The sequence below is a fragment of the Phacochoerus africanus genome, chromosome 15 (genome assembly GCF_016906955.1).
Source record: "Phacochoerus africanus isolate WHEZ1 chromosome 15, ROS_Pafr_v1, whole genome shotgun sequence".
Lineage (NCBI taxonomy): Eukaryota > Metazoa > Chordata > Mammalia > Artiodactyla > Suidae > Phacochoerus > Phacochoerus africanus.
In genome coordinates, this window is record NC_062558.1 from 23,312,691 (window position 1) to 23,587,490 (window position 274,800).

Consider the following 274,800-nt stretch of genomic DNA (forward strand, 5'->3'; position numbering starts at 1 on the left):
TTTTTTTTATCTTTTTATTTTATTTTGTCGTTAGGGCCACACCTGTGGCATATGGAAGTTCCCAGGCTAGGCATGGAATTGGAGCTGTAGCTGCCGGCCTGCGCCACAACCACAGCAACGCCAGATCCTTAACCCACTGAGCAAGGCCAGGGATCAAACCCGCGTCCATGGATACTAGTCAGACCCTTCACTCACTGAGCCAGACCTTCGAGTTTTTGTTACTTGTAACCACAAGTCACTCCCAGCATCAGCTGGAGGAGGGTGAACTCAGGAGACTGCACAGCCTCTCAGAGGACTTGGGGACGGGGGCCTGCACTGGCCACCCAGGACCTCCAGAGGGCGCCTCACCATGGGGTGGTGTTCATGGGAACACAGCAGGCGTGGTCTCACCAGAGGCGGAGCGCTGCTTGCTGCCTCCTCCTTGGGGGCCTCTGTGGCTCTATCATACCCTGATTACTCCCTGCTCAGGGTCTGTGCTCCCGCCAACCTCCTTAGGCAGGCCCTTTTCATGGTCCAGTCTAACCCCCTGGCTGCCCTGAACCACCCCTGCCCAAGCCCACCACCTCCCCATCCCAGTGCCTCCCTAGTGCCCCTTGTCTGGTGTTTCTAGATGTGTATCACTCTCTGTCTCCGTGGGAACATAGCCCCGTTGGGACTCCTTCCTGTACTCAGGGAAGATATTCCCATTGTGACAACGGAGCTGGTTCTAGGACCAGAGCCCCTCTCCTCTTGGTCCAGGTACATCCTCCAAAGAGCTGGGGACACCTAGGGTTGGCAAACACCAGCTCTGCCCAGAGACTCTACTTCTCAGCTCTGAAAGGACCTGCCAGTTAACGTGGAGAGAGAGGTTGTGAGGCGGGGAGGGGCTGGAGCCAAGGGCTTCACCGCAACCCAGATCAAAAGCCCTCTCAACCTCAGATGAGGTGGCAGCAGCCCCTTTGCGGAGGATGCTGGGGAGGAGCAGCCATTGATCGCCTGGTCCGACCGGCTGGCAGTTATTTGCTCATCAGCACTTCAGTTCTGTCAAGTAAATTGCATTTCTCATAATTCTGCCATCAACTGCGGGAGCACTTTGTAGTCTGATAGGGGGAGCAAAGAATTTTCCCAGAGCAGAGAAACCTGAGAAAATAAATGCATAATTAAGAATTCCCGTAACCGTCAAGAAGGCTAATTCATGTCACTGTTCATAGTGCAGGAAGATGGTTTAAATGTGCAAACACGGGAGTCCCCTGGAGGTTCAGTGGGTTACGGATCTGGCGTTGTCACTGCTGTGTCTCAGGTCACTGCTGTGGTGCAGGTTGGATCCCTGGCCTGGGAACTTTCGCAAGCCATGGGCACAGCCAAAAAAAAGTGCAAATACGGAAAATCAGCCCCTATGTCCAATCAACTGAGCGAGGCCATGGCAAACAGATGCTCTGATGCCCAAGACAGGAAGAAGCCATGTTTCTACCCCGTAGAGCATCCTAGCAGTGCAGCCTGGAGGTCGGGAAATGCTGAGGGCCTGGAGGGCTACAGGCCAGAAGGCAGGCCACCCAGGGTGACCTACAGGGCAGAGACCAGCGCCTGGAGCCTTCAGAACAGAAAGAACACCCAGCACTTTAGCGCTGAGTGAGCTCCTGAAACCCAGACCCAAATCACCCAGCGGTCCACCCCCGCCCCCCAGAAAATGCATATGCCCCATATCCATGACCTGTGTGGCACATGGCCCTGGCACGGGCTTCTCACAGGAGCCTGCTGGGTCCACAACTGTTAGAGGAACCCCACAGGTGAGCTGTGTCTCTCCCTGACCCACAGACTCAGCCTGAGAGCAGAGGCCACACCCTCCACCTGTTCTGGGAGTCTCCCGGCTGTGAGTGGGAGCTGCGAACACGCAGAGCCTGGGCAGAGTCATGGTCCTGGTACATCAGCCTGAGAACCACACGAAGCATTTGCTGTGAACATCTAATCCTCCCTGTGCCCCCAACCCAGAGAGAGACGCCCCACCTTAGTTCAGGACCCCAGGGAGCCACCCTACAGAAATCCGGTCTCGCCCAGGGCGCTCTCCTCACCGAGAAAGAAGGTTCAAGGCTCAACATGGTCTGTTCCCACCTCCCTGTACCCCTTCCTCACGCCCCTCCAGCCCCTCCAGCCCCTCCAGCCACTCAGGCCTCTGAGTGTACTTGCAGCAGGGCTCCCCACACCTCCTGGCTTTGCTCAGACGCTCCCTCCCAGTGAGGCCGGCCCACACATTGTTTAAAGTAGCTGGTGGCTCAGGAGGTTAAGGATCGGGCAATGTCACTGCTGGGTTCTGGCGGCTGCTGTGGCCAGGGTTTGATCCCTGGCCCTGGAACTTCTGCATGCCAAAGGCATGGCCATAAATAACTAAATAAGCAACGTCACTGCCCCAGCTCTCTCTCCCTTCACTGCCTTCTAGAACACTAAACATTTTGTTTATTTGCCATCTGTCCCTGGATTAGAATACAACTCCAGGAGGGCAGGGACCTTAGCCTTCATGTCCTCTGCTGCCCCCACTGCGCTCCTCCTATAGTGCCTCAGTGCACAGTGGTACCAGTAGGAGATTTGAATGAATAATTGGATCTATGAATGAATGAATGATTTTAAAGGGTGAGGGCAATCATCTCACTTCCCACCTGTCCTCCCCCAGCCTCCCCCCACAGTCCAAGAAAAGCCCTTGAACCCCCAGCTCCATGCTCACGAGTGGTCTCTATACCCCCAAATGCAGCTCCAGTTCCAGATCACCACGAGCCAGTTCCCACCGTGGGCGTCCACCTTCCTGGAGGAATCATGGCCACCTCGGCCCCACTCTGGGTCCAGTCACCCCAGAAAGTGATCCCCAACTGTACCAGAAAGGGCCTCCATCCGAGATCCTCCGGCCAGGCCTCTGACAGCTTTGCCTGCCGAGGACACCAGGAGTGTTTTATGAAAAAGTGTTAAATTGCATTTTTCGGGAGTTCCCCATTGTGGCTTAGCAGGTTAAGAACCCGACTAGTATCCACAAGGACATGGGTTTGATCCCTGGCCTTGCTCAGTGGGTTAAGGATCAGGCCTTGACATGAGCTGGGGTGTAGGTCGCAGACGCACCTCACATCCAGTGTTGTTGTGGCTGTGGCTGTGGCGTAGGCCAGCAGCAACAGCTCAGATTCAATCCTTAGCCTGGGAACTTCCATATGCCACAGGTGTGGTCCTGAAAAAGAAAAAAGAACAACTGTATTTTTCAGCCTAACAGCTAAATCAGTGGGAACACAATTTCCTGGTCAGGAGGAATCTTAAGGCTGATCAGTCAGGTCAGGCAGAAACGCCAGGCGACATTCTCCTGCTGACAAGCTTAAGAGCCTCCTGGGGGCCAGATGGTTGCCAGAGTCAGGGAGTGGGCATTGTCCTTCGAGTGGGGACAGGGCGCCCTCTGATCCTGGCTGGAAGGAGAGTGGTTTTTTTGGGGTTTTGCTTTTTTTTTTTTGTCTTTTCTAGGGACGCCCCCGCGGCATATGGACGTTCCCAGGCTAGGGATCAAATTGGAGCTGTAGCCACCGGCCTACGCCAGAGCCACAGCAACTCAGGATCCGAGCAGCATCTGCAATCTACACCACAGCTCATGGCAACGCTGGATCCTTAACCCACTGAGCAAGGCCAGGGATTGAACCCACAACCTCATGGTTCCTAGTCGGATTCGTTAACCACTGCACCATGACGGGATCTCCCAAGGAGAGTGTTTTATGAAGGGGGAAGAGGAGGACCCTGGGTGGGCATAGCCACAAGCTCCCATCCCATCAACTGTGGAAAGAGGTCTGCGCTCGCGGTCACCAACTGCCTGCCTCCCGCTGATGGGCAGGCTTTGCTCTGGGCTCTGTGTGGTTGGGCCCAAGTGTCCCTGCCCAGCCCTGCGTCCCTTTCTTTCAGCTGGTGAATCCTGTGCTCTGACTCTTGCTCCCAGTGCACCCATGGCCTGAGAACTGCCACACAGCCTGTGGCAGGGGCTTTTCTGCCCTGGTTTAAGGGGGGCCGAGCCATCACACAATGAGCAGGAAGCCAGGACCCACCCCCTACACACACACACACACACACACACACACACCCTCCCCGTCATACCTCCTCCCCCAGTCCATGCCAACCACAGGTCCGCACCAGGGATGCCTGAGCCATGTGGCAAGGCTCTCAAGGGTTGGGGCAGACCATGAGAACAGTGGCCAGCCCAGCCCCTGAGAATGATGATCCCCCGGAGACCAGCCTGACCTCGCCCTCTCAACATCGGTTCATGGGGCTTGGTGTAGCCAGGCCTCTACTGCCTGTGGGATAACCGACAGTGGAACCCCAACACTAGGAGCTGTGCCAGTCATCCACTCTGGGTGGTAAGTGTGATAAAGATCTTATGGCCAGGTTTAGACCACACTCACTCAGAAATTGCTTAACTTTGGGCTCTAGGAATGTATTGATCAATACAGAAACCCTCTACACACTGATAAAGGGAAATTTTGACTCAGAACTTAGAAAAAACACAGGGTCTGGCTTCAGGCATGGCTTGATATAGGGGCTGGACAGTTTCAATGGTGTGCCCAAGATTGATTGCTGAGAGTACCTGGTTATGCACCTTTGTCCTAGTGTCTTAAGAAGGTCCTGTGCAGTAACGACTAAGCATGCTCAAAGTGAGAGCGGCCCTTGACCAGCTCTTAGGAGGTGACCTCCAGGTCCTGGGTCCTGCCTTGTCAGTGTCTATTTGCCTGGGGGTCTTGGGCCATGTGGTATCAGCTTGATTTCTGGGGGCTGGAGATAGATCAGTCATGTCAGTGGTCAGCCACATCTAATGGCCAAGCTCCAGTAAAAACCCTCCACCCCCAGGCTCGGGTGAGCCCCCTGGTTGGCAAGACACAAAACTGTTACATGTTACTGCTGGGAGAGTTCAGGGCTGGGATGGGACAATTAGAGCTCATGGCTTGTCTCTCCTGGAGGTGGCCCCATGGTCTGCTTTTCCCATTGCCCCTTTTAGTCTTCCTTTCACTGCAATATATCATGAGTTTATCGGCTTCACTGAGCAATGTTGAGTCCTTCTAGAAAATTGTTGAAACTGAGAGTGGTCTTGGGATGCCTAAGTTGCAGAATCAAAGCATTTTCACATGATTTCTTAGGAGGGCGGAGGGTCTGGTTTCAGGAACAGCTGGATCCAGAAGCATGAATGAACTATCACGTTCCCACCCCCTCCCACGCACTGCCTCTATTCTGCCCTGTGTCCCACCTGAGCCCTGAGCACTGAAAAGGCTCCCTTTGCTCACAGTGGGTAGAACAGAGCCTTTGGTGGTGGGGGCAGGGACATCCCAGTCCTCCCACATCTCCCACCCCAGGTGCTCTGCTTGGCCCTGTGGGGCAGGGATGGGTTTTGTGGTCCTCAAGAGGCTACAGTCTAGGGCTTAGTACCAAGGGGGTCCTGGGGGTGGAGCTCAGCTGCTGCTCATACATGTGATCTCTCCAAGGGTCCACCCTTGACAGGATGGGTGTAGCCAGCCCCTGGCCATCTATTCATCAGAGACAGGATATAGTCAAACTCTGGAGGCCTTGTTGCTTGTGAGAGCAGCCTCGGGAACAACTCCTGGCTCTGTGAGTGGTGCCGCCACCCTCTGAGTCTCTGGGGCGGCATCTTCTCAGGGATCCACTGGGTGCTGGACCGGCTTGGGGACCAGCCTCCGTGGTTCAGTTCTGCACTGCATCCATTTTTGTGAGTGAATCACTGGCACTTAAACTCAGAAGAGGAGTTCCTGGTGGTGCAGTGGGTTCAGGATCCAGCATTGCCACTGCTATGGCTCAGGTTTGATCTCTGGCCTGGGAACTTCTGCATGCCCCAGGCATGGCGGAAAGAAAAAAATGCTTAAACTCTGGGGCAGGGGAGTTTAACTCACATGTGCGGAGGGAGAGGAAGTGTGATGGTGGAGCAGCAAAGAACCAGGACTCCCAGCCAGGCTCACCCTGCACGGGCCAGGCCACCCCACCAGGCGACCGCTGGCTCTGGGGCACTGGGGTCTTCCGCAGCAGCCACCCACCTCCACCCCAAGACCCCCGCCAGCCGCAGGAACACCGTCTTAACACCCCCGCCCAATCAAGTAAGGTTTCAGGAGAAGGGAATTTAAAGGCATCTCAGCGCCTCCCACTGGCCAAGAGGTGAATTTGCCAGCCCCTCCCTCCCACCTCCCCGGGCCTCCAGCCCCCGCCCCCCGCCGCCTTCCCAGGGCTGGATGGGGGCCGCCAAGTGGGCAGCCACACAGAGGTGACGACAGGGAGTCAGAGGGAGGAGGACAAGCAGAGGGAAACAGATAGAGAGAGAGACAGAAAGATGACTGAGCAGGAGAGAAAAACAGAGACCGAGCCGACAGAGCCAGGCCCTGGCTCAGCTGTCCCCGAAGCTGTTGAATTTACAGTCAAAACAGCTGAGAGTCCAGACGTGATAAACAGCAAATTCAGGGATGATCTCCGGTTCTTCTCTGAAAAATGAATAACCAGCCCCATCACCCAACCGAGGGGGAATTGGAGAGAGGGATTTCCTAGGAGCCGCTTCGGAGACCAAGACCCCGCCAGCAGACCGCCCTTCCCCCCATCCTGGGCATGTGCACAGGGGCGGGGGAGGTGGCATCGGCCTGGGGAGGGCATGGATTAACCCTGCTGACCTCCTAACTTCCCATTTCCAGCCACCGAGGGCGATTACCACCAAGGCCTGGAAGACGGCCCTGCCGTTATTGAATTTTAAATGAAGCCCAAATTGACTGCGGAGACAGGGGAAATATTTCATAACACAGTGATTTTTCCTCAGAGTGCAGTTGCTCCATCCAATAAAACGAACTGGCTCTGGAAGCAGGCAGGTGCGGGGCAGCCCAGAGGACCCTGCTCCTGGTCCTAACCAAGGCGCTGGCCGAGCCCACCCTCCCTGCCCCACCCACCAACCCCCTCCCCCCGGAAGCACCCTGGACCCTGCATACACCACCTTGGCCGCCTGCCCTCCTGTCTTGGACCCACGGCTGTCCAGCTTCCCCTTGACCCGGCGGTTAGTGACCCAGGAGAGAGTGATGGAGAGACGGGGTACCTTTGTCTTTCGTGACGAATCTCAGAAGCTCAACATCCATGCCGTCACCTCCACCGGGTGCTCTTGGTGACTTGGTTCTACCCTGGTCCAAGGCTGCTCCGGCATGAATGCAGGAGGCACGGATCAATGGGGCCACCTGGAGGCTGGCATCTCATCCAGGAAAGGCTGCAGTGTAGACAAGGACAGCAGTGACCCTCGTGGTAGCTGGGGTCTGTGGCAATGATGGTCATGGATGTTGACAGCAAGGAGCCGGCTCGCTCAGCCAGCCACACTCAGCATCCATGGGTGTGTAAGGAAACTTCTACAATCAAAGGGGTGGAACAGTGGTTTCCTTACACCCATTGATTCTGTGAGTCAGGATTAGACAGGTCACAGCAGGGCTAGCCAGGCTGCCTCCACTCCACAAGACGGGGGCCTTGGCTGGGAAGGTGACACTGTGTCTGGGCGCTAGAATCATCCACACTCTTGTACACCCAGGCACCCACCAAGGACACACGCCCCTGCTTCCCGTCCCCAGGATGTGGCCCCATCTATCCCGATCACCGTGGCCACTCTGGCAGGCCCAGAGCTCTGAAGATCTGGAGGTGAGACCTGATGCCGTGACCTAGCCCCTTCCCTTCATTATTTCTTTCTCTTCTGTCCACAGTTTTCATTCTCTTCCCCAGCTCAACCTGAACGGCACAGGATGGGCCAGCACTTCTGCCCCTCCTCAGCCACGCGGACTTACCCAACGGCCCTGCCAGCAACACCCATCAGGCCTCAGTGATGGGCTTTGCAGTGGCCACTGCTCACCCCCCAGTGCCAGACCCCAAGCCTCGGTGATGGCAGAGGGGGGCCCCATAGAGCCCTCCCCAGCTGGGTCTTGGGGCACAGTGCTGGGATTTCAGGGTACCCTACGTGTCCCTGCGGACAATGCCCAGGGCCGAGGGGAGGGAGGGGGAGCTGGGCTTAGAGGAGGAGGCAAAGATAGCATTTCATCTCCTGGAGGCAGCCGTGCCTCCCCCACCCAGCCCACCTGCCACGTGCATCCTAACCCCAGGAACCTGGGCAAGTGTTACTTTACAGGGCAAAAGAGGCTCTGCAGGAGAGGAGTTCCCATTGTGTCTCAGTAGGTTAAGAACCCCCCTAGGATCCATAAGGATGCTGGTTTGATCCCTGGTCTCGCTCAGTGGGTTAAGGATCCAGCATTGCCGTGGGCTCTGGTGTAGGTCACAGACATGGCTCTGATCTGGTGTTTCTGTGGTGTAGGCCGGCAGCTGCAGCCCCAATTCAACCGCTGCCTGGAACTTTCATATGCTGCAGGTGCGGCCCTAAAAAGACCAAAAAAAAGGCTTTGCATGTGAGATTAAGTTAAGGGTCTTGAGAAGTGGAGACTGTCCCGTGTGATTGTGGGCCCAGGGTCATCGTAAGGACCTTTACAAGAAGGAGGCAGGAGGAGTCTTGAAGTCAGCAGCAGACATGACAATGGAAGCAGGGTTGGGGCTTCAAGATGAGGAAGGGATCCCAGAACACGGCACCTTTAGAAGCTGGAAATGGCAGGGAGCTGTTCTCCCTAGAGCCCCAGAGGAACGAGCCAGCCCACACCTCAAGTTCACCCAGCAAGACATGGGAGGGATTTCTGACCTCCAGATAATGAGATAATAAACATGTGTCAGAGTTCCCACTGTGGTGCAGTGGGTTAAGAATCTGGCTGTGGCAGCTCAGGCTGCTGTGTGGTGCAGGTTAGATGGCCAGCTCAGAGCAGTGGATTAAAGGATCCCGCATGGCCACAGCTACAGCTCAGATTCAATCCCTGGCCCAAGAACCATGTGCCATGGGTGCAGCCATAAAAAAATAAAATAAATGTGTGTCACTCCAAGCCTTTAATTTCCTACGGCAACCACAGGAAACTGATACCATCTTCCCAGCAGCAGGGCCTCTCCAGGGAGGTCCCCCTGCTCCCTGCCACTGGAGCTGCTGTCCCTGGAGAGATCCAGCCCCACGCCTCCCTCCCCCTTAGGGCCTCAGGCTCACTTGTCACTTCTGTGGAGGTGCCCAAGAGCCACTTGAAATCTAATCAACCACAGCCTAAGGAAACTTTTTCGACGTCCAGGGTCTAGGAAGTCAGTGGAACCAGACCTCAACTAGATTTCTTTTTCTTTCTTTCTTTTTTTTTTTTTTTTTTTTTCTTTTCAGGGCTCCACCTGTAGCATATGCAATTTCCCAGGCAAGGAGTTTCTTCGTTAATTCCCCTTGCCACACCCCATGGGGATACCTGTTCTTCTTTTTCTTTTCTTTGCTTCTTAGCGCCACACTTGTGGCATATGGAAGTTCCAGTGGCAATGAGGGAGCCGAGCTGAGTCTGCAACCTGCACCACAGCTCATGGCAATACCAGATCCTTAACTCACTGAGCAAGGCCAGGGATCAAACCCGCATCCTCATGGATACTAGTCAGGTTCTTAACCCTCTGAGCCACAACAGCAACTCCTCAGCACATCTGTCTTTATGTCTTTAAGCCTCCAACAATGTCAGTGGTCCCAGCCTCTTCTGACCTCTGACAGACCCCACTCACAAGCTCCATTTCTCTTGCTCCAACCCCAGAACAGCCCAGTGCCTGCCCTGGCTTCGGCTACTGGCTGGCACAGACTGCAGGGGAGCCCAGCCTCAAGAGCAGAGCAGAGGCCAGCTGTTCCCCCTACACCCTGCCCAAGCTGCAGGTTCGTGAGCAAAATCCATGCTCTTGAAGTTTCACACCACTAAGTTTTAGAGTCACTTTTCATGCAACTGCAGCACCTGGAGGGGCTATACAATGTTCCTGAGTGCAGAGCGGGGCCAAGCTCGTGGGCACTGAGGCTGAGACCACACCTGCTGCTGCTGTGATCAGGGGGTGAGGCCCTGGGGCTGCTTCAGTTAATGAATGATCCCCCACGGTGGGGGGTGAATCAGTGCCATGGGGGTGGGGGGCAGCTGCCCCCTGCCCAGCTGAAAAGGAAACTTCGACGGGCCTCTGACATTCAATTTTCTGCAGCTCATTTGCTAACTGCCAGTTGAACGCTTGAGCATGCTTATGGCAGGAGTGTTTTCCACATCTTGTCGTCGGCTGTCCTCCTTAGTCACTGTGACTTAATTGCCTGCCAGCCCCATTCATCTCCTGGGAGACACAGAAAGACAGGCGGAGGGTGGCTCTGTGGTGGGGGCCCTGGGTGCATGGACGGTGTCCAGGGTGCACAGAGGGGGCCCAGGGAAGGCTGGCCTCCACGGCTGAGCTGGCCCTCCCCCCGCACCAATGCCTTTTTCTTTTTTTGTGTGTGGCATGTGGAAGTTTCCAGACTGGGGGTCAAATCAGAGCTGCAACTGCCAGTCTACACCACAGCCACAGCCACGTGGGATCCGAACTGCACCTGTGACCTACACCACAGCTCACAGCAATGCCAGATCCTTAACCCAAGTGAGGCCAGGGATCGAACCCACCTCATAGATCCTAGTCAGGTTCATTACCACTGAGCCAGGACGGGAACTCCCCTCCAAGCTTTTCTGAAGCTCTGACCCAAAGGCCCTAGAGCCTACATCATGCAGAGGGCCCGGGGTGGGGGGTGCTTAAGGAATCAGGAATGGCTCATTGGATCTCACTGGAGAGAGGCAGGACCTTGGGATGTGCAGGAAATGCCACATTCCCACGTTTCTGCAGCAGGATGAGAATTCTGTTTCAAGATTTCCTTCTGCATATGGCAGAAGTGGGATCTCTGTTGCTTGTCCTCTCCCCGCTGGGTTGGGGGGTGTCAGGCTGGGAAAAGAGGAGCAGCACGTGACATGGGGGTGACTATGGTGACAGAGCTGAGGGGCTGACGGGGAGGAGAGGCTGCCCAGAGATTGGCAGCTGCTGCCGGGAACCAGTGTCACCCCATGCCAGGACAGAGGCAGTGGCCAGGCCAACCCGGACTCAATCACACAAGAAGGACTTGGTGGCTCCCTGTCCTTGCTGGCACCCTGAGGGGACCATCCCCGCCCCACCTGGAGACCACGCAGGGGGTCTCCCTTTTCTGTGAGGCTCCCACCGGCCCTGCTGCTTCCGGGACCCTGGGTGGTCCGCTCTGGATACTCCACCCAAGCCTCTACCACCCTTTCTTCTTTGGAGGTGCCTCCTGCCCTGCTCTGACCAACCTGGGTGCCCTCATCATGGGGAGGGGGTTTTGCCTCTCCTACAGCTTGGGAGGTGCAGGGGCCTCCAATGTCAAGCACACTCATTCCCAAGAACACCCCCACCCTGACTCCAACTATGTCTGAGGTCTCTGAGACCCCCCCTCCCCCAAGAACTCTGTTCTCAGGGTCACGGCTCACTGGAAGGGACCGACCCAGGAGATCCCCAAACACGAGCTTCCAGTGTCCTCCCCATGGGCTGTGGACAGAGCTGACTCCCTGGACCTGACAACATGTGAGAGCACACACCGGGTGCTGCCAGCCAGAAGCTCCCCGCCTTGGTGTCCAGTCTTGGTTTTTTCTTTTTCTTTTTTTTTTTTTTTGCTTTATCGGGGTAGGATCCAAGCCTTGTCTGCAACCTAGCAAACTGCATCACAGCTTGTGGCAGTGGTAGATCCTTAACCCACTGAGTAAGGCCAGGGATCACAACCCTCATCCTCATGGATAATAGTTGGGTTTGTAACCCACTGAGCCACAAGAGGAACTCCCTCAACTAAATTTTTAAAACTTAGTATATATCTCAAATATCAACTGCAAAAATACTTATAGCAAAGGGATATAAAGTACCTGAATTTTTTAAAAAAGTTTTAAAAACCCTGACTCAAGCTAGGAAATGTCCCCAGCACCATAAATGAAACATCCATGTAAGTAGGCGGATGGAGGGCTTCAGGCAGGTGTACCCGTCCCTCTTGCAGCGAGAGTGGTGTGGGGGTCACACTGGGATGAGGTGGCTCCAGGAGAGCAAGGCAGAGCAGAGCAGCAAGAAAGCTCAGCCTGGAGCTGAGGAAACAGTGGCCCCCTGATCCGTAGGAGGAGGCCGTGCTGAGCACCTGTGAGCCTTCGACCTCTCACAGGGCCCAGTGATGAGAATGTAGGTGCCTAGAAGGGATGTTCACGTGTCTAAAGAGAAGGAGAGAGTTCCCATTGTGGTTTAGCAGTAACGAACCCAACTAGTATCCATGATGATGTGTTTGATCCCTGGCCCCGCTCAGTGGGTGTTGCCATAAGCTGTGGTGAAGGTTCCAAAATCGGCTCAGATCCTGTGTTGCTGTGGCTGTGGTGTAGACGGGCAGTTACAACTCTGATTTGACCCCTAGCCTAAGAACGTCAATATGCTGCAAGTGCAGCCCTAAAAAGAGGGGGGAAAAAATACAGTAAAGAAAGCAGACAGACACCAAAGCTGGGAACGGCAGTCACAGCAGGGAAAGGAGGGTGGTTTACAGGCAGTGGGAACCATGCACCTCCCCACTCCTGCCCCCCGAGTTCTTAGAGTCATATCACTCTTGTAATTTACAAACAATAAATAAACTGGAGCAGAATTTTAATTAGGCAAGAGACAGCTGGCTTCCGCTCCCTGGTCCAAGGGAGCTGTGGGTGAAACAGCCAGCAGCAGGTGACGAAACCCAGAAAGTCCAGCTCCATCCACGGCCTGGCTGCGTGCAGGCCACTGAGGCCCAGCACAGCTTGCTGGTGAATGTTCCTGGTCAGTCCTGCACGAGCCCCAGGACCTCATACTGACTTGGGGAAGTGGGTATCGTGGGAGGAGCCCCAGGCACCTGAGGCCGGATCCTGTAAAGCCACTTCCACGAGGTTTGATGGAGAAAACTGACACACGCTGAGGCGCAATAGGTGTTGGCCACCGTCCTGGGCTCCACGACACTCGTGCACAAGGCATACATGACACTGTCTTTAAGAAGCTAACTCCACCCCAAAGACAGACAGCACTCAGACCACGCCAGCTCATGCAGCACAGGGTCGCAGAGGAGACCCAGGGCAGGTGCTGCTTCTTTGGCAGGAAGGGCTGGGGAAAAGGACCTGTGCCTCCCTGGACCCCCCGCCCACCAGCCCACCCAAGCAGCTCTCCTCCCAAACCATCCATCCGGGGGAGCAGGGCTCCGGGTCAGCTCAGAGTGAAGTGTTGGGCACAGAGGTCATCCCGCCGGCCCAACAGGCCCTGGGCCGGGATGAACTCCAGAGGCACCGACTCAGGCCCCTTCTTCTTCAGGTCCCTCTCGAAGATCTGCAAAAAAAATATGGACAGGTGGTCAAAGACTCCTTGCTGTGTGGACCCCATGCTCTGGCCCCCTGGCCCTGCCCTGAGCCCTCACCTCAAAGGCAGTGAGCTCCAGGAGTGGCGCGATGCTGACCTCAGGCACAGACAGTGCCTGGTTGATGACGCTGGCAGCCTTGGACACCTCAGGGTGGTAATGCTGCTGGAGAGCCTGGAAGGGCACGTGGGATGTCACTGCCCCCTCCTCAGGCAAAGTGAACATCCCACTGCCTCGGCAGCCCATGGGGGGAGGGCAGAGGGGCAGAGGCTCCCCAGGCAGCTAAGTGACAGGGCGAGATCAGGTCCGTGGGGACCTGGTGGAGCTGCTGGCAGGGGCTAGAGGAAGGAGGAGCTTGGTGTCTTAAAGACCATCACGTAGGAGGGGTGGGTGGCTGAGGGGGAGCACCCAGGACCCCCCTCACCTGCAGCTCCCACAGGGAGCTCTCCAGGGCTCTGCTCTGGGCAGGATCCTCCTCTTCAGGGTCATAGGGGTCAGCATCCAGCTCTAGGAACAAGACCAGACTGCTCTGCCGCCTGCCCACACATGCTAGCTCTGGGCCCATCACCTGGGCTCCGGCACACTCACCAGGGCCCCTCGGGCGGTGCACGAGGACGCGGCAGGCTGGGTGTCTGCGCAGCAAGTTGCAGATAAAGGGCAGGACCATGAGCAGGGCCTCGGGGGGTGCCGTCAGGGCCAGGCGGGCCAGGCGCTTGGCAAAGGCCGCCACCAAGTAGGCGGGCAGGTGGCTGGGCGAGACAGTGGGTGTGAGGCCCAGCTGACCCCCACCACCAGCCCCCAGCCCCCTTCCTGGCCTAAGGCTGCAGCCCCAAGGGGATGGGTGGGGGACTGGGGGTCCCACTGCTCCAAGCCAGACCAGGTGTCCCTTGTGTTGCCCACCCTGCCGTTGGGAGCACTCACGAGGACGACAGGAAGAGGTCAGCCAGGTGGAAGAAGCGGGCCCGATACTTGACATGGAAGACAGATGGGTCAAGGAGGCTGTAGAGCTTCCGGTAGAAGTCAGGGTACTCCCTGGAGCACGGGGTGAGTAATGGGCATGGGTGGGGCAGGGGCAGGGAGAGAACTGATCAGGGACCCTGGCCTGGGGCAGGATGAACATGCAGAGCCAAGAGGCCCACATCCCCCCCCCAACCTCAGGTGATACTCACAGGTTGTGTTTATGAATCAGGATGAACAGCCCGTTCAAGGCTAAGAGGCTGATAGCTCCACCTGCAGACAGACACGCAGCCTTGGAGCCCCAGCCTGATTTGCACCGCCACCCTGGAGAGCCATGTGCAGGGCCCCCTGGTCCCCGCCCTGTGGGCCACCACCTGCTCACCAATGTCATAGGCACGGGTGAGGAAGTCGATCATGAGGGTGGGCTGCGCCAGATGCGGCAGGATAGAGTCGTGCATGATCACCAGCACCTTCTTGCAAATGCGCAGAGGCAGCTGCGGGAAGCAGCAGGTCAGGGTGCAGCTGGCCCCACTCCCAGAAGCAGGCAGCCAGAGCCCAGACCTGAGGCCACCCCCCCACCATTACCCTACCTGGTGCTTGAGGAAGCCAAGCCACATCACCTGGAAGGCTTTCCTGTGCTCCTACAGGGCAGGGATCAGGGTTCAGGGGTCAAGGCTGCACACGCTGTCCCCGCCCCTCCCCCCCACCCCCATTCCGCCCCACCCTCCTCCTGCCTTCTGTAAGTAGGAAGCACAACCTAGAAAATCCCACCAAGAACAAACCTCCCTCATGACCTCGCTCTGCACCAGAGATCTGGGCAAGCTGCCTCTGACCTCCCATGACCTCGGTCCAAGTCAAGGCCAGAGGGTTCCCAGGGAGACCTCCCACCCATCCAGGGCATCTCACCTTCAGGTGGATGACCTTCCACTTGTCTGAGAGCCCTGCAAGGAAGGCATGAGGTTAGCCAAATGTGCAGCAAGGCCAGGCCCGTGTCTGCCTCTGTCCCTCCCCTGCCCTGGATGCTCACTTGCGTGCTTGATGTAGAAGCTGGAGAGGTCACTCTCCTGGCGGGGCAGGCTCACGGAGGACAGCAGTGTGAAGGCATTGTTCCAGAAGGTGAGGGGCACCTGCCGGAGGCCTGGCCTGAGCATCTGGACACTGCATGCCCACTGCCCACCCCTCCCCTGACAAGGGGCTGGGCTGGCTCACCTCAGGGCGCCCGTCAGTGACTCGGGCCACAGTGTCTGAGGCTGCCTGCATTGTGTGGTAGCGGATGTCGTCATGTTCCAGGTACTCCCGGAACTGGGAGAGGAGCAGGGAGTGGTCCTCCTCCAGAGAGAGCAGACCTTCCACCACCAACTGGATTTGGAAGGTGAGGGGCAGTTAGCGTCTCTCCCACTCCAGCATGGGCAACCCAGGGACAGAGTACAAAGCAGAGTTGGGGGGGCACCAGAATGCCCCCCCCCAAGAGACTGCCCCAGGAGACCTCTGAGCCCACAGCCTCGGCCCTTACCTTGAAGAGCTGGCGAGGGAACAAATAGTTGCCTTCCCACTTGGGCTTTTCCAGCGGGTGTGCACCCTCCAGCTGCACAAACTTCATGAGCGTGCTAAGTGCCAGCTCCTGAGAGGACAATGACAAAGGGATCGTGCTGCCCCCACCACACATCAGGCCTGAATGCCCCTGCCCATAACACTCCTATGAGAGTCAAGAAACAGAATGAACCCACAACCCCAGAAAACCAGCAAAGAAACAGAGCCTCCTTGCCTAGACAGGCACTTGCAGCCACAGCTCTAGGCCTCTGCTGTGTGGAGAGCCTGGGGGTTGGGGGTGCAGAGACCAGGCAAGGCCTACAACCCAGACTCACCTTGACCTGAAAGGAGGGATAGGCCAAGAGCTCCCCCAGGCGGTTGCAGCAGCTGTGGTAGCGGTGCCGCATCCACACTTTGTACTTGCGAGTGGCCCCCTGAGATCCTGCAGGCAGGGCAGGGTGGTCAGCCCACACTGACGCCCACGCACACCAGGCTGGGCCCGGCTCCCCCCTCCCACTGCCCCCTCCTCAGCCCAACCAGGGAACAAATACAGACAGTCACCATGGCTCCAGACCTGGGGCGGGACGAGTACATTCCCTCGAGAAGGGAGGTCCTGCTAAGGATAGGGTCCTCTTTTTTGCCCCAAAAGCCAGCAATCCCAAGAACTGAGACGTGTAAACCTAGCTCTCTGTGGCGTTAATGACCAATGCTCTGCAATGCCAAATCCCACAAGTGGCACAAAACAAGATAAAAAGTCATACCTTGCTCTACCTTTACTTAAAACTGGCTCCAGGGTCTGCATTATAGACCTCTCCCCTCAAGCAGAATCTGCTGATCCCACCAACCTGCATATCCTGTGGTACTGTTCTGGTTGGGCTCAACCCATGCTAGTAAGGTCTGCCTCCAACCCTGCCAGAAACCAGGTTCTCCTGGACACTCACCTGCCATGACCATCTCCTCAGAGGGCAGCTGGCCCACAAACAGCTCTCCGCGGGCCAGCAGAGCCCCGAAAAGTCGGCTGCATGCGTGCACCGCTTCTTGTATCTCCTCCTGGTCCTCAGACTGCAGGGAAGATGCTGGTTGCAGGGTGCCCAGCCAGGAACTGTGGTCCCTGCCCCCTATCCCGTTCAGGACCCCAGCCCCAGTGCACCCCACCTTTGATTCTGGCGTGACCCTCCCAACTCGCCTCTGCCCACCTTCCAACCAGACCTTCCAACATGAAGACTTGGCGAGGCGGGAGAGTATTTGCAATTATCTGCCTGTTGGCATTATCTGCCCTCATCCGAACCTCAGCCCCACCTCGTCCGAGCCCAAGGAGGCCCCCTTTCTAAGCCTCCAAATCGAGGACCCGGCCGCGACCCTCGCCACACCCTAAGTGCCCCCACCTGCAGCACTGCCAGGATGTCGAACACGGCATTGGCCTCGCCGCGGCTCGCCAGCACCGCCTCCACCAGGCGGCCCAGCGCCCGGCGCGCGCCCTCGGGGCCGGCTTCCAGTTCCATGCTGCAGCCCCACGCGGAAGACACTCGCTCGCCTCTCTGCTGCCCGGCGCGCCATCGACGTCATCGCTGGTGCCCGCTGACATCACTGCTCCGCCCCTGCCGTCATCCTGAGCGCGCCGGGCCCGAGCGGAGCGCGGCGGCCGGCATGGCGCTTTTCCATGTAGCCCGTTACGGGGGCTTAGAGGAGGCGGGGGAGGAGGCTGAGGCGGATGGCCGGGCGCGGGCGCTGCTGGAGCGGCTGCGGTGCCGGGCCCGAGAGCGGCAGCTGCAGAAGCAGCAGCCGCAGCAGGAGCCATCGCAACAGGAGCCTGCGGAGGAGGCCCCGCAGACCGCACAGGCCGCGGGGAAGCGGCGGCGGCGGCCGCGCAGAACGCGGAGACGCGAGGGCGGCGGGACTCCGGGGGACCCGCAAATGCTGCCCGGCAAGCGGCGGAAAACGGACAGCGAGAACGCGGGCGCAGGTGGGGACGCGCGGGGCAGGGTCGAGCAGGGCGAGGGTCGGGGGGTGCCGCCTGGGACTCGCGGCTGCGTGGGGCTGACGCATCGCCGCGGCTCCGCTTCTCCCGCTTAGAGAGCAAAGAGCGGGAGCCAGAGGACGAAAGCGTCGGCGCGGAAGACGCGGGGCCACCAGAGGGATCCCCGGAAGAGGCCCCTGGGCCCTCAGCCCACCCCCTGGTGCTCGGGGGCTTCGGGAGAAGCAGGACGCCAAAGGTGAGCGGCCCGGGGGTGGGAGGCTGCAGGGCTGGGGCGGCCGTCGTTAATGCAGGTAGTGTTCGTGGAAAGGCACGTTGAGAACCGTGATTGTATCTAGTGGGTGTTTGATTTGCGTTCAGTGAATGAAAGCTTGGCTTCCAGTTTTGCGGTATGCATTAGTAATCTGAATCCCGTGCAAACTCAGCAGTTTCTCTTCAATTACAAGGTTTTTACAGGGTTTTTCCTTTTTTCTAAACTGTCATGTCCTATTGTTGTTGTCACAGAGGTTTTCCTAAACAGCTTTGCTTACTTGGGGTGCACGCTTAAGGAACTTCCACTGTGCTCAGCAATTTAGCAAAGAAAACGGGAGATTCTACCCCCATTCTTCCAGGTTCCTGAGCTAATTGTAGGTTTATTTTAGCGTAAGAGATTTCAGTAAACCAATAGGTGAGCTTGACAGCCTCCATGAAGAATAAGAAAGGTTTAGCAGGAGTTCTTGTCATGGCTCGGTGGTAACGAACCTGATTAGCATCCATGAGGATGCCGGTTCGATCCCTGGCTTCACTCAGTGGGTTAAGGATCCTGCGTGGCTGTGGCATAGGCTGGCAGCTACTGCTCCAATTTCACCCCTAGCCTGGAAACTTCCATATGGTCTGGTTATAGCTCTAAAAAAAAACAAACAGGAATTCCCGTTGCGGTTCAGGGGAAATGAATTTGATTAGTACCCATGAAGACACAGATTTGACCCCTGGGCTCGCTCCATGGGTTAAGGATCCAGTGTTGTCTTGGGCTGTGGTGTAGGTCACAGATGCGGCTCAGATCCTGCATTGCTGTGGCTGTGGTATAGGCTGGCAGCTGTAGCTCCGATTTGACCCCTCGCCTGGGAATTTCCACATGCTGCTGGTGTAGCCTTAAAAAAAAGTAAATAGGAGTTCCCGTCGTGGCGCAGTGGTTAACAAATCCGACTAGGAACCATGAGGTTGCGGGTTCAGTCCCTGCCCTTGCTCAGTGGGTTAGCGATCCGGTGTTGCCGCGAGCTGTGGTGTAGGTTGCAGACGCGGCTCGGATCTGGGGTTGCTGTGGCTCTGGCGTAGGCCGGCAGCTACAGCTCCAATTCGACCCCTAGTCTGGAAACCTCCATATGCCGCGGGAGCGGCCCAAGAAATAGCAAAAAGACAAAAAAAAAAGTAAATAAATAAAAGTAAAATAAAAAACAAAGATTTATTTTGGGAGTTCCTGTTGTGGCTTGGAGGTTAAGAACCCAACTAGTATCCATGAGGATGTGGTCTTAAAGAAAAAAGAAAATTTTGGCAGGGTGGCTATGGGGAGGGCCACTTTGATCCTTAGGGATCAGCCTGGTTAAGTAAGGAAAGTGTGTGCCAGGCCAGGTTGGGGCAAAGACTGTGAGGTAGTAATGATTTGTGTTTGTAAGAACAGAGGAGTTTGTATGGCCAGGGCATAGCCAGTGTTAGGAAACGAAGCTGCAGGCAGGAGAGTGCCAGGTGACAGAGGGCCTTGTAGGTGTGCCTCAGGATTTAGATATTATAGGTTAAAAGATTATTCCCTCGGTGGTTTGGTTCAGGGAGTAGCACCTGTTGGTGTGAATTTTCCCATTTCTTTAAAGGCTAAGTAGAGGGAGTTCCCATCGTGGCATAGCAGAAACAAATCTGACTAGGAACCATGAGGTTGCCAGTTTGATCCCTGGCCTCGCTCAGTGGGTTGGGGATCCGGCATTGCCGTGAGCTGTGGTGAAGCTCACAGACTCGGCTCATATCCCATGTTGCTGTGGCTGTGGTATAGGTCTGCAGCTACAGCTCTGATTAGACCTGTAGCCTGGGAACCTCCATATGCTGTGGGTGCGGCCCTAGAAAAAGCAAAAATAAAATAAGTAAATAAATAAAGGCTAAGTGGAGAGTGCGTTGTGGGGGTCAAGGAGTAGGCGTTGGCAGAAGTTAGAAGATTTGGGCCGGCTTGTTTATTGCAGCTTTTTCAGCCTAAGTGTTTTGACCTTGGCTTCTAGGGCCTCTCTCTCCTGGCCTGAGTACCCTCTGGAGTGTTTATTTGGCTTCTTTCTTTCCCGTCCTTTGTGATAGGTCCAGCCTTTCCTGCCCGTGTGGTTAGCTCAACCGAGCTGTGTTGGAAAGAATGTCACCGAAGGCCAGGTGTCTATCGAGGACATCCCTGAAGTGCACCCAGACCTTCAGAAGAAGTTGCACGCACAGGGCATCTCGTCCTACTTTCCAGGTGCCCCAGCCCTGGGCAGCTGGATGGGTGGCTGGAGGGTGGGAAGCGGTTTCTACACAGACCATCTTCACTCCGAGTCATGCAAGGCCATTACTTGACAGCTGCTGATGTAGGAAGCCCCTGCTCAGGTCCAGTGTCAAGTGTGGTCTTGGTCTCAGGGTCTTTGGCCTCTTGATGGAACTAGAGGCTCTGGAGCTGACCTTGAGTGAGAACAGCCTGGAGGTCCCAGGGTGGGAAGAGACTGGCCTTGGTGCCTGTGCTGATTCCGGGTGTCTGTGCCCAGATATGACCTGCCTCTTGCCCTTCCTTGTCCAGTACAGGCAGCAGTGATTCCTGCTCTCCTGGAGAGCACAGCCTGCGGGTTTCTGGTGAGCAGAGGTGGCTACCGGCCTAGTGACCTCTGTGTTTCGGCCCCCACGGGCAGTGGGAAGACTTTGGCCTTTGTCATCCCTGTGGTGCAGGTGAGTGAAACCCCCGCCCCGAAGCGAGTTTGGCAGCCTGGGAGCAACCCTGCCAACACAGGTGACTGTCCTTCCACCATAGGCCCTGCTACATCGAGCTGTGTGCCAGGTTCGCGCCCTGGTTGTGCTGCCAACCAAGGAGCTGGCCCAGCAGGTACGTGGGCCCCATACCCAGAGATCTTTGTTCCTGCAGCATGGGGCCTCTGGTCATGTGATTGATGATCCTTCTCCAGGTGAGCAAAGTGTTCAACGTCTACACAGATGCCACTCCTCTGCGGGTTGCCCTGGTCACTGGGCAGAAGTCACTGGCCAAGGAGCAGGAGAGCCTCATGCAGAAGACGTAAGTCCTACTGGGCTGTGACTCCTTGGGGAGGTAGCCCGCTCTGCAGGGTCCCCGAGTGGGAGGGGTCAGTGCAGAGGCCCTGCTGAGCCATACTCCACTCCACAGACCACATGGCTTCCGCTGCCTGGCTGACATTGTGGTAGCCACCCCTGGCCGCCTGGTGGACCACATTGACCAGACCCCAGGATTCAGCCTCCAGCACCTCCGCTTCCTGGTAGGTCACCTGTGGAGAGGGAGGCCCGGGCCCAGAGCCAGGGCTGACCTTGGCTTCCTGCCTCCTGCAGATCATCGATGAGGCTGATCGGATGATCGACAGCATGCACCAGTCCTGGCTGCCGCGGGTGATGGCGGCAGCCTTCCCAGGCGAGGGTACCAAGGGTCCCTTAGCTCTGCTGCAGAGAACACAGCTCCAGGCTGTGACAGCTGCCAGGTACCTGGTCCTGAGCTCCGTACTGCTCTGCGTCCAGGGGAGCTGCCCTGAGCCATCCCTTCCCCTGTCCCCCACTCTGAGACATACTCCCCCGGGCTGGGGTGGGCTCTGGCTGCTTTCCCAGTACCCTTCTCTCTTTCAGCATCTCCTGTCCCCAGATGCCACTGCAGAAACTACTCTTCTCAGCCACTCTCACCCAGAACCCTGAAAAGCTGCAGCAGCTCGGCCTCTACCAGCCCCGGCTCTTTTCTACAGGGTCAGCACCTGGGGGCCCCAGAGACCCTGACGTTGATGAGGACAGGGACTCAGGTGGGAAGTACACCTTCCCCGCAGGGCTCACGGTAAGCAGGGTGTGTGGGGGTGGGGAGGGGGCACAGCCAGGCACGCAGGCCCTGGCCAACCCCATGCCATCCCCCACAGCATCACTACATACCCTGTAGCCTCCGCTTGAAGCCGTTAGTCATACTGCACCTGATCCTGGAAATGAACTTCTCCAGGGTCCTCTGTTTCACCAACTCCCGTGAGAACTCCCACAGGTGAGACCTGGCTGCACCGGGTCGGGGCAGGGCTGGAGGTGGTTCTGGCCCTGGCCCACCCAGCTCTGCTTCTCCCACCCAGGCTGTTCCTGCTGGTTCAGGCTTTCGGGGGTGTGACTGTGGCTGAGTTCTCCTCCCGCTATGGGCCTGGTCAGAGGAAGACGATCTTGAAGCAGTTTGAACAGGGGAAGATTCAGCTGTGAGTACCCAGAAAGACAGGCTGGGGTCCTGCTGAGGGGCAGGGTGCTCACTCCAGGTGCCAGCCTGGATTCCTGAAGGGCACCTCAGCAGAAATTCACCTCCCAGAGGTCCTGCTGTAGCACAGTGGGTTAAGGATCCAACTACAGCAGCTTGGGTCACTGTGGAGGCTCAGGTTCAATTCTCAGCCCATTGCATTGGGTTAAAGGAGCTAGCATTGCTGCAGCTGTGGCTCAGGTTCAATTTCTGGCCCAGGTATTTTCATAGCCCGTGAGTGTAGCTATTTAAAAAAAGGGGAGGAGTTCTCATAGTGGCTCAGTGGTTAGCAAACCTGATTAGCATCCATGAGGACTCGGGTTCGATCCCTGGCTTTGCTCAGTGAGTTAAGGATCCAGTATTACCGTGAGCTGTGGTGTAGGTTGCAGACACGGCTCAGATCCCGTGTGGCTAGGACTGTGGCATAGGCCAGTGGCTTCAGCTCCAATTGGACCCCTAGCCTGGGAACCTCCGTGTGCCCTGGGTGTGGCCCTAAAAAGACAAAAAGACCAAAAATTAAAATTTAAAAATATAAAAAAATTTTAAAAAGGGGAAAGAAGAGGAATTCATCTCCCAGCTACATGGTAGTGTCTCCAGTGGGGTGGGGGTGGGGGCAGGGGTGCCTGCTTTTGGCCTTGGGCAGGGCCCACAGACCCTTGTGTCCCGCCAGCCTCATCAGCACAGACGCCACAGCCCGCGGCATCGATGTGCAGGGCGTGCAGCTGGTGCTGAACTACGACGCCCCCCAGTACCTGCGGACCTATGTGCACCGGTGAGGGACTGGCCCCTGGTCTGGGTAGGGGTGGCCTGGTATGAAACTGTGGTTCCGTCAGAGCCCTGAGGGTCTGGAGGCCACCACCCTGGAGGCAGCTGTGCTGGGTTTCAGGGTTGGAAGAACCGCCCGTGCTGGGAAAAGCGGACAGGCCTTCACGCTGCTTCTCAAAGTGCAGGTTAGTCTGCGTGGGTCTCAGTGGGAGGCCAGGCTGGGCCTCTGTGTGGGGTCGCTGGGAGAGGCCAGGAACCTCTTCCTCACACCCTTGTGTCCTCTAGGAGAGGAGGTTCCTGCGGATGCTGGAGGAGGGTGGGGTGCCCGGGCTGGAGCGGCATGATACCCCCAGTGAGCTGTTGCAGCCGCTGGTCCCACGATATGAGGCTGCCTTGTCCCAGCTGGAGAGGGCCGTCAAGGTAAGCGACTGTGGTGGGAATCTCTTGGGGTAACCCACTCTGGGGGGGCGGGGCGTGCCAAGGCCAGGACTCTGCTTCCTGAGCCAGTGCCGGGCATCTCCTCCCTCGAGGTTGGGGGGCAGGGTGGTGAGGGGAGGGTGGCCCCATCTGTATCACTCCCACCTGTGCCCCTGCAGGAAGAGCGGAGGCAGAAGGAGGCCTAGGCCAGGGCTCAGGACAGACCAGCAAGGGGCCTGGTTGCCTCTGGGATATTATTCATCTTCTTTCTGGAAACATCCTGCATACTGGCAGCTGGACATGTGACTAAAGACAGGGACGCCTTAGACAAAAGGGCCTTCATCCCCAAGCACCATGATGCCTCAGGCCGGGACCCTGGACATGAGGTACTTTTTTGGCCCCACCAGACCCACTGGGGGAGCTCAAGCTCAAGACTGAGGAGCATGCAGAGGTCAGCCTCCAGTTGGGCAGTCCTTCTGGAAACAGGGCTTTAGCAAAACTGTTTACGCTGACTCAGAGCTGACACGATGGCACCTGTCATGTGTTCAGCTGACAGTGAGGGTCAGCCTGAGGTGGCTGGGAACTCAGCTCTTACAACAACCATCCTGCCTCTGAAAGGGGGCCCTGAGTCCCTCGCTTTTGGAGTGAACCACCAGCTACTCTGTAGCCAACCCAGGAAGGAGCCATTCCCTACGAGTCGTCACAGAAACCAGAGGGGACCGACACTTTTCTTCATGGTCATCGCATGTGACACGAAGGTACAGACGGCCGCCTTCGGAGCACTGACTGCTGTGTGTGCGATAGCCTCGTTTCTGAAACTTGTGCTGACAGTAAAGCAAGCTCAAAAAAACAGGACTAAGCTGTGGCTCCTCACCTCTGCCTGAAGGTGTTGGCAGAGTAACGACCAGACACATGCGTCATCCATGTGCTCACGGGATGGAGGGGCCGCTTACAGGAGAGCATGTGGGCTGTAGATTGTGCTCTGTGTACACAGCCTGCCCTCGGTTCTGTACAGGCCACTCATGGCTCGCTTAGTACATGCCAGGACTAAGGCCTGGGACGCGGAGGGACACGCAGGGGCAGGGCAACCGTGGCTTCCCCGTGTCCACGCAGCCTCAAGCCAGGCCTGTCAGGTCCAGCCCTGAGCTTCTGGGTGTGCACGTGGAGCTGAGCACAGCCCCCAGCCTCGTCCTTTCTGACATTGGGATGTGTCACCATCATAGGGCTCACCTTCCTCAGCCAGGCCTGCTGCTGAGTGGCCAGAGCCTGCCGGGGACCCAGTGTTGACAGGGAGGCCGTGGTCACCACCTGCAGCTGCATCGCTTTCTGCAGGACTGCCTGGGCCACTGGAAGCACCTGACCCGCTGTTGTCCAGCCGTGGCCAGAGACAGTGTGTCAGAGGGACGCGGTTACAGAAAGCTTGGCACCCTGCTCATCTTCCTGAGGGGCTGGAACCAGTGTGTGCAAGTGGGGACTGCAGCCACTCTGAGTCACTTGTCATTAAGCCTCAGTGTTGGATGAATCCGGTTTATTAAAAAGCAGTGCCCAGAATTACCCAAATCCTGCTTGTGGTCAATAAACAGCCCCCACTGACTGGGCCCAGTGTTTGGTCACAGAACAAGAGGTTGACTGGAATCAACTTCCAGAGGGTGGTACGTGGAGCACCATTTGTAACTGGCAAAGGTCACGAAACCAGCAGTCTTTTAAAGTCTGGGAATTGTCCTGAGGGCAGACAGCAAGTGGAGATTCATTTCTCTAAGAAAATTCAGACAACAACCCCAACCTCATGTTTGAACCCTGCCCCAGCCAGCGAGGCACATGCTCCCCCCTTGGTGAGCTCAGCCAGGGGCACGGTGGCCACAAGCCATCAGGATGGGCTCAGTGTCATCGATTGCTGGAGGTGTCAAACATAGGGACATACCCCTCCTGCAGAGGAGGTGTGAGCTGGGACAGTGCAGATGTGGCCTGAAATGTGGGCATGTGGCCCCTCATGCACTGGCACTGCTGGTGGGTGTGAAATGGGTTAGCTGTGTGGCTGCCCTGTGACACCACGGCCCCACACCTGGGCACATGCCAAGGAGAGTGAAAGCGTGTCCACAGCACAGCATTCATGACAATGGAGACAGCCCAGGTGTCTCACCTGATGAACAGGTAATGACACATGGGGGAGCGGGGCGTACAGTGGAATAGAAGGGAATGCAAAGGTGTCGAGGGAGCAGGGCTGCAGGCTGGTAGTACAGGCTTTCTTTGGGGACAAGGAAAAGATCTAAAATTGCAAGAATGAGTTTGGTGTATGAATGAATTACTTCTCAAAGCATTTGTTTAAAAAAGGGAGTTTGGTGGTGTAGCAGGTTAAGGATCCATTGTTGTTACTGTAGCCGCTCGGGTTGCTGCTGTGGCAGTTTCGATCCCAAACCTGGGAACTTCTATATGTTGTGGGTGTGGCCAAAAAAAGGGATTACTGCTATTACCAGGTTGTCCCTCAGCCTGCCCTTTTCTTCACAGAAAGAGACTTGTATCAGAAGGTGGGAGAGGCTCAGGCAGCTGACTAAAGATAGAGCTGAGCCTTTCAACTTTTGCTATAAATGCCAGAACAAAGAATTCCCACATCACACTTAGTACTGTGGAGCGGCTGGGTGCGTGGGAACAGGGGACTGGCCTTGCCCTGCCGTCCCAGTAGGGCCCTGTGGCGTGCACAGTGGCCCTGGGCATGCCCAGAGGTCCAAGTGAAAGGGGAGAATATTGCAGGCACAGAGGCTGGGGGCCAGAGATGCAGAGAGGGTGTGAGGCTGGGCAGACGGCCCCTTACCTGTGGGCCACAGCCCTGTCTGCTGCCAAGCAGCTGGAGGGAGCCTGGCAGCCTTTGTGAGCAGTGTGGGGAGGGGGACCTCACTCCTAAGCAAGGAAGGGCCTCAGAAGTAGCAAAGTGAACACAAGACGGAAACTGGATGTTGTCTGTGTTAGCTTTTCACTTTGAACTTGGAGAGATGAGCCTGCCTGCACCTGCTGGGTCCCCAGGGCCTTGGGATCTGGGAGACATGGCACTGGCCTCAGAAGGCCTGAGATGGTGGGACAGGTGGGCCCCGCTGTGCTGGGGGCGGCGGCCAGGCTGCAGCTCCCAGAGGGGCCCTGGCAGTGAAGGTGGTAGCGATGCTTCTGGCACTGTGGAGACACATGCCCCCACACTATGCAAAGTTCAAGGTAACAAATGGGGGGGGGAGCCAGTGTCTACACTTTAGTGAGAAAGTCACTCCCCACATACCTCCCTCAAACCCGGAGCCTCCTGCTTGCAGAGGCCACCTTTGCTTGCCCCACATCTGTCCCCTTAAATTTTCACTCACTTCTCTCTGGGATGATCAACCTCTTTGTTGTCTCTGCTGGAGGAGTCCCATTTGCCAACAAGACCCCCCTGTAGTACAGACGTCGTCAGACCCGGGAGAGCCCGTGGCCCCGGGCGGGAGATGCCACCTTCCTGAGAACCCAGGACACTGCTGGCTGTCCATCCTGAAGACCACTGAGCCAACGGCACCAAGTGAGCACGAGGGAGCCTGAGCCCCCATCAGGTTAGCACCAGACCACCCTGCGGCCACTGCATTCTCACCCTCCACACACGGGGAGATGCACCTTCACCGGCGAGTGTGCGTAGGAAGCAGTAAAGGCCGGGATTTCATTACTCCTGGACTCTGAGTGCTTCCGTTTGTCATGTTCTTTGGTGACAGGAGGTACATGTATGTCATTCTGCAGCATCCTGAAAAAGACATCTGTCTTGAGAAAAAGTGCTTAGACAGGCTACAGCTACTTAGACATGGCAGATAGTAATACCTAGCAGATGTTTTCTCAAAAATGGACAAAGCAAAGTTGTTTCAAGGAAAACAACTGACAGTGTTGTCAATTATAAAGTCTGACCTTTCGGGGAAAGTCAGAATTTTGGAAGATTTATTTTGCCAGTGTGCACTTGGCAGATTTCCTTTCTGATGAAACTTGCATTGATATTAACATGTGTAGTTGGAGACTGTGTAGAGTGTGGAGAATCGGCATACATCAGGGAACAGATACCCCTGAGAGACCCGGGCTAGCACTGCAGAATCACACAAGTCAAAGCCTCTCAAAGTGAAGAGGATCAGTGGTATCATGGGTTTGATCCCTGGCCTGATGCTGCTGCAGCTGTGGTGTAGGGCACAAGGGCGGCTTGGCTCTCCTCCCTGGTCCAGGAACTTCATATGCCACAGGAAAACCCAGAAAGAAATACTGAAATGTCTTTAAAAAAAAAAGTGACGGTAGATCGTTTTTTCAGTTTTCTTTGTTGTGGTCATACACAACATAAAACATCTTAACCCTTTTAAGTTGTACAGTTCAGTGGTGTTACACAGGGACAGATTGGGTTTTTATGTAACCGAAGACAGAAAATGACTAGTATGATTTCAGATTCCACATTGCAGCTAACCTTCAGGTATCTGTCCACATAGTTAAGAACCTCCCTGTCCTGTTCCTGGGGGGAGGCCCTCCACACCCTCCCTACTCTCCGAGTGATGGGAGAGTCTGCTGTTCACAGTGGGCCCCCGAGACCACATCTCATTTATGCCAGTGAGATGGCTCAGCGTGGGGGCTGGCTATGCCCAAAAGATGAACAGGCTTGAAATGAGCCCTACCCTGGGGAGGGGAGGGGGCTGGAGATTAACACTGGCAATGATTCAGTCCATCAGCCTAAGTAAGGAAATGCCTGGTGAACTCCGGACACCAGAGCTCAGCTGAGCTATTCTGTCAGCCATACTCTGAATACTGTCACATAGCAATGTGCCAGGAGGGGACACATCCCCAAGGAGCACAAAGCTCTGAGTTTGCGACCTTCCCAGACCTTCATTATGTGTCTGTCTCTCTGGTTGGTTCTTGGTTATGTTCTATTGCATAAGTACAACACTTGCCTGAGTTCTGTAATTCCAGTCAATCAGCAGACTGGAGGGTGTGGGGAGGACCCCTGAATTTGTAGCCAGCTGGTCAGAAGGCTGGGGCCTAAGGACCCTCTAACTCATGAAGTGTCTGAACAGGGGGCAGTCTTGTGGGAGCTGTGCCGTCAACCTGTGTGGCCTTGCCCCACTCCAGGGGGCTAGTCTCAGAAGTCACTGCAGCATAACTTTATCTCTACTAAAATCCCAGCTTCCATTTTGCAGAAATTGGCAGGCCGGTCTTAAAATTCATACAGAAATTCAGAGACCCCAAAATAATCCTGCCCCCCCCCCCCAAAAAAAGGCCAAGTTGAAGGACTCACATTCCCCCAAATCAAAATCTACAAAGCCATGGGGGAGGGAGTGGGATGGACTGGGAATTTGGAGTTAATAGATGCAAACTATTGCCTTTGTTTTTGGTTTTTTTTTTTTTTTTGCTATTTCTAGGGCTGCTCCCGCGGCACATGGAGGTTCCCAGGCTAGGGGTCCAATCGGAGCTGTAGCCACCGGCCTACACCAGAGCCACAGCTACGCGGGATCCGAGCCGTGTCTGCAACCTACACCACAGCTCACGGCAATGCCGGATCCTCAACCCACTGAGCAAGGGCAGGGACCGAACCCGCAACCTCATGGTTCCTAGTCGGATTCGTTAACCACTGCGCCACGATGGGAACTCCAAACTATTGCCTTTGGAATGGATAAGCAATGAGATCCTGCTGTGTAGCACCAGGAACTATGCCTAATCACTTATGATGGAGCATGATAATGTGAGAAAATAGAATGTATACATGTATGTGTGACTGTGTCCCCTTGCTATATAGTAGAAAATTGACAGAACACTGTAAACCAGCTATAATGGAAAAAAATAAAAATCATTCAAAAAACCCCCAAAAAACCAAAATCTACAAAGCCATAGTAATCAAGACTGGCATAAGGACAGACATAAAGATCAAGGGAATAGAACTGAGAGTACAGGGAAAAATAGGCCTTAAAATTGTGGTCAGTTGACAAAGATGCCAAGACAATTCAATGGGGAGAGAATAGTCTTTTCAACAAATGGCACTGGAACATCTGGATGGCCACATGCAAAAGAATGAAGCTGGACTCTACCTCACACCATATTAAAACTTAACTATGGGCATTCCCGCTGGGGCCCAGTGGGTTAAGAATCTGACTACTGTGAAGGCACAGGTTCAAAACTTGGCCCAGCACGGTGGTTTAAAGGATCCAGCACTGCTGCAACTGCAGCTTGGATTCAATCCCTGGCCCAGAAACTTCTATATGTTGTGGTGCATCAAAAAAGTTTTTTGGTTTTTTTTCCTTTTCTTTTTAGGGCTGTACCTGCGGCACATGGAAGTTCCCAGGCTAGGCATCAAATCAGAATTGCAGCTGCTGGTCTATGCCACAGCCACGGCAATGAGGGATCTGAGTCATGTCTGCAACCTACACCACAGCTCATGGCAGTACCAAATCCTTAACCCACTGAGCAAGGCCAGGGATCAAACCCGAAACCTCGGGGTTCCCATCATGGCTCAGTGGAAATGAATCTGACTAGCATCCATGAGGACGCAGGTTTGATTCCTGGCCTCACTCAGTGGGTTAAAGGATCCGTCATTGCCATGAGCTGTGGTGTAGGTCAGAGACGTGGCTCAGATCTGGCATTGCTGTGACTGTGATGTAGGCTGGCTCCAGATTTGACCCCTAGCCTGGGAACTTCCATATGCCATGGGTGTGGCCCTAAAAAGACAAGGGGAAAAAAAAAAACAAAACGCATCCTCATGGATACCAGCAGGATTTGTTACCACCAAGCCACAAGAGGAACTCCCCAAAATTTGTTTTTTAAAAAGAAAAAGAGAAGAAAGAGTACAAGAATATCCACAACAGCTGAGTTAAAATTCTGGCCATCAACACATTTAGACCTGAATCCATCTTCTCAACAAACTAAAGTAGGAAAACCACGTGATCTTCTCAATGGACACAGGACAAGCAGGTGCCCCTAAACATCTGTTCACAACCCACTTGCAGCAAATGAGGGTCATAAACAAAAACAACCGCAAACAACCCACTGTCCTTCCACTGCTGAACGAACACAAAATCAGAGGCATCTACATGGTGGAACATACTCAATACTGAGAAGAGATGGCTAAGCCCCAATACCCTGAGCTAAGTGAGAAAACCAGAGCCACAGGTCACCGCCCCTCTGTGTAACACCCTGGTGAGGACAAAACCACAGGGGCCAGAAAGACGTCAGCAGGCTGCCAGCAGCTCAGGTGTACAGGGTTGTCTGCAGAGGCACAAGGGGGCTTCAGGGATGATGGAAACACCCCTTGCCTTGCTGTGCGGATGGCCAGAACGCACGGCAGTGTACACAAAAGAGGGTGAATCTCACTGTGAGATTCTTCAGCCACACCCATTATCTGTGGAAATTCTCGGGTCAGGGACCGGACCCCACCACAGCAATAACCCAGGCCACTGCAGTGACAATGCTGGATCCTTAACCCTCTGTGCCACGGAAGAACTCCCTTTATTATTTTTTAATGTCATATTTGTGATGGCATCCAATAATATAAAGTCTTCAAAAATAAAGAAAAGATGTGCAGAACCTCCATGGGATGTTAGGAGATCTGGATGAATGACTAGACAACCCCTGGGCACAGATGCAAACATGTCTGTGGTCAAGCTGTCAATTCTCCTCCAACCTGGCCAAGAGGTCATTGCCATCTCCATCCAAACCCATGAGGAGTGCTCATGAGATTTCACGGGCCAACCAAATGCTTCTACAATCTGTATAAGAGCAAAGGGCCAAGAACAAGTCAGGGCCAGGCCCTCTGGGGAAGAACCACATGGGCCCTCATGAAGACATCGCCAGCAGCGAACCAGCTTGGAGAACAGAGGGCCCGGGGCAGATCCACACGTGCACGGACACGGAAACACGATGCCACAGTGATGGCCAGCAAGTGGGTAAAGGAGGGAGTGGTCCAGAGAAAGATGGGAAGAGCACAGCTCTATTCTGGAAAAACAAGCAGATCCTTTGAGACTGCAGGAGAGGAAGCCTTCGGGGAGCAGGATGCAGAGACTGAGGACATGCTGCTGGGCAGGGAGAGGGCAGCCTGCGCTGGCAGGTGAATCCTGGTAGCTTCAAGTTCCTGGTGGATTTATAGGACATAATCATATAAAAACAAATCAATGAAAGAGGACTGGCACAGACCAAGAGGAAGGGGTACCATAATACAAGGATTATAATTAATTCAATACTATGCAGATCGGGAGTTCTCCAGTAGCTCAGTGGGTTAAGGACCCAGTGTTGTCACTGCTGTGGCTCAGGTCGCTGCTGTGGTGCAGATTCGATCCCTGGCCTGGGAACTTTCACATGCTGTGGGCACTGCCAGAAAACAAAAAAGACAACTATGCACATGAGATGCAATTATAAAAAAGAAAAGGAATGTTCTAATGTCTACTAATTTTCTAATATGAGAATTTCATCATACTGCTTTGGTGAACAGAATATAGTCCACTTCCAAACACTAAGATTATTATATTTTAACTAAGATTATATCTTATATCATTTTACCTGAAAGTTTTAACCACTAATTGTCAAGAATAACATTCCTTTCACTATGACTTAACTTACAACAATGAACCCTTGGAATTGAACTTTAGACATTATCTATATTTAGGGAGGCCAGGGCAGGATGCTGTGGATGGTCTGCAGCTGAACAAGCAGAAAAAACATCTCTGAGACGTGGTCTGAACACAACAAACCTTCATTAGTTAGTCCTGGCTTTTCTCATCTTTCCTGAAGGAGAAGCCTAGTTTAAAATATAAAACCGAGGAGTTCCCGTCGTGGCGCAGTGGTTAACGAATCCGACTAGGAACCATGAGGTTGCGGGTTCGGTCCCTGCCCTTGCTCAGTGGGTTAACGATCCGGCGTTGCCGTGAGCTGTGGTGTAGGTTGCAGACACGGCTCGGATCCCGCGTAGCTGTGGCTCTGGTGTAGGCCGGTGGCTACAGCTCCGATTCAACCCCTAGCCTGGGAACCTCCATATGCTGCGGGAGCAGCCCAAGAAATAGCAACAACAACAACAACAACAAAAAAAAGACAAAAAAAAATAAAATAAAATGTAAAACCGAGCGTTATCACTAAGAAGAAAGCATTAGATGTACTTGAAAATTAAAAGTATATATTTTCAAATTCAGAAAACCCATGACAGCATCTGACTTTTCTCGTAGAAAACATCAAGTCCAGGACTAAGAGAAGTATCCTGTGATTGGATTCGGAAGATGTGGTATATATACACAATGGAATACTACTCAGCCATAAAAAAGAATGACATAATGCCATTTGCAGCAACATGGATGGAACTAGAGAATCTCATACTGAGTGAAATGAGCCAGAAAGACAAAGACAAATACCATATGCTATCACTTATAACTGGAATCTAATATCCAGCACAAATGAACATCTCCTCAGAAAAGAAAATCATGGACTTGGAGAAGAGACTTGTGGCTGCCTGATGGGAGGGGGAGGGAGTGGGAGGGATCGGGAGCTTGGGCTTATCAGACACAACTTAGAATAGATTTACAAGGAGATCCTGCTGAATAGCATTGAGAACTTTGTCTAGATACTCATGTTGCAACAGAACAAAGGGTGGGGAAAAAAATGTAATTGTAATGTATACATGTAAGGATAACTTGATCCCCTTGCTGTACAGTGGGAAAATAAAAAATATATATATAAAGAATAATTAAAAAAAAAAAAAAAGTATCCTGAGCTTGTGGGGAACTGTAGCCATTCCTGGAGAGGCATCTGGGAGAGGTACCAGCAGTGGCCTGCAGGGAGCGCTGAAGGAACAGAACCCGAGAGTGTGCTCTGTCTTCAAAACTACCTCCAAATGCCAAGCGAGGAAGAAACTTCACCTCGATTTGGAACCACCCAATATTTTTACTGAATACAAAACCAGCAAAATAATTTTTTTATACCTGCATCAGAACTTCAACAAAGCCTACTTTTGAATAGATGGAAGTGACCAAATAACTTTAAGGCAGTAGTTTTATTTAAGAATATGTTTCTAATTTAGCCATTAAATGTGAAAAATAAAGGGTAAAAATGGATGTTGAAAAAATCCTTAGCACAGTACAAATTCACATTCAGAGGTACACCAAACTCACATTTTGGCTGAATGTCTGAGAGTTAAAAATCTCTGATCAGCCAAAGCCAAAATCATCATGAAAAGAATAAAGTTATATAATTAATGAACCAGTTTTACCTTTTACTTAAAATAAAAATCCTTTAAACTTAGTGTTCATTTATTTATACTTGTGATGGATTCCCAAAGGAGGACTTTTTCTAAAAGTTAACAGAATTGAATACTGCCCTTGAAGGCTATTCTGTTCAATGCCGTGAATGCCAGCACAACTGGCAATTCTACAGAGATTGGCATGGCCACACATGCTAATCTTTTCTACTGTGCTTTGCACTATTACTTATATGCTTATAAATGTGTGTTCAAAAAAGAAAAAGTGGGAGTTCACATGTGGCTCAGTGGGTTAAGAATTCATGAAGATGCAGGTTTGATCTCTGGCCCTCCTCGGTGGGTTAGGGGTCCAGCATTGCTGTGTCTGTGGCACAGACCAGCAGCTGCAGCTTCAATTTGACCCCTAGCCTGGAACTTCCAATTGCCACCCATGTGGCCCTGAAAAGCAAGATAAATAAATAAGTAAAGATTTTTTTTTAATTTAAAAAGAAGAAGAAATAAACCTCAAAACTAAGACTAACACATCTTTTCTGGCCAAGTATCAAAAAGTCACCAGACCCTCCTCCTGTCCCACTTGAGGCACTACACACCAGACAGCTGAAGCTGTTGAAACATCGCCTGGCTCTTCTTCGCTGTGCCTAATCCCAGAAGATGACCCCTCTGCCTCCCCTCACAACATTCAACCCAAACAGCTCTCTCTCCAAGAAGCTTTTCCTGCTCCTCTTGCCCACAGTTAACGTCTCCTTTTTCTCCATTGCAGGGACAGGCATACTATAGGCCAGGAGTTAAAAGTCCAGCCTGCTGCATTTTTGGATAGTTTTACTGGGACCCTGCCTGTTCATTTATCCACTGTCTGTGACCGCATGGCCTGCAAAGCCTGAAAGCTAATAGACGGCTCGAATGGAAAGTTTAAAGGTCCCTTGAGGGTGAGCCGGTGCATTAAGCTGTCAATAAACGAGGGATAATCTCTAGGCCTGCACAGACGTCATTACTGGTATACATGGTTGAGTAAGCAGAACAGATCCAAAGGCACCATCTGCCCAAAGCAAGTTACGTATGGCAGAGTCTCAAGTGGCCTCTTAACGCTAGCTGGATCTCCAGGTCCATCACCTTCACTCTTGGACCCGCACTGGCCAGGAGCCTTGGCACAAGTGCCCGTGCTGTCGCCATCTGCTGCTGGATTGGGGTTACCGAAGCCACCTTCCCTCCCCACCCCAGCCCCTTAGGTTCCCAAAGCTCATCCCAGGGTGGCCCACCTCCAGGCCAGGTCTCCTAGAAGAATCTGTGACATCAAATTTCAATCATGGCATGAGATGGTGAGCCAGGCTCTGTCTTCAAAGTTCATGTTTTATTAGAGGTACAGGTGACAGTGGGAGTTCCCTGGTGGCCTATCAGTTAACGATCTGCTGTTATCACTGCTGTGGTTCGGGTTCAGTCCCTGGCCGGGGAACTTCCCCGAGACGTGGGCATGGTCAAAAAAAAAACCAAAAGGAGGTACAGGTAATGGTGGTGTCACAGAGCTACAGCTCAGGCGGGTGGAGCACGTGCTTCTGATGATCATGAGAGAGGTGCGCTCGTAATGCCAGACTCTCGTGGATGGGAAAACTGCCTCTCTGGAGGTTCCCGTGGTGGCTCAGCAGTTACAAACCTGACTAGTATCTATGAGGATGCGGGTGCAATCCTTGGCCTTGCTCAGTGGGTTAAGGATCCAGCATTGCTCTGAGCTGTAGTGTAGGTCACAGATGTGGCTCAGATCCTACATCACTGTGGCTGTGGCATAGGCTGGCAGCTACAGCTCCAATTCAACCCCTAGCCTGGGAACTTCCATATATATAAGCAATATAGAGATCCATAAGGAGGCAAAAAATAAAAATAAAAAATATGCCTTACTTGGAGTTCCCGTCATGGCGCAGAGGAAGTGAATCTGACTAGCATCCATGAGGATGCAGGTTCAATCCCTGGTCTCAAACAGTGGGTTGAGGATCCGGCATTGCCTTGAGCTGTGAAGTAGGTCGCAGACGCAGCCTGGATCCCATGTTGCTGTGGCTGTGGCTGTGGCTGTGGCATAGGTCATCAACTATAGCTCCGATTAGACCCCTAGCCTGGGAACCTCTATATGCTGCAGGTGTGACCCTAAAAGACAAAAAAAAAAAAAAAAAAAAAAAGCCTTACTCTAAGGTACAAAAAACATTACTTTGGCAAATCAAAGTTTTCCAAAGTGTCTTGAGATTCAAAGAAATCAAAAAATAAGCCAGAACAAATATATAATCTCTGGGGCAGTTGAAATGAAACAAACACAAGTTTTCCTTCTGCTTAGAATACTTTAGCACCTTAACTCTGCGTCAAGCACGTTCCTTCACCACTTTCCACCACGTGGTGGATGTCACCAAAACTTTTAGGGTACCAAGAATCATTTAGAATATCTTGTTCTCCTAGTCAAAATGTGTAGTGCCTCATAGTTCCCAGGGTCATTCCTGAAAATCATATTCTTTTAATGCTTCCAAAATATGTAAATATCACCCAGCAATGGGGTGATCCTCCCAACACCTCTCTCAGGACCCCTCATTCCATTACCCTCAACTTAAAAATATTAAAACCTTACCATTTTATCATCTAAGATGAAAACTGTTATGATGATCATTTAATTTTATTACTGTGAATCAGCACTTTAGTTTTGTATCAACAGACCCAGAAGTACAGAAGTACTCTGTATCATATTCTTAGTAAACCTATTTTTCTTCCTGTCTGCTACATATCTTTTTTTTTTTTTTTTTCTTTTTAGAGTTGTACCTGTGGCATATGGAGGTTCCCAGGCTAGGGGTTGAATCAGTTGCATCTGCAGGCCTACACCACAGACACAGCAATGCCCAGTCCTTAACCCACTGAGTGGGGCCAGGGATTGAACCCATGTCCTCATGGATACTAGTTGGGGTCTTTACCTGCTGAGCCGCAATGGCAACTCCCTGCTACAGATCTTTAAAGGAGAAATTTCTATTTGTCTATTACTTTGATGTGAACATTAAGCAGAGACTTTTAAAAATAAACTAACAACCTATTAGCTTGTCAAGGGGTTACAGAAATGCGATACCTTTGTGTCATTTTGTAAGTGTTGAGCATCCACCTCAATAAACAAAGCACCTAGTAAGATTTTAACATCCAACACCAGAAACTGGAAACAAATTATATGAACAGAGATCTTTTACATTCTCAAGTTTTGCAGATGCTGAGACAGCACATGCACTGTCATTCTCAGACCCCATAAAGCAGGGAAATTGCTAATCCAATTTGACATACTGGAAACCAGTCAACCGACCTGCAGCTTTGCTCATAAGCTAAGACTCAAAAGCAGCAGTGCTTCTACAAGCTAAGTGTAGCTAAACCAATTTTCTCTGAGGACGGAATCTTCACTCCACTTTTGGGCAGGATCATTCAATGTCTGGTAAAGTGCACGCTTTGGAAAGGTCTCCGAGTGGTAGAGGGTGAGGAGGTGTCTCTCCCGACAGATGCCCCCGTCGGGGTCGGCCGAGGAGAGACGCTGCAGCCTCGGCCTTCACTCTGCCTCTCTGGGGTGTGGAAGCGAGGACACCCCTCCCAGCGGCCCCACCCGACCGGCGGCGTGGACGGCGTCAGCACCGCGGACAGCGGTCTCCCAGCGCTGGCGGGGCTGGCGTCACATGCGAGGGTCATCGGATCTGGGCGCGAGAGTCACTGGGGCGAGGGTACCGGGGGTCACCGGGGTGGAAGCGTCACCAGGGCAAAGGTCACCGGGGTAGGCGAGGTCCCGGTGGGGGAGGGGGAGGGGTTGAGAGGGAGCGGGACCGCCTCACACGGCCGTCCCCATCCTGGCGCGGTTACGCTGCAATCACTGCGGCTGCCGGGCGAAGCCGAGCGGAGCTCCGGAGCAGAGCGAGACGAGAGCTCCGGCTGCTGAGAAGGCGCCCCTGCTCACCCGACCTGACAAAGCCGACCAGCCGGCTTGGCCTCAGTGCGCAGGCGCGACGAGAGTCCATCTGGGCAGGCAGATGGCGCGTGGGTGGAGGAACCAAAAGAAGGCATAGGATCCGAGCGCGCGGGTCCTCGGTCAGGGCCTGCGCCCTCCTCCGGCCTCCTCCCGCGCATTCACGATGTTTTGCAGACAGTCTTCCCTTCACCCTTCGGTGCCTACGTTGGTCGGTTCTTCGTATGTCCACTCACCCACTCACCCATCCAGCACACAGTTAATCACTTGCTCCCTGCCCTGATAGAACCTAGTATCTAGGGGGAGGGAGCATACTTAGTAAATAAATTGCCTGATTAGAAGCCATAAGAGTTCCCGCTGTGGCTCAGTGGGTTAAGGGTCCAGCATTGTGCAGTTGTGGCTGCCATTCCATCCCTGGCCTGAGGAACTTGTGCAGCCTAAATAAATACATACAAAGAAGAAAATAGGGCCAAGGAGCTGAGAAAAGGAAGTGGCAGCTGAGTGCCTACTTTAACTTGGGTGAGTCAGATAAAGCCTAATAGGCTGATATTTGAAGATCCACAATGTCTGCCCCTGATTCACTATTCATTACATCTCCACTACAGGCCGGATGAGCTTTCAAAATTGTAAATCAAGTTGTTGGTGTTCCCCCTGTGTCTCAGCAGGTTAAGAACCCAACATAGTAAACATAGTGTCTAGGAGGATGCAGGTTCAATCCCTGTCTTTGCTCAGTGGGTAAATAATCTGGCATTGCTGCAAGCTTTGCCATAGGCTGGCAGCTGCAGCTTGGATTCGATACCTGGCCAGGAAACTTCCATATGCTGCAGGTGTGGCCATAAAAAGAAAAAAAGGGAGTTCCCGTCGTGGCACAGTGGTTAACAAATCCGACTAGGAACCACGAGGTTGCGGGTTCGGTCCCTGCCCTTGCTCAGTGGATTAACGATCCGGCGGTGCCGTGAGCTGTGGTGTAGGTTGCAGACGCGGCTCGGATCCCGCGTTGCTGTGGCTCTGGCGTAGGCCGGTGACTACAGCTCCAATTAGACCCCTAGCCTGGGAACCTCCATATGCCATGGGAGCGGCCCAAAGAAATAGCAAAAAGACAAAAAAAGTAAATTGGGTTGTCCTCCAAGCCTCAACCTTTCCCATCCGCTTAGGATGAAATCCAGATTGCTTGCGCTGACTTTGCAAGCAACAGTGGTACTTAACACTGTTCTGAATTATTTTACCATCAGTCTGGGCTACTAGAACGTAACCTTTTCTATTTTGTTCATAGCTCCAAGGCCTAGATAATGAACTGCCACATAGGATGCATCAATAGACATCAGCTGAATAAATCAATTATTTATCCATCTCATTAGCTTTGTCTGTCTTGAAGAGCCAGGTGTTGCTTTTTAACAAAATTCCCGCCACTAGTGATAAATCTGGCATGTAGTATGCTTCAATAAATACTCACTGAACAGAGATAAAACAGAACCACAGTGCATCTGGGGAAAAAAAGATAAATACTGCTTGTACAAGGTAATACTGGAGAACAAGAACATTATGAAGAATATGAGTGAATGAACGAGCACACCCTACTATGTGGGGTGGTCTGAAAAGAAGAAATACTTTACAACAGAAGAGAACAGAGCACTGAAAGTCAGGGAAACGCTAAGGGCCATCCTGGGAGCAGAAGGGTAGCTGGGAGCTAGTGAGTCCAGGTGGCTACAGATGAGGCAAGGCAGCCGGAAGCTGCTCCCATGAACAATAAAGGCCGCCAGGTGGGAGGAGCCTGTGAAGAACAGGCTATTTTCAGAGACTTACTTAAAAAAATAATTCAGGCACACAGCAAACTGTTCAAACAATTAAAAGGGTGTGCCAAACAGCAGAGTAAACAACACTCTCCCAGAGACAGCCACTGTTGACATGTTTCTGGGATATTCTGTGCCCATTCAGGTCTGCAAGCATTTCTGCTCTGGTGGCATACCTCGGGAAGGATTCTGCACCCTCCTGCTCACTCATACACCCTAGAGACCTCTCCCTTCCCAATCACACAGCTCAACTTTGTCAACAGCACCAGTCTCTTCCACTACAGTCATTTGTGCAGAAAAACAGGACCTTTGGAGAATGTGGATGATGCTGGCTGAGGGCAGAGCAGGGAAGAACTGTTGCCCAGAACCTATGGCAGAGGAGTTCCCGTTTTCTCCCCAGGACTTCTGAATCACAGCTCCCAGTCTGGAAGGTGGAGAGGGTGCTGGCAGCTAGAGAGACCTGAGACCTCTAAAGTTGGTCGCGGTCAGGGGGCCTGTGGGTGAGCCTCCAGGGTGTCTTTTATGTTCATCTGAATGTCCTTTATTTTATTCTTTCTCTTTTTTTGATTTATAGGGCTGCACATGGGGCATATGGCAGTTCCCCAGCCTAGGGGTTGAATCGGAGTTGGAGCTGCCAGCCTATGCCACAGCCACAGCAACACAGGATCCAAGCTGCGTCTTCGACCTACACCACAGCTCATGGCAACACTGGATCCCTAACCTACTGAGCGAGGCCTGGGATCAAAACCACATCCTCACGGTTAGTAGTCAGGTTCATTACCTGCAGCACAGAGAAGTCCTCAGGCTAGGGGTTCAATCAGCTGCAGCTGTAGGCCGACACCACAGCCATGCCAGATCCAAGCTGCATCTGTGACCTGTGCTGCAGCTTGTGGCAAGGCCTGATCCTTATTGAACCCACATCCTCATGGATACCAGTCGGGTTCTTAACCTGCTGAGCCCCAACAGGCACTCCTCATCTTAATTGAGGTGCCCCTACGCACTGGAGGTGGTGGCCAGTGGACTCATGAGTTCGGAAGTGCTCACTATTGTGGCCAGACAACAGAATTACTTCACCTAAGTGACCCCTGCCCGGACTAGAATGCACACAGAAATACATCCTTGTGGCCAGATAAGCCCCCTCAGGGTCTGCTGCCACAGCTACAATTGAGATTGATGTGACCGTAGGGTCAGTAATGGAATGATGGCTCTGAAAACATACCATCTTCCTCACAGAACAATTATGATAAAAGAATCAATGACGGAGTGCAGTTGCCAGAGGCCGAGTGCGTTCTGAATGTCAAAGCCTCCCTGGGAGAGAGGGTACAAAGAGGAAACAGCACTGAGGGATGAAGTCACTGGACCTGGTCACATGGCCGGGCAGGTAAAGGGTCCTGAGTGATGTTCCCTAAAATGTCCCCCCAGCCAGGTCTCCGAATGCAGGTGACACAGACAAGAGCCTAAGCATGTGGCTCTGAGTGGAGGGACATGAAATGGGAGCCCAAAGGCCTGTGTGATCCGTGTGCCTCCATTTCTGCGCTAGAAGACACCAAAACAGACCATGGATTCCTTGGGGCTCTGAACTTTGTAGCAGGTGTTCACTTTTTATCAAAAGTAGGTATTTGGAGTTCCCGTCGTGGCTCAGCGGTTAGCAAACCCGACTAGTATCCATGAGGACTCGAGTTTGATCCCAGGCCTCGCTCAGTGGGTTAAGGATCTGGCGTTGCCGTGAGCTGTGGTGCAGGCCATAGACGCGGCTCGGATCTGGCGTGGCTGTGGTGTAGGCAGCAGCTACAGCTCTGATTCAACCCCTAGCCTGGGAACCTCCATATGCCGCAGGTGCGGCCCTAAAAAAGAAAATTGGAACCAGGTCTTCCCTCCTCATGTGCCCCTGGAACACAGCGGCCAGGTGGACTGCTCTCTGCAGAGATAAATGGTGATTTCACCAAAAACCTCCATTCTTTCTAGTCCCTTCTACCTGTGGGGGAGGGTCTAGGAGAGGAAAACCTTAGCTTCCAATACTACTTGGTTTCTGTTTTTGTTTTGCTTTTTCTTCACACAAATGAAATAAATACAACTAGTATCTAACTTGAAAGACAAAACAAAAAGGCATATAAAAAGGTCAATTTATTACACCTTTTGTTTGGTGGGATAGCCGTGCTCTTTAAAACCCTACTGTTTAAGTACAAATGATTCTGTTTACAAAGTATTTACAATTTCAGTCTGTATTTTAAGATCCAACAGCTATCTGGTTACAACAGGCAACAAAAAGTCATGAAGACACAAAGAGAAACCTCTGCCCCCGGAAGCCTGTGACGGAAGGGGCACGCTTTGCTCACCAGCCTCCTGCCTCCACGGGATCCGACAAAACCGCCCGGCCTCACTAGAGCAAGTGTCTCTGAATTAAAGACAAACTGGGTAACTGCTTTCCACCGTGGCCAATTCCAGTTTGACAGTGTTTTGGCTGCTGTCCCGTTCTGAAGATTGCCTGCAATACGATACTACAAGACCACAGCACTGAGAGGGACCCTGTTCTACAAGGTAACATGGGATTCAACTACCGCTGACAATCTGAGAAAGCCTAGACAGCTTCCTAAACTCACACTTAATTCTTAAATATGCTCCTTTAAAAGAGAAGGCCAAGAAAACAATACACTGGAAGAGGAGTTGATTTAAATGACACTAGTGAAGATGGGGCAGTCAGTCAGTGGTGACATCTAGATGTTACTCAACCGAGTGATAAAGCTGTTTTCTCTTCCACATTTTGCGATAGGAAATCGCTGAAGAAAACACCCTTCTTTCACTCACAGCATAAATTAGGGCAGGAGGTCCCCACTGCAGATATTGAGAACCCCAGTTCTGTTCTCTCAGAAAGCTTCTGAGAGATGTTTCTGAATTCTCTTCTCGTGTTCTAGATTAACAGAGGGCTTCTGTCCAGGATATTCTAAACACTCACCATTTCACTATCATCTAAAAAGAAACCATTGGACTTCCCTTCTGGGACAGCAGGTTAAGGATCCGGCATGGTCAACGTAGTGGCTTGGGTGGCTGCTGTGGCATGGATTTGATCCTTGGCCTGGGAACTAATAAGCTGAAAAGGAAGCTTTTTTTTTTTTTAGTTCTGTACATTGGAGGATTTAAAATAATAATAATAAAAAAAAAAGAGTAGGAATGCTCTTTCCTCTCCAGATGAGCCTTCCTGCTCATTACCACATGTGCCAAACTGGAATGAACAAGTTAGGAAGCACAGTATCATTTTGATATGTTCCTTTAACCAAATGTTAAATCTCTTCCACTTTTAATGCTGGAGTTTTAGTTTTTTCCAAACTTCTTATCAAGAACTCAAAAACGAGCCGCCCAGTTGGCTCCACTAAGGTACGGATCACCCATCTACTGGGCACATATACAGATGGGAAACCAAAAGCCTCGGGATAGAACACTTTCCTTTGTGTCATATAAAGTGATATAATGGGGGAGGAAACAGATTGACGAATATTTTAAACTGAAATTAAAAATCTCCCAGTATGCTGGCACTGACCCTTAGTACACAGACCTAACACAACCTGCTTTCTGGGACCAAAACTGTACAAGAGACACAGAGCCCGAGCGGACATGCACCTTTGGCCTGGGTGAAAACCTCCACCTAAGCAGCCATCGTGCCTGCCCACCCCAGACCACTCAGACGGCTCTCTGCTTTATGCAGAACAGAGCGGGCCACCTGCTCGCAGACGAGGTCCTGGCACAGAAATCTGACGTGACAAGTCTAATGTAAGGAGTTGCCCATACCCATTTCTGTGTAATACTTGTGGGTTCACAGAGACACGCCTGTGCAGGGAGGCTTCTCCTCTCTGCAGGTCACTCCTTGGCTGGGCCTGAGAGCCAAGGGGTGAGTGTCTCGCCCAGCTGCGCTCTCAGCAGTGCCAGCTGCAACGTCACAACACTCACGCCGCATGCTGGGCCCCGAACCGTCCCCAGATGGGAGCCTCACAAGGTTCGCTGGAGCTGCTTCAGTACACTAAGTCCAAACCCAAGTTTATCCCAAACTTGGGAAAATGCCATGGACGCGGGGGTCGGGGGGCCAGCCCCAAAGGTTCCATCCACATGGGAACAGGTCACTCTGGGAGAAGCCACACAAACTGCTCTTTGGAATGAGAATTCAATCACGGATCACTTCCCTCCCACAGAGGCTAGGAACACGTCCTGAACGTGCTTTGACGCGTGCCAGTACCAAATACTTCCTTTCAAAGCCCACACAAGTCACATTTTATGAGGGAGGGAAGAAACCACACCCATTTTCTCTGATCTGAGATGATCTACCTTAGTCTCGCTCTCCTCTCGAAGGACCATGGTGCGTTCTCAGTTAGGTAGAAAGAACCAAGCAGAGGCAGATGCTGTCAAAGACCAGGTTGTAGCTTCATTAAGTCTATTTTATGACTCACTGCACATTCCAAACGGCTACTTGTGATGTGCAAAACACTGTACACGGACAGAGAAACTCTATGTGGCTTTCACATCCAGCACTACTGCTCCGGAGGAGAAACTAAAAGGTAAAACAATCTAGGAAAAACAGCCAATGTCACTTTTTCAATTGGTCATGTAACACAGAGAAGGGGCGCTCGCTGAGACAGCTGCTCCAGGTGCTGCACGTCCCACGTGACAGCGCCCCAAGGTTCAATAAATAAAATCCACCCCGTCTCGGCAGGATGGTGGAGTGCGCGGCTGGCCCCTGGGGCTAGGGGCACGGAGGCTTGGTGGGCGTCTTTAACCTGACGGCAGGGACTCTCATCTGGAGCTTGGGCTGCTGGTTGGGGCTGTCGGCGCTGGCTGGCGCCTGTGCCGGGTTGGGAACGCCGGGGGTCTGCAGCTGGGCCGCCGCTGTGGTCACAACTTGCTGCTGCATGAGCTTCTGCTGGACCACTTGCGCAGTCGCCGTCACCGCAGGGATCATCTGGACCTGCTGCCCTGCTGCTGTCGCCTGGGTGAGGGTCACAGTCTGTGGGGAAGCCTGAAACGAAACAGAAACACACCGCCTAGAAGATACGGATGAAGGGACATGACACATCCAACATTCTTGGGGGTGGGGAGGGTGGTTTAACAAGCACAAATGCTTGTGTGAAATGTAAAAACCACCTGACATATCAAAACATGACCTCTGCTTTCTAACCAAACAAAAGTAGGAAACTGAGCCACTGGGGCTTTGGGCTAAAAGTGGCTGCCCCCTGGGAAAATGCACAGGTCCAGGCTGGATGCTGGTGCTCCGCTTCTGATACAATTTGGTTTCCGCCTTTTTTAGGCCACACCCACAGCATGTGGAAGTTCCCAGGCCAGGGATCAAACCTGTGCCACAGCAGTGGCAACTGGCTGAGCTACATGGGAACTCCTGGCACTATTTGGTTCCTTGAAATCCACAGGCCAGTGTGATTTTGAACAAAATAAAATTATTTCAAAGCACCGCTTTTGCACAGCCACAGTTTGTAGCAGTTAATAAACCATTAACAACCTGAAAGTCAGACTCTGTTAGGAAAGGGGAGTCCCCAGGAATCCTCTATCTCTAGGACCCAAGGTTGCTATGAGGAGGTTCCATTTTCTTTCTTCGTTTCCCTAAGGCTAAGGCATGGCGGCTTCAGCTGGCAGGTCACCACTGTGGCTACTGGTGAAAGAGGGAGCCTAGAAATGAGCACCCTCAGGACATATGACACTGAGTCTGAGCACATTTGTTTGTTTTTTCCTTCTACTCTAAGGATAGCATGTGTTTTCCCCAAAGTTAATTTTTTTCCATATTATGAAACGCAAAAGTGGTTCTCTAATAATTAAAATTTTATTTCCTCGGGATGAAAACCGAGAATTCTGCCCGTGTCTCCAGGTCCCTCCTACCTGTTGTGACGCAGAAGCAACCTGCTGGATGCTGGCCACAGGCGTCTGCTGCTGGACAACCTGAGGGAGTTTTGCAACCTTTGACAAAACAGAAAAGGCCAAACGGAGATGTCAAGAGTGTGTGTGCACAAAGAGATTTCTCTCCCTTTCTCTCCTCAGTTTTTTTGGCTTTTTTTTTTTTGCTTTTTAGGGCCACACCTGCAGCATATGGAAGTTCCTAGGTTAGAGGTCGAATCGGAGCTGCAGCTGCCAGCCTACACCACAGCCACAGCAAGTTGTAATCTAAGTGGCACCTGTGACCTACACCACAGCTCACAGCAACGCCAGATCCCCCACCTACTGGGCGAGGCCAGGGATTGAACCCACATCCTCACGGATACTGGTCAGGCTTGTTTCCACTGTGCCACAATGGCAACTCCCTCCTTCTCAGTTAATGCAAAAAAAACCCCAGCAGTAAGATGACACAAAAGAGCAGTTAATTCTAAAAGTCTGCTCACCTGGAAGCTGGAGAGACCACGGCTCCACCTTCACACTGAGTAATGACTGCCTTCCTCGTCTGAACTCATGTGTCACCTGAAGTTTATTTTTAGTCTCGTATTTCAGATAGTCATATTTTTCTTTTACTAAAAACTGCTCCAAGTTTACATGAGAGAATTACATTGAAAACGGAACGAAGTATTTTAGCAGTCCATCTTTAAGACTAGGAGACGTCCCAGGGAGTGTCCCGCCTGGGAAGTGACTCAGACCAACACCAAAGCTCAGCCCTAGTCCAGAGATGTGCCAGAATTTTAAAGTGGTTATTTTATCATTTTTCTACAGTTTTCCTCATCATGATTGAGATCTTCCTGTTTATAAAACAAAACTTTCCACTCTATGGTCACTTTTTATCTTGCTGTCTTGATGTAGTAAGACTATTCAGGCCACTTGTGTCTACTCAGGGCTGGGGGGTGGGGGGCAACACTGGCTCACAGAAGCAGAAGGGGCTCCCAGGTGGCAGCTGTGGGGGCCATGAAAACCCCCCTCGGGTCTCTAACTGGTGGAATAGGGATGAAAAGTTTTGCCCCAGATAATTCTGGAGAAAATGTAAATGCGTTCTAATTATGGAAGTGAAAATTAATCAGCAGGCATTCAGTGGAGTTCCCGTTGTGGCGCAGTGGTTAACGAATCCGACTAGGAACCATGAGGTTGCGGGTTCGATCCCTGCCCTTGCTCAGTGGGTACATGGCTCGGATCCCGTGTTGCTGTGGCTCTGGCATAGGCTGGCGGGTACAGCTCCGCTTCGACCCCTAGCCTGGGAACCTCCATATGCTGCGGGAGCAGCCCAAGAAATAGCAAAAAGACAAACCCCCCCCCCCCAAAAAAAAAGAAGGCATTCAGTGTAATTTAGTTTAGTGTAATTTAAGAAACCGTAAAAAGAATTCACTAAGGTAAGAGAACCCCTTGACCGAACTGAGTTCCCTCAGCTGGGAAACAGGGCCGGTCAGCTACTGTAGCACCCAGGCCACAACCTCGGCCGGCTCTGCACTGGAAAGGCAGAGATGCCTGGACAAAACTCAGGTGGTGCCTTAAATGCACCTATCAATTTGCAGAAAGTACAGAGCTCCTGGTTGCAAGACCTAAGCCAAGTCGGGGACCTCAAGCCGTGGGAAGGTGCTAGAGCAGCTTGTGCCCAAGACCATGTGCTGGACAAGAAGCCTCGTGCTGGGTTTCACCTCCTCGGCTCTGGACTGTGGCAGACAAGAGACGGAGTCTAAACCCACTCTCCGGAGGAGTTAATGGGAGGCTGCACGCTGTTCCCATCCCCCCAGCTATGATTCTGTCCCTCAAAGGGTCTGTGAGGAAGTCACCTGCCTTAGGTCTCAGTGCTGGACAGGGGAGGGGGGAGACACAGGTTACCTGAGAGACACTAAAGCCTCTAGCACAAGCTGATGGGGTTCTAGTGGACCCCCGGAAACTCAGCAGAAGCAAGAACCCACCTTCAACCCAGACTGCAAAGGCTTTCCACAGAGCTTTAAGGAAATGGGCTCACAAGAAGAGAGTTCCTATAAAGCAAGCCCCCATGCTTCCTGAAGCAAGGTCAGCAGAAACAAGTCACATGCACCCTGACGTCAAATAGAGGAATTACCAGACATACACAAAGCAGTGCGCTGCTCTGTGCAGCCGCAAAACACGTGTGGGACCAAGATCTCAGACAAAAGCAGAACGTCTAAGAATAAAACATTGATCATCGCCAAAATAAAAATTCAGTGGATGAGCTTTGTTGTACAGCAGAAACTGACAGAACACTGTAAATCAACCAACCCGCACTCCCTCCTGCTCACCTGGATCTGGGTCTGCACCTGCTGGGTCCCGGCCAGCTTCTGGGCCTGGGAGATGGGCGTAGTGAGAAACTGGGTTTTAAGGGCTGGCTGGGTGGCATAGGTGACCTTCTGTGCTTGGCCCTGAGCAGCGATCTGCTGTGCAGTGATCTGAGGAGAGAGAGCACTGCGGTCAGAGCTGAGGGGCCTCCTCTATGGGCTGCATGGCCCCAGACCTGCCACAGGACACCCTTGCTCCAGCCAGTTCTCACTGCTGCCCCTCGCCACACCCCCCCAGGGGGTGGGGTGGGTAGATGGCTGCCATGTGTCACAGCCTGCTCTCCCAAGCTGGGCCTCACCTTTATACCCTCTGTAGCACCTGGTGCCAAGTTTGCTTGGCATGGAAGTGAATGAACTTGACAATATAGAAAACACACACAATTTCTCGAATCTAACTTTAAGGATTTGGGATATACCCCAAAATATTTAGCACAGAAAATAACAAACCTATATGCACAATATTTGCACACTTAGTTTTCAGTTTTCCCTGCCAGGAGATTTTGAATACCATTCAGAAGGCCCTGCATTACGTGTGGTCCACATATTTGGTTTACAAAGCCATGGCCACATACACAAATTTTTTAACATCTCAGAAGTTTTCTTTCAAATTACAGGAACATACAGACCAGCACTTTGGCTAAAGCCTGTCTATTTATTTCCCTCTTTCAGATGATGGCTGAGCCTCCGTGATCGTTCAGTCCCGGCTCTGTCCTGTCACAACACCCCCTTGCCCATGCACCCCCACCCCAAGAAGCCACTGCACTTCTCTGCCCAGATACTGCAGAGCCCTCGGCACACAGGGAGGTGTGGGCCTGCTCCACTTCAGAAAACAGCAGCTGTTCAAGAACCAACGCCATGTGCACGTCAGGCTTTATGCCAGCAGGAAGCAAATGAGGCGGAGCCCTGGGAAACAGAGCACCTCACACCATGCTCCTGTTGGCCAATGCAGGGCTGACAGCACAGTCCCGACCCCGGCCTCTGAGAAGGGCTGGGCTTTAGGTCGTGAATCAGCTCAGAACTGCCACCCAAACTTCTGAGTCAGGAGGCTACTGACAACACTCCTCTCACAGCACCCTTCTCCTTCGCTCTCCCCTCCCTCCCTCCATCCTGAGTGCGCGCACACACACACCCACACAGACACCCCCCCACACACACCCACACACCCCTGCCCCGGACACGCCTACTACTTGTACGGAAAGCTATGCCTGCTTCCCCGCATCTTTCTGGCCCCTTCCCAGTCCTGCAATCCCACTGCCTGCATTGCCAGCCCAAGCCTGTGACCACGGGGTCTCCTGTGCGTGGAGGCCAGGCAGCAAAGCAGGGCCTCCTTAGGACCCTCCCACTGCTGTGCATCCCATGCCGGGCAGCAGGGCCTGACTCACGTCAAGAGGGGATGACCGAGAGGCCAGTACCTTCTGCTGGACAGCAGCTGGGCCCGGGGCAGCTTGGGGCTGGATAGCTTTCTGCTGCTGGACGGCCTGCTGCTTGAGCTTCAGAAGCTGCTGGACGTGCACAGGCTGGGCCACGACGGTCTGTCCTGCAAATACCGATCAGGTCATTTAGTCATGAGCGCTAAGGAGGGAGGAGGTCTCGGGGCTCTCGGGGAGTTTAGCTTCACTGATTTCTATAGCGAAAACTCCACATGGAAACCATGCTGAGACAAATAAAGCCGTTCCTCATACCCACTAGCTACTTAAAATGCTTCTGGGTTCACAATGACACTCAGACAAGGGTCTGGGAAGTTGAGAATGTTAATGTTCAACCGAGGGACCCTTCCGCTAAAATATCCCAGGACACACTCGAAATGGCTGGTGGCCACGTCTACTAGGAAAGGCTGGTCAGCACCACTCAAGGCAGTAAGCAGGGCAGCAGCGGAGGGTGAGGGGCTGAGTAAGACAAGCACCTGCAGTTTTCTGTGGCTGCCCGATGGCCACACTGATCCCCGCGACGTTCATGGGCAGGGTCGTGACGCCTGGTGAGGAGACCACGGCTGCGGGCACGGACACCACTGGCGGCTTCGCCAATGCCACCTGGGCTGGCTGGGGTGCCTGGGCCTGCATCTGCCCTTGCGCCTGCAGCTGTGAAGTGGGAACCCGGGTCTAGACAATGGAAAAAATGGGAGAGTCCAGAGACATTCAGGATTCCACGTGTCTGCAAATATTTCCCCACTAGAGGTCAAGCGGTGAGATCTTCACAAGGGTGCAAGGTGGCGGTCAGCTCATCGTGAGCAGCCTACGCTTCCTGACCGGTACCGACAGATGCAGGGAACCGGCTCGGCAAGACCTACACGCCTTGGCCACACTGATGCTCGGACGTGGACCCTGTGTGGCCATGGCTCCCCCTCTTCCAGCAACAACTGAAGATCCTGGCACAAGCCCCACTAAGTCCACCTAGTGTCTCTACCTCTTGCTACTTAATGATCATGCTACCAAGCCCTCTTGTGTTTTTCAAAAAGAAAATGAAAAAAGACCGATTTTTATACACATAAAAACTCTACCTAAGAAAATGCAAAGAGGTAAAAATCAGCCATAACCCTAAAAGTGCACACACATGATCCTGGAAGTGACATTCAGCCCGCCACACCTTGTTCCTATCTGTGTGGCCTGCCATGAAAGTGTGCGAAATGGATGACTAGATATTTTATAATCTGGTTCTCATCTTTTTGTAGCAATCATTTTCCAAAGTCTCTCACTATTCCACTGTGGGGATGCTGCACAATCATTTAGTAAACTTCCTCGTAATGGAGATTTAGGATTCCACTGCCATTCCTGACACAAGCTTATACGTGTATCATTCTGCACTTGCTCTATTATTGCTTTAGGTGCTTTATTGCTCAGTTGATAGAATGCCCTCCACCAAGGGGAGCTGGTTCCTGCCTGCAAGTCCCACCCGAGGAACCAACTTCCTGAGCCAGGACCTGGCTGTCACGTGTGGTTAACACTCTGCTCACGTGAACTGGCATGTGTGGTGGACACAGGCAACACCGAGCTGGCTTTCACAGTTTTATCCACGTCTGGCCCCTGTCTGATAGACGGAAAGGGGAGTAAAACACACGGGAGGCAGAGCCTGGGCTCCGGAGCCCCCAGAACACAGTTGTGCTGGAGGTGACAAGCTGTGTAAGTTACTGAAGGCCGTGTGCCTCAGTTTCTGCACCTGCACAATGGAGTCAACATTACAATACCCACTTCTGCCTCAGCACCAACCCGGTGACAGGCAGAGCCTAAGGCAGCACCTGGCCCAGAGCAGGGCTCCTAACGCTAGCTGTCACCTATGCCAGAAAGGGAGCTGCCTGTGCTGGCACGGGCTTGCTGATGTGACAGCTTCTGGCCGGCACCCATGGACACGTGGCGCATGTAACCACTCTTCCCAGACACTACTCTCCGCCTGAAGTTGATCCCTCCTTAGAGGCCTCCCCCCACCCCACCCTCGGCTCCTACCCAATAGGCCTCACGCCCGCACCTCGGCCCCAGCCACACGGGGACACCTGCCACATGCCATGTCGCCCCGCCACCCTCATCCCCACATAAACTCTGCTCTCCTCACTCACGATCTCGCTCCTTCCCCGCCCCCTCAACCCCTCAGGCCACCGTGAGCTCTGTGCACTGAAGTTCTGGAAAGTGTGACTGTGCATGGGTCCCAGGGGTGTGTCTCATCCTCTCAGGGAGAACTCCAGTTCTTGGGGGAAAGGGCATGTCTCTACCTGAAACTCCGCCATTATACCTACGTGGGCCTGAGCAAGCAACAACAGTTCAGTTCAAACGTAAGAAGACGCTGCTCTGGAAAAACAAGCGTATCAACCGGAACTTACGAGCCGGGCCACCTGGAGGTTGGCCACGGTGGTGCCCGTGAGCAGGGCGCCGGGCCTCGGGGCCGTGACCGTGGTGAGCTGGGGGCTCTGCTGCTGCGTGGGCTGCGGGGGCTGCACCTGCACTTGTGCCGTTGGCTGCGGGGGCCCCGGTGGGGCCTGTGGTGGGGGCGCCTGCTGGGGCAGCTGCAGTTTCTGCTTCTGCATTTTGATCAGGTGTTCCTAAAACCCAGATAAAGTAATCTTTTCATCAGCATTAACTGTATTTCATTTTGTATATATCTTGGTTTTAAGTTACTATTCTACTATCCATTAAATAGCAAAGTAAACAGTTGCTTAAATGAAGTATGCAAACCATCCTCCGGGCCTCTCCAACATTTGAAAAATGTTCCTTTAACAAAAATTAGCATATCACTGATGAAAACTAGCAACAGTGATTCTGACAGATTAGCAAATCCACAGCAAAATTTCTAGGTGCTTATCACTCACAAACAAGTCAATTTAAAGCCGCAGTACCGTCAAAAAATTTTAAAGTCCTAAAACTGTGGTCCCTCTTAAAATTTTAAAATTTGTTATAAGCATTAGATCTAAATTTTGTATTCCAAATGTCCAAATGACAGTGTAATTAATAAGTAAATCCCATGTCTTTAAAAGAAGTCAAAACACCAAGATAGTTCAAAAAATATTTTAGGGGATAAGTTACAAGAAAATTTATACTGAGTGATTCATGACTATCAGATCTCTTTCAAGATGCTGAAAAAGAAAAGGACTCTGCAGCTAGTCTAGAAGAGAGAAGGGAGGGGAGTAACAGAAGCAGGCAAATGACTGGTACGAAGGGCTGTGAGCAGCTGAAAAAGGGTGATGGGGCATCTGAGGGCATGGGAGGGGGGCAGGAAGGTGAGAAGGGAGAGCAAAGGGGAGGGGGCGGCACAGACCAGCCCTGACAGCTCGCCCCTGCTGGGCTCGGCGACTAATTTAGCACTGTCCTCAGAGTTTTTGGCAGCGATGGACACGGTGCAGAGCCAGGTGGTCCCAGGCGGCAGTCACAGCCACATGTGGTCTTGAGCCCTTGAAATGTGGCTGAAACATTTCACTGGGCTGCACTGCATTTCTGAGGCACTCGGGTGCCTCCAGGATGGGGCCTCAGCTAGTGCAGCTCATTCTCAGCCCCCAGCACCCTCAACCCCTGTCACCCACAAGGGGCAGGCCCAAGGGCAGGTACTTACTGCGGCAGGCCCGACAGCTAGCTGGAATTCTAAAATACCATCTCGTTTTTATTACTTTTGTTTTTCTGGAGACTTTCTATGTCGAGTATTAGTGCTTTTCCATTTGTGCCAGGAATACAGTATTTCCCTTAAAAATGAACGTGTTTACTTATATAACAGCACCGGTAGTACACAGGTTGGTAAAACTCAGGAACACCAGTAACTCAAAGGACTGACTCTGAGAAACGACACTGCAAGTGCACTGTCCCTGCAGAAACAGCTCTAAGCTACCGAGAACACTTTCCACCACCACCGTCTCTGGCTGGGAAAGGGTCCAAGTGGCCTTCCAGTTCTCTCTGGAGCCTGAGCTGCTGCACAGAGTACGAGCAGGTGAGTGGGAAGATACACTTGGGGTCGGGGAGTAAGGCCTCCAGAGAGCTGGGAACGAGATGGTCACATGATCATGAGAGCGCACCCCATGGAAAGTATCTCTAAGACGACACAGACACTCCCCACATAAAGACAATGGCCAACGGTGCAAAACACATTTGGAACCATGTGACGGGACAAGGCATCACCACACAGGGTGTGTCCACAGCTTCCAGAAGATGCTCACCGGCGTCAACTTGCCCACAGCTTTGATCTGTGCTGGTGACTGGGCCTGGCCCTGGATCTGCGGGACCTGCACTTGGGAGGCTGCCTGCTGCTGCTGTTGCTGCTGCTGCTGCTGCTGCTGCTGCTGCTGTTGCTGCTGCTGCCTCAGCAGCTGGAAGTGCGCAGGCGTGATGGTTTTCCCCGGAAGCTGAACGCCTGTGGCTGGAAGAGGTTGTCTGGTGAGACTGCACACAGCCGCCCGCCTGCCCACTGCGCCTCCCACACAGGCACCTGCACCAGGCCTAAGCTGCCTTAGCAGCAGGGCTAGGCACCCAGGATGCCATTGCTGCCCTTACCTTGGGACACCTGAGTCACCAAAGACCGGGTCGGGGTCTGCACTGGGGTCAGGCTGGTCGTGACCACTGCCGAAGCTGTCACTGATGTGACTGCCCGAACACCCTGAGTTGGCGCCAGGGACACCAGGTCAGAGGCGGCCGTGGCCGGGGAGCCAACTGCTCGGGGCTGGGTGTGGACCACCTGGGCAGGAGCAGAGCCTCCGGAGGTCTGGAAAAGGCAAGGGGAAAAGGAAACCATCAGGTTGCTTCACACTCTTCAAGGTTCTTTACAGTCACTGCAGGAAAAGGGCACCAAGTGCTAAATTCAAGAAAACAAGGCCCATTCCAAATGCCGGCCTTTGACCAAGTGCTGAGAGATTGTTTCACTGCAAATTCAGATCATGTGCCTTGAGCTACAGAGGGGCTGGGTTACCCATGGGAAGAACACAATGCTCCCAGCCCCCTCTAAGACACTACCTGTCCCTGTCCCTCTGTCTTCACTCAAAAGACCTTGGTTCCACAGATCATGAGTTTTCTGAGTACCCTCTAGATGCCTGTGTTTACCCCCCCGGCTGGATGTGGGAGCTACAGCCCTCAACCTGCTCCCACCTGCTCCAGGCCTCACTAACACCATGGAGCAGCCTCACCATGTCCTGTGTCCCTCAGAGTCACAGTGGCCAGGGCCCCAAAACAAATTGGTGGCAAGCTCTACTGATGCCACCTCTGAAATTGCCCTTAAATGTGACCCTGGTCTCTGCTGGTCCTCTGGTGCAGTCATTACGTTTTCCTGCACCATTTAGTTTCACATCTTTTACATTTCATTACTTATATATTTAAATCTAAACCTAGCATCTTATTCTGTTTCCTACTCAGTCCAACTGTGCTATTTTTTTTTTTTTTTGGTCTTTTAGGGCCGCACCCATGGCATATTGAAGTTCCCAGGCTAAGGGTCGAGTTGGAACTGCAGCTGCAGGCCTATGCCACAGCCACAGCCACGCTAGATCCGAGCCTCGTCCTCACGACAATGTTGGATCCTTAACCCACTGAGTGGGGCCAGGGATCGAACCCAAGTCTGCATGGACACTAGTTGGAGTCATTATAGCTGAGTCACAATGGGAACTCCTGTTCTATTTTTTAATCCTCTCTCTTGCCATCCTTTATTTTTTTCTTATCCCACTTTTTCCTTCAAATGTTTGGAAGTTATATACTCTATTTTTATTCTTTTGGTGGCTTGTCTAAAAATATATCAAATACCAAAGTCTAGGAGTTCCTGTTGTGGGAATGAACCTGACTAGTATCCATAAGGACGCAGGTTTGATCCCTGGTCCCGCTTAGTGGGTTAAGGATTCGATGTTGCCATGAGCTGTGGTGTAGGTCACAGATGCGGCTTGGATCTGGTGTTGCTGTGGCTGCAGTTTAGGCCAACAGAGCTGTCGCTCTGATTTGACCCCTAGCCTGGGAACTTCCATATGCCTTGGGTGTAGCCTTAAAAAGAAAAAAAGAAACAAAACCAAAATCTAATCAATAATCTTACACTTTTCTTGAACAATAAAGAAGTCCTTAAACACATTAGCCCTTCCCCAGCTTCCATGTCATTGTGTTGTTATTTCTACCTTTGTTACCCACAATATGTCACTGTTGTTGATAAAGTCCATTTCACCTCAATTAGTTCACACGCTTCCCCTGCTCTCATTTCTCAGACCTCCTGTCTAGGAACATCTGCTTAAAGTATAGCTGATCCGTTTTCGTTTTCGTTTTTTGGCCTCACCTATGGCATGTGGAAGTTTCCGGGCCAGGGATTGAACCTGCGCCAGGTGGATCTGGTGCAGGTTCGATCCCTAGCCTGTGAACTTCCACATGCCCCAAGTGAGGCCAAAAACAAAAGTAACACAGAGCAGTGACAATGCCGAATCCTTAAACCACTGAGCCACATAGGAACTCCATATAGTACAGCTGACCCTTGAACAACACGGATGTGAACTGTGTGGGTCCATCTGTATGTGTATTTCTTTTCAATGTGTACGTGCTGCAGTGCTACATGATCAGGGTGGAAGCACAGATGCCCAGGGCTGACCCTGGGACTGAGCAGCCTCAGATTCCGGCATCCACAACAGGTTCTGGAATCAATCCCCAGGACCAAGGTATGACAGTACCTCATTTAGTAAAGATTTAGTCATTCTCTTAGGTTTTGTTTGAAAATATTTTCCCTTTATCCTTGTTGTTGAAGTTATTTTCAGAAGACAGAGAACATCAGGGCTGGCTGGCAGTTAGTCTCTTACTACAGCAAAGATTCTACTGTACTCCAGGCAATGGCTCCTGGCTTCATTACTACCACAGCAAAGTAAGCAGACTGCACCTTGGAAGGCAGTCTGACCTTTTCCTGCCTGTTTGTTTGTTTGTTTATTTATTTATTTATTTATTTATTTTTAGGGCTGCACCTGCGGCATATGGAGGTTCCCAGGTTAGGGGTCGAATCGGAACTGTAGCTGCTGGCCTATACCACAGCCACGGCAATGCCAGATCTGCAACTCTGACCTATACCACAGCTCGTGGCTCAGTGGGATCCTTAACCCACTGAGCAAGGCCAGGGATAGAACCTGATTCCTCATGGATACTAGTCAGATTTGTTTCCGCTGAGCCATGACAGGAACTCCTCCTGGCTGTTTTAAAGACCTCCTTGTTGCTGGCACTATGTAGGTGTGGATTCCCTGTCATCATCCCTGCCTGCGCTTGGCTGGGTTTTGGTGGATACAGATCAGTGCCATCAATCAGTTCTGGGAATCTCGTGCATCTTCAAGTACTGCCTCTGCTCTCCATGTGGAACTCCGTTTGTCATGTACTACATCCTCTCACTCAACCTTCTGTGGCCTTCAACTCTCTCCAGTGCCTCCATCTGCTGTCTCCCAGCACTGCACTGGAAAACTTCTGATGCATCTTCTAGTTCACCAAGTCTCTCTTCAACTATGTAGAAACTGATATTAAGCCCAATTATAAGTTATTTATTTTTCAAAGCTGGTAATCATATTATTCATTTCTTAAACTTCTGTATATTCTTTTTCAGTGTAGTTTCCTTTTTTTTTTTTTGGCTTTCTGCAATTTCTTGGGCTGCTCCCGCGGCATATGGAGGTTCCCAGGCTAGGGGTCGAATCGGTTCTGTACCCGCTGGCCTACACCAGAGCCACAGCAACACAGGATCCAAGCTGCGTCTGTAATCTACACCACAGCTCATGTCAACGCCAGATCCTTAACCCACTGAGCAAGGCCAGGGATCGAACACGCAACCTCATGGTTCCTAGTTGGATTCGTTAACCACTGCGCCACGACGGGAACTCCTAGTTTCTTGGTTTTTACAGACATTTGCAAGCTTCTCTGTTATTTCTTTAAAACAGAAAATATAATTGTTTTATAATCTATGCCTGATAATCCCGCGATCTCAAGTCTCTAAGAGTCTGCTTATTGTTTGTTGTTTCTGCTTGTTCTCACTCACTTCTTTCCTTCTGTCCTTGGTTATCTTCTATTACACACTGCTCAACATACTTGAAAATCATTGTGGATGTTCTAAGAAGTCTGGGATGAAGCCATATTCCTCCAGAAAAATCTTCCTTTGACTTCGACCACTTACCCAGAAACACTGCCCAGTCTATGTCACTTGATTTGAGGCTGTTTGGGGGCCTTTTGAGGCAACATCAACTTGAGCTGCAAATTGACAGAGAGCCCCCATCCCTGTTCAGCATGAGGGTAGAGGGCAGATGGATTTTACTTCTGGTTCACCCCCCTGCCCTAAAAGCTTAGTCATTTGGGTCCTGTCTCAAGGCATCAATGCCTCTTTTTAGAGTCTCCACCTGGGCGAGCCAAGCCTTGGGAGTTCCCTATTCAACAAGGTGACATGCATGCCAAGGCAAGCAGCCTCAGGGCACCCTGTTTATCCCTCTGGGCTTCTTCTTCCCTTAGATTGTGGCCTAACAATTACTCTTTCATCAGCTCCTTGGAGCTTTTAAGATGCTTTAAAATTTTTATCCAGGAGTTCACGTCACGGTGCAGTGGAAACAAATCCAACTAGGAACCATGAGGTAGCGGTTTGATCCCTGGCCTTGCTCAGTGGGTTAAAGATCTGTTGTTGCTGTGAGCTGTGGTGTATGTCGCAGAAGTGGCTTGGGTTCCTTGTTGCTGTGGCTGTGGTGTAGGCCAGCAGTTGTAGCTCTAACTAGACCCCTAGCCTGGGAACCTCCATATGCCGCAGGTATAGCCCTAAAAAGACAAAAAAAAAAATTTATCCAATAATTTCAGTTCTTTTCATTAGGAGAGTGATGTAAGTAAGTTGCCTCATTACGGGAAACGGAAGTCCTTTCCTGCACTAATGAAACAGTCTTCTCTTTAACCTTTTCTGCTCTAATCCACCCCACACACATAACATCATATGAATTTTCCTAAAATGCACCTCTGCTTGAAGACTTTCAAGGGCTCCCCATTGTCTGGTGAATGAAATCCATATTCTTTAGCCTGAGATCCAAACCCCATGATGACCCAGCCTCGGCATCACAAAAGACCACGCACGTGGAGACGCTCAAGAGCCTCTTGGAGGCCATGGGAACAGCCACTTCTCTGCTAATGCCCCAACCAAACACAACTACTTGCTGCTCCCCATGCACACCACTCACTCGCCCACTGATGAACCTGTGCTCACACGATGTGCCGTTTTTGTGGAGACATTTCCCCATCCCGCAGAAGGTCAATGCTGCCTTCCCCAGAAAACCTTCCCTGTTATCTAGACCTCTTTTATGTTCCAGCCACAGGACTGTAGGGACCCCATGAAAGCATACCATGTGCTTAATTCATACTTCTAGCCCCACATAGTGTCTTGTCTATACGAGCTATTCAAAGAATACATGGTGATCAAGTTCCTGTTGTGGCTCAGGGGGTTAATGACCCAACACTGTGTGAGGACACAGGTTCGATCCCTGGCCTGGGAACTTCCACATGCTGCAGGTGTGGCTGTAAAAAGAAAAAAAGAAACAACAACAACAAAAAAAACACACACAAAAATGGTAGATGAATACTTTATCTTTTTTTTTGTATGATATACCTATGGAGGCTGATGGGGACATTTGAAGCCCCCACCCCCACCCCAAGACCTTAATTTACCATCTGAGAAGTGGGAGGAAGCTTAATTTTTTTTTTTAAATTTTTTTCAGTTTTTTGCTTTTTTAGGGTTGCAACTGAGGCATATGGAAGTTCCCCGGCTAGGGGTTGAATCGAGCTGCAGCTGCTGGCCTACACCACAGCCATAGCAATGCTAGATTCGAGCTGTGTCTGCCACCTACCTATACCACAGCTCACGGCAACGCCGGATCCTTAACCCAATGATCGAGGCCAGGGATTGAAGCTGCCTCCTCGTGGAAACTAGTCGGATTTGTTACCTCTGAGCCACAACAGGAACTCCAATTGCTTTATCTTTTTAAAACATCTCCATAGAGCGGGCAACCAGCAATCAGGTGAGCAGGATGCACTGGGATCACCGTGCTGCTGGGCTGCCAGTGCATGGCCTGGTCCTGGTCCCCTTAGTGCACGTTTTTCCAATGGGGGCTGTGACCAGGGCTGGTGACTGTGGGTTGGGAAGTGAAGACCTGACTTTTTTTTTGAACGCCAGCACATAAATATTTGCCTTAGTGAAGAGACATCCACATAAAAGACTAAATAAAAGAATATGGTAATATTTGAAATTAAAAAAATATAAACATCACCATATTACCATAGAAATAGGTCTTTGTCATACGAAATGGTCCTGATGCCACAGCCTAACTAATAGCTTCTGCTATTTAGTGAAGCAGCTGAGGCTGACGTGTGTTACTATAACGTCGAAAAAAAAGCAAATAAATGGAATAATCCCAAACCACATACTAGCGAAACTGTTTTCATACATAATCTGCTGCCCAAAGTAGTTTTGAACCCAATTTACTGAGGTAGTTACATACAGTACAATGCACCTGTTTCTTGAATACAGTTCCATGAATTTTCACAAATGTATGTGACCGAATAGTCATCAGATATAGAACATATCTGTTTTTTGTCCCTAAAGCTTTGCCTTTTCCAGATTAAGTTTAAATGGAATCATACATACGAAGATTTTCAAAGCTCCTATCTGCAGCAAACTGCATCTGGGATCCATGCATGCTGCCTCATGCAGCGGCAGTTTGCTGCTTTGTGCTGCCAGGCAGTACTGGACAGTGTGACTGTACCAGGTTTTCCTCACACTCACCAGCTAAAGGACATTTGGGTTGTTCCCTTATTTAGTAATTAAAGAATATAGCCACTAAACATGCTCATGTTCAGGTTTTTCTGTGCAGACTTATGTCTTCATTTCACTTGGGGGAAAACCTAGGAGTGGAACTGACAGGCTGTAGAGCAAGCATATGTAAGTGTACGTTTAATTTTTATAAGAAATAACTGAACTCAGTTTTCCAGAATGACTTAAGATTCTGCACTTTCCTAGCAGTAATGAGAATTCCAGTTGTTCTGCATCTCACCAGCATTTGATAGTGCCAGGTTTTTTTTCCTTGTTGTTTTTAAAGCCATTCTCATAGATGGGTAGTATTTGATTTTTGTGGTTTTAACTTACATCCCTAATAATCTTCAATATCTTTTCACATGTATTTGCTACCCAGGTATCTTCTGAGGTGAAGTAACTGCTCAAATCTGTCCATTTTTAAAAACTGTTTGTTTTCTTATTATGGACTGACAAATCTTCATATAATGTGAAGACCAGTCCTTTACCAGATATGTTCTACAAATATTTTCCATGCTTTTATTAACATTTTCCAAAGAGCATAAGTTCTTGATTTGATGAAGCCAAATTTATTTTTTGTCCCGTAATCCATAGGCTTTTGGTATCCTAAAAAATCTTTGCCTCAACCAAGCTAGCAAAGATATTCTATGTTTTCTTCTAGAAATTTTATAGTTTTAGTTTTTACATTTGGGCCTATGAGTCCACCACCACCCCCCCCCCCCCGCCGTTTTTTTTTTTTTTTAAAGGGCTGCACCTGTGGCTTACGGACATTTCCAGGCTAGAGGCTGAATCAGAGCTGCAGCTGCCAGCCTACGACCTACACCCCAGCTCACAGCCATGCTGGGTCCTTAACCCACTCAGCGGGGCCAGGGATCAAATCCATATCCTCATGAATACTAGTCGGGTTTGTTACTGCTGAGCCACAACGGGAACTCCTGTGATCTGTTTTGAGTGACTTTTTACATACAGTGTAAGTAAGAGTTCGTTGTTTTACATATGGCTTCCCAATTCCTCCAGCACCATTTGTAGAAAAGACCATCTTTGCTCCACTGCCTTCCTCTGGCACTTTTTTTTTTCTTTTTTCTTTTTTCCTTTTCCGGCCACACCCTCAGTACGTGGAAGCTCTCAGGCCAGGGATTAAATCCGAGCCACAACTGTGACCTACACCACAGCTGGCAGGAGCCATCAACACCGGATCCTTAACCCACTGCACCAGAGGAAAACTGAACTGGAAACACCACACGGACAAGCTGATCATCAACCCACTGTGCCACAGCAAGAATTTCTCCTCTGGCATCTTAATGAAAATCAATGGACTAGGTACATGTGGGTCTACTTCTGGACTCTACCCTACTCCATGGACCTACATGTCTATCCTTTTGTCAACACCACACTATCTAGATTCCTACAGCACACTCTTATGGGAAAGACATTTTTCAAAACCAAAGAGAGACATCACTCTGCCTGCCAAAGCACTGCAGCCTCTTTTCATTCAGGGCTTGTGCTGCCTTTAGGTGTGTGGCTGAACTGGAACTCAAGATGTACATTTAAACTCCTTAACTTCAGTTATTTATTTCTATTCTTGATGGTGAAATACCAGACAAGCAGGAGTATCCTTTGGAAGTGCCCTGCTTCCTCCACATTAGGTGCTCAGGGGTCACGCATGTCCCCATCTTTCCCTCTGCTCAAGTCTTGCCCCTACCTGCTTCCCATGCCTGGGCCTAGACACCCCATAATCTAACCGCCTTCGTGCCCCGACTAGCACCCACACTCCAGCACGTGTACAAAGGTGTGTCCCGCCCTTGTGCAACGCTACGCAATGGCCCCGCATTCACTCACACGGGCAAACCTGTCACTATGGCACGTGGGGCACCTTACACCCTGCCTTCCTCCTCCGGGAATCACTGTGGATATTTCAACACATGCTCCCTGAGAAGGTGGGATGAAGGAACTACAGTCTGAACACCTGAATGTTCTCAGTACTTTATGAAATTCCAACTAGGTCAGTACTTCCTGTATCAAGAGAACTTTTTTAAAAAAAACCAACAACTTCTACGGCATCTCAGCCTAGGTCATACATGCCAGCAAAAGCATCCAAGAGCAGGGACAACTCACAGTCAAGGCTCCAGGCGCCACGGGTGAAGCAAGGCGCTTGTTGATGGACTGGAAGGTGGCAGCGGGGACACCCGCAATGGTGTTCACGATCACGTTTCCGCTGACTGTGCCTGCAGAGAGAGGACTGTGAGGCAGGAGGACAGGCCAGAACTCACTCTTACTGGGGCATCTCTGACTTCTTACCTGTGGGCATGCTTGTCCCTGTGACTGACGTCTTGATGGCTCCTGCCTGCTGAGAAAAAACAAACCCTTTCAGCTCAGCTCTCCCCTGTGTAAACCCTCCAAAGGTCCACTTCATCAGAATCAAGTCCAGAGTTCCCGTCGTGGCGCAGTGGTTAACGAATCCGATAGGAACCATGAGGTTGCGGGTTGGATCCCTGCCCTTGCTCAGTGGGTTAACGATCCGGTGTTGCTGTGAGCTGTGGTGTAGGTTGCAGACACGGCTCGGGTCCAGAGTTGCTGTGGCTCTGGCGTAGGCTGGCAGCTACAGCTCCAATTCGACCCCTAGCCTGGGAACCTCCATATGCCATGGGAGCAGCCCAAGAAATAGCAAAAAAAGACAAAAAAAAAAAAAGAATCAAGTCCAAACTCCTAATCATGGTTACACGGCCCACAGGGCCAACTTCACTGCTAGGCCCATCGCTCGGTCACCAGGCTCCAGCCACGCTGGTCCTTCTGACCTCACACGTGCCAAGCTCAGGGCCTTCACGCTTGCTGTTTTCCATTCTTTCTAACATCACGTGGCCTCAGCCCAGGGGTCGGCTCTGCAGAAAGCCACTGCTGACCCACCGATGTCCGTCCTCCCTGAGCAGGGAGCCACCCTCACAACCAGCAGTTGCTTAGTTTTCTGAACAATAAAGGACAGAGCCACCCAAGTGCCCATGACTAGAAGGAGGAAACAACTCCGTAAAGTAAGACCACGCTGAGCCCAGCTGGCCACGCAGAGTATGTTAACATGTCACTTGGCACACGCAGAAAGGGAACACGTCAGGGATGGTAGTGACAGTCTGGGGTGTGTAAAATCATTACGCACCTTTCCTTTGTTTTTTGGATTTTTTTTTTTTTTTAGGGCCACACGTGGAGCATATGGAAGTTCCCAGTCTAGGGTTTAAATTGGCGCTACAGCTGCCAGCCAACACCACAGCCACAGCCACAACCACACCAGATTCAAGCCATGTTCTGCGACTTGCAAGACAGGATCCTTAACCCACTGAGCGAGGTCAGGGATCGAACCCACATCTCCATGGATACTAGTCAGGTTCGATATCACTGAGCTGCGACGGGAACCCCAACACATTTTTTTAATGTGTTTTACGGCTTTCCTCTCAGGGCAGGCACATGCTGAGGGCAAGTGGGGCGGGGCAGGGGAGAGGAATCTACACTCACAGTAACTGCTCTGCAAGTCAGATGAGAGGGGGTGACCTCTTTACAGTTAGCTTCCCCAAATCCTAATCCCAAATTTCCTGGTCCCTCCACCAAGAATGGCCTCCAACTCCCAGGTCCCTGCTGAGTGAACCCCATAGAGAGCAGAGCTGGCAGAGCAGGGTGAGGCCACGGCCCCTCCAGGGAAAGACTAGCCTTCTCTGCTTGCCCAGGGAGAAAGGTCTGTGGGACTCTCAGTGCGGGTGCACTTGAACAGACTGCTCTGCACCAATACCACCACCCTGGGTGCCTTCTCACCAGCACTGCAGCACTGCCCACCGTTGTGATCGCAGGGGGCGCTTTGGGTGGGGGCTGTGTAGGCTGCGCCGGGGGCTGTGCCTGGGCCTGGGGTTGGACAGCTGGTGGCCCCGTGGGCTGCTGGCTGCTGGTGGCCTGGGGCTGGGGCAAAGGCGGAGGCGGCTGCTGGGGTGGTGGGGGCTGTGGCTGAGGAGGCGGCGGTGGAGGCTGTGCCACGGGCGGCTGCTGTGCCTTCTGCTGGTCGGCCAGTGCCTATAGGGTCAGGAAGGAAAGGAGCTGTGAGGAGCCAGCACGCCAGCCTGTCTGGCCACCCCGCCAGCCACTCCAGCCCTGCCCTCCTGCCTACCACACCTTTTTCTCCTTGGCAATTCGCTCAGCGCGGAGAGACGCAACCTGAATAGGAGGCAGTGGTTTGTCGTAGTTGATTCCACTGAAGACAAAAGAAAAATTAGTAAGAAACCACAAGTTCTAAAGTAGACAAACAGTCTAAAAACCCAAAGCCCTCATTTCCCAAACTGGGGTGCAACTCCTACCAAGCCCCAAAGTCCTGGGCACCGAGCGGATCAGCCTTGGAAAACAGAAAGACTGCTGGAGTCTATCCAGACCATGTCTCCCATTCCCTTCTAACAGAGAGCCTTCCAAAAGGCAGGCCTTGGCCAGGTCCTCTGCAGCAGCAGGCCCCACGGGGCCCAGAATAGCAGGTGCCCCAAGCCATAAATGGGCAAGAAAGCCACTCAGTGCAGGGCCTCTCCCTGAAGCCCACCTAACTGCACACCTGCTCAAAGCCGGGCCTCCCTCCCCACCTGAGCATGAACCCTCCTCCAAGGGGCCTCCCACACCCTCTGTTCCCCAGGTCCCACCCCAGCCTGCTAGATAGGAAGCCAGAACACTCCCACTTTCCATGGCGCCAGGCTCCCTATCATCAAAGCCCAACCAGCAAGTCCTATGTGGGAGGTAGGGTCCCTATCAGCCCAGCTCTCCCTGGCTTCCCCATGACTATCATCTACCCACCTCCTGTCACAGGGAGGCTGGCTTTGCCTTTGTGGGCCTCCTCTGTGTTTGAGGGTGTTGCACCACACAGCCCAGGGGCTGGTGCTGGGTTGCACCTCTGGACAGCGGCCTTTCCACGTCATGCTCCCCCATTCTCTGACCTCTCTCAGTCAGTCCACTTGGCCCCCTGGTATGTCCTGCTGCCCCGGTAACAGTCTGGCCTTTGCTCACTCGTATTACTCCACCACACTCACTGGTAATGCCAGAGCCACAATGGACTCCCCATCGGCCTGCTCTAGGCCTCCACCACTGGAAAGAAAAGCCAACCACTACCCGTGGTGACGGCCCATGTGCCCAGCATTCCCTGCTTCCTCCCCAAGCACCTGGCCTGTCCCCTTGAGACGCTCCCATAGCACAGCTGGCCTGCAGTGACTGAGCCCCACCCCATCTCTGCTGCCTCCCCAGGGCTCTCCTCTACCCTTACCCTCCTACCTCCTCCTCATCCTGTGTACCAGCATTTAAACAGGACCCACCTGGCCCACCTGAACCAAATGCACAAAAACAAGACTAAGCCACTGAGACCCTCTCCAGCTCTATGCTCACCTAGTGGCCCCTCTCTAGCTTACTCCACACCGTCTTCTGCCAAGGTCCTCAGTCACCTCCCCACTGCCGTGGGTCCCTGCTCATCTGTCCCCCACCCTGGTGATGCCATCCCGGGACGTCCTTTCCTGCACCCTGGGAATGGCCTTCTAGTCGCCCTCTCTCAGCACCAGGCACTCCCAACCACGGTAACCCCTTGGCAGGAATAAGGACTCAATAGGAACACTGCCCCATCTCCTCCAGCCCAGCCGCACCTGCCAGCTTGCAACTGGCCTGCCCTCAGCTGTGCCAGCCTGAGCTCTAGTTTGTGTCTTGCAGGTGACAAGCGGGAAGGGCAGGACTGGGCCCATCTTGCTCACTGCTGAACCCCAGGCCCAGCATGGTGCCAGGCACACAACTTGTTAAGAAAACCAGGTAATGAAATAGCTCATGGACCCCATCAGCAGGTACACATGGGACCTCTGTGCCTCTAGCCTCTAGAATTCCCAAGTCCACAGAGCTCATACAGACACTAGTAAGTCAGGTAAACACGCAAAGGTGATTTGCACCATGAAGAAACCAGGGGCCAGGGTGCGAGTTCCAACAAGGTGAATGTGACATGTGAGTGAGGGCCTGGGGGAGGGGCCGAGCTGTGCGCTAGGAGGCTTGGAGGCCAGGCGCGGGGCGGGGCTGAGAGCGCAGGCCTTGGCCCTCAGTGTGGCCGGGGGCTCTCAGCAGGCTGGTCCAAGTCAGGCACTATGAGCAAAACCTACTTGGCAACAAGGAAGGCTTGAGCCAGAGGGGCACTTGAGTTCCAGCTGAATGTATAACTGTCTCTCATATTTTAGTATAAAAAGACAAACATACAGAGGGTTGCAGGGATTTCAGAGCAGATACCCACGTTCCAAGCAACTCAGATTCCACCACTCTGTTTGACTCCATCTGCTCCCTCACACCTAGGTACCTCTCCACCGACCTCTTATTCCCCCTGGCAGAATTTCTAAGCAAGCTCACCCCTCCCAACTGAATACATTTTTAAGGCGTAGCCAACAAGACATAGGCCTGAGCAGAGGAGGGCGTGAGGGAGAGAGGAGAAGCCGCCCTCCCTCCTGCAACCCCTGGCTGGGCTGCCAGCATGTCCTCCGCCAGACAGCAGGAAGAGACACCCCTCATCACATGAACAGGGACACACGTGCTGGGCCTGTCCCACCACAATGCCACCTGCAGCTGACACCTGGCCACACCATCTGCACGTTCATTGGGTTTAAGAAAATATTAAAGCATTTCAAACAGCAAAAACTTTGTCACAAATACAGAAATACCTTTCTGCCAACACAGAGGCGTGCTTGGGGTTTTTCTGAAAGGGATTCATGCCAAGCCTGCAGCATAGAAAAAGAGAGAATTACTGGACAAAGGAAAATGTGCTGGGCAAGGGACCCAGAACAACAACCAGTGAAACCAAGTCCCTGCCAACTCAGCACACGGGTGGAGGTGAGAACTCGGGGGCGTACAGGGGCTTGATGGGGGGGCTCCTCTTCCCAGCCGTCATCTTCATCAGGTCAAAGTGGCTCGTGTACAGCTGGGTGTGTGTGGCATTCTCGTCCTGGGCGTACATTTGGCCTGTACGCAGAGGGCGGTTGTTCTTGCTCTGAAACAGAATTGATGGCCGCACAGTCAGACAGCGACCCAGTGAGTGGGGTGCCTCATTTGGAGGCCTAGTGTGACACCCTGGGTCTAAACGCCAAGTCCCTCCTCCTGCCCTTCTGGCTGAGACTCAGCAGGCATAGCGGCGACAACACCAGCAGCCACTCCCTGACCTGGGCGAGGCCTGCCCACACATCACCTCTCCCAGCCTCGGGGTGCCCTGAGGGAGAACGCCCTGCCTTCAGCTGGGGAGAGCAGTCAGGCCGTGTGGCCGGGTCACACAGCAAGCAACGTGGAGCCAGTGCATCCTCACTGCTGACCCGGCCACAGCAGACGATGAGGGACAGATATCCAGTGATGTCAGAGGCTACTCCTGGGACTCTGGTAACCACTTCTTCATAGACCCTACAGTGAAACCATGTGTCTCCTTGCTCCCAGACAACTGCAGAGCGACTTCTCAAGCCTGGAGAAAATCCCGGTCCTGCCACATGGCGTGTGCGAGGCTAGAGTGCTGCTCAGAGACCTGGTCAGGGCAACATCACCGACTCCTTCCTGGCCCAGGACTCTCCACCCGTCCCTGAGCTGCTCGAGGGGAGTCAGGCACAGTGTGCTCAGACAGGAGCCAGGATGCCTAGATGGACAGATGGAGCCAGAGCTGCAAGGGTGGGGGAGGCTGCACACTCCTGCACTAAGTGAATGACCTGTCAGGGACAGTGGCAGCCTCCCGAATGTGGGCTGCAGGTGCAAGCGCTCCCTTGTCAGAATAAAACTGCCCAAGGAAGAGAGAGGCAGGTTACACCCCACACCAGACAGCAGCCAAGGTCGAGATGAACAAGACAACATGCCAGGAAAAGGAACCACTGCTACAGTTTTGCCAAAGCGTGAACTCTCCACTTGATAAAAGGGGCAGCAGCAGGCTGGGAGGGGCCATGGGGCCTCATGTGTCTCCTGTCGACACACCCCTCTGGCCGCCACCCCCACACAGGCTTCGATGGGTATGAATGGGATGGAGCCTCAGGACAGCTCAGGAGTGGCCCCCTAATGCAGAGATCAAGTCCTCTACCCACGGGCACAAGAGGCCCAAGGACATCCTGGACGTTAAATGGCTGCTGGTCACTGGAATACTGGTTCACTCAGAATCCCACGCCATGCTCTGCACAGGCACTTAACGAGGTTTTCCAATTTATTCAGAACCCGACCTTTGAACCCTACAAACGTGTTTTGCTATTTTCTTTAGGCTACCTTCACACTTGAGCTGTGGCAGACGATAAAATTTTAGCTTTATGTTCCACATCCCATATCAAGGTTATTGCCACTATAAGAAATACTTCCAAAACATAACAGACCTAACAAAGAATTTCAGGAAATCCTGAATCACAAAAAAGTGTCCTGAGGAAAGACTGCCCTTTTTGTAGTTTTTCTCCAAACAAATAAACAAACACACCTCTTTTTTGGGGCCTCACTCATGGCATGTGGAAGCTACCAGGCCAGGGATGGAACCTGTGCTACAGCAGCAACAATGCCGGGCCCTGAACCCACTGGGCCACAGAGGGAACTCCACTTATTTTGTGACAGATGTTTTTAGAAAAATGAAAACTGCAATTTGTTAAAGCCTGGTTATAGGGAGAAAAAAAAAAGGGGGAGCAATTTTCACTAATCAGACACATAAGAATAAGGTTCACCAAAGCCCTGGACACCTGCCCCTTCCTGACCCTGCACACACATGTAGGTGTGCTTGCAACTCTCTCTGACAGGTCGTCTATCACTGAAGTGAGGGTCGTCACCCCAAGGACAGGCAAGGAATGAATGGCAAGCAGGCAGGGAGCTGCATGAAGAGACCCAATGGAGAAATGGAGGGAAAAACTGGGTTCAAGAGAGACCCTCTCTAGAGACCCTGTCATCGGCACTGACTCTTGGGGCTGGGCCTCCACTACATCTGGCTTTCCAATGAAAGGCACAAGCACTTGGCTGTTCTGTCAGACATTCGCAATGACTTCTGTGGGGACCAGGGTCCTGTGCCCTTCAAACCACTGTAGTGGCCAAGAGGCCCAGGGAAAGGGCCTTGATGCACAGCGGAGGGGCTGATGGCACAAAGCGAGTGCTCCTCTATTCACTCGACCTGGGGTAGGGGGCTGGGCCACCAACAGCACACAGAACTTCCCAATGGTGCAGCAGCACGAATGGCCCCCAAGGAAGGCCTCAGCACCAGGACTGCTGCCTGCAACGTGGAGACCCAGCCCAGTGCCACGCGCTCCACCTTCCCGCAGCTGCTGCCCCGAGAAACAGGGTGGCCTCACCTTCCCCTCTTCTCTGGGGATGAGCACGTTCTCGTAGCGGTTTCGGCACTGCTTGGAGGAGCGGTAGATGCGGCTGCAGGAGTTGACCACGTCACTGACGAGGTCCCAGTTGGGCGTGTGAGCCGGAGACACGATGGTGAGGTTCAGAGGCAGCTCAAGGAGCTGCTTCACTGCCTGAGGACCGGGTTCAGGTGCAGCAGGTCAATACGCTGTGTTCCAGCGGTTTTCCCGCTTGTTGGAAGTGGGTGGGTGGGTGGGGGGGGGCGGGGAGGTGCCTCCTGACAAAGCTCAAGTCTGAGACTCACCTGCAGCAGTGCCCAGTCCTCGCTGATGAGCCACTCGGGGTTGTCGGGCCCAGACTCGGCTGTCGGTTTGGCAAAAGTTGGCAGAGGCTTGGCGAACTGTGTCTGCTGCTTCAAAAGAATGTTCTTCTTCTGCTCCTTGCCCTCTCGCCGGATCTTCAACATGCCCGGGGTGGCGCGGTCAAACAGCGACCTCGGGGGCACGACGGCCTCCCCGTGGCGCTGCTTCTTCTTCCTGCCCGCGGCTGCACAGAGAGGCTATCTTCAGCAAGCCAGGACCAGTGAAGGGGAGGGAGCGGGAAGGGCCAGAGGGGGTCACCCAGGCCCCGCAGGAGCTGGGAGGTGCGGAGCCCACCTGAGGGGTCTGTCTTATGTCGCCGGCGCTCCTTCCTCACATACACGGGTGGCAGCTTGGACTCTGGGATGGGCGTCGTCTCATACATGAGACACATGACCGAGTCGATATATATGTCATTGTCGTCCTGTGGGGGCGTGGGCGGCGTCCAGAGCTGTGTGGAGGAGGGAGAGCCATGAGCTGTGCCACTATAGAAGCAGCGGGGAGGCAAAGAGCTGGGACATGGGGACGCGGGACACTCACCGGCATGACTTCCGTCTGCCCTTCGGCACCTTCACACACGTATTCCTGCGAGAAAGGGGAAGCTTTTCAAGTCCACACAGTACTACCTTCAAGCTGCCAGCCAGCAGTTATCTGATATTTATTATATTTATTTATATATATTTATATTTATCTGATATTTCAGTTATCGATATTTGTAAGACTTGCAATGCGTTTCCTCACCACTGGCGGTATGTTCAGGGAAAAGCCAGCAGGAAGTGGCTGAAACCTCTAACCAAGTGTTCTCTACCATAAAGGCTCCTTTAGACCCCGGAGCCGGGCTGTGTGGATGGGTGGGGGCTGTGTGCACCGGGCACTGTGTGCACAAGGTAGGGGGATGGGAGCTGTGTGCACAGGGGCACGTACCGCATTGTAGGCGTCCTCCCGGGTGTAGGTGAGGAGCTGCTCCTGCTCCTGCTCCCGCAGCTCCCGGGCCTCCTGCTCACGCAGCATCCGGGCATTCCGAGCCTCCCATTCCTGGACTGCAGACAGCACGGCACCCTGGAGGAAGACCAGCTGTTCCCACTGCTGCCCCAACCCCTGGTCCGCCCGTTCCCAACCCCTCTTTTTGTCCCCTCCCAATCAAGCATTGAGCTGACTTAAAACCAAGGACAACTGCACACCCAGGTTTTCTGAGACTTTCCATTTCCAATGAGGTTGTATACGAGTAAAGTTTGGCTTTATTCCTTTAATTCTAGGCAAGTCACACTTCAAACCAAATTTAACAATGAAAAATCTGAGAGTCTCAGATATTAGGATGGTCAAAAGTTCATTCTCTTACCTCACTATTTCTCTCCTTTTCTTGATCAATGGAAGTATGAAATAATTCCAGGTAATTCAAAGCATATTTTTCAATTGGTGTAAGCTGTTTCAAAAATGTAGTTTTTGAATAAGGTTAGTAGAAGGTTTATAAGGGTTTAGTTCCATATACAACTGTCCACCAACACTTATATCAAAACATTGGTTGTTCTTGGTCAAAATGAAAAAATATATGTTCATAGAAGGGTCATACGTTTAAAATATTTAGGTATAAAGAAAAAAATTAAGTAGGAAATCAGTTCTCTTGTGGCTCGGTGGCTCATTGCTGCAGTTATGCTGCAGGTGGCAGCTGTGGCGTGGGTTCAATCCCTGGCCCAGGAACTTCCACATGCCATGAGTGAGGCCCCCCTCCCCAAAAAAAAGGTTGAAAACCCAGAAGAGAAAAGCCTGAACCTGGCCCATGAAGTCAGCCAACTCCTCCAGCTGTGAAGGCTCCTCATTCCACCTGGAACTGTCTGAATCTGAGACCTCAGGCACTGCCTCCTCGAAGGGTTTCTGTGCATCTTCCTCCAGATACTCAATACTCTTGAGGGCCTGTGGGAAATGCGTGCTTGGAGTAGGTTACTTTGATACGCTTTGGAAATGTTAACGCAGGGGTTCTGAAAGGAGCCGCACTACGCAGACTACACGTCTACACTGTACATCGTGTCTCCCTCTGATGGTGATATGTCCTAGGACCCCTTGTCCACCTACAACTATAACCTTGAGGGGACAGGGAAAAATGAGCAGCCCTGGGAAGAGCCACAGCACACACACTGACACACGTGCAAGGCTTCCAGACACAGAACCAAGCAGCAAAGGGCATCTGGTTCAATCCACACCTGACATCCACCATCCCACCACAGGTCCTAAGTGACCACAACAATTCTTCATGGTGCAGGAGACACAAGCCATGGTCTGTGGTGAAAACAGAAACCAAGCCACGAGGAAAAGTGCTGTGGATGATGATGGACAGGTGCAATAGCTCAAGAAAGACAAATTCAAGCCCAGAGCCCCCACCTGCTCAGGGCTGGCCGACGCAGGCACACATCCGGGGTGACTATGCAGCCTAGAGGATGAAACCTCTCCTCAGCGCAACTGGGAAAGATCTGCAAAGTTTAATATTCCACCTCACATGATATACAGGTTATACATCTGAGTATGAAGAATAAAACACTGAAACATCTAGAAGAAAATAAAGGAGAACCTCTCTCAGCAAAGCACAAAAGCACCAGCCACGTGACATGGATGGTCCACTGAGCGGCACAAGGACCAAGAGTCTCTGCTCACTGAAGATAGACCTCAGAGTGTTACACGCACCCCTCGAAGGCCATGCACCCAGAACGCCAACAAGCCACTAAGAAAGAGACAACACAGTTCAAAACAAACAGGAAGAGGACGTGAATGAGCAGCTCGTAAAGAAGTCCCCACGCTGCCCGTGAACACACAAGTTCACCAGCAAACTGCAAACTCAACCGGAGATGCTATAACACGGCCCCCCATGCCGGCACCTCTTGACTGGCCCCGGTCCAGTGTCGGCAAGGAGCCAGACAGCTGTCCTAAACACCCTGTGCCCGAGCAAGGCCCCATTACCCTGTCCCTGGGCCACATGTGATCCTGCTGTCTAAACTCGGAGGAGCTGCCCACAACACTGCTCCTGGACACGCACGTCATGCCACCTCCACAAGGAGGAGACATGTTTCACTTGCTTGCTGCTTTGTCATCTCCCCCTTTCGTAGAACTAAACCTTGTGGAAAGTAAGGTTTCTCTCTTTTTCTCAACATTACAGACCTACTGCCTAGAACAGCGCCTGACACAAAATAAGATGTTCAACTTAGATGTTTCAAAGACTCTATGCTGAAATACCATGCTGTACCCACGGCTCCAGGACACTAAGAAAAAACAGCCAGGCTGTAATGCACCTATGTTCCTCAAACACACATCGTCACACACTTCACATTTTCTTTTTTTTTTTCTTCTGTCTTTTTGCTATTTCTTGGGCTGCTCCTGTGGCATATGGAGGTTCCCAGGCTAGGGGTCGAACCGGTGCTGTAGCCGCCGGCCTACACCAGACGCGGGACCCGAGCCGCGTCTGCAGCCTACACCACAGCTCACGGCAATGCCGGATCATCAACCCACTGAGCAAGGGCAGGGACCGAACCCACAAACTCATGGTTCCTAGTCAGATTCTTTAACCACTGCGCCATGACGGGAACTCCCACATTTTCTTCCAGGATCCATGTAAGCTTTTTAACAGTGGTTGAAGGGTTACATCTGGAAGAGGTATGCACTACTTCTCTCCTACCATTCTATGCTGTTGGAGGGCTGCTGTTGTTGTTTTTTAATATAGTTGATTTACAATGTTCTGTCAATTTCTGCTGTACAACAAAATGACCCAGTCATACATACACATACTTTTTCTCACATTGAGGTTTCTCTTTTTAAAACAACCTAATGTATCTATCACCTGTTTTCAAAACAAGAGGATAGATCTATCTGGCCCTCCTGACACAGACAGAGCTGGAAGACATACACAGAGACAACTCCTGGGAGAAAGTGTGGGAAATGGCAGGCAGTGGATGTCTGAACAGGGGAGTGAGGGCCTAGGGTAGGAGACTTCCTTTCATTATAAGTTCTTACAGGTTTTACCACATGCATTACTACTTCCCAATAAGTGTACAGTTAATTTCCAAAACTGGAAGAGGAGGCTTCCTGCAGTCAAACCCCCTCCAAGAGGCAGGATGTGAGTGGGGCCTTGGGGAGGGAAGCAAAGTGGCCCTGACAGGCGGGTCTGTGACATGCCTGCACAGCAGCACCACCCAAAAGCAGCAGCACGAGAGAGAGCCAAATGAGCGATCTTGAAATTGCCAGAGCCCAAGCCATAAATGTAAAAGGCTGGAACTTCGTGTAATCTTATAAACCCAAAGCACCATCACTTCAACAGGGAACCAGCACAAGGAGGTTTGGTGAGGTGGCTGATGTTCTTTCTGCTACTGTCCCCCCAGCCTGGGTCAGAGGGCTCCCACATGGGTGGGTAGATGGAGCCCTTACCTCTATGAAGGGTCTTGCAATTTTGGGTGCAATGGTTTCTGTGACAGAAGGTTCCTGAGAAAGGACAACAAACTCCTCGGCTTTTACTGGGAAGCCAGCATCATCCATGGGTGAGTAAACCTCAAACAGCTCCTGGATTGTCCGCTGGAAACAGAAATGAGTATCCTTAAACTCGAGACCTCTGAATCAGGGAAGCTGTCGGTGGCGCCCCATCCACGCTGCTAAACACACAGGATGGGTCACTGGCAATAACCCTCCCTCCCGAGGTGTCAGACGTGACACAGGGACCTACCTGAGTGAGGAACGCCATGGAGTAGTCGTTTCCCTGAGCAGCCACTTCTCGGATCAAATCTTTGGTTCCATTTTTCAACAATTTCTCTTCAATGGAATTTCCACTCACAAGCCTACAAACACAACACAGACACATGCACACACGCAACTAAGTCACTTGGAAGCACAAGGACAGCATGAGAGCCGAGGCACCCAGGCCACTGGCAAGACAGTAGCTTATCAGCCACGCTCTACACTGAGTCCTTCCTTTGTGTGCTGGCCAGAGGCCTCCACAGTCACTGTCCTCTCTCCTGCCAGCACCCACACCACCCAGGCCTGCTGCCTGTGGCCCTCCTTGGGCCTCCAGGTCTCCTCCAGCCTTCAGTGTGGACAGACTGGCCTGCACTTGCCTGTGGCATCACCACACACCGGCAGTTGGCTCCCCACTGAACAGTGTTCTGTAAGACGCCCCCAAACCAGCCTGTGTCCAGGTGGTGCAGCCCAGGGCCAAGCCATACCTGGCTCCTGCTTTGCGCCAACCACTCCCACACCCATAACTAGGGCTCTCGTTACACAGCTACGTTAAACTGTGTTATCGTCTCAAGGGAACCTAACAGTTTTCTGAGCCAGGTCTTGCTGTCCAAGAACACAGCATAGCATCCTGCTTGAGACATCTGTCATCTCCTGCCCTTTCACAGCGTCATACTCCACTTCTTTTTTTTTTTTGGCTGTACCCACAGCATGTTAAAGTTATGGAGCCAGGGATGGAACCTATACCAGAGCAGTGATAACACCCTGTGGTTAAGCTGTAGGCCGTCAGAGAACTCCTATAGTTCTTACACACTCTGCATCTAGACTGCTAAGAGCATTCCTAGGTGCTTACGGATGGCTGCTGAGAATAAAATATTATCCCCATTTCTAGCTACTTAACTGCTAAATGGCCAATGATAAGGGATTATATGATGAAACATTCATTCAATATAAACAAGGCGCCAAATTCATATTTACTAGCATGGAAATACATTCATAGTATATTGTTACAAGAAAACAGGATTACAAAATAAGACTGCTGGCACAAACAAATTAAAAATCAGGGAAGTGTCTGGAAAAACAGGCACCAAAACAGTTTTAACTGTCATCTGGCCAGGATACTTAAGTTTTTTCTACATGCTTCCCTTCTTTTTTTTTTTTCAATGAACAAGAATATTTTAAGTATTCACTTACAAGCAAAAGAAAGGCAATAAAGCTATTTAAATACAGTGTACAGGGAGTTCCCATTGTGGCCAAGTGGAAACAAATCCAACTAGCATCTATAAGGATGCAGGTTGGATCCCTGGCCTTGCTAAGTGGGCCTGGGATCCGGCATTGCTGTGGCTGTGGTGCAGGCTGGCAGCTGCAGCTCCAATTCAACCCCTAGCCCGAAAACTTCCATGTGTTGTGGGTGTGGCCCTAAAAAAATTTTTAAAAAGCAAAAATAAATAAATACATAAATACATACAGTGTACGGATTACTATGTCTTGATGAAAACTGAGGGGTTACACAGGAAGGCTGGGGTTCCAGTCCCAGGCCAGCTCCCAGGGGCACCCTCCTGCAGGGATGCCTCCCAGGGGTGGCAGGAGTAGCCGAGAGGGGGCACATCACATGCTCAGCACACATAGGGCACGGGATGAGGAGACAGCGTCTCTCACACGGAGCGCAGGCCACACTCGGCACAGTAAACGCTCCCCCCAAGCTTGAAGACACACGCTAGAGCCTTCGCCATGTTCCTCGCTGCATATGTTTGGCCACTTACAAGTTTGAAATTATTTCAACAGTCAATCTACAAATTGATAATAGTAAATAATAATAGAAATTTCTATGTGATAATACTGGAAACAACCTAAAAACCTTTTTTGGCTCAGGTGCACTAGAAGAAATAGAATCAGTACATGTGGGATGGGCAGTCAGCGTGTCTCAGCAACACAGCCCAGTCACCACGGCAAGCGAACTAGACTGCATCTCATGCAAATGCTGCTGGAACAGAGGAGATGAACAGCAGCACCTAAGTCTGCCTGAAGGAAGAGCAAGCAGAGTGTGGGAGGAGGCTGATGTGAGGGCCACCGTGCCGCCCCACCCCGCCTCACCTGTATATGTGCACGTCCCTGCGCCTCCCGATCCTGTCACACCACTCCTGTGCCTTGGCGTCCATGACGGGATTGAGGTCATTGTCATAGAACACCACCGCGTCCGCTTCCACCAGGCTCACCCCCGTGGTGCGGCTGTGGGTGGAGAGGAGGGCGCAGAAAATCCGCCGGTCTCTGTTGAAACTCCTCATCAGCTCCTATGGGAGATGCAACAGGAGTTAGGAGATGAATGTGAGGAGCCCTTCCATGTTCTGCTATGATGCTATCATTCCACAGCAAAACCATTCCGTCCACGTCTCCTTTAATGCGTGGTCCGGGCTGAGGCCATACCAGCGCTTGGCATTTCACTCTGGCCTCTCGTGCCGGCTGACCACTGACCATGGAACATCCCTACGCTGTCTGATCACTGCTGGTCACTACCCCCCAAAAGGAAGAGACCGGACCCATGTGACATGTACTGTTGGCTCAACGCGTAGGCCCCACAAGAAAACAGAGTCTCCCTGGGGAGGGACGTGTGCGCTTTCATGTACCCCCAGGCAATGCCAGGCACTTTACAGCAAAAGCCCCTGGAGTAAGGCTGAGGGGCAGGAGGGGCAGCCCCCATTCCGCTCAGGGCTGCCGCTGAAACAGCCTCACTCCCACGGCCGGTGTGAGCCAGGCCTGAATGGGTGACCAGCCCTCTTCCTTCAGGAAAAAACTCTACAGCATGCTACATCGCTACAAGAAGACTTGTTCCCTGTGACTGTGCTGTATTCCCTCTAGGCCTTCTTGGCGTGGGAAACAGCCTATGGTCCACAGCCCAGCGGTTCGTCCGCCCTCGGGGACATCTGCCACAATCCTAAAACCCATGCTGGGACACCATGGAAGACGGCTTCCTAGTTCATCCCATGGAATGCTGGGGATGGCATGTGTGCATGGCAGTGCCACACCCTGTGGCACACAGACAACTGTCACCCACTCTACTCCTGGACACTGACTTCGCTCCTGATAGGAGGAGTCATTACAGACATTTCTACAGTCACCAACTGCGGACATCAATCTTTAGGAAGTGTGGTGGTGCTGCCAAAGGAGAGAGCCTGAGATACAGAATTACTAGATCAAGCGTATCTCCATTTTTAAGGTTCACAGCCTGTACTGTCGACTGGCCTTCTAGAAAGCTGTACTAATTTGCACCCCAACCAGCAGTGCACAAGAACACCTGTCCTGTGGTGCCGGATGCAACCAAGATGTCCTTAGCTAACTTGACAAGTAAAAACGGGGATACTGTTTTCACCTGCTTTTCCTGAACTGTAAATCAGTCTGGAGAGTGTTCACATTTTCACATGGCTACCTCCTATAATGACTGCAGGTCACCCAATTCTGGTTCTGAGACAACCAGCCAACTGTACTTAGGAAAAAAAATCTCAAAGGCTGGATGTAGCCCGAAGACATCGAGAAGCTCTTCCCTTTGTCTAGAAGGGGCTGACAGACCTGAGAAACTAGCTTAGAAACCGGCAATTGAAGTTTTAATGCAACAGTTCCCATTGTGGCTCAGTGGTAATGAATTGGACTAGCATCCATGAGGATGTGGGTCCAATCCCTGGCCTCACTCAGTGGATTAAGGATCCAGCGTTGCTGTGAGCTGTGGTGTGGGCTGCAGATGCGGCTCAGATCTGGCGTTGCTGTGACTGTGGTATAGGCCAGCAGCTGCAGCTCCAGTTTGACCCCTGGGAACTTTCATGTGCCTCAGGTGCAGCCCTAAAAAGCAAATGAATAAATAAATACATAGAGTTAATGCAACTGAATCATGAACAGTAAACTATTTCTTTCCTACCTGCCGTTGTTCACTGTTGGCATTTTCATCAATTCGTATATAGGTGAGATAATGGAAATTCAAGAACATCTCTAAAATGTCTAACATAAGAACCATCTGTGACAAAATCAGCACACGGCGTCCTTCAGACCTCAGCTTCTGGAGTAAGACGGCCAAGGCTTCCAGCTTCCCTGTGAAAGAACAACGTCAAGAGCGGCTCATGACCCAGAAGGTCAATCTGACACAGTTCACAGGGCAAATGACCCTTCTCTTTGTACCTGAGTCGAACTGGACCAGTCTCAGCTCAGGGAACTGCAGCGAGCGCAGGGCTGTCATCTGCTGCAGCTGCTGGGCGTAGGGCGCTGTGTGCTCCTGCAGGCCATGCCTGAAGAGCCGCATCTTGTGGCTGTAGAGGGAGGGTGGCCGCGCCACCCACAAGTGTGGGGGCGCAGCCACCACTGGGGGGATCACACACACCACCCTGAGGAGCAGAAAGCACACCAGTCAGAGGCAGCCCCGGGGGAGTCTCCATCAGACAACACGTCTATGGCAGGCAGCGAAGACTTGAGGAGGAGCAGGGCACAGCCATCTGGAATCTGGAGTTGCTGGAGAAGCCAGGGTGCCTAACCCATTACCACTGGGTGACGTGGCTGCTGGACCACACTCACAGCAACTACGGGAAAGGGTTGACCAGTCTTGGCCAGTGAGGTCTCCCCGCACCCCAAAGAGCAGCCTAGGGCACCCCTAACCACAGGAGCAGATATGGGAATGCCCCAGTCATGCACAGCCCTGCCTTTGGATGGGAATTCTGGGGCACAACTGCTCTGTCTCCTGGACCATCTGGAGGAGAATATGAACCCTGAAGCTGCCTCAGCCACTGTGCCACCCAGAGGGAGCCAGACTTGGGAGGAAGAGGCCCTGCAGAGAGCAGCACCTTGATGACTCAGGTGAGCCATTACAGACAACCTGACACTCACCTCCCAACCTCCAGGCCCCACATGCTCCAGAAAAGCCCTCCCTCTGGGAGTTAGCATGAGCTGGGCTTGCATGACTTGCCACCAACTGCGGGCAAGCTAAAAAGCTGTTTATGGCCAAAGCTCTGATCAATGAAATCAAAGAAGGATTAAATAAATGGAGAGATTATTCCATTGTTTATGGAGAGGAAGCTCCAATATTGTCAAGATGCCAGCTTTTCCCAACTTGATTGAGACATTCAATGCAATCCCAGTCAGTTATAGATATAGACAAACTGAATCTAAAGTTTACATGGAGAAGAGCAAGAGACCAGAAGGGCCAACACAACAACAAACCAAAAAAATGCTGGAGGACTGGTGCTGCTTGACTTCAAGACCCACTATAAAACTACAGTAAGCAAGACACTGTGGTGTTGGTGGGAGAACAAACAGATCATTGGAACAGAACATGCAGCCCAGAAACAGAGTCTCATAAATACAGTCAACTGACATTTCACTAAAAAGCAAAGACAAGGGATCAAAGATAGTCTTTTCAACCAAGAGTGCTAGAGCTAGACATCCACACACCAAAAAATGAATCTAAAAGAGACACCTAGACATTAAGTTCTTCCTAATGGCTGTACATAATATCACCTATTCTTGCAAAAGAAAGAAACAAACAAAAAACCCAAAAGACAAATAAATCTGAAGTCGATCAAGCCTCTGGATCTAACCGTTTATACACAATATGGGAAACACAGCAACATGTTAAATTATACCACCAGGAATCATTAGTCAGCAAATCCAGATTGTGGGAAATTCTATAACAGCAAATCACCAGGTTTCCACAACAATTAAATTGAAAAGGGAAACAAGAGGAGAAAGAGAACCTATGTGTAAAAAGACACATAACAGGCATGAATTAATTGCTATGTATCTACCTTATTGTGATTCTGTTTTGAACTTTTAAAATTACTTATGAAATAATCAGAAATGTGAAAACTGGAGATCCCATAGTAGCTCAGTGGTTAACAAATCCGACTAGGAACCATGAGGCTGCGGGTTCGATCCCTGGCCTTGATCAGTGGGTTAAGGATCCGGCGTTGCCGTGAGCTGTGGTGTAGGTTGCAGATGCAGCTCGGAACTGGTGTTGCTGTGGCTCTGGCGTAGGCCGCTGGCTACAGCTTTGATCAGACCCCTAGCCTGGGAACCTTCATATGCCATGGGAGTGGCCCCAGAAAAGGCAAAAAGACAAAAAGACAAAAAAAAGAAAAGAAAAAAAAGAAATGTGACTACTGAGTAGACATTTGATGTTACTACAAAATTCATATTTTTAGATGTGATGATAGTATTTGTGATTGTGTTTTGTTCTGTTTTGTTTTAGGGCTGCACTTGTGGCATATGGAAGTTCCCAGGCTGGGGGTTGAATCGGAGCCGTAGTTGCTGGCCTACACACAGCCACAGCAATGTGGGATCTAAGCTGTGTCTGTGACCTACACCACAGCTCATGGCAAAGCCCAATCCTTAACCCACTGAGGAAGGCCAGGGATCAAACCCGCATTCTCATGGATACTAATCAGATTCGTTTCCGCTAAGCCATGATGGGAACTCCTTCCCTTTTTTTTTTTTTTTTTTTAGGGAGTAACTGTTCTTAAAAAGAGTCCTTACCTTTCAGGGCATAGAAAAATCTTATAGAGGACATATCTGTCAGGAATTTTCTTTCAAAATATTTTGTGCTTAGGGGAAGCAAGGGGCACAGATAAGTCAAAATGGCCAGGGGTTAATAACTGTTGAAAACAGGCAATGGCTACACTGGGATTCATTTTATCATTCTACTTTAAATGTATGAAAATTTTCTATGACAAAAGATTTTAAAAATAGGTGAGTACAAGATGAATCTGGACAAAGACACATTTCCTTCACAAAAATTAACTCAAAATGGATCACAGATGGAAATGTAAAATTTTCACCCCCTAGAAGATGACAGGAGAAAACATAGATGATCTTGGGCTTGGCAATGATTTTTCAGATATGACAAAAGCACAATTCATGAAAGATTTAATAAGCTTAAAATTTAAAATATTTGCTCTATGGGAGTTCCTGTTGCGGCTCGGTGGTTAACAAATCCGACTAAGAACCATGAGGTTGCGGGTTCCATCCCTGGCCTTGATCAGTGGGTTGAGGATCCGGCGCTGCCGTGAGCTGTGGTGTAGGTTGCAGATGCAGCTCGGATCCCGAGTTGCTGTGGCTCCAGTGTAGGCCGGTGGCTGTGGCTCCGGTTGGACCCCTAGCCTGGGAACCTCCATGTGCCACGGGAGTGGCCCTAGAAAAGGCAAAAAGACAAAAAATAAATAAATAAAATATTTGCTCTATAAAAAACAATGTCAGGAGAAAAAAGAGACAACCCACAGGCTAGGAGAAAATATCTGCAAAAGACTTATCTGCTGAAGAAATGTCATCTAAAATAAACAGATTTTTTTTTTTTTTTGGTCATTTGTCTTTTTAGGGCCGCACCCACAGCATATTGAGGTTCCCAGGCTAGGGGCTGAATTGGAACTGCCAGCCTATGCCACAGCCACGGCAACTTGGGACCCAAGCCACATCTGTGACCTACACCACAGCTCACGGCAACAAAGGATCCTTCACCCACTGAATGAGGCCAGGGATCAAACTTGAGTCCTCATGGATACTAGATGGGTTCATTAACAACTGAGCCACAAAGAGAACTCTTTTTTTTTTGTCTTTTTGTTGTTGTTGTTGTTGTTGTTGTTGCTATTTCTTGGGCCGCTCCCACGGCATGTGGAGGTTCCCAGGCTAGGGGTTGAATCGGAGCTGTAGCCACCAGCCTACGCCAGAGCCACAGCAACGCGGGATCCGAGCCGCATCTGCAACCTACACCACAGCTCACGGCAATGCCGGATCCTTAACCCACTGAGCAAGGGCAGGGACCGAACCCGCAACCTCATGGTTCCTGGTCAGATTCGTTAACCACTGCGCCACGACGGGAACTCCTCCACAAAGGGAACTCTTAAAACATAAAAATAATTCTTAAAATGCAACAATAAGAAAACAACTTGTTTTAAAAACGAGTCAAAGATGGAGTTCCTGTCATGTCTCAGCAGAAACTAATTTGACTAGCATCCATGAGGACACAGGTTCGACCCCTGGCCCTGCTTAGTGGGTTAAGGATCCGGTGTTGCTGTGAGCTGTGGTATAGGTCACAGTCGCAGCTTGGATCCCGCACTGCTGTGGCTACGGTGTAGGCTCGCAGCTACAGCTCCAATTCAACCTCCAGCCTGGGAAGCTCCGTATGCCATGGATGTGGCCCTAAAAAGACCAAAAAAAACCAAAAAAACAAAAAGAGCCAAAGACCTTAAAAGACTTTGACATGTGAGCAAAGACATACAGGTGGCAAATAAGCACACGAAAAGATAGGCAACACATACGTCATCAGGGAAATGCAAATTTAAAAAATGAGATCCCACTACACATTGATCAAAATGGCCCAAATCCCAAACAATGACAAGGCCAACTGCTGGGGGGGACGGGGAGCAACAGGAACTCTCATTCCTTGCTGGTGTGATGCAAAACTGTACAGCTGCTTTGGAAGATGGTTTAGCAGTTTCTAACAAAATGAAACATTCTTTTACCATATGATCTAGCAATCACAGTCCCTGGTATTCACCCAAATGAGTTAAAAACTATGTCCACACAAAAGCCCACACAGGGATGTTTACAGCAGCTTTATTCTTAATTGCCAAAACTCAGAAGCACCATGTCGTCCTTCAGTAGGCAAATAGAAAAACAAACTGTGGTGCTTGCAGACAGTGGACTCTTATTCAGCATTAAAAAGAAATGCACTGTCAAGCCATGAAAAGACATGGAGGAACCTTAAATGCACCCCCCCAAGTGAAAGAAGCCAATCTGAAAAGGCCACCTACTGTATAACTCCAACATTCTGGAATGCTGGAAAAGCAAAGCTCAAGACACTAAAAAGATGAGTGGTTGCCAGGCTTTAGGTGGGGAGAGAAGAGTGAACAGTCAGAGAACAGGGCGAGGGGGTGGGGGGGCTAGAGCAGTCAAACTAAAGGATCTTGGCATTCCTGTTGTGGCTCAGTGGTTAATGAACCTGACTAGCATCCATTAGGACATAGGTTCCATTCCTGGCTTTGCTCAGCGGGTTAAAGGATCTGGTGTTCCCATGAGTTGTAGTACAGGTCACAGACGTGGCTCGGATTCCGAGTTGTTGTGGCGTAGGCTGGCAGCTATAGTTCTGATATGACCCCTAGCCTGGGAACCTCCATATGCCAAGAGTGCAGCCCTGAAAAGCAAAAACAAACAAACAAACAAACAAAACCCAGCCCACCACACCACCAACAAAAAAACCTAAAGGATCCTATGATGGCCAATACAGCACTCGCTATACATCTGTGCAAGCCCACAGAACATCCAACACCAGGAGTGAACCCTCCTGTAAACTGTGGACTCTGAGTGACAGCATAGGTTCATCAAACATAACCAGTTCCCTACTCTAGTGGGGGTGTTGATGGAGGGGAAGGCTGTGTTTACACGGGGAATCTCTGTACCTTCCCCTCAATTGTGCTGTGATCCCAAAATGGCTGTAAGAAATAGCCTATGTTTTGGGAGTTCCCTTGTGATCCAGTGGTTAGGACTCTGCAATTTCACTGCTGTGGTCCAGGTTCAATCCCTGGTCTGGGAACTGAGAACCCACAACAAAGCCACTGCATGCTGTGGCCAAAAAAAGAAAAAAGAAATAGTCTATGCTTTAAAAAGTTACGTGTAATGTTAGAGGAGGAAGAACAAAAGGACAAACAGGCACCTGAAGCAAGAGGAGTGCACAGGTACACAGAGCGCACAGGAAAGAGCTGCGAGGGAGAGGCTGGCTCACCGGAGAGAGCCACTGCCAGTCCTATCTTCCCCAATACTGTTCCCCCTGATCTGAGACCTGGAGCACATCCCTGGGTCTGCCTGGTTTCTCACCATGCCCATGGACTAACCATGGGGACCACCACTCAGCAAGGCAGACACAAGGGAGAGAGGACATTTTCAGGCTGCACCTAGAAATGAGGCCAAAGCAACAAAGGAAAATGCAGTGGGGCCAATACCCTACAGATGGCAGAGGAGGGACAGAAAGACTGCTGTGCCCCCGAAATATCTGGACTTGTGTTTTCTCTCGGAAAGCCTGCTTCTGAGTTCAACTTCCCCCCACCCCATGGCATGTGGCAATTCCCAGGGTTGGAACCTGCATGCACTGCAGCAGTGACAATGCTGGATCCTTAACCCAATGCACCATAAGGGAACTCACAAGTTCAACTCTTTTTTTTTTTTTTGGTCTTTTTGTGCTGTTCCTGTGCCACACGGAAGTTTCCAGGCTAGGAGTCAAATCAGAGCTGCAGCTGCCAGCCTACGCCACAGCCATGGCAATGCTGGATCCAAGCCATATTTGCGACCTATGCCTCAGCTTGTGGCAACACCGGACCCACTGAGCAAGGCCAAGGATCAAATCCACATCCTCCATGGATACTAGCTGGGCCACAACAGAAACTCCCTGAATTCAACTCTCAAACACATTTCTCATCGTGCAACGTTAAATCACTTGTGTGGGTTTTTTAAAATAAAATACTCTTTTAAAAGAACAAAATGCACTGGAAACTATGTCTGGTCACTTATGAATGAGCATGATAATATAAGAAAAAAGAATGTATAATGTATGTGTAACTGGGTCACCATGATGTACAGTAGAAAAAAAAATGCATTGGGGAAATTAAAAAAAAAAAAACAAAAAACAGACTAGTAGCCTAAATGACCCATTAAGAAAATAAAAGTGGAGTTCCCGTCGTGGCGCAGTGGTTAACAAATCCGATAGGAACCATGAGGTTGCGGGTTGGATCCCTGCCTTTGCTCAGTGGGTTAACGATCCGGTGTTGCTGTGAGCTGTGGTGTAGGTTGCAGACGCGGCTCGGATCCCGCGTTGCTGTGGCTCTGGCGTAGGCCGGTGGCTACAGCTCCGATTCAACCCCTAGCCTGGGAACCTCCACATGCCGCGGGAGCGGCCCAAGAAATAGCAACAACAGCAGCAACAAAAGCCAAAAAAAAAAGAAAATAAAAGTATCTAAATAATGCTACAATAAACATCTGATTTTGAACAAAAAAATAAACAAATAAAAATATAACCTAGGAAAAAAAAAAAAGAACAAAATGTAGGCATTTCCATGGTTGCTCGGGGGAAATGAGCCCAACTAGTATCCATGAGGACACAGGTTCAATCCCTGGTCCTGCTCAGTGGGTTAAGTATCTGGTGTTGCCACAAGCTTAGTGGAAACTGCAGCTCCAATTCAACCCCTAGCTTGGGAATGTCTATAAGCTGTAGGTGCGGCGTAAATAACAAAAAAAAAAAAAAAAAAAGACTATCAACAACACAAAGATCTGTTGCCCACACCCCAAGTCAGCACACACAGGCCTGCCCATGGCCATCCAGAGCCCTCCCAGGCCCATGCCTGCAGGGCAGGGGCCTGGCCTACAGGGCAGGGCACACTTCTGGAAGGCAGAGAGGGGGACCTTCTGGCACCTAGGAGCCTGGAAGACCCCAAAGAGACTTCCAGGAGACAGCTCAGGAGAGAGTGGAGGGAGGAACAAGATGAACATTCAGAGGACAACCACAGAGGCTGGGCTGCAACACAGTGAAGAGGGTGAGTAAAAAACGCTTAAAATACAATGACAGTCAGTCCCAGGCCCTCTCACCTGTTGATAACATCCTGGAGGGATTCTTGGCGTTGAGTCAGCGTCAAAATCAGGTCCCTCTGACTTTTCGAAGGTGATATGAACTGGCTCATGGGCCCCGTCACCTTTCCAGTGCTGCTCTCAGAAGCCCTGAGCCACGGCATGTGCTCTCTGCCCAGCAGGGAACAAACCCCCAACAAGTCTCTGCCATAGATGGGTGCGCGGGAGCAGCGCCGTTCATTGACAAAGTAAATCTGGTCCAGCCGCTCTTTCATAAGTCTAGTCTTTTCCTCCTTTAGCAAAAACAGGGGTGAAAATAGTTACTGAGAACCAACATGCCCCGTTACTGGCCTTACCAAGCCCAATGGGTCCCTCTGCACAATGATCAGCCACAGGGCACTCTTAGACACAAGGGGCCTGGCTCCCCAGGAAGCAGTGACAGGAAAGAAGGCGGAGAAAATCAAAATTCTATAATTTAGCGAGGGAGTACATTTCTGATGGCAAGGAAGTTGATGACACCTCACAGAAGTGGCTAAAGGTCACAACCAGCCCCTGTAACAAGCAGCTTCTGAAAACATCTTCCGAATGAGTGTGTGGGGCGTGGTGCCCACTGGGGTGTGCAGCACCATACCTGGGTTGGCCCGGCGACGGGGGAGGCTGGCTTGGAGGCCACTCCAGGTTCTCCTGCAGCCAGGGGACTGACTGCCACTCGGCCAGGCACAGCCACTGCAAATGCAAAAACAAAGGGCTGGGACACAAACCCCTTCCCTGGCACACTCTCCAGAACATTGCCATCTTTCACTAGCTCGTTTCTGGAACGTGCAGGCTTGTGTCTAAACCATTCACAACGCCCAGCGACACGTGCTTGCTCTCGGCCACGATCTGAGCTGAGCATGGCAGTCTGTTTCCCTCCTTGGACCAATGCTCAGTGCGGGCCTACACCTTGGTCCCCTCCCTGCCATGGTGCCCGAGCAGCAGCACATGGCCCAGCAGCGGCCACCCTGTGTGCCCAAGGGTAGGGAGTCAGCACTGCCCCGTAGACCAGGACATAAGGGCCCAGGACCCCCACAGCCTGCTCCCATCAGCTGAGCTGTGTCACCTGTCCTGAGAGAAACTTCTGCACAAAGGACTGCTGGAAGCACTGACGACCAAAAGGGGCCTCTTTAGGGCAGTGACAAGAAAGGAGTGAGGTGACTAGACCCAGTGGTTGGCATGCTGTCAGGCTCGAGAATCTGGGGCCCACAGAGCAGGACTCATCACCCTCTGTGGAGGGGGGACAGCAGTGGGTTCTGGGAGGGAGAAAAACTGAAGCAAAACCAATTTGCAAGTAGGGCCATGTGTCAGGGCCCTGTCAGCACCCAGCCCACCGCCAGAGCCCAAGGGGAGTGGGTGCAGAGGCCCCGCCTCAGCTGCATCTCGGATGAGACAGGGCCTAGGGACTCTGGCTGGGAGAGGTCCCAGCTGCTCCCACACACGGACCCCGTGGCCCCATGCGTGGGCTCCTCGGCAAGCACCACAAGAGGATGGGTGTGTCTGGAGACAGCAAAGCCCTGGGGAGGCAGCTGTGGGATGGGTGAGGGGCACCCATCGGAAGGCAGGGAAGGTCCAAACCCTGCTCCATGACCTGTCCAAGGAGACCTTCCAGTACATTCCCTTCTATAACATTAACAAGCAAAATTTCTCATGATTCCAAGTCTGTTGTCAAAGCAAAATCAAAACAGACATCTAAAGTAAGAGGAGGCTGGTTGTATTCAACCAAGACCTTTGAGAAGAAGAGAGAAGAAACCAAGGTGACACGAGCCACTAGAAATCAGAGGCGGCCACAAATGGGACTTTCAGGTTTCGAGGCACCATGGAAGTCCAGATACACCTTCCAGCTGCCTCAGAGGCAAAGTCAGAAAGAGGTTTCAAACCAAACCTCCTTTCTGCTCACAGCACTCTACCTGGCGGGGTCACGGGTGTGGGGCCTGGGCCGCCGGCTGGGGGCTTGCTTCCAAGGGCATTCAGGGCACCCGCTTGAGACACAGTCTGCATCACCACGGGGCCTGGAGGTCGCAGGTAGGACTGGCCAGGCGCAGACACAATCTGGAGAACGCTGCCTGCAATCACAGGTACAGGGGTGTCAGTCATGAGCACACGGGCCCTTCACCCACAGGCTTCACTCACTTCCAGATGTACAGAAACAAGGGATAAACTGATAATCCAAAACCTAATTTGCTCCAAGGCAATGCAAACTCCACTGGAGAAAAATGAAAATAACTCACACACAAGTGAAAACTCCTAAGGAACAAAGGCACTTTGCTTACTGTCAAGAAAATGCCTGACTGTAAGTAATACAGGGTACTCAGCTAAGGGTCTGTCATGTCTGCTGGAGGCCCAGGCCAGTCACAGGTGGGAAGGTCCCAGCTCCCAGGGGCACTGAAGCCCACCAACTGGTCAAGCTGAATGGAGAAATAGAAACAAACTTGTTTTTTAGCCTAAATGCTGTGACTCTATGGCCACTGTTAAAGGAGTCTGCTGTTTTTAACCTTTTGTGTGATTAGGTCTTTCCAATGCCTTTTACTCTGGAATTGTGCTCTCTAAAAACTAGAGTCCAGGGGAGTTCCCTTCATGGCTCGGTGGTTACCGACTAGGATACATGAGGATGTGGGTTCAATTCCTGGCCTCGCTCAGTGGGTTAAGGATCTGGTGTTGCTGTGGCTTGTGGCGAAGGCCGGCAGCTGTAGCTCCAATTTGACCCACAGCCTGGGAACCTCCATGTGCCGTGGATGCAGCCCTAAAAAGACAAAAAAAACCAACAACTGAGTCCACCAGAAATGTTAACTCATGGCCTTGCCCCTGCATGGGATTAAGCCAAATCAAACCATTTCTTTGCCGCAGGGGACCTTCATTCTGCTAAGGCCATATCTGGCTGACAATGTACCTTTGCCCCCTTAAGAGCCATGAAGGGCACGTGTGGGGACTGCCTGGGGGAGGGGGCCAGCCCAGGCTGCTATGGAGACCACTTTGGCTTCTAACCTTCAGCTGAGTCACTCAGGATGAATTCTACCATCCTGCTCAAACCACATCCCCTCGTGTCCTTCAAGAAGCAGTTACTACACAAACACAACACTCTCAGCCAAAGGCCTGAGAGGCTTTTGTCTAGGAGTTTTAAAATCTCTATATAAAAGAAAACAGCTTCTCTCTACCTAAATTGCTAGTCCTTCGGCATTTTGAGTACTATTTACCTCACACTAAAATTAAAAAGGAGCAAATATTTCTACTCTGATTTTTTAAAATAGGGAACTTTGTTCCAGGAGCAGATTTTATTTTTAAAAAATGACTCCCCTCTATTTTACATGAATCAAGCGCCATGCTACCAGGTGATTTACGTTCTCACACTAGTCCTCTAAAACACCTATGAGACAAGGCTAAGGCCATTTACAAGTAAAGCGTCTGCACTTAAAAGGGCCAAGGTCACAGCTGCAGGGGGAGTCAGGTGGGGTGCGCGTTTAAACTCCTCACTTGGAGTTCCCGTTGTGGTGCAGTGGTTAACAAATCCGACTAGGAACCATGAGGTTGCGGGTTTGATCCCTGCCCTTGCTCAGTGGGTTAAGGATCTGGCGTTGCTGTGAGCTGTGGTGTAGGTCGCAGATGCAGCTCGGATCTGGTGTTGCTGTGGCTCTGGCGTAGGCTGGCAGCTACAGCTCCAATTAGACCCCTAGCCTGGGAACCTCCATATGCTGTGGGAGCGGCCCAAGAAATGGCAAAAAGACAAAAATAAATAAATAAATAAATAAACTCCTCACTTGATGTCACTGTCAGCTAGCTTTTACCTTGCAGCTGCAGGGGCTGGCCAGCTGTGAGCTGCCGGAGCTGGCTATGGGACAAGGTGAACTTGTTCCCCTGGAACTGCAGGGTCACAGGGGTCTCTGGCTGGGCGACTCGACTCGGTGGGCCAGCGAGGGAAGCCAGCTGGGCTATTTTAACTACCTCTCCACCTGCGGAAAGGCAGAGGAAAAGGGCATTAGAACTGTAGGGAAAAGGTTGCAATCGCTAGACTGACGATCACCTGTCACATAGAATGACCGTCTGCAGTAAACTGATGTGTCACAGAAACATTTATTAGGTATCGCTCTCTAATATTTTCAAAAAACATTTTAAGAGAGAAGGAAAAAGCATTGAGTTTTAATAGTCAACTTAATTATAACTGGCAGAAATTTTAGATTATCAGGTATTAATGTACTTATTCAAACCATTAAGGAACATTCTGCTTTCCTTTCCAAAACAATAAAAAAGTAGCAAACATCAAAATAGCAGAAATGTATTGGTAATAACACTCTGAAACTCTCATATCAACCTCTTTCCCTTGGAAATGTGAAAAAGTCCGTGTCCAATTTAGCTTGCAGAGATAGAGAAGATTTTATCATTACAGATAAAATAGGTAACTAGCTTCAATTACACCCATACCCGTTTCAAAATCTGGGACCGTATTTAAGTACATAAATACATCACACTTTCCAATATAAGATTTCACGCTAATTTGAGCTAGATTGTAGGACTATAATTTTGTGAAGAAATGAGAAACTTAACATTGCTTAAAACATTTTGTTTAAAAACATAACTCAGATGGAGTTATATGCACCTAATTCAAAAATGCACTACCTTTGGAGTTCCCTTTGTGGCTCAGCGGTAACAAACATGACTAGGATTCATGAGGTTGAGGGTTTGATCCCTGGCCTCACCCAGTGGGTTAAGGATCTGGCGTTGCCATGAGCTATGGTGTGAGTCATAGACACGGCTCAGATCTGGTATTGCTGTGGCTGTGGTGTAGGCTGGCAGCTGCAGCTGATTCACCCCTAGCCTGGGAACATCCACATGCCGCCGCCAGTACGCCCTAAAATAAGCAAAAAAAAAAAAAAAAGGCCGCTACCTTTGGGCTATAACTGAGTAACAGGTTTAAAGGTTTGTTTTTGTTTTCTTCTAATCCAATGGTTGATATTCGAGTCTAAATGTTCCTCCCATGAAAATTCATGCCAGAATTATTAGTGATACCATGAAGAAAACAGTTAGCAAAAGACTAGAAGAACATCCAAGGATAACTTGCCCACAGAAACTGTCAACAAAGAAGGGGAAATGGAAAAGGAGCTGCAGAGATCTGTGCACAGAATGTGACTCTCCCTTGAGCCTTCCTTTGTCCAGGAGAAATGGAGGCAGCCTGGCCCCCTCAAGCTCCCCTAAAGGAAACCCACGGAACTCCTCCTCCAGGCAGTAAAAAAGAGACACATGCAAGGGCTTTCCTCCTGGGGGCCATGAACTAGGATACGTGTTCTGTATTTGCTGGCACAGAGGAGAGGCTGTCCCGAGAGGAACCCAGCCTGAACTCAGCGTCTCCTTGTGACACTACTTCTCTCTCCAGCCTTCCAAGAAAGGGCCCAACACAACAGGTCAAGCACTCCAGGGAGCTATGAGAAAGGGTGGGGCCCAGAACAGTTTCAGTAAGGACCATGCCTACAGCAGAAGGAACAGAAGTACGTGGAAGATTGGAAGTGCTAATCGCACTCACTGCTCACGGAAAAAGTTGTTTAAAAAAAATGTAACAAGGTTTCAATGGTTTAGTTAGTGACTTACTACAAAATGTCCACTTGAGCAATCCTTAGTCCCAGGTTTAAATTTGGCAACAAGTGAGAGATTAAAAAGAAGTCATGTTTTTTAGAAACTGAACCCTAGTTCAAGTGGCTATCGCTGTATTGCCCTTTGCCGTCTGAGTGGCCCTCGGCTGATGGGACGAACCCTCAGCTCCCTAAGGAGAAGTGCCACCCTTGGCACACGGCAGCAGGGCATGAGCACGGGAGGGAAGCAGAGCTGATGGTCAGGGTCAGGAAAAAGAACAGAGAAAGGACAGGAGCCTGGACTCTGGCCCTGGAGTGGAGCCCCCCCTGGAGATTTAGGGCTGGAAACGACAGCATGGCGAAAGGCAGCACCGGACACAGGGTTGGGGAGACAAAGGGAGTGGACAGCAAGGCTCTTCACACGCCGCTCATCTGAACACAATGTCCTTGTGCAAAGAGGTGGCAGAACCGGGAGAGGCGAGGCCACTTACTAGGCAGGCGCGCCTGGGCCTGCGAGGTGAGCACCAGCCCCTGAGGCAGCGCGCTCTGCCCGGCCGGGTGCGAGGGGGCCTGGGGCTGGGGCGGGGGCGGGCCCGGGGCCCGCAGTTTCGCAGGATGGGCTGGGCTAGGTGCTGTGCTGAAGGTCGAGGCGGGCTGGTGTCTCGGAGCACCGCTGGAGGCCTGAGAGGTCTGAAACGGGGCTGCTGCCGCTGCAATCGATAAGGTTGGTTTGTGCAAAGCTGTTAGAGGTTCTCAATAAAATGCAGTATCAAACCCGAATTTTAAGAAATAAAACAAACATTACGTCATATGGCCTTTCAAGTGAGAGGCCCTCTCTAAGAAGGGGAGTGGTGTCTATAGGGTGACAGAAATCTAATTTTTTAAATGTTGTTAACTATTTTCACTTGGAGTTCACCAGTCCGATGCATGGCATGGCCCGCTTCTGGAGTGAGTGAGTGTTGGAAGTCCACCCTTTCAAACGTCCTGACCACACTCGAGGGCAGGCAGCGCTGGCCCCCCAAATGCTCCAAGAGCTCCTGCAACAAACACCTGGGACACTGACCGAGACCTCAGAAAAACACAGCGGGCAGGACACTGAGGACCCTGGTGACCAGGTTGGAATACTGCTTTTATTACCTTTTCTGCCATTTAACCCTAGCTTCCTTCACAGTCATCATCGGGTTACGCTGAAATGATGGCATAACACACAGAAGCAGACTTCCTTAGAAGTCTCCTAAGGGACTCTGACATGCACTTTCCCACAAACAAGAGAACGTCCCTGCCGAGGTACGTCCTCCACGTCACGTCAACACTGACTCGACTAGGAATGGTATGTCTGCTTCAGGGAAAACCTCAGTTCACAGACATAAAAAGGCCTAAACCTCATGTGAGAACTACACATGGTCTCTTGGGCAGAGCCAGCGTGGACGGTCCCACTCCTGCTGGGAGGAATGGTTACACGTCCCCATGGGGCCAGGGAAAGTGCGAGCAACTTCCTTCACAAAACCCTCTGTGACGCTGAGCACACTCCCATTGAGAGCCATACCTTTTGCATCGGGATTCGCAGAGAACGTGGCAATTGGCGGCCGTCCACGTACGTGGCCCTGGGGAGCAGCAGTGGCTGTGGCAGAGGTGGCCATCCGGGGCGGGTGTGCGCTGGGGAAAGCCACGGTGCGCCCCTCGGGCTTCTGGCCATACTGCACAGGCTGAAACAACCTAGACGCCCGGGTGTGCGGGCATGAAGAGAGGGGCACTGCTGAGACCCAGGGCCGCCCTGGGGGGCAGCCAGGGGTCCTCACCCCCAGGTACAGTTTCTAACTATTGGGCTAAGCAGCAGCAGATCACAGGGTCACCGGGGAGGTGCTAGCACACAAGCAGCGTGTCAACCCTTTGCCTGGGTGAATCAGGGGCAACAGGATTTTAATTTATTAGTTCCCATCAATGTGGACCAAAAAAAACCACATCCAACACAGTAAGTCCGTTACACTACCTCTTCAAATGAGAGTAAAGTGGGGTGAAAAGTCAACTTGCATCAGTCAAATACAAGGCACTACAGGAAATGGACAGGAATGGCAGAAGTGGTAATGGCACCTCACAGGCAACAGGGGGCACAAATGTACAAGAGGAGCCACACCATGGCTGCTGCTGTCTGAATTTACCCCAAGGCAACATACTCTTCATATCACTTTTGCCTGGAAAACCGTATTGGCAGGAATTCTCTATTCTCCAAAACCGTGTGCAATATAATAGGTGGAAACAGCCAGCAGAAAGCCACTAAATGAGGCTGGGCCAGCCCCGAGAGCACTGTGGCTTTGTTGCTCTGGCTATGTATTTAACTGAGGGCTGCAGGCTCCTGCAAGCATGAGCCAGGCAGCTGAGGTGAGGGTGGGTGGATCAAAGGCCCCAAAGAAGTAACAGAGAGAAAAGGCAAAAAGCACGGGCTGCCCATTTACAGAGCCCGTTTCTCTCTAAAACACCAATTTGGGGAGTTCCCGTTGTGGCGCAACGGTTAACGAATCCGACTAGGAACCATGAGGTTGCGGGTTCGGTCCCTGCGCTTGCTCAGTGGGTTAACGATCCGGTGTTGCCGTGAGCTGTGGTGTAGGCTGCAGACGCGGCTTGGATCCCGTGTTGCTGTGGCTCTGGCGTAGCCCGGCGGCTACAGCTCCGATTTGACCCCTAGCCTGGGAACCTCCATATGCCACAGGAGCGGCCCAAGAAATAGCAAAAAGACAAAAACAAAAACAAAAAAAAACACCAATTTGGTTTTTCATTTTTAGCTGGAGCATAAACTTCTGCATGAATCCAGCTCAATGTGTTTTTAGCCTATTTTGAATCATCTGTGTTTAGAGCTCATCATCTAACGTGCTCTGCTCCTCCCAATCTCATGGTACCTGCGAAGTCGCTGTTTCAATGTCCCTTATGTGCAGTCAGGGGTGGAGCCCTCTGCCAGACCTCAGGTCCCAGCACTGCCCCCCAAACACACCCTCTGCCCTCTCCCCTCAGACAGCTTTGGCCATGACAGGGGAAACTGCCCTACACACCAGGTGACACACAGCCTGACCTCCCCACCCCCGACCTCCTTCCCATACAGAACCCTCCCAAATCCCAATACTTCTTTTTTTGGAGGCCGCACCTGCGGCATATGGAAGTTTCCAGGTTAGGGGTCAAATCAGGGCTACAGCCGCCGGCCTACACCACAGTCACAGCAACATGGGAGCTGCGTCTGTGACCTATGCCACAGCTCACGGCAATGCAGGATCCTTAACCCGCTGAGCGAGGCCAGGGATCAAACTCGTATCCTTATGGATCCTAGTCAGGTTCGTTACCAATAAGCCGTGACAGAAACTCCCCAACACTTCTTAAAGATGAAGAAAAGGGCACTCTTCAGGAGGGTGAATGGCCACAATGCCCTGTCAACACGTGCTGTTTATCTCAGAAACCAGAGTATGTGGGCAGTTTCCAGGAAAGGCAGATCACCAAATTCAACAATTAGCCTTTCTTTCACAAGCTGTAGCCCAAGTTCTTGCGTTAACTCAAACCTGGTCATCCCAGGTCTCCCTGAGGGGTTGTGGGACAGGGGTCCTTTCAGCAGGAGGAAGCAGGGAGGCCACCCAGACCCCATGACCCATAGCCAGCCAGGACCCCCCCCCCCCGCCCCCCCAGGGCTACCCAGTGAGCAGAAAGTGACGCTCCCAACACACACCTGCTGGGCTTCAGCCTGACGGGCACTGGCCTGCCCGATGATGGCAGTGGTGGCGCGGTGAACAGCTCCTCAAAGAGTTTCCGGGTCACCTTCTTCTTACACAGCAGCTCTGCCTCATGGTGAGTCATTTTATTTTCTAAGCCGATAAGATCAAATATAGAAAGATCGGTTTCCTGTGGAGGAAAACAACAATTTTGCTACACGAGGCAGTAGAAAAAACTGAGAAAGCAGATTCCAAACTGGGATGGCCAGGCCCCAAGGGCGCCTTCCTGAGGCACTCCGCCCAGCCCTCAGCATGCTCAGTCCCCAAGCTTTAAGATCCTCCCCATGGCGGTGGGGAAGGAGAGGTCAGCACCTAGAGACTGAACTGAGCAGAGAGGGCAGAGCCCAAAAAACTTGGGCCCAAAGAGATGGAGACACTCAGGCTCGTGTGTGTGTGTGGGGGGGAGGTCAGGGCCCAAGGGCTCCGATGCGGGTGGAGCCAGCAGACGGCACATCGCCCTGTCCAAAGTCCTGGGCACGCTGACTCCACTTGTGCCTCTTTTGCGCTCTCTCCCACCACAATGGCAAGACTCGAAGAGGACGGAAGGCAGGTGTTGGTAAGGACGTGAAGAAGTGAAAGCCCCCACCTTCATATACTACTGGGGATGGGAAATCGTGGAAAATGGTCTGGTGGTTCATCAGAAGGATAAACACAGACTCAATACACAACCCCACAATAACCTGCCTATCAGACAGGAGATGTGAGACCCGTCCACACAGAACCTGTGGTAATGAATTATCTCAATAGAGCAGAACACAAAAATCACTACCTACAAAAGATCTCCCTGGCTCCACTGGTATCCTGAGGTAACCCGTTTCTGACTCATCAATATTTCTATGGCTCAATTTTCCTCTTAACAAAGAAGACATGTTGAGTAGCAATCACAACGTTAACTACATTAACTCACCTGCATGCCGCTTACCAACCAGGCCCTTTCTCAGGTCATCACATACGCTGACTTACTCCTCACAACCTCTGTGTGCTAAGGAAACTGAGGCAGACCGATCACCCGAAGCTGCGCTGCTGGAGAGGCTGAGCCAGGACCCGCACCCCTGCAACCTGGCCCCAGGGTCCCTGCCCTGTCCACACCTTGAACCTGCACAAGCCTACCCAAGTCACAAAGATGGTTCCAAGCTGTTTTTTCCCCACATCTGCAGGACCTCAGGTCCCTCATCCCCTGGGGTGGAGGATGCGAAGAGGAACTCAGACGCCAACCTGCCAGCTGCTGGCTGGTCCTGGGCAAGCACCGGGCCTCCCGTGTGGAAGCCAGAGCAGGACTGACAGCCCCAGGAGAGGGCACAGCCTGCCTGCTGAGACCCAAGAGCATAGCACATCTGTGCTCACAACCACCCAACCTAACCAATGACTTTTGCTTTAAAATTTTTGGTTTTGTAAAAATAACTTTTATCGTCCAAAAATTCAAACACAGAAATGTATACAACTATAATTTTTTTTTGGTTAAAAAATAACCAATGACCAATGGAGACCTGCTGTATAGCACAGGGAACTCTACCAGATATTCTGTGATAACCTATATCGGAAAAGAATCTGGGAAGGAACTGATGTGTGTACACATATAACAATCACTATGCTGTACAAGAGAAATTATCACAACACTGTAAATCAACTATACTTCAATAAAACTTTAAAAAATGGAAACAAACAAACAAATTTCCACCACCTAGGGAAAACTGCTAACGTTTTAATAAAAAGGCCTGGGCCTCTCCCAGGCCTCCGACCACTGCATGTGAGGGCACCCAGGTCCTGCAGTCCTAACTCCCGCTTCCCTGCTCCTCACAGCCAACCCTCCCCACATCCCTCACACTGGGCTGGCCCTTTAGGGTCAACTCCCAAGCGGGTTCTAGGTCAGGGGGAAGGTATGTCACAGACATCCCAGTGCTGCCCAGCACCAGGCCATTTCAAGTTGAGACAGACTACCCTCACCTTCCAAAAGTCTCTGTCGAGTGCCTTCAGGATGAGGGAGGCTGAGCGGTACTGCAGCGGCCCTGCCGTGTACGAGGACTCCGGGAGCCGGGGTTCCACCAGCCCGGGGTGGTTGCAGATCCGCTGCAGCCTTAGCAGGATGCTCAGCACGTCCACAAAGTGCCCACTCTTCAGGGCTTCCTGGGTCCTGTGAGGGAAGAGACACAAGTGCTGCCATCTGCTCCCAGCTAATTCCTTGCCCCAGGTCCGAACTGCACATCCTCTTGGATGTGCTCAGGCAGCAGTGATGTGGGGCGTTCATATCCAAGCCCACCTGGTGACGTTGCTGCTCTCAGGCTGGCTCACTGCCCCTTCAACATGATGGGAGGCTAGAAAGCCAGGGTGAGGGCCAGGCAGGGCCATCCACTGGTGCCAGGACCCAGTGAGGAGGTAGAGCCACGGACCTAACACCGGGCTGGGGAGCCCCAGAAAAGCAGTCAGAGAGCACAGAGTACCCAGCAGCTAAGGTCAGAAGGCGCCGTGGAGGATGGGGCAGCTGGCCTGCGGTGACCCAGGAGCAGAGGGGGTGGGATGGGGAGAGGAGAAGGACAAGGAGGTGGCGAAGAGGACAGACTGGGCCGTAGAGCACGGTCCTGAGAGGAAAACCTCGGGGAGGCCTGAGAGCAGTTCTACCCACATTGAGTGTGTGGTGCTCAAGTGACAGCGCAGCGGCCCAGACTCGCTCAACTCAGTGGCTGCGGTCAAGCACATGGTCTCCCCCAGAGCCTCAGCCCCACAATGGTTGTGCCTGGGCCCCACACCGTCACCCTCCATGTCCCTAGCATGGGGGGAGGGGCAGGTGAGCCAGGTGAGCAGCCTGTCAGGTCAGCCCTGGTACAGAAACACGGGAACTCGTTCTGGAATGCTGGGCCCCCTCAGGCTGATGAGGAGAGTCTGTGGGGAAACTGGTGAGCTCCGGGTGTGACCCCTCTTGGCCACTTGCGAGAAGACACATAAGGGTACAAGACTGAGCACAGATGTATCTAAAATCTTGACAGCTTTAACTCTATGTGCGTGTTTCTGTTTTTCCACCTAAATTCAGGAACGTGGGGAGAACATGAGTTCCCCTGTGTGGATCATGGAGAGGACAGGGTCCCTCCCTTCCGGGACCACCCACAGGCACAGGTGTCCCTGGGCAGCCAGGGGTCACGAAGGGGTGGCCACCTGGCATGGCAGAGCACACCTGCTCTATGATATGCACACTGTCCTCAGCCCCAGTCCTACAAGAGGCCACAAATGGATGGGCTGCCCACTCAGACCGGGTCTCCTGTATAAATCTAAACTAAAACACTGCGAGCCCAGCACTGAGGCGGGGGACACACACACACACTCCACTATACCCGGGTTAGCTCCACCTAGCGCTCTGAGACGGCAAGCAGAGCGGATCCAGACACAGGATCAGACCAGGGAGGGGACAGGCCAGGCGAGCCTGAGAGAACTGGACGTGTCCAAGAGACCCATAGCCACCAGGGCCTGGTGGGAGCATGGCCTCCAGCTCTGGGCGCCCATCCTCCCAGAAGGAGCCATTGTGAGGCCAGAGGGGTCTGGCTCCTTCCCGCAGGGAGAGTGACCCCGGGGCACAGACCTGCACTCACCCCGGCTGCAGGATGACATCCTCGTACAAGGCCTTCTGCCGGTTGGAAAGACGGCACTTCAAAACATGCTCGTATTTCTTTGTCAGCTGCTTCTCCACATCTCTCTTAGTCCTCCTCAAAATAAAAGGCTGTGTCACCTGAAAAAAAAACTATCTATGTGTCCTTTCCGAAAAGGACATCAGGATACTCCTGCGAAGGCGAGGAATTCTGCAATCAGGTGGCGGCCGTGGCAGCCACACGTACCCTGTGCAGCCGGATGACCACCTTGTGATAGTAGTCCTGGTTCTCCTCGCTGGGGGCTTTCAGGGGGAAGTGCAGGTAGGGTCTGGAGATGCCAGGGATGAGGAAGTGCACCATGGTCCACAGCTCCAGGAAGGTGTTGTGCAGAGGTGCGTCGATGAGTAGCAGACGCTGCTGACTGAGCACAGAAGGAGAGATGCTGTCTGAAATCCAAATATATCAAGCGAGGTGCAGAACTGCTTTCTCTGAAGATGTTTAGGAAAAGGGATGATGATTTTAAGGAGCACCCACACCCCCGTGTGCATGCACACATATTCGCACACACCCTTGAATGAACGAAATGAGCGCTTTGGGGCTTTCTGGCTCAATGAACTAGGACAGAGGTACAGGGAACCCTAGAGGCCATATGGCCATTTTGTGTGCCTCTGCAATTTCCTCTGTTTCTCCCAAAGAACCCTTAGGTTAATCACGGCAGACCACTCAGCAGTGAGTGCCAGCACCCAGCACCCAGCACCCGGGGCAGCCAGACCTCTGCAGGGCGAACACAGCCTCCCAGTGCCTCTCGGTCATGCCCTTCACTCGCTGCATCTCGTCGATGACCAGGCACTTCCAGCGGGCCCTTGGGAAGGAGGCGTGGCCCCTGAAGAACTGCTTGTAGGAGGTGATGCAGATGTTGAAGCTGTTGGGCTCGCTCCACTCCTGCGGCACAGGAAGCAGGCCTCAGCCAGCTCTTCCCCAGCAAACCTGGAGAGCTGGCCTGTTCCCACCCACAGCCACTTCACTCCTCTCTTAGTAACTCGCTATCACCACACAGAGTTTTATGATCTTTTCCACCAGGAGTCTAAAGCACCTGTGCAGACAAATTAAGAAACTGCTTTGGAGGCATTAACAATTGCTTTTGCAAAAAAGAAAAAAGTTCCCGTCGTGGCGCAATGGTTAACGAACCTGACTAGGAACCATGAGGTTGCAGGTTCGATCCCTGGCCTTGCTCAGAGGGTTATGGATCCGGCATTGCCATGAGCTGTGGTGTAGGTTGTAGACGTGGCTCGGATCCAGCATTGCTGTGGCTCTGGTGTAGGCCAGCGACTGCAGCTCCAATTCGACCCCTAGCCTGGGAACCTCCATATGCCGAGGGAGCAGCCCTAGAAAAGGCAAAAAGACCAAAAAAAAAAAAAATTGCTTTTGGAAAACAGATTAGCACATAGTATCCTGAAGCTTTCAGAGAACATAATCTAAGTGAAGGAAAAACGTATTCAGAAGATGACAGGAAATGTGAATATCTATGTTTCAATTGACTGCATTATAAGTTTTGGGGGTTCTTTTTTGCCACAGCAAACAGTGACTTGATGTGGGATCTCAGTTCCCAGACTAGCGATTGAATCCAGGTTGCAGCAATGAAAGAACTGAGTCCTAACCACTAGACCACCAGGGAACTCTTGCATTATAAACTTTTAAAAAGCAAAGAAAGGGAGAGAGGAAGAAAGGAAGGAAACACACCTCAGGTATTTTACATTACCCAACACTGTACAACCAAAATTTTCTTGCTAATGAAAAATTGTGATCTATAACATACTTAGAATCTAGACAAGAAACTACTAGGCAGAAAAGAGTCCAAATTAATCTTAGAAGCTCATCTATTTGCCACAAATATTCCTAATAAACGCTTCCATGGGAATTTCATAGATTTATACTTCAGAACTCAGCACATTTTCTCATTTATGCCTGTGATAATCAAGAGGTCTGTAGTTTAAAAGGACGGCAGCATCTCCAGAGATCACTTGCGTTGTGGGGAAACCCCTTCACTTCCCTGGAAGTGAAAGTGATGCGTGCAGAAAAGAAGGCTATTTGCACTTCCCTGAAGGTAACAGCTGGTTTACCCGGTATATGTAGTCTATGCCTCAAAGGGCTCTAATTTCAGGGACAACTGGAAGGTCCGGTAACCCACAAATGAGAGATTTACAATAATTATAAGCATGTATTGACACTTGGAAGTTTGTCTTCTATAGCAATTAAAATGGTCTTCAGTTTAGTTCTAGTTCAACTTTAACATGAAATACCTGTCTCTTTGCTTTGAGTTCTCTATGGCTGCCAACATACAAGAGCGTTTTGAGGCCCGGACACCAGCGCTTCAGCTCGAGCTCCCACTTGAGTATGTTGCAGCTTCTCACAATGACAAGGTGAGGGCCCCAATTGCCTACAAAGAAAAGGAAATACAGGAGTTTCTTCTTTTTTCTTTTCTTTTTCTGCTCTTTAGGGCCACACCTGAGGCATGTGGAGGTTCCCAGGCTAGGGGCTGAATTAGAGCTGCAGCTGCCAGCTTTCGTCACAGCCACAGCAACACGGGATTCGAACCTCGTCTGCCACCTACACCATAGCTTATGGCAATGCTGGATCCTTAACCCACTGAGCGAGGCCAGGGATCGAACCCGCAACCTCATGGATCCTAGTCAGGATCATTAACCTCTGAGCCATGAAGGGAACTCCCGAGAGTTTCCTCTTTAACCAAAACCATCTGTCAGGTCCAGGTGAGGAGGTGTGTGTGGGAAGTCCCAGGGCGCTAAAGCAGATGTGCAGCAGGGTCATAGAGGCATCTTCTGCTTTCCCTACGAGGTAGCCACCACCATCAAAACAGGCTGCTCCCCTGCAGAAGTCTGTTGGCTCTAGGGGTCTGAGGTCACACCGGATGCACTCAATAGCAGGGCTGAGTGACTAATTACTCATTACTCGATGACTTGAACAGTTATTCAAAAACACGGTGACGCCTTAATGTAAGTTGGGGGGAAGAACTCTCATCAACAACGAACGCTCAGAAAGGAAGAGACCTCAGTCCACAGGCCCTGGAGCCCTGTGCCTATTGAGTGGGCCCCACGGTCACGCTCGTTGTAGTTTCCAACTGCTCGTCAGAACACACTCAAACGAACCCAAACACAGCGTCAATTTCATTTTTCAGAAAAATAAGGGTTTTTAAAATTATTAGACCCCTAGCCTGGGAATCCCACGTTGCTGTGGCTGTGGTGTAGGCTGGCAGCTATAGCTCCAATTGGACCCCTAGCCTGGGAACCTCCATATGCCTCAGGTGTGGCCCTAAAATGCATAAATAAATAAATAAATAAAATTATTAGAGCAATACACATAAATTTCTACTTCTGTGCTATAAAAAAACATAAGCCAAGTTAAAAGACAGAAATGGCAGACTTGGAAAAAATACCTACAACACACACATCTGTGGCTGCTACAGTATGTATGTGAAGTGCTACTGTTGATCCTTAAAAAGAACCACCCAAAATGGGAGAAAATATTTGCAAACAATATGATCAACAAGGGATTAACATCCAAAATATATGAAAAGCTTATAAAACTCAGTATCGAAAAAATAAACACCTCAATCAAAAAGTGGGCAGAGGACCTAAACAGACATTTCTCCAAAGAAGACATACAGATGGCCAATGAACACATGCAGAGATGCTCAACATCTCTATTAAAGAAATGCAAATCAAAACTACCTCCTCACATGGGTCAGAATGGCCTTCATCAAAACGTCTACAAGTGGAGTTCCAGTTGTGGCTCAGCGGGTTAAGAACCCAACATAGTGTCCATGAGGATATGGGTTCAATCCCTGGCCTCACTCAGCGGGTAAAGGATCAGGAGGTGTTGCCGTGAGCTGCAGCATAGGTCGCAGACGTGGCTCAGTTCCCAGGTTGTTGTGGCTATGGTGTAGGCGAGCGGCTGCACCTCCAATTCAACCCCTAGCCTGGAGAACTTCCATATGCCATAGGTACAGCCCTAAAAAGAAAAAAAGTCTACAAGTAATAAATGCTGGAGAAGGTATGGAGAAAAGGGAACCCTCCTGCACTGTTGGTGGGAATGTAAACTGATGTAGCCGCTATGGAGGACAGTATGGAGGTTCCTCAAAAAACTAAAATGAGAGTTGCAACATGGTCCAGCAATCCCACTACTGGGTATATATCTGGAAAAAACAAAAACTCTACTTTGAAAAGAGACATGCACTCCAACATTCACAGCAGCATCATTTATAAGAGCCAAGACATGGGAGCAACCTAAATGTTCACCAACAGACAAATGGATAAAATGTGGTGCACACACACACACACACACACACACACGTACACACAATGGATTATTACTAAGCCTAACAAAGAATGAAATAATGCCATTTGCAACAACATAGATTGACCTAGAGAATTATCTTACTAAGTGAAGTAGGTCAGAGAAAGACAAATGTCATATCAGATCACTAATCTGTGAAGTCTAATAAATAATATAAACAAATCTGTATACAAAATAGAAAAAAGGCTCACAGACACAAACTTCTGGTTACCAAAGGGAAATTAGGAGTATGGGATTAACAGATACAAAATACTATACATAAACAGATATAAGTAATAAGATTACTGTCTAGCACAGGGACCTATATTCAGTATCTTGTAATAACCTGTAAGAGAAAAGAATCTGAAATATATATATGTATATGTATAACTGAATCACTGTGCTATACTCTACTTCAATTAAAAAAAAGAATGCCAAAAAAAAAAAGAATTGCCCAAGAGGAAATGAACAAGGAAATGTACAGAAATCACACAAAGGAAAAAATACAAGTGGAAAACAAACTCTGAGAGGCACAACCTCACCAGGAGGGAAATGGAACTCAACCCCAGGTGTTCACTAGGATTTAGCACTTTGTCCCATTTCTGGAAAGGAACAAAGTATCTATGTATGTGTTTGTGAACATGTCTGTTTACACTGGATGAAGTGAGGCTGAGCACACACCTTGTGGTCACTGCTGAGGATGGAAGCAGGTGGGAAAAGGTGGTGAGTTTGTGAGGGACTATAATTGTGTGAACTTATCAGAACCCCCGACTCAAAGTCTCCTGAGGAACCCAAGGACACTGGGCCACACAGGGAGCCAGGTCCAAGGTGGGTCACGCCTGGTCTATCCAAGTGCCCAAGTGGAGCAGTCAGGACCCGCCCACTTTCTCCCAGCACAACAACCTTACCAACAGCGGGCCCAGCACAAAAGCAACTGAGTGACCCCTCCACACTCCCTCCGATACCTGCAGGGCTCTACTGCGGAAGAGCCAGGCCCCTGGCTCTGTGCACCCCCACCCCTGCACCAGCCTCAGCACTGTTCCATGGACACACCTGCTACCACTTCAGCCTCTGAACCCTCCATCTCCCTGAGCCCCCCTGCTCCGGATGGCCATGGCTTTCCCCTGCCTCTGCACACTGTATAAAGTGCCCGGCTCTCCCACATTTCCAATTCACTGTCCGAGCCCAGAGTGGGCCCCCTGGCGGGGGTGGGGGTGGGTGCTTTGTACTCTTCACAGATGCACCCTCAGTGGCTGGTTCAGTGCTGAGAATGGGGTAGGTATTAGGTAAGTACCTGTAGTAGAATTCATTCATTTGTTCAATCCATTTGTTCTATTAATGAAATAAAATCTCTTACTTCTGGCAATGTACACTGCTTCCACTTTTTTTACTATTATAAACACAGCAACGAACACTTTTTTCACCTAAACAATAAAATAGTAAGACAAGGTACTTCCCCATCTTGAGATAACTGTATCTATTAAAACTCACTTTGAAGTACCACACTGAAGGCTGTGTGGTACTGGGTCAAAAAAGGGAAACATAGTAACACAAGAACAAAGGTCCCAAAGTTGATCCATTTGTATTCAAATTCATGTGAAATCAAGTAAGCTTTCAAAACCAAGGGTAAAGAAGAGTTATTTACTGAAGACACTAAGGCAACTGCTTACCAATGGGAGGGACCGAGAGAAAGAAACTTCCCCCAGGCTGAAGGAATCATAACCCGCTCTACACATCTGGACCCCCAACCAACCTACCCAGATGCCAAGGCCCTCCTCACTTAGGCAGGCCCTTTATTTCTCAAGCTCCACCGTGAAGGAAGCTGACGTGTCTGTGCTTCCCCACTAAGGAGAGGGTCCACGGCTCACCTCCAGGTGTTCCGCAAGATGAGGCCTACCACACCCTGTCCTGTGTTAGAGACTCGGGCATTTGCTCTTCTACAGCCACAGGCACAGAGCGGGGACCAGGCGGGCACCACACAGGCCGAGCAGGCACGGAACGCAGGCTCGGCAGTTGAACAGCAGTGGAGAGACTGCGGCCTGCTGCGCCCTCCACCCTAACAGTGGCAGAGGAACCAGGCAGCAGAGCAGACTGCGGGGGCGGATCCATGCCTCTGCGCAAGGAAGATGGTGGTAGGCCCAGAGCACTACCCCTCAAGCCGGTGGCAGGAGGAATGCTCACAACCAGCCTGTGGGCACCAGGAGGTGAGAGCGAGGCCGCCTGCACTGCTGTCCACATGCTGACAGGCCACAGGGCCATAGAACCTCAAAGTCTGAGATGTGGCCTGGTGGGTCTCGCACTACGTCAGACTCTGAAAAAACGGTCAGTTACTCGATCTAGTGTTTACTGTTTGTTTCACTGGTGCTTCTGAGCCCCGTCTCCAGAGTCCTGGACCATAGCATGGAGCAAAGGAGCAAAGAAAAGGCCTCTCCCCACCCTCACACCAGATGCACTGCTCATAGTGCAGTCTCAGCAAACTGTTCAAAAAACAACAAGCTCTGGAGTTCCCGTCGTGGCTCAGTGGTTGACAAATCCGACTAGGAACCATGAGGTTGCGGGTTCGATGCCTGGCCTTGCTCAGTGGGTTAAGGATCCGGCATTGCCGTGAGCTGTGGTGTAGGTTGCAAACGCGGCTCGGTTCCCGCACTGCTATGGCTCTGGCGTAGGCCAGTGGCTACAGCTCCAATTAGACCCCTAGCCTGGGAACCTCCATATGCCGCGAGAGTGGCCCAAGAAAATGGCAAAAAGACAAAAACAAAAAACAAAAAAACCCCCCAAAAAACAAGCTCTTACCTTCATTACAAGCTAGGTGGGCAAAAAAAGCAATGATCTGCACCGTTTTACCAAGCCCTGCCTCATCTGCCAATATGCCATTGAGGTTCTTTCGGTAGAGCTTGGCCAGCCAGTCCAGACCAATCTTCTGGTAATCTCTGAGTGCGCCGTACAACAGAGACGGAGCGGTCAGCTTCACCTGCAGGGGCAGATGGGCCAATAACCATGAGAACTTTTTCTCCAAAGGGAAGCCAGATCAGTCATATGATGAGCCTACTACAAAGCCACAAAAACACTTTACAGGTAACAGAGAAGGAGGGGTCGGCACTTGCTTTCCTGACAACTTCTGCAGGTGAGCTAGAGCATGTGTGGGAGCAGCAGGCGCCCCCACCTCATGGCGACGCCATCCCTCATGCAGAGGGGTACAGCGCCTCACCCCAGGGTGCAGGCCTCACCCCGGTGCTGATCCGGGCACTGCCCTTGGGCAGGACGGCTTCAGCCACGGCGGTCACTTCTGCAATGTCCTTTGTGTGAGGTTTCCCGACATTCACTCTCTCTGCGGCTTTAAACTGGTCCATGATGAACAGTGAGTCTATGAGAACCACATCCTTCCGGCTCTCCCGGTCACCAGAGCAGTCTTCCATGTCTGTGAACAACGGAAGAAAGAGATTGGCTGGATTGGAGACTCCTGGGAAGGTATGATGAGCCCAGGAGGGGAGTCAGGGGGAAGTCTACAGAACCCAAATACTTCAAATACAAAATTAAGCAGCAATTTTTCAGTCTTTAATCCACCTTACATAGCTAACAATACTATCTAGATAAACAAGTACAAACACTTATGAAACTATCAAGTGCAGGGCCACTCTGGAAGGCCTTTGGGTGAAGTTAGAAAATCTCTGTATAACAATCAATAGCGAGTATCACTGATAAATGTATGGCCATTGAAGGGTTTAGTGACTGCCCCCACCCCCACCCCCAGCACCACCAAGAAAGAAAGAATTAGAAGCATCTCAGTTTAGGAGTTCTCACTGTGGCTCAGTGGTAACAAACCCGACCAGTATCCTTGAGGATGTGGGTTCGATCCCTCGCTCAGTGGATTATAAGAATTTGGCATTGCTGTGAATTGTGGCATAGGTTGCAGATGCAGCTGGGATCTGGTATTGCTGCAGTTGTGGTATAGGCTGATGGCTGCAGCTCCGATTTGACCCCCTGGGAACTTCCATATGCCGTGGGTGTGGCCCTAAAAAGCTGAAAAAAGAAAAAGAAGCATTTCGGTTTGGGCAAGCAAGGGAGCTGCTAGCCCCTCTAGTCTTGCTCTAGCAAGGGGTCCAGAAAGCCCTGGCCTCCGCACAGGACTCTGCCAGGCTCCTCCCTGCCAACCTCCCCATGGGCAGCCATGTCTAATGACCAGAGCAGGCAGGATGAAAACAAGAATAAGTAGACTTCCTGGCATAGTCTGTGTGTGTGCTTGAAACATCATAACACAGCCTGAACAAATATGATAAAAATCTGGAACCATAAAACAATGAATTTTATAAATCTGGAGGAAAGTATTTCTACATCATTGACCACTTAAGCAAGTACTCTGATATTTATGCGAGTTAATCAATAAAAATAAAAAGCACAGAATAAAACTACTAATATAAAATTGCACATTAAATATATTTTCATCAGACTAAAAGAAATGAAGAGAATTCTTAAACTGTTCTAAGCATGCTTCCTGTTAATATTTTGGCTTCTGTTCTCAAAGCTAAATTCTTCAAAGATGTTAAAACTGACCTTCTTCTTCACTTGTCTCGTCACTGTCAGGTTTAGGTTGGGGCCACTGGAAATTCGGCAGAAAGGCACCTTCATACAACTTCATCAAATCAATTAAGGGCAATTCAGCTAGAAAAGGTTGTAAGAAGAAAGACTATTTGATACCAACAGTGTCAGCTGGGAAGAAAACAGTCAGGAAAAGGGCCCTTTCATATACAGTTGACTTGAACATCCTGGGGGTTGGGGTGGGGACTCTGTGTAGACGAAAATCTGCATATAACTTACAGCCCACCCTCCTTATATGAGGTTCTTCCATAATCGACTGACCGTGGGTCGTGCAGGACTGTAGTATTTACCACTACTGTAAGAGAACGGGCAGTTCACACCCATGTTGTTCAAAGCTCAACTGTGTACTCTTTTTCCCAGCTTTAAATTAATTCCTTGGGGAAAGTATGTATTTTCTAAAAGCATATTTATTTTTTCCAAAAACTATTAGTAATGATTGCCCACTACTGATACACAGGATAAGGTATTTTCTTTGTGAAGATGACATCTATGAAATGAAGAAATTAAACTTTTCTTCATAAAAGGACAAATATTTCTAAAATAATCTAATAAATGCACAGTAAAATCTATATATTAATATATGGAAAAAACTATTGATGGAAATAATTGCTGGCTAAGATACATAAAAATACAAAACACCAAATAAAAGTAAAAAATAAAACATAAATGTTTGAAAGGCATGATAAAAAATTATTACAGACTTTTTGCAGAAAGAGCTCACTCTAATTGATTAACCCATCACTCTAAAGGCCCAATCACAATGGGCAAAGACCATGGAGCTGTTTCATACACAAAAGACTATAAAGGGCTCATTAAGTTTTTTATTTATTTTTTTAAATTTATTTTTTGTTTTGTATTTTTTTAGGGCTGCACTGGCGACATATGGAAGCTCCCAAGCTACGGGTCAAATCAGAGCTGTAGATGCCAGCCTATGCCACGGCAACACAGGATCCGAGCCGCACCTGCGACCCACATCACAGTTCACGGCAACACAGGATCCCCAGCCCACTGAGGAAGGCCAGGGATCAAACCCACGTCCTCATGGTTACTAGTCAGATTGTTTCCTCTGTGCCACAGTGGGCACTGCCTCATTAAGTTTTTAAAACAGAGTATCTCTAGAAATCAGTGCACAATTTGTCATCCATCACACTAGCAACCACCTTAAAAACCAAATGCTGGACAAACAGAATGAGTCAACACTCTCAACATTGGCATAAACAGGCTTAATTTTGGAAACCAGTATGAAAAGCTAAAGAGCTTTAAATTTCATGCTCTCTACCCTCGTTACTTTCCACCTTCATGAGTCTGTCTGTGACCTGTGACATGGGAGTTATTCTCATGTATGTTATATACCAATAACACCTGTGGTCAAAATAACGAATGCCACACAGACATACCCCAAAAGAACAGTATTAAAGACACTATTCATGAAGACTAGTAACAATTCAGTGACTTCATTTGCTTGTGATTCAAACTATTCATCACATGGGCCTGATGGGTAGATATGTGATAAAAGCAAGTAAAACCTACCTGTAGAAGGTAGGTGGTGGGTATATGCGTGATCATAATAAGGTTTTTTAACTTTTCTGTATGTCTCAATGTTTTCATAACAAAACGCTGAGAAATGTATACATACATCATACAATGGCTATCAAAGTAGGGGAAAAAAAGGTGAAACAACAGAAAAACTACTACAATAATAACACACTACAGTAAGGTGTCTTGGAACAAATTTAATTCACAAAAATCAACAGCCTTCATACATATAAACTAGTTTGAAGACATAAGGGGAGAAAAGATTCTATCTAGATAGATAAATACTGAGAATTAGGGCTTTAAAAATTTCACATCTACATAAAGAAAGCGTTGAAAGATTTGTGAGGGGCGAGAGAGGCAAGCTGACGGGGAAGAAGCATCCCAGGAATGAAGACGAGGCATCACAGAGGCTATGGCAGCCAGCCCCAAAGACATAGCTCTCGTGGTCACAGCCTGGTCATCCCGGGCTGGCCAGGGCTAACCAGGGTGCTCACCCAATGGTGTGAAGCAACAGTGAGTAGCTTGCGGGGCTCTGCTGTAGCAGACACAGCCACTGGTGGATCCCAGCTCTGGGGGGACCAGCTGCCACACCACCCCATCATGAGGATGCTCAAACAGCCACCCCAGATGTCTCGGTGGGAGGGACTGGGCTTGACCACCAACAGCCAGCCCACCAATGGCCGCGTCTTCCCATAGCCCGGGACTCCTGCCCTGCAGGAAGTGGCTGAGGCGCTAAAGCACCAAGCCACCACAGACTCACGTAAGTCACAGACGTACATGGGAATGAGAGCAACAATAGAAAAGAAGGTGAAGCTAGAAGGCTAAGAGGAGAGAGAAGACGGACACTGGATTTGACCCCAGCAGTAGTGACTGACCACTGCAACCTACTGCCTTTCTGCAGGACAGCGTCCCTCTTGAATCAAGAACAAGCCAAAGGTGTCCACCACCAGCGCCTCTACTTCTACACTTTCTCCTAAGGAACAGTAATAAAAGGACCAGGATCATAAAGGAAAAACAGTTACTCTCCAGAGACGAAGCAGTTGTATACACAGAAGCAGGTGAGAGTTCAGCAGAGTTGCTGGATTTAAGGGCAATACATAAAAAAACCCTGCATTTCTACGTACCAGCAACAAATTTAAAATGTTATCTTATAAAATATACCATTTACTGTAGCTCAAAACAATATAATGCACCTAGTAATCCAATAAGAAATATGCAATCATAAAATGTTAGTGAAAGCTATTTAGGAAGACCTAAGTAAATGGAGAGAATAGACTGGAAAAGCTCCAGTTCATAAAGGTGCAATTCTCACCAAACGGCCACTCATTCAACCACATCTGAATCAAAATTCCCAACAAGTTTTTCTCTGAAACTTGATGAGCTGATTCTGAGATGGACCTGAAACAGGCCCAAGACAGTCAAGACTCTCCTAAAAAACAACGAGGCAGAAAGACTTCCCAAGCCAGATCTCAAGATTTATTATAAAGCTAGAATAATCAAGAGTGTGGTATTGGTACAAACCGACCAATGAAACAATAAATGTCCCAGAAAGAGCCATGCATATCAGGAAAACTAATGTCTGAACTGCCACTGAGGAAGGAAGGGCTTTTCAAATGGCTCTACGGAGTTCTTGCTGTGCCGCATGGGGATCAGCAGCATCTTGAGAGTGCTGGGATGCAGGTTTGACCCCTGGCCCAGCACAGTGTGCTTAGGATCGGGTGTTGCTGAAGCTGCAGCCTAAGTCACAACTGCAGCTTATATCTGATGATCCCTGGCTCAGGAACTCCATATGACACAGGGCAGCCAAAAAAAAAAACCAACAAATAAATGGCACTGGGACAATGAGCTATCCATTTGGGAAAACAAGGAACTGCACTTTTTTTCCCCCTTTTTATAGCCACACCTGGAAGTTCCCCAGCTAGGGGTTGATTTGGAGCTACAACGGCAGGCCTATGCCGCAGCCACAGCAACAAAGAATCCAAGCCACATCTTCAACCTGTGCTGCTACTTGAAGCAAGTCTGGCCAGGGATTGAACCCACATCTGCACAGAGACAACACCGGGTCCTTAACCTGCTGAGCCACAACGGGAACTCCGGGAAATGAACTCTTATTTCACACTAGAGACAAAAGCAATTCTTGATGGATTAAAGGCATCATATGAAAATCAAAAACATTTTTAGACAATACAGGAAGATAACCTTGTGACCTTGAAGTAAGAAGTTTGTTTTTAACAAGACTGACAAACTCAACTACACTAAAATTATGGATACCTGCTCCTCAACCGGCACCATAAAGAGAATAAAGACAAATACAACAAACTAGGAAGGGTCACTATGACACATATCACCACCAAGGAAAAGTATTCAGACCATAAGAACAACACCCACAGTCAGAACAGAGAAGAAAACCCAAGACCAAATGGGCAAAGACTTTTGACTTGGAAACCCTTGAAAAGAGGCTGCTCCTCAAGGTCACCAGAGACAAGGCCTCGCTGCCTCCACCCCACCGCTGGGGGACTTCAAGAGCTGCTGGGACCATGGTGGGCGCCAGCCTCGTGTGTGCATGCCTCGCAGCCCCACCTCTGCTGAGCACAGGTGCTCGCACCCATATGCACAGGAAACATAAGAGTACCGCACACACCATCTGTGAGGATGGAAGCAAAGGAACCACCGGAGCGCCCAGCAATAGCACAACTGATAACCTGTGATGTGTTTACACAAGCAACACTGATCAGCAGCGAGAATTAGTTAATTTAAAGCAACATAACAATAAGGACGAAACCTGGGAACAGAACTGAGAAACTGAGCGGGTGGACCAGTGATCCCGCTTATCCAAAGTTTCAACGCACGTGGGCAAAGCAGTCCATCCAGCGTGCTGAGGGAATGATAAACACCAGATCCAGGCCTCCCGGCAAGGGAGAGAGAACACAGCTGGCTGCACTGCACGCCGTCTATGGGGTTGTGTCTAACAGAGCAGTTTCAGGAGGCTTACCTTCTTTGGCTAAGTTAGATAGTTCTGTTTGGTGATCCACAGCCCCCTCATTTGCTTCTTCCTCTTCGATCGTCTCCTCCTCGTCTTCCACTGAAACAGTTATCACCACATGTCAGTCACCATCTTTGCAATCATTCACAAAACATTACAAGGTTTCACAACTGTTCTGCACAGGTATTAGAGAAGTTAAAAATAAGTCTTAAATCCGGGCTTAAATTCAGGTTAAATCTGGAAATGGCAGTTTATTAAGTGAACAAAAAACCACGGACCATACTTTCTCTTCCGTTGCAGGGTGTGAAGTACAGCCTGGTTTTCATTACATAACAAACCTACTTAGACAACAGGGAGTGATTGGAAACTTCTTGTCCACCAGCAGGGCCCCACTACAGAAAAATCCACAAGCCTCTTGTCTGGCATTACTATGAATTTGCCATCACCCATATCAGAGGATTCCCAAGCTCAGCTGTCCCGTGCAACCACTGTCCCCGTCTCAAACCAGCCTCAGCCCTGTACCCTAGCCCTGGTAGCACCCACAGCAGAACTCCACCTGCCACGGCCACCTCTCTGTCTGAGTACAGGCCTTCCACAGCAGGCCTTCCCAGGTGGACCGCACCTCCTCTCCCACCGGCCCCAGCCCCTCTCAGCTGATTCCTTCCCATCAACATGCCTGCCCCCTCCCTTACCAAGGCACATGCGTGGGTGCGCGCACACACACACAATCCAACACGCTCCCTCTTCCACAAGCCAACTCCTTGTGTCTTCAGTGCAAAACCCCACCATCCACCAAGGTGCCAGCCCCCAACCACACAAGCCCCTGAGCCACAGGACTCGCTGGTGCACGCCATGCTGGGTGGGCCCTGGCAGCACCGAGTGTGATGGCACCTGTGGTTTCAGAGCAGCCACAGACAGCTAAGAGCATGGGGGACAGACCTTCATCATCAGTTAAGGATGTGCTAGCTCTTCTCTTTCTTCCAGATGTCCCTGAATCCTGGAACACAAAACACAAATCGAAAGCATGAGATCCGAAAACATAGAGTGAGAAACCAAAGCAGAAATGTCCACTTTACATGCACTCGGGAAGACAAGGGGGAGCCTGTGACCAGCGTGTGGGTCACCATCCGCCACCAGTTACAGGAAAGGTGCAAGGTGGTGGAGGAGCAAGACTAAACCCACTCACTGTGCTCATTGCATCTCCCCAAACCACCAAGTAACACCCTAGGTGAGCCTAAAGCTACAAAGAGCCAGATTTGTGCCCAAAGTAGACTGCTTTTATACTGAAAGGGAGCACGAGTCATATCTACATATTTCTCCAAATAAAATGAGTAACTCCACTTTGTCAGACACTATTTTTTCTTTCTGGCAGCACCCACAGCATATGGAAGTTCCCCGGCCAGGGATCAAACCCATGCCTCAGCAGTGACCACGCCAGATCCTTAAGCCACTGAGCCACCAGGTAACTCCCCGACACTATTTCCCTTACACTGCTTCCATTCTCTTATATGGTGAGGTGACAGACAGTCCTGAACTTACCAGGAAGTTCTCCGATAACACATCGAGTCCCTTAGATCTCAACTCTTTTCCTAAAGAGAGAAGTAACATGACTGTTTTCACTAAGGCTGTGGAGGAAGTGACATCCCTCCCACACACCAAGGCCCCTCCACCCCCGCCCCTCCTCCTGCCAACACAGGGTGGCACAGCACCAGCCGAACCGCCACACCTGCTGGGTGGGTGCGCTGGCAGCTCTTAACACTGCTGCTTCCACAGGAACCCAGAAGTCTCCAACTGGGCCAAATTTCTATTTCATGATTTGTATGATCTCACAGTTCTGTGGCTTTCAACACTGGCCACCTCTCCACCTCAGTCTCCCCATCAATAAAAGAGAGGCATCCCCCATCCCCCAGTTCTCTCAAAACCCTCTCCCCACAGTGAAGGCCGCCTCCCTCCATCAGAGCCTGGCCAACAATAGGGAGCTACTATGAAGACTTCAGAAGGTGCCCAACAGCTAGATACAGGGATCCTGGGGGCACAGCCCTCGGGGTTCACTCCCCATCCAGGGACTGGCCACAACGGACAGGCTCAGAACCTCAGCTTGGAGAGTGCCCCAAAGTTAATCAACCTGGGGGTACTGACTCATACAAGTGAACCTCAGAAGAACTGAAACAGGCAGCTACAGGATCAGGCTAAAGAAAACGACCTCCCCAGGCAGGTGTCGTGGGGACTAAATGTTACAAGGCGGTGGTGAGCAGAGAATCAAAACAAACATAATCTGCAGAAGGTGAAGGCTTTTTTAAAAAACACTGTACCTTTCCTGGAAACTTTCTGTAAATGTAAAGCCTTTTTCCTTTTTTCTTCTAATTCTACTTGTAGTTTTATTTCCACGACCTAAACACAAAGAGTTAAATAAATAGGCATATTATTAAAGACGTAAATTACAAGAGTTCTGTATATGAACACAGGAACACTCACAAGTGTAGTCCAAAAGCACAGCTGTCCCAGCCTCATTTCAAATTAGCCTTGACCCTGGAACAACATGGCTTTGAAATGTACAGGTCCACTTTCGGGCAGATGTTCTGAACAGTAAATACTACAGAACTACACGGACTGTGGTTGGCTGAATGTGCTGATGTGGAAGCACAGATACAGAGGGCAGATTATAAGTTGTGTGCAGATTTTCAACTGCATGGAGGGTCAGAGCCCTTAACCCCGTGTTGTTCAGGCAGGTCACCTGAACTGCCGAAAGGAATGTTCTGTCTGGTACTTTCCCATTATTCTGTATCAACTACATCCTGCCCAAATGCCATCATGATGGTAAGATGAGAATTCTTTATTAAAAAGAAAGTGAGAAAGTAGCCATTCTGGAAGTAAGCTGCCTTTAGTGACCTGCACCAGTGCTAAAAAGAAGGACCCCTCACACAGGCTCACAAACATTACAGAGCACGCAGGTCATAGCCGATGTGTGTCCCGATGCACCCAGAGAAACACCGAGGAAGAACCAGGTCAAGTAAGGAGCCGGCAGTCCAGAGGTGCCAAGGCAGCTTGGGGACCTGGCCTTTCTGAGCGGCGCTGCAGGCACCAGCTGTGGGATTTCTCCACCACTCAGCTAGATGGCCCCACCAACCCTGACACAGTCTATGTTTTCAGGAGCCCACTAAAATTTCAGAATTTACCTGTTCAATATTTGACCAAAAATATTCTATTTCTCTAGCCGTTGACGCAGCTATTCGTCTTAGTCGGTTCTGTTCCTCTTTCTTTCCCCTTTCCTCACGAAGCTTCTTTTCTTCATGATGACGTGCTACAGTTCTGACAAGCTGGTAAATAAACATTCAAGAAAGATACCTAACATTTCTTTATAGACTCTTTCTCAACCTGTAACTGCATATAACTCCGAGATGCACCCTCATCTGCTCTAAGAGCACCCAGGGCAAACACTGATACCAGGAGAAACCACTGCCAACATTCTGCTTGACTATTCTGGAAGTGTTATTTTACCAAAGACATGTATTTTTCTCCAAGATGAATACCACACCGCTACAATCTTATTTCTCCTTTAATATATGATTAACATCTTTTGGGGATTCCCATTGTGCCTCAGAGGTAACGAACCCGACTAGTACCCAAGAGGGTTTGATCCCTGGCCTCACTCAGTGGGTTAAGGACCCAGCGTTGCTGTAAGCTGTGGGGTAGGTCACAGATGTGGCTCAGATCCCATGTTGCTGTGGCTGTGGCGTAGGCTGGCAGCTGCAGAGCTGATTCGACCCTTAGCCCAGGAACTTCCCGATGCAGCATGTGTGGCTCTAAAAAGACACAAAATAAAACTTTCTATCAATAAACACAGATCAAAATCCTTTCTAATGGGTATCATTTCCATTGTGTGAAGGCAGCACAATTTAATTCCTAGGTATGAAAAGAGTTGGGTTGGGATAATTCACATTTTTTAAAAAGATTTTGTTTAAAACTGCCAAACTGCTTTCTGGATTTTATACTCTTTACATCTGCCTAGCAGCACCTCAAAAAGGTACAGAGAAGCAACTTAGAAATGAACACACTTGAGTCCTAGCACTGAACACAGCACAGCTGCCACGTACCCCCGACCCTGGGGTGAGAAACATGCCAGAGGCAGGTAGACCCTGACACAGCCTCTGGCCAAATGACTCCAGGGCCTCGTCTGGGCTGGTGTACACCCCTCGCCCAAAGCCTCCTACTGCCTGAGGAGGAGGGACAGCAGGCAGCCACAGCTCACCGTACAGCTCCCTTTCAGTCCTGCTCTTCAGTGCCCATCCACCCGCCTTGTCCCCCACCCACTGCCCTGTCCAGCCCTGCATCCACATGCTCAGGACCATGTACCTTTATAAAAAAGGAAATGCTTAAGGAGCAATCTGGGTTTTTTCTGAAAGAACAAAGAATCTGATTTAAGACCTTTATACTGAGACCCTGCTGTTAACCCCCACCACCAGTCTCAGCTTTTCTCTACCAAAACTAGGTGGGGAAAGCGAGGGAAGGGAGGAGGACAGGCCAGGCACACAGGATGGATGGCAACCAGGCCAGTGATGTAGGGAGAAGAAGCAGGGCCTGGAGCTCTGCACATGTACACAAAACAGCTGCTCCGTACTCTGGGACCCATGATTTCTAGAAATCTGTCACTTTCTATGTCACCAGTACCAGTAGGAACACATCGGAGAGTGTCTCCCCAGGTGCCTGCTTTGGGGACAGACAGGAAGTAAATTCTAAGCCAGAATAGAGAGAAGCTGGACTGGAAGACGAGACAGCACGGAGCAGGCTGGCAGTGCGCAGCCGGGGGGTGCTGGGGACAGGTGCCTGGGCTGCCCACCAGCTGACCTGATCTGGGGGCTGCAGGCATCCTCAGGCCCACTGCCAGGAGAAACTGGCTAGAAAAGGAACCTAAACCCCAGGACAGACCTGCAGCAGGGGACGCCAGAGCACGAAGACACCCCTCAGAAATCAATCTCACAGCAGTCACCTCTAAACAACAGCAAAGCATTCTTCCACCCCATGAGTCAGGAATGACTTTAAAGAGTGGGGCTGGGAGACCTGCCATATGGAGCATTTTAAGTCTCTTAACACCACCCAGTGGTCACTGAGAACAGGGGAGGCCTGTGACTCACACCCACCTTCTTGGCAGCGGCCACCTTCCACCTCCTCTCCTGGGCAAAGTCTGTGGCCATCCACTGCATCTCCTCCAGCAGGTAGTCCCAATGCGATTTGGGCCGTGGGGCCTCCTGCAGTTTCGGCAGCCGCCTGAGAGACCACAGGCCTTCCTTCCTTAAATCTGCTATTCGTTGATGGATCTGGTTTTCCTGCAAGGAGTATGGGGATGGAGGGCGTCCAGCACACAACTGAGGGGCCTCCCATCAATTCACACCCCGATCCATGCAAACCTACTATGTGTGAGTCTCAGCAACAAAGAAAGAGCTGGACATCAAGACCAGAAACAGCTCTATGAGGAGCCCCTGCTGTGGGGCAACAGGGATCGGCAGTGTCTTGGGAGTGTTGGACCCAGCACAGTGGGTTAAGGATCCAACTGTTGCCACAGTTTACAGCAATGGCTGGATCCAAGCTGCAGCTTGGATCTGATCCCTGGCCCAGGAGCTCATGTGCCACAGGGCGGCCAAAAACAAAATAAAACGAAAACAAAAACAGCTCTACAAGAGGCCAGAGGCATGGACATGCAACCAGGAGGAGTCCTGGGAGCAGCTGAAGCTGCAGTCCTGCCCCATCCTGGAAATACCGGACAGAGCTCCCAGACCAACATTCACAGCAGAGCACTCAGAGGAGGCAACACAAGCCTGGAATCTGCATCAACACCATTGAGAAGGGAAGACATCAAACAAGGCTGGCCACGCACTGACCACCGTGTTACAACAGGTGATAGGGAACGCTGGGTTTATGACACCCTACCTATTTTATGTTTAATTCCCCTAACAAAGATGAACAAAATAGCTGCTTACTTAGTCACCCAACAAACAGTCAGCACTAAGTGCAGGCTGAGACCTGTGCTGGCCTGAGTGGGCTCTGAGCTGTCAGCCTGCACCACACACCTGCCCCCCTCCTTCCCCGCTGTGGCTGCAGTAAGAGCAGCCCCAGTGCTGGAATCAGCCCAGAAAAGACATTCCGCACACAAGTCTACTCCCAGCAGAACAGGTCAAGCCTCGTGGTTTTAACCTTCTTCTTTCTGGCCATGCCAGCATGGGCAAGTTCCCAGGGCCAGGGATCTAACCTGAGCCACAGCAGTGATAATGCTGAATCTTTAACCCACTGCGCCACAACTCCACCTGGTTTTAATCTTGGTTTCTACTGATCACAAGCCACATTCAATCATCCTTACTATCATGTGCTCAGGATTTTTTTTGGTTTTGGTTTGGTTTTGTCTTTTTAGGGCCGCATCCTTGGCAAATGGAAGTTCCCAGGTGAGGTGTCAAATTGGAGCTGCAGCTGCTTGTCTACACCACAGCCACAGCAATGCCAGATCCTTAACCCACTGAGCAAGGCCAGGTATCAAACCCACATTCTCATGGATACTAGTTGGATTTGTTACCACTAAGCCACAAAGGGAACTCCAGGCGTTCTCCAGGGGAATCCAACTAGTATCCATGAGGATGTAGGTTCAATCCCTGGCCTCGCTCAGTGGGTCAGGGATCTGGCATTGCCGTGAGCTCTGGTGTAGGTCCCACGTTGCTGTTGCTGTTGCTATTGCTGTGGCGTAGGCCGGCAGCTACAGCTCCGATTCAACCCCTAGCCTGGAAACTTCCACAGGCTGCAGGTAAGGCCCTAAAACAAACAAACAAACAAACAAACAAACAGAAAAACCTATTACCCCCTTAGAAATTAAAATCAAATGCATTTTACAAGTCGGGACATACCACATAATCTTCTCGAGAACTTAAAAAAAATTTTTAAGTGCACTTACCAGTGCTATTTGTTCTGCCAGCTTATCCTGAGAACTGTCCTGGGGTGGGGCAGTATTCTGAGCCGGGCTCTGTGGTTTTGGCAGTGCCGACACAGCCGCCCCCGGGGAGCGGGAGGTGACTGGAGACAGTGACTTGGTGGTGGCCAAGGAGGGTCTGTTCACTGGGGAGGCCCGTGCCGGTGAAGGTCCCGGGCCTGAGCCACTCGCAGGAGCAATGGATGAGGTAGAAGAGGACGGCGGGGGCCGAGGACAGGGCTGGGCGGAGTCCGCAGGTGGTCTCGATGATGCCACCGTCTAGCAGGGAGAGACAGGACCTCAGTGCTGCTCCCTGAATCCAATGGCCAGAGATACCAAGTGCCCCCCGACCCCTTGGCAATGCAGGCCAACAAATGAACCCCATCCGCAAACCACAGACACACACAAACTAACCCAGTCCACAGAAAATAAGAAGCCCTGTGTGTCCACAAAACCACGTTAAGAACTCACTATAAACGGTACTTTCTCATATGTCATGTAAGCTTTTCTTTCTTTGCTTTTTTCCAGCTTTTTCTTTTTTTCAAATAATTTTTTAGAATTTTCAGTTACATAAGCTTCCTCTTAATTGAAAAATACCAAATACTCACCTTGTACCTTTTCTCTGAAGGGCAAATACAAGCCCTGTGTGACCCTCTGCGGGTCACGTAAGGTCAGAGAGTCTCCTCTGCACCGACCCAAGAGCAAAGCTTGTGAACACCCCCCACACAACCCCTAAGGAGATGAAGTCAAATGCACACAGGAAGGGTATTGGAAAAGTGGAGGTGTGAGCACAGGGAAGCTGAGGCACTGCCACCACTGATCGGGCTGAGCAGAGACGCAAGACGCATCTGTAAAGTGGAGAGTACAGCACAGCTGAGGACGTGCATCTCACGGCCTGGCTTCTGTCTCTACAGCCAAGGAAGCTTCCTCCACCCCAGGGGTCGGTAAAATGTGGGCAGCCACACACTTTCAGAAAGTTCTACCAGCCACAGCCACTCCTCTGTGGGCTCTGGGGCTGCTTTCACCTTCAATGGGAGAGCTGAGTGACTCAACGGAAAGCTCACAGCCTGCAAAGCCTCCAAGGCTGTTATGCTCCCTCTGTGTGACCCTTACACAAGTATGCTGGCTCCACCCAATCTGGAAAGACAGGAATGCCACACCCCACAGCTCACACTGTCAACGAAGGCAGGAAACAACCCAAGAGAAACATCAGTGCTGCTTAAAGTCAGTACCAGGCTCAAGACAGTGCTCACAACAGCACGATGCATAGCCATGAACACCTTAGGCGAGCGAGGCTCAGAGTCCCAGGAGGCAGGAGCACTCCTTCTTAAGGTAGAGGTACACAGAGCTGTACAAAAGGCCCCAGAACCAACCCCTGCAACACTGGCTGTTTGATCTTGCCAAGTTATTTGGTCCCTCTGGCCTCCATCTTTTCATAGCTAATGGGGTAATAAAGATTCTACCACTTCGGCTGCCAGGGAGAGGGACTGAAATAATTCTCAGGGACGTGCCTGTCACGGCACCTTACACCTGGCAGGAAGTGCATGAAAGGTACATGTCTATTCCACTGTCACAGAAGAGAACACTTCTCCAATCACCAGAAGACCTTGAACTCAAAGTCTAGCTATGAAATCTCCCTGTTAAGAGGGAGAGGGGAAGTTAAGGAGAGGTTTTCCTAAGCGGCTGACCACAAGATGAGCCTCTGAAAACACTGCCTCCCACCCTTCGGTGCCCCAGACCCAAGCTTCAGGGATGCTTGACTCATTATGGATGCACTACTTGATAGGGACCCACACAGTTTACTGTACACATTACAAAAAGGCATCTGGGTGAAGTTACTTAGTGGAGGAGGAGGGGCCCTGTAAACACAGGAAATGTCTAGCGGGCCTGGGGAGTAATGCCTCGCCCACGTTTGCACAGCCAAGTGTCCAGAGAGGAGAGGACACCCATGGAAGGAGCCTGGTGGAAAGTCAGGAGCTGGAGCAAGCCCCGCCACCCTCCCAGCCTTGTTCCCATGACCTCGCATAACTAGGCACGTCAGGTGGGACAAGGGACATGGTGTCCTGTACTGAGAGCAGCAATAAGAATTCTGTCGCTTTCTGACATTTTAATAACAATAATAACTACGATGACAGAGCTAAATGAAATTCTGTTGCAACCACTGAATTAATGAAGTCTTCCTCAGTAGGAGATTAAACTACAGGGACTATAAGTTATTAAATAGTGCATGTCCTGTCACACAAACACCCACTCCTGGCTAAGGGCTCAGCAGGTGCCCAGAGTACCTGCGACTGAGCTGAGAGCGGTGGGGCCTGCATCTGTGCCTTCCCAGGCATTGGGACGTGGAGGGCCGGCGGCGTGGGCTGTGGAGGAGGAGCAGGGAGCTGGCTGGGTGGGGGCGCGGGGACGGGGGCATTCGGCTGCTGCGTCTTCACCGGGATCTGGAGCTGGGGCTGTGGCTCTACCATCTGAGGCTGCTGGGAGAACTGCAGCGCCGGCGGCAGGGGCACGGTGGGGAGGCCGGCTGGGGGCAGCCTGCCGGGGAGCTGTGGCGGAGGCGTGTGCAAGCTGGCGGCATTCTGCACCGGAGGCCCCGTGGAGGGGTCATACTGCTGCTGGCTTTGCTTCTGTCCCGCGAGCTGAGCAGCCTGAGGGGCGGGAGGCATTCCTCCTGCAAAAGAGGAGAGACCCCCCCGGCACTGACTCTGGGGCTCCAAGCTGTCATAGACCCCCTCACTTAGAACACCACACACTCAAACAGGAAATTTAACTGGTGGCAAATTTGTATTAGATCTAATGTTATAAATGAGCACACAAAAAAGAAGGAAAGGCGCCTGGCCTTTGCAAGTTAGCACCAAGCAGAACAGGCATTGAATAACTGCAGGGTCCCTACCACAGCAGCAGTGAGAAAAAACACAGGCATGAAAACTGGAGAGAGGGTGAGGACAGTGGGACGTGTGGCTCCACTAACGTGGCAAGAACTGGTCTCTGGTGGTTTCTTCACACCGTGTTAAGTGGGACTCAGAGGAACATCCCAACTGTGGAGACCACCTGGAATCTGCTACTGGACTACACATGTTTTGGTCTGCTGTTGCTTCTCAAGCCCTCTCTGCACTCCCTCTTTCTGAGCTAGGAGAGCTGGTTCTGGTGCTGGGTCTTACCTTGAACTGTCGGCATTAACTGCTGAAGAGGAACTCCTGTATTCACCCCTGGGTGCTGGAAAACTACCCCTTGGTGACCCACTTCAAGTCGAGGTCTCTTAGACTGCTCTAGAATAATTTTCAGAAAAGGTGCAGTTTGATGTAAAAATAAAACCACAAAAGTAGTAGAAAAAACACGTGTGTTTTCTTTTATCATCTTTGAACAGAGAGGCCTTTCTATGCATGCACCAAAATGTAGAAGCCATAAAAGATAAAGTTGATAAATATAATTTCTTTCTGTTAAAAATTTGTAAATAAAAGAAAAAGCATCATAAAAAGGCAAAGAACAAGCGACAACCTAGGAGACAATACTTGCAACATACACAACGGGCAAAAGACTTATTCAACATTCAGAAAGCTCTTACAAATTAATATGAAAAGGATCAACATCCAGACAGACAAAATGGGCAAAGAACATAAACAGCTAGCAGAGGGACACATTCACAAATGGTTAAAAACATGAAGAGATACTGTCACCTTATCAAAACTAAAGAAATCCACATCAAAACAAAAGATTTAATTTTTTACCCATTGGATCAACAAAAATTAAAAGGTTAATCATACTTAAATAAATCACCAAAATTTAAGAAAACAAAAAATTGTGAATAGGAGTGAAAACTGGCCCTATCCTTTTGGAGGGTAATTTAGCATCATCCATACTTAACTATGTATACACTTTGATCTAGCAATTTCTTTCCTAGGAGCTCTTTTAACTATATGGACAAACATGTAGAAAAAAATAATGAAACTAAATGTTCAATCCTGTTGATTATAACAGTAAAAAGGTGATACTAACAAATGAACGCTAGCACAGGTCTGGTGAATAAAGAAGGAAGTACCCATGCAATGGAATATTTTGCAGCCATCAAGAAGAATGACGCCCATGGCTGGCAAAGACGGCGTGTTCGGCTGATACAGAACAGTGTATATGGGATCACATCTGACTTTTTTCAGAATGACACATCTATAACAATGCCTGTGTGTGGACAAAAGAATGCCTGTGAAAACAAACAAACACAGCTACCTCTGTGGCTAGGGAGTGGGGAAGTAACACCAAATCAGGAGTAGACTTAAATTACACCTTTCTGAACTGTTAGAATCTTTTATACAAATGAGTATTAAGTTGCCATGGAGAAAAAAATTCAGTTTGAAAAATGAATGACAACTTGAAAAGGCAGGTGGTTTTACACTTAATCATGTCATGAGGACTAAAGAGCCCACGATGCCCACAGAAAATCAAAGTGGAATAGGCATATTCCACTAACAAACTTCTAACCTCAGTACACATAAACATTCACGTAAATATTTTGTTTAGCTGATTAGCACCAAAATAAAATTTAATTTTCAAAGTAGAAACTCACCACAACTAAGTTCTTTAGGGGCCGTGCTTTAGAAACACGTGCCTACTACATTGGAACTCCCAAACTAAGGCCCTAGCTGGCTCCTGAGGGACCTGAGCTGTGACCTGTGACATACCTGCCGGGGGTCCCGCCTGCTGCCTCTTAAAGGGGTCCGTTTCTACTGTACTTCCAGCCCCTGCCACCAGGGTCCCTGCAAGGGCTTGCTGCTGAAAAAAAAGAAAAAAGAAAAACTAAGATTTTGGTAATTTAAGTGCATTACAAGAATGAATATAAACTAAAGCTAGCATAATTATCCCAAAACTGACTTCACTGCTTTTTAAGAAGAGAAATGTTTATCTACCCAATATAGTATAACAAATAAATTTCTAACTTACCTCTGGAGGATTAAAAAGGACTTGCACTCTGGCTTTAAATGGAATTTCAGATCAATGCAAATCTAGAGTCCTTTAGAAACGAGCTGGCTTTGCAAAGAATGGCAGCAGAAGCTACTGCAGGAAACATTAGTTTCAGATCTAGGACTACAGCCCAGTCACCCTGATCAGTCACACTGCCTATCATCACTCATCCCACCCAAAACACAAAAACTGAATGATAAGAAAGGCGGAAATTGCTTCCTAATGGAAAATGACACTTAAAACTCTAATTAACAATCTAACCTCAAAATGGTATTTTTGCACTTAGCACCCCACTTGATATATAACTATGTGAAATATATACAGGTTATTTAAAATGTTTAAATGAAAGCTACTGGCACAGACAGAAACTAGCTGGGTCTGGGTGCCCTACACCTCTGACATCTCTGCACTACCCCTGCAGGGACACTGAATGCTAAGAATGACATTTAACAACTGCCAGCTACTAATTTTTTTAAAATAATTCAATTATATCCACTCTACCTAGAGAGCATTTTAAATGCAAAAGTTACAGATGTCTAAACAAAGTAACTGCCTGTGAGAGCAGCTGTTGACCCTTGCAGCCCCAGGAACAGACAGTACACCCCCAGTACCAGCCATGCTTCGGGTTACTGCCTCACATGGGGAAGGCCTCAGAAAAATTAAAAGGCAAAGTAAGCACCCCCACCCCCACTCCCCTTTACATTTGACAAAGATGGGGGGAGGAGGGAAGAGAGGGAGGGAGAAATGGACAAAGAGAGAGGGAGGGAAGGAAGAGGAAAGAAAAGGATGATTTGAAAAACAAACTATATGAATTGTGGTTTTATCTTGGGACAAATACAATCAATTTACAATTTGTGTGTGTGTGTGTGTGCACTTTCCTAAATTTTCCAAATGTTTCACAATGAACATGTATTACTTTCATAATTAAAAAAAGGGTTGTTGGGAGTTCCCGTCGTGGCTCGGTGGTTAATGAATCCGACTAGGAACCATGAGGTTGCGGGTTCGATCCCTGGCCTTGCTCAGTGGTCAAGGATCTGGCGCTGCCGTGAGCTGTGGTGTAGGTCACAGACATGGCTCAGATCTGGCGTTGCTGTGGCTGTGGCGTAGGCTGGTGGCTACAGCTCCAATTTGACCTCTAGCCTAGGAACCTCCATATGCTGTGGGTGCGGCCCTAAAAAGACAAAAAAAAAAAAAAAAGGTTGTTGGTTTTTTTAAATTAAAAAAAAAATGATACAGGGTGCTGTGTCCAGTAATAGCCAAGTACCTACTGCTGGACCAAACACATATCAGATAAACACAGACTCCAGATGAAAATATAAAAAATATGAGAAGGATGGGACTAGATACTTGCAAGAAGGGAGTGGGAACTAGGGGAGATTTCTGGTTTCATGGCATTTGGTACAAGGGCTGGCTCCAGTCTCAGACTCTGAGACAGAGGACCTCACTGGCTTAAAGACCACTAGGACCAAGAGCAGGAGACCACAGCAGGAGATGGTGAAGAGGGGAGGCCTCGAGCACGCTCCTTAACCTCTGGCTGCCTCCTAAACCTCACACATGCTTAGCCTCCTGGCTCAGGCCAGCACTGCCACACTGAGATCTCAGGGGATGGGATTTCCATCCAATCACATTAACTAAATGTGAACACACACCCATCAATACTCTTCAGAAGGCTGTAACAGAGCTCTGAGTCTCTAAAGCCTACCATTCAGGATACCCAAAAGCCAATTTGGAATGACTCTAAAACACAGAGAGATAGGAGCCATACTCAGAACACCAATGAACACCAACCCCAAGACACCCCCCATACTGGGATGAGCAGCAGGGATTTGACCTCGGTGTTGATAAGTATGCCCAAGGACATAAAAGCATACTGTAATGAAGGACAACAGGACATCCTGACAGAAAAAAAGAGAGACTATTAAAAAAAGGTAACCAATCTGAAAAAGAATCCATATATACATGTATGTGTAACTGAATCACGTTGCTGTATGCCTGAAATACTGCAAATCAATTATACTTCAACAAAAAAAAAATAAAATGAAAAAGAACCAAATGGAGATTCTAGAACTAAAAAATAAAGTATCTGAAATTTAAAAATTCATTGCATAGATTGAGCCGCAGAGAGGGGATGCAGAGGTCCATGAACTGAAAACAGATTCTTGAGAGAAGAACAAGAGGAAGACTGAACTTCAAGACCCACCACGGGGCTCAGACATCAGGACAGCACCTCACTGCCTAAGGATGGACGGCAGATAAGAACGGAGCCCAGAGAGACTCAGCAGTTCCTACAGACTCCCAAGCAACCTAAAGAAAATATAAGGTCCTTTCAACCAAAGGATGCTAGAAGACTGGATATCCATGGGAAAAAAAAAAACTGATAAATGGGACTTCATTAAAACAGCATCACTATGTCATCAAAAATACTGACAGGAAAGGAGAACTTCTCTCTTCCTAACTCCTGATTGCCATTGACTCTTGGTTTCCAGAACGATTTTTAGTTTTATCTTCTTTTCTTGAGTTATTTATTTTATTATTATTATTATTATTTGCTTTTTAGGGCTGCACATGCAGCATATATGGAAGTTGCCAGGCTAGAGGTGGAACTGGAGCTGCAGCAACCGGCCTATGCCACAGCCACAGCAACACCAGATCAGAGCCACATCTGCGACCTACACCACACAGCTCATGGCAATGGCGGATCCACTGAGCGAGACCAGGGATGGAACTTGAATCCTCATGGATGCTAGTCAGATTTGTTAACTGCTAAGCCACAAAGGGAACTCCATTCTCGAATATTTTAATGGGAAAGATACTGCTATCTTTAAAATGCAAATTTGACTTTCATTAGCAATCACGTACTAGAACTCTTGAAAACAATAAGAAAGAAAGAAAAATTCTCAGAGAAAAGAGATATCCTTAATGGGAATTGAATGTTTGGTGCCCATTTTAAGAAAGACAACACTGAAACAGACTTTTCCATATAAGACAATGTAATTTATCAGGAGCTGAGAAACTACACCAAGAAAAAGAAGAGTTGTAAATCAACTATACTTCAATTAAAGATTTTTTAAAAATAAAAAAAAACACTTATGGTGGGGGGAATAATAGTTGAAGGAACTGGGGAATGTTTGCTATCAAAAAGAGGAGCAGACTTACGTTCCTCTGGAGAAAGAAATTGAGACCAAAAGCTGTAGATGGTGGTTACCAAGGGGTAAACGTCTATCCAATTTAAACAAACAAATGTAAACTAAATGGAACTGTGGTGTCTACAAGGCTGGGTGCCTAGGTACTGAAAGGGGAGGACACGGTCAATGAGATGACCTTCTTGAGTACCTCCAAGGGTATTACTAGTAAGTGGACAGGACTTTGGACTCGATGACCAGTGGTCTCTCAATTCAAGATTCCAAAAGAAGTCTCCCCAAGATTAATCTTGGGTAGGATGAGAGGAAAACACAAACAAAAAAATCACTCATACTTTCTTTTTACAAGCATGCCTATTAAACCAAGTTAAGCCTCCACTTCATACCTATAAACTTAATACACATATGTAAAAATAAAAAAAAAATCAATACTTGAGGTAGGGTTACAGAACTATAATTATTCATTTCCTTTAACACTACAATCTCTGAAAAATCAATCTCCAATTAGGGTGTTTTTAAGATCTAAATTGTAATAAAAACTACTCTGTACCCAATAACTGCAATCTGGAATAACGTCTCAAAACCTTGTTTTGAAGCAGACAGAAATAAATATGTGCTCACACTGAGAACCCTGGTTTTACTTCTAGAGTTTAATTTGCAACAGAGTAGTTTATTATAAAAATTATATAATTGGCTGCAAATAACAAAATTCACCCTGATAATATGCCTTAAACTCTTTTTATTTATTTATTTTTTTGGCTTTTTGCCTTTTTCTGGGGCCGCTCCCACGGCATATGGAGGTTCCCAGGCTAAAGGTCTAATCGGAGCTGTAGCTGCCAGTCTATACCACAGCCACAGCAACACGGGATCCAAGTCGCATCTGCAACCCACACTACAGCTCACAGCAATGCCGGATCCTCAACCCACTGGGCAAGGCCAGAGATAGAACCTGTAGCCTCATGGTTCCTAGTCGGATTCGTTAACCACTGAGCTATGATGGGAACTCCTTAAACTCTTTTTAGAATGTTTATCAGTGCTAACAAGGAGATAAAACTGGGACCACTTATATATTTCCAGCAGCACCTGTAGCTAAAACAAAGTAACAAGCACTATAATAACACTCAAGACTATGGATTCGCTAATGCTGCTCATAAGAATTTTTTCTAAACAAAATAGATATAACCTAAAATTAGAAAAACGGTTTAATGAATTATAGTTCCTCAAAATGATGGACTATCAGAAGCTACTAAAATAAGAATTACTGAAATTGAATACAATATAAAGAGTATTTGTTCAGGAGTTCCCGTCGTGGCGCAGTGGTTAACGAATCCGACTAGGAACCATGAGGTTGCGGGTTCGGTCCCTGCCCTTGCTCAGTGGGTTAACAATCCGGCGTTGCCGTGAGCTCTGGTGTAGGTTGCAGACGCGGCTCGGATTCCGCATTGCTGTGGCTCTGGCGCAGGCCAGTGGCTACAGCTCCGATTCAACCCCTAGCCTGGGAACCTCCATATGCCGTGGGAGCGGCCCAAGAAATAGTAATAACAACAACAACAACAACAACAATAACAACAACAAAAGACAAAAAAAAAAAAAGAGTATTTGTTCAATGAAATAACAAAAAAATGTAAATACACTGTGTCAACCTGTATATATATATAATACATAAAAAATTTCTGTATCAGGATGATGGAGTTATGGATGATTATTCATTTTCTTTAACAGAAAAATCACTGAAAGATACTATCTACTTAGAATGGTTCTTTTTATAAGAAAATATGTGAATGTATGTGTGTATGTATATTATTTTATGCACAATACCTCTGAACTCAATACTACCTCAAAATCTTTGGAAGCAGACAAATTAATATATGTAATACAAAGAATTCTGAATTTATTTCTACGATCAATATAAAAATTCTACAACTGACTTTAAATAATAAAACTCATACTGAGGATTTTTTTTTTCCAAGAAAAACAAAGGATGTGTTTTCCAACTCTTTCCTGACAGACTCTCCATTTTCTTGTCTCCTTAGAGAGTCACTAGTATTAACTCAAAGATCTATAATTCAGAATGGAGACACTTCGGTTTTCCTCTTTTAGTCTCTTAGATATTTGTTATAGAATTTTAAAAGCATAGTAAAATTAATCATAGAATTTAAACAGTGGGATATGGGTATTGACTATACACTGTTCAACTTCTGTTTGAAATTTTTCATAATAAAATACTGAGAGGAGTTTCCCTTGCGGCTCAGCAGGTTACGAACACAACTAGTATCCATAAGGATATGGGTTTGCTCCCTGGCCTCACTGAGTGGGTTAAAAGATCGAGTATTGCCATGAGCTGTGGTGTAGGTCACAGATGAGGCTTGGACCCGGTATTGCTATGGCTGTGGTGTAGGCTGGAAGCTACAGCTCCAATTTGACGCCTAGCCTGGGAACTTCCATATGCCGTAGATATAGCCCTAAAATAAAGTAAAATAAATAAAATAAAATCCTGAGAAGTAGAAAAACTTTTTAAGTTTAAAAAGTAACAGCAAAGCAAACACCCATTTACTCATCACAAGGCTTAGGAATAATCTGCTGCATATGCCCTGAAAACCCTGAGCACCGTGAAGGCATCCTCACCGATTGAACTGTATGAACATCTTCCCCTGGAGCCATCACCTAGGCTGTGTGTTTAGTTCTGCCTCCCAGTGAACCTGAACTGAAGGAATGCTGCACCTGTGCTCTCCCATGACCCCTTCAGTTCCACAGGGCTCCATTGAGACCCAACAGCACTGACGCATGTTGTGACTGGTTCACTCATTCTCACTACCGATTACTCTTAGCAGCATTCCTCTGTATGAATGGGCATGACCCATGGATCTGTTCTGCTGCTGGTGGACGTCTTGCTTCTCTCTAGTTTGGGGCTATTACAAACAAGGCTGCGAGGAACATTTCTGGATGTGTTTCCTGGCACACATATGGAAGTATCTTTAGAGCATGTCGGGGTGGGGGGGGGACGACAAAGGGCTTAGCTAGGCTCACTTTTGCCAGATCATGGGAAATGTTTCCATGCTACACTCCCACTGAAAGTGGATGAGAATCTACTTTTACAGATTCTGTCCAATTTAATTTTTTGCAATCTAGTGAGTGTGATAGTAAATCAGAGGGTTTAATCTGTGTCACTGTGAGATTGGACACTGAAGTTTATAGGCACTCCTTGCTTTCCACTGTCCCAGCGTTCTTATCCAAATATTTATCAGTGTGGCCTATAAATGCACTGATGTATTACATTTCTCTAAGCATTAATGGGAAAGATGTCCACTAATAAATTTTCTGACAATTTCCAATTTAGGAAATCATATCTTCAATTGTATCAAATTTATTACAAGGAGCACCATGAATTATTCCCTACCAAAAGGAACCAGGCTCCTTGGAGAAAGGACCAATTCCTGGGCCAAACCAAGTAACATGCAAAATAAATTTTAAACATTTTGTGCCAAGAGGTAAGGAAGTGCTCAGGGTGACAGGGATGTGTCAAAAGTATACTAGAGCCAGCTTGAAAGGGGTCTAGTTGGTCAAATTATAGATAATCGGCACATTAAAATAAAGTCATGGTAGAATAAACAGTAAAACAATGGGGCAGGGGGCTGAGCAGTGGATGACTGGCAGAAGCACAAGAAGACCTGATGGAACCGGACTTTTTCTTTTTTTTAATCTTTTTAGGACTGCACCCTCGGCAAATGGAAGCTCCCAGGCTAGGAGTCGAATTGGAGATGCCACTGCAAGCCTACACCACAGCCACAGCACCAGACTTGAGCTACATCTGCAACCTACACAGCAGCTCGAGGAAACATCAGATCTTTTAACCCACTGAAGGGGCCAGGGATTGAACCCGCATCCTCATGGATACTAATCAGGTTTGTTACCACTGAAGCCACAATGGGAACTCTGGAAGTGTATGGGTTATAGGAGTACTTATCAAACTCAACAAACTCTAACACTTAAAATCTGTGTGTTTTCTGCTTATAAGTTATACTGTAATATAATTTACCTTTTTTACAGACCCCCCCCCAAAAAATTACATGATCACGTGACTAGATGCAAAAACAGCATTTGAAAAAAATTCAACATCCATTCATGATAAAGACTAGGAATAAAGGCATTTCCTTAACCTGCCTGATAAAGGACATCTACCAAATCTATAGCTAAATCACAGTTAATGGTGAAAGAGTAAACGTTTTCTCCCTAAGACCTAAAACAAGTTAACAATGTTTGTTCTCACTATTATTCAGCTCACAGTGGAAGTCCATGCCAATGCAATAAGGCAAGAAAAAGAAAAGACATATAAATCTGGCTTTCTTTGCAGACATGGTTCTCCAGGTAGGAAACCTTAAGAAATCTATACATAAAAAAAAACCTCCTATAACTGAGTTTAGCAAGGTTGCCTAATCAACTGTACTCCCATATACTTGAAAAAAATTTTTTAATTCAATTAACATCTGGAGTTCCCACTGCAGCACAGTGGAAACGAATCGACTAGAAACCATGAGGTTGCGGATTTGATCCCTGGCCTCACTCAGTGGGTTAGGGATCCAGCATTGCCGTGAGCTGTAGTGTAGGCTGGCAGCTGCAGCTCCGATTTGACCCCTAGTCTGGGAACCTCCATTTGCTGTGGGTGCAGACCTAAAAAGCAAAAAATAAATAAATAAATTCAAGTAACATCTATAGTACCACAGAAAAATTGGACTATTTGGATATAAGCCCAACAAAGTATGTACAAAATTTGCATGCTGAACACTACAAAATATTGATGAAAGAAATCAAAGAAGACAAAAATAAATGAAGAAATATACATATTCCTGGACTAGAAGACTCAACATCATCAAGATATTACTCTACCCCAAATAGGTTCACAGAGTTAAGGCAATCCCAGTCAAAATCCTAGCATGATGTTCTACAGATACTGACATTTTGATTCTAAAATGTGTATGTAAAGTGAAAGAAACCAGAATGACAGAAACAATTTTGAAAAAGAACAAAGCTGAAGAACCCACATTAACTGATTTCAGGACTTACTGCAAGGCTACAGTAATAGACAGTGTAGCATAGCAAAAAAAATAGACACGTAGGTCAATTCAGGAGAAGAGAGCCTACCAACAGACCCATAAAGATAGGACTATCTGATTTTTGCAAAGATGCAAAAAAGTCAATTTGCAGATTCAAGACAGTTTTTTTAAGAAATGGTGCTCAACTAACTGCTATTGACATGCAAAGAAATTAATTTCTACTTATGCTTGCATGTTATGCAAACCTTCAAAGTGGATCACAGACCTAAATGCAAAACAAAAACTATACAATTCTTGGGAGTTCCCATTGTGGCACAGTGGAAATGAATCCGACTAGCATCCATGAGAGTGCGGGTTTGATCCCTGGCCTCGCTCAGTAGGTTAAGGATCCAGCATTGCCATAAGCTGTGGTGTAAGTTGCAGATGCAGCTTGGATCTTGGGTTGCTGTGACTGTCACATAGGCCAGTAGCTGTAGCTCCAATTCAACTCCTAGACTGGGAATTTCTACATGCTGTACCTGTGGCCCTAAAAGGCAAAACAAACAAGCAAAAACCAAAAAACAAAACAAAACTATACAATTCTAGAACAAAACATAAGAGGAAATTTTTGTGACCTTGAGTTGAGCAAAGGATTCTCAAATATATATGTCAAAAGCACAATCCATAAATGAAAAAAAAAAGATAAAATAGACGACATCTAAATTCAAAACTATTGCTTTGTGCTTAAAAAAAAAAAAAAAAGAAGTTCCCATTATGGCCCAGTGTAAACAAATCTGACTAGTAACCATGAGGTTTTGGGTTCAATTCCCGGCCTTGTTCACTGGGTTAGATCTGTCGTTGCCTTGAGCTGTGGTGTATGTCGAAGATGTGGCTCAGATCCTGTATTGCTGTGGCTGCAGCATAGGCCAGCAACTGTAGCTCTGATGTGACCCCTAGCCTGGGAATTTCCACATGCCAATGTTGTGGCCCTAAAAAGCAAAAAAAAAAAAAAAAAAAAAAAAAAAAAACAAAAAAAAACAGTATAAAAGGAAAAAAAGATAAGCCACAAAATGAGAGAAAAATATCTGCAAATTCCTATCTGACAAACTTATATCCAAATTATATAGGAATTCTCAAATCCAACAATAAAGCAAATGACCAAATGAAAAAAACTGGGGGAAAGAAATGAACAGATACTTCACCAAAGATGATATACAAATGGCAAAGGAACACATGAAAAGATGTTCAACATCATTAGTCTTCAGAGATACACAAATTGGAACCACTGCATACATATCAGAATAACTACAAGAGAAAATTGACAAGAACAAGTAGTGGGGAGGATGCAGAACAACAGGAGGGAATGCGAAATGGTGGAAAAGTTTGGCAATTTCATATAAAACTGAACACATACTTATTAACGACCCAGCAATCTGTCTCCAAGATATGTCAAAAACTGGAAATAAACCAACATCCTGCAAAGGGTGAATGGACAAACAAACTAGGGAATATTCATATGGTGGAATACCACTCAGCAAAAAAAAGAAACAATTGGTATATTCAACAATGTGGATGACTCTCAAAGGCATTATGCCAACTGAAAGAAGCCAGAATGAAAAGGCAGCATACTATACTGTATGATTCCATTTCTATTTTATTCTGGAAAGGGCAAAAATCATAGAGATGGAGAACAAAGGTTAAGGGAGGGAGAGAGTTTGACAACAGAGATGTAGCATGAGGAACATTTTAGGGGGGCAGGTGACAAAACCCTGTTTCTTGTGTGGGGGTGGTTACACAACTCTATGCATTTGACAGATCTCACAGACTATAAACCAAAACTGAATTTTTACTGAATTAAATAAACAAACAAGTTTAAATAAACAAATACTGTTAATGATATTATAACCCACTGATTAAAATAAGAACCCACCTTTGATTATATGAACAGAAGAAAAAAGAAAGCTCATCAAACAGAATGTCAACTTATGAATGTAGAATGAATGATGGAGTTAGAAAATCCACTTTGCAGTACTGAATGTGACAACTAACTCTGGAAAGACTCATCCATAGATGATGGAACTAGTGGCCCATATCAAAGAACATTTTACAAAGTAACTGGCCTGCACTTCTCATAAACATGAAGGTCATGAAAGAGTGAGGAGCTGGGCCCAGATTAAAGAAGACCAGAGAGGCATGACAACTCAACACAGTGTGTGACCCCAGACCAGGGGAAAACAACTACAAAGGACATCACCGGAGTTGTTCTCTTACGGCCCGGTTGGTTAAGGACCCAGTGTTGTCCCTGCAATAGCTCAGGTCAGTGCTATGACATGGGTTCAATCCCTGGCCCAGGAACTTCCACATGCTGCAGGTGTGGCAAAAAAAAAAAAAAAAAAAGACATCACTGGAGCAAGAGACAAAATTTGCATGTGAGCTTTGGCTTAGTCATAGTAAAAATTATCATAAAATTTCAGGGATTGTCATACTGTGGTTAGGTCAGATAACACTCTTACCTGATACTATGTGCTGACATACTTAGGGATACAAATGCATGATAGGCTGTTTGCAATTTACTCTCACACAGTTCAGGGGGAAATACATATGTGTGTACATATAAGAGAGAGAGAATGAAAATAATGCAAACGGGGCAAAAAGTTAACAACTGGTGAATTTGGGTCAAGGATGTAGGGGGAGTTCTTTGTACAGTTATTGTAACTTTCGCATAGATCTAAAATTATGTCAAAATTAAAAAAGTTTAAAAAACATATAACCACAGATTAAACTGCTTTTAGAACCCAGCACAAGCTATTCCAAAATGACTAGAACTTGACCTGTACTTTTAGGTTCCTGGCATTTATTAATGCGACACTAAGTGATCTGATTTTCAATAAATTAAAAATAATCAGTTTGCATCCAATTAACATCCACTGAGAAGCCGAAGGTCCTGATACTTCAGAGGTGCGTTTCACTTCAGTGTTTCTTCTAGCTACAGAAAATATCAAGTTATCATCTGTTTAATCTTTTCCTGTTGTTCTGTTTTGCACTGTTCTCAAAAATACAGATAGAAGACACAAGAAAGAACCAACATTTAAAACACAGCACACAAGGAACCCTGAGCACACATTCAACAGGACTGTAAGTATTAGATGACATGCATGCTGAAGCTACTACTGCGTTACAGGTCAATACACACAAAAAATAATGCATTAAGATCTGTGTTGTCATTTACTCATGCAATTTAGTTTTATAATTTTATATGCAGGAAGACTTTTTTACTTTTTTAAAATAAGGAATGGGCTCTGGAAAAAATGCTAAAGAGCAAATAGTAAATTGAAGGTTAAAATATCTGGATGAAGGAAAAGTTTCGGATGAGACTACATTTTAGAACCATCGAAAAGTACCTGAAATGGTTGCTGCTGGGATGAAAAAGCAGCAGAAACATTTGCAGGAAGCTGGGTTGCTATAGCAACAGGAGTACCAGTCTGCCCATCCTTTCCTGTCACAACCTTTACCTGAGAGGAAATATTTTGAGAAAAAAAGGCAACATAATTTTTAAGACTGCTCAAAATTTTGTTAGAATTTTACTGCTGATAGCTCACTGATGTCTGATGTTTAAAAATGGAATGTTTTTGCATCAAATCCTGCAAAAGGACACTGAACTGATTTACGACAGATCCACAATGTAATACTCTTTAACTCAACTGCAAATCTTGCAGAAACTCCAATTTAAGTCACAAGTGCAATATCCTTAGATTCTGCAACTTCAAACTTTAAAAATGGGAATGGCAGACAGTCTTCAGGTAGCAAAGGCCTAACAACTTCATGGGCAGTTTGCACGACAGGCTACAACCTGGGCTTCTACGTGTAGGTCAGAATGGCAATGACAGATTAAAGGGGACTGAATCTGCAGACAACATTGGTGTACAAACATAAAAAGAACTGATTTTCACTACTTTATGGCAAGAGAGGTGAAATCCTCAAAAAAAAAAATCAGATAAACCTTTTAGAAAATAAAAATGGTTCATCCTGGAAAGGGTGTTAAAGAAAACACCAAATGGCAAAGCCACACATAGTAAATATCAATGAGGAGATGAGCAAAGAGACCAGCTTTTGTTCACCAAAGGCTGATTTCTTTGCAGAAGAGCTGACAAAGATTTACAGTATTTTAGCTATATCAAAAAACAAGGTAAGCTCCACCAACACAGTGTACGGAACACAACACAAAGGAACAAATACAGTGAGTCACAGTGCACCTCACTGCCACCCTATCTGATCAGCTTCCTTTTTACAAAGTACAAATAAAAGGATCTTAGGAATCACTAGGTATGGAGAAATCTCAGTAGGGGGTTTATTAAGCACCCATTCCAGGCACCCAAAAATTTCACTATCTAAAGAGTCTACATTGAGTAGGTATCTGCAAAAGTGTGAGTTGAATATATCATCTCAAATCTAAAACTATTATCTGAAGATTGAAAAAAAATTCAGTTTTTTGCCATAATAACCATATTTACAAATCTATCCAGTGACCTATAATTATGTCTCATATAAATAACAAGTAGTGGTTCAAATTCCTTCTTTAAAAATGACGTTCCCAATGTTTTTAATGGGTGGGCCTACATAAGTAAAATGTGAAACCTGGGGAACAGCAGAAAGGCGTCCACGCCTTTGGTTTCTGCAGCCCTTCAGGGTCGGCCAATCCCCACACATCCAGCAGAGGCATAGGGAAGGGACAGCTAGGCCTCACCAGGTTAGTTTCCCCAACTAGATAAGCACCCCTGTTCTAAATGAAGCAGCATTACTCACAGCACCACTCTGCACCATGCTCCCACCAGAGCAGCTCCTCCCCTCCATGAAGGAGAAAGCAGACCCACTTTCGCTTCTATTCCAGGATCAAATTCTTAGGAAACTGCATCTTAGAACCACCCCAGGCTTACAAGTTATTTTTTCTTTACGGTTGCCTAGACTCAAATCCACATAGCACGGCCCGCTATTTATTAAACTGTTGCTTCTCACCTCATCATTGATAACCTCAGACTTCTCTTCCTCCTCCTCCTCCTCCTCCTCTTCCTCAAGGTCCAAATCATTCTGCCTAAGATAAGCTTGTAACGGGGCATAATGTTTCTTCTTAAAAGCTAGGAAATCCATCATGTTCCCTTGAAGGTGTTGCAAGAAGAACAGTTCGATCAAATACTCCTTGAAGGCCTCCTTCAGCGCCTCCATCTCTCTGTAGTGATAGTCCAGGCACTGTTTCCGCATCTGAGCCAGCTCCTGGGAGGCTGGGGGGATCTCCTCCAACTTCCTGGGAGCCTTTCTCACCCCCGCACTCCCCGCAGACGTGAGAGGAAGGCTGGACAGACCAGGGGGCACTGCAGTCCTAGAAGGGCTGTTGGGGGGCGGTGGGGACGTTATCCCAAATGCTGAAGCCCCCCCGACACCGACCCCGACTCCAGGGAGCAGAGGTCTGGTCAGCGGTGGTCCCTGCAGCACCTGCTGCTGCTGGATCAGCTGCCCCTGGATGATGCTGCTGATCTGGGGCGGCAGGCTTGTTGTGGTGATGTGGCCGGGGCTGGACAGGGGCTGCAGCCCGGCCCCGCCTGCAGGGCTCTGAGGTCCCAGGTGGTGGACGGTGCCCCCAGACTGTGCGTGGGGCTGTGAGAGTCTCCGTTCTCGAACGGCAATGGGAGCCCCCGTGTGCTGCAGCTGAACCTGGCCCCCCTGGGCCATCTGTGCCAGGCCCGAGCCCTCCTGGAACACAAAGTGGCTGCCACTGGACGGGCTCAGGCTGATCTGCCTCACCAGCACACTAGCGTCCACAAAGCCGCCAGTGGGACTGCTACTGCAGAGGCCCAGGCCGGGGCCGGGGGCGCCCGCCCGCACGCTCTGTAGACCTGGCCCTGGCCCAGGACTGGGCTGGGTGGGGCTCTGAGTCTGCACCTGTTGGGACAGCGGCGAGGTGACCTGGATGTACGACGGAGACCCATGCTCAAACCGCCTCTGCTGAGCGCTGAACTGAAAGCCTGGAGATGTGGGGCTGGGGAGCGGCAGAGGGGCCAGCGTGATCTGAGGGTTTCCTCCCACCACAGGCCCCACATTCTGAAGGGCAATGTTCACGTTCTGCCCAGCCACGGGACTCCGGCTCATCAGCTGCTGAACTGGGTAACCAGGGGACTGGGGTGCCGATGGGCTGGCCGATGGCGCGAAGGGCGTGGCGGGGGACTGGGGTGGGTTTGGGTGGGCCGGCTGCTCTTCTCCTTCGCTGCTGGCAAAGGCCCTGGACCTCTGCAGTTGGTGCTGGACATTCTGAGGGCCGCTGCCATGGTGCATTATCGCCCTCCTTTTTATCCAACTTAATGTTCTCCTGAAAAATCAAAGTTAAATCAAGTTACTTAAAGGCAAACATAAGCATGTGATCTCCCCTTAGCAGCACTGGACAGATGCTCTGAAGGATGTTCCCACTGGCATCTGATACAAACGACTGTCTTACTCTCACCGAGCCATGTACAAGGTGGCACCAGAGACCATCTCTTTCAGCATACAAGAGGGACTGGGCCCAGGTCACCGCCATGCCCAGGGCCAGGAAACAGCCTGGCAGGAACCGGGGGTGGGGGTGGGGGTCCCAACCAGGTAACTACCAACCACTTGCTCAAGGCCAGCAGGATCTGAACTTGGCGCTGGCATGTTTCCTCCCAGAAGGCCTTCCCTAACCCAGCGGCGCTCCTCCATTCTCCTGCACGCAGCAGGGCTGTCTGCCTGTCTCTCCCAGGGGAGGGACAGCGCCCAGAAGGCAGAGAGTGACTCCTTCCAAATGCAGGTGCTCAGGCATGGCCCTCGAGCCACAATCACTCCATCACCACATCAGAACCCCCACAGCCCTCACAAGGCAGCATTTCTCATAAACATCTGTGCCCCATCCACTGCCGACATGCCCCTGTCCACCAAGAGTGAACTTGTGGAGCCTGCACCCCATGTCAGACACTAGGTTCCCTGGGGGAGGGGGCTCCCCTCCAGTACCTTCTCAGGAACACCTGGAGGGGAACTCCAAGAAGAAAGTCTCACAGCGAGAGAACAGGGTGGCCAGGACTCAGGTTCTCGCTCTGGGGAGTCCCTGTGAGGGGTCTGCAAACTCTCTGGGAGCCAAGACAGGGCTTAAAAGGGGCTCATAGCCCCAACACTGCTTAGTGTGAAGGACTAGAGAAAGTGCTAGGAGAACAAAGGGGCGCTGAGGAAGGTGGGCTTTCAATACAGGAGAAAGCAGAGGATGGAACCAAAGGGGATGGTTCTTGGGGTGGCGGAGAGACAGCTCAGTCACACAGGCTAGAGCCCCAGTGTCTGCAGGAGATGAGCCCCACCAGGGCTCAGACAGCCACAGCCAGTCTGCTCCCCACTGTGGGAAGAAGACACAGAATGAAGAAGACACAGAAGTACCCTCCTACCATTTGAAATTCTCCAATCTTGGAGTTCCCCTGTGGCTCAGTGGGTCAGGGATCTGGTGTTGTCACCATGGCAACTTGGGTTGCTGCTGGGGTGAGGGTTCGATCCCTGGCCCAGGGAACTTCCACATGCCACAGGCAGGGCCAAAAAATTTGTTTCATAAAAGATAAATAAATAAATAGGAGTTCCTGTCGTGGCTCAGTGGTTAACGAATCCGACTAGGAACCATGAGGTTGCGGGTTCGATTCCTGGCCTTGCTCAGTGGGTTAAGGATCCGGCATTGCCGTGACCTGTGCTAGAAGTTGCAGACATGGCTCAGATCCCACACTGCTATGGCTCTGGCATAGGCTGGCGACTACAGCTCCGATTTGACCCCTAGCCGGGAACCTGTGGCCCAAGAAATGGCAAAAAGACAAAATAAATAAATAAAATTCTCCAGTCTTAACTGACACAGTTCATTCCCCATTTAAACCAAAAATTACAAAACTTAAAAAATGGAAATACACATTTGTATGAATGCTCACAGAGCATCAGGATGCTGTCTTAAATACACATACATATGAAATCCAAAGCTACAGATCTTGGGAGTTCCCATTGTGGCACAGCAGAAAGGAACCGGTCTAGTATCCATTAGGACTCAGGTTTGATCCCTGGCCTTGCTCAAGGATCCAGCGTTGCCATGAGCTGTGGTGTAGGTCACAGACTAGGCTCAGATCCTGGGTGGCTGTGGCTATGGCTATGGCGTAGGCCGGCCGCTGTAACTCCGATTTGACCCCAAGCCCGGGAACTTCCGCATGCTGAGGGTGAAGCCCTAAAAAACAAACAAACAAAAAACCACACACAAAAAAAGCTACAGATCTCATGGGTGCACAAGAAAAGGCTGAGGAAACATAAAAATCAGTGCATATTTAACCTATCCAAAGAAGGTACTTTCTGTTCTGAACACTATCTCTGAAGAAGCTGTAACAGGAGTTCCCTGTGCTGTGGCACAACAGGATCGGCAGCATTGATGGAGGGCCAGGACGCAGGCTCAATCCCTGGCCTGGGGACTCCAAATGCTGCAGTGTGGCCAAAAAAAAAAAAAAAACCAAAACAAAAAACAAAAAGAAGCTGCAGCAAACAGATCTAAATGGGAAATCAGGACCACAGGGAAGACAACTTTAATTATCACCCAAAGAACCCACGACCACCCTCACCCCCCAGCAGAGAGCGCAGCAGAGTGGGTGGGAACTGTGCGTTGAGGGGCAAAGCATGGGAAAGGGGACTCTGAGGCATGATGCTTACTGCTTTCAAAATGAGCTCTTGCTCCTGACCATTTTTTTTTTTTTAGTGCTGCACCTGCAGCATATGGAGGTTCTCAGGCTAGGGGTCAAATCAGAGCTACGGCTGCTGGTCTACACCACAGCCACAGCAACATCAGATCTGAGCTGTAACCTACATCACAGCTCACAGCAACACCGGATCCTTAACCCACTGAGCAAGGCCAGGGATCGAACCCACAATCTCATGGTTCCTGGTCGGATTTGTTTCCACTATGCCACAACAGGAACTCCTGTTCCTGAACTTTTTTTTTTTTTTTGTCTTTTTGCTATTTCTTGGGCATATGGAGGTTCTCAGGCTAGGGGTCAAATCAGAGCTACGGCTGCTGGTCTACACCACAGCCACAGCAACATCAGATCCGAGCCGCGTCTGCAACCTACACCACAGCTCACGGCAACGCCGGATCATTAACCCACTGAGCAAGCGCAGAGACCGAACCCGCAACCTCCTGGTTCCTAGTCGGATTCGTTAACCACTGCGCCACGACGGGAACTCCCCTATCTTTTTAGATCTCGTTGTAAGAGAAATTAGTATAGAATAGGTACAAAAATAGAATAAGAATAAATACACACATCAGGGCATATTTAGGATTACTTCCTTAAAAAACATTCCCAGAATATCAAAGATGATCAATAAGAGAGAACAAAGGCCAGAAAAACAACTCTCTCAGATATAATGATTTACAAAACCAACAGGAAGGTAAGAATTGGGGGCGGGGATACATTGTAACAACTGATTGACATGGTGACAAAATGTGGAGGGAGATACAGCAGAGGTCTCCAAAGGTTCAGAACATGCCTAACGGGGTGGGTGACAGTGTTGGGAAAACAGGTCCTATTACCTTTGATCACATAATTTGACCTCCAGAAATCTCTAAGGATAGTCACCTACTAATTTTTAATATCATGCGTAAAAATATTAATTACAGAATACAGTAAAAGAAGAAAGAAATAATAACCAATGTTCAAGTTCGAGATGGAGACGGTTATAAAAATGGAAAACTTTTCACACATATTATTAAGTGAAAAAAGTAGGATATGAATTGTAAGCTTAACCACTACTCTGTTAAAATATAAATTAAAAAACTATCTACTAAAACATATGGAAACAGGCGTTCCCATCATGGCTCAGTGGAACCCAACTGGTATCCATGAGGACGTGGGTTCGATCCCTGGCCTCCCTCAGTGGGTTAAGGATCCAGCGTTGCCATGAGCTGTGGTGTAGGTCGCAGATGCAGATCAGATCACGAGTTGCTATGGCTGTGGTGTAGGCCAGCAGCTACAGCTCCGACTGGACCCCTAGCCTGGGAACCTCCATATGCCACAGGTGCGGCCCTAAAAAAGACAAAAAACTTTTAAAATTTTAAAATAAAATAAAAGATACAGAAACATAAATACTGACCTTCACCTGGCGAAGGGATATAAAACACCTGGAGGAGCCACACAATGGAGCCGCCTCAGCAACGTAAGGACCAAGCTACAGACACACCCACACCACGATGATGCCAAGGAGCACAGCCAGACTCAAGGACCATGAACCGCAGGTCACTGACATAACAAGACATTCTGCAACAGGCAAAACCACAGGGACAGATTAGACAGAACCTGACGGGTTGAAGGTGGGGAAGAACTGAGAAGGCAGGGGGAACTTGGGGTTACAGAATCATTTCTACATTTGATTTGTGATAAGGGTTACAAGACTGACTATGTTTGTCCAAATTCACAGAACCATAAATTCACAGAACCTCAACTTTTTAAAAAGTGGTTCCTGGAGTTCCCTGGTGGCTCAGCGGATTAAGAATCTGGCGTTTTCATGACTGTGGCGCAGGTTCAATCCCTGGCCCTGAAATTTCTGTATGCCACGGGTGCAGCAAAAAACGTAAAAAATAAATAAAAAATAAAAAGTTCCTGACTTTATCAAGCTTTTAAACAATTAGAGAAACAAACCCCATCAAGTTAATGTAAAACCATTTATCTAGAACAGTACCCCCACCTCAAATGTGGTAGATAACCTGATGGAGAGCAAAGCTACCACCTATAGCAAAACAACTTTTTTTTTAGTTTCTAACTGTAAGGTCCATCAGAAGCATCTGGAGTGAGCTGTTTGGTTCACAGTTAGAGGAGGTCACTACCACCACCTGTACGGAACAGGTTCAAGCCCTGGGACCAGTGCCACGGGATGAGGCGGGGCGGGGGGGCGGGGACCATAGGCTCACCATCTGTGTGGCTGCTGTTCTCTCGGGGCAGTGCGGACATCATAAAGGGGCACATCTGGAAAAGGCCACCCAAAGAAATACCTAACTGGGCCCTATCCTCAGTGTAGGGCAGGGCCCCCCAAGTCAGAACCTGAACTGGGCCCCAACGGCAGCTGATCCCAGCCCCCCTCCCCTACTGAGGCTGGCCTCCCAGTTTCTCTTCAGGGAACCCCCAGAGTCTAGGCAGCAAGCAGCTGAGAATCACGAGCCTTGCTCCATTCCCAAACCGTCTCCCTCTCGGCCCCTACATCTCCCCAGACAGATTCGGCCGGACCCCACTTTGGGTCATTCAGCTACATAAATAGCACCCAGGCAGGATGGAGCGCAAGGAGCAGGAATGAGGAGGGAGGAACAGGGCTTGGGCACTGGAGCATGAAACTTGGGCAGAAGGGACAAACAACATGTCAGGAGTGGAGGAAGGACAGAGGCCAATAGCATCTGGGAATATTTTCAAGTGTAAACTCCAGAAAGCAATTTGGCAGTAGGTACAAAAGTCTTATAGCACATTCATATCTTCTCACTTCTAGATCAGCCTAAGAAAAAATCAGAGCTGCATTCAATATACAAAGATGTTCAGGAGTTCCCATTGTGGCTTAGCAGTAACAAATCCAACTAGCATCCATGAGGACACGGTTCAATCCCTGGCCTCGCTATGTGGGTCAGGGATATGGCATTGCCGTGAGCTGTGGTGTAGGTCACACACGTGGCTCAGATCCTGGGTTGCTGTTGCTGTAGCGAAGGCCAGCAGCTGCAGCTCCGATTCCACCCCTGGTCTGGGAACTTCCATATGCCACAGATGCAGCCCAAAAAAGCAAAAAACAAAACAAAACAAAACAAACAAAAACAAGGATGTTCACTGAAATATTATTTATAGCAAAAAAAGCGGCAAGCCACCCAAAAATAGTAAATTTTAATACATCTCTGCAAAACAGTATTAATACAGAATATGTGACAGTGTACATGTTCTTTCCTGCTACCCTTCTATACTTTCCAAATTTGTCCTTAACTGGCATGTGTCACAGTCATTAGTACTATTCACCAAGTACTCCAATTCTCCCGCCAGTCACAACACTGGCGTGCACTTCCCAGCCCTGGATGGATGGTCATGTGACGTGATTGGCAAAGATGGGGGTGTGCTGTTAACCACACTGCCTCTGTCCTGCTCTGGCTGGGAGCACAGAGAGGAGGCCCTGAGGGAGCACAATGAGCAAGCTGCCTGCAAGGAACACCTGCTGGCTCCTCTGCCCTGTGTGGAAGCCACTGGTACCGAGGGGTACCCTGGTAACTTCGAGAAACAGAACATCATAGCTGACACAGCACACAAGAAGACAATAAACGAAAGCAGACTCACAGATGCAGAGACCAAACAGGCAGTTGCCAGACAGGAGGGGTGGGAGGTGAACACAATGGAAGAAGGGAATGAAGTGGTACCAACCTCCAGTTAGATAATAAGAAATCATGGATGTAATGTGCAGCATACAGAACATGGCCAGTGACACTGTAATAACTCTATACGGGAACAGAAGTTACTAAACTAGACATGGTCATCATTTCATAATGGGTGCACCCATCAAATGATTCGTATACCTGAAACTAGCATAATATACATCAACTATATATACATATTTTTTGTGTGTGTGTTTGCCTTTTTCTAGGGCCACTCCCGCAGCATATGGAGGTTCCCAGGCTAGGGCTCTAATCAGAGCTGTAGCCGCCAGCCTACACCAGAGCCATAGCAACACCAGATCCAAACCACGTCTGCGACCTACACCATGGCTCACGCCAACGCCGGATCCTTAATCCACTGAGCGAGACCAGGGATCGAACATGCAACCTCATGGTTCCTAGGCGGATTCATTAACCACTGTGCCACAATGGCAACTCCAACATCAGCTGTATTTTAATTTAAAGAAAAAAAAAAAAGGAAATGTCACATCTTAGAAGAGAGTCCACACCCCCGACTCCAACCTGTTATTCAAACCCCAGCAGTTCTGCCCTAAGACCATGCTGCCATATTTGTCCCTGCCTCTCTGCCCCTCCAGCACTGCTTCACCCAGTGGGCCTCTTGGGGTTCTGTAGCATCCATAAACCTGTGCCTTACCAACATCTGCAGACCAAAGAGAAAAAGGCCTCCCACAGACAGATGCTATTTTAAGACTTTTTCTGATTGCTATTGAGATTTTTTAAATAAAAAGTCACCTTAAAGCATTACTAAAATTGTAACAGCTTTCTGTGAGGCTAGAGAATTAAAATTCAAACATTCTTAGGAGTTCCCGTCATAGCTCAGTACAAACGAATCTAACTAGCATCCATGAAGACAAACGTTCGATCCCTGGCCTCTCTCAGTGGGTTAAGGATCCATGTTGCTGTGAGCTGTGGTGTACGTTGCAGATACGGCTTGGATCCTGCATTGTCGTGGCTGTGGTGTAGGCTGGCAGCTGCAGCTCTGATTCGACCCCTAGCCTGGGAACCTCCACATGTCTTGAGTATGGCCCTAAAAAGCACAAAAAAAAAAAAAGGGGGGGGGGGGGGGGGACAGAAGACACAGATGGCCAACAGACACATGGAAAGATGCTCAACATCACTAATCATCAGGAAAATGCAAATCATAACCACAATGAGATACCACTTCACACCTGTTAGATGACTATTATCAAAAAGACAACAAACCGGAGTTCCCATCATGGCTCAGTGGTAATGAACCTGACTAGCAATCATGAGGACTTGGGTTGGATCCCTGGTCCCACTCAGTGGCTTAAGGAGCCGGCATCACAGTGAGCTTTGGTGTAGGTCACAGACACAGCTCAGATCTGGTGTTGCTATAGCTGTGGTATAGGCTGGCAGCTATAGCTCTGATTCAAGACCTAGCCTGGGAACTTCCATATGCCGAGAGTGAGGCCCTAAAAAAAAAAAAAAAAAAAAAAGACAACAAATAACAAGTGTTGGTAAGGACGTGAAGAAAAGAGAACCCTTGTGCACTGTTAGGGAGAATGTAAACTGGTGCAGCCACTATGGAAAATAGTATGGCAGTGCCTCAAAAAATTAAAAATAGAACTACCACATGACAATTCCACTACCAGCAATTTCACTTTATCTAAAGAAAATAAAAACAGTAATTTGAAAGGACCTATGCACTTCTATGTTCATACGCAGCATTATTTACAACAGCCACGATATGGAAGCAACTTAAATGCCCATGGATAAATGAACGGATAAAGAAGATGTGCATTACAGACACAGATATAGAAATATATAGATAATGAAATATTATTCAGCCATACAAAGAACAGAATCTTGTCATTTGCAACAATGTTGAATGGTCATTGGAGGTATTATACTAAGTGAAATATGTCAGATAAAGAAAGATAAATACTGTATGACTTCACTTATACATAAAATCTAAACAAAGATACAGAACACAAATTGATGGTTGTGGCAGGGGTTGGGTGATAGACAAAATGGGTTAAGGAGATCAAAAGGTACAAACTTCCAGTTATAAAACAAGTAAGTCATGGGATATAGAGCATGATAACTATAGTCAATAATATTGTACTGCATATTTGAAAGCTGCTAAGAGAGTAAAACTTCAAAGTTCTCATCACACAAAAAAAATTGTGGCGTTCCCGTCATGGTGCAGCAGCAACGAATCCGACTAGGAACCATGAGGTTGCAGGTTGGATCCCTGACCTCGCTCAGTGGGTTAAGGATCCGGCATTGCCATGAGCTGTGGTGTAGGTCACAGACATGGCTTGAATCTGGCGTTGCTGTGGCTCTGAACCTCCACATGCCATGGGTATGGCCCTAAAAAGACATTTAAAAAAAACAAAAAAGTAACTTTGCCGGTGACTATGGTAACTTGACTTATTGTGGTGATCATTTCGCAACATGTATAAATGTCGAATCATTATACACCTAAAACTAATATACTGTTGTATATCAATTATAACTCAATAAAACCAAACAAGCAGATATATATACCTCTATATGCCGCACATGCGGCCCTATATATAGACACACACAAATATCTACCTGTACATATGTCAAACCTCACTTGGTCCACGAGTCTATCTCTACGAGAAAAGCCAATTTCCTTCCTCTAATTCATGGCATGTGAATTCTGTTCCCCAGTGTCCCCCCAAATTTTTAATTACCCCATATGCCTAGATCCCTACCAAATCCATATGCCTTAAAATAGAATGCATTTATTCAACAAATATTTATTGAGCACCTACTCCATCGGACAATATTTGAAGCACTGTGTGTACAAGCATGAACAAAGCATAGTGCCTGCTCCAAGACAGGCAGTAAGGCAATAATGCAGTAAGTGCCAGACCATCAGTGTGAAGGCCAAGCTCAGGGTGAGGGAGGGACGGAGTGTGGGGACGAGTGCACAAGGTGCTGGGTTATTCGGCAGCCTCTCTGAAGAGGGAACTCCTGAAAAGAGAACTGACTGAGGGGCAGACCCGTGGCATGGAGGGACCTGATATTTCAGGGAGACCCTATGTGAGTCCAGACCCTGAGTGGGATGTGGCTGGAGCCAGATAATAAGGAGTGGAGTGTTGATACATGAAGTCACAGGGGCAGCAGGGACCTGGACACAGGAGTCTTCATAAACTGCCTCAAGGACTTGGGCTGTTTTTATGAAGGAGATGAGAAACCACGAAGGACTCTGTGTTGAGAGTCAACGGCAGAGCAGCTCAGCTCAGGTGAGCAGAGAGCAGGGAGGAGATCATCAGAATAACCCGGGTGAGACAATGTGCTTGGGACGGGGCGGGGGGGGGCGGGTGTTGCTTAAATGACAGCTGTAGCCAAGAAGGCAATAAGAAGCAGTCAGGCTTGAGATAATTTTTAAAGTGTGAAACAATGTGTGTAGGGAGTTCTGACTAGGAACCATGAAGTTGCGGGTTCAATCCCTGGCCTCACTTAGTGGGTTAAGGATCAGGTGTTGCCATGAGCTGTGGTGTAGGTCGAAGACGTGGCTGGGATCCTGCATCGCTGTGGCTGTGGCGTAGGCTGGCGGCCACAGCTCCGATTCGACCCTTAGCCTGGGAACCTCCATATGTCATGGGTGCAGCCCTTAAAAAGCAAAAAAAAAAAAAAAAGTGTGTATATATATGTACATATAACATATATACATATACCCCCCCCATATATACAAATACCATATATATGCATGAATGGGTCACTATGCCATACAGTAGAAATTGACACACCAGGGAGTTCCCGTCGTGGCGCAGTAGTTAATGAATCCGACTAGGAACCATGAGGTTGCGGATTCCATCCCTAGCCTTGCTCAGTGGGTTAACGATCCAGCGTTGCCGTGAGCTGTGGTGTAGGTTGCAGACACGGCTCGGATCCAGCGTTGCTGTGGCTCTGGCGTAGGCCGGTGGCTGCAGCTCCAATTAGACCCCTAGCCTGGGAACCTCCATATGCCACGAGAGTGGCCCAAGAAATAATAAAACAAAAACAAAAACAACAACAAAAAAGAAATTGACACAGCCGTGTAAATCAACTATACTCTAATAAAAATAAAATTAAAGTAAAAAATAAAGTGTGGACCAACCAAATTTGGAACATGGAAGAAATGCAGAGACCACACAAGGAGTTCCAACCTGAGCAAGAGGAAGAATGGAGGTGCCTCTGACTGAGATGTGAAAGTGTATAAGGTTTCACACAAGTGAAAGTAGCTGTTTGGAATGGGACGATCCAGCCAGGAGATACACATTAGGGCATGTTAACACGTGACATTCAGCCATGACGAAGGATGAAATCACCCAGGTGTACAGACCAGAGAGGAGGTCAGTGGGCCTGTTTCAGACAACCAAAAACTTAACTTGAATCAAGTTCAAGAGAAGAGAGAAGGAGAGGAAACAATGACAGGGAGTATAAGAGTCTTCCTACTTCTGGTGTAAAAAGAAGCTAAAATCTAGAAAGGGTAAGGGTAGGGAGTTCCTATTGTGGCGCAGTGGTTAACGAATCCGACTAGGAACCATGAGGTTGCGTGTTCTGTCCCTGGCCTTGCTCAGTGGGTTAAGGATCTGGCTTTGCGGTGAGCTGTGGTGTAGGTCACAGACTTGGCTCCGATCTGGCGTTGCTGTGGCTCTGGTGTAGGCTGATGGCTACAGCCTGGATTAGACCCCTAACCTGGGAACCTCTATACACCTCATGTGCAGCCCTAAAAAAGACAAAAAAAAAAGAAAGAAAGAAAGGGTAAGGGTAGCTGGAGAGGTTCTATGTTGATACGAATATTTTGGAGAGAAGATAAACTGAAAGCAAAACAACAATAGGCAAGAAAGAATGGATCCAACACGAAATTAAATAAATAAAGGTTCACAGATACTATAGCACTAATATCAATTAACTATAGAGGATTAATAGCGCCCATTTATAACTACATGTTTTTATTTTCTTTTTAGGGCAGCACCTGCAGCATAAGGAAGTTCCCAGGCTAGGGGTCAAATCAGAGCTGCAGCTGTGGCCTACACCACAGCAATGCCAGATGTGAAACACATCTGTCACCTACACCACAGCTTGCAGCAACGAGGGATCCTTAATCCACAGAGCGACACCAGGGATCCAACCGCATCCTTATGGACACTAGCCGGGTTCTTAACTCGCTGAGCCACAATGGGAACTCCGCTAACTACATATTTTTAAAAGCACATTACATTACATTATACAATCACACTCCCACCCCCAAATTTACGTGACTGGGACAGGGGCCACGAAGAAATTGCTAACTGTGATAATCTACGGGTGGTAGAATGGTTTAGAATTTTAAAATGTATTTTTTAAAGATTTTTTCCAAACATGCAAAGAGAGTATTTACATCTCATTGGTTCCAGTAAAAAAGTTACAAAAGCCATTTTATTACACAGATCACGTAAAAAAAGAAACAAAAACCTCACCAGGACATACAAATAAACGAAAACAATAAACCTCTTCTATAACGCCCGAAATAAGCACTACCAGCATCCCGCTATGTTATTCTTCTCTGATAAGGTGACGTCCAAACAAAGATGCGGGCTGCAGAACGCTGTGAGAACGCGTTCCGGGAGGAGGGGGCAGGCAGCGCAAAGGCCGAGAGGTGAGACGGCTTTGGCATTGAAGAGGTCAAGCGGGCTAGGGCAGCAGGCTGAAGATTCTGAACAGTCTGGAGGCCCCGCTAAGCAGCTCGATGCTGCGCCGTGCGGATCTCCGGCTGACTGGCTGGACAAGCCACTTGCCCTGGGCACCTTTTCCCACACCTGCGGGGGAACACCCCGCACGAAGAAGCAAAGCGGCATCATCCCCATCCCGTGAAAGGGCTCAAACGTCGAGTCCGAGGAACATATAAAAAGAAAGCACCCGCCCCAAAGCTGACTCGAATCTCGCGCAAGAAAAACAATGCGAAGCGCCCCGCGGTCTGCTCCCACTGAGGAACCGGCCGGCCAGCAACGGGCCGTCAGCGCCGCCCGTCCGCCCCGTCACCCGTCACGACGGGCCAGTCCCCGCGCCGAGCCAGCCCCGTCCCACGGCCCACCGCGCGGGGCCTCCCTCCCCGGAGCCCGTGCCCCTGTCCGGAGCCTCCAGGGAGGACCGAGGCCGGGACATAGGCCACACGAGCCCCGACCCGTCATCCCTGCCGCGCCCACACCTACCCGGGGCCTGAGCCCTGCTCCTCCGCGTCGAACTGGGCTGGGGTCTGGGTCCTGGAAGCGCCGTTCCGCTCGAAACATCCGGGACCTGGGCGGAGGAAGCGGCGGCGCGCCTGCTACGGCGAGCCGGAAGGAACGCACGCCCGCAGCTGCGCGTTGGCGCCCGGCATGACGTCAGATGAGAGGGAGGAGTCGAGACGGCCAGGAAGGCTAGAGAGGCAAGGCGACGAGGCGGGCCGATGGGCCGGCGGCGGGCCAGGCGCGGGGTTTGTGGAGAGTGCAGGTTGCGTGAGGGGAGCTCTAGCGGCGACGGCGCGGGCTAGGTGTGCCCATCTGTCCCCTCCGGAGCGCTTATTGAGCTCCGGCTGTAGGCCCGGGAGGATACCTCGGAACCCCGATGGGTCGGGCCGGCCAGCCCAGGAGGAGGGGTCGGCTGCGGGCTCTGGTGCTTGCGGACGCCCTGGGCGGGGCGAGGGGCGGGAAAGTGGGCTGGCCTCGTGGGAAGACCTGTGTGCTGGGCCGGGTCCTGCAGGCGGGGAAAGAAGGGCTGGGACCTGAGGAGGAGGGGCGGAAAGGGGCGGGGGTAGAGGAAAAGCATCCCTCTGGAACAAAGTGGCACTGGACCGCAGCCTCACAGTACATGCAAAAGTGAAGTAAAAATGGATGAAAGACTTAAATGTAAGTGCTAAAATTACAAAACACTCAAAAGGAAACATGCAAATCTTCAAGATCATGGATTCGGCAGTGGTTTCTTAGATATGACAACAAAACCCCAAATAACAAAAGAGTAAATAGATATGTTGGACATCATCGAAATTTAAAACTTTGGTTCTCCAAATGACAGCATGAAGAAAAGACAACCCACAGAATGAGGGAAAAAATTCGCAAATCATAAACTGTTAAGGGACTTGTATCCGGAATAAAAAACTTACAACACGGAGTTCCCATTATGGCTCAGTGGATTAAGTACCTGACACTGTCTCTGTGAGAATATGGGTTTGATCCCTGGCCTTGCTCAGTAGGTTAAGGATCTGGCATTGCTGTGGCTGTGGCATAGGCCTGCAGCTGCAGCTCTGATTTGACCCCCCAGCCTGAGAACTTAGATATGCTGTAGGTATGGTGGAAAAAGAGGGAAAGGGGGGGGGGCAGATAATAATTATTGACAAGGATGTGGCGAAATCAGAACCCTCAAACACTACTGGTGGAGATTTAAATTGACAGCCATTTGAAAAAATGGTTTGGCAGTTCCACAAGAGTTAGGAATTGACATATCACCCAGGAATTCCATCCCAAGTCTATACCCAAGATAATTAAAAACACATATCCACACCTGAAAGTATGTATGAAAATATTCTTAGCAGCATTATTCATAATACCCAAGGAATAGAAACAACCCAAATATCCATCAGCTAATTAATAAGTGAACAAAATGTGGCATGGCCATATAATGGAATACTACTCAGCCAAAAAAAAAAAAAAGAAAGAAAATGAAATACTGACACAGCTGCAACATAGATGAACCTAGAAAACATTAAGTGAAAGAAGCCAGGCACAAAAGGCCACGTATCATATGACTCCATTTATATAAAATGGACAGAATAGGCATCCACCATGACTGTAGGTGGATGTGGGGGGTTCAGTTTGGAGGGTGATGAAAAGGTGAAATGAGGTAGTGCGGATGGTTGCACAACTTTGTGAATTTACTAAGCACTGAATTGTGCACTTTGAAAGGATGAGTTCTAGGAGTTCCCTGGTGGCCTAGTGGGTTAAGGATCCAGCATTGTCACTGCTGTGGCTTGAGTCACTGCTGTGGCATAGGTTCAATGTCTGGCCCAGGAACTTCAATGGGCCATGGGCCCGACCAAAAAAGAATTTTCTTTCTTTTTTATGACAGCAACTGCAGCATGTGGAAGTTCCCAGGGGTTGTCACGTCAGAGCTGCAACTGTTGGCCCCTACCTCAGCCACAGCAACCCCAGATCCAAGCTGCATCTGGGACCTACATGGCAGCTTGCAGCAGGTGGATTCCTAACCCACTGGGCAAGGCCAGGGATCATCCTCACCAACACTATGTCAGTTTCTTAACCTGTTGCGCCACAATGGAAATGCCCACATTTTTTTTTCAATTAAAAAAAAATGCTTAAATGATTTTCCCACCATCTTCCTGGATGGCTAGTTCCTATGCACATCTTACACTCTGGCCGCCATTGGAATCTGCAGGGCGGCCAGGACAGCTGATATGGAGGGCCACTGAGCTCCTCCTGAGCCAGGGGGGCAGGGAGAGGTGGTGCTAGCTCAAGCTCTGCTTGCCTTCCTGCATCTCAGGGATACAGTGCTTTTCTGTCTAAATCAGCGTCATCACCAGTTGCCAACAACTGAGACCCTGACTCTGCAGACCCCTGACTCAACATTTTCCTGAGTGGGCTTCCACACTTGCGGAAGAAGCAAGGAACCCAGTAAAAAGCCGGCCTCAAGGTCGGGTTTGTTCCCTGGTGTTCTTCAGAGTCAGGGAACAGGCACTGTCTGGTAGGGATCCAATTCTGGTTGTTTTTGTTTTTTTGTTTGTGGGGTTTTTTTTTTGTTTGTTTGTTTGTTTTGGTCTTTTTAGTGCCTCACCCACATCATGTAAGTTCCCATGGTGGCCAGAGTATAAATTCAAAATTGGGGCTGTAGCCACCATCCTACACCACTATACCACAGCTCACAGCAACACTGGATCCTTAACCCACTGAGTGAGGCCAGGGATTGAACTCACATCCTCGTATATACTAGTCGTGTTTGTTACTGCTGAGCCACAATGGGAACTCTAGGGATCCAATTCTGAACCACCTCTATGGAGGGCAAGAACTGTCAAAATGAGGTAGCCATTAGAAACCCATTAGAACACCAAGCCTGCATCTGGGAACACTCACATATGTAGACAAGGATGGATAAGGATAGTCAGTGCATAAAATAAAATATTGGACAAATGTCCACCAGCAAGCTGAGTAGTGTGGACCGTGTACACAGAATGATGTAGACTTTTTGTGATGACAGATATGCTAAGCTGAGAAAGGCCACCATTTGTGTAAGGAAAGGGTCAAACATGATCATATACACAAAGCTTTCTGGAAGGAAGTGCAAGAAAAAAGTAAGAGGAGGGACGTATAGAGAGGTACTGGGAATGAGGGAAGGAAGGCACCTTCTTTTCTGTGTACTCTGATTGTTTCTCCAAGAACATGTATTACTTTAAAATATCACATACCCATGGATCCTCCAAAGTGACTTAACTGAGTCACCCACTGACTGCCTGGAGTCAAAACTGGGAACTAACAGAGCGGCTTGATTTAACCCTGAAACCAAGACCATGGAGCCTTTCATGGGAAGAAGCCCACAATGCCATCTGTTTTTAGGTTACTTTCTGGCCTGGGAAGTGACTTCAAAAGCCCCATCACAGGTAAAATTAACATGCTGAAAGCCAACCCCCAGTATTTCTCCTTCAAGTTCATCCTGTTTCCGATCACCCCTCCTGTTGACGTGATCCATTTCATCAAGTTCTCAAATCCAAAGCCCAAGTCAGCCTTAAACCCTCCCTCCTGTCCCAGCTCCAGACCACTGGGCAGAAGCAGGCACTACTGTTTCTCTGACCCAAAGACACACCTCACTCAGCCTATCCACCACCATGGTGCCTCCCTGATTCTACTCACCCTGCCCCATCTGTTCTCTGAAAGGGAGGGGTCTCTAGGAAGAGATCTGTCTGGCTCCGCTGTGCACACGTATGTGTAACATACATCACACATGCACACATACCCATGCACTCACAGCACCAACAATTACACACACACACACACAGCACTTGCACACTACATGTGCATACACAGGGGTACATACATACCCCACAGCATATGCATGCATGCATCACCTGCACACCTGTACCCATGCATGCATCTTGCCTACGATTACACAATGGTAAATAAACATGCACAGACCACTTACATATTGCATGTGTATATACATGGGTAAGCACATACCACACAGCATATGCACACATACATTACATGTGCACACATGTACCCATGTAGGCATAGCACACACACCAATTCTCCACTTGAAACCCTCCCACACCTTTTGCAGCCAACCTGCCGACTGCCTGCCCACCACCTGGTCCCCTCTTCCTTGCTAACAGATCACTTCTCTTGGGCAGTGCATCACTTCATACAAAGTGTTTCTCTGCTTCCCTTCCAGACATGACCATGTGTCACACAATGAGGGAAAGAAGTTGCTGTCCATGCTTCCAGGAGAGCTCACTAAGGGACACATTCAACGACGTGCATCTTTTTCTTGCCCTCATTCCTCTTGTCTGGAACATGGGCAGTACCAAGGATGGATGGATGGACCAGGATGAAAACTACATGCTGAAGAGGGCCAGGTGGACACACAGAGGACTAGGTTCTCCAGCACTGGCAACCGCTGCCCCTGGCCTGACCACTGCCCTGTTCTGTTCTTGTCTCTGCCACTTGCCTGGTTACTGAGCCCCATCTTGACAGCCTCACAGCAAATCCTGCCAAAAGCCTCTCGATGCCCTGCCCACTTGCACACACACTCGCCAGGTGACCGGTCCCAGGGCTCCCAGGAAGGCGGGGCTGCGTCTGTTGCTAACACAGCGCATAGGGCTCCTTTCATCTCTCTCGATGAAGGGCAAGCAAGAAAAAGGTAAAAGAAGTGACTAAGCAAAGTCTGTACTTATTTAATAAGAAAATCGCTTCTTTAAAAAAATAATGTCTTTACATGCTGAGGTGTATGTAGTCAACGCGTGAGCTGAAAATAGATTCCCAGCAGGTTCTCCCTGTGATGAAAACTCCAAATGATGCAGGTCTCAAGATCCTGAGGTTAGGAGGCCACTCGGAGACTCTCAGGTCTCGGTGAGGCACACAGCCAACAGCAGGCTGGCAGGTCCTGGCGTGTGTCATGGGCCAATTCCATTACGCTCTGGGGATGGCCCAGGCCTCAGTCGCTATCACCGTCCCCTTCACTGCCTTCCAAGGGGTTGGGGTCCTGCAGAGCAAGCAGACAGGAAAATGGCTGTGGGAGAGCATGCTGCCCGGGAGTGGGTACTTCCTCCCTGCAAAGAAGGCTGCCAGAGCTCAGGCTGACCCCTTGTCTTTCTCTTAACTGGTTCAAGAACATCTTTTTCTTTCCTGGCCACACCCACAACATATGGAAGTTCCCAAGCCAGGGACTGAACCCCCACACAGCAGCAACCCCCACAGAGCAGTTGCTGTAATGACAATGCTGAATCCACTGTGTCGAACCTGTCTTGAGGAGTTCCCATTGTGGCTCAGGAGTAATGAACCCGACTAGCATCCATGAGGACGTGGGTTCAATTCCTGGCCTTGCTCAGTGGGTTAAGGATCCAGTGCTGCTGTGAGCTTTGGTGTAGGTTGCAGACATGGCTTGGATCCTGAGTTGCTGTGGCTGTGGATAGGCTGGCAGCTGCAGCTTCAATTCAACCCCTAGCCTAAGAACTTCCATATGCTGTGGGTACAGCCCTAAAAAGACAACAGACAAACAAAATACCTGTCTTGTATAGGAAAGCTGGGGGCTGGGGACAAGAGGTGAGAGGGACGGGGTCTTCACTGGGCTCCTTCAAATCCCCTGAGGTGCAATGACCTTGGGGACTTAAAATTGGGCTACTGCAAAACTGAACTGGACAAGTAGAAGCCCCTCAGCAGTATGTAGAGATGGCAAATGGTCAGGACCCTCTATTGGTTGGGAATCAAACTGGGGACAAAGTTTGGGCCCCAGGTCAAATCTGTACTCCAAATGTGCTCCATTTGGCCTCACAGTGCTTGGGAAAATAACTGTCAACATTTAAAGAGTGGCAGGGAGTTCCCGTCGTGCCACAGTGGTTAACGAATCCCGAGTAGGAACCATGAGATTGCGGGTTCGATCCCTGGCCTTGCTCAGTGGGTTAACGATCCGGCGTTGCCATGAGCTGTGGCACTGCAGGCGCAGCTCGGATCCCGCGTTGTTGTGTCTCTGGTGTAGGCTGGTGGCTACGGCTCCAATTGGACCCCTAGCCTGGGAACCTCCATATGCCGTGGGAGAGGCTCAAGAAAACGCAAAAAGACAAAAAAAAAAAAAGAGTGGCATTATTTCACAAGTTTCTGGGTAGCCCAGCGGGTTAAGGATCTGGTGTTGTCATTACCGTGGCACAGGCTCCATCCCTGGCCTGGAACTTTCACATGCCACAGGCACAGCCAAAAAAAAAAAAAAAAGAGTGGACTATTTCACATATAATTCTGCAATGCCAGGTCCTCTTGAGAAAATTTAAGCTCTGACAACACCTGTGGCCCTCTTCCACAAGTGGTGCTGAGCTGCACTAGCCCCTTCAGGTGGATCAAGAGCTCTCCTGTTTGTCACAGCCTCCACCAATCCCTATGGCCTCCCTGACGTTACCTGCCATTCACCACTCGACCTGCACTCCTGCTTTTCTTACACCTGGCCCACCTTGCTTATTTCCCTTACCTGTATGCACTTGAGGTCACAAGCAAGGTGTGCAGGAAGGACAGTGCTTTTCTGGATATCTAGCTATTGGGAAGAAATCTCAGAGCCCCAGGGAGAATCCCACCCTTGGAAAGCCAGCTGGGCCAGCAAGAGAACATGGGTTTTGGGGACCTCTCTCACCTCAGGGTAAAAAACTGAGAGCTAAAGTAAGATATTAACTCTTAGCTACAACACCACAAATCATGGCTGTTCTTCTAAAATAAGGTTGGCAGTTAACTAACAGATGCGTGACACTTTGAGCTGGGTCCTACTAAGAGTAGGGAAGGGAGGCACGCCTGGCCCCTGTGCTCATGGAGCAGAGCCACCTGACCAGCGGGGCTCTGGGGAGGCTGGTCCAGAAGCAGAGTCTAGGTGCAGCCTGTGCCCCCTCTGGGGCAGAGAGGAGCACTGCAGGCCTGCATAGGAAAGCCACTCAGAGAGGGCGAGGGAATACCACCTGGCTGCTCAGCATACCGGGTGCCTCCCCTCAAGTGACCCTGAGTTCTGGGGCCAGATACGTGCCAAATGACCAGCAACGTCAGCCAGAGAAGGACAACCTACTGGCATCTCCACCTCAAGAATGGGAAGATGGGTCACGGAACATGTCCCTCATCCAGAGTCACTAAGTGCATGGCAGGGGGGTAAGTGCCAGGATGCTGGCCACCAGGTCTAATGTCCTAGCTCTGCTCCTCCCACTGGTGTGACCCTGGGGGAGTGGTGCATCTCTTGGTAACTCGGCTTGCTCAAGACAAAGGACACAATGACAAAGGGGGCAGAGTGGGCTAGAAGCTTAGCCATGACAATGACGGATATGGATGGCACTTGCCTGAGTTCCTGGAAGGGCCAGCCCCAGCCCCCATGGTCCCCACCCCCCAACACTATGACCCCCCCTAGTCCCCCTGGCCCCCCTGACCTCCAGCCACCCAAGGCCCCAGCCCCACCTTGGAGCCCAGGCCAGCCGCCTCCTGGGCGGTGGCGCTGAAGTTGTGCATGGGCAGGGTGCTCAGCCACTGGGCCATGGACTTCTCGTGGCGCTCGGTGCTAATGATCGTGGGGTAGATGTGCTGCTCCTTGAAGGCCATGACCTCCGCCTCCTCCCGTGCCCAGTCCAGTGGCTCGTGTACCCCATCGTGGCCGAAGCGCTGGTTGTACTTCTCGAAGTGCACCCTCTCCAGGACCAGGCCAAGCCCTGGCGCCTTGGGCACGTCCACCTTCGCCTCCCCCCAGCTGCGCTCCAGCACGCTCTCGGGCGCGTAGCCCTTGATGATGGCCACCACCAGGCCCACCATCTTCCGGATCTGATGCGTCATGAAGCTCTGGCCCTTGACCTTGATCACTGCGAACTCCATGCCCTCACGCACGAAGGGCTCCTCGCAGAACATGTCGAGGATGTAGCGCCGGGCACTGGGCTCCCGTGGCCCCTTCTGTGAGGTGAAGTTATGGAAGTTGTGGGTGCCCTTATAGCAGGCAAGGAGCCGGTTCACACGCTGCAGCGTCTCTGTGCTCAGCCGGTACGTCTCGTCCTGCACATCATGGTCCTTGTGGGCGAAAGCGAACGTGGGCAGCATGTAGAAGTAGGTCCTGGCATCGCACTTGTTCTTAGAGTTGAAGCCGCCTGTGACCCTCTTCAGTCCTGGGGAGAGGGGAGTCAATGAGGAGACGCTGACAGTGCCCTGCCTGGGGCTGGGAGACCCAGATTCTAGGCACTGAGCCCTCAAGCCCTCCAGATGCTCAAGCTCAGAGCCAAACCAACCCGCACAAAAACACAGGCTCTTGTTAAAACCCAGGGTGGGCAAAGGCGTTGGACATCCTGACACTGGCATGACCGGGCACAGCTGTCACACAGGCACACATGCACCAGACGGTGACTGTGACCAGGAACCCAAGTGTCAGAAGTCATCCTACAGTTGAGGCCAGAGGCAGCAGACAGTGAGTTCAATAGCAGAAAAAGTGGGAAACAAAAAGTCCAATGGGAGGAAAATGACAGGTTCTAGATATTTGTAGAATGAGGCCGGAGGCAGCCCCTGGAGACAAGACGGCATGTCTCTAGAAATGAAGACCACACCTTTGAGTGCCGACTGGACCGAGCAGGTACTCAACAAATATCTGTTAACCAGTAGGTGGGCATAAAAGCAAAATGGAGAACTACAGGGAGTTTCATTGTGGCTCAGTGGAAATGAACCCAACTAGTATCCACAAGGATGCAGGTTCAATCCCTGGCCTTGCTCAGTGGGTGAAGGATCCAGTGTTGCCATGAGGTGTGGTGTAGGTCGCATACATGACTTGGATCTGGTGTTGCTGTGGCTGTGGTGTAGGTGGGCAGCTGCAGCTCTGACTCAACCCCTAGCCTGGGAACTTCCATATGCCATAGGTATGGCCCTAAAAAGCAAAAAAAAAAACTAACCTATACGCAGAGGAATTCTCTTTGTGAGAAGAATGCAAACATATGGATTATGTCTGTATTTATATAGAAAATTTCTAAAAGAATCCCAAGACCTGTTAGCGGGGGTGACTTCCAGAGCTGGAGACCAATAAGCGCTCTCTGTGCCCCTAGACACTAGGTGCCGTGTGGCTGTCCTCACGTTAAAGTCACGACCTGAGGCTCAGGGTCCATCTCATGAGCAGTGACAGAGGCCAATACTTACAGGATTGGATTTGGATCCTGCCCTTCTCAGCAGCCAGGCAGGAACACACACCCCTGCCCTGGGGCTGCCTGTTCAAGGCTGCCTCCACACCCTCCCTGTTTCTGTCTCTGCTATGTGTTTGATTTGGGGTAATCTTATTTTTTTTGTCTGCATTAAGAATTCAATTCCACACTCCCTAATGCCATACATAAAAATAAACTCAAAATGGATTAAAGATCCAGATATAAGACCAGACACTATAACACTTAGAGGAAAACAAAGGCCAAACACTCTCTGACATCTTCTCAGATCCACCTCTTAGAGTAATGACAGTAAAAGCAAAAATAAACAAATGGGACCTAATCAAACTTAAAAGCAAAGGAAACCCTAAACAAAACAAAAAGACAGCCCATAGAATGGGATTAATCTCCACAATTTATAAACACCTTCTGCAGCTCCATACCAAAAAAAACAAGCAACCCCATCAAAAAATGGGCAGAAAATCTAAACAGACAGTTCTCCAAAGAAGACACACAGTTGGCCAAAAAACACATGAAAAGATGTTCAACATCACTCATTATCAGAGAAATGCAAATCAAAACCACTCTGAGGTACCACCTTACACCAGCCAGAATGGCCATCATCCAAAAGTCTACAAACAAGTGCTAGAGAGAGCGTGGAGAAAAAGGAACCCCAGTACACTGTTGGTGGGATTGTAAATTGGTACAACCACTGTGGAAACAGTATGGAGATTCCTCAGAAAACTAAAAAGACAACTACCATTTGATCCAGCAATCACACTCCTGGACATCTACCCAGAGAAAACCATGACTTGCAAAGACACAGGTACTCCAATGTTCACTGCAACACTGTTTTCAATAGCCAAGACATGGAAACAACCTAAATGCCATCAACAGAGGAGTGGATCAAGAAGATGTGGTACATATACACAATGGAGTATTACTCAGCCATTAAAAGGAATGAAATACCAGCATTTTAGCAACATGGATGGACCTAAAAATTATCATGCTAAGTGAAGTCAGCCATACAAGGAGACACCAACATCAAATGCTTTCACTGACATATGGAATCTCAAAAAAGGACAGACTGAACTTCTTTGCAGAACAGATGCTGACTCACAGACTTTGAAAAACTTATGGTCTCCAAAGGAGACAGTTCGGGGGGTGGGGGGATCCACTGGGGTTGTGGAATGGAAATCCTATAAAGTAGGATTGTGATGATCATTGTACAACTATAAATGTAATAAATTCATTGAGTAATAAAAAAATTAAAAATAAATTAAAAAAAAGTCAGTTCCATCGGAGTCCCCTTCATGGCTCAGCAGTTAACGAACCTGACTAGGATCCTTGAGTTAGATCCTTGGCCTTGCTTAGTGGGTTAAGGATCCAGCATTGCCATGAGCTGTGGTATAGGTTGCAGACTTGGCTTGGATCTGGCATTGCTGTGGCTATGGCGTAGGCTGGCAGCTGCAGCTCCGATTGGACCCTTAGCCTGGGAGCCTCCATATGCCACCGGTGCGGCCCTAAAAAAGCAAAAAAAAAAAAAAAGAATTCCATCAACACCGAGCATCACAAGTGTGCTTTGTGAGCATATTTCCCTGGTGCAGAACACAACTGCCAAGCGAAGAGTGAAAAAGGCTGGCAGAAGACCGCACTGCTGAGCCGTTAATGAGGGAAACGGCCTTGTTGTATCACGTTAAGATAAGTAGTGCTTAGGGCTGAAAGAATTGTGTAGGGCGTGGTATTGTTTTAGCAGGGCTGGGGACTAACCCATGACACACGTTAGAATAATTCATATTTCTTGAGAAAGCAAATGGTAAAGAGGCAATAAATGGGAATTTAAGGAGCTTCCATTGTGGCTCAGCAGGTTAAGAACTGGACTAGTATCCATTTGGATGTGGGTTCAATCCCTGGCATCACTCAGTGGGTTAAAGATCCAGCATTACCATGAGCTATGGCATAGGTCACAGACGTGGCTTGGTTCTGGCATTGCTGTGGCTGTGGCATAGGCTGGCAGCTATAGCTCCAATTCCACTCCTAGCCCAGAAACTTCCATATGCCTTGGGTGCAGCCCTAATAAGAAAAAAAAGGACTTCAAGAGGATTTACTCCAGGAGGAGGTTTTCAGAATGGAATTATCCTCAAGAGGCAGAGAAAGACCACAGTACAATAAATGTGGCCCAGGAACTTCCACATGTTGTGGGCGGGGCCAAAATAAATAAATAAAACTTTGTTATACTAAAAATGAATTCAATAGTGCACCAAGTGGAGTTCCTGTCGTGGCGCGGTGGTTAACGAATCTGACTAGGAACGATGAGGTTGCGGGTTCGATCCCTGGCCTTGCCCAGTGGGCCGACGATCTGGCATTGCTGTGAGCTATAGTGTTGGTCACAGACGCTACTCGGATCCCACATTGCTGTGGCTGTGGTGTAGGCCAGCGGCTGCAGCTCTAATTAGACCCCTAGCCTGGGAACCTCCATATGCTGCAGGAGTGGCCCTAGAAAAGACAAAAAAAAAAATAGTGGACCAAGTATCCAACAACAAGGGTTGTGACTTTGAAGTAAGAATCCTATTTATGGGAGTTTCCTTTGTGGCACAGTGGAAACAAATCTAATATCCATGAGGATGTGGGTTCAATCCCTGGCCTCCATCAGGGGGCCAGGGATCTGGCACTGCCATTGCCAGGAGCTGAGGTGTGTAGGTCGAAGATGCAGCACGGATCCCACATTCTCATGGCTATGGTGTAGGCCAGCAGCTGTACCTTCTATTCAATCCATAGCCCGGGAACTTCCTTCCATATACCACATGTGTAGCCCTAAAAAGCAAAAAAAGAAAAAGAATCTTATTTATGCTGGAACCAAAAGTTCATGGCAGCTTTATCTGCAACAGCCCCAAGCTGGAAGCATGTCTCCCCCGCCACCACCAAATGTCCCTCAGCAGGTAAACCAGTAAACTTGTAGAATGAAAAACCAGGCCACAGTGGAAAGGAATAAACTAGACACACACCACAACGTGCAGGAATCTTTAACCAGGCTCAATGCAAAGAACAAAACCATTTTTTTTTTTCATGGCCAAACCCAGAGCATATGGAAGTTCCCAGATCAGGGACTGAATCCAAACCATACCTGCGACCTACACTACAGCTGCAGCAATGCCACATCCTTTAACCCACTGCACCAGACCAGATATTGAACCCGCACCTCTGCAGCAACCCAAGGCGCTGCAGTCAGATGCTTAACCCACTGTGCCATAGTGGGAACTCCTTGAAACCTTTTAACTGTATAATTAAATATGCAGTTTGTTATACACCGATTATATTTCAATTTAAAAAAGCATTAAGGGAGTTACTGTTGTGGCTCTGCGGATTAAGAACCTGACTAGTAGCGTTCCCATCGTGGTGCAGCAGAAACAAATCCAACTAGGAACCATGAGGTTTCAGGTTTGATCCCTGGCCTCACTCAGTGGGTTAAGGATCCAGTGTTGCTCTGACCTGTGGTGTAGGTCTCAGACACAGCTTGGATCCACCTTTGCTGTACCTCTGGCATAGGCCAGCGGCTACAGCTCTGATTGGACCCCTAGCCTGGGAACCTCCACATGCCACAGATGCAGCCCTAAAAGACAAAAAAAAAGAACCTGACTAGTATCCATGAGGATGCGGGTTTGATCCCTGGCCTCCCTCAGTGGGTTAAGGATCTGGCAAATGCAGCTCAGACCTGGCATTGCCAGGGCTGTGGAGCTGGCCAGCAACTGCAGCTCTGATTCGACTCCTAGCCTGATAACTGCCGTATGCCGCAGATGCAGCCTTTTAAAAAAAAAACCATGAAAAAGCATTTGGGAGTCCCCTGGTGACCTAGCAGTTAAGGATCTGGCATTGTCACTGCTGTAGTGTGGAGTCAATCCCCAGCCTGGGAACTTCCACATGCCAAAAAAACAAAAACAAAACAAAACACCTTTTTTAAATTGGCTGCTTACAAGAGAACAGTAACAATGCAGCATGGGGGCTATGACATAGGGAGACATAAAATACCTACCCACAAGAGCCGAAGAAGTGCTAGTGGGTGTCTGCAGGTATTAGACATACACCAAGTGGCCTGGGTCCACTTGAAGGAGGCTGTAGTAAGTGAGCAATGGATGCTTTAACACAGGACCTGGCAAATAATAACCAAAACCATGGGCTTTTTTGGTTTTCTTTTGTTGTTTTAGGGCCACATTTGCAGCATATGGAAGTTCTTAGGCTAGGGGTCTAATCGGAGTTGTAGCTGCCAGCCTGTGCCACAGCCACAGCAACAAGGGATCTGAGCCATGTCTGCAACCCACATCACAGCTCATGGCAACACCGGATCTTCAACCCACTGATTGAGGTCAGGGATCCAACCTGCATCCTCATGGATACTGGTCAGATTCGATACCGCTGAGCCACAGTGGGAACTCTGAAACAGTGGTTTTATTTAATTTAACTAATTATATATTTATTTATTTATTTTTGTCTTTTTAGGGCCGAAACATATGGAGGTTCCCTGGCTAGGGGTCTAATTGAAGCTGTAGCTGCCGGCTTACGCCGGAGCCACAGCAATACCAGATCCGAGCCACCTCTGTGACCTACACCATAGCTTATGGCAATGCTGGATCCTTAACCTACTAATCGAGGCCAGGGATCGAACCCGAAACCTCACGGTTCCTAGTTGGATTCATTTCCACTGAGCCACGATGGGAACTCCCAAAAGGACGGTTTAAAAAAAAAAAAAATGAACAACAAGCAACACAGACAACAGCCAAAAATATTTCACTACCTAACCCTTTGCAGAAAAAGTTAGCCAAAAAAAATTAAAAATTAAAAAAGGAGACAAAAAAAGTTAAAAAGAAAAAGAGAAAGAAACAGAAAAAGTTTGCTGACCCTTGCTTTAAACTCTAAAGCAATCACTAAAAAAAACCATAGTGAGTCACAGGTAATAAGCTAACCAAGGCAATTAAATGTAATTACAAAAATATCAATTAATCCAAAAGGAAGGTAGAAAAAGGGGAAAAAAAGGATAGGACAAAGAGAAACAGAAGCAAGAAGAACGACACCCAGCCATCCCAATACCACATTAATGAAGAATGCTATAAATATGTCACCTAAAAGGCAAAGAGAGTCAGGAGTTCCTGTCGTGGCACAGTGGAAACAAATCCGACTAGGCACCATGAGGTTGCAGGTTTGATCCCTGGCTTCGCTCAGTGGGTTAAGGATCTGGCATTGCCGTGAGCTCTGGTGTAGGTCACAAACACAGCTCAGATCCCAAATTGCTGTGGCTGTGGCATAGAAAGACAGCTGTAGCTCCGATTAGACCTCTAGCCTGGGAACCTCCATATGCCGCAGGTGCGGCCCTAAAAAGCAAAAATAAATAAATAAATAAAAACAAAAAAAGTTAAAAGAAAAAGGTGAAGAGAGTCAGAATGGAATTTTTTAAAAAGAGGACCTAGAAATCTCATTATTGGGACTCTCTCAAAAGGGAATAACTGTCCCTGCTTTAACTCTATAAAATCTGGACTTTCGTATCCAAGCATCTGGTCAAAACGAGGCACATGCAGCACCGAAATGTTGTACCAATAGCCTTTCCAAGTCTGTCTATACAGCTGTGCCCCTTTCTGAAGGAGGCAGGAATACTGAACTCTTTTTACAGATGATGGACAACCACTCCCACCAACTGCCAAGCAATCACTCTGTGTCTTCTCTCCATACCAGAGAAATCTGGTGAAAAGGAATTTCATGTCCCTGCAAGCAAGCCTGGCCACCACTGGGCATGCAGCCCCTGCGCTGCAAGACTTACCCAGAATCCGAATGTGAGAAGGAAGGTGACTGTTGATCTTTTCTAAAATGTCATCAATCAGCCACACCTTCAGGGACACGACCTGGCCAGCCGCAGACACACCCTGCAAAGGAAGCATATGCGGGAGGGCCAGCTGGGGCCTTGCTCTTCGGGCACAACGCTCTACAGGCTGGTCTCTTCAGCAGAAGGACCAGCACACCCTACACCCTTCCATGGAGGAATTCTGCTTTTAGAAACGTGTCTGAAGTGAATAATCAGATACAAGAACAGCTCTCTATATCCCAAGAGCTTGAGTACACCATAACCTTCAAAATATTACGTACACCAGGGAACGAATATGTGACATCATGCAGATACGAAATAAAAGTCCCACCTTGGATGTGACTCTCAGGACTTATGAAAAAAAGAAAATGCAACTTAGAGGACAAAACTCTGGGACAGAGCAAGGAAGAGGTTGCCACCTAAGTCAAAAGAGCAGTTCCTTTGCAGGGATGGGGTGCTGGTTAGGCAAGGAAAACTGATCAAGCTCTGTGCTTAGCATGAGCACACTTTACCATTTGTACATTATACCTTTCTTCCAAAAGTGAGTTTTCATCAATATGGCAGCAAGGTCTGGGGAAGGGGAGTGGTGTGATGGTGGGGGGGGGGGGGGTGGACAAGGAGGGCTCCTGAAATGTGGGCAGAGTTCCATGTTGACCTGAGTGGAGATTACCCAGGTGTCTGCTGTAGAATCATCTGTTCTACTTTATGCTGACCTTGCATGCACCTTTCTACTCACTACAATCACATTTCCTAAAAAGGTTTTCTTGTTCATTTTGCAGGGGGTCGGGGAAGGGTCCCACAGCATGTAGAAGTTCTGGGGCCAGGGAATGAACCCTCACCACAGCAGTGACAATGCTGGGTCCTTAACCCACTGAGCCATTAAGGAACTCCGGGATTTGTTTAAATATATGCAAAGATAATAGAACACCATGTAATACATGTAATATACCTACCAAAAATCCTTTTTGGGAGTTCCCGTTGTGGCGCAGTGGTTAATGAATCCGACTAGGAACCATGAGGTTGCGGGTTCCATCCCTGCCCTCGCTCAGTGGGTTAACGATCTGGTGTTGCCGTGAGCTGTGGTGTAGGTTGCAGACGCGGCTCAGATCCCGCGTTGCTGTGGCTCTGGTGTAGGCCGGTGGCTACAGCTCCGATTCGACCCCTGGCCTGGGAACCTCCATATGCCGCGGGTGTGGCCCAAGAAATAGCAACAACAACAACAACAACAAAAAATCCTTTTTGGCCTGAATCCAGTCATAAGAACAATCAAATACAGACTGAGGACATCTGTCAGAATAATTAGCCTGAACTGTCCAAAAACATCATTTCAAGAAAAACAAAAAGGAGGCAAGAAGACCATTTTAGGAAACTCAAAAGACATGGCAACTAAATGCAATCACTGACCCTTGGTTAGATACTGGACCAATACCAAAAATCAAGGCATATTAGAAATGGTATGTCAGGAGTTCCTGTCATGGCTCAGCGGAAATGAATCTGACTAGGAACCATGAGGTTGCAGGTTGGTTCCCTGGCCTCCTCAATGGCCTAAGGATCCGGCGTTGCCGTGAGCTGTGGTGTAGGTCGCAGACATGGCTCGGATCCCACATTGCTGTGCTCTGGCATAGGCCGGTGGCTACAGCTCCGATTCGACCCCTAGCCTGGGAACCTCCATATGCCGCGGGAGCGGCCTAAGAAATAGCAAAAAGACAAAAAAAAGAAAAGATCTGGTGCTGTCACTGCAGTAGCTCTGGTCACTGCTGTACTGCGGATTCCTTCCCTGGCCCTGGAACATTCACATGCTGTGTGCGCAGCCAAAAAAAAATTTTTTAAATAAAAAAATAAAAATAAAGGGGACAAGGATCTTTTAGGTATGATGAAAATGTTCTGTGACTGACTGTAATGATGGCTGCACAACTCTGAGAAAACACTAGATCCACTGAATTATACTCTTTAAATGGGCAAAATATATGGGAGTGAATCATAGCTCAATAAAGCCTTTTTTTATATCTTTCTTTTTTTTCTTTTTGGTCTTTTTAGGGCTGCACTTGCAGCATATGGAAGTTCCCAGGCTAGGAGTCAAATCGGAGCTATAGTTGCTGACCTACACCATAGCTCACAGCAACGCCAGATCCTTAACCCACTAAGTGAAGCCAAGGATCGAACCATATCCTCATGGATACTAGTCAGATTCTTAACCTGATAAGCTATAATGGAAACTCCCTCATGAATCATTTTTTACGTTGATTACACGTTTAAATAAGACTATCTTGATATACTAAATTAAATTGATCGTGCAAACCTGTTTCATCTGTTTCCTTTTCCCTTTTGACTGTAGCTACTAAAAAATTTAACATCACACCCACTGGTGGGCCTCTGCAGCCACATGGTCCAAGCTGTATCACAAGCCTGAGACAGAGGGATCTAAGGCAGGTGTTGTGGCCACCCTGCCATCTGCAAGAGCAACAGAGGAGAAAGCTCAGACCACGAGGATACAAGGTCCTGTGGCAGAGAGCACATGACTCTAGCCTCACCTGGGCCAGAAATGCCCAGGCTTCTTGGTCACACATGGCAACAACTTTTTTTCCACTTAGACTAGTCTGATTTGTGCCTCTGTCATTCGTAACCAAAAGAATCCTTTTTTCTTCTTTTTTGGCTGCCCCACAACATATGGAGTTCCCAGGCCAGGAATCAAATCTGAGCCATAGTTGCAACCTACACCGCAGTTACAACAACACTGGGTCCCTTAACCCACTGTGCTGGGCCAGGGATCAAACCTGCATCCTGCTGCTGCAGAGATGCTGCCAATCCAGTCGTGCCACAGGGGGAACTCCCACAACCAAGTGAATCTTGTCAGATCAAGATGCTTAGATGGAAAGGGGGACAACAGTAAACAGAAAACACAGACTAGCGGGTTCCATGCTGCTCACACCTGTGAGAGGCAGGGAAACTGCCTACCTTGTCAGTCCGGGCGCAGCGCTGGAAGGACATTTTCCTCATGTCTTCCCCGTGATTCTCAGGAATACAACCCGACCGGACCAGGGCGGACACCAGGTCATCTTCAATGGTCTTGAACTGTGAGGACCCAACATTCCTCTGAGAAAAAGAGAAAAAAAAAATTGCTTTTCACTCAGCCACTACCCACAAGTAAGAGACGCTGGGCCAGGGAGGGGCATGTGCTGTGGGTCCATACCCGGCAGCACAGGGACCACACCTGTGGGCATGGAGAGACTCTGCAGTTATCTCCTGTCCCACAGGAAGTAGGAGAGCCATCTGAGGGTGCCCACAGTCCTAGAAACTCCTCACCCTGGACAGCCAACAGCAGGCATCACCTGAGACATCACCCCCCTGCCCTAGCTGGTCAGATGAGAAACCATCACCGCTCCTGCTGGAGACACCTCATCTGTCTGCAGCACCTGGTTAAAAAAGGAGCCTTCCCTCATCACCCCAGGGACCCTTGCCCTCTTTACTGCAGGCAGTGGGCCCCTATGCTAAAGGAGGAAGCCACTCAGGGTACTGCCAGCACCCAATGCGGCGGGGACATGCTGTGAGAATGGAATCCTAGTCTGGGACCTGCATGACCCTATGACATCACCGAGATCACCAGTCCGACCTTCTCAAAGAAAACCTTTCCAACACAAAGGACACAGGCCTACAAGTACTTCACCCAGAGTCACCACAGCAGGGGTGTGTGTGTGGGCGGGGTGTTCTTCCCAAAGGCTGCCTTACAGTTCCCACTGCAACTCAAGTCCCCTCCGTTAGTCAGCAAGAAGTTGTAAGTGTTCCTCAAGTGATCACAATGGATATTAAGAAACAGGGATAACAATCCTTCCACATATCTCAACTTGTCCTTCTGTCAGCCCTGTGAATTACTGTCACTGTCACCCCTCAGTCCCCTAATGGGGAAACTAGGGCAAAGAGAAGATGGTGAGACAAAGGCAAAATTCTCAAGACAGTGCATAAGGCGAAAATGCATGAAATCAAAATCATCCTCGAAAAGCATTTAAACATACACAAAGGAGCACAGGTAACTTAGATTGAAGCAGTGATTCCGCCCGTTGTCACACTTTACCACTAGGCATCAAATTGGTCTCATGGTCTCATTTTTTAAACTTTTTTTGCTTTTAGGGCCACACCTGCAGTATAAGTTCCCAGGCTAGGGGTCGAATGGGAGCTGCAGCTGCAGCTGCCTCCCTACACCACAGCCACAGCTATGTGGGATCCAAGCTGCATCTATGACCTACACCAACAGCTTAGGGCAATGCCAATCCTTAACCCCGTGAGAATGGCCAGGGATTGAACCCGCATCCTCATGGATACTAGTTGGGCTCATTACCGCTGAGCCACAATGGGAACTTCTGCAACCTATACTTTAAAAATATAAAATAGGATACAAAGTATCTTATTACTACTATTATTCATAATAAAGGTTATGCTAGCACAGGTAAGTTTGGACATTATTTTCTTAAACTTCCATTTCAGTTAGATGCTCTACATAGCCATGGACTTTTTCCTCTGAGTCAAGCTTAAAGAAGTTTATTTATTTATTTATTTATTTTTGTCTTTTTGCTATTTATTGGGCCGCTCCCGCGGCATATGGAGGTTCCCAGGCTAGGGGTTGAATCGGAGCTGTAGCCACCGGCCTACGCCAGAGCCACAGCAACGCAGGATCCGAGCCGCGTCTGCAACCTACACCACAGCTCACGGCAACACCGGATCGTTAACCCACTGAGCAAGGGCAGGGACCGAACCCGCAACCTCATGGTTCCTAGTCGGATCCGTTAACCACTGCGCCACAACGGGAACTCCTTAAATAAGTTTAATAACAAGGAACTAGGAGTGCCGATTGTGGCTCAGGGGTGACAAGCCCAACTAGTATCCATGAAGACACAGGTTTGATCCCTGGCATTGCTCAGTGGGTTAAGGATCCTGCATTGCCGTGGCTATGGTGTAGGCAGGCAGCTACAGCTCAAATTCTACCCCTAGCCTGGGAACTTCCATATGCCAAGGGTGTGGCCCTAAAAAGAGAGGGGGAAAAAAAAAAAAAAGGAACTGAAGTTGGAACAAGAAGAAAGTTTATGTGCATCTGTTGGGGCACCTGGGCCCTCCTGCATTTCAGGAAAGGACCACAGAGCTGGGCTGGGCAGGGGACTCTAAAGTGCCTGCACACCCAATGTCATTGTCACCCACCTTAGCAAATCTAACAAAGAGTAACAGCTGCCACTTCTCAGCCTCGCTTGCACTGTCCTGGGTTTGAGTGTCCAGTATGGGTCAGCCTAATGAATCTTCTCACCCTATGAAGTCAGTACTATGATTATCCCCATCTTAAAGATGGGGAAACAAGAAGTTCCCTTGTAGCACAGCAGGTAAGTATCAGTGTTGTCACTGCAAAAGCCCAGGTCACTGCTGTGGCGCTGGTTTGAGGCCTGAGAATTTTTCTTTTCTTTTTTTTTTTTGTCTTTTTGCCTTTTCTAGGGCTGCTCCCGCGGCATATGGAGGTTCCCAGGCTAGGGGTCTAATCGGAGCTGTAGCCACAATGGGAACTCCGAGGCCTGAGAATTTCTGCATGCCTTGGGTGTGGCCAAAAAAACTGATGGGGAAATGAGGGAGTTCCCTGGTGGTCTAGTGGTTAGGACTTGGCACTTTCAATGCTGCAGCCCAAGTTCAATATCTGGTCTGGGAACTGAGATCCCACTGCACATCATTGCCAAGAAAAAAAAGGGGGTGGGGGAGTTCCCACTGTGGCTCAGTGGTTAGTGAACCCACCTAGGATCCATGAGGATGTGGGTTCAATCCCTGGCCTCACTCAGCCAGTTAAGGATCTTAAGGATCTGGCATTGCCATGAGCTGTGGTGTAGGTCACAGACATGGCTTGGATCTGGCATTGCTGTGGCTCTGACATAGGCCAGCAGGTGTCGCTCCAATTGGACTCCTAGCCTGTGAATCTCCATATGCTGAGGGTGAGGCCTTAAAAAAAAAAAAAAAAGGAAAGATGAAGAAACAAGGCACCCAGAGCCTCCAGTCACCTGCCCAAGGCCACAGAGCTGGTCAGCAGCAGGGTTTGGCCCTTAACCACCTTGGGAGACCGGTGAATGCCCCTGGCAAGCATCCAAGAGATACATGGAGGAAGCAGGGCTCAGAGCTGCTTCAATTCAAATCTAAATCTTGCTTGGTGGGACCCACATGATAACTCTGAAAAGCAGGTGAAGAATGAGACTCTGCCTTCTGCCACCTCCTGAGATGCCTCAGCGAATACCCCTGACTCTGAGGTTTCTGCTGGAAGCACAGGGCGGCTGTGAGAGAAGCTGGAGCTGCCCAGGCCCTCAGCACACCCTTACCTGCATGCCATGGTAGCCCTTCCCGGAATAGGCCATGAGCAGAACAATCTTCCGCTTGGGCAGCTTCCTACGCTGCTCCCCATCCTCGCTGCTCTTGAGCTTTTTTGCCTGCTGTTCTGTTTCCTCCCAGATCCTGGCAGCACCCTGCCAGCCACTCCGGGCCTTCTTGTCCTGTTCCTGCCCAGTCCCCACTGGCACCGGGGCCTCCCCATTCCCCGCCATGGGGGGCAAACTGAAAAGACAGGGGCGGGTGTGAGCAACACAGAAGGAAGGGCACAGGGAAGGAGTGATGGTGGCAGCATGGTCTGGTAAACTCCCTAGGCTGACCACCGAATTCAAATCCCAGCTGGGCGCTAACTGGAGACTTTGCCCAACCACCAACTTGGGCCTCGGTTTCACTGTCCGAGAAACGGAGCAGTGACAGCACTTTATGCGATTAGGACTTAGCGCTGGGCCGGGCATGCAGTCGGGCGTGCTACACCAGGGTCACGGACAAGTGCGCTGTCATTACCAGAGGAGGCGCGGTCCCAGGCGCGGGGTCCACGGTCCGCAGACTCTCCTCAGGGCCCAGGCCGCCGCCCACAGGTTGGGGAGCCCCATGCAGGGCCGAGAGTGGCGGGGGGCGGGGGGGCACGCGCCCGACCCCTGACCTCCCCCTGGGCGCACCAGCCCGGGCCCTCTAAACCCCGACCTCCCCGCGGCCCCTCCACACCAGCCCGGCCGTGCAGAACTCCGACCACCTCACCGCTCCAGCCCCGCCCTCTGAACTCTGACCTCCCCAAGACCCCTCACGCTCCAGCTCCGCCCCTCCTGAGCTCCAACCTCCTTCAGGACCCTCTCACACTCCAGTTCCGCCTGCGGATAACCTCCGACGTCCCCTGACCCCCAGGCTGACCTCTGACCTCCCAGTCCCTCCTGGTCCCCCTTGTCCTCTCGCTCGCCCGGCCGGCTTCCCCCCAGGAGTCGGTGAGACACCAAGCACCCACGCTGGGACCAGTGGGGCGCGCCCCGACCCGGTCCCACTCACGACGCTGCGGACTGAGCCCGAGCCGGACCACGTGGGAGAAGGCGGAAATGGAGCACACGGCCGGACGGTGGCCGGACGTGGACAAAAGTCCTTCTGGGCGAGGTGGGGCTTAGGGCGGAGCTTGGTGGCTGGGGGCGTGGCTTGGCGGGGGGAGGGCCTTCCCCGCCGTAGAAGCCCGGCTGGTCGCCGAGCTGCGCAGTCTTAGAGCGACCGAACCTTCGTAACAGCGGACAGTTATAGGCGCTGTGTTACAACGCGTTAGCTCTTTCCTTCCCTTAGCCCGCCTAAAGGAGCGAGCACCTTGTTATCGAAGAGGAACCGAGGGACAGAGAGGCTGAGCCCCTTGCCTGAAATTACACAGCACCATCCCTGGTATACTTTCAACCACGTGCAGACCAGCGCCTTCCCAGACCTTTTAGTATCAAACCCGTCATCATAAAGCATTTGCTATGTGCCAAATGCTGTTGTAGTCGCTTGAGGCATTTTATCTTATTCAATCCCCAGGAAACCTTGAGTAAGTTTCTCTTGTTCCCATTTTACAGGTGAGGAAGCTGAGGTACAGAGAGGTGCAGAAACGCCAGGGAAGAGAGTGAATCATGCTGGGCTCCTGGAAGTGAGGACCTCCCAGGAACTGGTGAAAGACAAATGGGTTTGGGAAGTGCCACAGGTGTCACTGTATCAGGGCAGAGTGAGACACAGAGCGGGGGTTAAGGTGGAAGGAAGTGCTGCTGAAGGGACCCAGACCTGAGATGGCTATCTGGCCAGTAGCTATTTACTAAGCACCTACTATGTTCCCAGCACCTCCAGATATTAGGAATAGACTAGTGAGCAAAACCCCTACCCTATGGAAGTTTCCATTCCAGAGGGGGAACAGATGGTGACAAACCAATCTGTAAAAGTGTGCGGCTTTTTTATTTGTTTTTGGCCACACCTATGTGGAAGTTCCCCGGGCCAGGGATCGAACCCACGCCACAGAAGCAACCTAAGCCACTGCAATGACAATGCCAGATTCTTAACCCACTGCTCCACAAAGGAACTCCTAAAACAGTGTTATAAAGTAGTAAATGCCATGTAAAAAATGACTCAGTACAAGAGTTCCTGCTATGGTACAGTGGGTTAATGATCCGGCTTATCTCTGTGGGGGCACCAGTTCCATCCCCGGATTGGCATAGTTAAAGATCTGGTGTTGCTGAAGCTGTGGTGGCAGCTCCAGCTCAGATTCAATCCTGGGCCCAGGAACTTCCATATGCCACGGGTTGGCCTAAAAGGAAAAAAAAGACTCAGTATAAAGACATTGGAGTTCCCATCGTGGCACAGTGGTTAACGGATCCGACTAGGAACCATGAGGTTGTGGGTTCGATCTCTGCCCTTGCTCGATCTCTGCCCTTGCTCGGTGGGTTAAGGATCCGGCGTTGCCGTGAGCTGTGGTGTAGGTTGCAGACGCGGCTCAGATCCCGCGTTGCTGTGGCTCTGGCGTAGGCTGGCAGCTACAGGTCCGATTCGACCCCTAGCCTGGGAACCTCCATATGCCGAGGGAGTGGCCCAAGAAATGGCAAAAAGACAAAAAAATAAAATAAAATAAAGATGTTCATTACTCAGAGTTCCCGTCATGGCTCAGTGTTAACGAACCCTATTAGTATCCATGAGGACACAGGTTCGATCCCTGGCCTTGCTCAGTGGGTTAAGGATCCAGCATTGCTGTGAGCTGTGGTGTAGGTCTCAGTTGTAGTGTGGACCCCGCATTGCTATGGCTGTGGTGTAGGCTGGCAGCTACAGCCCCGATTCAACCCCTAGCCTGGGAACCTGCATATGCCTCAGGTATGGCCCTTTAAAGACAGGGGGAAAAAAAGAATACTATATTGCCATTTAAAATGATATTATGCAGAAACAGACTCATAGACATAGAAAACAAATTTATGGTTACCAAAGGGAAGGGGAGGGATAAATTAAGAGTTTGGGATTAGCAGCTACAAACTACTATTATAAAATAAACAACAAAGTCCTACTGGGGGAGTTCCCATTGTGGCTCAGTGGTTAACAAATCCAACTAGTAACCATGAGGTTGCGGGTTCGATCCCTGACCTTGCTCGGTGGGTTAACGATCTGGCGTTGCTGTGAGCTGTGGTGTAGGTTGCAGACTCGGCTCAGATCCTGTGTTGCTACGTCTCTGGTGTAGGCTGGTGGCCGCAGCTCCGATTAGACCCCTAGCCTGGGAACCTCCATATGCCACAGGAGCGGCCCTAGAAAAAGCAAAAAACAAACAAACAAACAGAAAAAACAAAGTCCTACTGTATAGCACAGGTACTATATTCAGTATCCTGTAATAAACCATAATGAAAAATATATTTCTCTACATGTATATACATAAATGACTCAGAAATACACATGCTTTGACCAAAAGTGAACCTTGAAAACACATTCAGTAAAAAAAGCCAGATGTACAAGGCCACAAGTGTGTATGATTCTGTTTACAGTTGACCCTTGAACACAGGTTCGAATGTGTGGATCCATCCTATGTAAGAAGTGTTTTCACTGAATGTGAACTGCAGCACACCTGGACCTGCCAATGGTTGAGTCTACAGCTGTATAATTACAAATGGGTAAAGGTAACTTTAATGTTATTTGTGGATTTTCAACTGCATAGGGGGGTCTGCACCCCCAACCCCTGCCTTGTTCATAGGTCCATTGTGTAAGAAATGTCCAAAACAAGCAATCCACAGGAAACAGTGGATCAGTGGTTGCTGACAAAGATTCTCTCCTGGACCAAACTCTACTCAGCCTTCTCTGAACTCACAAGTCAGGCCTAGTTGGAAAAGAGCTCAAGCAGGTAGGAGGGACAGCTCACCTGGGCCAAACAGCCCCCCAGGACAGCTCAGCCCTGTGCAGAAGGGTTCTGGGATTGAGGAAAAGCCAAGGTCGCCTGTGATGTGGGGATTCAGGTGGTTGAACAGCCTTAGGAAGCAGTGGGTCACCTCGTCTTCACACACGGCACCCCACCATCACATGGCACCCCACCATCACAGAGAGCACCCCCTACCCCTTAACCATAGAGATTCGTCAGGGGACACTCCTTCCTGGCCCTCAGCCCTTGAATCTCTGGATGCCCAGGCCCTGCTCTGGCCCACGGAGTTAGACGCAGAGCCCCAGGTCCTTTTGAGTGCACCACCTGGGCACCTCTGACTGCTGGAGATGGCAGAGGAATTAGAGCAGTGAAGAAGAACCTTTGGGACTCGATGAGGAGATTTGGGTTGTGCCCTGGAAAGGACAGTCTCTCCCCTGCCAGGTGAACCAGGAAGTTCACAGAGCTGGAGCAAAAACCCAGGCCAGGTGTGGTCAGTTACAGGAGCAAGGCCCCGGGGCCAGCAGGTGGGAGGATGGAGGTGGGAACCCGGTTCCAAGGTCCTGTTAGGAGTGGGGCGGGCAGGAAGGTAAGCATCCTGGCAGGTTAGAATTCCTGCATCAGGTGAGAGAATGAAAGGAAAAGACCACCGAGGCAGCTTCCAGCACACCAGCTGTGGCAGGCGCTGAGCATGCCTGCTCCCTCTCTAGATCCACCAGCTGTGGCAGTGGGTGATCCTGCATCTCTGATCTACAGAGGGTAAACTGAGCCCTGTGAGGTTGGGACAGGTGCCCAGGGGGCACAGTTTGAAGCGGGACAGTCACTAGAGCTGGGTCTCGGACTGCCCTCCACCCCACCCCATCCTGTGAGCATGGGCTTGCTGGCAGCGCGCAGGAGACAAGGTTCCCAGAAAGACAGGTGGGAGCCACCTGGAACCCCCAGGTGCTCACTGCACCCCCAGGCCCAGCCAGCCCTCCTGGGCCCCCTGGCATAGGGGTATTTATGGCAGCTTTACTCAAAAATACCAAAACCTGGATGCAAGAAGACATCCTTCAGTAGATGAATGGATAAACTTTGGTACATGCAAACAGAAGCATCATTCAGGACTGAAAAAAAAACAAAAACAAAAACCGGAGTTCCCGTCGTGGCGTAGTGGTTAACGAATCCGACTAAGAACCATGAGGTTGCGGGTTCGGTCCCTGCCCTTGCTCAGTGGGTTAATGATCCGGTGTTGCCGTGAGCTGTGGTGTAGGTTGCAGACACAGCTCGGATCCCATGTTGCTGTGGCTTCTGGCGTAGGCCAGTGGCTACAGCTCCGATTCGACCCCTAGCCTGGGAACCTCCATATTCCGCGAGAGCGGCCCAAGGAAATAGCAAAAAGACAAAACAAAAAAAACAAAAACAAAAAAACAGACCATCAAGCCATGAAGATGTGGAAGCAGACAATCTGAAAAGGCCACACACCATAGGGTGCCAACTCCATGACCTCTTGGAAGAGGTGAAATTTTGGACAGTAAAGGGACAGGGGTTGAAGTCGGGGGATTGGACACAGAGCACAGAGGAGTTTTAGGGCAGTAAAACAACTCTGTAAATTGTGTTATGTCATTATATGTGTGCACCAAGAGTGAATCCTAACATAAAACATGGACTGCGCAGTATCGGTATCAGTGTAGGTTCATCAGCTGTAACGATGAATCCCACACATGGGGTGTTAACAGGGGAGGTGAATAGGCAGCAGCAGCTGGGAAGAGAGTATATGGGAACACTGAACTTTTTGCACAATTTTTCTGTAAATTTAAAACTGCTCTAAGAAATGAAGTCTAGGGAGTTCCCATTGTGACTCAGTGGAAACAAATCCACGAATCTGACTAGTATCCTTCAGCGGAAACAAATCTACGAATCTGACTTGTATCCATGAGGATGTGGATTCAATCCCTGGCCTCAATCAGTGGGTCGGGGATCTGGCATTGCCATGAGCTGTGGTGTAGTTTGCAGATGTGGCCCAGATCCTGTGTTGCTGTGGCTGTGGCATAGGCCAGCAGCTATAGCTGTGATTCGAACCCTAGCCTGGGAATTTCCATATGCCAAGGGTTCAGCCCTAAAAAAAAAGCAAAAAATAAATAAATAAATAAATAAATAAAAAGCAAAAAAATAAAAAACAAAAAGAAATGAAGTCTAGGAGTTCCCATTATGTCTCAGTGGGTTAAGAATCCAGAGTACTGTCTGTAAGGACGCAGGTTCAATCCCTGGCCTTGCTCAGTGGGTTAAGGATCTGGCATTGCTGTGAGCTGTGGTGTAGGTCACAGACGCAGCTTGGATCCTGCATTGCTGTGCCTGTAGTGCAGGCTGGCAGTTGCAGCTCCAGTTGGATCCCTGGTCTGGGAACTTCCATATTCTGTGGGGAAGGGAGGGAGGAAGGAAGAAGGTCTATTTGTTTTTCATGCATAAGTTCCCAGACTAGGAACAGAATCCATACCACAGCAGTGACAATGGTGGACCCTTAACCCACTGCACCACCAGGGAACTCCTGAAGTCTATTAATTTAACAAAATGCTGTGTCTTAAATAATTAATCCTCTTTTGGCACTTCTGTTGCTAACACACCAGGAGACCCACAGGGCGGATGGGGCTGCATCCCCAGCCCCCAAGCTCCACAGGGCAGGGCCCTTCCTGTCTGAGGATCCAGGAAGCTAGACTGACACAGCTCTGCTGCGACCTAGCCTTTCGAGGCCTCCACCTTCAACTTCCTCTAAGGCTACCCCTCCGTGAACTTCCGTTTCACACTGCTGTTAGCCCTTTCAGTAACTTGATGAGACATATTTAACCTATTACAACAATATGAAGCTGAAAAAATGCAAATCCTATCTCTCAACAACAAATAGAGAAACCATTTGACTCAAAAATGGCCCAAAGGACTTGAAGAGCCATCTCTTCAAAACCTAGAAATTGCCACCAAGCCTGTAAAAAGACTCAGCCACTAACCACCACGCACGTGCAAATCAAAACCACAGCAAGTATCGCCTTGCATTTTCCCACAGTGTGGGTGGGAATGGAAATGGTGTGGCTGCTGTTGAGGTCTAGCGCTCGGTGCATCCCCAGGCTCGTTGAGCCTGACCTCCAACCTCCAGGTACTGCTGCAGGACATGTGGGGGGTGCTGTCTGACAAAGATGGTCACGGGAGAACGATAGTGACAAACCATCAGTAACACCAACTCAACAATTCCAGAGGTTTTATTTCCTTAAATTGTTGTTACACAATTTAACGCAAAGAGGGGGAGAGCACACAAAACTTCTTTTAAAGTAGACCGAGGGTCCAGAGCCGTGCTGCAGAGAACAGGATGGGCTGGCAGCACGCACACCGCACCCCAGGAAGCAGGCAGCGGGATGGGCAGCTGCCAGAGGCCCCTCCCATGGCGCCAGCCTCCTGGTGGCCCTGGATTCTGGCCGACCATAAAGCAATAAATACGAACACATTCTGCGCAGTAGGGAGAAACTTAAGTCACGGGTGATGAGACAGACACGACTCCCAGGGCTGCTCCTCTTCTTCTACGTCCAAGCACAGTGGCGAGATTTCAAGTATCGCAAGAGAGAAACACGAGAGGGTCTCCGCCCGGGTCTGTGTGGAGACCTCGAAGCCCTTGCCATGGGTGCCTGGGCTGGCACGGCTCCCTCTGCATTTGGGGGACACTCTGGGAGGAGCTGGGCAGACCAGGAAAGGCCCCCCCTGAGCCTGGAAGGTGGACCACCCCCTGCAGCAGCCAGGACCTGGCTGGGGTGGGGGAGGGGGGTTGACATCAAAACCTACTGTGAAAACTGGACGGGGGAGCTTTGCACAAACACGGTGCTGCTCACCTGCCCACTGTCTTCGGGCAGGGAGCGGCTCGGGGTGGGGGCAGGGAGCGGGAGGGCTCCCCGCCCCGCCCAGGTCTCAGCATGGATGCTGAGGCCACCCCTGTCCTGCCCCCCACCATTTCAAAATAAACGTCCTCAACTGGTTTTGAGTTTTCTTCTTTAAAAAACAAAAAAGCTGAAGAAAATAAGACACGTTTTAGGAGTAAAGTGAGAAAGACTGTAACGTCTGTGCTGGGTTTTAGGAAGCTCGGTGCTTCATACTGTCCGTCCCTAAAAGAACATTTAAATAAGACGGCTGTGTCTCCCGGGGGGTCCGGGGTGGCAGGCACAGCGCACGCGCTCGTGGGGCTACTTCTGTATGTGTGTGGATATGGATATGTACACGCGCCTTGTAGTGCAACAGCTGGGACCGGGACCAGTCCATCTGCATAAAGTGCTGGGTGACTCACAAAGCTAGGGGTGGTCTGGGGAAGGGTGGGGTGGGAGCCAGGAGGACACACCTTTTCCTGGGTGGATCCACTGGGCAGGCCTGGCGGCTTTGGCTTGAGTGGGCATCACGGTCTCCAGGCCTTGGCTTGTCCTCAGCGTGATGACCCTGGGGTCTAGGTGGGGTCAGGAGCTGCCTGTGCATCCCCACCTGCCATGGAGGCAGCCAGGAGAGAAATTCTGATGACTGGCTGGGCTGGGAGTTCTGCCTGTGAGCAAGGCCAGGGGACTGGCCTGGGTGGAGGTTCTGTGCAGGGCCCTCCAGTGCCCTGAAGTCCACAGCTGCAGAGTCCAGGTGACGAAGATGCAGCTCGAGGCCTAGCTCTGGATGCTGAATGGGAAGCCACAGTCCTTTTCCCGGCTCCAGCAAGCAGTGTCAAGGCCACAGGCTTGTCCCTTGAAGCCCAGCCAGCACACTGCCCCCTCCCCCGCAGGATCAGCAGAGATGGTCCAGCCCCACGGGCATAGTGGGCCGGGCCTCCGGGTGGTCAGGCACAGATGCCACTCAGCAGGGCTGAGAGCCTTCGCTCGATGCACAGCTTGCCTGCAGTGAGGGAGGGCACCACTGTGAGTGGGGGGCCTGGCTGCCCCCTTCCCCACCCCACTCTGCCCCTCGGCCCAGTCACTGACACTTGGCGATGTTCTCCACGTCCGCCTGGTCTGTGAGGATCTGCTGCAGCCCCTCCATGAGCAGCAGGGCCTTGTGGTAGCGCTGGACACAGTCCTCCCGACGGTGGAACATCTCATCCAGGGCGGCCGACTGTACCTGCCGGGCAAGGGTGGAGGCTGGACCCCGGCCACCCCCATCACCGGGGATGGGGGACCCAGGGCTGACCGACCCCACGTGGAGGGCGCAAGTGATGGGGGCAGTGTGGTGTGGGGGCCCCTGTGTAGGTGAGGGTCTAAACGGATGCTCATGGGCCTCAGGCAGCCAGGGGTTTACAGATCAGATTAGCTCCACCCCGGGTGGGTCAGCATCCCCGACCCGGCTAACAGAGTGTTCCTAAGTCACTTGATAAAGGGGTCACCTATAGGAGAGGGGGGAGCTTGGTGACAAGGAGGCAGGCTTTTCTCCTACTTTTGTTCAGATTGTGGTTTTTTCCTTATTTTTTTTTTTAAGGCTGAACCTGCAGATATCATATGCAAGTTCCCAGGCTAGTGGCTGAATCAGCTACTGCCAGCCTACACCATAGCCACAGCACCAAGACGTGTCTGTGACCTACACCACAGCTCAGGGCAATGCCAGATCTTTAACCCACTGAGCTAGACCAAGGATCGAGCCCGTATCTTCATTGATACTGGTCAGGTTCCTTACCACTGAGCCACAGTGGGAACTCCCCAAGATTGTGTTTTTTCGGTCATGCCTGTGGCATGCGGAAGTTCCTGGGCCAGGGATGGAACCTGCACCACAGCAGTGACAATGCCAGGTAGATCCTTAACCTGCCAAACCACCAGGGAACTCTGCAGACTGTACCTTTTTACCACACAGGTGAATTTTCTTGAAAACAGACATTGCCTCCAAAGTAGCTCTTTTTGGGCACAATGACCCCAAAGCAGCAGACACAGAGCACTGAGCAGGGACCCCCAAGCTCCCTACTGTGTTTAAGCTGTGTGTTCTGAGCTAAGCTGCCTGCATCGGTTTCTTCTGGAGGCCAACTCACCTGCTGAGAGACTTGAAAACCAGGTCTCTTGTTTACACATAAGGAAACTGAGTTTCAGGGAGGAGTGTGGCCAGGGGCGCCGCCTGTGCTGTGGAGCCCACACAGTGAGCATGAAACCAGGGGAAGCTCCTGGCTCCCTGCTGGGGCCTAGAAGGGCCGGTGTGTCACCTGTGGCTAAGGGGACAGCGTGGTGCAGTTCTCCACCTGGGAGTGATCCCCTGAAATGTGGCACAGCTGAGGCCATCGACCACTCCTGCCTGCTCCTTGGCCACTCTCCCCACCAGCCCTGTGGTCCCGCCCATGATACCGTCTGCACTGCATGGCTGAAGATGAGCTTCTCTGCCGTGACGCTCTGGATGCGGTCCAGGAGCCGCTGCTTGTCCAGGAAGAAGCGCTGCAGCCGCAGGCTCAGGCCTTGGCAGGACACCACGCTCGTCTTATAGAGCTCGTTCAGCTTCCGAACCACTGCGGGGGATAGGAGGCCCCATCAGCTCAGCATGGCCCACGAGGGGGACCAGTGCAACCAGTGGGCAAGGGCCCCTCACAATGTCCGCAGGGCCCGTCTCCCATCTCTTACGTGCTCTGCTCCAGCAACACACACTGCACCTTCTCGTCCCCTGGACACATGGGGCCCTGCCTCAGGGCTTTTGCACCTGACCCTCCCAGGATGCCCTGGCTGCTCCTCCACCAGGTAACCTCCTCAGAAAGGCCTCCCCAGCACCCCTTCCTCGGTGTCTGCCCCCAACACTCCAGGCATGAGCTGAGCCCAGCACTCACCGTGCTTCACGGTGGAGGACAGGCAGAGCTTGCCAGCCCGGATCTGGTCAATGGCGGTCTGCAGGCCCGAGGAGAGGAGCTCAGCCACCTTCAGGTAGAGCACCAGCTGCTCTGCGAAGCTGGGGGGCAGCCAGTAGGCATCAGGCGCCTTGGGGACCCCACACCCCAGGCTGCCTCCCCACCAGGCCCACTGGGTACACCCACCCCCACTCGCGGCTCAGCAGGCTGATCTGGTCGGCCACCACGCTCTCCTGCAGCTGGTACTCAGGCCCCCCAGCTGCCTCACTGGCACTGCCCTTCAGGGCCGCAATCTCTAGGACGTGCTGGACGAAGACGAGTGTGAAGCGCAGGCTGTGCAGGATCTCCGTGTGCTCTTGCTGTGGGAACAGGGTGGCAGGGGGCCAGTGCTGAAGGGGACAGACCTCGACACTCCTGGGACCAACCCCTGCCCGCAGGCATGTGTGCTCCAGCCTCATGCCCGCCCCCAGCACAGCCCTCACCTCCATGAGAGTCTCCTCGGGAAGATCAGGGGCCTCGAAGGTCACGCCCCCCTCCAGGTTGGCAGTGACAGGGTCAGCGAAGCTGCAGCAGTGGCCAGGGGCTGGGACCTCGAGAGTGGCCTCACTGTAGGCCCCAGGTGCCAGGTGGCGGGCAGAGGAGGAGCCAGCTGAGCTGAGGGAGCTGGAGGAGCCCACTGTGGGGAGAGGGCCAGTGGGCAGAGGCCCCCTGCCACACCCCTCCCCCGCCCCGGCTCAAGGCATGCTCCCACTATGAATCCGCCACAACTGTGACCCTAAACCCGGTACCCACGTCCTCTGGGGAAGAGACCCCACAGCAGAAGCCTCACCCCTGCTGGGTCCCGCCTGCTGTAGCTGAGACCTTCAAGTCTAGAGGCTGGGGCTGCAGGCACCCATCTGCATGACCTGTGCTTACCCCAAGGCAGCCCCAAGCCCAGGATTCCTGACCCCACAAGGACGACCTCCCAGAGCACCTCGGTGTGGAGGGCAGAGTTGTCCCTACTCAACAGCAATGGCCCTCAGGCCTCCTGATAAGACTCAGGCCAGGAGTCCCTGCAGCCTTGAGGGGCTTCCTGACGGTCCTCACCCGAGAACATGGTGGTGCGGGGGCCCTGGGGTGGCGTGGTCCCGCTGGGGGGCGAGCCCACGGTGAACACCACGGGGGAAGGGCTGCTGGCCCCCGCAGCACGGGCTCCTGGGTGCAGGTTCCCTCCGAAGCCAGCAGAGGGTGCTGGGAGAGCAAGAAGATGGGCTCAGGGGTCTTCCTGGCATGGTCCCCCACTTCCCAGAGCACCCCTCTGCCCCCGCAGGTACCCCTGCGCACCGATCTCCATGGGCTTTTCCTGCAGGCTGTCCGTGCTGCCCGAGTCAGGGGCCTGCGTCCCAAATGCAGCCTTAAGGAGTAGATCAGTGAGCCGGCCAGTGCTGAGGGACCTGAAGGGTGAGGAGCCATGAAGAGGTGGTGCCCTGGGGTCCGGGGGCCTGGGCACCAGGCCACCCATAGCCCAGCACTGCCCCACAGGCAGGGCTTGGGGACCTCACAGCCTGGTCAGCACTCTGAGGCCAGCTTGCCACCTACCCCGGGTGTCACCACTGAAGAGGCACAAACAAGCTCAGAAGGGGTCTCAGAGGGAATGAGGTACAGGTGAAGCCAGACAGGCCGGGTCTCTCTCCCACAGGCAATGTCCATTCACCTGCCAAAGGGGCCCTTGGTGTCCTCAGTGGGCCGTAGGCCAGGGCCCACCGGCTGCCCCTGGAAGGGCCCCGCCTCGGAGAGGTCGGGCAGCGTCCGGTTCCGAGGCGGCGTCATGACCACTCCCTGCCGGGCCAGGAAGGTCAGCAAGTTCTGGGAGCTGGGGGTCTTGGTGAAGTCGAATGCAGGCATGGCCTAGGAGGGGCAGGGGGCTGTTGAGTCACGACGGCATTAACAAGCCAATGGGGTCTGCAGCGCTGGCCAGCATCTGCAGGGCCCCACGCCACAAAGCCCCTATCTTCCAAGACCCAGGTCTCTGCAGCTAAGGTGTGATGAGACCTGTGTGTGGCTGACTCCACCCTGTGCTGGAGGAAAGTAACATGCATGGGCACACATGTGTATAGCAGAGGGCACACGCGAGTGCACCTACATCCTCCCAGAGACACCATAAGGCAGCTGCAGGTTCTGGCCCCATTTCACAGACAGGAGAACTGAGGCAGGGGATGAACTAAATAATCTGCCCACGATGGCAGCCTGGGCTCTTGCGAGTGTGGGCGCTGGACCAGGGTCGGGACACTTCCTAAGGGCCAAAGAGCACAATGGGTTTGGGGGCCAGTTTTCATCATGGGGACATATAAACGGGAGACGCATGGAGCCAGCCACCAGCCACTGCAGAATACCCCGGCTCTGGGGGGCCCACCTCTGGGCCCCTCCTGTCCACAGTGCAGGGGGGGAGGTCCACAATGCAGAGCCAAGCCCTCTGATCTTTTCACAGCAACGGCCACTCTCCCAACCCACCCCTTGGGGTCCGGAGTCCCATTACCTTGGTAGGGGAGCCCAGAATAGGAGGCAGGGGGTTCCGCTGCAGGAAGTCAGGCAGCTTGGGTGAACCACGCAAGGGCCGGCAGGACTGTAGCCCATGGGAGGGCTGCGGGGGGCTGGCCTGCGGGTGGCCAAATGCCACCCCCAGCGGGTCCGTGGGGGGCTTGGGCAGCTTGGGACGGACGACATGTAGGTCGGAGAGGTTGGGGGCGCTGTGCAGGCGGCAGCCCAGTCCGGCAGTGTGGGGAGAGTGTTCTGGTGCAGACGAGCCTGGGGTGGGACAGGATAGGCCTAGTCACAGCTGTCTGTGGCCCAGGCCACAACACCAACCAGGACAGTGCACAGAGGCCACCAAATCTGCTAATGATCCCCTTCACCCTCCCAGCCACCTGTGTGGCACTGCACCTATGCTCCACTGCACACCTGAGAGACAGGCACAGAGGGGCTAAGACAGCAGGGCAGGGATGGGGATGGGGTTTGAACCCCAGAGTTGACCTCCTTAACCTGAAGCCTTCAGCTTTGTTTCCTTGTTTGTTTGTTTTTTTCCTTTAGGGCCACACGCGGCATATGGAAGTTCCCAGGCTAGAGATGGAATTGGAGCTGTAGCTGCTGGTCTACACCACAGCCACAGCAATGCGGGATCTGAGGCACATCTGCAAGCTACACCATGGCTCCCAGAAATGCCAGATCCTTCATCCACTGAGCGAGGCTAGGGGTCAAACCCACGTCCTCGTGGATACCAGCTGGATTCTTAACCTACTGAGCCACAACAGAACTCCAGGCTTCAGCTTGCAAAAATAGTCTCATGGAACCTCCCCCCCAACCACCCTCTCTCTCTCTCTTTTTTTTTTTGTCTTTTTGCCTTTTCTAGGGCCGCTCCCGCAGCATATGGAGCTTCCCAGGCTAGGGGTCTAATTGGAGCTGTAGCCGCCGGGCTACACCACAGCCACAGCAATGCCGGATCCTTAACCCACTGAGCAAGACCAGGGATCGAACCCGCAACCTCACGGTTCCTAGTCGGATTCGTTAACCACTGTGCCACGATGGGAACTCCTCCCCCCTCCTTCTCTTTACTTCCTAGGAGATGACGATTGTGACAGGTCAGCCCAGCTCCTCCACGCTGCCCCCCGACCCCAAGCTCCACCCTCACACCCATCGGGCTAGGACTGTACTTACCTGGTCGAGGGGACCTGCCACCCCGCATCTCAGCTGCTTGTGGGGAGGGCGCCCCACTCCAGCCTGGCCGCTCAGGGATGGTTCCGACTTGGGAGAAAAGAGGAGTCACCAAGGTCAAGGTGGGATGGAGACGACGTGCATGTGCCCCCACCCCCCACTCACACAGGGAGACGCCCAGTCTCTGCAATGTGCAGCTCACCTTGGGGAGATGGTGTGTAAGGCCGGCCTCCGCCCAGGGAGAGCTTTCTGGCCAAGGCAGCTCCATGCTCGGCATGAGATGGGGGCGATGGGCTGGCCCGTGCAAAGCCCAGCGGGCTGGTGCTGCCCGACCTGCGGATGGCAGAGGACCTGGGCACACAAGCAGGCACAAGGTATGAGCCCCCAGACATGCCCATGAGCACGCCACATGTTGGGCCCCCCTCCATTCAAATAATGGGCTTCCCCAGAAGTGAAAACCAGGCGGGAGTGCCCAGGGCACCCTCAGGCCTGAGGTCGAAATCCCTTGCCTGGGCAACCGCCAACCCCCAGTGGCTTCTGTGAATTACAAAAAAAAAAAAAAGGCCCCTCTCCTGTCTGTTGAAATTTATAAAAATCAATGCCGGTTTCGTAAACACAAGACACTTTACTGACACTCAGAAAACACTCAACACATCTAGAATCCCAGTATGTCCACAAAGTAAGTGGCAGTGCTAACAGTTACACAGTGAGGAGCCTACACAACTGTGCATGTGAAATAGTCTTGCACCTCTCCCAGTGGGCTGCAGTGGGGTTCTCATTACTCTCTTCCAGGACACACCTGGCCACTGGGGAGACGCTTGTACTCACCGTGCGGTCTGGTACTGGGTGGGTGACTGAAGGTTCTGTTCAATGCGCTGGTAGTTCTGCACCTGAGTGGGGACTGGGATGGGGACAGAGGCACCACACCTGCTGCTGGAGAATGCACCGGCCCGGCTGTGGGGTAGAGAGGTTGGGGTCACTGCAGATGGGGCGCTTGACCCAGACATCCTGGGGCAGAGGCCACTCTAGGCCACCTGCTTCCGTGCTTCTGCACATAACTGGTTCTGTTTCTATTTGGGTACCAGGGGCTGCCTGTCCACAACCCACTCCATCCACTCTCTGCACCCAGTTGGCTTCTGGTTGAGACCAGAAGTAGGAAGTGGGATAGAGGATAGCGAGGCCAGGCCAGCTCTGGGAGTCAAGGGTGGTGATGACCCTGGTTTCGGGCGGTTCCCATAGCCACCCCTGGCCTCTACCCCCAACGCTGGTCTGCATCCCTTCCTTCTCTGCTGGAGCACCCAGGAGGAGCTTGGCATCCTGCTGGGCCTGAAGGCGGGCAGAGCCTCTTCCAGCACGTGACTCAGGGATGGGGAGCTGCGACACGCGAAGCCCCAGCTACGGCCCTGGGGCGGAGTACAATGCTCCCCAGCCCAGCCAGGGGCCCTGCTTACCCTGAGGGGCTGAGGGAGCTGCTGCAGGGCGGGGAAGGAGATGGGGTCCGGCCACGGCTCTCTGGGCCAGCTGAGGCCGCCAGTGAGCTCCTGGTGGAGACAGAGCAGGCAGGGCCTCACATTCGAGCGAACCGTGCACACAGAGCCCCGGGGCCCTCCCTGGGATCCGTCCTGTTCCTTCCTGTCAAACCTGGGCAGGGGCTGTCAAAGGACAGCCTACAGGCATTTCCCTCCCCCCAAGACAAGGAGGGCTTGGGGCAGGGGCTCACCCGCTGCACATCAGGCTGTCCGGTGGGGGCTTGGCACAAGCCGCATCAGCCACCAGGTCACCTGTGGAAGGGAGATAGGTGAGGCCAGGCCCAAGTGTCCTCTCTCATCAGGACGAGCTTCCATACAGCCCTCCCAGGCCACCTTCTCTGCCTGACTCCCCAGTGGCCCCACACAGACAGAAGTGGGGACTCTTGGCTTTGTGACACAAAGGTACCTCTTCAGGGACAGGCTGGGGGCCACTCTGGGCCCAGTGCTCTCATGTCTCAACCCCTGTCACTTGGACTGTCAACTCCCTCTGCCTGCCTGGACCTCTGAGACCCGCCCTGCCTGTCAGCCTTCAGCCAACTCCAGGCCAGGTGTCCCCAGCTCCAGTCCACTCCTACAGGACCTTTTGGGTCTCCACCTTCCTGCCGTTCTCCTTGTGCAGCCCAAGACTGGGTATAGGGCCCCTCCCTAACCAGGGTCAAATGGTGTGGCCCACTGGACACCAGCACCTGCTCCCACCCAGCCCTATGCGAGGTGTGTCAGGGCTGGCAGGGCCAGTGAGAGAAGTGCCAGCATCCAGGGTCACCAGGGGATCTGAGGACCCCAGGACAGGGCTTTGGGAGGGGCCAGGCCTGCCCCAGAGGCTGGAGCACCTCCCCACCAACACACACCCTCAGCAAATACAGAGTGGGCAGCAGCTCCCCATACGGAGCAGGGCTCTCAGAAAGAGCCCACGCTGGCTTTCACTTGGGTACTAGACGGTATTGGGAGGTGAGAAAAGCGGGGCCTGTTCATGGCCCTCTGCCCACCCACAGCCCACAGCGGGGCTGAGCTCTGACTCTATGGCTAAGCCGTGGTGTGGAAGCTTCCAGAAGCCCATCCTCAAGGCACATGTGGGACCCACAGCGCTCCCCTTGACCACCCCTCCGAGTGACCCCCTGACCTGGAAACTGGGCTGGGACCATGACAAAGTCATCGGTGTCACAGGATGAGTCCTTGCTGCTGCCGCCTGAGTCCCGGGAGCCCTGCAGGAAGCCGGCGGCATCGGCTGGGGAGGTCAGGGTCTTCTGGAGCTGCTGCTGCATCTCTCCCAGGGACTGGGGGTTAGTGCGGAGGTCACTGAGACTGGGGCTCAGGCCCTGGGTGAGGGCAGACCCCTGGGAAGAGGGCTCTGCACTTTATTCTCCCCACAGGCCACTCCTCTCCTCTGATTTCTTTCTTTTTCCTTTTAGGCTGCACCCGCATCGTTTGGAAGTTCCTGGGCCGGGGATCAAACCTGCACCACAGCAGCCACCCGAGCCGCAGCAGTGACAACACCAGATCCTTAACCCGCTGAGCCGTAAGGTCAGTCCATCCTCTGTGATTTCTGAAGCCACACCCAGGCCGAGCCTGAACCCCGAAGGGACAGTCACCTCACCCCGCCACCCAGAGTGAGGAAACACTTGGCTCCCACAGAGCTCCAGGGAGACCCCATTTCAGGTGACCCTCCCCCCATCTCGCCATCTGTCCTGTGAAGGCCTGAACGGTGTGGTGTGCTGGGGACATGTGCAAAGGAGAGCTTCCTGTTGGCTGGCCCTGCCTTCTGCTCAGCAGAAGGGGCACCTGGAAGGTCTGCCTTCAGGCGTGAGCGAGAGCCCCGGCTGGGCCGCGAAGGACAGACAGAGGGAGGGACAAGCCCCAATCCCCCCAATCCCTGTGTACAACCTTCGCAGACCTCACACCACCTGTGCCGTCACATGGGCTGTGGGTGGGGTCCCGGGACACAAGATCCCTGAACATGAGGGCTCTGTTCGAGTCCACCTGCACACCAGCCAGCACACACCAAGGCTTGGAGCTGCCGTGATCCTGAATGGGGACAGGGGGACCCTGACAGGGGTTCTTCACTCCTTTATTTTTTTAGGGCTGCACCCACAGTATATGGTAGTTCCCAGGCTAGGGGTCGAATTGGAGCTACAGCTGCAGGCCTACACCACAGCCACAGCAATGCCAGATCTGAGCCATGTTTGTGACCTACACCACAGATCACGGCAATATGCAGGATCCTTAACCCACTGAGCGAGGCCAGGGATCGAACCTGAATCCTCGTAGATACTAGTAGGGTTCTTAACCCTCTGAGTCCCAACGGGAACTCCAGTCTTTGCCCGCTTCTAACCCCTCCACAATTCACGAGCAGAACATGTCTGTCTGGGGTGATCTGACCAGACGGCACAGCAGAGACAAAGGTGGCTGCTAAGGCAGCAGAGTCTCGACAGCATTGCTGCAGGGGTCCACCCATCCCAAAGCCCAGGGGAGAGAAGCCCGCAGCATGGACCCTTCGTAGAACTCACCGGTGGCGAGGCCAGGTGTGAGGTGGAGCTGCTGCTGGAACTGCTGCCAGACCCCGAGCTTGGGTACGAGGGCACAGGCACAGGTGGCGCTGGCGGAGGAGGCAGGTCAGGATAGGACACCCTCGCTCTGGCTCTGCACGCTTCCACCCCGTCAGCATCAGCCTCAGCCTCCGCAGAGGACAGTGCTAGCTTGGGCCCCATGGAGAGAGGAACCCAGGGCCTGGAAGGGAACCTGAGGGAGGCCCCTGCCCCCTCCTCTCCAAGCCCGCTGCCCCAAGTGGGCTGAGCTCCAGCCCACCCAATGGCCTTGGGTGACTACTGGCTGGAGGAAGGCTAAGGAGCTGGTACCCTCCCACCACCCGGGCTGGCGCTATCAGCCCAAGGGGAGTCCTTGGGACCCTCAGGGACTCACACTTCTTCACAGCGGCACTGGCATCAAGGAAGGGGTGATGGAAAAACTCATCTGCAGGAATAAGAGGGCCTAGGGTTCAGGAGGGCTCCTGGGGTGAAGGCCAAGACACCCACTATCCCCTGGGCTGAGCTCTGGCCCCTGTCCCGGCTGCCTCACACCAGGTGAGGAGGGCAACAAAGCGCCAGCTGGTGGCTCTTGAACATACTTGGTCCCTGCAGGGTGATCCAGGCCTGGCCCCACCCACCTGTGCTGCCAGGCAAGGAGCTGTGGGCACTGGGGAAACCCCCCCACTGTGGCCTCAGGGGCCCATGGGAGCTGGATATGCAGGACATGGGGGGCAGAGGTGCCAGCCAGAAGGGTCCTGCCCCCCTGCCACCCAGGCCTGCTGGGAGGGGTGGGGGCGAGCCAGCCAGTGCTCACCAAAGTCCATGCGGTCTTTGTGGTTGCGCTGAAGCAGGGCCAGGAGCAGCTGTCTCAGCGGGGCTGAGGTCTCCCGGGGGATGCTGGGGGCACAGAGCACAATGCTCACCAGGCAGCCTCGGGTGGGGGGCGGGGGAGGGGGGTTGCAGCCAGAGGGAGGGGCACTCACGTGGGGACCAGAGTCTTGTTCTTCTCGTAGAAGAGGCGGAGGTCCTGGGGGCTGCTGGCCTGCAACGTGGGCAAGGGGAGAGGTGAGCATCCCACAGCACTCAGCCACTGCTCGTTCAGAGCCTCTGCCCCTCTGCCCCCTGACCAGCCCGTATGGCCAAACACTGAGTGCCTTCATGCATTTCCAAGGAAGGAGCTCCCCCAGCCCCCGATCCAGGCCATGGAACCATCGGGACCGCTGAGTCCAGGAGCCAGGTAGCCAGGCTTCCCGCCCCCCTTCCACATGACTGGTGTCACTGGTCATTTGCTCCTTGAAATCAAAGAATAGCCCATGCACCCCACTTCCAACAGGGGCCCCAGAATAAGCTTTCCCCCAAATGGGCCTCCCACCCTGAGGGGGACACCTGGCTGGCCCTCACTGAGCACTGTTGTGCCAGGCGCTGTTCCCAGAACCAGGGCACAGCCAGGAGACAGCCCGCTGCCTTCCCAAGGCTGACGTGACTTGCCAGGGGAGGCAGCCCTCTGCATGCCCATGCGGGAAAATGGCAGCCCCGGTGGGGTGGCAGGAGCAGAAGGTCTAAGGCCCAGCTTAAGCCACAAGGCAGTCAGAAGGCTCTGGGGCAAGCTGCAGACAGCAGAGAGCTGCTGGGTCAGGCCCTGAGGGTGGGCTCAGAGCCCAGGATCCTCTGGGGTCCACCACAGAGTGGAGGGTACCACTGCCTTCCAAGGGTGGGGTACACCCCAGAGCCTGGGATCCTGATGCCAACTCAGTGAGTCACGTCAGCCCTGGAACGGGTGGGAGGAGGCCACGAAACTTGGTTCAGACAGACATGTGTGTGCCCTGGGGATAGTGGAGGCTCCGGCCTTGTCTTAGAGCAGGGCAGGGCCCTGAGGTGACCACGTGGTGGGAGCTAGGTGGCGGCGGCCCTCACCTGGAAGGGCGCCTTCCCCGTCAGGCACTGGTAGACGATGGTGCCGATGCTCCACAGATCCGCCTTCCCATCGTAGTGCTGAGACATGATGACCTCCGGGGCCTGCGGGATGAAGGGTCAGCGGAGGAGGAGGGGCATTGAATATGCGCCCACCAGAGCCTGCTCCCGCCAGGTACCCGCCGCACAGGTCAGATGCCAGCCAGCTGTCACCCAAATGGCACGGACGTGGAGGGAACTATTATGGCCATGCCAGCTGCCACCCAAACATGAGGCCACAGGACGGGGCTCAGCTCTGGACATGGGAGGGGACCACACTACTGACGCCCCCTTCTAGGGGCAGCTGGGGTGGAAGTGGCGCACCTACCATGTACATGGGGGAGCCGCAGAGTGTGGCCGCCATCATGTTGCTCTGCAGGTAGCGGGCGAAGCCGAAGTCAGCTGCAGGCAAGGAGGGACGTGTAAGGAGGGCGGCCGGGGCCTCCACCCCCAACCTCCCACCCTGGCCAGCCCTGCCTCACCAATCTTGACCCGGATGTTGTTGGGGTTGGCACGGCGCCCACCGGGGTTGGACAGTAGAATGTTCTGGGGCTTCAGGTCCCGGTGGATGATGCCTTTGCTGTGCAGGAGCCGCATGGCGCCTGCAATCTGCTGCAGGAAGAGCCGGATGGTGTCCTCGCTCAGCGTCCGCATGGCTGTGGGGAGATGGGGCTCAGCTCACCAGCCGCCCGGAGCAAGGGGCTGCGAGCACAGGGACAGGGATGGCACAGATCCTCCTCCTGGAGGGGCTCCTGTCCATGCAGCCCCTATGCCATCCCTCCCAGCACGGGCACATGCTCCCGTCTGCCCCGAGCCCATCAGCTGCCGGCTGTCTGGAACCTTCTTCCCTACACACCACAAAGCTTGACCTGTTCCTGTGTACCAATCCCCACTCCCCAACCCTAGCACTGTGCCCTGAGCCTCTGTCCCAGCCCTCACTGAGCGAGGAGCTGAACCAATGTATCTCAGCGCTGTCCCCAACCTACACCCGGGCCCCACAGAGGCCCGAATGTGTGGGCCCAAGGTGCTCAGGACAGGCCTACATCTTGCAGAGCAGCCAACCAGCTGCCTCAGGGACCCTGAGGGGCACTTCATCCCAGCAGACCGCAGGTGCCCTGCTCAAGAGTGACTCTTCCAGACCACATCTGCCCTGTGAGGACAACCCTGGTGGCTCTGACACAGCATGTGTCCCCAGTAGAGCTCCACACCCTCTTCCATCTTCCCCAGCAGGTGCCAGGGGGACCTGCCATTGTGATCAGGCCCGGGAAAGCTCGTTGACGCCAGGCCACCTCTCAGGCTAGGTCAGGGTGAGACGGGGCATGCAGCCCATCTGGCCACAGGGGGTCCACTCACTGTGCAGGTAGTCGGCCAGATCCCCGCCGTTACAGTACTGCAAGAGAGCAGCCATGGGCCCAGGTCAGTGGCCAGGGCAGACCCTCAAGCCCTCCCCACCTCCCCACCCTGGACACCTCCTCCCTGGGCACTTGGATGCCCTACCACCACCCTGGGACAGGTGTCCCCTGCAGCCCATGCTTGAAGAGGTCAATGGGCATGCTCATCACCCCTCCAGCACCTGCTGGGGCTGCCAGGGCTCCTGGTGAGGTGGCCCTATGCCCACAGACACGAGGACTACTTCTAAGCCCCAGATGACAAAGGGACACAAGAAGCAAGAGGGCTCAGCCCCCCTGTCCTCACAGCCTGCCTCCAGGGACTCACCTCCATGACCAGATAGACGGAATTGGCCATTTCCTGCAGGACACATAAGAAGCAGTGAGAGACGGAAGAGAGTGAGCCCTGTCCTCCACTTGGGCAGCTCTCTGGGAAGCCTGACTTAGCCCCGCTGACAGAGGCAGCTGGCACTCACAGATGCCAACACACCATCTGGGCTCCAGGCAGGAGAGGCCAGTGGCATGGACACTGGTTGGCCTGGTGGCCTGGGGCCTGCCATGCCAGGAGATAAGGACATCTGAGAGCCAAGTGGGCTCTGGTGTGACTTTTTTTTTTTGTATTTCTAGGGCTGTACCTGCGGCATATGGAGGTTCCCAGGCTAGGGGTCAAATCAGAGCTGCCAGCCTACACCACAGACACAGCAATGCCAGATCTGAGTCATATCTGAGAACTACACCACAGCTCACAGCAACGCTGGATCCTTAACCCACTGAGCAAGGCCAGGGATCGAACAGAGAAAACGCACCAAGTTCTCATTCCCCACCAGTGCTCTGCTCACAGGTGCAAGGGGGGTGAGTCTGAAGCATGAAGGGTGGAGCCCCAAGGGAGGCCAGGCTGGGGGGAGGGAGGGAGGGGCTACAGGAGAGACATCTCTTGGTGGTCCTGAGGGGGGGTCAAGGCCCAGGCAGAGACTTGACCCCTCCACCAGCATCCAGCCTCAGCTCCCAAGGATGACACCCCCCCCCCGCTCCCCGGCAGGACAAAGGACCCCTGCTCAGTCCCCCTGCCCCAGGAGGCTGGGCCTAGGCTCAGACTCACACCAGCAGGTGAGGAGAAAAGACACGAAGCCACAGGGTGACACCCTGTTTTTAAATGTCAATCTGAGGAGTTCCTGCTGGGGTGCAACAGGATCGGTAGCATCTAAAAGCACTGGGATGCAGGTTCAATCCCTGGCCCAGCACAGTGGGTTAAGGATCCTGCATTGCCATAGCTACGGCTAGTATCTGATCCCAGACCTGGAAACTCCATATGCACCGAGGGGCAGCCAAAAAAAATAAAAAAGGAAATAAAATGCCAGCTCCCAAATGAGAAACCCCCCACGCTTCCAGAACTCCACCAACAGAGGGGCTGTGCATGGAGGGCTGGTATATTTCAGTGAGCAGAGGTGAGAGGTGGCCACCAAACCTCCTGGGGCTGGCTGGGCCTCAGACCAGTTCCCGCAGGTCCTGCCCAGCACTCCCAAGCCCGTCCCTGGGGGAGGGCCCAGGCAGGGACGCAGAAGCCTTCCTTCCAGAGCGGGAGGAGGTGGGCTCCGTCCACGAAAGCAGCCTTGGCCCCGCCCTCACAGCCTCAGCCCCACCCCCGGCCCCGCCCCTCCAGGCCAGCTGCTGGAAAGAGATAACCTCGGGCAGGTAGTGAGTCCCCAGTTACAGGGACCTGCTGGGTGGGCCCAGGCCAGAGGGGCAGGGCATGGAAGGAGACAGAGGGGGAGAAGAAGGAGGTCACGGTGGAGGAGGGCACAGGGAGGATCTGACCACAGAGTGGAGTGAGTCTTGGGCAGAGGACCCAGCTGAGGGCAGAGGGAGGTGCCAGAGATAAGGACCCAGAAATAACCCAGAAGATGGAAACACCCACTGCCTGTGATACCCAGGCCACCTGCTCCCTCACCTGTTGCCACCTGGACAACGGCCACTCTGGTGACATGCTGGTGCTGAGTATGCTCCAGAATTCACACACCTCCTGGGCACTGTCAGCACCTGGAGTGGCCCAGAGGCCCAGCCCCTCGCCGAGGCCACACAGCCAGCGGGGCAGGGCGGGGACTCGGGCCCAGGTGCCTCTAGCTCTCACCTGTCTTCCAGAAGGCTGGCACCCTGCTCCCCAGGAAAGCCCCAAACTTGCCCACCAGGACAGGTAGGGACAAAGTGACAAAGACAGGCAAGGCAGAAATAAAATGGATGCAGCACCCATCCCCACTGAGTGTCCCCAGGACTGGCAGAAACGCTGATCCCCACGCCAGGGCTGTGTGAGGACCAGCAGCCTGCCAGCTGGGAGGTGCAGCCCACTGCACTGCCTACTTTTCTCCTCCCAAATCCAGGCACACCTCTGGACCCCACAACCACCTCCCCCAGAAAGGAGGTCCCAGTGGCATCAGCGACAACACACAGCCCTTCATGCCAGGAATCCACAGGACCCTTGCACCCACCATACCCACTCCAGCCAAGGGGAGCTTCCAAAGGCGACACCAGATGCTTCCTGCCCCCCAGGGCCCATCCCAGGGGTCCTAACTGCCCCTTCCCCTTGCTCAATACTCCCAAGCACTCCCCACTCCCTAATACCCTGGCCTTCCCCTCTTCCAGACCTCCCGGAAGCCTTGCTGGGGCCTCACAGGCCTGAGTGAGCAGGAGACCAGAGGCTCTGGGCCATGTGAGACTGTGGGGGTCCAGGCTTCTCTCCTCCCTCTGATCTTTGTCCCACCTCCCCAGTATATCACTCAGCACCCCACCCCACCCCCGAGCCTGGGCTCAGCCTCATCCCCTGCAGGCCCTCTTGGGCTTGGGTCTGGGGCCCAGGGGGAGGAGCACTGCAGGGCTGGGCTGAGGGGGAGTGGCACCCACCTCTGTAGAGCCCCAGACTTGGGAGCGTGCAGAGAGCTTCAGAAGGTCTCTCTCCCTGCCTGTGGCATCTACTTGTTAGGGGGTTACTAACCCCCCCACCCCTGGCAGGAACCTCAGCCCTGTGAGGTCAGGAAACACACAGGGCTGTGAAGTCGAGGCCAGCTGGAGTGTCCCCCACCTCCCTCCAAGGCCAACATCAGCCAGGTCCCTGAAGCCCCAGCCATGGGGCACTTTTCCAGGAAGGCTGCGTGCCCCATCCCTCCCTAAAGAAGCCAGCTCTCTGGCCCCTCTGGGAGAAGAAAGTGGTCTGGAGGTCCCTGTGAAACAGCTTGTCTACACCTGCCCAGCCCGCTGCCCACCCAGAACCTGGAAAGGTTCCGCCTCAGCCTGCTTCCTCATGAGCTGTATTTGGTTTTCATAAGCTCCCTTGGGGAGTGGAGACCAAGTGGGTTCCAGATGGCAAGCCATGTCCTTAGGGGTCAGTCTAGACACCAGAAAGGACTTTCCTGGGGCTGCAGTGAGCGCCTGAGCCCAGACAGGGTTCTCCTGCTGGAGGAGGCAGATGAGAGCTAGCAGCCATGTTCTTGTCCTTAGGCACCTGCTTTAGATAGATAGATAGATGGATAGACAGACAGACATCCAGTGGCATAGGGAAGTTCCCAGGCTAGGGGGGTGAATCAGAACTGCAGCGGCTGGCCTACACCACAACCATAGCAATGCGGGATCAGAATTGCATCTGCAACCTGCACAGCAGCTCCTAGAAACGCTGGATCCTTAACCCACTGAGCAAGGCCCAGGGACAGAACCCTCATCCTCGTGGATACTAGTTGAGTTTGTTACCGCGGAGCCACATTGGGAACTCCCACCCGTTTTATTATTAATGCCTAAACACCAACACGGCCGTGGCACAGGCGCCCCGGGTCCCACATCCTTCAGTGAGCCACCCTCACTGCCCAGTCACCCCCAGCACAACCTGAGGACTGGGCAGGTCCCATGGAGGTCACAGCCTGTTTTCGGGGAGCAAACAGGCCCAGAGAGGTCCTACAATTCTGTCCATCACATGGCTGGCAAGGGAGGGGCAAGGGTGGGCCCTGAGTCCTGACCACTCCACTGTGCAGCCCCCAAGGAAGGGGTGGTAAACCCCGGATCTGTCCCTAAGGTGGAGAGGGCTGGCCCGGGTGTCAGGGGCAGGTGTCCTGGGCAGCCTGGCACGGGCGTCCAGGCACGTAGGAGGCTGCCCCGCCACAGGGTGCTAAGGTGCTTTGCTTAATAGGATCCCAGCTCCCCAGCTGGGCCAAGCCCACTCTGTCTGGTGTCCTGGGCTGGGCCTGGTGGGCAGGTGGGCGGGCAGGCCCTGACCTAGTTAACTCCTTAGTGGCAAAAGCCACTGTCAGCAGAACACAGCCACCCACAGCAGAGCTGCTCCCTGCCCCCAGGCCGGGTCCTTCTGGACAGCTTCCAGACAGGAAGGGATGCCTGGCCCCACCCTGAGCAGGAAGGCCCACCCTCCTTCCTCAGGGAGCCTCCTGCAGCTGCCCATTGTGGGCCTGCGGCACCCTGGGGACAGGCAGGCGTGGCCTCACCAGCCCACTTCTTCCCACCTTCCCTGACTGGGAAAGAGCAGGGGACTTTTCAGAACAGAAAACACAGATTCCACACCTTCTTCCCCGGGACCCTCCAAGTCTGCCTGGGTCACTGTGCCCCATCACTAAGAGCCAGGGGTCTGCAAAAAGCAAGGCCCGGGGTTGGCGCTATCCTGAAAGACCCCACCATGAGACAGAACGCTCCCCTTGGCTGAGGTGGCTGCCAGCCGAAAGGCACAAGGAACTGGCTCTGTCTGCTGGGCTGGGGTGAGTGAGTCACTCCAGCTGTGGGAACCAGCTGGACAGTGTGCTGGCCCTGGGCATGCTGGGCAGGGTTAGTCCTGGCTGCACAGTCCTACACCCTATGTCCCATAATGGCCACTTTCTCCAGAAAGAGCGCATCTGGACCCCACACAGAACGCTCACGTAAGACCAAGAGGCTACCCCTCTGGTCCTAAAGGAAAGGCCACCTCCCCAAAGATCTGGGGGCCTCCGGGCAATCCAAGGGGCCCTCCTCCCAGGCACCCACATGGGCCTGACAAAAGTCACTATTCCATATGGTCACAAAACAAAAGCCCCCCCCTTGGAGTTCCCCTCGTAGCTCAGCTATAACGAATCCAATTAGTATCCATGAAGACAGGGGTTTGATCCCTGGCCTCACTCAGTGGGTTAATGATCCAGCATTGCTGTGAAGCGTGGTGCAGGTCACAGATATGGCTCTGATCCCGCAGTGCTGTTGCTATGGTACAGGCCTGCAGCTGTAGTTCTGATTCAACCCCTAGCTTGGGAACTTTCATATGCTGTGGGTATAATTCTAAAAAGAAAAAAAAAAAAAAAAAAAAAAGCCCCCCAGCAGACAAGACACAACCTGAGGGGAAATATTTGGTGCCTATCATGGAAGGGCTTTCCTTAACATATAAAGAGTTGCTACAAATCAGAGTTCCCATCATGGCTCAGAGGTTAACAAATCTGCCTAGTATCCATGAGAATGCAGGTTTGATCCCTGGCTATGCTCTGTGGGTTAAGGATCCAGCATTGCCATGAGCTGTGTGTGGTGCAGGTCACAGAGGTGGCTTGGATCCCACGTTGCTGTGGCTGTGGCTGTGGCCGGCAGCTGTAGCTCCGATTAGACCCTTAGCCTGGGAACGTTCATATGCCTCCGATACGGCCCTAAAATAACAAAAAAAAAAAGAGTTCCTACAAATCAATAATATCTTCTTAGGCAGCAGGCACAGATCTAAGCACTTAACATATATCGTCTCAAGCTGTCATCACAACCACCCTACAACATAGCTGTACTGTTATAATCTCCCATTTTCTGGATAACACTGAGGTACCAGGAGGCCAACGGACTTGCCCAAGGTCACACAGATAAGTAAATGGGAGTGCTGGGCTCAGAGGAAGGAAGTACGGCATCTTTAACCCATGCCATTAACCACAGTGCCATGCAGCCCTGGTAATGCGACCCACAGGAAGACATCCTGGGGCAGGAGGCATCCCTAATGTTTACATGCATATCGAGAGATGCTGAACCTCACTCATAAGGGAAAAGCAAAACCATGAGAGGTGCCATTTTCTACCTCTCACATGGGCCAAGATGAAGTCTGATAACTGACCTCCTGGCAAGGATGTGGGGAGACAGGCAGCCCTGCTGTGTCCACGGTCCATCCTCTATGGACCACAACCTGCCAACTGTTCCCAACTAAAATACGCGTCCTCTTACTTCTAGGAATCCACCCTGCAGACATGCACACAGCAGAGGTGAGTCAAGGAGAGTCACCACCACACTGCTGACATGTCAGAATCCCAGAATAACCTTGCTAATGTCCCATCGGCGGGGGACTGGTGAGGTCAATTGTGGAATATGGGGCAACAGAACACCACGCAGCTGCCAATAACACCCACGGCCACAATCAGAACAACACTAATGCTCACAGTGTTTACCAGGACCAGTTTCAACCAGACAACCCCAGAGTCTCTCTATTTTACTGAGAAAGAGATGGAGGCACAGAGAGGTTAAGACACTCGTCCAAGGACACGCAGCCAGTTTAAGTCGCAGAGCCAGGATTGGAACCAGGTCATCTAGTTTCAGAGTCTGGGTGCTGAACCTTGCAGAAATAATTTTCTCACAAAATTTAAGATTGAGATAGTTAATATGGGGGTGACCCAGACGTTCTCCAAGACACATACTGAAGTAAAAAATGCCACAGGAGGACAGTGGGTGGTGTGGCGGCAAAGAGGTACCTGAGGATGTGTCTCTGTCCCCACCCACAGAGAGCCTTTGGAGGAGATGGGGCTCCACTGGGTCAGGGATGGTAGAGTTACCTTTTTCCATGTCCCTTTTGTACTGTTTATCTTTTTTGTTGTTGTTGTTGTTTTTTAGGGCCACCCCTGTGGCATTTGGAAGTTCCCAGCCTAGGGGTCGAATTGGAGCTATAGCCACTGCCCTACGCCACAGCCACAGCAACTTGGGATCCAAGCTGCATCTGCAACCTATACAACAGCTCACTGCAATGCTAGATCCTCGGCCCATTGGGCAAGGCCAGGGATGGAACCCACATCCTCATGGATACTAGTCAGATATATTTCCTCTGCCACAAGGGGAACTCCCTGTTTCTCTTTTCTTTTTTTTTTTTTTCTTTTTAGGGCTGCACCCACAGAACATGGAGGTTCCCAGGATAGGGGTCCAATGTGAGCTACGGCTGCCAGCCTACACCACAGCCACAGCAACGCAGGATCCGAGCCATGTCTGCAACCTATACCACAGCTCACAGCAACGCAAGGCCAGGGATCGAACCCAAAACCTCATGGTTCCTACTCGAATTCATTTCCGCTGCGCCACGACGGGAAACCCTCTTTCTTTGTCTAAAGCCAAATGATTATCGGGTTTTAAAAGCCACTTTTTCCCTGGGTCCCACATGTGTCTCAGACAGGCATCTAAGAACTCAAGGAGCTACCCTTGAGCCCGAGGGCAAAGAACTTATAGCGCTGGGCTGGGCTGGGGAGGCCTGGAGGGTAGAGGCTGGCTGGCCTCTAAAGCACTTCCTCTGCACAAGGGAAGCCACAGCGCCATAAGCCCTGGAGGAAGTGGCGCTGCCCACAGCCAGGTGTGTGGCCCAAGGAGGACAGCAGAGGCTGAGGGGAGGGAGACAGGGCTGGGAAGGGTGGGAGAGGAGGAGGAAAAGAAGGGGGAAGGGACTTGGCCCCAGAACACAGCTTCCAGGCTTCCAGGTATGAGCCATCCCGCTGACCTAGGCCCTCCCCCCTCATCTCATCTGTGTCAGGCCACAACCCCCAAGGCCACAGCCCAGCTCTGAAGGGAGAGGGAGGGGACAGCAGCGGAGGAGGAGGCTACCAAAACACAGACAGCCAGGCCAGGAACTTCCCCTCAGCCAGGGGCTGGTCCCGTGGCCTCAGTAAACAGGTTTCAAAACCATTAGTCAGCACTTTGGCCCTCAGATCTGCTGCCTCAGGTTCCTTGTCCCCAAATTGGGTATCCAGGGTCCCAGACCCTGGCCAGGGCTGGGCCTTGCCGGCAGGTCCAGAGGCCTAAGGGCACTGAGGGAAGCCAGCTGCGGCCTCTTGGGCCAGCTAGACCTGAGGTGGCCTCATCAGCCTCAGCCTGCCGCCTGGCTGGGTGGCTGGCCCCAACTGCCAGCAAGAAGGAATCTCCCTTGGCCCCTCCCCTCCCCCAGTCTGACGCAGGGAGACACTGGCCAATGCCAGGCCGCTGGAGTAATGTCAACAAACAATCGGCTGGCCCAGACAGGTGGTCCAAGCCGACAGGACTGCCCTGGGCCTATACTGGGGACAGGACAGGATTCGCGGTCGGGTCGGGGCCATTGGGTCAGCTACCCGCCGCCGCCCCCCCCCCCCGCCCCCTGGAGGGTCTTGCTGTAGCCAGACCTCCTTCAGCGGGCATTGCTGGTCCCTGTGGTAGTCAGACAGCCAGGAAGGTGGCAGCCCTCCTAACATGACCAGAGGAAGTCTGGGCCCCAGAATTGGGCCAAGGATGGGGTCTCCAAGGTCCATGAGGCCTCTGAGCAGGGCAGGCCAGACAGGCATCCACACATGGGGGTGCCCAGCTCCCTCCCCCAACATGAGATGCTGGCCTAGAACAGTCCACTACTAACCAACTGGGGTCTACAGCACCTGGCTGGCCTAGGGGACCCAAGACACTGGGGTCAGCCTAGGAGGGGAACACACCCCTTCCCCACTGAGACCACGGCTCCAAGCCTTACCTGGAAGTCATACAAAGCCACGATGTTTTCATGTTTCAGTTCCTAGGACAGAAACCCAAGTTTCCTGTGAGCAAGGTGGATGTCCCCCCAACCCCCAAGCCCCAACCTCCCCTCCTGCTCCCAGAGCCAGCTCACCTTGAGGATCTTGATTTCCTTCCCCAGCAGAGTCTGAGACTTGGCGAGGTTCTTCTTGTTAATGCACTTGACAGCGACCTCCAGGTCATGTTTCTGAAAACCAAGCAGGGGTATCCCTGAGGGGCTAGGAACCCGGAGACCCCTTGAAGGCCTTGCCCAAGCCAGGTAAGCACCTGGCAGGTCCCTCGAGATGACGGGAGTCAGGGGTGTGTGTGAGGGGGATGTGGGTGGAGGTGAGGGTATCCGGCTGCGGGGATGAGGGGCCTCCAGGATGTGGGATTGGGATGAGGGAGTCTCTGGGCGTGGGGTGGGGATGAGCCGGTGCCTGGCCATGTAGATGTGGGGTCCCTAGTGGGATACGGGGGGAGGCCCCTGGAGCGTGGAGTGCGGAGAGGGGACGCCGGGGTGGGGGATCGCTCTCGCCCGGGTTCTGTCCGGGCCCGCCAGTCCCTCACCTCGCGGTGGCGCCCCTTGAAGACCACGGCGAAGGCGCCGTGCCCAATCAAGTCCTTTCGCGAGAACTCGAACTTGCCCACGACCTCCAGGCCGCCGCGGCCGGGCTCCATGGCGCGGGCCGGGCCGGGCCAGGCAGGCCGGGGCTCAGGCGACGGCACGGACCGAGGGCAGTGGGCAGGGGGCGCGCCCCATCGGGCAGTCTGGGATGCCGACGCGATCCGACTCCAACCCGGTCTTGACCCGGCCTCCGACCCTAGCTTGGGATCCGGCTCGGGCTCCAGCAGGGAAACAAAAGAGCCGCGGCCGCCGGGCCCCGGAGCCAGAGACGCTGGCGCAAGCGCACAGCTAGGCAGGCGGGGCGGGGCCTGAGGGCGGGCCTGGTCGGGGCGGGGCGGGGCCTGGCCTGCGGCCGCGCTGAGTGGGCGGTGGCACTTGCGGGGGCAGGACTCTGGGGCGGGGCCTACTGGGGCGGGGCCAGGTGTTGGGGCGGGGCCAGTAGCAGGCCGGTCCCCTTGGGAACAGAGCTGGGAGCTGCAAGCCCGGGCATGGGCCTAGGGTCGCACTTCGGCAGGTTATTCTGCCTCAGCCTTTCGCTGTGTCCCTTTCTGCCCATCCCGGGAGAGCACATTTGCCGTAGTCGCCGTTAATACCTGGGACGTGGCCTGTGTACCCCAGGGCTGGAGCTTGAACAGCATAAATTCTTAGAGAACGACTGCGTTGCTGGTTATGCATTTAAAATTGCGTTGGATAGGTACAAATTGTCCGCCAAATTAGGGCACCAAAACTAGGTCTAAAGTTAGGCAAATCTTGGTGCATCTTTCTATGGAATAGCATAGCGGATTCTTAGAGGCAGGGTTAAATATATGTGTGCTCGGATGAAAAGTGCTCCAAAGTTTATAATTCGGTGAAAGCAAGATGCAGAACAATGAAAGACTATTACTTGTCATTTAAGAAAGTACCTGGAGAGAGGTGTGTGTATACAATACGTGTGTATACAGTCTTATATGTATATATGTATGTACATACATATATATGGTACCTAGTACTATACATGCTTATGTGGTATATTGTGTAATTGTAACAGCTAACCCATTGCTTACTAAATGCTAGGCTGTAGTATTTCCATATTAACTCATTTACTCCTCACAATGATTCTATGAGATACTTGCTATTATATCCCTCTTTTACAGATGAGAAAATTGAGGCCCAGAGAAGTTAGGTGGTGTGCCCAAAAGACACACGGCCCGCAAGAGAAGCCAGGATTCTCACAGGAGAAACTGTTAACAGTGGTTACTTTGGGAAGAGTCAGTCCTTTTCACCTTAAACCTTGAATTTCTCTTATCATATTCAAGTGTTGCTTTTGCAAATGCAGAATTTTTAATTTTTTAACATTTTTTTGTCTTTTTAGGGCCTCATTTGGAGCATCTGGAAGTTCCCAGGCTAGGGGTCAAATCAGAGCTGCAGCTGCCAGCCTATACCACAGCTCACAGCAATGCCGGATCATTAACCCACTGAGCAAGGCCTGGGACAGAACCCACGTCCTCACAGATACTAGTCAGATTTGTTACCGAGGAGCCACAATGGGAACTACCTGCAAAAGCAGAATTCTAAACAATCCTCCCGGCCACCCTCAGCCTTCAGAAATAACCCTGGATGGTTACTTCAGCCTGCAGGAACACAGTTCTGAGCGGCAGGTTCCCTGGCCAGGGCTTCCCCTGCCACCATTACAGAGTGGGCTATGTTGCCAACCACTCAGGGAGGAACTCCACTCAGGATGCCCCGGAAGCTCTTTATCTACACCTACCCCTCTTAGCTCCAGGGCCCAGGATATGCAGGCTCCCTGGGGCCTGACTGGGGCCAGAAGCCATCAGAGCTGGATGAGACAATGGATCTCCTGGCTCACCATCTTTGCTTTCCAAGAAGAGGTCTCCCAGTGCCACATGATCACTCACAGAATGCCCTAGCTGCCTCGTCCATCCCCTCCCTTTGTTCAGTGAGTATGCAAGTTTGCTTTGGCTGCACATATACTAAAACTGGAAGGATACAGAGATTAGCGTGAAGGTCCCTGGTGGTCCAGTGAGTTAAGGATCTGGCATTGTCACTATGGTCGGTGGCTTAGGTTCGATCCCTGGCCTGGAAACTTCCACATCCCATGGGCGTGGCCCCCCAAATAAAAAAAGATTAGTGTGGCCCCCGGGCAAGAATAACACCCAAATTCATGAAGCCTTCCCTTTATTATTTTTTTTTTGTCTTTTTGTCTTTTCTAGGGCTGCACCTGAAGCATATGGAGGCTCCCAGGCTAGGGGTCTAATTGGAGCTGTAGCCGCTGGCCTACACCACAGCCACAGCAATTCCATATCCGAGTCTGCAACCTATACCACAGCTCACGGCAAAGCTGGATCCCTAACCCAAAGCTGGATCCCTGGGAGGTTCCCAGGCTAGGGGTCGAATCGGAGCTGTAGCCACCAGCCTACGCCAGAGCCACACTGAACAAGGCCAGGGATCGAACCCGAAACCTCATTGTTCCTAGTCAGATTCATTAACCACTGAGCCATGATGGGAATTCCAAGACTACCATATTTAAAATCAACCAGAGTTGCCAATAGGAGAAATGAGAGAATCCCCTCCTACAAGACCTTCCCAGGAGTTCCTGTTGTGGCTTAGAGGAAATGAATCCATGAGGACACAGGGAGGCCTACACCACAGCCATGGCAATGCGGGATCCAAACCACATCTTCAATCTACACCACAGGTCACAGCAATGCCGGATCCTTAACCCACTGAGTGAGGCTAGGGATCGAACCTATGTCCTCATGGATGCTAGTCAGATTTGTTTCCACTGAGCCATGATGGGAACTCCATCCCAGAGATCCTTTTTTTTTTGTCTTTTTTGTTGTTGTTGTTGTTGTTGTTGTTATTGCTATTTCTTGGGCCGCTCCCGCGGCATATGGAGATTCCCAGGCTAGGGGTTGAATCGGAGCTGTAGCCTCCGGCCTACACCAGAGCCACAGCAACGCGGGATCCGAGCCGCGTCTGCAACCTACACCACAGCTCTCAGCAACGCCGGATCGTTAACCCACTGAGCAAGGGCAGGGACCGAACTCGCAACCTCATGGTTCCTAGTCGGATTCGTTAACCACTGCGCCACGACGGGAACTCCCCAGAGATCCTTCTTAACCCAACTTTAAATTACGATAAGGCCTCATTTTTCCAAAAGATCAGCTGTTTAGGACCGATTTAAGTACATTTCCAGGAGTTTCTCAGTCGGTAGGGGAAGTTACTCATTTGGCTGATAAGGCTTTTCTGTGTTTCCAACAAATATTCAACTATACCTGGTCCTTACCCCTAGGAAACCTGAACATTTCCTATTGCAACCGAAAACTCTCACTCAAATGCCACTACAGGTACATGGATGCCTGTAGGTCCCCATAAGCCTGGCAGGTGACATAATGTAATACCTCACTGGGGAAAATTTCCAAATTACGTCCAAAAAACTTATGAACACAATCTTTTCATCTATAATAACTCTCACACTATACTCTTTGGGCCGACTGATTGAACAGGACAGACTCTCACTAAACCCATGGCTAATAGTACTTTTACCTCCAACGGCCCAAAATGACCTCTTTCATCTTTTATTCCAAAATCTACTCTGTCAGCCAAGGGAAGAGATAAAAAGACAGCAAGACAGAAAAGCAGGTAGCATCTACAGTCCTGTGTCCAGATCAATATTTTACAGGAGACCATAGATATAATGCCTCCACTGCCACCACTACAGCCCTCTCTTTATTAGAAACTGCACTCTTCTTCTTCTTTTTTTTTCTTTTTTTTTTTTTTGTCTTTTTGCTATTTCTTTGGGCCGCTCTCGCGGCATATGGAGGTTCCCAGGCTAGGGGTCGAATCGGAGCTGTAGCCACCAGCCTACGCCAGAGCCACAGCAACGCGGGATCCGAGCTGCGTCTGCAACCTACACCACAGCTCACGGCAACGCCAGATCGTTAACCCACTGAGCAAGGGCAGGGACCGAACCCGCCACCTCATGGTTCCCAGTTGGATTCGTTAACCTCTGCGCCAAGACGGGAACTCCTGGACTCTTCTTCTTAAGTGGCAGCATGGCCTACCTAGTACTTCCAAGATGCTGGTAAGGTACATGCACTATAGGCACACTAACACCCAACGCTCAAATCTTACAACCTCATGAAACGGCTGCCTCAGATTTAATTGCTAATCTAGGGTCATGCTCAGCACATGCTCTAAAAGGACCAGGACACTGGAGTTCCCATCGTGGCTCAGCCGAAACAAATCTGACTAGTATCCATGAGGACTCAGGTTGGATCCCTCCCTGGTCTTGCTCAGTAGGTTAAGGATCCGGCATTGCCGTGAGCTTCGGTGTAAGTTGCAGACACAGCTCAGATCCCAAGTTGCTGTGGCTGTGGTGTAGGTGGCAGCTACAGCTTGGATTGGACCCCTAGCCTGGGAACCTCCACATGCCGCGGGTGCTGCCCTTAAAGACAAGAAAATAAATAAATAAATAAAGGGAGGGCAGGCAGGCTATGAGGAGACTTAAGAGTTGTAAGAGAGATTTGAACCCACTGTCTAGAGAGTTATGAATGTCCCGGAGTTCCCGTCATGGTGCAGGGGAAACGAATCCAACTAGAAATTCAATCCCTGGCCTCACTCAGTGGATTAAGGATCCGGCATCACTGTGAGCTGTGGTGTAGGTCGCAGACACAGTTTGGATCCCATGTTGCTGTAGCTATGGTGTAGGCTGGGGGCTACAGCTCCCATTTGACCCCTTGCGGCCCTAAAAAAAAAAAAAGTGAGAGAGTTATGAAGGTCCCTCAGTATGTGTTGAGCTTGGTCCCTTGGTAGGATGTGCTTTCCTTGTATTGTTGGCCAAGTCCCTTCTCTGACTGCTCCAGAGGCTGAGAGGGGTTGCTGTTTCCCCAGGGAGCATAGTGCTGTAATATATGGAACGGCTAGCCGTTGATAGGAAGGGGCTTGGCGTAGTGCTGCCCTCTTGGTTTCTCTATCTGCTTTGTTGTTACCCTGAATGAGGAGATCACTTCCCATTTGATACCCCTTACAATGAAGCTGCCTTGGGGAGTCAGGCTGCCTGGAGAAGCTTAAAGATTAAAGAGGCATTGATTATGCGGGAGCCCTTCATGGTGAGGAACCCCCTCTCTTCACAGATCTTGGCGTGAGAGGGAAGGATATGATAGGCATTTTTGGAGTCAGTGTGAATGTTTGCACCTTGTCCTACAGCTAAGACCAGGGCCTGAGTAAGGGCAATCAATTCTGACTTTTGGGAGATGGTTCCTATTGGAAGGGGGTTAGATTCTGTGACCTCCTTAAGAGAAGCTACTGCATATCCTGTCACCCTTTTTCCATCTTGAGAGAAGGAGCTGAGAGAATAAACCAGATATAAGAAGACTTAGGCAAAGGATGGTTTGAAATGTTAGTGAGGTATGGTGTTTATTTATTTAGTCTTTTTAGCACCCCCCCCCCCCCTCATATGGAGGTTCCCAGGTTAGGGGTCAAAGCCAAGCTCTAGCCTCTGGCCCATACCACAGCTACAACATAGGATCTGAGCTGTGTCTGCGACCTACACCACAGCTCACAGCAATGCCAAATCCTCAACGCACTGAGTGAGGCCAGGAATTGAACCTAGTCAGATTCATTTTCACTGAGCCATGACAGGAACTCCAAGGTACGGTATTTTGAAATCTAAAGTTTCCTCATAAGAACGTACGATTTTCCTGTCCAGGGTGGGTAAAAGGGTAGCTCCGGCTTAAGTGGGGGGCTTTTGGGTAAATGTATGTTGGGTGATTCAATAAAGGCCAAATGAAGCACTCGTATTCTAGAGGGAGGAAGTTTGTGAGTGGCTTTATGTGAGAGAAGGTCCAAGAGGTTATGTGTGGACTGGACTGTGGCGGACTGTCCAAAGCTAAGTTTTTTGCTCTCAAATGTTAAGAGTGCAGCTGCAGCTAGGGCTCTCAGACAGGCTGGCCATCCCCTGATGGTGGCATCTAGCTGCTTTAAAAAGTAGGAAACAGCTTGAATATCTGGTCCCTTGTCTTGTCCCAACAGACCAAGTGCTATTCCTTCTCTTTCTGTCGTATAGAGTTTGAAGGGTTGTGATAAGTCAGGAAGGGAGAGAGCAGGGGCAGAGATAAGGGCCTCCTGTAATTTATAGAAGGGAGCTTTAGTATTGACAACAGGGGAGTTCCCATTGTGGCGCAGTGGTTAACGAATCCGATTAGGAACCATAAGGTTGTGGGTTCTATCCCTGCCCTTACTCAGTGGGTTAACGATCTGGCATTGCTGTGAGCTGTGGTGGAGGTCGCAGACGCGGCTCGGATCCCGCGTTGCTGTGGCTGTGGCGTAGGCCGGCGGCTACAGCTCCAGCTCTGAATAGACTCCTAGCCTGGGAACCTCCATATGCTGTGAGAGTGGCCCAAGAAATGGCAAAAAGACAAAAAAAAAGAAGAAAAGAAAATATTGACAACAGGGTCTAGTGGCTGCATTAGAGGCCCTTTTGTGGCTTGGTATAAGGGATGAGCCAAAAGCGCAAAGTTGGGGATGCAGATATGGAGAAATCCTGCAAGGCCAAGGAAAGATAGGAGTTCCTGTTTGGAAGTAGGAGTAGAGAGGCAAAGAGTTGTCTTCTATCTACAGTGATATGGGGTTCCCATTGTGGCTCAGTGGTTAATGAATCCAACCAGGAACCGTGGGGTTGTGGGTTCGATACCTGGCCTTGCTCATTGGGTTAAGGATCTGGCATTGCCATGAGCTGTGGTGTAGGTCGAAGACATGGCTCGGATCTGGTGTTGCGTGGCTTTGGCGTAGGCCAGCAGCTACAGCTCCGATTGGACCCTTAGCCTGGGAACCTCCATATGCTGCGGAGAGCGGCCCTAGAAAAGGCAAAAAGACCAAAAAAAAAAAAAAGTATATAGTGATAGTGTGATGTTGGGGGGTAATAGAGAGTCCGAGGTATTTGACCCGGGGGAGGAAAGTTGAGCTTTGGAAGGAGAGACCCCGATATCCTTCATCAGCCAGATAGTTTAAAAGCGTTGTTGTGTGTTTATGAGAGGTGTCATAAGATGTGCTGCATAGTAAGAGATCATCCACGTGCTGGAGGAGGGCACTAGGGATGAGATCGGGAGTGGTGAGATCTGAAGCTAGGGCCCGTCTGAAAAAATAGGGGCTGTCCTGAAAATGCTGGGGAAAGACCCTGCAGGGAGGCTGACTTGATTTGTGTCGGTGAAGGTGAAGGTGAAAAGGTCCTGAGAGTCTGGGTGTAAAGGGATAGGAAAGAAGCCATTCTTAGAGTTCCTGTCGTGGCTCAGCAGAAACGAATCTGACTAGTATCCATGAGGATGCAGGTTCAATCCCTGGCCTTGCTCTGGCACTGCCATGAGCTGTGGTGTAGGTTGAAGACAGGGCTCAGATCTAATGTTGCTGTGGTGTGAGCCAGCAGCTGTAGCTCTGATTGGACCCCTAGCTTGGGAACCTCCGTATGCTGCGGGTGTGGCCCTGGAAAGACAACAACAACAGCAACAGCAACAACAACAGAAAAAGAAAGAAAGAAAGGAGGGAAGAAAGAAAAGAGATCGGCTTGCCTGGCACCATCAGGGTTACCCTGGGCTCCGATGGAGTGATAGCTGTGGGAGCCTGGGGGCCCAGGCACCCTCGGTTTTCTGTGGCCAGGCCAGGGGGGCTCAGCAGGTTGAGGTCCGACGATTCCAGTCTCTCTGCAGGGAGGGATGTGGCCCTCCCCTGAGGGGGTTGTCAGAGTTGACCTTCCAGTGGCCTCTCTTGCCGCACTGTGGACAAGGGCCTGGGGGAGAGCCAGGGTCAGGGCAGGCCTTTGCCCAGTGGCCTTCCTTGCTGCAACTGTAACATGGGTCTGGAGGGGCCTTAGAACTGTTGTCCTTGGGAGGGAGCCTATATCTTTGGGAGCCCTGAATGGCAGTCGCCAGCATTTAGTAGTTAGCCTGATCTCTTTAAGTTTTGGCTTTTAGCCTCTCCATCCTGATTATTAAAGACCTTGAAGACAAGACACAAGAGATCCCATTGTGGGGTTTGAGAGCTACCCTCCAATATTTGTAGTTTGTGCCTTGTGTCAGGTGCAGACTGACAGATGAAGTGAGTGTTTAAGAAAAGGCTTCCTTGGAGTTCCTGTTGTGGCTCAGTGGTTAATGAGTCCGACTAGGAACCATGGGGTTGTGGGTTCGATCCCTGGCATTGCTCAGTGGGTTAAGGATCCGGCGTTGCCGTGAGCTGTGGTGTACGTTGCAGACACAGCTCGGATCCTGCGTTGCTGAGGCTATGGCCTAGGCTGGTGGCTGCAGCTCAAATTAGACCCCTAGCCTGGGAACCTCCATATGCTGCAGGAGCGGCCCTAGAAAAAGCAAAAAGACGAAAGAAAAAAAAAAAAAAAGACTTCCTTCTGCTGAGGAAGGGTCTAAATTTGTATATTTTTCGAGTGTCTCCATTAGGCGAGAAAGAAAGAGGGCAGGGTTCTCATCTGGGCCTTGCTAATTTCTTCTAGTTTTTCAGAGTTAACAGCTCTATGTGCTGCTTTCCGGAGTCCTGCTGTGGGACAAGTTACCATGTGACTGGTGTCTTCGGCCTGGGGAATCTGGCCGCGGACAGTTTGGATCCTGTCTGGGGATGGCTGCTGCCCTGACTGGCTGGTGGTTATCTTCCCAGCAGAGGTCATCAGCGTGGGCCTGAGCGGCTAACTAGACCCTTTCCTCTTCCTCAGGGGAGAGGGTAGAGGATAAGATGATATAGCCATCATGCCAGGTAAGGTCATAGGACTGAGTGAGATACTCGAATTCCTTAATGTAGGTAGAGGGGTCAGTAGAGATCGAGCCTAACTTTTTTTCGATTTGAGAGTGATCCGACATAGAGAAAGGGACCTGGACCTGGACAATCCCTTCAGCTCCTGCAACGTCCCCTACAGGGAGTAAAGGAGCTGGTTGGGAGGTGTCTTTGGAGGCAGGAGGATGTCGGGTCCGGGACCACGTACGAGGAGGGGTCGGATCTGGGCGAGGTCGGGGGAAAGCTGAGGAAGCCAAGGACAGAGGAGAGGAGGACCGTGAGCTGGTGGGAGAGCTGGCGGCACAGGGAGGGTTATACGGGGGGGACGATGATCTGCAGGATCAAAGGAAGAGATAATCAGAATCGGAGGGAGGTGGTTGTGAACGAAGAGGAATTTGAAAGGTGGAGTAAGAACAGAGGGACGGTTGGGAGCAGAGGGTAAAGAAGACCTGAACAGGAGTTCCTGTGGCTCAGTGGTTAACGAATCCGACCAGGAACCATGAAGTTTCGGGTTCGATCCCTGGCCTTATTCAGTGGGTTAAGAATTCAGTGTTGTCGTGGGCTGTGGTGTAGGGTGCAGACTCGGCTCAGATCCGGCCTTGCTGTGGCTGTGGTGTAGGCCGGCAGCTGTAGCTCTGATTTGACCCCTAGCCTGGGAACCTCCATGTGCAGAGGATGCAGCCCTAGAAAAAACAAAAAAATTAAAAATAATGAAAAAAAAAAAAAAAAGAAGGCCTGAACATAGGTAACTTCGAACCACTTGCTATTACGGCAACAAAAGTTACGGAGGTCACACAAGATATTAAAATTAAAAGTGCTGTTTTGGGGTCATTGAGACCCGTTACCCAGTGTATATTGGGTTCAGGCGGTGTTTCAAAAGAATTTAAGACACTTGGACCTAATGTCTCCTCTTAGTCTGAGAGTATCTAAGTTTCATTAAGAGGCAGCCAAGAGACATGTTCCCGGGGGAGTGGAGGAGGTGTTCCCCATGAGGAGATGGAGAGAGAGGACTAAGAGGGGACGGAGGGTAAGTAAGGGGCCACCTTTGGGAGTGCCACTGTTCAGGCTGGGCATCCCCAAGGTCTGAGTAGTGGACCCGAGATAGACAGAGAGCGGGAGGTCGTGCTCTGATGTAGGTATCCCCAGATCAGAGGAACTGGGGCCCAGCGGCTGTGTGACAGAAGACCGGGAGAGGTGGCAATCACTCACCCAAGAATTAGGAGGCCGGTGTTAGGTGTGGAGTCAGTAATGGAAAGATGAAGTTCCCAGTTTGGCATTCCTTCCTGGCTGGGCTCGAGAGGATTGGCGGGGAGGTGCCTGGATCAGGAGCCTAAATCTGGGTGGGATCCCGAGGTTAAGCCCAGGACAAGCTGCTGCTGCCTGCTGCTTTCCAGATTGCAAGCCCAGGAGTTTTGGGGAACGCTGACCTGCTACCCGTTCCCTCGGCATTCCCTCACAGGTTTGGTCACCAAATGTTAGGGTTGCTGAGGGAGAAACACTCAAGGCCACGTTGGTAAAGCAAGAGAGATTTATTAAGGCATCAGAGGGGCACGGGCTGAGCTCCAGATGGCACCAGCCCTGACTGTGAGGAGGTGCTAGGCTTATAAAGGATCTGTGGTGGGAATTTGTGGCTGGAGTTCATGGTGGGAACTTGTGGCAGAAACGATGAAGGAGGAGGGGAAGATCAGGGGAGGGGTAGAGGGTCCAGTCCCATGACAGAGGGCAGTTAATCCTTTATAGGCAGTTGATCTATGCAGGCAGTTGTTTTCCACAGGCCATTTTTTCTTGCTGCCCAACTTGAGATGGTGTCCCCAGCAGGTCTTCAAGGTAAATAGCCACACTTGGGGGGCGGGGGGGGGGGGGGAGTCTGTCGCCATCCTCCTGGGAACCGATCAGATACAAGTCGGATTCATTTCCACTGCACCACAACGGGAACTCCCCCAAAGGCATATATTAAATAACACGTCTTTTAGGCAAAAACGCACATAAACACACTGTGATGTATTGTACAGTTGACATAAATGTTGTGATTAGGGGCTGGCAGGAACCTAACTCTGTATTTTTCCTGGAGCAATTTCAGAATCCGCTAATCCTGTGTTGGTGACAACATGATAAAGCATCAGTACCAAGAAGAGTAAGAATCAACTCTATTGCCATGTGCAGGCAACACTCTACAGGAACTAAGGCCTATGCCCACATCAACCCTAGGATGTGGATCTTATGGTTCCTTCCACTTAATGGGAGAAGAGACTGAGGGTCAGAGAAGTGACTTGCCTAAAGTGACTCAACTAACTAGTGGCAGCTCTAGCATTTAAAATAAGCAGCCTGGGAGTTCTCATTGTGGTGCAGTGGAAATGAACCCACCCGAATAGCATCTAGCATCCATAAGGATGCGGGTTCAATCCCTGGCCTCACTCAGTGGGTCAAGGATCTGGCATTGCTGTGAGCTGTGGTGTAGATCACAGATGCGGCTCAGATCCCACGTCGCTGTGGCTGTGGGGTAGGCTGGCAGCTGCAGCTCCAAGTTGACCCCTAGCCTGGGAACTTCCATATGCTGCGGGTACAGCCCAAAAAAGCCAAAAAAAAAAAAAAAAGAAAGGAAGTTGAATGAAGAAAACCATCCCCCACTTGCTCACTCAACACGCAAAAACAAAGCACCTTCCATGGAGATGAGGTAGGAGGTAGATGGGCCCCTGGGCTGAAAAGCGCTGAGACTTGTCAGACTGAGTAAATTGGAGGTTGTTTCTCTTTGATGCTTCAAGGAGAAAGTTAATGGCAGGATCTGAGCTCTGCTGGAGGAAAAAATAAGATAAGTTGACCACTTCAATCCCTCCTGGGGTCAAGGAGCCCTTCCCAACTCCACAGGCACAGAAAGACTTCTGGGTGGGGCGGGGGTGGGGGGGAGGCAGCAAAAGGGAGGAGACACCAGGCCATAGTAAGTTTTGCTAACCTCCCATAGACCCCCATCTTGGCTAAAGGATGTATATTCCTATCGTGGAAAGGCCCTGGGTTTGATCAGGTATGAGAAACAAAGCAAGATAATTGGCCAGAGGAAAAGAAAAGCCTGGAAGAACTGCCCCCATATAAGAGATTTAAATCACCCCTATGACATGTTCCCCACTATCAGGGGCATCCACACTCCTCTCTGAGTGTGTTTTGCTTCTAAATGTCTTCTCTGGGTGCTCTCCCACATCTATTGTGCTTACAGTAAACTCTGTGTCTGTTTTATAGTTTCCATCTCTTTGTAAAATCCTTGTTTACAGTGCAGACAAGATCCAGGGGCTCTGCTTCCAGCTACTAGCCTCTGATGGTCTAGTAGTTAGGACGTCTGATTTTTACACAGGGCTGCTCAGTTTCAATTCCTCAGCAGGGAATTAAGATCTCATGTTGAGCCATCACTCTATGCTGTCTCCCTGAGATCAGAGATGCCACCTGCCCCCCCAAGACAGGGCTCCAGTGCTGCTGCCACCTTCTACAAAAGGAATTGCAAATGAGTATCCTGTCAAAGACACTGGTGGCAGAGTTCCCACTGTGGCTCAGCAGTTAAAGAACCCGACTAGCATCCATGAGGACCCGGTTTTGATCCCTGGCCTTGCTCAATGGGTTAAAGATCTGGTATTGCCATGAGCTGTGGTGTAGGTTACAGACGTGGCTCGGATTCCGCGTTTCTGTGGCTGTGGCATAGGCTGGCAGCTACAGCTCCGATTGGACCCCTACCCTGGGAAATTCCATCCTCCATATACCACTGGTGTAGCCCTAAAAAGACAAAAAAAAAAAAAAAAAGGCGGGGGGTGAGGGGGGGACTGGTGGCAGCTACCCGGGGCCTTAAGCTTAAGAGGTCTGTGATCGATTAATAATGTCTGTCACAGGTGCCAGGAGTGTGGGGTGGTTTGTGTGCCTTAAAACAGATGGAGGGCCACCTTCTTGTGTCATTGTGAATTTGCTGGTGTAATTTTCAAAAAGTTAAAAAACTCTCAAATGAATATAGGAAAAAGGTAGCCTAGAGAGTTTATTTAACTCATTCATGAAGGTACCAGTCAGATAGCAAAGATGCTTCCTAGGTGGAATTTGAGGAATTGGTAGAGATCTGAAAAGAAGGTTAGAATGAGATTGGTCAGTTAGATTCAAAACTGGTTATTGCTCCTCAGGGCAAATTTTTTTTTTTTTTTTGGTCTTTTGTCGTTGTTGCTATTTCTTGGGCCGCTCCCATGGCATATGGAGGTTCCCAGGCTAGGGGTCTAATCGGAGCTGCAGCCACCGGCCTACGCCAGAGCCCACAGGAACGCGGGATCCGAGCCGCTTCTGCAACCTACACCACAGCTCACGGCAACGCCGGATCGTTAACCCACTGAGCAAGGGCAGGGACTGAACCCGCCACCTCATGGTTCCTAGTCGGCTTCGTTAACCACTGCGCCACGTCGGGAACTCCAAGGGCAAAATTTTTAACCTTTGATGATTTTTTCTACCTCAGAGAAAGCCTTTGTCTTCCTTTTTTTTTTTTTAATTTTGGCTGCCCTGCAACATATGGAGTTCCTGGCCAGGCATCAGTCCAGGGATCAGAACCCAGCCTCAGTTGTGACCCCAGCTGTGGCAAAGCCGGATCCTTAACCTGACTGTGCTAGACTGAGGATCAAACCTGTGCCCCAGGGCTCCAGAGACACTACCCATCCCATTTCACTACAGGAGGAACTCCTCATTTGTCAAAAATCTACCAGTTAAGGAGTTCCCCTGTGGCTCAGTGGGTTAAAAATCTGGTGGTGTCACTGCTGTGGCTCTGGTCACTGCTGTGGCATGGGTTCACTCCCTGGCCCCGGGAACTTCTGCATGCATCATGTGCAGCAAAAACAAAGAAGAAAAAAAAACCCTACCAGTTAATATGAAGATAATGTCACAGACCCAGAGCCTTTGATTCACAGAAAGGCAAATATGGGTGCAGAATCCCTGAATTGAGCACCAGCAAACTTATGATCAAAAAGTTTGGAGTTCCCGTCGTGGCGCAGTGGTTAACGAATCCGACTAGGAACCATGAGGTTGTGGGTTCAATCCCTGCCCTTGCTCAGTGGGTTAATGATCCGGCGTTGCCGTGAGCTGTGGTGTAGGTTGCAGACTCGACTTGATCCTGCGTTGCTGTGGCTCTGGTGTAGGCCAGTGGCTACAGCTCCGATTGGACCCCTATCCTGGGAACTTCCATATGCCTTGTGTGTGACCCCCAAACACACACATACACACACATACAAAGGATCTGACATTGTCACTGCTGTGGCTTGGCTTCAGTCCCTGGCCTGGGAACTTCTGAATGCCACAGGTGGAGCTGAAGAAGAAGAAGAAGGAGGAGGAGAAGGAGAAGAAGAAGAAAAAGAAGAAGAAAGCCGTCATAGTCTTAGTGGGTTTTTTTTTTTTCTTTTTTGCCTTCACCTGAGGCATGCAGAAGTTCCCAGGCTAGGGATCAAACTTGCACCATAGCAGTGACAAAACACCAAATCCTTAACTGCTAGATCACCAGGGAACTCCTCTCACTGAGGTTTTGATATGCATTTCCCTAATGATTTTTTTTTTGTCTTTTTTTCATTTTCTTGGGCTGCTCCTGTGGCATATGGAGGTTCCCAGGCTAGGGGTCGAATCAGAGCTGTAGCCACCGGCCTACATCAGAGCCACAGCAATGCGGGATCCGAGCTGCGTCTTCGACCTACACCACAGCAAATGGCAACACCGGATCCGTAACCCACTGAGCAAGGGCAGGGACCAAACCTGAAACCTCATGGTTCCTAGTTGGATTCGTTAACCACTGAGCCACGACGGAAACTCCAGAATTTCCCTAATGATTAAAGATGTTGAGCATCTTCTCATGTGCATATTGGCTATTTATTTATCTTCTTTGAAGAAATGTCTACTCAAGTCCTTTGACCAGTTTCTAACTGGATTGTCTGAGTTGTAGTTCTCCATGTATTTTGGACATTAGCTGCCTATTTTGCTAAACAAAGTTTACAGAAACTCAACCACACTTGTTTGCTTATTTATGGTCTGTGGCTACTTTGAGCTGCACCTGAAAACCTGAGGAGCTGCAAAGATGGCTATGTGGCCTGCAAAGCTGTCTTTACTGTCTGGCCCCTTACTGAATGTGTTTGGCACCCGTGGCCTTGAAATATTAAGTAATCCTTCAGTGATGCTCCAACAGGATGACAATGCCGAAACTTACAAATTTGGAATTATTTTCCCAAACAGTGGTAGTGGATATGATCAAAACCTAAGTAGGAATTCCTGGAGTTCCCGTTGTGGCTCAGAGGGTTAAGAACCTGACTAGTACCCATGAGGATGCAGGTTCTATCCTTGGGGTCTCTTAGTGGGTTAAGGATCCAGCGTGCCTTGAGCTGTGGTGTAGGTCACAGACAGTGGCTCAGATCTGGCGTTGCTATGGCTGTGGTATAGGCCCGAAGCTATAGCTCCGATTGGACCCCTAGCCTGGGAACTTCCATATGCAGCCGGTGAGGCCTTAAAATGCAAAAAGAAAAAAAAAACAAAAAAACAAAGCCAATAATCTAGGTAGGAGTTCCTGTCTGTATCCTCCCTGTCCACAAGGCCCAGAGGTGAACCTGCTCCTCAAATTCTTCTGAAGCACCACTGGTGGTGGTGGTGGTGTCCCTCCAGCCCTGACCCTCCCCTCAGCCCCCACTATGGACTGAAGCAGCGCAGAGCTGAGTGGAGGAAATGGCCTGGGTAGGTCCCCTCCAGGCACAGGGGTGGAGCCTGGGGTAGTCTTCTATTTGTAATCTGTGTCTTGGTTATCTCACCAGGGAGACTAAAGAGGATTAGCTTGAACAATGTAGAGGGCCAGCTTCCTCCAGAAGAGTTCTCTGGAACACACCACCTTCCTGCCTAAACTAATTTCAGCCCCAGGGCCCTCAGGGAATGCTGCGGACAGGAGAATGGGTGACCTCATCCTGGAGAGGACTTTGTCCTCCCCCTGGGGACTTGAGGTAAAGCTTCTCAGAGCCTTAGGCTCCTCTCAGGGGCTTCAGACTGGGTTTAAACAACAGGCGGGGCGGGGACCACTTTTGCCCTGGAGGCCCTGTTGGTTCTAAATCCTGGGAGGGGCAGGAGGGATGCAAATTTCCTTTCTGGCCCTCAGGAGATTGGGATAGTGACAGCCAGGGATCCTAAGGAGGCTCTGGGCTAATTTCAATCCTGAGTAGCCTCAGGGACCCACTGCCCTGGTCTAAGAGCCAGCCCCTTCCAGCCCCAAGCCCAGAGGGCAGGGCTGGGTCCCTGTGCACCCCACCCCCCAACACTGAAAATAAATTTACCTTACAACCCGGCCATCCTACTCCCATGCATTCACACAAAGTCCCTGATGGGGGGGTTCCTGTGGTGGTACAGTGCTAATGAACCCAACTAATATCCATGAGGATGCAGGTTCGAGCCCTGGCCTTGCTCAGGGGGTTAAGGATCCAGCGTTGTCGTGAGCTTCGGTGTAAGTCCAGATGCCGCTTGGATCCTGCCTTGCTGGAGCTGTGGTGTAGGCTGGCAAATGCATCTCCGATTAGACCCCTAGCCTGGGAACTTCCATATGCCTTGGGTGCGGCCCTAAAACAAAAATAAAAACAAAAACAAAAGTCCTAGACCGGAAATATTCCTTTTTTTTTTTTTTGGCCCACAGCTGGCCAAACTGGTTCCTGCAGCAGTTATAGCAGAGTGCCCCAAGGCCTTCGCACCATGCCAGGTGGGTGACTCAGCCTGACAGGGACAATATGTGCCCTGCTGATGGATGACAAGACAGTCAGGAGGTTTGCGGGATATCTTAAAAGCATGCAGAAGCACCTGCCAGGCCCAGGGCAGGGACCAGGGCCCGGGGCTTCCTTCCAGGGCCATAGAGTTCCCTTCCACGCCTCTGGGCCCTGATTCCAGAATCCTCCGAGGTCCTGCTCTCCCTACCTGGCAAACCTGTTCTCGCCCTGGTCTTCCCAGTTTCAAGCTGCATCCAGGTGTGTCTCCCAATGATGACCGCACCCCAGCTACCTCCCCAACACAGTCTGCTGTCCTCTCCCCACCCAATTCCACGCCTTGGCCATACCCTGGTCCAAACCTTGGTCTGGGGATGGACCACCCGGGGACCCCTCTCTTGCTGCTTCCTGATCAGCCACACTCTTTGGAACCACGCTGTCTTCTCTCTTCATTGCCCTCATCCAGCCCCACTAGATCTGTCCCAGCTACAGGGCCTTTGCACTGAGTGGCTCTTATCCAAACACTGGTTTCCAGAGTCTTCAGAACCAGGAGCACAATCAAGGGTCTATGAAATGGAATGGGAAACAGTTACATCCTTATTTCACTTGCCCCCAACAGAAATTTACCATTCATCCTCTCCAAAGGGGTTAAATTTTTTTTTTTTTTTGGTCCGTGCCCGCAGCATGTGAAAATTCCTAGGCCAGGTATCAAATCCATACCACAGCAGCGACCTGAGCCACTGCAGTGACAATGCCTGATCCTTAACCCTATGAGCCACCAGGGAAGTCTAAAGTGGATAAGATTTTTTTTTTGTCCTTTTCAGGGCTGCACCCACGGCATATGGAGGGTCCCAGGATAGGTCAAATTGGAGCTGTAGCTGCTGGCCTGAGACACAGCCACAGTAATGCCAGATCCAAACTGGTCTGTGACCTACACCACAGCTCATGGCAATGTCAGAACCTTAACCCACTGAGTGAGGCCAAGGATTGAACCTGCATCCTCATGAATATTAGTCAGGTTCTTAACCCACTGAGCTACATTAGAAACTCCTGAAGTGGTTAAGATTTTTTTTTTTAGGCAAGAAATAGATGTATTAAGATAGGATGCTTGTAAAAGATGCAACCAGGCAGGCAAGGAGGCTCTGTGGTTAAGTTTTTTTTTTTTTGTCTTTTTGCCTTTTCTAGGGCTGCTCCCATGGCATATGGAGGTTCCCAGGCCAGGGGTTAAATCGGAGGTGTAGCTGCCAGCCTATGCCACAGCCATAACAATGCCAGATCTGAGCCAGCCACATCTAAGACCTACACCACAGCTCAAGGCAACACCAGATGCTTAACCCAATGAGGGAGGCCAGGGATTGAACCTGTGTCCTCATGGATACTAGTTGGGTTCTAAACCCGATAAGCCGTGATGGGAACTCTGCCACGGAGGCTTTTTTTTTTTTTTTTTTTTTTCTTTTTAGGGCTGCACCTGTGGCATATGGAGGTTCCCAGGCTAGGGGTGGAATTGGAGCTGCAGCTGTGCAGGCCTACCTACACCACAGCCACTGCAACGCAGGATCCAAGCCTCATCTGCGACCTACACCAAGCTCAGAGCAACGCTGGATCCTTAACCCACTGAGCAAGGCCAGGGATTGAACCTGCATCCTCATGGATGCTAGTCAGCTTCGTTAACCACTGAGCCACAACGGGAACTCCCACAGAGGGTCTTTGAGCAGAACAGTCCTGCTGGGTCTGCAGCGAGGGAGCAGGAGAGGCAGGGACCTCTGCTTGGGTAACCCCAGCCCAGGGGTGCCTTGGGTGTTTCCCTCAAGACAGGGGTGGCAGGCTTCCCATCTCCGGGCACCATGTCCATCCTTCCTTCTGCTTAGGCCAGAACCCTATAGGCATCCCTGACCCACGCTTTCCAGCACATCTGGAAACCCCATTGGCTCTACATTCCAAAGTGATCTAGAGAGTTCCCCTTGTGGCTTAGTAGGTTAAGAACCCAATATAGTGTCCGTGAGGACATGGATTTCAATATCTGGCCCTGTTCAGTGGGTTGAGGATCTGGTGTTGCGAGCTGTGGTGTAGGCCAATAGCTGCAGCTCTGATTCAGCCCTTAGCATGGGAACTTCCATATGCCACAGGTGCAGCTATAAGAAGAAAAAAAAAATTTATGTCTAAAGAATATCACATGCTGGGGTTTCCTGGGGGATCAGTGGTTTTAAGCCCATTGAGGGTGGCTGGTGGATCCAGCATTGTCATCACTGTGGCTCTGGTTACTGTTGTGGCGAGGGTTTGATCCCTGGCCCAAGGAAATTTTGCATGTTGCAGGTGCAGTCCAAAAAAAAAAAAGCCCCAAACCAAATAGGGTCACATTCTGAGGTTCTGGGTGGACATGAATTTGAGGGGACACTATCCAGCCAGTACAGCATCTAACCTAGGTGGGAAACACTGGTTTCTGCCACCGGCGTTTCTCTCCTGGGTTGCATTCATAGCCTGTGTCCCTGCCCCAGTCTCTGCTTACCTCTGCAGGCCCACAACTCTTGGAAAACCCAAGTTACAGCCTACAGCTCCTTCCCAACAACTCCCAGTTCACTCAGAGCAGGAGCTCAGGTCCTCACACTCTGGGCTGGACACCTTTGCCTCTGCCATCCCACCTGGTGTATCCTGCCTCATGCAATACACGGACATCCCTGCCCCACGGCCTTTGCACTTGCTGTTTGCTTAGCTGGGAGAGGCCTGTCTCTCTTAGATCTCCCCCAGCTCCCCTTTCTTCTTCAGGTCCTGACCTCCCTGTTTTTTTGTTTTTTTTTTTCCTCACCTACAGCTTGGAGAATTTCCCAGGCCAGGGACTGAACCCACACCACAGGAGTGATCCAAGCCGCTGCAGTGACAATGCTGAATCCTTAACCCACTGCACCACCAGGGAACTCCCTGACCTCCCTATTGAGAGTTGTGACTCTTCCCGAACACTTGGACCCCCTCCTCCAGGGGACCCATCACCATCTAACAGACCTTGTTTAATGGTGTTTGAATGTCTCCCTCACTGGACCTCCATGATGGAAGGAATTTTCTAGAACCTCCATCGGTATCTAGCTCTCAGGAAGCCCTCAGTTGATTGTAGTGCGAAGGGTCACCTGCATGTCCCTGGGAAAGTGACCACCAACTTTATTCCCATTACAGTCAGGATCCTGGCGGGAAATAATCCCACTCTGAAGAGTTTCACTGGATGTTAGTGAAGGGCTAGTCCCAGAGCTGTGCAGGGAGCAGGGGCTCTGCCTGGCCTGCAGGGGGTGCTGGAACTGGGTGGGGGTTGGGGCTGGGGATACCGGAACTCACAGCTAGGACCAAGTGCCCCTGGGTGGCCAAACCCAGGAGAAGCCAGAGGCCCCAGGCGATGCAGCGTGAAGGGCCCAGAGAATGTGCAGATGGAGGCGTGGGTAACATGATTCCACTGGCCTGAGCCAAGGAAGCCTGCGGCTCCTGGTTCCAGCCCTTGGACCCCAGTTGCACAGCGCTCCCAGAGACCTGGGGAGACTCCAGGCTAGGAAGCAAGTGTCCAGGGGCGGACTCCAGTTTTTTTTTTGGTCTTTTTTAGGGCTGCACTTGCAGCATATGGAAGTTCCCAGGCTAGGGGTTGAATCAGAGCTGCAGCTGCCAACCTACACCACAGCCACAGCAATGCCAGATCAGAGCTGCATCTGTGACCCACACCACATCTCACAGCAATGCTGGATCTTTAAGCCACTGAGAGGCCAGGGATCAAACCCACATCCTCATGGGTACTAGTCGGGTTCATAACCTCCTGAACTGCAATGGAACTCTCCAGCATTTTGTTTTGTTTTGTTTTGTTTTTTTGTCATTTTAGGGCCATACTCGAGGCATATGGAAGTTCCCAGGCTAGGGGTCAAATTGAAGCTACAGCTGCCGGCCTACGCTACAGCCACAGCAATGTGGGATCCAAGCCGTGTCTGCAACCTACACCACAGCTCATGGCAACACTGGATCCCAGACCCACCGAGCAAGGCTAGAGATTGAACCTGCATCCTCACAGATACCACCCTGATTCATTTCTTTTCTTTTTTTTTTTGTCTTTTTTTTTTGCTATTTCTTGGGCCGCTCCTGCGGCATATGGAGGTTCCCAGGCTAGGGGTCCAATCGGAGCTGTAGCCACCGGCCTACGCCAGAGCCACAGCAACATGGGATCCGAGCCATGTCTGCAACCTACACCACAGCTCACGGCAACGCCGGATCGTTAACCCACTGAGCAAGGGCAGGGACCGAACCCGCAACCTCATGGTTCCTAGTCGGATTCGTTAACCACTGCGCCATGACGGGAACTCCCTGATTCATTTCCATTGAGCCATGACGGGAACTCCCCCTAGCATTTTTTCTTTTTTGGCCACACCATTGGCATGCAATAATTCCTGGGCCAGGGATCAAACCTGCACCTCAGCAGTGACAACACTGGAACCTTAACTGCTAGGCCACCAAGGAACTCCAAGATTCCAGCGTTCTGAGGCAGACAGGCAAAACTCTTCTGCCTTGTGTCATGGGGCAGGAGCAGCTACACCCGCCACACCTGTCACTGTTCTGCTATGGCCTCTGTCATCAATGTCTGGGCCAACACTCCCTGCCTGTCCAATAACCAGGTGTAAAGCCTTGGGCCACTTTCTTTCATCCTTTTAAAACTCGTTTCCTCATCTACAAAGTGGGGCCTCAATGCTGCTGGGCTATTTCCCGCTTCCCAGGTTCTGGGCACCCAGTGGGAACAAAATTCCTGCCCTTCTCGTAGTTAGAGCAGTGCTATCAGTTCTGGCTGATGAGCTGTCAGCAGAATCTTCCAGCATGGAGCTCCCAACTGCTCCTCCTGAGCTTGCCCCTGGCAATGTCTAAGTCAGAATAAACATTCATTACCGAGCCTCTGGCCAACCCTGTTAGGGATGACTAGGTAGCAGGAGCAAGAAGAAAACCTGTGTGGTTTCAGTGGCTGAGATTTTCGGAGCAGTTTGTTACTGCTGCAGAACCTAGCAGGTCCTGACTGATAGGAAATCTTGAGTTGATAATATAAAATGCTTAGAATGGTGCCCAGCATGTACCTCATGCCCAGCAGATGATTCATAATTATAGGCAGTCATCCAATAAGAATGTCTGTGCCAGCCTTTGTCCACGCACTCATTCAGCTCCTTGTGACCTGGCTCCCGCCTGCTTCTCTGACTGCACTTCTAGCCCTTCCTTCTGCTCACTGGCCACCCACTCTGGCCTCCACCCGCCTCCTTCAACACACTGAGCCTCGCCCCTGCTGGGCACAATTTTCCTCTAGAACTTTGCACTGCTGGCTGTTGGGCCAGCCCAGACATGCCCTCCTCTGAGAACGTCTCTGACCATTTAAATCAAAGCCACACCCTCTTGCCCCATCTCTCTTTTCTCTAAAGTACCTGTCTCGGGACAGTTGGTCCCAGCTGTTCAAGTTAAAGGCATGGGGGGAAATAGGGGTCTGTTATAGATAAGAGAAATTTACAAATGCAACCTGTGGTGGTTCCAGACCAGGCTTGATTGAACGAATCCACTACTGAGTCATTTAGGAGGACAAGGAGGCAACTTTGAGTATGGTCATGCATGAAATGATATCAGGTCATTACTGTTAATTGGGGGTAAGTGTAACTGTGCTGTTGCTGTCATATGAAAAAAGACCTGGAGTTCCCATTGTGGTGCAGTGGAAATGAATCCGACTAGTAACCGTGAGGTTGCTGGTTCCATCCCTGGCTTTGCTCAGTGGGTTAAGAATCTGGTATTGCCGGAGTTCCCGTCGTGGCGCAGTGGTTAACGAATCCTAATAGGAACCACGAGGTTGCGGGTTCGGTCCCTGCCCTTGCTCAGTGGGTTAACGATCCAGCGTTGCCGTGAGCTGTGGTGTAGGTTGCAGACGCAGCTTGGATCCCGCATTCCTGTGGCTCTGGCGTAGGCCGGTGGCTGCAGCTCTGATTAGACCCCTAGCCTGGGAACCTCCATATGCCATGGGAGCGACCCAAGAAATAGCAACAACAACAACAAAAGACAAAAAAAAAAAAAAAGAATCTGGTGTTGCCGTGAGCTGTGGTATAGGTCACACACGTGGCTCCGATCCCGAGTGGCTGTGGCTGTGGTGTAGGCCAGCAGCTACAGCTCCAAATCGACCTCTAGCCTGGGGAACTTCCATATGCCACAGATTTGGCCTTAAAAAGAAAAAAAAAAAAAAAGATCTTATTCTTGGAGTTCCCCTTGTAGCACACTGGGTTAAGGATCTGGCATTGTCCATGCAGCAGCTCAGGTCTCTGCTGATGGGCAGGCTGAATTCCCAGTCAGGTGCAGTGGATTAAGGATCTGGCATTGCTGCAGCTGAGATGTAGTTCATAGCTGCGACTCAGTTTCCATCCCTGGCCTGGGAATTTTGTGTGCTGAGGGTGCAGCCAAAAAAATATATAACCTTATTATTTTTCTTGTTGATTGACATTCAATTCACATATTAAAATATCCTTGTTCTCTCTTGTGGCTTAGCGGGTTAAGGCTCTGGCATTTCCACTGCAGCTGCTTGGGTGGCTGCTGTGGCACAATTTCAGACTCTGGCCTGGGAACTTCCACATGTGACAGGCAAGGCCAAAAAGAATTCTTAGGGAGATATACAAAGTTCTTAGGAGTAATGTGACACAATATCTGTACTTTACTTAAAAATTGGGGTCAGGGGAGTTCCTTGGAGGTCTAGTGGTTAAGACTCATCACTGTCACCTCTGTGGCCTGGGTTCAATCCCTGGTCTGGGAACTGAGATCTCAGTTCAAGCTGCTACATGCTTTGGCCAAAAAAACAAAACCAAAACCAAAAGGAAAAAATCCCCAAAGGAGTTCTCTTGTGGTGCAGTGGGTTAAGGATGTGGTATTGTCACTGCAGTGGCTCAGGTCACTACAGTGGCCAGGGTTCAATCCCTGGCCCAGAAACTTCTACATGCCGCAGGCGGAGCAAAACAAACAAACGGAAACAAACAAAAAATTGGGAGGGAGAGGATCTGAGTAAATATTTTCACTCTCCAAATTGTGAAAGCAAGAACCAAATCTTTTTTTTTTTTTTTTTTTTTAGCTTTTTAGGGCCACATCTGCAGCATATGGAAGTTCCCAGTCTAGGGGTCAAATCAGAGCTGCAACTGCTGGCCTACACCACAGCCATAGCAATGTGGGATCCGAGCCGCATCTGTGACCTACACCACACAACGCTGGATCCTTAACCCACTGAGTGAGGCCAGGGATTGAACCCATATCTTCATGAATACTAGTCAGATATGTTTCTGCTGCACCACAATGGGAACTCCAAAAACCACATCTTATGCAACCTGATTTCCTTCATAGCACCCGATACACGGCATCTTTGCTTTTACCAGATACTCAGGAAACATTGAACAAATGTCAAAACTCAGCTCCTTCACCACTTCCTGTCTTGCCTGAAATCACTGCACTTGGAATGGTTTCGCATTAAGATAATGAAGGCCAAATTATGATTTGCAAGAAATGTAATACAGTTCTCTTGTGGCTCAGCAAGTTAAGGATCCCAAGTTGTCACTGCTGTGGCTTGGGTCGTTGCTGTGGCACAGGTTCGATCCCTGGCCCAGGAACTTCTGTATGCTGTGAGCACAGCCAAAAAAAAAAAAAAAAAAGCAAGAAAGTACAGAAATGTAATATACATAACACTTTAATTGATCCCCAGAAAGCGAGTCTACGTTCTTATAAAATGCAGTGGAAATGAAACAAGGACTATTTTACTTTAAAATTACTTTGGCAAGGACAAAAATGAGGGACACAATATGGCAAAATCCTCACAACAATTAAATCTAGCTGCTGCAAATATGACTACTCATTAAAGTATTTTCTTTCCTAAGCTTGAAAATTTTAACTAAGAGTGAGTGGAAAAGAAATACTGTGTGAGAGTAAATTTTATTTATCATTATTGGACATTCCTATATGTTTACTTTTGAAAATCTTCTCTTTCTTTCTCTTTAGAGCCACACCTGCTGCATATGGAGGTTCCCAGGCTAGGGGTCTAATTGGAGCTGCAGCTGCCGGCCTACACTGCAGCCACGGCAACACGGGATCCGAGCCACATCTGTGACCTGCTCTGCAGGTTGTGGCAAAGCTGGATCCTTAACCCACTGAGCGAGGCCAGGGATCAAACCCACATCTTCATGGATACTAGCTGGGTTCTTAACCTGCTGAGCCACAACAGGAACTCCTGAAAATCTTCTTTATTACCACTAAATACATACAAAATATTATATGTAGCACAAGTGGAAAGCATAATTAGAGAACGAACAACCTTAACCCACCAGTAAAGCCAAAGAATTGTAATATTCCCAATAATTTCCATTTCTGTCTGTGTTCTTTCCCATCCTGTCCTCTCAACTCCTCAGTCAGAGGTTACCAGTGCCTGAGTTTCCTGTTTATTATTCCTTTGCTTTAACTTTTTTTGGTCTCACCTGCAGCATGGGGACGTTCCCGGGCCAGGGATCGAACCTGTGCCACAGCAGCAACCTGATTAATTTTTACAAATGTGTGCACATGTGTAACCACTGCCCAGCTCTAAAAAGCTCTCAGGTGCCCTCCATCACGCTTGACACTACAACCACTATCCTGGCCTCTTTCTTCATCGATGGGTGTTGCCTGTTCTTGAACTTTACAAGATTGGATCATACAGAGCTCAGTCTCCGTGTCTGCCTTCTGTCAGGAAGAGTTATGTCCATAAGACTCACCTATGAGATTGCATCATTCTCTTGCTTTTGAAAATAATCTTAGCATATATATAATATGTGTATGTATATTTGTATATCTAGACATTGTATTTTTCATTTTTGCTTCTTTTTAAGTGTTATAAGACTGGCATTGTGGGAGTTCCCATCATGGCGCAGTGGTTAACAAATCCGACTAGGAACCACGAGGTTGCGAGTTCGATCCCTGGCCTTGCTCAGTGGGTTAAGGATCTGGCGTTGCCGTGAGCTGTGGTGTAGGTTTGATCCCTGGCCTCACTCAGTGAGTTAAGGATCCGACGTTGCTGTGAGCTGTGTCATAAGCCGGCAGCTGTAGCTCCATTTAGACCCCTAGCCTGGGAACCTCCATATGCTGCGGGTGCAGCCCTACAAAGCAAAATAAATAAATAAATAATAATAAAATAAAATAATAAAATTAAATAAAATTTTTAAAAAATCGCTGTAATGGTGGTGATAAATCACTTTTAATTCTAGTATAAAAATTACAAGACAAAAGTATTAAACAGTAACTAGTAAACATTAAAAATACACAATATGGATAGATATAAATTGTGACAACAATGCCATAATATGGATGTGTGTGGTGGAAATGTAAACTGGTAAAGCCACTATAGAAAACATTTAGTGGTTCCTCAAAAAACTAAAAATAGAATGACCATATGATCCAGCAATTCCACTCTTGGTATATATCTGAAGAAAATGAAAACGCTCATTTGAAAATATACTTGCTCCCCAATATTCACAGCAGCACTATTTATAATAGCCATGATACAGAAGCGACTTAAATGCTTATCAGCAGATAAATGGATAACGAAGATGCTATGTATAGATATAATGCGATATTACTCAGCCATAAAAAAATGAAATTTTGCCATTTGCAGCAACGTGGCGGGACCGGGCGAGTATTATGCTAAGTGAAATAGAGAAAGACAAATATTATATGTTATCATTTATATGTGGAATCTACAAAATGGAACAAACCAATGACTATAACAAAATAGAAACAGACTCAACAATAGAGAATAAATTAGCAGTCACCCGTGGGGAGAGGAAAGGGGGAGGGGCAAGACTGGGGTAGAGGATTAAGAGGTACAAACTGCTATGTAAAAAAATAAATAAGCTACAGGGATATATTGTACAGCACAAGGAATATAGTCAATATTTTATAATAACTTTTTTGGTCTTTTTTGACTACCCTATGGCATATGGAGTTCCTGGGCCAGGGATCAGATCCAAGTCACAGCTGCGACCTACACCACAGCTGGGGAAATGCCAGATCTCTTATTTAACCCACTGTGCTAGGCTGGGGATCGAACCTTCCTGACGCTGCAGAGACATTGCCGATCTCATTGCACCACAGAAGGAACTCCTATAATAACTTTAAATAGAGTATGATTGATAAAAATATTGAACAACTATGTTGCAGACCTGCAACTAATATAATGTTGTAAATCAATTATACTTTGATTCCAAAAAAATATGTGGGGTGGAGTTCCCACTGTGGCTCGTTGGGCTAGGAAAACGACTAGTATCGTGAGGAGGACGGTTGGCTCCCTGGCCTCGCTCAGTGGGTTAAGGATCCAGCATTGCTGTGAGCTGTGGTGTAGGTCCCAGACACGGCTTGGATCTGGTGTTGCTGTGGCTGTGTCATAGGCCGGCGGCTACAGCTCTGATTAGGCCCCTAGCCTGGGAACCTTCATATGCTGCAGGTGTGGCCCTAAAAAAGACAAAAGACAAAAAAAATTGGCTTTCCTAACTAAGATATTTTATGTAAGTCGCAAAGTAATCACACAAACACAAATACCCACAGTTTTTTTTTTGTTTTTTGTTTTTTTGCTACGTCTGTCTCAGGTGCAAGTTCCTGAGCCTGGGATTGAACACATGCCACAGCATCGACCTGAGCTATAGCACTTCCAGCGCCACCAGGGAACTGCATACCTACCGAGTTATATAAAAGAGAAAGAGAAAGGATTCAAACATATCAATATTTAAAAAATGGACAGGGAGTTCCCGTCATTGTGCAGCAGAAACCAATCCAACTAGGAATCATGAGGTTGTGGGTTTGATCCCTGGCCTGGCTCAGTGTGTTAAGGATCTGGCATTGCTGTGAGCTGTGGTGTAGGTCGAAGATGCGGCTCAAATCCTGCGTTGCTGTGGCTATGGTGTAAGCCGGTGGCTACAGCTTCAATTAGACCCCTAGCCTGGGAACCTCCATATGCTATGGGTGTGGCCCTAAAAAGACAAAAATAAAATAAAAATAAATAAATAAAAAGTCAACAAACCTGAAGTTCCCGTTGTGGCTCAGTGGTTAATGAATCCGACCAGGAACCATGAGGTTGTGGGTTTGAATCCTGGCCTGGCTCAGTTGGGTTAAGGATCTGGCGCTGCCATGAGCTGTGGTGTGGGTTGCAGACTTGGCTCAGATCCCATGCATTGCTGTGGCTGTAGTGTAGGCCATTGGCTACAGCTCCAATTAGACCCCTAGCCTGGGAACCTCCATATGCCTCCGGTGCAGCCCTAGAAAAGACTAAAAAACAAACAAAACAAAACAAAAGTCAACAAACCCAAAGAAGACAGAGTCGAGGAAAATAAATTATAAGATGAATGGAAAGTCATGAACGAAATAGCGAGAGCAAATTCTTCCCTCTAAGTAATCATGTGATTTGATCATAATTACATAAACACGAATGTAGATCCGTTAATGGAAATGGATTAAACTTCCTAATCGAAAGTTGTTGAACTAGATTTCCTGTTGTAGCACAGCAGAAACAAATCCAACTAGTGTCCATGAGGGTTAGATCCCTGCCCTGGATCAGTGGGTCGGGGATCTGGAATTTCCATGAGTTGTGGTGTAGGTCACAGAAATGGTTTGGATTCTTCGTTGCTGTGGCTGTGGTGTAGGCTGGCAGTTGTAGCTCTGATTCGACCCCTAGCCTGGGAACTTCTATATGCTATGGGTCTGGCCCTAAAAGGCAAACAAAAACAAAAGCAAAAACCAGAATCTGACTGCATGGGCTTGGATTGCTATGGAGGTGCGGGTTCGATCCCCAGCCAGCCAGGCACAGTGGATAAAAGAATCTGGCGTTGTCCCAGCTGTGGTGTAGGTTGCAGCTGCAGCTTGGGTTTGGTCTGGGAATTTATATATGCCAAAGGTGGTATCAAAAATAAAAAAAAGATTACTGCTAATCACAAAAATCTCAAATTAGTGATTTTTTTTCTTTTTTGGACACATCCACGGCATAGGGAAATTCCCAGGCCAGGGGTCAAACCTGAGCTGCAGCTTTGACCTATTGCTTCAGGTGGTCACATCCTTAACCCACTGCAAGACCCACAGATAAATGATTTTAGGGCCTTTCTTCGTATGTAAAGATACAAGAATTCTGCACTGATTGGAAACATTCCTTTGATAAGCATCTTGCTTCTTTTCTTTCTTTGTCTTTGTGCTTTTGTTTTTTGAGAAGCATCCTAACTATTTAGTGCCAGTATCCTGTTTTTCTCCAGCCCGAATCCCCCTCAGGGTGCACCAGAGGAGCCGCTACCGCGTCCGATGGTTTTATGACCACAACGTCCTTTGTTTACTGAAATGGCAGGTGACATTCTTTGTCCACAAAGTGGTGAGGGTCCGATCTTAGAAATAAAACAGGCATCTGTATCCCAGCTTCCCAAATACCTAGACCACATTCTCCAAACCCTCTCAGAAGAGCAGCGTGTATCTCCTACCGGTTCCTTTGCTGATAAGTGATGAACTTTGGTACAGACTCCAAATCCATGTGCCTAATATATGGCTTTTATAAATTTATCTGTGTCCCTGCAGGTGTCTGCTAGGCTCTGTGCTCCTGGTGGCTCTCACACCCCTCACCCACCAGCAGCAGCTGGTGACCCCAAGGAGATGGGGCCAGTCCAGCCACACTGCAGAGTCTACACCTGAGCAAGTCCGGACTCACCTAGAACAGGTGTTACCCTCTAGGACCCACCTAGTGGACCTTTGTGGACACAGCTTCCCCTTGCCGGACCAAGACTGGCCCGCAGGTATCAAACCCAGCTGCCTTCATGGACATGCCAGGAGATCCTGCAGGACAATGGGACGTGGAAGGAGGCATTCCCACTGTGGCTCAGTGGCAACGAACTAAGGATAAGGATCATAAAAATGCGAGTTTGATCCCTGGCCTTGCTCAGTGGGTTAAGGATCTGATGTTGCCATGAACTGTGGTGTAGGTCCCCAGTGCAGTTCGGATCTAGCGTTGCTGTGGCTGTGGTGTAGGCCGGCAGTTGCAGCTCTGATTTGACCCCTAGTCTGGGAACCTCCATATGCCACAGGTGCAGCCCTCAAAAGACCAAAAATAAAAAGAGAAAAGAAAAACGAAAGTGGAGGGAATTGTATCCGCCTTTTATGCTTTGGAGCAAGTGGACTATCCGGGAGGCTGAGAGGTTGGAACTCCTTGGTTCCAGCCTAGAGGTCAGACCCTGTCAGTGCCACCTCCCTGGGTGCAGCCTCTGGGACACATATAACCCCAGAGTACTAAAACCGGGGCGCTACCAAAACGTACATTCATGTTCACAGTAGGGTTATTCACGATTGCCAAAAGGTGATCTTGATGTCCACTGATGGGTGAATGAGGAAATCCAGAGTCGCCGAGCCACATGAGAGAACATGACTCAGCTGCCAAAAGGAATGAAGCTCTGATTCACATGCCACAATGTGAATGCACCTTGAAAACACGTTACATTAAAGCCACAGAATTTCCCTCCAGATGAGAAGCAAATGCACAGAGACCTGAGTTAGATTCGTGTTAGCTGAGGGCTGGGGACAGGATTGGGTGGGGGGTGGGGGGCAGAATGAAGCTTATAGGCACTGAGCTTCCTCTGGGAGTCAACAATGTTCAGAACCATGGAGTTCCTGCCATGGCTCAGTGGTAATGAACTGGACTAGTTCCATGAGGATGTGGGTTCGATTCCTGGCCTCACTCAGTGGGTTAAGGATCTGGCATTGCCGTGAGGTTCGGTGTAGGTTGCAGACATGGTGTGGATGCAGTGTTGCTGTGGATGTGGTGTGAGCTGGCAACTGTAGCTCAGATTCAACCCCTAGCCTGGGAACCTCCAAATGCCATGGGTGCGGTCCTAAAAAGACCAAAAAAAAAGCAAATCCCCAAAAAACCAACATTTGGAACAAGAGACAGGTGGGGCCATGCAGTCCCAGGTGTGTACAGTGTCACTGGTGGCAAATTTTGCATTGTGTGTATTTTATAACACGGTTGTTAAACAAGGTAGGAGCTGATGGAGTTCTCCTGTGTCTCAGTAGGTTAAGGATCCTGAGTTGTCACTGCTGTGGTTTGGGTCGCTGTTGTGGCACAGGTTTGATTCCTGGCCTGGGAGCTTCCACAGGCCTTGAGGGAGGCAAAAAACAAAACAAAACAAAACAAAAAACCAACCAACCACCTCCCCCCTGCAAAAAAAGAAAGTTGTCTACATTTGTCAGAAACAATCCAACAGTTTCGAGGAGGAGGCAGCAATAAATAAAATGGCATGTGGCCGCCACCCCTCCAGTTGGCATCTCATTGCTCTGGGAGACACCTGGGCTCAGAAAGAAACAGACATTTGGATTTTTCCCTCCAGCCCAGCTGCCTGTTTCCACCTGGAGGCCCACCTGGCCTGGGGACACCACTGATCTGTGCAGCGCCTTCCTCAGGACAGTCAGAGGTACATTTATTTTTGTCATTTTCAGGGCTATACCCGTGGCACATGGAAGTTCCCAGGCTAGGGGTCAAGTCAGAGCTGTGGCTGCTGGCCTATGCCACAGCCACAGCCACACCAGATCCAAGCCTCATCTGTGATTTACACCACAGCTCATGGCAACGCCGGATTCTTAACCCACTGAGTGAGGCCAGGGATCGAACCTGAATCTTCATGGATACTAATTGGATTCTTAACCCTCTGAGCCACAACAGGAATTCCAGCCCCGCCTCTTTTTTTATGACACCCTGACAGTTGAGCTTAGAGACACCTCTGTGCTCCATCAAATCTAAATGCCTTTGATGGAAAGAACCCAATTAATTTTCATGCCACTGGAAAGAACAAAATGCTTCGGGTTGTACTTTGTACAAAATGTTCCATCCATTTTAGGACACATCCTTTTTTTTTGGCCACGCCCTTGGCATGTGGAAGTTCCCAGGCCCAGGACTGAACATTCACCATAGCAGTGACAACACCAGATCCTTAACCCACTGAGCCACAAGGGAACTCCAAGACACATGGCGATTTCGAGTGAATAACTGTTCACTGAGGACTCAGTGAAATATGGTCATAACACAGCAGATCCCAGTAGGGCACCTGTGCCCTGGGCCAGTTTCTCATCTCCAACTGTGGTTGCTTGTTTAAGCCAGCCAACCGGTTTAAACATTGATCCTGCGTTTATCCCCAATTCACAGACAGGCAGTTTCGCAATGTGTCAGAATCATACCATCAAGAAGTAGAAGATTGGGAGTTCCTATTTCGGCTCAGCATGTTAAGAACCCAAATAGTATCCTTGAGTCCCCGGGTTTGATCCCCAGCCTCTCTCAGTGGGTTACCGATCTGGCATTTCCATGAGCTGTGGTGTATGTCATGGATGCGGTTCTGATCCTGCATTGCTGTTGCTGTGGTGTAGGCCGGCAGCTGCAGCTTTGATTCAAGCTCTAGCCTGTGAACTTCCATATGCCGTGGGTCCAGCCCTAAAAAAAGACCAAAAAGAAAAAAAAAGAAGTACAAGATTGGATGTGAGGGGGCCTGGCTGGGGAACCCATGACCCCAAAGCCCACCCGCCTGGCTTTTCACATTTCAGGGCCATTTGGGAGGTGGGAAAGGAAGGCTCAGAGACAGGAAGTGACTTGCTGGGCACCACACAGCCATCACTTGAGTGTTTCCAAATGGAGCCTGGGAGGAAGGGGAAGCTGGCAGCTGAAGTTGGGGGGTGGGCCCCCAGGAAAGGCAGAGTCCAGGTGCGGCAGGGCTGCCGGGCTGCATGATGGCAGAGGATTGCATCAGGGTCCACGTCGATGTGGCCTGGAGCTGCTGGGGCCTTTCTGGGGTGATGCAAACCTGGCTGGCAGCCACCTGTCCCGGCCAGGACAGAGATGAGGGTGTGACCTGGGAGCTCCACCTTCCAGGATGCCTGGACTGCTCCGGACAGCCCTCAGCCCTGGCTGCTCCCTACAACTCCCCTGGGGGGGGTCCATTCTTTCCAGCTCCAGCACTTGGTCACCACCCTTCTCCTCGTTCTTTGGCTTGTTTGTTTTTGTTTGTTTGTTTGTTTGCTTTTTAGGGCCACACCCGTGGTTCCCAGACTAGGAGTCCAATCTGAGCTATAGCCACTGGCCTATGCCACTGCCACAGCAACGCAGGATCCAAGCCGTGTCTGTGACCTACACCACAGCTCATGGCAGCGCCAGATCCTTAACCCACTGAACAAGGCCAGGGATCGAACTTGCAACCTCCTGGTTCTTGGTTAGATTCGTTTCCGCTGCACCACAGCAGGAACTCCCTCTCCTTGCTCTTTTCTCCTGTTCCCTACCACCTGCAGCCACCTGGATCCCCAGCTCTGCAGAGCACCTGTCTTATATTTATATTTATTTACCTGCTGGTTCCTGTGCTCGATTGTGAAACGGGTGTGAGAGTAAAGGTCACAGTGTCATCCGTCTCTGGGGGCTGCCAATATCCTCTGTGGGCACAGTCAATACTTTCCATGTTGTGCCGCTGGGTTTCTGCTCAGCAGAAAGCAGCCATATTGCTTAGGTCATTTTTTTTTTTTTTTTGTGTCGCCTGTGTTATCGTGAAATAAATGGCCAGGAGAATTGAGGCCGCTGGGTGGCCCCTATTTACTGGGCTGGCCCTGTTTCACTCTACTTCTTGCACCTGCTGCTGCTCTGAGGGTCCCTGGGTGGCCGTCCGCATGTCAGCCTGGTGGCCTCTGCTGCAACATCCTCACATCTCCCAAGAGTTGACTTCAAGGTGTTTATGTCTCCCCTTTGAAACCAACATGGGGATGGAGAGAGAGTCAGACACCATGGACGCCAGGATGGAGTCACAGCCTGAGGGAGGACCCGGGCACAGTACTTGTTTGAGTCCCAGGAAGTGCTGCTCCCTGATCTGGCCTAGGCCTAGGGGCCGGTTGTCTAGGTCCGTCCAGAGCAGTTCTGGTCTTCATCCAAACTGAATGACCGCCCTCCCAAAGGCTGTTTCTGGGCCAGGAGGTGGAGAGGACTCCTGAGATCGCTCAGGGCAAAGCAGGCCTGGATCAGATGCCAGCATGGGCCCTGATTCCACCTGTGGCATTTGTCATTTGTTTATCCACTCAACAAACATTGAGTAAGCTAAGACCACAACGTTGAACAAAATAGGTCAAATTTTTTTTTAAATCTTTTTTTTTTAAATGATTTGTATTGGAGTTCCCGTCGTGGTGCAGTGGTTAACGAATCTGACTAGGAACCATGAGGTTGCAGGTTCAATCCCTGGCCTTGCTCAGTGGGTTTAAGGATCCAACATTGCCATGAGCTGTGGTGTAGATCGCAGATGTGGCTCGGATCCCATGTTGCTGTGGCTCTGGTGTAGGCCGCTGGCTACAGCTCCGATCAGACCCCTAGCCTGGGAACATCCATGTGCCGAGGGAGAGGCCCAGAAAAGGCAAAAAGACAAAAAAAAAAAAGGAAATGATTTTTATTTTTTCCATCATAGCTGGTTTACAGTGTCTGTCAATTTTCTACTGTACAGAAAGGTGACCCAGTCCCAAATTTTTTTTTCCTTACTTTTTTGGCTGCCGCATGGCATATGGAGTTCCCAGGCCAAGGATCAGATCTGAGCTGCAGTTGTGACATACACCACAACTGTGGCACCGCCAGATCCTTAACACGCTGTGCCAGGCCAGGGATTGAATGTGGATCTCAGTGTTCCAGAGACACCACTAAACCCATTGCATCACAGCGGAAACTCCAAAATAGGCCAAAAGTTTATATGCTAGTGGAGAGGAAAGTCAGCCAACAAAATAAGCGTTGAATGTGTAAATCAATTGTGTAGTAAGTCAGATGGTTTAAATGCCATGAAGAACAATGAAGGAGGGAAGGGGTTTGGGTGTGTTGTGGGAGGAAGGGCCCTTTGCAATTTCAGGCAGGTGGTTGGGGAGGCATTGCTGCAAAGGTGACATTGGAGACAGACCTGGGGACTTGCGTGTGCAAAGGTTCTCAGGCAGGAGCTCTGGTCTGGGGAGGGGCTGGGTCAGTGTGGCTGGAGTCAGGGGCAGGGGAGGAGAGTGGGGGAAGGGAGGGGAGATGAGGGGGGGGAGGGGAGATGGAGGGCAGGGTGGTGGGGCTGATCGCTGGGTGAGGAAGCCCAGGCCACGAGGGGCTCTGGTGACAGCCAGCATCGCTGCCAAATGGGTGAGGAGGATGGGTCCCTGGCCCCCACCAGGCTGCAAGTCCAGGAGGGCATCAGGTGAGAGCTGAGAAGCAGGAGAGAGCAGATGGGAGTGGTCACTGTGTCCTCAAGCTTTGGGCCACCCTGGGAGGCAAGGGAAAGGCCATTGGGCTGGCATCTGTCTGCTTTGGTTTCCTCTCATTTCTCTGCACTCACCAGGGTCCTGTCACCCTTTGATGACTGACTGGGAGATGGCAGGGACCACTGAGGCAGCAGGGGCCCAGGGACCAGCTGGGGTGGGAGGCCCATGTGCATGCAGCCGCACGGAGGCCTGGGAGCTGGGGGGATGCCAGGCCGGCCCTGGCTGGAGCCCGCAGCCTGGAGAAATACCTGCACACTGTCCTTGATTCCAGCGTGGAGCACCCTCCCTCCCATCACCCAATCACGGCCCCCTCTCTACACAGGGAGAGCCCACAGGCTGGAGAGTGGGGCCCCAGAATGGAGTTCACACCCAGCTCCGCTGCCCACTAAGTGCCTGAGCAGTTTCCTCATCTGGAAAATAGAAGTGAGGATTCTTGGGAGGGAGGATTCAGATGAGCTTGTGTTTGGAAAGTGCAGGACAGTATCAATCACCATATTATCAGGATCAGGGGTGACTCACCCAGAGTCCTCTGGCCCTCCAAAATTCACTCGTAGGAAAGGTGGCAGGAGTGGGGGGAGGGGTGGCTGGAATCTGGGTCTGGCCTTGGTGCCGTGGCCCCCTCTCCTCACAGTGTTATGGAGGGAATGTGTCTCCCCAGGTGCTGTAACCCCCACGTGACGGTGCTTGGAATCGGGACCTCCAGGAGGTGACAAGTTGAAAAGTTCATGAGCAGCACTGGGGCCCTCATTCTGAGATTAGTGTCCTTAGAAGAAGAAGAGGCCAGGACTCATTCTCTGCTGGGTGAATACACAGCTAGAAGGCGGCCGTCTGCAGGCCAGGAAGCCAGGTCTCATCAGGAACTGAATCCGGCATCGCCTTGAGCTTGGACTTGTGCTTCCAGGGTGTGAGACATACAGACCCTCTGTGTGAGCCCATACTGCGCTTTCGTTGTGGCAGCCAGAGCTAAGAACTGTGCCTCAGTTTCCCCACCTGCAGAATGGGAGCTAGAGTGGAGATGCTTGGGCTCAGAGGTCACCTGCCTGGATGTGTTTTGTGAACTGGACACCCACATACACAGGGATGTGAGCGTCCACCCACAAGGCCGTGTCAGGGGGAGGTCAGCCAGCACCTGGGCCTCCAGGGCTGACCTCCCTTGGGGTCTGTGCCCTCACAGGTGTGGTGTGAGTCCCCCGACCTCCTTCTGAGGGATCTCTCCAGGTCTGTCACCCTGACTGCCAGCCCCCTGGAGGGTCCACAACTTTTCTGCATAGAGCCAGGACAGCCTGGGGTGAAAACGGAGACCTGGACGGAAAACCCAGAATTTTACATGAAATCTCCAGATGAAAGTTTAAATGGTGGCTCACCTAAAATTTCAATTTCTTATTTATTTATTTATTTTTGCCACCTGAGGTATATGGAAGTTCCTAGGTCAAGGTTCATATGCCAGCCACAGTTGCAACATATACCACAGCTCATGGCAAGACAGGATTAAGCCACTGTGCCACAGCAGGAACCTCTTATTTCCTGATTTTAAAGAGACTTTAAAGTCCTGGTTTGCAGGAAACACACAGAAAAGTGCTTGGGGTTGTCAGAATGCTCCCAGATAATTAAGGTTAAAAAAAAAAGTCTTAGAGTTCCTGCTGTGGCTCAGCGGTAACGAACCTGACTATTATCTATGAGGATTCAGGTTCCATCCCTGGCCTTGCTCAGTGGGTTAAGGATCTCTTGCTGCCGTGAGCTGTGATAGGTTGCAGATGAGGCTCGGATCTGCGGCTGTGGTGTAGGCTGGCAGCTGCAGCTCTGATTCGACCCCTAGCCTGGAAACCTCCATATGCTGCAGGCGTGGCCCTAAAAATACAAAAAAAAAAAAAAATCTTGTACTCTACCTGCACCTTCCCTTTAAAAATGAAACTGTTTCAAAATTTAAAAACACATAGGTACCTATGGCATAGCACAGGGAACTCTACTCAATTTTTTTTTCTTTTCTTCTTAGGGCCATATCTGCGGCATGGGAGGGTTCCCCAGCTAGGGATCAATTTGGAGCTGTAGCTGCCAGCCTGCACCACAGCCACAGCAACGCCAGATCTGAGCCTCATCTGCGACCTACAGCACAGCTCATGGCAACACCAGGTCCTTAACCCACTGAGTGAGGCCAGGGATTGAACCCAAGTCCTCATGGATACTAGTAGGGTTTGTTAATGCTGAGCCACGACAAGAACTCCTACTCAATATTCTGTAACAACCTATATGGGAAAATAATTTGAAAAAGAATGTATGTATGTATATATATATATGTCTGTATGTATAAATGATTCACTTTGGTGTAAACCTGAAACTAGCACAACATTGTAAATCTACTCCAACACAAAACAAATTAAAAAAAAAAAACTGAAAACAACAACGAAAATAAAGTTATAATACAAGTTCTAGGCCAAAAAACCAAAACATCACAAACATGTTTGTAAGAAGGTGGCATCCAGCCAAGTATTTCCATGGGTTTATTTGGTGCCTGAGCTCTTCCTTGTCTACTGTTTAGTGGATTTTTTTTTTGTTTTTATTTTTATTTTTTGGCCACGCCTGCAGCATGCAGAAGTTCCCTGACCCTCTCCACAGCTATGACAATGCTGGATCCTTAATTTACTGAGCCACCAGGGAACTCCTAGTGGGGAAGTTTTATAAAGTAGTGTTTGACTTTAACACAACAGTAAGACTACCACTCACCATGAGAGCCTGGCTTCTTACAGACCTGGTCCACGGCCAGCTCTGCCCCATGTGCTGTGTGCCTGGGAGACCTAGGGATTCTCTCTGGGCTGTTTCCCCAACTATGCAAGAATCTAGGATGGCCCTTCTTCCCTGCACAGCCTTGCAGGCTGCTGGAGAACAAAGTGAGACCACGCAGGGGCAGCCTGTTCCCTCAGGATGAACTTTAGTCTCTCTGGTCTGGTCTGACAGCAGAGACCCCTTCCAGGTCCAGGGACCAGATGGCGGACAGATGGACGTAGGATGTGGCCTGGCTTGGCTCAGTGAGCGTGGGGCCTGGCCTGGAAACTGCCTGCAGGACCATGGCATCTTGGCATCCCGGGGGTTGACAAAACCTCCTGTTACCTGGCGGTCAGGTAGGGATGGGAGTGTGGAGCGGTGCCCTCTTCTGAAAGTGGGAACGTCTGTCTGCCCTAGAGCGGGTTTGGGGGTGGAGGGGTCGATAACTTCTCTTCGTGTAGGGAGTGGATCCTGATGATATTGCAACCTACGGGCCCAGTGCATGAGCTGCATCTGCCCTCCAGGGCACCTCCCACTCTCCTCCTGAACATTCTCTGGCTGAAGGGAAATGCAGGATGCAGGATCTGCTGCTGAAGCAGGCCCATGGCACCCCAGGTCGTGTGCACCTGCCCTTCCCCTTCCCCTCCCCGCCGGCCTCTCCCCTCTCTTCCTCCTGTTTCTGCTGCATTCCCCTGCTGGGGCTGCCTTTCTGGAGGCCCACCACTCCCCAACGCCCAAGGCAGCAGTTCATACACTTATAGAATGGGGGGTTACACCTCTAGGCTTCTGATCAGCAGGGTAGGGGCAGGCCCGAGAATCTGCATTTCTATCAACTCCATATGGGGCTGATGATGTGGCTGGCTGGGTACCCCACCTGGAGAACTCTCCCAAGTGCTCTTCACACCCTGTTGTGTCCCATCGCTCACCCCACCTACTATCCTCTTCCTAACTGAACCCCCTTTTTGTTGCAAGTGTGAGCCTCTCTCCAGCCTCAGGGGTGCGTGTGTGTGCTGATTCCTCCAGACCAGGAGTTCTCGACCTATGCGGCCCTACCCCCTGGGGGAGGGATCTATGGCTCCTCCAGCCCCATCTCCACGCTCTCCAAGGAGAAGTGCTGATACCTCACTCGCTGCCTGTGTGAGCAGGCAGGCAGCCAGGGCTCTGGGAAAGGCCGCCCTCCTGAGGAAAGAGGGTACAGCTCCCACTCTCCATCTCTCTGGGTGGGAGAGCAGCGCCTGCCATCCTGGACTGGACTTATGCCAGGAGCAGAAGGAGCCAGGAGGGGGCAGCGTCCCTGGATTGGCTGGCCAGGCCACCTCCCTGCATTTCCTGTTGGGCAGCACGCGGGGGCACACGCCTGGCGTCCCAGGTGCCTCGCCCTAGAACTGGAGCTTGTCTCGTTCTGCACGTCCCTTGCTCTGGGAGCAGCACCTGCACGTGCAGGGAGGCACCCTATCCATGGGGTGGTGGGGAGACTGGGGGAATGTGCCAGAACCTTGGGTTCTGAGACCTGACCCTGCCCAACTGCCGCCTGCGGGCAGGAGGCTCATTTCCCTGAGCTGGACCTCAGCTTACCCATCTGTGAAATGGGTGTAATGTTGGGGAGAGGGGCACAGGGGAGTCAAAGAGGGCTGGACAGGAGAGTGCTGGTGACCACTTGCAAGGCCTCCCTGGAATCCTCCCCAGAGTGCAGGTGGTCTGGGGTCAAGGCTGTAGAGTCCCTCCAGGCCCGGGAGGACGCCCACATTCAGCGCCACCAGGGAACCTCAGGGAGGCAAGCCTGAGACATAAGTGGGGAGAGTCGTGTTTGAAAGCTGTCACAAGGAAAGACCACCTTGGCCCCACCCTGGGGGGCTCGTCTGTGTGTTGGGGGCCCTGTTCAAGGCAAACCAGCAGGCCCACTGAGACCAGGAAAGGAAGCCTCCTGAGTGGGAGGAGGCACCCAAGAGGCAGTGTGGACACGTGATGGGGTGGAGGTGCCCATTAGCCTCCCCGGCTGTTCTTTCCAGAGACTGCGGGGCTTGGGGGAAGCAGGCCCAATGTTACGGCCCCCAGCCCCGCCTACCCCTGGCTCCCCGGGGAAGTTCCGAGATCCAGCACTCGCGCTCTCGGAAAGGACAGCTCCCGGCCCCCCCCCACCCCGGCCAGACGCAGTCTCCCGCAGTCTCCCCAGCTCACAGCGGGCAGTCAGGTCACCTCCAGGCTCTCCCCCCTCCCCCGCCTCCGCGGGGAGCAGCGCCCTCTTCTGGCCTCTGCCGAGTTGGGGAGGCTGCACCCGGTGGCCTCCGCCCAGAAGCTTGTGGCCGCTGGCCCTCATCTTCGAGGTGGGGTCTGGTTGCCCCAGGTGCTGGAGGGGCCTAGTCCTTGCACTTCGTGGTTCGGGGCTGTGCCCTGTGTGTCCCACTCAGGCCAGCATCGAGTGTCATAGCGCCAGGGCCACTGTCCACAGGAAGCTCAGCAGAGGCAGCAGCGTGGCCATCGGTGGGCTTGGAGCCCGCGGGGAAGGGGCAGCGAGGGAGGTGCAGGAGCAAACCTCGTAGCCGTCCTCCGCGCGGCTCTGCTCGTGCTGTCCTGGCCGCGCGTGGGTCCCAGCCTCTCCGTCCAAGCTCTCAGAGTCGGCTGGCAGGTCTCTGCAGACCAGCCAGTCCCGGGCCGTGGACTGCGGGTACCCGGGCGCCACCTCCAGCTCGCTGTCCAGCACCTTCCAGTACTCCTTGCCACGGAAGAAGTAGGCGGCACCTGGGGGAGAAGAGGGAGGCGGCTGAGCTCCGCCCACTGCAGCATGCGGGATTCAGGCTAGACTTCGGGAGGACCAGGAGCAAAGAGAGGCGGGGCCCGTGGGGAAGACGAAGAATGCCCGAGGTGAGTCAGAGCCTGTCTCAGCCCCAGATAGCCCATCAGTGGGCACACGGCCTCACAGGCCTGGGGAAACTCAACGAGCTGCTTGGAGGCAGGGAGATGGATGAGATGACCCGTGGTTTTTTTCCCCTATTGGATATTTACTGAGGGCCTACTATGTGCCAGCCCGTTCTGGGTACTGGGGACATGGCTTTGAAAGCAGAACAAATGAAACTTCCCTCTGGTGGAGCTGTGGGAGGGTGATGCACTTCTTGCCGCCAGGCAAGTGATGTTTGGGCCGAAGTCTGAAGCAGGGCATGGAGGGGGTTGAGTGGTTGTGAGGGGTGGGGGGCGGTGTTCAGGGAGGACACACAGCAAGTGCAAAGGCCCTGGGGTATGTATGTGTGAGGCAGCAGGAGGCAGAAGCTGCTATGGCTGGAGGGGGGAGGTGGGGTCGATCAGGCATGGAGGCCCCTGGGAGGGATGAGCTGCAGAGGGGGCGGGACCCGAGCACGCATCTGCCCCTGGATCCCGCAACAACCCTCTGGTGATCCCCACTCCTCTAGTGGGGAGGCTGAGGCGCCAGGCGCGCGGCTCACCGTCAGACCAGCGCATGGCGTCGTCGAGGGTGCTGGGGACGCCCCTCCACGGGGGGCTCTGGGCGGGGTGGCCGGGGTCCATGCGCCGCGTGTGCTCATCGTAGCGCCAGTACAGCTGATCCTTAAAGAAATAAGTCTTGTCATTGTGGGCCCAGGAGAAGGCGGCATCGACGCCGCCCGGCGGGAGGCCGAAGTCCGAGACAGGCCGCGGGTATCCTTCCTCTACGTTATTGTCCTTAAACACCCAGTATCTGTCTCCTGGGGGCGAGAGAAAGCGCTGTGGGCCGGGGCTCGCCAGCCGGCAGAGCGGGGGCCCCAGTCTTTGCTCCTCCCCCAGGCCGACACCCCAGTGCCACCACCTGCAGTAGAATACCCGAGAGTATTTACCGAGCACCTGCTCTGTGCCCCGCCTGGGGTCCTACACCTGCCAGCGGCTCTGCTAAGGCGGCCACTTCGAAGACTGGGAGCAGGACTCCTTTCCTCCTCCCTCCCCCCAGAAGCCACCTTGGTCGGGGTGCCTCAGGCACTTCTGGGGAGGTGGGCTGGGCGTGTTCACCCACAGAGCAGGAAGGGCACCGGGTCAAGGTCTGACCGGACCTGGGTGTGTGCACCCTTGTCAGACTACACAGAAACAGAGAGTTTAGAAATCACCAGGGAGCTCCCGTTGTGACTCAGTGATAACTGGACTAGTATTGTGAGGATGTGGTTTGGATCCCTGGCCTCTCTCAGTGGTTTAAGGATCTGGAGTTGCCCTGAGCTGTGGTGTAGGTCACAAACATGGCTTGGATCCTGCATTCTGTGGTTGTGGCATAGGCCAGCAGCTGCAGCTTCCATTCGACCCTCAGCCTGGGAACCTCTGTATGCCTACGCCCTAAAATAAACAAACAAATAAAGACAAAAAAAGAAAAAAGAAAAGAAGAGGAGGGAGTTCCCACCGTGGCTCAGTGGTTAATGAATCCGACTAGGAACCATGAGGTTGCGGGTTCGATCCCTGGCCTCGCTCAGTGGGTTAACGATCCGGCATTGCTGTGAGCTGTGGTGTGGGTTGCAGACGCAACTCGGATCCCGTGTTGCTGTGGCTCTGGCGTAGGCCAGTGGCTACAGCTCCGATTCGACCCCTAGCCTTGGAACCTCCATATGCCGCAGGAGCGGCCCAAGAAATGGCAAAAAGACAAAAAAAAAAAAAAAAAAGAAAAGAAAAGGAAGGAAGGAGGAAAGAAAGATAGGAAAAAAGAAAGAAAGAAAAGAGAAATCACCAGAAACTTCCAATCTGTAAAACCTTCTGAAAATGGTGTGATGAAGATACTTGTTGGGTATATCCTTGACTTGTGCTCTAGAAGCATCCTTAGTTCTGCCACAGAAGGGTGGGAATGTGAGATTAAGTTTGGGTAAGTGTTTTCAGGTCTCCCCCATCGCCCATACCCGCTCTGGTTTACCAATAATAAACCCTGCTATTTAGAAAACAAAAAAAACGAGGTTAAAATGTTTAAAAATCTTTAGCTGGACAGAGGACTGGAAGAGATGTTTCTCCAAGGAAAATAATCAAATGTTCAGTAAGCACATGAGAAGATGCCTAACATCACTTATCATCTGGAAATGCACATCAAAACCACAATGAGAGGAGCTCCCTGGTGGCCTGATGGTTAAGGATCCGGCATTGTCACTGCTATGCCTCGGGTCTTTGTTGAGTGCAGGTTTGATCCCTGGCCCAGGAACTTCTGCATGCCACAGGTGCAGCCAAAATAAACAAAAGCCCACAATGAGGAGTTCCTGTTGTGGTGCAGTGGAAATGAATCCAACGAGTAACCATGAGGTTTCGGGTTCGATCCCTGGCCATGCTCAGTGGGTAAAGGATCCGGCGTTGCTGTGAGCTGTGGTGTAGGTTGCAGACGAGGCTCAGATCTGGTTTTGCTGTGGCCATGGTGTAGGCCAGCCACTACATCGCCGATGAGACCCCTAGCCTGGGAACCTCCATATGCTGCGGGTGCGGCCCTGAAAAGACAAGAGAGGAGTTCTGACACAAGCTGCAGCCTAGATGAACCATGAGGGCACGATGCTCAGTGAAATAAGCCAGTCACAAAAGGACAAATCCTGTATGATTCCACTATATGAGGTCCCTAGAGTGAGAGACTGGGGAGATAGAAAGTAGAATGGTGGGTGCCAGGAGATGAGGGAGGGGCCTGGGGAGTTAGTGTTTAATGGGGACAGAGGTTCAACTTTACAGAATGAAAACGCTGTAGATGGATGGTGGTGATGGCTGAAGAAAGTGTCAATATACTTAATGTCCCTCAATTGTACACTTAAAAGTGCTTAAGAGGAGTTCCCTGGTGGCCTTAGTGGTTAAGGATCCAGTGTTGTCACTTCTGTGGCTTGGGTTTGATCCCTGACCTAGGAATTTTACATGCTGCATGGGCTCGGCCAAAAAAAGTGGTTAAGATAGTAAATTTTACTTTTTTTTTTTTTTTAAGGACCGCACCCATGGCATATGGAATTTCCCAGACTAGGGTCAAATTGGAGCTACAGCTGCCGGCCTATACCACAGCCACAGCCAACCCAGATCCAAGCCACATCTGTGACCTACACAAGCTTATGGCAACACCAGACCCTTAACCCACTGAGTGAGGCAGGAATCGAACCCATATCCTCAGGGATACTAGTCGGATTCTTAATCTGCTGAACCACAACGGGGCCTCCCTGATTTTCAAATGTTGAGAAATAATCCAGATGATTTAGAAGCCAGGTAGGCCTCACCACCATGACTTGGCTGGCCTTAGGCACTGCGATTGGGAAGCAATGACTCTGCTGTCAGTCGGGGAAAGCCAGGGTCAGTGTGGAGAGGTTGGGAGGCCAGGCTGGAGTGCCTGGGTCGGGGAAGCAGGGTGGCTTCACTCTGGGGAGCTACAGACTCTGCAGCTGCATGTGCACACAGGGTGCATGTACGATCAAGGAAGGCTCACAGCCTCTGAAGCACCCACAGAATTTGCAGGGCTCAGTCTCCTGCTGTAGGCGGGGTTCCCTGCCTTTTCCCCAAGCTGTCAGCACGTGGAGGTGTGGTTGTGGTGCAGTGACTTAAGAATCCAACTGCAGTGGCTTGGGTTGCTGCAGAGGCATGGGTTCAATTCCCAGCCTGGCGCAGTAGGTTAAAGGATCTGGCATTGCGTAGCTGTGGCATAGGTCACGGCTGCGGCTCAGATTTAATCCCTGGCCCAGAACTTCCATATGCTGTGAGTGTGGCCAAACAAAGAAAAAGCAGAGAGCATGCTCCTAAGGAGCGGGAACTGCCTCCCCAACCCAGCCCAGCACCTGTCACCCAGGATGAGATGGGGGGAGGGGCTGGACATGGGTCAGGGAGGTCCTCAGTTTCCCACTGCACTCGGAATCAATCCAGCTCCTTCTCAAGCCCTGCAGGTGTCGACCTACACTTCCCTCTCCTGCCTCGTCACCTTTAACTCTGCTCCAGCCTCATCACCCTCTCCTGGACGTTCTTTCAATCCGCAAGACTGTTTCTGCCTGAGGGCCTTTGCACTGGCAGTTCCCTCTGCCTGGAATAGTGTTCCCTCAGATCTATCTGAAGTTAACTTCCTCATTACTTGTGGGTGCTTACTGTGTGTCCCCCCGTCCACCCAGATGAAGGGCAGAGATCTTCCTGTTTTTCCACTGTGTGCCTCCAGTGCCTACACAGTGCGGGGCACATAGTAGGTGCTCAATAAATACGAACTGGTTAAGTGCACAAATGAATGAACTCTTTGTTCTGAGCTCTAGATCCACAGAGCAAACCACAGAACTGGTCTCCTGTGTGCACGCAGGCTTTGGGGGTCCTGGGGAGGCAGGCTGTGGCCCCCCAGTCAGCGATGCCTGGCAGGCACCCGGGTGGGGGCCCGCCCACCTTTGAAGAAGATGATCTTGTGGTCACTGGTGCGCTCGTACACAGCATCCACGCTGTCCAGGTGCAGCGGCAGGCCCCGCCAGAAGCGGTGCATCTGCGCTGGCTGCAGCGACACCAGGTGCCGGTCCCGGGTCAGCCGCCAGAAGTACTTGCCTGGAGGGACAGAGGGGATGGGGCTTCAGGTGGCCAGTCTGGGTCCCAGAGTGCGGCCTGCACTTCCGTCCACCGGCCGCTGGATCCCTGGGGGGTTACCTTTGAAGAAGAAGGCCTCGCCTCGGATCTGGGCCACGGCATCAAAGTCGGTGCTGCACCTGTGGGGCACGTCCTTCCTGGGCCTGGGGGTAGAGAGAGCCGGCTGGGCTGGGAGGGAGCCCATTCCTGAGCCACCCCTGGGGAGCTGGGCTTGGCCAGATGGTGGGCCAAGCATCCTTAAACGACCCCCGCATCACTGCCTGAAGGCTCAGCAACCACGCTTTTTTTTTTTTTTTTTCCTGGCTTCTCCACGGCATATGGAGTTCCAAAGCCAAGGATCAGATCCTAGCAGCTGTTGTGACATAAGTTGTAGCTGGGGATGGAACCTGTGTCCCAGTGATCCCAAGACGCTGCCTATCCCATTGTGTCACAGTGGGAACTCCTCAGCAACCACAGTTTAGTCAAGAAAGAGGGGGCGGGTGAAAGTGAGCCTGATTCTCGCCATTCAAGTTGGCAAAGGTGGAACACTGAGCGAGTGTCAGGGAGACTTGGACAAGCAGGCACCAGGAACCAGCAAAGCATTGAGAAACCAGCCTGGCACTTCCTACAAAAACACTGAGTGTACATGCCAGACTCCCACTCTGAGTCTGAAGCTCTGCCTACAGGCAGTGCTCACACCAACATCATTTATGGTGACAAAAGATCAGGGACTTAAATGTCCACCAATACAGAACTTAAACACAGGGCAAGGAGGAGTTCCCTGGGGGGTGCAGCGGGTTAAGGATCCTGTGTTGCCACTGCAGTGGCTCGGTATGCTGCTGTTGTGAGGCTTCGACCCTGGCCCTGAGAACTTCTGCATGCTGGGAATGTGGCAAAAAAAAAAAAAAAAAAAAGAAAAGAAAAGAAAAAGGTGCAGTGATGAACAATAACACAAGCTGGAGCAACACCTATTGACCTTAGTGGAAATTCGCCATGTACAATGAGTGAGAAAAGCACAAAACCAAACCCAAACCCAAACCCAACCACACCATGGAAGCCTAAATACACAGATTTCTGTTTGTGTTTAGTGCTTTGTGTGAGCATAAGGGTGGTAAGGAGCTACAGGGCAGGCTGTGCGTGCAGAGGTGGGGGTGGGCTGGACAGGGACACCCCCTGCAGATTCTGTGCCCCTGAGCATGGGCAGACTCTGACTGCTTTAACCAAAGCACTCAGTGAAGTGACTTCTGAGGCTGGGCCTTAAAAGACAGGCAGCTTCTGCCTGGCTTCCGGCAATGCCAGCCCTCTGGATGCTCCCTTGAGACATCCACTCTAGGAATCCAGCCTCAGGCACAGGCCACAGATGGGTGCCTGGTTGAGCCTAGCCTTTGAGGCAGCCCAGCCCAGACCTGAGTCAAGCTGTCCCCAGACAAATCCAGGCCCCAGCAGATGCTCCCAGTACGTGGGGCCAAGACCCACACCCAACCTGTGCCCTGTCCAAATTACTGGCCCACAGAATCCGTGAGCCTAATGATATAGTGGTGTTTTGACGCCATGAGGCAGGGCTGCTTGCTACGCAGCCGTAGATGACTGGGACAAAAGGTGAGAGGAAATCGAATACCTCTGCATGGTTCTGGGCTGGGGCAAGCAGGTGTCCCTTTCACTGTCCATAAGAAACTGTCACTCAGCTGGCCCAGAAGAGCCTGGTGCTCAGGACTCTAAGCCCTGCTGGGGGCAGTGCAGGTGGCAGAGTGGAGACAAGGGGCCCATGGCTTACGGGGAGCTGGACCGATTGTCAGGGGGCTCTGGCAGTGGGGGAGGCTCCTCGGGCTCTGGGGTGTCTGGCTGTGCTGTGGGGGACACAGACTCCCGCACGCCTGTGGAGACAAGAAGGCTGCATCAAACCCACATGCCCCCCCTCCCTGCAAACCCTACCACCCACTCTTCCTGGAGCCCCCAGGATAGAACCGAGGACACTGGATGGGCAGGCATGGTGCCTATGCCAAGCCACAACAGGGGGATGGGCCAGGCTCCCACCCGTCCAAAGCCAGAGCATCTCAATGTGTGAGCAGACCCAACTACACTCCTGGGTACAGACCCAAAAGATCAGAAAAACAGGTGTTCAGACAAAAAGTTTAATGCATGTGCATAGCAGCATTATTTGTAATGGCCAAAAAGTAGAAACAACCCAAATGTCCATCAGCAGAAGAATGGATAAATAAAATTATCCAGCCGTGAAAAGGAATGACTTACTGATGCATCCATGGCAAGGATGACCCTTGAATACACATGTGAAGTGAAAGCCGGGACAAAAGGCCACACACTCTATGATTCCATTTATGTGAAATATCTAGAACAGGCAAACCCACCAAGATAGAAAGGAGCTGAGTGCCTGCCTGGGGCTTGAGGGGAGGGGAGTGGCTGCTAATGGGGTGAGTGGGTGGGGGTGAAAAAGTTCTGCAAGTGGCCAGAAACGGTGGCTGAACAGCATTGCGAATGTGCCAGATGTCACTGAATTGTTTGCCTGACAATGGTTAAAATGGTAAATTCTATTGCAGTAGAAGTCCACAGACCTCAGAGAGTGGTAAGTGCTGGGAAAATAGTTGGGGTGGGGGTGGGGGGAGAGGAGAGGCTGCCATAGGTGACTCGATCCCTATCCTGTGTTTCAGGAGGATTGCTCTGGCTGCTGTGGGTGGGGGGCAGAGTGGGGTGGGGGTGAGGGAGGATTCATCACTGTCTCCCGCCCAGGTTCTGATCAGCTCCCAGGACGGCCCTCCTTCTTCCATATTTCCAGACGTGTCCCCAGCAGAGGGAACCCAGAGCTGACTCTGTGTCAGTCCTGGCTGGGTAAGGTCCCCCCAACTGTCCCATCTCTAAGTGGGGATGTGGTCCCTACAACATAGGTGGTCAAGACTGGACCACTTGGAGTTCCCGTTGTGGCTCAGCGAGCTAAGAACCTGACTAGTAAACATGAGGATGCAGGTTCGATCTCTGGCCTCGCTCAGTGGGTTAAGGATCTGGTGTTGCCGTGAGCTGTGGTGTAGGTCACAGACTGGGCTCAGATCCCATGTTGCTGTGGCTGTGGTGTAGGCCAGCAGCTGCAGTTCCAATTTGATCCCTGGCCTGGGAACTTCCATATGCTGCAGGTGTGGCCCTAAAAAAAAAAAGAAAAAGAAAAAAAGAAAAAGACTGGACCACTTAATATGTAAGTGCTTTGTCCCAGGCCTGGGTCCCCACCAACACCAGCTGTCATAGTCTGCAACTGTTTGGGCGTTGAACATGGAGTCTTGCCCGGGGCTCTGAGAAAAGGTCAGCAGGTCCCCAGCTCCCAGGGACCTCTGGGACGGAACTTAGCTATTTATTCGCTGCACCCTCTAGGAGGCAGCTAGTGCCTGCCAGACAGGTCCCAGATGCTGAGCACAGACAGAGCCTTCCCTCCTCCATGGAGTTTTGTGTTTCTGGGGTCCCTGCCATTGCTCTCCCCGCCCCCAAGTGCCCTGGGGTTGGCTCTGTGGAGGGCTCACCGTACAGCTGCCAGACGCGCACTCGGTCCTCGTAGGGGAGCCCGTAGCGCAGGGGGTCACCCACCGGGCCCTGGTAGTAAGGCTGCATGATGGAGCGTGTGGCCGCCACGTGGCTCAGGCCGATGGCATGGCCAAACTCGTGCACAGCCACTGCGAACAGGTCCATGCCGTGGGCATCTGGGGACACAGGAGCCTGTGAGCGCAGGAAGGGACCACCAGCCCCAGCTGGGCCAGGGGGACAGGACTCGTGTGTTTGGGGGGGTGCTGGTTGTGCAGGAGGCCCTGGTCCTGGGCAGGTGGGTTCTGCGGAGTTACTTGGGGCTTGTCTGGTTCCCCAGAGGCCTTTTGGTGTCCACAGGGGCTTCCCAGGGTACATGTACTGCCCTCAGGAAGCCCGACAAACTATAAAGGCCACATGGTAAATATCTCAAGCCTTGCTGGCCATCAGGACCCCAAGTTAGAGGGGTCAATGTAGGATCACCGAATCCCACAGTGTTAAAATAGACACAGGACAGGCCTGGGTTCCATCATGGCATAGAAACCACAGGTCCAACAGGGCCACTGCTGGTTCCTCAGGCTGGAAAGGGCGCCCCAGCCTGGTAAATAGATGAACTCCACAGAGGCCCCCATCTCCACCCCCTCCCCCTGCCACATCCACACCTTGTGCCCCTTGGCTCTGCCCCTCCTCCCACCTGCAAGCTGGGGCCCTGCGACCTCTTTGGCCAATAGGACTTAGCAGAAGTGACGCGCCCAGGCCTGTAGAGGCCTTGCAAACTTCCGTTCCCCCTTGGAAGCTGAGACCTGGGTGAGGACGAGCCTGGCTCATGGAATCACATTACCTCGTGGTCCCAGGCCTACCAGCCCAGCTGGGATGGGCCAGATGGGCTGCCCAGGCCATAGACGGCCGGTGAAGTCAGCTAAATTAGAACTGCGGAGCTGTCTCCTCAAGCTGGCAGATGCCATGCTTAGGCTGGGAGTGGGGGAGCTGGTGCGGGGTTTGTTGGAGGCGAGGGTCACACAGGGTCCCTGGGGCCACCCTGGGCTCCCGCCAGCCCAGACGCACCTGAGGAGCGGAAGGTCCAGGCCTCATCATCATCGAAGTGGGTGTCCCCTGCAGTGTGGTGGTCGCCTGGGAAGAAGGCGTGGGCCACTGTGCCACCGGGGCCGTCGAAGGGGTAGCGGTCATTGTGGTCAGCAGTGGAGAAGTCAATCTGGATGTCAGCGGCGCTGCCAGCCACCTCGTGGAAGTTCAGGGGCGTGATGTCACTCCAGACTTTGAGGGCGTAGTGCATGAGCGCACGCACAGTGTCGCGGCCCAGGGGCGAGTCCCGAGGGAATGTGCGGACCCTGGGGCAGGTGGGGTCAGAGCCCGGGATCGGGTCACTGGGGACAGGCCCAGGGCCCCACCCCCCCAGGCTGGAGTGCACCCCCGGAATATCCTCTTTGGACCTTATTTGGAAATGGGGTTTGCAGATGGAATTAGGGTGGCTCCTAAATCCAGTGAGTGTCCTTACAGGAGACAGAAGGGACACAGGCACCAAAGACGGAAGCACGGGCCCAGGATGCTGACTTTCTCCCTCACCCCTGCCCAGCCCTGGGACCCCCAGACCTTGGACTTCTGGCCTCCAGAACCGAGAGGATAAACTCCTATCTCTTAAGCCCTGGGTGTGGGTGTTCATTTGGCTGCCCCCCGATGCTCAGACTCCGGGAAAGCCCAGGCTGGTGGACCCCCTCTGCCTCACCCACCTCCAGGACAGGTTCCTCTTGTTCCACTTGGTAGGGGCTGGAGCCTGGCGCCTCCTTCGAGCTGAGGCCGAAGCTGGGAGGTCAGGGAGGGAACAGCGTGGGGTTTTCATCAGCGCCAGGGTGGCCTCATCTGCAGAGTGGGCGGGGGTCAGGAGCCAGGCCCAGATCACACTCACCCATCCTGGGGTTCCAAGCAGCTCCCCGAGAGGTGGCATCAAATTCCAGCCTGGCCTAACCCTTGACTCCCAGGCCTGGGCGGACAAGGCGCAGGCCTCAAGCCAGAGGTGTGTCCAGGGACTAGGACGGGGGTCATCCAAAGCATTTACTAATGTACGGCAGGGCCCTGAGCCATTGGAAGGGGCATGGACCCCACTCAGGCTGCCGCCAATGCTTCCGGTGTCTCATGGGACACACAGCTGATCGGTTGTGTGTGACACATGTGTCTACTCCTGAGAGGTTTGGGGAGAGACAGACACTCCCCCTCCCCCCGCTGCCCCCACTGCCCCCGGCTGACTTGCCTGGTCTGTGGCATAGAGTTTGAGACCCTGCTGAGTGTGGTGATGGGGTCTGGGTGCAGGTGGCACACACTCGCTCACTGCTGTGCCCACAACAGGGGATGGGGAGAGGGACAATGGAGGCGGGAATCCCCCATCCTGTCCCAGGACAGCAGCCCCGTCCCTAACCCTCCCACTGTGGGCAGGCTGGAGAGGGGGTCAGAAGCCAGGCTCGGAATCCGTCTCCCACCGCACCAGCACTGACCTAGGACGCCAGTGGCCTCCAGGCCTCCAAATCGCTGCATGGCAGCAATGGCCTTGGCCAGCTCCTCTTGTGTCTGCAGCTGTCCCGTGGCGGGATCCGGTGGGGGCAGGTAGCCGAACCTGCTCAGCCACTCCTGCAGGCAGAGAGCAGAGTGAGGGATGGAGGTGAAGGCTCGGGCCCACCACTGCGGAAAGAGGCAGGCCAGCTCCAGCCTTGATCAACACCCCAGCCCATTAGCCCTTAAGTTACTTTATAGGAAGCTGCCAAAGTGTCTTAATAAACTTGATGCCTCTTAGATGGGGTGGGCTTGAGCAGTGCACGACCTGTACAACTGCTCATGGCAGCGCGCCCATCTCAGTCCTCCTGAGGCCACAGAATGAATGACCAGGGGACAATTAACAAAGTGAAATTTAGTGGGATGGATGCGTTATTGGGTTATTAGATGCAAACTATTTCATCTAGAATGGATAAGGGAGTTCCTGTAGTGGTGCAATGGAAATGAATCTGACTAGGAACCATGAGGTTGCTCAGTGGGTTAAGGATCTGGCATTGCTGTGGCTGTGGTGTAGGTTGGCAGCTGTAGCTCCGATTAGACCCCTAGCCTGGGAACCTCCACATGCCATGGTGTGGCCCTCAAAAGACCAACAAAAAAATTGAAGAAAAAAAAAAAAAAGAATGGATAAGCAATGAGGTCTTACTGTACAGCACAGAGAACTATATCCAATATCCTGGGATAAACCATGATGGAAGATAGCATGAGAAAAAGAATGTATGACTGGGTCACTATGCTGTATAGCAGAAATTGGCACAACACTGTAAATCAAATATACTTTAATTAAAAAAAAAGAAAGTAAAATTAAAAAAAAGGTTTTTTTGACTGCACTTAATGGCATGTGGAATTTCCCAGGCCAGGGATGGAACCCTCACCATAGCAGTGGCAATGTTGGATCCTTAACCTGCTGTGCCACCATGGAACTTCAAGAAAGTGAAACTTAAAAAGGTTAACATCGTGAATGCCAAATTCAGGCCCTGAGCTGGCGTGAGGCAGCAGTTTGGGACCCAAGGTCTGAAACCCACGCTGAGAAGAGCAGTGGGCTCAGAATCCAGTTTTAAGAATCTGGTCATGAGTTGCACACTCACAGGAGTTAAGAACTCAGATTCTGGGGCCAGGCTGCCTGGGTTCAAATCCCATTCGGCCACCTCCTTGCTGTGTCACTCACCCTCTGGGCTGTTTCCTGGCCTGTGGATATGTAATGAATGTGGGGCTATGATGAGTTAACACGTGGGAATTCTCACATCGGCACCTGATACAGGCGCCCCCCATACAAAGAGCAGGGGGCATCGTTCGGGGACAGCTCTGTGGCAGAGTGCCCCAGTAGGGTCCCCTGAACCAGACAGGAAGCAGAAAGGGAGGGAACCCCTATATACTAAGACACACCTAGAGCCCCTTCCGAAGCCCCAGTCCTTTTACCATCTGTGGGGGGTCCCTGATGTCATCTGTGTGGATGCCAGAGGGACAGAGGGGCACCAATGCCATCTGTGGGAACCCCAGGGGCCTTCTATTTCTTCCACCGCCAAATGGTGCTCATGCCCACTCCCCAAGCTGTGTGAAAATCCTATAAAAAGCACTCAGCTGTGTGGACACAGTGCCGGGGGTGGGCTCACCAGCCAGCAGGGGGAGGACCCACAGGGTGGGAGGCAGAGTGTTGGGGATTCTCTGAGCCCCACCTTCTCCCAGACCAGGCTTCTAGAAACACACCAACTTGCTGGTCTTTTTGTGTGTGTGTGCGTGGACATTTGAAGAAGTCCTCAATTCATATATTCATGCCCCCCCCCCCCCCCCCCCGCACTGCCCAGAACCTTGGGAGTGAGTTTGCAGCCCCTGCCTGTAGACTCCCCGCCCTGGGGATCTGACCCCGTAGGGTGCTCAGTGGGAGGGGGTCCAGCCTCCTGGAATTCCTAGGGTCCTCAACTGACTGGGAGGGGCCTTGATGATTTGCATATAATTTGCATACACCCACAGAGAACTAGCTGGATCCCTCCCTTTTCAGGAAACACCAAGTCCTTGCTAAGGCTCTTACTTTTACTTCTTCCCCAACGCCTGCAGAAGGCCCCCCAGAATATGTAAAACAGGGGGGGGATGCTGGAGACCCCCCACAGGCCTGGGGGCCCCTAAAAGCCTGTCGGGTAGGATAGTGAATGCTTCCAGTGGACACTCCTGATTAGAGGGGCAGCTCCTCTCAGGGGTTCAGACAGAGGGAGACGCTGGCCCCACATGCTCGCCCCCACTCTGGGCTCTGCCCCTCTCAGTGTTGAGGCCTCTGCCATCCCTGAACCCCCTTCTTTTGTGAGGACTGCCCTTCTCATCATTTCGGACACATTAAATTGCATCCCGACAGCAGGATTTACTGAGCGTGTCCCATGGCTAGTCACTGTCTGGGCACTGGACATGCCCATGAGAGGGTTCTGTATCAAAGATATGTATTTGTGGCTGCACATGATTTTTTGAAAAGTTCTACAGACATTTTAGTTTTGATTCTGCAGTTTTCCTTCCAAAAGTCAGAAAACACACATACACGTTTTGCAGCTCCTGTGTTAAGACTGCAGGCTTGGGAGTTCCCATTGTGGCTCATCGATAACAAACCCAGCTAGTATCCATGAGAACCCTGGACCGCTCAGTGGGTTAAGGATCCAGTGTTGCTGTGAGCTGCAGTGTTGTTGACACAGCTTGGATCTGGTGTTGCTGTGGCTATGGGGCAGCTGCAGCTCCGATTTGACCCCTAGCCCGGGAACCTCCATATGCCACTGCCAGTGGGGGGCCTAAAAAGAAAAAAGATTGCAGGCCTGAGCTACAGAGCCCAGAGCCACCCAGCACCATGAGGCTGCCTCCTCCAGGAAGCCCTCCAGTTTCCTCAGACTGTAGATGATGCTGGGTGAGGATGCTGGCCCCGACCCCTTGTCACTTACTAGATAATGGTCTACACAGGCGAGTGCCTTTCCCCACCCAGGCCAGCGCTGAGCCACCTGCCTCCTGCTGTCCACCTGTTGGCTGGGGTAACAGCTGGGTATCTGAACTGAGCAGCCCCCTATTCCCACCCCTAGCAGGGCTCTGTGGGGTTCACACAGGAGCCACCCACTCTGGTCCTTGGGCAGCCTGGCTGGGAGGTCACACACATTTCTGGGCTTCAGTCTCAAAAGCACTTCAGGTGCTTTGGAGATGTTTGTTAACATTGGAAAGCAGGAGGTTTTAGCCGTAGGTCTGAGTGGCTGGGCTCTGTGTCAACTTGCAGAACAAAGGGCAGAGCTGACCTCATGAGCAGCCCTGGGAGCACTGTGGTTTGCAGCTCCTGCTGGGTGCCAAGCCCTAAGATGGAACCAAATTTGCGGGGATGATGGGAGGGAGGGAGGCTTCCCCCACCCCTGGTTGACCTCAGACAACCTCACCTGCCCCAGGGCAGACCTTCTGTCTCCCCATCACAAAGCCAGTCCCCCCTCCTCACACCCCTGGCCCACTTCCTCCCCATGGCTCCCGCAGCTGTGGTGGGCTTCTTTTTCTTTTCTCTTCTTTCTTTCTTTTTTTTGTTTTGCTTTTTAGGGCTGCACCTGCAACTTATGGAAGTTCCCAGGTAGGGGTCAAACTGGAGCTACAGCTGCTGATCTACCCCACAGTCACAGCATTGTGGGATCTGAGCCACGTCTGCGACTTACACCACAGCTGCCGGCAACACCAGATCCTTAACCCACTGAGTGAGGCCAAGGATTGAACCTGCATCCTCATGGATACTAGTCAGGTTCTTAACCTGCTGAGCAACAATGGGAACTCCTGTGGTGGGCTTCTGTGTCAACTCCTGGACGGTCCAGAATGGGAGGGTGGGAACAACTGCCCAGGGGAAATTCTCAGGAGGGGTCTGACCACAGAACAAGCCCCTGGTGGGTTTGCGGGAGACGCTGGCAGCCGATGGCCCTCTGGTAGGTGCACGGGCGAGGTAACCCTAAAGAGCCCGTGGCCTAGCCCAGCCTTGGGTCACCCTGTCCCCTGGTCTTCGGTGGAAACAAGTGTCCATAGCGAAAAGCCCCCATCCCTGCTGGGAAAGAAAGTAAGCCCTGGGAGTTCCCATGGCGGCTCAGCAGAAATGAATCTGACAAGTATCCATGAGGATGCAGGTTCGACCCCTGGCCTCCTCTCACTCAGAGGGTTAAGGATCCGGTGTTGCCGTGAGCTGTGGTGTAAGTCGCAGAGCAGCTCGGATCTGGCGTTGCTGTGGCTGTGACGTAGGCTAGCAGCTGTAGCTCACATTCGACGCCTAACCTGGAAACCTCCATATGTCGCGGGTGTGGACATTAAAAAAAAAAGCAGCTCTGGAGCCCAGGAAGGGAGGGGCGTCTAACGCAGCCCCTCCTCCATCTCTCCCTCCACTTGTCAGCTCATTCCAATCTTCAGGAGAGACCAGCAAATTCCCAAATGGCTGGGGTTTAATTTCTTTCCTGGTAGTTAATACATTTTGGAACATCAGAGGGTTTCATGGGATGGGGGGCAAGGGTGAACGTGTTCACCCAGGGGGACATGGGGACCAGGCTGAGAACGTCCTCAGGGCTGGGGTCCTTGCGTGGAGCAAAGGCTGCCCCTGGAGCCAGTGCGGCCCCTGGCCCCTGCCCCCCACTGTGGTGGTGCTCGCCTCAGGACAGCCCCTGGGGGGTGGCCCAGACCTCTTGCCCCTCCAGGTGCCCCCAGCCACGCCCCTAGCCCCCCACTACCTCTAGAACCCATGGGTCACCCGGGCCAGCCCCTTCCTGTGCTCACCCACTGGTCCTCCCTCTCCTGTCACCACGGTGACCATGTCTCCAGGGCAACGAGACTGCATGCGGGGAGGGTGAACATTCCAGAAGGCCAAGGGGAGTGGAGGGGAGGGGAGCCCCAAACCCATGGGGGCCGCCCCACCATGGATAATCCCTGATAGCCAAGGACATGCACTGGCCCCCCCTCCCCAGGAGCTGAGCCATTACTGCAGAATGGGAAACTGAGGCTTAGAAAGGCCCAGGGCAGGAAGAGGGGACGCCGGTCTATCCCGAAGACAAGTCCTGGACCATCCTTCCCACAGCTTTCCTATGCCGCACACCCCCCCACCCCCGCCCCTACCTGCTCATATTTTTCTCCGTATCGTTTATCACCGGTTGACACTATGTGCATCTGCTCACAGCGCTAACGACGTTTAATGATGTTTAACGCACACACTATAAAACTCCCTCGTGACTTCAGCAGAGTCACAGGAAAGTGGGGCATTCCCCCTGAGTGCGACCTCATGTTTCTGTCTTGAGCTGTCCCTCCACCTAGCAGGTCAGCCGTCCCATCGCAGGCTCCTGCCCAGTCCCGTCCCTATGGCCCCAGTCCCAGCTCTGAGGGGGCTCAGTAAAGGATGGGTGGGCCCGTGGGCCGAGGGAAGGCGGTGCTGAAGTGCACTTGCCATCACCGGTAAACCAGAAGCACTTACTGTATGCAGGGTCTCCTTTGGTCCTGCTCACAGCCCCAGGCCTGGTCACTGCTGTCCCCATTTACAGGTGGGGAAATGGAGGCACAGAAGGGTTTGCCCATGTGCTGGTCAATGGGAACAGGACTGGAGGGGAGCCAGCTGTGACCCTGGACACCCGTCTGCTGGCCGGCGCTGTGTGGGGGCTCATCCACAGCCCCCGAGGCATCCTGCAGGGTCACCATGGAGACACCGTGGGGACAGATGCTGAGCTGTCAGCCCTCCTCCTTCAAGCTCCATCTCTAACCAGACTCCACTGGCCTTGTGGGGATATGGAGAGCAGGTGGCATCAGCCCCATGGTGTGGATGAGGAAACTGAGGCTGGGGGCAGTGCAGACCCAAATAACAGCAGTCCCTTCTGCACCCATTGCCCGCCAGCTCTGCATTCACTCACTCACCCCTCAGCACCACCACGTGCAGCTGTGAAAACACATGCAGCCTGTGGTCACACAGGTGGCTCTGGCTTGTGTCTGACCTGCATGGCGGGCTGGCCCAAAGACCCAGAGGGAAGGGAGCCAGTGCCCCTATCCCTTGCAAGGCGAGTCTTTTTCTGGGATCTGCTGGTGGCTAGGATGACTCCCCCACCCTAGCATCTTCCTTAGGAGACGCTCCCAGTTCCCTTCTCACAGTCTATCTGACACCCTCACTGAGACGCACTGTACCAGGCACTGGGGGGACAGCAAAGACCTGGGGAGACCCCACCCCGTTGTCCACCCGGGAGGCTGAGCCTTGTGGGGAGGCCAGTGCTAAATATGGGATGAACTTAGTGTCATGATGGTAACCACAATAAGTGATCGGTTAATGATTGAATACTGCCCAGTTGCTCACCTGCTTAGTGCTAACAAGAGCCTCAGGGGAAAACTGTGAAGACAGGGGTTCTTGGGCTGTGGGGTTCAATTCAAGCTTGGCACACAGCAGGTGCTCAATAATGAACTGTTGAGATAATCATATTATTGTGCCCATTTTACAGATGAGGAAGCGGGAGCTGAGAGGTTGAGACACTTGCCCACCATCACACAGCCAGCACTGGGCAGAGCTGGGATGGGAAGCCAGGTTATCTGGCTTCAGAGCCTATTCCCATGGCCACTGTGCTATGAGGGGAAGTGAGACAGGGTGGAGCGGCTCCTTAAATGGGTGTTTGGGGGCATTGGGCTGAGGCCTGAAAGATGAGAAGGAGCTGGCCAAGTGATGAGCGGCGACGAGAATTCATGGCGGTGGGAATGGCAAGAGCAAAGGTTCTGTGGCAGGAATAGGCCTGGGAAGTTCACGGAGCAGAAAGGAGCTCGGGACTAGAGCACAGGGGGTTGGGAGGATGGGAGGGGTGGGTGGGTGAGCCAGGTAGGGAGGGGAAGTGGGTTCAGCATCTGGCACAGACTACTGTCTCATGCCCCCTGAGAGCTGGATAGTGCCTGGGAGTTGTACTTGTTACCCCTCATGTGCGTGGCACAGACATGCACCCCAAACACCTCACTGGAGGCTCAGAGCCACCATTAACCAAGAGGCAAGGAGCTTTGGTTGTGGCTCAGTGGGTTAAGAACCTGACTAGTATCCATGAGGATGCAGGTTCAATCCCTGACTTCGCTCAGTGGGTTAAGGATCCAGCATTGCTATGGCTGTGGTGTAGGCTGGAGGCTGCGGCTCCGATTCAACTCCTAGCCTGGGATCTTCCATTTGCCGCAGGTGTGCCCCCCTCAAAAAAGAGGCAAAACCCAGATGTGCTCTAAGCACCCTCAGGAAGGCACTGTGTCAGCACCCTGGTGAGCCTCTAAACCCTTCCCAGCCTCTCCCCCTCCCTGCACCCCCTTACATCCCCTCCTCAGCACACCAAGGCAGCTTACTTCCCACAAGACGCTATCACCCCCTGTTCTCATGGCCCCATTTTACAGATGAGAAGACTGAGGTCCAGCACTTAGATCCCAGGCTGGTAAGCAGCCCGGGATCCACACCGACAGGCTGGTTCCAGAGCCCCTTCTGTGTCATGGGAAAGAGCAATGACATTCCCTAAGCTGGTCGGTGGCCTGTTTAGTCAGAGCCCACGCTCCCAGGCTTAGACCACAGGCATCCGGTGGGGTCCAGCCCACAGCACATGCTCCCCCCTCCCCAGCACGCCACAAAGACTTCTCAGTCACCCAGAGGCTGAAGGCAGTGAGCGTCCGGGAAGTGAACTCATGTGTTGACAACATGCCTCCAGGGTAGGGGGGTCAGGGAGGGGGCTAGACGGATTCTAGAACCTTCACATTTACTTTATTATTATTATTTTTTGTCTTTTTAGGGCTGCACTTGAAGCATATGGAAATTCCCAGGCTAGGGGTTGAATCAGAGCTGCAACTGCTGGCCTACACCACAGCCACAGCAACTCGGGATCCGACCACATCTGCAACCCACACCACAGCTCAAGGCAAAGCCAGATCCTTAACCCACTGAGCGAGGCTGGGGATTGAACCCGAAACCTCGTGGTTCCTAGTCGGATTCGTTTCTGAACCTTCACATTTAAATTCAAGCCCCAGTCAACACCCAAATGCCCTTCTCCCCTCCTGCTGGCTGGTGAGACCATCCCTGGTTCCCCTGGCCTTGGTGGTGGATGTGAGACTGGATTCTCTGACTGCAGGTGCGAGGGCCCCAAGCCAGGTCTGACCCGGTCCCAAGTGCACGGGGAACCTATTGGCTTGCTCGGGCACTCGTACTGGGAACAGGGATCCAGAAGCCACTGGCTCAGGCCAGGGTGACAGTCACCCCTGCCACCCCCTCCCCATCCCCAGATAGGGGACATGTGCTCACAGGTGCTCCAAGGTTCTGCCTGGTCCCCCACCCCTATCACCCAGCCTCTGCCCAGCCCCTGCCCAGCCCCCTAGACCACTGAGGGGCCTGTTTCTTCCCAGCCACCCTCACACAATCTCAGCCACAAACCACTGTCACCAGCTCAGCGTTGGAGATCAAGAGACTTGCTAATGCTCATGGTACCAGGCACAAGTGCTCCCAGACTTGGTTGCTGGGATAGAAACGGGAGAAGAAACTTTAGAGGATGAGCTGGCAAATCTGCCAACACATGACATGGTATGTGCATGCATGCCTATCACCCCGGCTACCCCAGGGCCAGGTCCTTCATATTCAAACCGCAGTAACCGGGTGGTCCTGGGAGCTCCTGGCTAAGGCAAAATATTAGGAACAGCCTGTGCAACCAGGTCAGGGGTCTCGCTAATGGATGTAATGTCTGTGCAAAATTGGCGGACAGAAAGAACCAGGCAGATCTATTCCAATACGGACCATTCACAGATGGCAAACTGAAAACAGCAGGGCACACAGCCGTGGACAGCACACTGTCAGCCGTAAAAATAAGGGACCCCCGTGTCTTTTCTGTCCCCAGACAACCCTGGGAAGGAGTCTCAGGAAACGGGGGAGACAATGGGCCCCCGCAGATCCTTCTGTTCGGCCTGAATATTTTGCCCTGGGTGTTACCTACTCAGAAATAAAAGAAAACGGGCCCAGGAGGACTTGCGGCTCAGCCGACAACCCCAGGAGGTTATGGCGCTCCTTTGTCCCGCTCCACCGCCGCCTGAAAGCCCACCATTGGGCCGGCGCAGCGGGCCTCAATCCGGTGCTTTGTTCTCCGCTAATGCTCGGGCAGGCTGGGCTGGGCGAGCCCCTCCTGGGGGCCAGCCAGCGTTCCAGAGACCCGCCGGGCACGGTTCTGTCTGGCAGAAGCTGGGTCACTCTTACAAAGGGGCCCTTCTCCTAACAGGCAGCCTTAGACCTGAATATCCAGGGAGAGCAGGCCCCCGGGGGGCGGTCTGCAGAGGAGCGGGGAGAGACGTTCCCCCTCCCCCCCATGAATCGCGAAGCCTTCCCGCACCTCTGGGTCAGATGCTCTGAGGTGTCATTCCCCCAAAGGCCACCAGAGACCGCCCTCTGCCTGCAAACCGGGGGGCAGGAGGCAGGAAGGCTGCTCCCACACCAGGCTGGAGGGTCCTCCAGCCGTGGGTAGGGGGGCTCTGGGGTAGGGGCTGCACCCTCTGCTCTTTACCCGCTGGGCTGGACGCCAGGGCCCTGCTGTCTCTGGGGCACCAGGCCGGGGAGGGATGTCCCTTGCCCAGTGCCTGCCACACAGTGTGGGGCTGGGTGACCCACTCGGGGTGCAGGGAACCCAGGGGAGCAGGGAAAGGAGGAGGCCTGCGGGTCCAAGATGAGAGGAGAGTGTCAGAAAAAGGCTCGCTCCCCATGGGCAGCGAGAAACTTCAACACAGCACAGGGTCTGCTAAATGAACTCGGCTGAGTTGGAGTTCCACGTCCTGACTGTTGCGGGCCTGACCCCCATTAACTCTTCCTGTGGGGCTCCTCAAAGCTGGAAGATGGGAGCCTGGTTCTACAGCCACCGAGCCCAGACCTAGAGACCTGACTCCCTCAGAGCATGAGCCCCAGGAGGGGAATCCAGGAAACCCCAGGAGGTGGGTAAAGGTACCCCAATTTCAGAGCAGTTTGTCTGGGAGGAAGCATCTGTGAGGTGCCTCAAGGCATCTGGATGGGGACAGCAGGACGGTGGTTGCGCCCTCCCAAATGGCTGTAAGGGCTGGAACAGCTGGGCGGGGGGGAGTCACCCAAGTCTGCTTCTCCTCCAGAATCTGTGGCCAAGTCCTGCCAACCCTGGGGTTGTGGATGCCACCCAAATGCCTGCACTGGCCTGACGTCCATCTGGAGCTCCCGAAGTCAGTGGCCTGGGAAAAGGGCCCTGCCAGCACCCCTTTAGGAGACTGCCTGGCTGGGTGCAGAGGCAGGGAGCTGAAGGCCCTGACCCTGCATCTGAGCAAGTGAGGGCATCTGCAGGGGTGAGAGCCTCAGAAGGAATCGGATTAATCCACTGCCTCTCTCAAGCTCACCTGGCTGCCTGGGAGCTGGTGAGACCCATAAAGTCTGATCTAAATCTTCCAGGTCCAGAGGAGAAAGCCTGGTGGGCTAAAGTCGGGGGTGGGGTGGGGGTGGGGGGTGGCTTGTGGGAAGAAGCCACTGCTGCTGTCCCCCAGTATGGTTTCCTAGCCAGTGGGACAACTGATCCTGGGGAAGAGGGAGGCGGAGGGGCTACATCAGAATGGGAGTGGGACCTCATTAGGCTCAGGACAGGAACAAGGGGGAGGCAAGGCAGGGCTGGCCACCCTGGCGGTGGAAGGGGACAGGAGACAGGGAACAGGGTCAAAATCCATGCCCAAAGGCGGCTTGGAAGGCGACTTCCCAACACCCTCAACGGAGCAAATTCGAAACCACCGGCTTTCCGGGGCGCCCACACTCCGCAGCTCTGGCCTTTCCTCGGTTGTGGGTGCTTACTCCTTCCCCCGCCAATCCGGCTGGGAACGCACGCGGGACGCCCTGCTCTCGGTGGCTGCGACTGCTCTCCCACCTGCCTCAGGGTCCCCTTTGGGGCTGCACAGAGCCGGGGACCGGGCTCTGGCCAGGTAAGCCCCCAACCTACGCGGGCTTCTGCGACTGCGGCGGGCTCGGAGCGCACGGAGCTGGGAGGAACCTGGCGTCTCTTTCCCAAACCCGGGTGCGGGCGCGTCACTCAACCTGAGTCCTAGCCTCAGCTTTCCTGCCAAGGAAATGGGTTCAGATAGTCTGGATTCCCGTAGGCGCGAAAGTGCCCTGATGTGGTCTCGGGCCCGCGGGAGCTCCTTATCCCGGCCGCGCACTCACCACTCCCAGGCTGAGGTCCTCTGCGCGGGGTGCTGGCGCGGCGCAGCCCCCACGGGCAGCCAGCACGAGCAGCAGCAGCTGTAGAGACCGGACCCAGGCCGGGGGAGGCGGTGGGCCGGGCCCCCGGGCGGCGCGGCGCTGCATCGCGCTCATAGGGCGGGCGGCCCGGCGGTGGCAGTCCCTGAGCTGGTGCGCCCACCGCCCGTGCCCGGCTCCCAGCGCGACTGAGCCCCGCGCCACCTCCCAGCGGCGGGGCGGGGCGTGCTGATATATGCTAATGACCGCCGACGGCGCTTGCCCCGCCCCGCCCCGCCTTAAAGGGACCTTGCTCTGCTCGCGCCCGAGTCCGGCGCACCCGGTTGGATGCTCAGACCCCACCCACACCCCGCCCGGAGAGTCCACAGGGCACTGGGGACCTGGGCTGCGGCGGCCAGGAGGAAGGCACTTCCCGAGTGTCCCCAGACGGCCCCAAGACGGTGAAGGCGTCTGGCGGGCGCACAGTCCGGAACTCCGGGCTGGCCCCTGGGGAGCGGACCCGGCCTCCAGCCCGCCTGCACACAGGCGAACCCGGCGCGGAGCGGGGATTCACGGTCACTGCTGAGGATCCGGAGAGTCAGCCGCAGTGCGCCCGGCGAACGCTGGGTGGAGCCCTTGCATCGCAGTAGGAAGGAGGTGGGGGCTGGGTGGGAGTGGGCGGTGGGGGTCGAATGGGAGGGATGAGGTGGGAGAGTGGGAGGTGTTGGGGTTGGGGCGGGAACGGGGAGGGGCTGGAGGTGGGGAAGTGGAAGGGGGTGGGTGGGAAAATGAGCGGGAGTCTGGTGGTGGCACTGACTATGGTGGGGTCTGGACGCAAACGGAAGTCAGCGAGGGACGGTCTCTGTGGGTTTGAGAAGGGGAATTTTTTTTGTGTGTGTGGTCTTTCTGTCTTTTCTAGGGCCACATCCATGGCATGTGGAGGTTCCCAGGTTAGGGCTCTAATCGGAGCTGTAGCCACCAGCCTACACCAGAGCCACAGCAACACAGGATCCGAGCCGCGTCTGCGACCTACACCCCAGCTCACGCCAACGCCGGATCCTTAATCCACTGAGCGAGACCAGGGATCGAACATGCAACCTCATGGTTCCTAAGTCAGATTTGTTAACCACTGGGCCATGAGGGGAACTCAAGAGCCCACATCTTTTGGGGGGTTGGTGTGTGCCAGGCACATGCTCCTACTGGATATAATCATTCACTTTTCGCAACATCTTTTGAGATTGAAATTATCATTCCCATTTTTCAAATGAGGAAACTGAGGCCTGGAGAAGTTAAGTAATCTGTGGGAGGTCCCAGAGCCAAAGAATCCTGGGCAGGGCATGGGGGGCTGTGTTTTCAAATCGTTCCACCCTGCTGAGCTACATCGGCTCCTCTTCCCCACTCCATCACCCCTCAGTCATAGCTGGTGCTATCAAGATTAAAGTCCCGGAGTTCCAGTTGTGGCTCAGTGGTTAATGAATCTGACTAGGAACCATGAGGTTGCAGGTTAGATCCCTGGCCTCTATCAGTGGGTTAGGGATTCAGCCTTGCCAGTGAGCTGTGGTGTAGGTCGCAGACGTGGCTCCGATCCTGCCTTGCTGTGGCTGTGGTGTACATCTCCGACTGGACCCCTAGCCTGGGACCCTCCATAGGGAGTGTGGCCCTAGAAAAAGACAAAAAAAAAAAAAAAAGATTGAGGTCCTGTTTTAAAGACCAGGAATCTGAAGCCTAGGCACTTCCCTTGGATCCACATCCCCCAAGGCTGAGGGAAGCGGGGTCCCCTCCTCCCAAGTGAGGACACAGTTCCAGGCAGAGCCCCCTCCCCACTGCCCTCTCCCTGCTAGGATCTTGCTTATCCTATGCCTGTTACTCTCAGGGCTGAAGTGATCCCTCCTAGAGCATGGAGATTCTGCACCTGCTCAGAAGACTTGTGTTTTGTTTTGTTTTGTTTTTTGGGTTTTTTTTTTTTTTTTGGTCTTTTTGCCTTTTCTAGGGCCACTCCTGCGGCATGTGGAGGTTCCCAGGCTAGGGGTCGAATCGGAGCTGTAGCCACCGGCCTACGCCAGAGCCACAGCAACGGGGGATCTGAGCCATGTCTGCGACCTACACCACAGCTCACAGCAACGCCACATCCTTAACCCACTGAGCAAGGCCAGGGATTGAACCCGAAACCTCATGGTTCCTAGTCGGATTCATTAACCACTGAGCCATGACGGGAACTCCAGAAGACTGTTACATTGACCTGGTGAGAGCATGTGTAGCCAGGCACACTGTGTATGGTGACTCCTCACAGGCAGTCAACTTTGCTCAAGTGCTAGTGGCAGAAACCTAGCTCACACTGGCTCTAGTCAGGGAAAGGAAATTTGTGAACTTATTAAACCAAAGAATATACTGATGTCAGGCAAGGCTGAATCAAGTTGCACAAGGGTGTGATCAGAAAATGGTTTCTCTCTCCACCTCTGTGTTGGCTTCATCCTCAGGCAAGATTTCTCCAAATAGCAGCAAAGAGAGAGTGGTCCGCTGCACCCGATATTCTTTCAGTTTAGCAAACCTAGCAGACAGACTCTCAAGCCACAGTCCCAGGGTCATTTCTCATTGGGAGATGTGGCTCTTGTGTCCATCCCTGAACCAGCCACATGACCAAGGGATGGAAGTGAGCGGAATGGCTTGCAATGATGGTGGGAAGGAAGGGGTTTTTGAAAGGAAATTGGAGATGCTGACATCAGATGAAAGGAGGGTGGGTGGCAGGCAGGGCTGGATCAAGGGGCTCAGAAGAGCTGTTGGAGCAGTGTAACAGAGTTCTATGGTGTAACAGAGTTCTTCCTGCCTTTGAGGACTGTGTGAGGGGATGCTGGCAGAGGGGGCTGTAGGAGGCACAGTAGGTGGTGAGGGAGATGGCTTCTGACAGAGGCTTAGGGTCACAAACATAAGAAGGGGCCTATAGACAACCCTGATTCTCCCCAGATGGATCCACAGATGGTGGTGTGCGAGTGGTGCAGGAACCAAGGATGCTTGGCTAGACGTCAGGGGACCTGTCACTTTGTGGTGGGGGCTGCATGGCACCATGACTGCTGTTTTCTCTTCAAGACCGCCATTAAATTCTGGCATTTGAACGTGGCCAGAACCCAAGCACTGATGAGAGGCCACTTTTCACCCATCAGATGGGCAACACTGGGGAAAGTTGCATATCATCATGCACCGAGGAGGGAAGAGGGGACTTTGATGCTACCAGAGGGGGTGCTAGCTGGTGCTGCTTCGCTGGAAGGCCATCAGGAGGCAGCTATTAAAATTTAAAAAGTACATTTGCTATGGCCCAGCATTCTTGGTGTGTCTGCCCTAGAAAAACATTTCCATCTTTGCACAAGGAGGCTAATGCAAGATGTAGTAGTTAAAGAAAAATCAGAAACTGCCTAAGTGTGTAGGGTGGTGCTGGCTGAGGTCAAGGCCAAGGGGGAGGGCAGGAATCCTCCCTGCACCCTGTTTGCTGGTCTGTGTTTCCTGGAGGGGGCCATGTCCAACTGGAGAAACGGACACCTTTCCTAAGACCCACAGGTGCTGGGCAAGATGGTGGCTGCCTTTCTGTGGACCATGGACCAGCCTATGCTGTTAGCCCCCTGCTTCCAGTGTTTTGTCATCATCTGGCACATGTGCCGAGCCCGCTGTGCAGAGTTGTCCACAGGAAGCTGCAGTGATCCGGCCTCACACTCGACTAAAGTGGTGCTGGCCCCAGGAGTTAGTTTTGCCTGCTTTTCCGAGAGCTGGGAGGACCTGCTGCTTCCACAGAGGATCCCCGCATGAGAGAGGACACAGTTAGCCTAGTCTCCACCCCGGGGCCAACCACCACCCATCTCTGTCCCTGGAAGACCTGGGGGGCTTAGTTCTGCAGCCTGAACGTCAGGACGAATGAGGAACTATCGGCCGTGCTTTCGAAAATTCCCCTTTTCAACGCTTGACCCTCCAGCTGTCCTGAGTGGCCCCTGCTGAGTAATTAATGAGGAATTAATTAATGAGTAAGTAATGAGTTGGAGCGAATTGGGGTCCGTCCCTCTCCACTGTTTGTGGCAGAAAGATGGGCTGGGGTCCTGTCCAGCCAGCCCTGAAAGTCTGAGACTCTGGACGCCTTTCTGGCTGCCTGGACGGTGAGGTGGCCATCCTGCTGTGGCCCAGCCTGCCTCACGGGGGCAGCACAGGTGAAACTGAGGTTGATGGAGCAGGCGGGCAGTTGGCTCTTGGAGGGCCCAGCACCCTCTGCACCATCTTGGAGCAGCAGTCCAAATTCCTTTAGGGCTTGGCCTACATCCCTCTCTGGCCTGGGGACATGGCTGTGGTGTGCCCCCTCAAGCCCTCGCCAGGAATGAACCCCGACAGAGTTGGGAAAGGACTGAGAAGGGCAGCCTCATCTCACTTGCTCGGAGGTGGAATGGGTACTCCTGCTCTGCATCTGCTCAGCCCCCACCCCACCTTTGGCTGGATCGGTGGAGTTGTGCTTTGCTGCAGGGATGGGGTGGTGCAGGGGTGAGGGTGGGGAAGGGACACTGGTCAAAGGGAAGGTCAGCCGAGAGTGTGGGCTGCAGGTGATAGAAATGTATCACCATCGACTCCCTTGATAGTAATAAATGTTCCTTCCTGGCGGATGGTGGTCGCTGACAGTGGGGGACTGAGAACTGCCTGAGAACTTCTTCTTTGGTCCTCATCATTTTTCTTTCTTTTTTTTTTGGCCACGCCTACCACATGTTTGAAGTTCCTGGGCCAGGAATTGAATCCTCGCCATAGCAGTGACCCAAACCACTATAATGACAACGACGGATCCTTAACCTGCTGCACCACAAGAGAACTCCTTCACAATTTTTCAGTGAATCTAAAATTCTTCTAAAGGTTATTATAAAGAAAACAAAGGAGCTCTTTCTGTACAGATACAGAAGTAGCTCTGAGACTATAGCTATTCAGACACAGATGAAGCAGGCATGCAGTTTACCACTTTTGTGTGTGTAAAGACAGGGATGTGGGGAAGTTCCCACTGTGGCTCAGCAGTAGCAAACCCAACTAGTTAGTATCCAGGAGGATGCAGGTTCAATCCCTGGCCTCACTCAACGGGTTAAAGAATCCGGAGTTGCCGTGAGCTGTGGTGTAGGTCACAGATGAGGCTCAGATCCTGTGATGCTACTGAGGCAAAGGAACTGAAAACAGGTAGGAGTGTGTGTGTTTTGTTTTTTGCTTTTTAGGGCTGCATATGCAGCATATGGAAGTTCCCAGGCTAGAGGTCGAATCAGGGCTGTAGCTGCTGGCCTACACCACAGCCAGAGCAACTTGGGATCCATACTGCATCTTCGACCTACACCACCGCTCACGGCAACGCCGGATCCTTAACTCACTCAGCAAGGCCAGGGATCGAACCTGCATCCTCATGGATACTAGTCAGGTCATTACCACTGAGCCACAACAGAAACTCCAGGAGTGTGTTTTTTTTTTTTTTTCTTTTTAGGGCTGCACCCATGGCATATGGAGTTTCCCAGGCTAGGGGCCTAATTGGAGCTGTTGCTACCAGCCTACGCCAGAGCCACAGCAATGCTGGATCTGAGCTGCCACGGCAACGCTGGATCCTTAACCCACTGAGAGAGGCCAGGGATCAAACCCGAAACCTCATGGTTCCTAGTCGGATTCATTTCTACCGCGCCACAACGGGAACTCCAGGAGGTGTTTTGTTGTTGTTGTTGTTGTTTTTTCTTCTTGTCTTTTGGCCTTTTCTAGGGCCGCTCCCGCGGCATATGGAGGTTCCCACGCTAGGGGTCGAATTGGAGCTGTAGCTGCCGGCCTACGCCACAGCCATAGCAACACGGATCTGAGCCGCATCTGCAACCTATACCACAGCTCACAGCAACGCCGGATCCTTAACCCACTGAGCAAGGGCAGGGACCGAACCCGCAACCTCATGGTTCCTAGTCGGATTCGTTAACCGCTACGCCATGACGGGAACTCCCAGGAGTGTGTTTTGAATAATTTGATTAATGCATTTGAAGTGCCTTAGAGATGATCCAGTAAAACTACTGCAAATTTATTACGAGGATATTTAAAAAAAATTTTTATCGGAGGAGCTTCTGGTTGTGGCACAGCAGAAATGAATCCGACTAGTAACCATGAGGTTGCAGGTTCGATCCCTAGCTTTGCTCAGTGGGTTAAGGATCTGGCGTTGCTATGGCTGTGCTGCAGGCAGGCAGCTGCAGTTCTGATTTGACCCCTAGCCTGGGAACCTCCATATGTCACGGATACAACCCTAGAAAGCAAAAAAAAAAAAAAAAAAATTAGACTGTAGTTGCTTTACGATGTGTTTAAGGTGTATAGCAAAGTGATTGCTACATATATACATATATCCATTTTCTTTTTCAGATTATTTTCGCCCATAAGCTATTACAGAATATTGAGTATAGTTTCCTGTGCTATATTGCTGTACTATTTTATATATAGTAGTGTGTATATGTTAATCCCCAACTCCTAATTTATCCCTTCCCCACCATGTTTCCCCTTTGGTAACCATAAATTTGGTTTCAAAATCTGCTTGTTTTGTGAATAAGTTATTTTATATCATTTAAAAATTAGATTCCACATAAAAGTGATCTCATATGATAATCGTCTTTCACTGTCTGACTTAACTTCACTCAGTATGATAATCTCTAGGTCCATCCATGTTGCCGACAGTGGCCTTATTTCATCCTTTTTATGGCTGAGTAATATTCCATTGTATATATATGTAGCACACCTTCTTTATCCATTCCTCTGTCAATGGACATTTAGTTTGTTTCCATGTCTATAGTGCTGCAGTGAACACTGGGGTGCAAGTATATTTCAAAATTATGGCTTTCTCCAGATACACACCCAGTAGTGGGATTGCAGTATCCTATGGTAGTTCTATATTTAGTGTTTTTATTTGTTTTTGCTTTTTAGGGCCACACCTCTGGCATATGAAAGTTCCTGGGCTAGGTGTCAAATGAGAGCTGCAGCTGCCGGCCTACACTACAGCAATGCCAGATCCATAACCCACAAAGTGGGGCCAGGGATTAAACCCACATCCTCGTGGATGCTAGTTGGATTCTTAACCTGCTGAGCCACAACAGAAACTCCTTTCTCAGCATGTTTAGTTGCAGGATATGGAGCCTGCAAGGCCCATCCTGTCTCCTTGCTCTGGGGGCAGCTGAGCGGGCTAGGGGTCTGTACAGCTGGGGCGGGGGGGTGGGGGGGGAGTCGGGGTGTGTGTGTCAGGTCTGGGGTGAAGACCGCATTTCCCCACTGCACCTTGAAGCTTCCCGGGCCGCTCGATGTCACAAGCCACACTCCCAGGACCTCCAGACAAGGCCATGTGACACTCCGGGTGTTCAGCTGCAAACAGAAATGTCCAATGTATTAGAAGGGGGCTAGCGGGCATCATCTGGCTGTGCATTCCTGTAGCCACTCCTCCAGGATGGCTCTGGACGTCGGGGAGGGCATGCGACACCCACTCCTCAGGACTAGTTAGTGACTGTCCTGCTGGTGTTGGTCCAAGTGATTGTTTTCCTGCCAAGACTCTCTCTGGCCCAGAAGCCCAGCTCCTACACATTGGAAATGATTCAGCCAAGCAACTGCCCTGCATGTAACAAGGGCGGACAACTAAGTGGGAGAAAGTCACGGTCAGCACACAAATCTTGTTAAAAGGCACAGGATCCAGACGCCAGGAAAAACATAAAGGGCCACATAAAAAAAACAAACAATTTTTTGCATGTTAAAAAAACCTATAAAATCAAAAGAAAGGTTGCAAGTTGGGAGAAAATTATTTACACAATAAATAATACAGAAAGGAGTGCTTAAGAGTGCAGTCAGAAATGCCATAGCAATGAACAGCCAAAGGACAAGGTCATTTTGCAAAAGAGGAACACAAGTGGATTTGTGTCTATAAGAGAAGCTGACCGATCTTACTTATAGTTAAAGAAATGAAATTAAAATGTGAGAACTTTTCATCTTTGGGATTCAGCCAAAATAACAACATCTGAGTCACCCTGCCTCGGTGAGGATGTGGAAAACGTACTTGCGTTTGGTGGGCAAAGAGCCCTTTCTGCAGGGCAGTTATCTGCATCAACATCAAAAGTATCTTTACCTTGTGACTTACAATTAGTGGGAGTTGTGTGCACAGGTGACGCCTGCCCAAGGGCGTCCAGTCTGACTGTCACAGGGGACTGTTCAGATAGCAGGAAAGAGGACTCTGACACGCAGGCCCCCTGGCCTGTGCACCAGGCCCATGGTGTGAAGATGGTGACGGCCATTCAGAAGGACGAGTAGGTCCTTAAGTGCCAACATGGTTCTTCTTAAGAGGCAAAGGCGTAGGACCAGTACAGAACCAGATGTGGTCAGTGCCGTGTGAGGGGATAGGTATGCATGACACTGATGTGTGTACGTACACCCTCAACCCTGTCCCTGTCCTCCCCCTGCCCGCCCACAAATAGCCCCCAGGGATGAGCTTGCCTTCCTATCTTGAGTGACACTCCTGGGGAGGGACCTACTTTATAAGAAGGAAAATCTACAGGGTCATTTTTTTTTTTAAATTATTTTTTTGTCTTTTGTCTTTTTAGGGCCACACCCGCGGCACATGGAGGTTCTCAGGCTAGGGGTCTAATCGGAGCTATAGCTGCCGGCCTGCCCACAGCCACAGCAATATGGGTCTGAGCCACATCTGCGATCTACACCACAGCTCGTGGCAATGCTGGATCCTTAACCCACTGAGCGAGGCCAGGGATTGAACCCTCAACCTCATGGTTACTAGTCAGGTTCATTAACCACTGAACCACAACGGGAACTCTGGGTCTGGTTTTTTAGTTTTGGAAGATTGGCAGAACCAGGACAGACTCTGACTGGCACAGAGGGTGTGAAAGAGAGCTGTGTGGGACCTTCTTGCAGTGGGGATGAACTTCAAACTGCAGACAGGCCGGCAAGCCCTTCCTTCCAGTGTTTTAAAAATGGCGCAGACCAGGACCAGCATCTGCCCACCCATCTGCACTGCCCAGGCCCTGAGGACTCTGGACAGAAAGGACTCAGGCCCCAGAACCCAGGGGATACAACCAAGTTATCCTTTCATTGCCGGGGCTGATGCAGTGAGGTTAGAAAGGGCCGTCCTAACATCAAGGGTTGCCAGGGCCCCAGTGAAAGGCCGGTGTTGCTCAGCACTGTGTCTCCAGGGGAGTCTAGGTGCTATAGGTAGAAATCCACC

At 51.3% G+C, this 274,800-nt stretch overlaps 6 protein-coding genes and 1 non-coding gene across 23 annotated transcripts; 1 reads left to right on the forward strand and 6 right to left on the reverse strand.

The window, feature by feature from the left end:
• Nucleotides 1-12,541: 12,541 nt before the first annotated feature.
• Nucleotides 12,542-17,326, reverse strand: NOC4L (nucleolar complex associated 4 homolog). The gene is made up of 15 exons (XM_047760206.1): nt 17,158-17,326; nt 16,714-16,834; nt 16,108-16,214; nt 15,756-15,863; nt 15,452-15,601; nt 15,270-15,369; nt 15,149-15,183; nt 14,833-14,883; nt 14,625-14,736; nt 14,455-14,515; nt 14,207-14,317; nt 13,874-14,034; nt 13,710-13,792; nt 13,346-13,459; nt 12,542-13,257 (listed from the first exon to the last, which is right to left on the reverse strand). The coding sequence occupies exons 1-15, from the start codon at nt 17,272-17,274 to the stop codon at nt 13,138-13,140; spliced, it is 1,551 nt and encodes a 516-aa protein (XP_047616162.1). The 5' UTR covers nt 17,275-17,326; the 3' UTR covers nt 12,542-13,137.
• Nucleotides 17,327-17,373: 47 nt separating this feature from the next.
• Nucleotides 17,374-25,015, forward strand: DDX51 (DEAD-box helicase 51). The gene is made up of 15 exons (XM_047760205.1): nt 17,374-17,735; nt 17,846-17,985; nt 20,061-20,211; nt 20,527-20,672; nt 20,755-20,826; nt 20,906-21,012; nt 21,121-21,229; nt 21,300-21,445; nt 21,588-21,786; nt 21,866-21,981; nt 22,064-22,180; nt 22,886-22,987; nt 23,102-23,165; nt 23,266-23,400; nt 23,577-25,015. Exons 1-15 carry the CDS (start codon nt 17,420-17,422, stop codon nt 23,601-23,603), a joined length of 1,947 nt encoding a protein of 648 aa, XP_047616161.1. The 5' UTR covers nt 17,374-17,419; the 3' UTR covers nt 23,604-25,015.
• Nucleotides 25,016-41,452: 16,437 nt separating this feature from the next.
• On the reverse strand, nt 41,453-151,225 carry EP400 (E1A binding protein p400). 11 transcript variants are annotated; one of them, XM_047762183.1, is made up of 55 exons: nt 150,846-151,220; nt 142,353-142,516; nt 137,214-138,558; nt 135,602-135,712; nt 123,751-123,841; nt 122,236-122,343; nt 121,360-121,745; nt 119,060-119,353; nt 117,264-117,449; nt 115,302-115,442; nt 114,438-114,516; nt 113,665-113,714; nt 113,065-113,122; nt 112,135-112,224; nt 107,562-107,669; nt 106,238-106,428; nt 105,804-105,981; nt 100,961-101,097; nt 99,433-99,602; nt 98,907-99,081; nt 98,664-98,800; nt 97,030-97,216; nt 95,043-95,215; nt 92,883-93,052; nt 91,828-92,046; nt 89,561-89,725; nt 87,689-87,844; nt 86,377-86,471; nt 85,767-86,038; nt 78,330-78,532; nt 78,073-78,242; nt 76,260-76,456; nt 74,158-74,269; nt 73,866-74,009; nt 71,229-71,369; nt 70,798-70,881; nt 70,383-70,517; nt 69,999-70,043; nt 69,756-69,909; nt 69,404-69,645; nt 69,099-69,272; nt 66,669-66,805; nt 66,480-66,536; nt 63,940-64,018; nt 63,589-63,840; nt 62,092-62,140; nt 61,909-62,018; nt 53,532-53,739; nt 53,198-53,397; nt 51,380-51,598; nt 49,475-49,670; nt 48,984-49,108; nt 47,536-47,682; nt 45,215-45,292; nt 41,453-44,345 (listed from the first exon to the last, which is right to left on the reverse strand). In XM_047762183.1, the coding sequence occupies exons 3-55, from the start codon at nt 138,522-138,524 to the stop codon at nt 44,073-44,075; spliced, it is 9,369 nt and encodes a 3,122-aa protein (XP_047618139.1). In that variant the 5' UTR covers nt 138,525-138,558; nt 142,353-142,516; nt 150,846-151,220; the 3' UTR covers nt 41,453-44,072. The 11 variants fall into 11 exon arrangements, with proteins under 11 accessions (XP_047618139.1, XP_047618140.1, XP_047618138.1 ...); XM_047762184.1 differs by lacking the exon at nt 142,353-142,516 and having other exon boundaries at nt 62,092-62,137; XM_047762182.1 differs by lacking the exon at nt 142,353-142,516.
• LOC125117137 (small nucleolar RNA SNORA49) lies at nt 76,716-76,845 on the reverse strand. The gene has a single exon (XR_007132502.1). It is a non-coding gene; the product is annotated as a small nucleolar RNA SNORA49 (small nucleolar RNA).
• Nucleotides 151,226-155,551: 4,326 nt separating the features above from the next.
• On the reverse strand, nt 155,552-173,287 carry PUS1 (pseudouridine synthase 1). 5 transcript variants are annotated; one of them, XM_047761385.1, is made up of 6 exons: nt 173,220-173,287; nt 172,193-172,424; nt 168,813-168,950; nt 165,816-165,918; nt 158,307-158,998; nt 155,552-155,874 (listed from the first exon to the last, which is right to left on the reverse strand). In XM_047761385.1, exons 2-6 carry the CDS (start codon nt 172,412-172,414, stop codon nt 155,827-155,829), a joined length of 1,203 nt encoding a protein of 400 aa, XP_047617341.1. In that variant the 5' UTR covers nt 172,415-172,424; nt 173,220-173,287; the 3' UTR covers nt 155,552-155,826. The 5 variants fall into 5 exon arrangements, with proteins under 5 accessions (XP_047617341.1, XP_047617340.1, XP_047617342.1 ...); XM_047761384.1 differs by having other exon boundaries at nt 173,095-173,286; XM_047761386.1 differs by having other exon boundaries at nt 173,088-173,286.
• Nucleotides 173,288-179,272: 5,985 nt separating this feature from the next.
• ULK1 (unc-51 like autophagy activating kinase 1) lies at nt 179,273-203,582 on the reverse strand. 3 transcript variants are annotated; one of them, XM_047759948.1, is made up of 28 exons: nt 203,237-203,582; nt 202,782-202,874; nt 202,647-202,688; nt 194,256-194,288; nt 193,893-193,929; nt 193,022-193,195; nt 192,868-192,941; nt 192,504-192,605; nt 191,573-191,631; nt 191,404-191,486; nt 190,984-191,034; nt 190,572-190,660; nt 189,188-189,341; nt 188,259-188,319; nt 187,990-188,079; nt 187,367-187,492; nt 186,741-186,889; nt 186,542-186,628; nt 185,367-185,635; nt 184,545-184,738; nt 184,175-184,284; nt 183,938-184,081; nt 183,334-183,527; nt 183,038-183,210; nt 182,834-182,952; nt 182,364-182,521; nt 181,026-181,161; nt 179,273-180,939 (listed from the first exon to the last, which is right to left on the reverse strand). In XM_047759948.1, exons 1-28 carry the CDS (start codon nt 203,345-203,347, stop codon nt 180,884-180,886), a joined length of 3,168 nt encoding a protein of 1,055 aa, XP_047615904.1. In that variant the 5' UTR covers nt 203,348-203,582; the 3' UTR covers nt 179,273-180,883. The 3 variants fall into 3 exon arrangements, with proteins under 3 accessions (XP_047615904.1, XP_047615905.1, XP_047615906.1); XM_047759949.1 differs by lacking the exon at nt 187,990-188,079; XM_047759950.1 differs by lacking the exons at nt 193,893-193,929; nt 194,256-194,288; nt 202,782-202,874; nt 203,237-203,582 and having other exon boundaries at nt 202,647-202,668.
• A 36,976-nt stretch (nt 203,583-240,558) lies between these two features.
• MMP17 (matrix metallopeptidase 17) lies at nt 240,559-265,763 on the reverse strand. Its single transcript, XM_047761997.1, has 10 exons — nt 265,560-265,763; nt 254,356-254,488; nt 253,597-253,726; nt 252,914-253,197; nt 251,851-252,027; nt 250,104-250,203; nt 248,411-248,493; nt 248,159-248,311; nt 244,273-244,530; nt 240,559-243,574 (listed from the first exon to the last, which is right to left on the reverse strand). The coding sequence occupies exons 1-10, from the start codon at nt 265,710-265,712 to the stop codon at nt 243,258-243,260; spliced, it is 1,788 nt and encodes a 595-aa protein (XP_047617953.1). The 5' UTR covers nt 265,713-265,763; the 3' UTR covers nt 240,559-243,257.
• Nucleotides 265,764-274,800: the final 9,037 nt, after the last annotated feature.

Coding starts and splice junctions, on each gene's coding strand:
- NOC4L (XM_047760206.1), bottom strand. CDS start 17,274: ATGGAACTGGAAGCCGGCCCCGAGGGCGCGCGCCGGGCGCTGGGCCGC. Junction 14,035..14,206: donor GACCTCTTCCTGTCGTCCTC/GTGAGTGCTCCC, acceptor TGTCTCGCCCAG/CCACCTGCCCGCCTACTTGG. Junction 13,793..13,873: donor GCACCGCCCGAGGGGCCCTG/GTGAGTGTGCCG, acceptor TCTTGTTCCTAG/AGCTGGATGCTGACCCCTAT.
- DDX51 (XM_047760205.1), top strand. CDS start 17,420: ATGGCGCTTTTCCATGTAGCCCGTTACGGGGGCTTAGAGGAGGCGGGG. Junction 17,986..20,060: donor GGAGAAGCAGGACGCCAAAG/GTGAGCGGCCCG, acceptor CCTTTGTGATAG/GTCCAGCCTTTCCTGCCCGT. Junction 21,230..21,299: donor TCCAGCACCTCCGCTTCCTG/GTAGGTCACCTG, acceptor TGCCTCCTGCAG/ATCATCGATGAGGCTGATCG.
- EP400 (XM_047762182.1), bottom strand. CDS start 138,524: ATGCACCATGGCAGCGGCCCTCAGAATGTCCAGCACCAACTGCAGAGG. Junction 113,715..114,437: donor ACAGAAAGTTTCCAGGAAAG/GTACAGTGTTTT, acceptor TTCTCTCTTTAG/GAAAAGAGTTGAGATCTAAG. Junction 105,982..106,237: donor GTGCCCGGATCAGCACCGGG/GTGAGGCCTGCA, acceptor CTGCCCCTGCAG/GTGAAGCTGACCGCTCCGTC.
- PUS1 (XM_047761383.1), bottom strand. CDS start 172,792: ATGGGGCTCCCCAACCTGTGGGCGGCGGCCTGGGCCCTGAGGAGAGTC. Junction 165,919..168,812: donor GCTGCGCCCGGACTGACAAG/GTAGGCAGTTTC, acceptor CTTCCTTTGCAG/GGTGTGTCTGCGGCTGGCCA. Junction 155,875..158,306: donor CGGCTGGCCTGGGCTCCAAG/GTGGGGCTGGGG, acceptor CTTGCTCTGCAG/GACCCCAACCCCTTGGAAGG.
- ULK1 (XM_047759948.1), bottom strand. CDS start 203,347: ATGGAGCCCGGCCGCGGCGGCCTGGAGGTCGTGGGCAAGTTCGAGTTC. Junction 185,636..186,541: donor TGGCAGGTCCCCTCGACCAG/GTAAGTACAGTC, acceptor GTCCCACCCCAG/GCTCGTCTGCACCAGAACAC. Junction 184,739..185,366: donor TTCTGGGCTCCCCTACCAAG/GTAATGGGACTC, acceptor TGCCCCTCCTAG/GCCATGCCTGCATTCGACTT.
- MMP17 (XM_047761997.1), bottom strand. CDS start 265,712: ATGAGCGCGATGCAGCGCCGCGCCGCCCGGGGGCCCGGCCCACCGCCT. Junction 244,531..248,158: donor CAAGATCATCTTCTTCAAAG/GTGGGCGGGCCC, acceptor TCTCGCCCCCAG/GAGACAGATACTGGGTGTTT. Junction 243,575..244,272: donor CGCCATGCGCTGGTCTGACG/GTGAGCCGCGCG, acceptor CTTCTCCCCCAG/GTGCCGCCTACTTCTTCCGT.